General features: G+C 44.7%; 18 protein-coding genes across 24 annotated transcripts; 11 read left to right on the forward strand and 7 right to left on the reverse strand.

The window, feature by feature from the left end:
• Window positions 1-2,082: 2,082 nt before the first annotated feature.
• Window positions 2,083-52,094, forward strand: ece2a (endothelin converting enzyme 2a). The gene is made up of 4 exons (XM_076144597.1): window positions 2,083-2,318; window positions 2,841-3,003; window positions 25,075-25,358; window positions 50,932-52,094. The coding sequence occupies exons 2-4, from the start codon at window positions 2,844-2,846 to the stop codon at window positions 51,232-51,234; spliced, it is 747 nt and encodes a 248-aa protein (XP_076000712.1). The 5' UTR covers window positions 2,083-2,318; window positions 2,841-2,843; the 3' UTR covers window positions 51,235-52,094.
• Window positions 52,095-57,889: 5,795 nt separating this feature from the next.
• On the reverse strand, window positions 57,890-59,630 carry camk2n2a (calcium/calmodulin-dependent protein kinase II inhibitor 2a). The gene is made up of 2 exons (XM_076144992.1): window positions 59,060-59,630; window positions 57,890-58,468 (listed from the first exon to the last, which is right to left on the reverse strand). The coding sequence occupies exons 1-2, from the start codon at window positions 59,580-59,582 to the stop codon at window positions 58,398-58,400; spliced, it is 594 nt and encodes a 197-aa protein (XP_076001107.1). The 5' UTR covers window positions 59,583-59,630; the 3' UTR covers window positions 57,890-58,397.
• A 10,543-nt stretch (window positions 59,631-70,173) lies between these two features.
• mul2 (mitochondrial E3 ubiquitin protein ligase 2) lies at window positions 70,174-72,753 on the reverse strand. 3 transcript variants are annotated; one of them, XM_076145145.1, is made up of 6 exons: window positions 72,732-72,753; window positions 71,842-71,995; window positions 71,603-71,690; window positions 71,395-71,515; window positions 70,872-71,103; window positions 70,174-70,779 (listed from the first exon to the last, which is right to left on the reverse strand). In XM_076145145.1, the coding sequence occupies exons 2-6, from the start codon at window positions 71,956-71,958 to the stop codon at window positions 70,279-70,281; spliced, it is 1,059 nt and encodes a 352-aa protein (XP_076001260.1). In that variant the 5' UTR covers window positions 71,959-71,995; window positions 72,732-72,753; the 3' UTR covers window positions 70,174-70,278. The 3 variants fall into 3 exon arrangements, with proteins under 3 accessions (XP_076001260.1, XP_076001259.1, XP_076001258.1); XM_076145144.1 differs by having other exon boundaries at window positions 72,703-72,738; XM_076145143.1 differs by lacking the exon at window positions 72,732-72,753 and having other exon boundaries at window positions 71,842-72,652.
• Window positions 72,754-72,842: 89 nt separating this feature from the next.
• alg3 (ALG3 alpha-1,3- mannosyltransferase) lies at window positions 72,843-76,635 on the forward strand. The gene is made up of 9 exons (XM_076145128.1): window positions 72,843-73,053; window positions 73,841-73,940; window positions 74,021-74,168; window positions 74,275-74,435; window positions 74,574-74,694; window positions 74,831-75,036; window positions 75,312-75,387; window positions 75,621-75,766; window positions 75,883-76,635. Exons 1-9 carry the CDS (start codon window positions 72,870-72,872, stop codon window positions 76,058-76,060), a joined length of 1,320 nt encoding a protein of 439 aa, XP_076001243.1. The 5' UTR covers window positions 72,843-72,869; the 3' UTR covers window positions 76,061-76,635.
• A 596-nt stretch (window positions 76,636-77,231) lies between these two features.
• On the reverse strand, window positions 77,232-86,585 carry vwa5b2 (von Willebrand factor A domain containing 5B2). The gene is made up of 22 exons (XM_076144734.1): window positions 86,447-86,585; window positions 85,368-85,583; window positions 84,415-84,640; window positions 84,168-84,325; window positions 83,891-84,022; window positions 83,661-83,785; window positions 83,362-83,538; window positions 83,137-83,247; window positions 82,296-82,498; window positions 81,180-81,294; window positions 80,841-81,026; window positions 80,547-80,763; window positions 80,111-80,445; window positions 79,760-79,997; window positions 79,316-79,669; window positions 79,088-79,225; window positions 78,874-78,999; window positions 78,688-78,742; window positions 78,404-78,487; window positions 78,079-78,202; window positions 77,852-77,999; window positions 77,232-77,671 (listed from the first exon to the last, which is right to left on the reverse strand). Exons 1-22 carry the CDS (start codon window positions 86,583-86,585, stop codon window positions 77,232-77,234), a joined length of 4,047 nt encoding a protein of 1,348 aa, XP_076000849.1.
• Window positions 86,586-92,905: 6,320 nt separating this feature from the next.
• prss56 (serine protease 56) lies at window positions 92,906-98,106 on the forward strand. Its single transcript, XM_076144735.1, has 15 exons — window positions 92,906-92,978; window positions 94,060-94,218; window positions 94,354-94,521; window positions 94,802-94,991; window positions 95,101-95,209; window positions 95,319-95,475; window positions 95,632-95,774; window positions 95,903-96,062; window positions 96,168-96,356; window positions 96,475-96,666; window positions 96,784-96,968; window positions 97,180-97,214; window positions 97,611-97,654; window positions 97,739-97,845; window positions 97,933-98,106. Exons 1-15 carry the CDS (start codon window positions 92,906-92,908, stop codon window positions 98,104-98,106), a joined length of 2,085 nt encoding a protein of 694 aa, XP_076000850.1.
• A 1,894-nt stretch (window positions 98,107-100,000) lies between these two features.
• chrng (cholinergic receptor, nicotinic, gamma) lies at window positions 100,001-104,069 on the forward strand. The gene is given in 12 exon segments (XM_076144970.1): window positions 100,001-100,064; window positions 100,851-100,987; window positions 101,082-101,126; window positions 101,197-101,321; window positions 101,636-101,791; window positions 102,213-102,352; window positions 102,445-102,645; window positions 102,768-102,882; window positions 102,978-103,092; window positions 103,192-103,456; window positions 103,558-103,691; window positions 103,796-104,069. Coding segments are annotated over 12 exon segments (1,707 nt in total). The 3' UTR covers window positions 104,006-104,069.
• Window positions 104,070-105,355: 1,286 nt separating this feature from the next.
• On the forward strand, window positions 105,356-107,405 carry LOC142994065 (phospholipid scramblase 2). Its single transcript, XM_076144736.1, has 7 exons — window positions 105,356-105,668; window positions 105,764-105,841; window positions 105,947-106,139; window positions 106,718-106,829; window positions 106,933-107,032; window positions 107,138-107,196; window positions 107,272-107,405. The coding sequence occupies exons 1-7, from the start codon at window positions 105,356-105,358 to the stop codon at window positions 107,296-107,298; spliced, it is 882 nt and encodes a 293-aa protein (XP_076000851.1). The 3' UTR covers window positions 107,299-107,405.
• Window positions 107,406-107,574: 169 nt separating this feature from the next.
• On the reverse strand, window positions 107,575-111,365 carry eif4e2 (eukaryotic translation initiation factor 4E family member 2). Of its 2 annotated transcripts, none has more exons than XM_076145103.1 (8): window positions 111,243-111,365; window positions 110,546-110,654; window positions 110,236-110,370; window positions 109,662-109,766; window positions 109,406-109,558; window positions 109,178-109,314; window positions 108,824-108,895; window positions 107,575-108,664 (listed from the first exon to the last, which is right to left on the reverse strand). In XM_076145103.1, the coding sequence occupies exons 1-7, from the start codon at window positions 111,260-111,262 to the stop codon at window positions 108,847-108,849; spliced, it is 708 nt and encodes a 235-aa protein (XP_076001218.1). In that variant the 5' UTR covers window positions 111,263-111,365; the 3' UTR covers window positions 107,575-108,664; window positions 108,824-108,846. The 2 variants fall into 2 exon arrangements, with proteins under 2 accessions (XP_076001218.1, XP_076001219.1); XM_076145104.1 differs by having other exon boundaries at window positions 109,174-109,314.
• A 135-nt stretch (window positions 111,366-111,500) lies between these two features.
• On the reverse strand, window positions 111,501-118,039 carry capn10 (calpain 10). 2 transcript variants are annotated; one of them, XM_076145054.1, is made up of 13 exons: window positions 117,757-118,039; window positions 116,752-116,996; window positions 116,198-116,329; window positions 115,863-116,059; window positions 115,528-115,751; window positions 115,305-115,446; window positions 115,011-115,177; window positions 114,667-114,923; window positions 114,379-114,581; window positions 114,022-114,277; window positions 113,218-113,411; window positions 113,079-113,124; window positions 111,501-112,552 (listed from the first exon to the last, which is right to left on the reverse strand). In XM_076145054.1, exons 2-13 carry the CDS (start codon window positions 116,893-116,895, stop codon window positions 112,523-112,525), a joined length of 1,992 nt encoding a protein of 663 aa, XP_076001169.1. In that variant the 5' UTR covers window positions 116,896-116,996; window positions 117,757-118,039; the 3' UTR covers window positions 111,501-112,522. The 2 variants fall into 2 exon arrangements, with proteins under 2 accessions (XP_076001169.1, XP_076001168.1); XM_076145053.1 differs by having other exon boundaries at window positions 115,011-115,180.
• Window positions 118,040-118,158: 119 nt separating this feature from the next.
• Window positions 118,159-119,070, reverse strand: ccl20a.4 (chemokine (C-C motif) ligand 20a, duplicate 4). The gene is made up of 4 exons (XM_076144994.1): window positions 118,932-119,070; window positions 118,643-118,754; window positions 118,462-118,542; window positions 118,159-118,379 (listed from the first exon to the last, which is right to left on the reverse strand). Exons 1-4 carry the CDS (start codon window positions 119,002-119,004, stop codon window positions 118,367-118,369), a joined length of 279 nt encoding a protein of 92 aa, XP_076001109.1. The 5' UTR covers window positions 119,005-119,070; the 3' UTR covers window positions 118,159-118,366.
• Window positions 119,071-120,766: 1,696 nt separating this feature from the next.
• Window positions 120,767-121,866, forward strand: ccl20a.3 (chemokine (C-C motif) ligand 20a, duplicate 3). Its single transcript, XM_076144981.1, has 4 exons — window positions 120,767-120,919; window positions 121,094-121,202; window positions 121,432-121,506; window positions 121,612-121,866. The coding sequence occupies exons 1-4, from the start codon at window positions 120,844-120,846 to the stop codon at window positions 121,655-121,657; spliced, it is 306 nt and encodes a 101-aa protein (XP_076001096.1). The 5' UTR covers window positions 120,767-120,843; the 3' UTR covers window positions 121,658-121,866.
• Window positions 121,867-142,377: 20,511 nt separating this feature from the next.
• Window positions 142,378-145,670, forward strand: ticam1 (TIR domain containing adaptor molecule 1). Its single transcript, XM_076144593.1, has one exon. The coding sequence runs from the start codon at window positions 142,398-142,400 to the stop codon at window positions 144,210-144,212; it is 1,815 nt and encodes a 604-aa protein (XP_076000708.1). The 5' UTR covers window positions 142,378-142,397; the 3' UTR covers window positions 144,213-145,670.
• Window positions 145,671-145,766: 96 nt separating this feature from the next.
• On the forward strand, window positions 145,767-170,545 carry camsap2b (calmodulin regulated spectrin-associated protein family, member 2b). The gene is made up of 21 exons (XM_076144592.1): window positions 145,767-146,552; window positions 150,823-151,082; window positions 156,280-156,459; window positions 157,146-157,232; window positions 159,814-159,955; window positions 160,832-160,971; window positions 162,468-162,558; window positions 162,688-162,789; window positions 163,081-163,150; window positions 163,240-163,503; window positions 163,793-164,507; window positions 164,637-164,783; window positions 164,881-165,100; window positions 165,204-165,387; window positions 165,465-166,128; window positions 166,671-166,807; window positions 166,952-167,166; window positions 167,258-167,357; window positions 168,135-168,250; window positions 168,408-168,526; window positions 168,623-170,545. Exons 1-21 carry the CDS (start codon window positions 146,414-146,416, stop codon window positions 168,920-168,922), a joined length of 4,392 nt encoding a protein of 1,463 aa, XP_076000707.1. The 5' UTR covers window positions 145,767-146,413; the 3' UTR covers window positions 168,923-170,545.
• A 1,411-nt stretch (window positions 170,546-171,956) lies between these two features.
• wdr47a (WD repeat domain 47a) lies at window positions 171,957-183,896 on the forward strand. Its single transcript, XM_076144702.1, has 17 exons — window positions 171,957-172,170; window positions 173,734-173,903; window positions 174,273-174,356; window positions 174,439-174,523; window positions 175,408-175,539; window positions 176,878-177,054; window positions 177,173-177,678; window positions 177,776-177,893; window positions 179,343-179,524; window positions 180,420-180,665; window positions 180,742-180,799; window positions 180,914-181,071; window positions 181,230-181,396; window positions 181,495-181,665; window positions 181,754-181,885; window positions 182,053-182,271; window positions 182,525-183,896. Exons 2-17 carry the CDS (start codon window positions 173,746-173,748, stop codon window positions 182,665-182,667), a joined length of 2,736 nt encoding a protein of 911 aa, XP_076000817.1. The 5' UTR covers window positions 171,957-172,170; window positions 173,734-173,745; the 3' UTR covers window positions 182,668-183,896.
• Window positions 183,897-183,946: 50 nt separating this feature from the next.
• gpsm2 (G protein signaling modulator 2) lies at window positions 183,947-192,542 on the reverse strand. Of its 3 annotated transcripts, XM_076144703.1 has the most exons (16): window positions 192,344-192,542; window positions 191,638-191,673; window positions 190,097-190,393; window positions 187,921-188,142; window positions 187,696-187,831; window positions 187,449-187,588; window positions 186,874-186,997; window positions 186,628-186,743; window positions 186,363-186,518; window positions 186,041-186,149; window positions 185,752-185,881; window positions 185,592-185,668; window positions 185,284-185,472; window positions 185,042-185,201; window positions 184,757-184,944; window positions 183,947-184,662 (listed from the first exon to the last, which is right to left on the reverse strand). In XM_076144703.1, the coding sequence occupies exons 3-16, from the start codon at window positions 190,159-190,161 to the stop codon at window positions 184,492-184,494; spliced, it is 1,983 nt and encodes a 660-aa protein (XP_076000818.1). In that variant the 5' UTR covers window positions 190,162-190,393; window positions 191,638-191,673; window positions 192,344-192,542; the 3' UTR covers window positions 183,947-184,491. The 3 variants fall into 3 exon arrangements, with proteins under 3 accessions (XP_076000818.1, XP_076000819.1, XP_076000820.1); XM_076144704.1 differs by lacking the exon at window positions 190,097-190,393; XM_076144705.1 differs by lacking the exons at window positions 190,097-190,393; window positions 191,638-191,673; window positions 192,344-192,542 and adding an exon at window positions 188,246-188,413.
• Window positions 192,543-195,031: 2,489 nt separating this feature from the next.
• Window positions 195,032-202,731, forward strand: aknad1 (AKNA domain containing 1). Its single transcript, XM_076145051.1, has 21 exons — window positions 195,032-195,280; window positions 195,512-196,719; window positions 196,826-196,900; window positions 196,985-197,093; window positions 197,369-197,520; window positions 197,594-197,653; window positions 197,748-197,881; window positions 198,020-198,203; window positions 198,400-198,578; window positions 199,001-199,172; window positions 199,243-199,380; window positions 199,591-199,685; window positions 199,760-199,965; window positions 200,058-200,178; window positions 200,423-200,596; window positions 200,837-200,943; window positions 201,047-201,190; window positions 201,363-201,467; window positions 201,590-201,704; window positions 201,794-201,962; window positions 202,069-202,731. The coding sequence occupies exons 1-21, from the start codon at window positions 195,076-195,078 to the stop codon at window positions 202,237-202,239; spliced, it is 4,023 nt and encodes a 1,340-aa protein (XP_076001166.1). The 5' UTR covers window positions 195,032-195,075; the 3' UTR covers window positions 202,240-202,731.
• A 3,283-nt stretch (window positions 202,732-206,014) lies between these two features.
• On the forward strand, window positions 206,015-212,689 carry fndc7a (fibronectin type III domain containing 7a). Its single transcript, XM_076144774.1, has 12 exons — window positions 206,015-206,024; window positions 207,609-207,866; window positions 207,967-208,227; window positions 209,123-209,380; window positions 209,549-209,800; window positions 209,910-210,161; window positions 210,574-210,831; window positions 211,015-211,272; window positions 211,404-211,658; window positions 212,155-212,415; window positions 212,510-212,539; window positions 212,658-212,689. Exons 1-12 carry the CDS (start codon window positions 206,015-206,017, stop codon window positions 212,687-212,689), a joined length of 2,385 nt encoding a protein of 794 aa, XP_076000889.1.
• Window positions 212,690-235,172: the final 22,483 nt, after the last annotated feature.

Below are 235,172 nucleotides of genomic sequence, written 5' to 3' on the forward strand. Positions count from 1 at the left end.
CGGAGCTGCTGATTGTGTAAACGACAGATTAGTCTTCTCCCGTTAAATCGATTATAATATAATATATTGAAATCGTTCAGATCTTCGTCAGCAAAAGCAGCCCCTCAGTAGTATAAGTGATCAATTACATAATGTCTGTTTTTCAGCAGTTGGTAGAGATAAACTGAGAAATAAAGGGAGAGAATGTTGGATTTAATTGGAATTATCGCGTGGCCTTTAAACAACGACACATTTAATGCAAATGTTACTGTAATTTAATGACTGTTCTGTACTGTGCATAAGCAGTCATTCATTAAGGCTGTCAGTTTATTCTGTCCCCTGGTGGTCGAAATATATATATACGTTATTGCAGCTTTATTTCTCCACACTTTCCAGTCTCGGATATTTGTAAAATGTGTAGTAGTCCCGAGTAGAGTAACACACCTGATACTGTTTGGACACATTTGCAGTTGAAAATATATCAAATAACATATATTACATATTTGTCAAGTCACCAAGTCAATGATATCATTTCCATGTACAGTTTTGTGTCAATGGGAAGCTAATATTCCATCCCTTCCATTATTAGGTTGGCACAGAAACGTTATAATAAAACATAGTACAAAGGTCGAATTTACTGCATTCCAGGATGCTGTATTGTTCGCAGTACATTGGACCGTTTTAAAACATAAACTTGTGTCTATTCCCCTGACAGGATTGTAAATCAATCTACTCATCTTACTCCAGCAGCAAGTATCAGTCCATATGTTGCCCATTACACCAGATTCTGTTTTACTTTGACTGGTGATTTTACTCTTTAATATATTGTGCACCTTTATGAATAGCTTCCTCTACACATTACACTGTGTCCTCAGGATGAGACCAAACCAAAAGTTGCTACTTGAATTAGATGTCACTAATAAAGATGTTATTCTGTCTGGTGCTTATTAATGTTACCAGTAAGTCAGCATCCCAATGATGATTACAACAATTCATATTAATCCTCTCATACATCATTTAATGTACATTGACACATTTTTGAAAACGATAAGAGCAACAACAAAGGAGATCACAGAGATGCAGTGGGAGTTGAAAAGTCTGATGGACAGTGTGACTCTTCACTCATTTGTGTAGTGTCTTCAAGTGTCCTCTAGATGGCGACCTGGTTGCAGAATATGAAAAGGTGTATGAGCTCATTCAATTGCGGATTAAACTCATCCAAACATCATCACCCATAGTTTATTTTACATAAATATAACCACAACATCTTACTTTTATGCCATACATCTACATTATGTAGCTTTTTAAACAATGTTTGTCGAAGTTGCTGTAATCTTCGTCCATCCTGATAGACTGATGGGGGAAATTGTCAATCATTTGTCATATTCTCAGGTGGGAGGTGTTGTGGAGGAGAGAACAATGTGAAGCTTTCATATCTAGGTGGAAGGTTTATGACTAAAACTACGAAAATGGAATAAATAGAGACTGTAACCAGGCAGAAGGGATTTATGTTGCAGCTGTATTTTGATCATGACAGTTTATATTGTGTTTTTAAATGTTGTTTTATGTGACAGGCATAGTGGACATAATGCAAAATAATGACAATCCTTATTGTTATCGTAATAACGGTCAGTCAGTCGGTCAGCTGTTGTTGACTTTGCTGTACATGGTTCTCATCCTTATTGTTGGGAGCTTCATTTGCGAGTTGGTCATGGTGCTGCTCAGATGAGTGACACATCATTTACTGCAGCCTGCCAGACAATTGTATGGTTGCACCAGGCAGCTCTGGCTTCAAATATGAGCTGAAAACCAGGGTTGGCTGGGAAGCTTATACAGCTGGAAAGTGTGGCAAGGTACATATGTTTTCTTTTTTAAATTACTGAACTACAAAGGGTTCAAATAAGATTGGGCCCGGAAATTATTTAACTAAGTGAAATTATTTATCCGTCTGTAATATTGCAAATGTATTTTAAATCTATTTTAGTACAACAAGAAAAGCACATGACTGTATATGTACAAATGCAGCAGAGTAAATAAGGTGTAAAGTGTAAACGTATAAACTGCCGGGTGAATCTCGCGAGACATAAAAAATCATGGCGGCGCCCTGTTGTTAACGGCAGAACAGCAGTAAAATTCAATAGCCGAGGATATGTACATTTAACCCAAACGCAATAACGGGCTAACAGCGCTGTAGAAAATCAAACGGAAGCGGAAATATAACTCGGTTACAACTTCCTGTACTGAACTGCACCACGTGGATTCCGGACACGACACAAAACAAAACAGAGAAGCAGACACAGACTCGTGGACACAGAGGACAGACAGGACTAGTCGGAAAGGTTAGACCACATTTTTACAAGACCCGACATGCTCCCAAGCCAATGTGCTATAATGAATAAATGATGAAATCCTTCAAATTGCCAAATAGGCATTTAAATGGTTAAAATCCTAAAAATCCTTCTCCTCACCAAACACAACCACAGTTTGTTCATTTCTCTAACTGTCGCCATGGAAACAAGTCTTGAGAACAGGAAGTCCAACAATCCACTTTTATCACTGGACAAACTTTTTCACAGCATTTATATCCATGGAACAAAATCACAGCTACATTTAGTGCGTAATAATAAACCTTCCTTGCCTCACTTTGGGAAAAAAAAGTGTCTTTCAACTCTGAAATTCCACCTTTGCTTCTCCTGTAACCTACAAATGTGAATATTCTAACCCCCCAAACCGAGCTGTAAACATATAGTTTCCTTTGTCTACTTTACTAAATGCTGATGTGAAATAATGATGTCAAAATGTTACTATAAAAGTTGTTAACATGTTAAAACTGACTATCTTGATTTATATCCACATCTCAGAATATGGACCACCTGCCAGCTCACAACTCCATGTACAAAGCGGCCGACTACTGGGATGAAAGATACAAGAAAGAGGAGAACTACGAATGGTTGGGTGACTTCTCCAAATTCCGGCATCTTCTGGAGAAGCACATGAAGAAAGAGGACTCCATCCTTGTGCTGGGTTCGTACGCGGTTGTTATCAAACCATTATAAACATTCTTGAAAGTCCAAGATATGAGAATATATTATTTAATCATTAAACCTGCTATTGACAGATATTTCTTCATCACAGATATATTGTGGTCAGTGTATAAACATTGCAGTACATCAAACTCTGACTCTCTACTGAAGTTGTCACAGTTCACTTCAGTTCAGTGAGTGAAGGAGTTTGGCCTTTGTAGTGAAACTTTCACAAATGTCCACTAGATGTCACTGTAGTTTAAATAATCTCAACAGATCCCTCAGCTCTCCATCCTGCTGCTTGTGTCTTGTCTCGTCCCAGCTTCTCTAAAGCTACTAACGCTGTTGATGCATACATGTTTACAGAATAAATAGACTACAGCTTCATATGATATGCAGAGTAAATAATATATCATCAGTGTAATATGGAGAGTGAGTAAGGTGGGGTTTAGCTTGGTTGATTTAGTGTTTAAAGCAATCTAAACTGCACATTACGCTGGTTTGAGGTGAAGTTGTTTCCTCCGAGAAGCTGTAATATTTAGTTATTTAATGGACAGGATGAGTTATGAGGAGCGAAGTGAGCAGCCAGTCGAAGTGTTGCTGCTGTTATACCTCCACAGAAGCATAGGGGGCTGTGCCGATCTATTTATCTTATACAAACCTTGTTTCGCTGTTTGTATGTGCACCTGTGTGTGTATGTGTGTGTGCATGTCTAGGGATTTTTAAAATTTGTGTCAAGGAGTAACAGGGTCTTTCTACTGTGCGTCTCTGTGTGGTGGAGGGTTTGAACTGGAGAGGTGATTGAAGATTGGTGCTCCTTGTGTGTGTAATTGTGTGTGTGTGTGTGTGTGTGTCCATGTTTTGCAAATTATATACGTATGTTAATGTTGCCCCTTTGAGAAACAAACCATGTTTTCTGTACCGCAGCTGTTAGATTAGATTAGAACATTTTGATTACGCGGATCACAAAATGCGATGATTTCTCCCTCCGTGTTGTGTTGGAAGGGAGACAATGAACACACACACTACTTTACTGTTATGCATCACTTACGCACCTGCAGCAGAGGTGTGTGGGCTCTCCGGACTTATCTGGTCTCAGGCTGACATTACACTGCAGCAGGCTTTACCAAGGCAGAACGCCTTCGGTGCTCTGGTTTTAACCTAAAGAAGAGCCATTATGTTGCATGAGAGCACTCATCTCAGAGGGTATCTCTCCCCCCCCCCCCCCCCCCCCCTCTCTCTGCAAAAAAACCCCACAATCACATGTTTCTGTCACCAGCACGTGCTGCTGCCTTCCTCCACAACGCACCAGAGAAAGAGCTATATATAGGCAAGCGAAATGTAAAGATGTGGGAAACCTCACGTGTTTTACAGACAAAAGCACTTAAGCAACATCACGCATGGACACTGTGGCACATAATCCTCAGCCGTCGTCATCATGACAGGTCTGTATATCAGGAGCTGTTGGTTTGTATGAAATGACACAACGGATTACCGGCACGGCTGAGAGAAGGGAAGATGAAGGAAGATTGGAAGGAAAGGGTACCAGGATGAGTTGATGAAGGAAGGAGGTTTAAGCCGCCTCAACATCTCAGATGAAGGTCATTTCCATTACGCTAATTTGTACAGAGAAGGAGAGAGCCGAGGGATGGACCAATGAGGAGAACCGGATTTGATTTTTCAGGCCTTACGTGGTTAGACTTCGTCTTCTGTTTATTCATTCGTTTTTAATACCGACTTGCACCTACTTGTCCTCGTGTGTGTCCCCCTGTCCTCTGGTTCACTTAACCCACAAAGCCTGTTATCTTACCTCTTCCTCTCTCGTGGCCTTCCTCCTTTCCTTCCTACACAGCACTTCATGTCACCCATAGCCACATATGATATGCACAACCTGTTTTCATCGATCAGGTAGGTGTGTGTGAAGTGCAAGCTTGCATGATGGGACATCAGTGCCATCTCTGCAATATCTGTAGATCAATAGGAACGCACCGGGCGATCAGCTGATCCATTAATACCACGCCTGATTGATTACTCCCTGCACCTGTGAATGTCAATGAAATACCTAGGCAGAGTTTGACCAATCAGATGCCCGTAACAAGGCTGAACTGTCCTCCAAGTGCGACTCTGTCTCTCAAATATGTCATTTAACAGTTTATTGACCAGGCCGTGATCACCCCTCCCCCCACTCACAAACCAAAATTCGCCCTCATTTGGTCCCAAAGTTATTGGCAACATTTAACTGTTGATGAGATGCAGAATTTATGGATGAAAAAGCCACTCCCACTCAACTTTAGCAGCCAATTATCGCAAAACAGTGAGAAATGTAAAAACACAAAGAGAAAACTTGTGTCTGTCTTGGTCCACGCATTGCACTGGACATGTTGAAGTGTAAGACATTTGACCCCAAAGAACAATCTAAATGGTGGAAAATGTACTTGGGTGCAGATGGGCGTGGCCTATAGGGATGACTGTGGATAGAACCCAAAGGCGCAAACGTAAAAGTCATTATCACAGTGCCACCATCAGGTTGACTGTTATCCTTTCCCCTGTCCAAGTTTCAATCGTTTTCAAGTCGTTCAGAACTTTTCAGCACGAGATGAGCTTCTATACCATCACAAAAATACAAAAGAATAGACTTTAAATCCATATGTTTACATGGGGATTGATTCCGGAGACCTCAGGATCGCATTGCTTAGCGATAGGCAAGGTGCCGTGTTCCATTTGTAATAACACACAGCCTGTTCATAGGCTGCACCGCCCATGCAGACGCCCACGCAGAGACCCAGAGACATTGGGTCAGTGCTGCTTCTGCTTTGAAATTAGGCAGAAAGTTGCTGCTGCACACTCGACTCCAGTATCTCCTCTCTGGGAGAAATTGCTTGGGTAAAGAGATGAAAAACTACCATCAGTACATTAGACAGTATATCTTCTCACTCATAAACATAAAAATGAAGCTGTAATGGTTTAGGAACAGGCCTATACTGTATATTGCAAGTTATTATATATTACTCCCTCGTGTTTGACAAGGATCACAGAACAGATCAACTGTACCGCCAAGGCTGTGTAACCTACACACTCTAATAATGTGACCTAACCGTGCTCATTACTGACCGGAGCCAGTTCAGGCCTGCAGTGGCCAGTTTCTCAGCAGTGCGTCAAGCAGTCCCTGGTGTGTGTGTGTGTGTGTGTGTGTGTGTGTGTGTGTGTGTGTGTGTGTGTGTGTGTGTGTGTGTGTGTGTGTGTGTGTGTGTGTGTGTGTGTGTGTGTGTGTGTGTGTGTGTGTGTGTGTGTGTGTGTGTGTGTGTGTGTGCGTGTGTGCGTGTGTGTGTGCGCAACTTAACCAAGCATCAGTAATGATCAGAACACACACCGTCCAGTTCCTTCCCCTCATTGGTTTATGAGCTGCCCCGGGCTACTGCCGATGATGTCATCAGCCCTACATCTCCCAGTGGATGGCGTTCACGTCTTGTTCCCCACTGAGTTGGAAGGGTGATGTAATGGCTCGGCAGTGTGCAAGGTTAAGGTGTGTGTGTGTGTGTGTGTGTGTGTGTGTGTGTGTGTGTGTGTGTGTGTGTGTGTGTGTGTGTGTGTGTGTGTGTGTGTGTGTGTGTGTGTGTGTGGTGTGGTGTGGTGTGGTGTGGTGTGGTGTGTGTGTGTGTGTTGGGAGCATTTGGCAGCCTGATCCATGGTGTTCTGTAAATGTTACATGTTACTGCAGTGAGATCAAACACACCCAGAGTGAATTTTACATCCAGTTACATCTGTTGTCGTGTCAACTGCTAATTCTACAATAGAGCCAATTTTACCTCAATTTCCTTGCATAAGGTTATTCAGTGGAATAACAGAAAAGGAAATGTCCCAGAAATGTACTCTGAATATCTCTCTCTCTCTCACACACACACACACACACACACACACAGCCTAAATATGTCAGATTGTTCCACTTTAGGGGTCTTATAATCAACAAGTCGTCTTCTCTGCTAATGTTTGCTTCAGTAATGAAGTTGTTCATAGTGCAACTGTCAACTGTGTGTATTTTAATGATGAAACCAAGGAGCATCTTGATTGTTTTTTTCGTAAAGGCAATTATGCCCATTATCATTTTGACTTGGACTTTCTTACATGCACTGGGACAAAAAGGAGCACAACATGAAATGCATGAAGGGGCTCACTTGGTTTCACCATGGAAATATCAGTTTTGGCGGCACAGAAGTCAGATGCCTGTGCTGCACACGGCGGCCCATAAAGATTCGCCCAGATATCATCCAGTGTGACATGAAATGAATTTGGCATTATCAGTCAGCTCGCAGGAGAGAGCAGCTTTTATAGACGGTGTAAATTTTGTGGTTTTAGTAGACTTTGGCAGGTAGATCTGTATATTTACAGATGCCGGCAGTTGCTCCCCCGTTTAGTTGAAACGTCATCGTTATATCACTTTTAAGGCGCCCTCTGCTCACGAGGGTGATGTAAAGAGCGTTTATAGCCTGAGCGCATGGCGAAGAACCGCCCGTGTGTATGTGTGTGTTCATTCAGCTGTTGTGTCGATATGTATGGCCAAGTGTGTCACTACAGTGACATTAGACGTTTTATAAAGAGCCTCACGTCACTGTTGTCACGCTGGCTGTGCACCTGTAGTCCCCCGCTTCACCCCATCCACCCCCCACCACACCCAGCACCCGTCTCACTATACTTGCTGATTCTTCACACCCCTCCGCAACTTCCTGCCATCACCCGCTGACGCTTCCTCACTTCCTCTACTTCCCGCCGCGCCGCGCCGCGCCGCCTCACCTCCCCCTCCTCCCATGTCGATTGTTGTTTCACATGCAAACCCCATTGTCTGCCTGTTAGGAGTGTGTATCAAAGACTTCCACCTGTGTGCCCGGAGCCAATGAGTCTATATATAGCTGCATCAGAGGTGTTTACAACAGCTACAGGAGCTGCACTATTCTCTGAAGATTCCAGGCTAATATTATGTCCGCTCATACAGAAGGTGGCGTGTGTGTGTGTGTTCTGAACTCGGCTGTCTCATTGTCGGGTTGTCGTTTTTGACCACGAAATGATTGCGTACAGTAGATTTATTCAGTGTCCCCCTCGCATAACTGTATTTTTACAGAGGGTTGAGTCTGTTTGTGTGGCTTGTTGCAATGCATGCTGGGAAGTAGTAACCCATGTGAGTGTGTGTAATCCCCCTGCAAGCGTGTACAGGACTAGGAGGATTTGATGGGGGAGAACGGGGACATAGTTGAAGTCAGGATTTGGGTTGTAGCAGCTCTGAGGTCATCCAAGGTCTCCCAGCCGGAAATGTTCAATCCCAAACTACATTTTTCACATTTTCCCCCTGCTGTCTTTCCTGCCTCCTTTTCACAGTTATTCTCACTTTTCCTTGCTCAACCACTCGTTCGCCTTCCACCCACCCTCCACTTGGTTTCCTTTGCCTCTGACGCCTCACAGGCACGAACACGCACACACAGGTCTGATCAGAAAGCTCGTATCGTCTCCGTAGCTCCCCCGTCACAGCTAACCGGCTCATTCACAGCTGCTTTCATGGTATTAAACAGTGGCCTGGTTCTGCACTGATTGCTCGGTCTCAGGGGTTCTGATGGTCGCGTGTGAGTTACGTTAATCACACCGGCGCAGCCTTGTGCACCTTGCGTGGCGTATAGGCTCATCAGAGGAATGGCCGAAGCGGTTTGGCTGCAGACCGGAGTTTGCTTTACATGTGCCGATACGTCTGCAGCGGCCAGATGGGAGTATGACAGACGAGGTGTGTTGCATGAATGGATAGGTTGAATCAATGGCTGGCTGTGAGTGTGCGTGTGTGTGTGTGAGTGAATGAATGAAAAAGGTAGAGGAGAGGAAAGTTGAGGCGGATGAATGCGTCCCCTCCCCTCGCCTTGGCCTCCTGATTGGCTGTTTTCTCTTTTCAGGGAGCCCTCGCCATGCAGCAATCAGTAAGTCAGAAGGGGCAACCCTCCCTCCCCAACCCCCCCTCCCGTACGTTTTGCTGCTGTAAGGAGTGGTGCTGCTTGTGAATGAGCCTCAGAGCCGCAGAATGTGAATGAAAAATAAGAGAGGGGGGGGAGAGCAGGGGGGGGGGGGGGGGGAGGGCGGTAGGCTGAATGAAATGCAGCAAGCGGGGAAGTGAAATGGAGGAAGGATGCTGAATGAAATTCACAAAGCGGGAGAGAGGGAGGGAGTCATGGTGGTGGGGTATCGCCCCCCACCCCCTCTCCTTCTATCTCAATATGTGTGTGTGCAGGTGTTGGTGTGTGTGTTTGGTATTGTCCTCCCTCATAAGTATGCACATCATGGAGGGTGATGGGGAAGGAGAAATGCCTGGACCAGTGGCTGCTTTGCCTGTGAGCCAGTGGGGATCTCCATGCACACACACACACAGACACACACACACACCTCTCCCTCTGCAAGCCGGTGCTCCGTGCTTTGAATAGTAACCGGGTTACCTGGGCAACCAGGCTATGATGATCGATGGGCTTGGCCGTGATAAACAGAGCACAGACCAAATGTGTGTGTGTGTGTGTGTGTGTTTTTGTGTGTGTGTGTGTGTGTGTGTGTGTGTGTGTGTGTGTTGCAGTGGGAGTTTTTCAGCTCTGGTACAATTAGGCAATATCTTATTATTAAATCCTTTCCGACCTATGATTATATGTCTCTGGGCACACACACACACACACACACACACACACACACACACACACACACACACACACAGGTCCTTTGTAACACTGAATGCCCTTGGACAGAGGGCTTGTGCAGGAGGACAAAGCCACAAACTGGGGGCAGAGCCACAAACCACGTACACTACCTTGACTCATTCACTCAAGGTAATAATACTACGAGCCTCTATTACTCACGCCACACAAAGAGCAAATTACACAGCTAAGCACCTATCTGCCTGCCTGCTTGATTTGATTAAGTGTCTGCATTTACGATTCCTTTGTCTTTCCAATGCTGATGTGCTGAGGATGAGCCAGCGTTTTCTGTAAACATGATGCCGGCTTTGCTTCAGACCCTCGTCCACACGCACACAGTCACATCACGCTGCTGTCTGTGCGTAGACAATATTGTGCTTGGAGATGCGGCGGGATGAGGGTGTGAGTGAGTATAGGGCAGGAGGGGACCTATTCAAGAAAGAGGCAGTTTGTGTAGGCAGGTAGTGTGTGTGAAGTGTGTGTGAGGTAGAGGACAAAGAGGGAGAACGTGGGAGGAGGGTGCAGAGAAACAGGAGGGAGAGCTTTGAGGAACCAGTACAAAGGATTGAACAAGATGTAATAAGTCAAATCGCGGTTATGACATGCAGTGGAAGCACAATATGATTAATTCTAACTTGATTAATTCCAGTTAACTTTACAAAGCACTAAAATGTGTCTTATATGTGGCACAGACTGTGAAGCTGTTTGCACCCACACAGGTGCTTCATTCATACAGTAAACGTCCCGTCAGCGTGGCAATGACACGTTAACAAATTACATGTGGCGATGATGAGACACACACACACACACACACACACACACACACACACTGCAAGTGCTTTCAGGTGTGTGTAGTGTGCGAACCTGCACGCACACCTGGCACATCACGTAGCTCTTAGTAAGTGTGTGTGTGTGGGTGGGCGGGCGGGCGTACGGGCAGGTGCGACGGCTACGTGAAATGTCACAAAAAGCCTGCAAACGACATTGGTTTTCATGTCAAGCACACATACAAAATCGGTGTGTGACGACTTGGGAGCGATAGTGGTGATTGGCATTCACACCGCCTCCTCCGTCGCCACTGCACTTTCCTGCATCCCATTAGGCCACCCTTCCTCCCTCCTCTCCTTCCCTCCTCTCTCTCACCTCTTGTCCTCTCTTCCTCCTTGCCCCCCCCCCCCCGCCCCTCCCAGCAGTGTGCAGGAGGAGAAGCTTCACTGACTGCTGAGAATTCATCTGCAGCACCACAATCCCCTCAGGAGCTGCGGTGTCATCCTATAGACGCTCACAGGGACGATGTGTCCACCTCAGAGGTCGCCCGTCAAAGCGCGTCTGCAGAGTCCTCGTCCTTTTTTCGGTCATTAAAACCATGAGAAGGGCTTGTGTTGTTGGGACAACCGGTGTAACGGTGACGCACAAAATTGACCTTGCACACTTAAATCCGACCATCTGGAAAATCTATATTCTGTAGGCTTCTCAGCTGCTCCTCTTTGTTGGGACCCCACTGTGTTGGGACCCCTGCAGCTCTCACTGCTGACCCGGACTGTTTTCATGGCTGTTATTTAGGCTTAACAGCTAAGATAGTCAAGAATGCAGATGCTATTAAGCTCAACATTATGTATTCCCCAGGCCTCTGATGTGATGCAGCACTTTTCTGTGATAGAGTGATTGGAGCCCATACTTCTTTGTCACAAAAAAGTGTGCACCTGTAGTCCCCGGTTCAAGTATGGGCTTCAAGATTCTGTCAAGAGGGGTGGTCAAAGATTCAACCAAAGGCTTGCCAGAAGCTTGTGGATGGCTACCAAAAGCACCTATTTGAGGTGAAACTGGCCATAGGACATGTTACCTGTCACATTTTCAGTACACCCATAATAACTTCATGAAAGAACCAAACTTTATGAATGTTTTTTGTGACAAAGAAGTATGGGCTCCAATCACTGGCGAGTGAGCGTAGAAATTATTGGAGACTCAAGACTGTTACGACATACATGTTCTTTACAAGTGTATGTAAACTTTTGACCACAACTGTACATACTCTCTTTCACACTCTGTGTTGCACAGCTGATGATCCAAGATTTGCACACACTTGTGACACAGGACCCCTGAGGTGTTGGGATTGAAACCTGTGAGATAGCGAGACACCTACATCCTGCCCCTGGGACCTGGTCAAAAGAAGGGACATTTAAGGCTGATTTAAATGTGACCAAAATGACAAACATTCCTCCAGCAGCTCATGATTCAGTTCAGCTTCCTTCAGCTCAAATCAGATTCCCTTGTATATCTCTACTTTTCCGTGCCAAGTCCCAAACTTATCTCGACTCACCCTGACTGCACCAAACTCCCAGGAGCGCCTTGACAGAGCGCTGCCTCATTGTTGGAGTTTTCTGTACTCACTGCTTCTGCCTGTTGCTGGTCGTTCCATAACTGCGGTTCAAGTAAACTACACAGCAGAAAGTCGTTTGTTCTTTCCAGCCGAGCAGCCTTGGTCTCTGCTTAGCCTCCAGCAGCAGGAAGCAGTGGTCATCCGCACACGGCCATGGCCAACAGTTATAAGCATGGTTGTAAGTGTAAAGCCTATTAGTGTGTGCAGCAGCAGCGCTCAGGGGAGTTTGATATGTTCCAGGCAGTTTGCAGTGGCTTTGCTCGTCAGCGAGGAAGAGCCAGGGGATGTGTTCTGTGTCTCAATGGCGTCATTAGCCCACTATCACATAGCACCAAGCGGGGGGAAAGCCCTGTCAGCGAGGTAATGAGACTGTGCCTGCGTCAGTGATGTCCCCATGAATGTCAGAGCTCGACAGTGACGCACTGGAGCCGCACGACCACTGCGTACGGTATCAATCTCCTTCACCTGCGGATATGTGTGCGTGTGTGTGGGGGGGGCTCAGTCAACAATGAGTGGATGTGGGGCCTTGGATTAGGTAGAAACATGTTCAATATTTTGACCTTCATATCAGCGCCATAACAACGCCTTTGTTGTCCTGAGAGAGAAAGTCAGGAAGTGAAAGTCACACACTGCTTTTCCTCCTTCCCAGCGCCTCAGTAATGCATTATGTTTTCAGTCATCTTCTCCTTTATGACCGTTATCGCGGCTAAACAGATTGTCTTTTTGTTTTGCATACGTGCGAGAGACCAGTCGTGTTTTTAGGAGTGCCAGCCTCTGTAGAATTACGTAATGCTGCAGGCGCAAACTCACAGACCTGCACATCCACCTCAGCCTCATGTCAGCCTTCATGTCTCTCTCCCTCCCTCCCTCCCTCTCTCCCTCCCTCCCTCACAGCCTGGATTTGGATATTTATCCGTGCATGTCCGCAGCCACTCGTTGCCCGATGTTCTGCCTGTTCAGCGCGATGCTGCATTAGCGAGCCCTGCTTTATTCCTTGGCTGTCTCTTTGTCTTTTCTTCCCATGTCTCCATTCTGATTAAGCCTGCACAACGGTGTTAGTTTGGCCAGGTTGTGAATTTCTTATGTAACTCTCTTTACCTCGTCTCCGACACACACACACAGAGACACACACGCTATACCCCCATCTTAGTGACACAAGGAGTCAGACCGTCTATCTACAATTGCGAAAGGCTCCACTCCCCTTTCAAAAAGAAAATCACAAACAAATTGCTCTCTGAATGAGCCTTTTTGTTGTGATTATTAGTGGAATAAAGGGCTGTGTGTAAACGCTGCGCCTGACCCCCTGACACGCACGCCGCTCATTCTGCGGCCAGCAAACATGCAGTTAATGGCCTTGCTTCTTTTCTGCATTGTCTGTATACATCACTGTGTGTGTTAGTGCATGGGTAAACTGGTGGAGGACACAGTGGGAAGTGTGGAAAGACAGTGGATGGAATTGATGAATAGTGGCCAATGGTCGGTGTGGACTTGTAGGAATCCTTTCCTTTTTCTCCTCCTCCTCCATCTCCTCCTCCTCCTCTGCACTGCTTGGATTGCGGCGTAGCGTATACTTGCTGTTGAAGATATGTTACCTGAAGTGCACCTGATTACATGACGATTGAAGAGCTTGAACTCGCCCGCCGTCTAGTTTTGTCACTTTTGGACAGTAGTATTTACAACAAGAAACAATGTGAACACGGTTATCAAAGACGTTATCATAGAGTGAGGATGACCCCTGAGGTCATCTGGTCCCGTTTCCTCAGCTTCTCCTCGTATGATCCGGCACTCCCTGACTCAAAACTTGAACCGCGAAGATTAGCAAGCGGGAGAAATTGGATACAGTACATCATCGGTGCTTGACTCCAGCGACCTCCGCTGAAGATCTATTTACCGTTAAGCGATGGACTGTGGCTGAGGTTTGGATGGAGACTGATGAGAGGAGAGTATTTCCAGTCCCATGTTTGGCTGGAGAATTATCTTGCCCTTCGGTAATTGGATTAACTAACACCATTAGAGCATAAAAAGTGTGTGTGTGTGTGTGTGTGTGTGTGTGTGTGTGTGTTTTCATGGCCTACATTAGCTTGCACAGGGAATCAGAGAGCAGATGGTGTGCCATTGCTTGTAATAGCCTGTTCATGTTAACCTGATAGCCAAGGCCTTGGGTCCCCACCCCCCCACTTACACACACACACACACACACACCAAATGAAAAGACCCTCCAATAAATGTAATACCATAATTTTGTGTACCACAACCCTACAGTGTTTTGGTGAGGTCAGGGAGAGTATTGAGAGACGAATCCAAACGACCAGGGGAGAGTCGGTTTCTCTGCCTGTTGCCATGGCTACCCATCCTCCCAAGACAATATTTATTTTAAACACATTGTTATGCTTTTTTAGGTGTTCTTGTTGGCGCGAACGTGCAAAGTAACACACGAGGCGGCGATGCGCTTTGAGTGTGGAGGGGCGAGCGGTGAGGAGGAAGGAGGAAGGCAGCAGCGACCAAGTGTTGACTCTGAGATTTGCACAAATCCCACTTTTGGGAATCATCCCGGAGCTTGTGTTCCCACTCGGATTAAATCCAACACACACAGATACACAGAACACTCAAACCCATCACACACAAACCCAGATGGGCAGAGTGTGTCGTGTCGTGCCGCATCAGGCCATCAATGCACGTTCATATACGTCCAAGTCGAAGACATTTCCAACGTCTAAAAAACATGACATCGCTCTTAGTTTACACAGACCCAATTCCCACTCGGGTGCCATGCCGTGCATAATGCTGGGATGAAGAACGGCGCTCCTGTCGCTCGGCGCCTCTCACAAAGCAACATTCAGAGATGAAGAGTGCTCGTTTTATGACTATTTGATGAGCGGAGCGTCTGAGAGCTGTTTCCTTATGTCGTGCACTTTAAACTCCTCACATCCACCCCTCCATTTGATACAAGTGAGCGTTCTTTCCCTCGATCTCACGCCATTTTCTCATCTTCATCATGTAAAATTATAAATAATCGGCTGTGGTGCATCTCTCAGTCCCCTCAGTCTTTGACTTGAACAGCTTTTGGACTCTTGTGGCTGATTCTTCCTCTTTCTTTCCTACTTTTGCACATTTTCCTCTAAAAGCCTCGTAGTGACTTGTGACAACTGCTGTCTCTGTCTCACATCTTTCTCCTCCTCCTCCTCCTTTTCGTCTCTCTCATGCACGCTCTTGTGTCCTGGTCTGTTTCTGTACCCTTCTCTGCGTACAGTATGTCTCTTCCTCTTTTTACTTTTTTGGCAGCCGTTCGCAGCTCAGGTTACATAATTATTCATAGCAGAAGAGACAGAGAGAGAGAGAGAGAAAGGTGAAAAGAGACACGTAGATAATGAAGAGAGGATGAGGAGGAGATGTGTTTTCATTCGCCGCAGCAACTATTTATTTGCGAGCTGATTCACTCTTAGGTGTTGGCATGTCGTCCTTTCCTCTCATTCCATAGTCACGAGTTGACATCTGCTCTGCTCCTCCTGCCTGGCCGCCCCTCCTCCTCCTCCTCATCTTGTCTCATCCCTGTCATGATTACACTTTCCCTCGTTGACCCGCGATGATATAACCACTTTTTTTCCCCGGCAGACTTCTTTTTTTTTTTTTTTTTTTTTAAACCTTTACAAGACATTTCAATGCTCCATCTTTTGTGTCTTGGCCTCTGCCTCACACTGCTACCCATTTTCCAAAGATCTTAATCCTGTCCCTAATGTGTTTTTTTTGGAAGCAGTTCAAATGTGAAGGCATCGGGCGAACGAGATTGAGCGGGCAAACCATTTTTTGGGAGTGTTCCAGGAGAACTTGGTGCTCCAGATGTAGGACTTTAAGAGCTTTAACATGAAGGCTGGAGCTCTGTGGGTTTCTAGTCGAGGCCACTTTGAGCCAAACTCGTCAAGATTTTGCTCGTTTTTAATGAAATATTGAAGCGACCGGAGCCCACAGATTTTGATTGATGACCTTAAAGTTTCATCTTGACTTTCTCATGATTGTTATGTCATTGCAATTTTCGCTATGGCAACTGAGCGTCGTTTAAACTCACCTGTCATTTTTGAGGCATTTCACAGTTAGGATTGCAAGTTTTGCAAGGATTGCGAGTGAAAGTTTGTAAATTACATCACATTACGATCATTTGGCAGACGCTTTTATCCAAAGCGACTTACATTACATTACCACCCTTCGCAGAGGGGGGAACAATTGAGGGTTCGGTGCCTTGCTCAGGAGCACCTCGACAGGGACTCGAACCGGCGACCCTGCGGTTCCCAAGCGGAAGCTCTACCCACTGAGCCACTGCCTCCCTAAATGAGTTAAATTTGTTATTTTCTCTCTCTCTCTTCATGGTAATTGTACCCCCGTTGGTCTAACCCTGAGACTGTCTCCTGGGAGTTGTGAGCTTTGTCACAGATCAACCTCCAGGTTAGGAAATGAGGTCTGGTGTCATCAGAGCGTTTCTGTGTGTCACAGCAGCGTGACGTCGCCTCCTCCTCTCTCACACCCAGCCGGGCCGACTGTTTATCTGCGGATCCGACAACAACAGGCTGCCTAGACGAAGTCCTTGGCAGCTCTGTGCACATTGATCTCGAGAACAGTTTTGTGTCGAGGATGCTCATCTGCCAACTCTGGCTTTTGCCTTCATTCAGTGTTTGCACATTTGTTTTGTCCAATTAAGTGTACTTGTGTACTTGTATTTCCCAGTTCCTTAGCACAAGTGCGGACATCTGCCAGCACTAGTTGCATTGTTTTACTCTCTAACATATCTGTATGTGAAATAAAAACGTACTTTCCACATTGACGTCGCAATGACTTAACCTCATCATATGTAGTTAAAGATATGTAGGCTTTCCCGTTCCCTCCTTGTAACACACACGCTTGACAGTGGCCCTCCCAATCATGGCATCCTGCAGTGACATATTATGTTGTTTGTTGTAATCAGTTTGTCTCCCAGTCCTTTTGATCCGCTGCATATCAGGTCATTTTAAGTTAGTTAGAGCTTCCCAGGTTTTGTGTCTGTGTAGCACAGATTGTTGGACGCCAACGCGGTGGCTGCTGCTTTGCTCAGTAAAGCTGAAGTAAAGCCTCATTCTGCTGGTAATGTTAGAAATCCCACTGAAGCGTGTGTGGTTGCTGAGTGAGCCCAGAAGTCATGCAGCCTGATAACAATAAGACCAATAAGAGTTTATAACTGGAAACCAGACTGAATGAAATGTAATTTTTGACTAAGCCAGTCAAGTTTGTTTTGATTTCCCCTCATTTTGTGGCGTTCTGGTGACATCTGACCCCTGGCAGACACAGCTGATCAGCTCTTCTATTTATGTGTGTGTGTGTGTGTCTTTATTTTCATTACATTCAATACATCCGCACTGTTTGGATGTGTGTTTGTGCTGTACTCATGCTGCCATGAATACCTGATCTCAATCTCTGTTGCCTTTTTTTTCTGTATGCACTGTAAGCCGTCCCCCCTTCTGTCCCTGTTCTGTGTGTATATGTCCTACGTGTGTTGTGTGTGTGTGCATGTGTGAATGTTTGAAAGAGAGAGGGAAAGAGGTGGTGGTAGCAGTGGGTTCAGGATCGGTGCCAGGTTCAGCACTTAGGCTGGCAGTGTTTTAGCAAGCGTGTGTGTGTGCGTGCATGCTTGTGTGCGCGTGCTTGTGTGGGGGGGGGGCTGGGGTGTGTGTCAGACTTGGGACCTCTGCTGGCTCTCTCATCAAGTATGCAGTTAGAGTCGGTGCTGCAGTAGAGATGTCTAATGGCGAAGTGGGAGAGAAGGCAGAGCCAGACTCTGATTACGTCATGCCACCACCCACTTCCAGCTCTCTCCTCTTTATGGTTACACTTGCGAATTACAGCTTTTCACACCACTCCATCTCAGCTTGCTTTCTTTCTTTTCGCCGAACCGCACACCCTTAAATCGCTCTTATCCTCATTCAGCGTTGTAGCCAATCGCTTCCTCCCTCTCTCACTCTCTCCCACTAAATTGAAAGTCATTCACACCTCTCTCAATCCCCTGCATCTTGGTACGTGGAGCGAGCAATATGCTCAGAGTCACAACAGCGCCATACACACTGCAGGTACACTCAGAGGATCAGAGACGTCGCTGCAATAACATTTACAACTCCTCTTGCGGTTTCTATTCAGGCGACCATATAAGGAATTCCTCTGTGCTGCGTGATTGACAGTTCACAGTTGGTTTGCCCTGGAAGCATCAGTGAAAGATTATGCGTTTTTTTTCCCCCACTTTTTTTCCCAAATGTGGACATAAGCTGGCAGAGAGGGAATCCACTGGGAGATACCAAACACGATGATCTCTGTCACACACAAGTGAATGCACACACACACACACACACACACACACACACACACACACACATTACACACATTTACATCTCCTTGCTTCCTGTGTGTTAGTAATTGTATTCCAATTACAGAAACAAACTGAATTTTAAAAGTTCTGAAACAGTTTTAAAGTATCAGATAAGTAGCTGGAAGAGTGTGTGTGTGTGTGTGTCTCTCTCTCTCTCTCTCTCCCTCTCTGTCCACGAGAGATAGAGTAGTGATATAGCATGGGCATATTGTGTATAGCAGCAGGTCAGAGCAGAAGATGAAGTATCCATCTTCATCCAGCGGCCGGCCTGACTCACTTTTTCATTAGTGACCTCACTGCTGTTCAGCTGGTGGCTGTGGGCAGAATACAGCAGATCACAACTGCACAAAGACCACGTTGGATCGGGGATTCCTGTTGGAGCCGATAGTGATCAAACAGCCTAGATTACATTTCTATAGATATGCAGATGACAATGTATGGCCACAGAATCCTATTTATTTGTACATGCTTGTTTCTTAAACGCAGAGACAAAGGACATAGTGACTGACACACTAGGGTTAGCTGAAGACGTTTTTTAAACATTAAGCATCTTACCCATGCAGCTGTCACTGATCAGACAGTGACACCTTGACGTTGCAAAAGTACAGACAGGCATTCTCCTCCTCCAGGGATCAATGGGCTCGGGTCAGCTCCCCCGGTGGACCTGATCCACATTGCAACAGAGCATTAACATACAGACACGGGCACCTTAACCTCCACACTCCACCCATGCTGAAAATTAATCAGTCAGGTTTGAGGTCGTGTGTATCAGTGTGGGGTGAGGAGGGGGGAGAGGGGGTGGTGGCTCATATTTTGTGTGTGTGTGATCAAAACGTCAGAATACCTGTGCTGTCTTGGCCACTTCATTCTGTCACAGACGTGGTCCTGGTAGGTGGCTAATTGAAAACCTCCATACTGCTGCTTCTCCTAACTACACAATGATGTTGGTGTATGTGCTAATGTGTTGTCGTGCCCTCATTTAAATCCTAATCTTACATAACTTTTGAAGCAAAACATAGCCATTTTTGGGCATCACCGCACAGGCTCCAGGTTACAGCCAGAGACAAGAGTCCAATCTGTCTGCATGTTGTAGTTACACTATACTGTATATGATTTTCAGTCTCTCTCTCAATTCCCTCTAAACAAGGACGTGCAATTGATAAACATAAACCTGACAGTTCACATATAAAAACTGGTGATGATAAAATAAGAAAATCATGATAAAACAAGAGAAAAATCTAAACTGCTCAAGGGGTTCACATACTTTCAAGCAGCACTGTAAATGTGTGTGTCCTTGGGTTTGGTCACAGAACAGGTGAGGTGGAATCCTCACAGATTGACAGTGCAGAGGAGTGAAATGATGCATGTGAACTTGATTTTACACACACACCCACACACAGATCATATTTTGCTGAATCATGAGCTGATTCTGCTACACAACTGACTGACTGACACTAAAATACTGCCAGCCAACAGAGAACAAATAACCACTCACTCACTCACTCACTCACTCACTCACTCACTCAGTTCTGTAGTGATGCATCTACTAGACTAGTGGGTGTATTGTTTGTGTTTGCAAAAGTACATGGAAATGTCCCCCAACTGTGTGTTCAGTTACTAGGATAGATCAACTAACATCATCGGGCTCCCTGAGGGGCCACCACATGATTTCATCTCTCTCTCTCTCTTGCTCTACCGCGCTTTCTGTTTCTCCCCCTCCCCCTTCAAGTCTCTGTCACCCCAGATGCTCTCATCTTGCCCACTTTGTCTAACAGCTGCCCACCCTTCATGTCAGCGCCTCAGCCATCGTCCTCACTCTGAGGACAAGACAGTGAAATGCAGCCGGGCGGCCTCTACAGCTGCACGTTCTACCTTTACTGTAGCAGAGAATGGAGATAGCCGGGATCCAAATTGTTGCCCGATTTAGGTCATTGTATGATTTTGGCCGGGGATTTGACAAGGCATCAATAGTAACGTAGAGAGGGTAGCGGGTGGCTTGTAGTAACTGTTAATAGGAAAAGATGCCTCTCCTCCTGCTTTGCCACTTACTGAAACCCCAGTTGGTGTTTTGGATCGCAGAAAAGCTTCAGGCACGAGGCCAGAAGAGAGAGGCAGAATCTTATAATCAGATAATACAGTCCTTCCAAAACCTCTCTATCATTCAAACACACACGCACGCGCAGCCGCACCAGCCACGACGTCACTGGCACGCGCTTAATTATTCAACCGCTAATTAACTCGTGTACCAGATTATGTAACAGAGGTTTCTCAGTGAGTGAAGTGAAGGGGGTGAAGAAAGACTTGGAAGTTAAACTTACAGGCGGAATTGTATTCCGCTTTTAGTGCTGATGTAACTCCGCTGGAGCGTCTGAAACAGCTCGAACCCCCTCCCCTGCCACAAAAGAATCTTCTAGATGGTGTCAGGAAGATGGTGTTCGGATCTGCTGGTGCATAAAGACGAGTGTGGTACATTTTGATACCACTTGCATGTTTACTTGGTTGTTTGTGCAGAAGTACAAAATGTCAGGAGGAGACACTGATTCGAGCAGAGAGGATTCAGTGCAAGTGAAAGGATCGCAGCTCCATGGAGACGAGACCGGGTAGTTTTGCCCAATCTTTAACAACCTCGCCGTCTACATCTCTTTGCCTCGTCTCCGCCATACATTTTCTTTCATCTGCTCCTCTCCTCTCCCCTCCCTTGCTCCGCTGGCTTGTCAGCTCTCCGTTCTTTGTTCTCACTCGCTGCCCATTTATTCTTCATTTTCATTTTCTTCCATTGTCTCACTGCGCCACACCGCCTCTCTTCTCTTCATCTCCTCTTCCCCGGCTCGTTTTTCATCTCTTCTGCGTGTCCCTGCTCGATGTTGCCCTCTTATCTCCACCCATTCTCTCTGTAACCACTTACCGTCCTCCATTCCTCAGTCTTCTGCTGCTCTCTCTCATTCCTCTATCTCAATCAAGTCACATTGAGATTTGTGTCTTTTCAGGTAAACCTATGTTTGGACCAGCATGCATCTTTAATGGGAAAGTTTTCAAATGATCAAAAATGGGAGTGGAGGCGTGTAATAATGGGAGCCTTCCATGCAGAATGTCCTCCTAGAGAAGCATGACTCCTACAGGTGGCAATGGGGCATGATAGCGTCACATGTTGTGGAGGTAACATGTTGGTCTGAACCTTTGGTTGGTCTTGGTGGACAGTTGAATGGGTTCTTCCCTCGCATCTGCCCTGCCCCTCAACCTTTCAAGTTCTCCATCCAACACACTTAGGCAAAAACATGAACCTTGGCAGAGGTAACAGAACACATTCATCTACTCTCACATTTAGCATGTGTGTGCAAGATGTGTGTCCCCCGTGGCGATTTATTTGTTGACATTTAAATTGCCACTGAGTTGGGGTTTCACCGTGGCATCAGTTTACGGCGGACTAGCCCAGAGTCAGCGGGAGGTGGTGGGGCGGTCGGGGGGTGGCCATGGATGTGTCGCTAACACACACACACACGGCCCCCCGAGTCTCCATCTGTTGAAGCGTTTGAAGTGATCGGGGATGTGAACGGATGCCCTGCTTGGCTCTGACATCATGGAGTTTCCACTGCCGGGCGTGGCTCTCCCCGGAGATAACCGCTTTGATATTTCATCCCGCTGGCTCGCTCACAGGGGTTCCCCACCCTGCACCCCTCCTGACCATAGATGGACTCTAGAGAGTTGCTGTTTATGTGGATAGAGGACATCTAACAGCTCAACTGTCACATCTCCATCAGTCATGAGTAAATGTTTCAAGTCAACGAATTAAGATTAAGAAGCAGCCGAAACCTCGACTTTGGTCTGGAATTTGTGTTTTAGTCTCAGCCAGGAAAATCCTTATTTTCTTACTTTGCCTATTCGTCAGCGTTTAGTAAACTGATCATATACCAGAAAGAGAGAAAAGGTCATTTATTCCAGTCGGCTACGTCAGCGTTTTCCTTAACTGTGGTGTAATAGGGCGGGAGAAAGCTCCACAGCTTAAGGGTTTGTCCGGTCAGTTGTGCAACTCAATTTGTTGTTCAACTTGTGTTTTGCTCATGAAAGGCGCATGAATGACAGTTAGCGTTCTCGTGATGTTAATTCCGATTTTTTGTCTCTAAAATAAGAACTCGGAGAGGCAAATGTGCTCGTGTAGCGTGAAGACCAAACACATGGGTGACAGATGCTCACCACAATTTGTTTTGGACTACTTGCTATGATTGGTATGACACATTTTAAGACCGGCGCTCACATTTTCCATCTCACACACACACACAAACACAGTAGCAAGCAGAATGAGGTGACATGACACCTCTAATTTTAGGCCCCCTCTCCGATTAATGCAGTCAGGATGCACTCTGGCTGTTTGGAAGATTTGCTAGTTTCCAGCTTGAGGAAAACAAAAAACTGGCACCAGACTGGCCTGGACTGGCCTGCTATCCTGAGCGGACCCTCTCACATAAACACACACAGGGGATACCCCCCTTACACCCATGCACCTCATATATCTATTTCCATGGCAGGGTGTGTGTGTGTGTGTGTGTGTGCGTGTGTGTGTGTGTGTGTGTGTGTGTGTGTGTGTGTGTGTGTGTGTGTGTGTGTGTGTGTAAAGGTCAGGAGTTGGGGAAGGCACCAGCTGATTTGTCTCACCAACAAAATGGGAGTGGTGTCCTTGACGACAGCCTGGCAACTATAATTGTCGTGACAACCCCTAGGAATGAGTAGTCATATGATAGCCTTTCCTCAGAGCCGAGCACATGGAAAGAAGAAACAGACAGGATTGCACACACACACAAACACACACACACACACACACACACACACACACACACACTCACTCACTCACTCACTCACTCACTCACTCACTCACTCACTCACTCACTCACTCACAGAGCTGTGTCAGCGGTGAGAGCCCTGTGGAAACGATGTCTGGCTTGCATTGGGACATAATGTGTGTGTGTGTGTGTTGGGGGGGTCGCAGTGTGGTGGAGATGTCACCCACCCTGCAGAGCACCAAACCTGGGCATGGAGAGAGGCCACAGACCCTCATCATTCTGTCCATAAACTCAACACTGGAAATATTTGCTCTTTCACTTCCCTAATGAGTGATATCACTGTGTTTTACTGTGGGAAGGTGGAGTTAAATGTCACTCATTCTCTCTCTCCTCACAAAATGTTTTCCAAAGGAGTGGCTCCTTTTTGGCACGTTTGAAGAGTGAGTCGTGTTATCTGAGATGACCTGCAGCGCCCGTAATGATCGGTGCCCTCCCTCGTGTGTGGACGCATTTAAACCATTTTATATGTCACAAACAATGCTGACATACTTTTTCCTCCCATTCAAAGCCGCCGCCACTGGTAGAGCCACCAGGGGACGGATCCAGTCTCTCCCTCTGTATTTGCACGAGCGGGCATTCTTAGCTTTTCCTTTCCTCTCTATCCTGTCCTCTCTGCTTGCATCTCTGTGTCGCCTCTCCATATAACTCCTTGTGTGAAAGCGTGTGATTTCAGCATACAAATTTATGTTGTGGATAGGTTGTTACTTGAATTAAACACACACACGTTACAAACAGCATTGAGCGCGTGAGGCTGCCAACTAAATCGGTCTTGTACATGCACACGTGGGCAGAGCCACTGCAAGTTGGTAATTAGTAGCAGCAGCGAGGTGATAACAAGCGCCATACACATGTTTGCAACAGAGGTGTCAATGCTAACATGCTGCAGGAGTCATGGTGACAGCCCCACCTCTCACACTCTCTTCCTCAGCAGGCATCCAACCTTAAAATACGTGTGTGTTTGTGCATGTATGCATTTACGGCGCACACACAGAGCAAATTGAAATGACTTTTTCAGAGTAAGCTCCATTTTTACTGGAACATGATCTTCTTTATGAAGATATTGTATCTTTCTCCTCCAAATCTTCCTCCTGCTCTCTTACCGCGTGTGTGTGGGTGCATGCGTGCGTGTGTGTGTGTTTTTCATGTCAGCCTCCCTCCTCGCCTCCCACTCCGCCTCCATCTACACAATCTATGAGTCATCTGAACCACAGGGTAAGATGCTGCATTCGGTAGATCATTTTCATTTCTTCTTTCAACCCCCTCCCCACCCCCACACCCCCAAGTTGTAATATGCGAAGAATTTTCTTGTGCCGTGGTGTCACTTAAGAACACACTGAAGAACAAACCCTCTGGACTCTTTACAGAAGCCCCATGTGTTCTGCCGGGGTGAGAGGTTTCCATCTCTCTCCATCTCTCTGCTCATGTCTCAACAAAGGATCTGTAGCCAGACTGATCGAATGGAGACCCCCCCTGTGTGTCTCTGCGTGTGTGTGTATATGTGAGAGAAAGAGAGGAGGGCTTGTGTGCACTTGTCTCTGTCTCATTAATCACAAGAGGTGGTCCCATTGATTGCAGTATTTGTTTTCATGAGCCATTGGCTTTTGAATTGCATGTTGCAGCCATATTGATCACAGCGTGTTTTATACACACCAGAATGTTACCTTCAAATATATTCTCAATCTTTTCCTCTCTCTGTGGCCTTTTGTTCCTCTCCGGCAATTTTTCCAGTCGGTCCTCTGGCTCACCATTCCCTTCCTCTTCCCCCCAGGTTGTGGGAACAGCGGCATGAGCGGCGAGATGTACGCCGCCGGCTACCGCTCCATCACCAACATAGACTACTCCTCAGTGTGCATTGGCGCCATGAGTGCCAGGCACGGAGACTGCCCTGGTATGACCTGGCACCAGATGGACATGCGCCAGCTTGCTTTCCCCGACGGGTCCTTCGATGTCGTCCTGGAAAAGGCCACGCTGGACTCCATGCTGGTGGAAGAAAAATGCCCTTGGACAGTGTCCCCACAGACGGCCGGTATAATTCACAGAGCACTGAAAGAGGTAAGGTAAAGCGCCGAGCTGTCCGACTTACTGTACCAGCCTCTTTCCCAATACGTACACACCACTTTCATTGCTTCATCGGCACTCCAAGTGGGGAAATGCATACAAAGGCGCCACACTCCTCTTATGAGGCAATAGATCATTCACATTAATCGTAGATGTCAACATGTTGGGCGTGTGGTGTAAACTCGGGCTCCGTTCATCTCAGTATTACACCAGAAGCTTAGGATTTTGTTGCATAAGCGTTTATCTATTTTGTCAGGCTTTGGTGGAGGCGTTGTTTAACTCCACGGAGGCCGCCTGCCTCCACAACAAACACCGAGGGAAATCCAGCAATTAAAACGTTTGTTTCCTCTGACCGCCGCCAACGAAACAAACCCATTTTCATTTCAGCACTTGACGAGCCGCGCAAAGCCTCTTTCATGGTTAAATGGCGCTGCTGGGAGAGGAGTTCATCTGTAAATGACTCGTTTCTGAAGGTGACATCTTGTAATAGTGGCACTCTACATTTACACCCCATCTGTACAGCCCCAGCGTTTGACTTACACAGCGTCAAGTGCCCTTCAGCTGCTGACTGCAGCACCAGCCAACACTGTGTCAGTGTGACAATGACAGCATTTTGGCCATCAGCCATGCTCGACCTTGACACTCCAAGACAAGAGAGCACTGCTTTTAACTCAAGTCGGTGATTCAGGCGTTCTGAATGGAGGGAAATTACACTCCAGCAATATGAATCAGCTCAGCTTTGAAGTATGCAGTTACACACCAGATTTGAGCTTTTTTGTTTTCATAGCTGGCCATTTTGAGTGTATACACAATTGGACAACACTGAAACAACTCAGACATTCAACCAGGGACAGGCGCAACTGAAGTTAACTAAGGTGCAGAATGCGGAATGTTAGATCAGCTAAGTTTCTAGGACGGCACACACACTCATACACCAAATATAAACAAAGTATCCCGGGTGTTCTCCTCTACCAGAAGGCAGTATTAGAGGATCAGTGAGTGTATTATCTCTCTACATCTCTTGAAGGGAGGCTTAAGGCCTGTTTCAAAGCGATTACCGCTCATCACCTGCTTCCCTTCACACCACCTTGGCTTCGCACTCCTGCCTGTCACACCATTTTCCCCCCTCGTTTCCATGTTCACTTGTCTCCCAGACTCCACACTCGGAGTTGTGTTAAGTATTAACACGTGGCTGTGTTATGTTAAGCATCACTTTCTGTGCAAACACTGTGATCATCATCTCTTCTGCGCTCGTGTATTTTTTGCTTCTTCAATGTTGTTTGGATGGTTACAGCAGTCACGATTCAAATGTGTGAGTGTGTGTGTGTTTTGCAGGGATGTGGGAGGTGGGATCAGAGCCGACTTTGATTTCTTAAAAAGTCTTACAAAAGAGGGAATAGACAGAAGGACATAAAGAGGAAGACGAAGCAGCGGTAGGACCTGAGTGAGGAGAGAGCGATGAAGAGAGCAATCTCACTTTGCTTGTTAAATTCATGCGGGAACGAAGGAAAGGAGAGAGAGAGAGAGAGAGAGAGAGAGAGAGAGAGGGAGAGGGAGAGGGAGAGAGAGAGAGAGAGAGAGAGAGAGAGAGAGAGGAAATGGGGGAACATGACAGCACAAAAGCTGCCGATAGAGAGGGAGGGGAGGAAAAGGAGGAGGAGCAGGGGAAAGAGAGAATGAGTGGGAGACCGAAAATGAGACTGACAGAAAGCTAATGAGCAGTGCACCAGTGTGAGACCAAAGGTAGCAAAGGATGGCGAGGAGGAGAAAGGGAGGGGAGGGAAAGAGAGCAGCGCGCTTTAATCTGGAATCTGTGAGAATGTTTGCTAACAGAAGCAATAAGAATCCTGAGGAACAAGCGGCGCCAACGCTGTCAGAGAGGAGAGGGAACCTGCGATGAAACCTAAACATGAACATATATAAAGAGAATGTTTTACTCACGTACTGTATATGTTTGTCTGTGGGTCGAAGTTTTTCTTCTCTGGCAAATCGAGAATCGGCACCAAGCAAAACAGATCGAAAGCATCGGTAAATGCTGCAAAATCAAGCATGGCTGAGAAATAAACATTATCACACACTTGTTACCGGCTTCTGTAGAGCACACACACACACACACACACACACGTATAGAACTGTGGTGCGATATGTGTAGCAGCAACAACAACAGTTTTATTTTCGTCGCATGAAAACAGACACACACACACACACACACACACACATATTATCACACAGCAGAGGCCGTGGTGCACTGAGGTGTGAAATTTATTTCACAGCCTGACACGCTCTGTTAATCACTCACCGTTGCCATGGCGACCTTTTCAGTGGATATCGTCTCAGACTAACACTTTTAATTGCTAACCTTTAGTCTTGTTTAAATGGGTAAAGACGGTTTCTTGGAGTGGCTTTGAAGAGGTAAGGGCTAGTTTTTAGTTGACTTAAGTTAAAGCAAATCGTATTATGTCATCGGGGTTTGATGTGAGATGTTGCTGAGTCAGCAAAAGAGCAGCATTCTTGGAGGTGGCAGGGATTCAGTTTCTTTGCCCAAAGGCACTTAGGCAGTGATTCTTAGCAGTCATTTGCCATGAACATCTGAAAATAAATATGAAAGTACCATGAAGAATTAGACCCAAATATGTTCCAAAATCATTATTTTTTACATTGTAATAGTAGTTTGACTAGTGGCCTGTGAACTTTCCAGCTTAAATTGAATGTTCATTCATTAATGGACATTTACATTTATGCTCAACCCACTTGTCAAACTGTAACAGTGGTGTAAATTTGACTCATTCATCCTTTTTACATTACATTTCCTCTTTTCTGGGTTTGGGTAATGGCGACGGCATGCTAAGCAAAGTGGCCCTCAAGTCCCACGTTTACCAGCGATCCTGGATGCTCCCAAGATGCTCTGGGACTAGAGGAGATACTGTAAGGCTGAGGAGGAAACTTATTTCAGCCACTTGTATCCTCGATCCCATTCTTTTGCTACAACCCACAGCTTGATCAAGCCAACATAACTACTGTACATTGTTTGCAAAAGGCAGAGATGCAATCTGAAGGTCACATGACTCGATCAAAAATGATATTTAAAAGTGCAGCAGCAAGTCATTGAAAATCATCATTATAATATATCTGCTGAATGGTGAAAACCTCTCCCCCCCCCCCCCCTCTCTCTCTCTACTCCCCTACCTCCTTCATTACCGTCTCTGTTTTTCCACATTTTCCTAGTTCTCATTAACAGAAGGAGAGCGTGGCTGAGTGAGTGAGCGAGGGAGGGAGGAGGTTTACAGGGAAATGCGGCGATGTTTCTGCCAGGAAATGTTATGAAAAAGGCTCTCGAGTGGACGTAATGATGCATTGACGGTGAAAAGGTTAAACGAAAAGGTTACTTAATGCTGTGTTGACCAGCACAATCTGCTCCTCTCACTCCACTCTGACCACCTTCCCGTCTCCTTCTCGGTAACATTTCACAAACTGTTGGTTGGTTACCAAAATACCCAAAATAAATATGCCTGGATAAAGAATTGCCACTTTTCAGACTTGCATGATATGCTCTCCTCCTCCTCCTCCTCCTCCTCCTCCTCCTCAGCTCTTATTTTAAGTTGTACTGAGTGGACTGACCATATAAAACATAACCTGTCTTTGTTGTTGTTGAGGTATTTACACCAAGGACTGAAAAACAACTCAGGGAGACATTTGGTGATTAGTTTTGCTCCTTTATACATCAACAGTTCATTATTCTGATGTACACTCACTGATGTCACTTCAGTAGATATTACACCTATACATTCTGTCACCCTAGTGTATGTGAATAGGTTGGACCTTCCAATGCAATGTGTCCTTATATAATAGTGCTACTAACTATGGTGCACTGATCATTTCCATTTCACTTCCGTTTTGCACAAAGACTCTCTGCACTATTTACATATTTATTAATTTATAATTATAGTTAGTATATATAGTATATATAGTGTATATAGTTTATTCTGTATATTGTATTCTCTATCTATCTATCTATCTATCTATCTATCTATCTATCTATCTATCTATCTATCTATCTATCTATCTATCTATCTATCTATCTATCTATCTATCTATCTATCTATCTATCTATGAGCTCGACTGTTCCAACGACTCTGTTACCACCCAGACACCCATCATGTTTAAGTAGCTTGCGTCATGACATCGTGTTTGAGGTGAGAGAGAGAGAGAGGGAGAAAAGAAGGAAGGGAGAGGGAGAGAGAGAGATTCATTGACATTGATTGGTTGTTCCTGGCTGCTGCTGTGGAGAGTTCTCCCATGCTCCATTACTGGGAAGCTCGGACGCCTGCCAGGAAGACGGACCCAGGGGAACATTCATATTAGGACACACACACACTAACTGTTGTGCACTTGCCTTTTAATCTCCTGTACATACACAAGCATATTTGTGTATATAGCCCACTTCCAATTTCTCATTTTGTGAAACGCATTTTGTATTGCCTCTGCATCCGCAATAACAGCAAGCATCTCTGTGTGTACAGTGTGTGTGCACCTCTATCTGTCTGTCTGTATTTGTGTTTCTCTCCTGATGTGTTCATTGCTATGTAAACCTTTTGTGTCAGGATAAAGTGGATTACACTAATCCACTTCTCCCCCTTTATGTACTTGTGAAGAGTCAAGCTTACTAACAATGTGGAAATCAGCTACAATCTGTGGGGTCCCACTTAATTTGGAATTTTCTGCTATTTAATATAATTCTGATCATAGATTTGGCTCAATCTTGACTCCATTGTAAGCCAAATTGAGATGAAGTGTTAAGGCTAACGCTACATTAGCAAACTGGTTATCATTCATTTACAACAGATGCTGGTGCCTGATGCTTTCTTCCAAACTCAACATCAACCATGGACTGACTGTCAGTTTAACAGGAAGGTTGACTTCAGAGAGGGATTCACCTTTTCAACAAACCTTAAGTCCCACACATTCCATATTATCTTGCTATTTGGCTATTAAAACAAGGTACTGAACACGCTAGTAGCTACAGTAGCTAGTGTACTAGCTAGCAACTGGCCTGGGCAGTGAAGCTAATGATGCCTGAGTGTGTTGAAGCTAAGGCAAAATATGTTCAGGCAGTGGGTGTCTATGTCTGAGATTTTGTAAACACAGGTGGGCACTGTTGCATTTTGGGTTCGCTGGTTGCAAAGTTAAGGGCTCCTAGCGCCGACTTGCACTGTCCATGTAATGTGGGCGTAGTTAAAAAAATGACAAAGCGCCACAGCTTCAGTTGTAATCTCGCAGCGTAGCCATGCTGTGCGGCCATCTTATTTTTTAGAAGCGGAGGTGCAATTTAATGCCAAAGTGGAAGCCATCTGATCTGTTTAACCACATCAAACCCGTCGGTGAGCAGGCAGGTTTACTCTGTGACACCGATTTACAAAACAGCCACAGGAAGAACAAATTGCTTTTTGCTGCATGAAATTGCCAATCCACTGGCATTTCAACTTTTGGTGGCCAGACACCAGCGTGAAAACAGGGCCCTCCGTCCGTGTGTGTGTGTGTGTGTGTGTGTGTGTGTGTGTGTGTGTGTGTTTTGTTGCTCTATCAATACAAGAAGGAACTGCAGAATCTCAATCTTCACGTGAAACCCATTTTATTTGCTTGTGTGTGTGTGTTGCCTGCAAACCATGAGAGGCCTAACAGCCCATATTTGAGTATTATTTTCTCATGCATGCATATAAATGCTGGGATGTGACTGTGTGTATGAATATCTCAGTGTGTTTCCAGTTCCAGATTCATGTATGTGTGTCGACGCATGCTTGTTAATGCTGCCTGATTGTGTTTGCATGCTCGGGTGTGTGCACAACCGTAAACTCATTTGCATGTGTGCTCATGTCACTGTATTGCCACTTGTGTGCTTTCTTTTGTGTATACATGTGTGTGAATACGTCCTGTATAATTTTGTGCAGTGTGTGTGTGTGTGTGACAGAGAGAGAGAGCGAGAGGGAGGAAGGGAGGGAGAGAGAGAGAGAAAGGAAGTGAGGGCACTGCTGGCCCGATGACTCCTCTCCTTACGGGCTCCAGAAGAAGGAAAGTAGAGCAGTGGAGCACACGTGAGGGAACACGAACGTGGGTGATTGGAATTCTGGTTCTGTGTGTGTGCGCGCATGCATGTAAGTGTGTTGATTATAGTGTGGTTCCAAGGCGGGTTTATGAGCGTCTTTTTTAATTTACCTTAGCATCTGTTTACACAGTGCCTCTCTATGTGTGCGGATTTACACGCGTATGCAATTACATGCATAACCACGTGTTTATGTTTGTGTGTGTGTGTGGACATGCAGATATGTACTGTATATGTGGGTATGAACTGTATATGTGTGTGTGTGTGGAGTTTGACTGCTGAGCTGATGCTCCCCAGCTCTCTAGAGATTTTCACACAGCTCCAACATGATTCTCTGCACGTGCTCTCTCTCTCTCTCTCTCTCTCTCACTCACTCACTCACTCACTCACTCACTCACTCACTCACTCACACTCACATACGTTTGCACTCACTACCCACTTACCCTGGCAGATGGTCTGCTACACATCTCACATAATAAACCTCAAAAGCAACACAAACATTATGCAGTTATCTTTCTATAGCTGGCCTTTATCATAGATATTTTATTTTTGAAAGTTTGTGCGTGCGTGCGCGCGCGTGCGTGCGTGCGGCCGCCGCTTTTTTGTTAGCCCTGTCTAACTCTCTACCACTCTCTTTTAAATCTCAATTTCATTCCTCTGCAACCCCTGACCCCACTCACTGGATACCATTTGTAATCCAGCATTAGGGTTTGTCCCACGAATAGGGAAGCCCTGAGGACAGACACAACCCTTCTGTCCCTTTCAACACACACACGCACACACACTTCATCCCCACCGCTTGCTGTCTCACGCTGACTCTCACTGTATCACTCACTCTCACACACACACACACACACACACACACACACACACACACACACACATACACACACACACACAGACTGTTTCAAGTTAACAAGACCACTCAGATACGACATGTCCAGTGATGTACTGACATGTCTGTTATATGAGTCGGTGCTAAAATTCAGAAGTCTGACTATGAGTTAAGTGTACATTCTAATACACACTGTTACCCTCTTCAACACACACACACACACACACACACACACACACACACACACACACACACACACACACACACTTACACTCACACTCACACTCACACTCAATCCATTGAATCTCTGCTGTCATCTGTGAATTGCAGTATTACACAAATTACACACAGAGTTGTATCTCTGTATGGAGATGAGAATCTTGCCCTTTAATTTCTTTGTGTGTGTGTGTGTGTGTGTCTGTGTGTGTGTGTGTTGAAGAGGGCCTGAAAAATCTTTGTGAGGGATGAACTATTCCAGAAAATATGAAATAAGAGAAGATATTTTATTTGATCAGATCACATGCAATTCACACTGTTATCACACGTGATTAGAAAATTTTCACTGAATTTCCATGGTGATTATGCATACCACACACACACACACACACACACAGACACAGACACAGACTTAAACTTTGTTTGCCAGACAGACTAACTATCTCTTTCAAACAGAAAGTTTTCTTTGGTAAACAGTGAAAACAACCCACTGTATGTCGGTCTACTCCACTGCAAGGGTCAAGCCCAAATCCGGCAAACGTGAGATGTGCATGTGTGACCAAATGCGCGAGCACATACGCACACACATGCACAACGCGCACAGAACATCCTGGCCAGCTCACTGTTGCCTAGACGACCAAAATCGACTACAGAGCACTGTTCCTATGGAAACAACAGATGCCTAAAGGGGGATGATCATTAATTGGAATAAGAGCATAAGGGAGAGAGGGATGAGGAAGACAGGGGAGACAGGGGAGACAGGGGATAGGAAAAGAGAGGAGGGTGGGAGAGAGAGAGAGAGAGAGAGCAGGAAAATAAGGGAGAAAGGGTGTAGCTCATCAAAGGTGTGGTCAGAGGAGCTGAGAGGAAAAACATGCACTTGGAAGTGAAGACCTCATGTCATTTTGTTTGCTTTTGGACAGCGATTTCTGTTGTTTTAGCTGTGATCTTAAGTCGGACAGTTTCCATCCCCTTATTACAGATAACATTTATACAGTGCATACATACACACTGACATATACATGTATTTATCTAATCTCTTATCCACCATTATGAAATTGAATTAGGTTGTTAGATGCAGTCTGGTCGTCCGCTGTGCTTGTAGCTTTGTACGGTAGGTAGCAGATGCAGGACAGCAAGTAAACTGACGGGACTGTGTCAGGTGGTAGATTCTATAGGCTGATGGATGAAAGAACGTCTTGTCTTTGGTTTTCTTGGCCTATGTTGTAGGTATATATTTTATCAATGAAATGCCTCTTACATAGGATGTTATTTCTCTCTCTCTCTCTCTCTCTCTCTCTCTCTCTCTCTCTCTCTCCCTCTCTCTCTCTCTCGTTCACGTTCCTCTCTGTTCTTGGATCACAGTGTGTTAGAGAATCCAGGAGAATCGCTACAGATGCTGTACCCTCATTAAGAACGCCGGACTGAACCGTTTTCTCTCCATAGCTGTTTCTTCTTGGTGAAAACTCTGCTTTCAGCCTTATGGCTGAGGAGCATTCATTATGTTTCACGCCCCTTCAGAATCTGCATGTGTTTTGCCGCATGTTTGTCGTATCGGCTGTCGAGCTGTTATTCTGCCGTATACGTAGCACAATGCATAATAGAGAAAGCATTCTGATGAAGTGTGAATCAGCCAAGAGAGAAAACTCATCCAGCACGAATAAAACATTGCTGACAGACCGAGGTCAACGCCAGACGTGGAGTTTGTCCTGTGTATGACGTGTGTACACTGGAAAAGTGCAGAGCAGCGTGCGTGCTCTCCCATCATCACATGCATTTGCAGGTCAGTGTGTGGATGCATATTGTATGTGTAGGTGCACAAGCAGGACAGAAAGCAGCTGATCCGCCCACCCTACAGCAAATCAATTTAGCCTCCGGTCGGGGTCACTTTCTCTCCTCTTTTCTCTTTGTTCTCTCTCTCTCTTCCTCTAGTGGCCAAGCATTTCCCTGTCCTTTGAATGCAGCTGTGGGCCGATGGCCGCCAGCACTCCACTCACGCAGCAAACATATCAAAGACTCTTCAGGAATACAATTTGGATTAGTTTTTTTCTTACTTCGACATTATGCAGGTTGCATCCCAAGTGACTAAATTGACCTCCTCACTTTCGAGCTAATGAACATAACAAACAGCTCAGGTAACAGATTTTTGCTGCCTAAAGGAGTAAATGGGGGAGGGATGGGAGGGGAGAGGAGAGGAGAGGAGAGGAGAGGGCACCATTTGGGACTCCTGAGGATTGACCCTGTTGCCAGTAATAGACACATTTCCTGAAGCCACAAAAACATCAAGCAGCTCATCAGTTGTCGGCCAAGTGGACCCTTTGGCTCTGGTGTGTGATTATTATTATTCTCATCAGATTACTTTTATCAGCACTCACCCAAGCATTGCATATTGTTAGTGGTAGTAGTTTCCATATGCCAATCTGTCGTTCTCAGTTCTGTTACCTTTTGTGGAGGTTGAGCTAATCCTCCTCCCAGGTTCACAGATTCTGATCATTATTATTATTATTATTTCATGGAATTTCATGGACATTTAAGCTTTATTTGCAATTTAGCGGTTAACCTGCTGTAGTATAAACAAATGTCTGCTGGTGCTGGTGATGATTAATGCCATGTCCTTTTTAAAATGAATATTATGTTTTTAGATATTAGCATTGAATGTCCACTTCTGGATTTATTACATTATGTGTAAGGCGTTTGGTGAGATGATCAAAAAGGCCGACCTGTAAGGTTGATTTTACTACTCTACTTATGAGTATGCAGCTCAACAGATTGCCGCCCGAATATTGCACAACCTAAAGCCTTGCACAAGATAATCATAAATCAGTGCACGCCTCTATAGGAGCCAATAGGGGACTGCTATTCTTCCAGATGGTTCTATAAATATAGCAGTAACTCAGACAAATATCGCACACAATTTTCACCTTTGCCTGTGTGGGACAGGAAGGAATTAGTGTTGGTATATGGTGTGTTACCTAAGTGTGAATACCTGAACTCTGATCACCTTATACATTATCTGCTCTGCGATTGATGACATAACTCATTTGTCAGTCTTAAGGTTGAACTACTTCATTCATTCATTTCTCAAAGATTTTCTATTTATTTGAATGAAAGAAAAATGGAATGACCTGATATTAAAGGTGAGAATACGAGATGAGCGCAGCATCAGATACAGATATGGTTAGACGACTGATCGAGTGATTTGAATATAATTTTGACTATTTTGGTTACTGATGGAAGAATTTAAAAGTGTAAACTTGTACATATCCAGAACATTTGATTTGAACACTGCTTCTCCAATGTGAGCGTTTGCTGCATTCCCCTGTTTTATATCTTTGTAAATTGAAAACCTTTGGAAGTCTGAGGACATTTCATTGATTTATGGGAACAAGATGAAAACAATACTCTGAGTAACTGATTCATTTGAGAGAGATTTGATAATAAAAAAGGTAATTGTTGACAAGTTAAATATTACAGACGGACAAACAGCTCTTTAGACTCTCCAAGCATCATTTCCAGGCCAGTCCTGTTGCTCCGTGTGAGGTCCTTTGTGCACATTTTGAGTGCATGTGGACACTCAAGCAGTTTTTCTGCTCAGCATTCAAAGTTTATTCCCCATCACGGATCGCTCTGTGTTTCCACTCTGTTTCCCAGTGTAATCAGCCTCTCTCCGCGCTTCGCTCATCCCCAGGTGTCTCTCTGTATATCTACTCATTTTCATCTCATTTCGTCAAGATAAATCAATCGTGTCCTCCGCTCCTCTAGCCCCCCCACCCCCACCCCCACCACCACACCCACCCACCCTCCTTTGTTGCCTTTCCAGGTCAAGCATGCTGCCAGATGTGCAGTGCTGAACAGCTGGCCTCTCAACACGCTTACAAATACATGTATGTGCATGCATAAAACTATCATGCTTAAGGACACACAAGCACAGTGTGTATAGCTCAAGTGTAAAGCTATACACACTCGCAGGCATGACATTGATAGGATGTTGCCTGTGTCATAGCTCCAAATGTGTGTCCAGAGAACTTCTCTTTACAGTTTCTTTGAGTCAGGAAGCGCCGCAGCACGCTACACTGCCTCCTGACAGCCTCCAGATGATTATACATTTATTTAACTGACACGCTGTGACAGTGACTTATGCTTCTGCAACACAATGGCTGCCAGCAGCTGTCAGGAGGCTTTTGGAGTCTAAAGTACACACACACACACATAGTATTGTACTGTCGGTAAAAAATGTCATTATGGTCGCTTTACTCAAACAGAGTGACGGCATGATTAAGACGACTCAGGTCCACCAAAAATACATTTCCTCAAACTGTATTTGCCGCTAGATGTACCTGTGTATTAACAGTAACACTTTGGTTTAAATTACTGTATTTTAAAGCTTCATTGACCTCTAAAGGTTACGTTATGTTCACATCGTCTCCTCTTACAGATGGCTGGCTCTGATTTTGCACCTCATAACTGCAACTTCATGACCTTATCACAACTTTTCTTTTTCTTAAAAGCGTCTTGTCTGGGTGAATTTAAGACATCAGGGCTTAATCTATTAAGCACATACAGATCGACTGGAAGACAAAATATGTAAAATCAGCCACAGGGACATGCAGGAGATACATTTTTTTTATTCCTCTGGGCTTTATTAATAACATTTTATGAGCTTTTCTGGACCATAGTCAAAGCTGAATCAGAACTTTACGAGTAGTCCTGAGAACAAACACACAGACGTTTTGGATGAAAACAATCTTAAGGTATTCATTTCCTATCTGTCAACTTTGTTTGTTCTTCAAACTGTTTGTTGATAAGTGTATGAGACTGATTAACTGCACGTGTGTGTGCTCGTGCGGGCATCCGTCTGTCCCTGCCAGTTGCTGCTCAAGTTGTCTGCGGCCGCCTGTAGTACACAAAGCTCGTGGCGAGGCTCTCTAACTGACAGCAGCGAAGAAGAATAACTAACCCAGCAGGCTGCCGTCCAACTTCAACCAGACGAAGATTAAAAGCCCTGGATGAGGATGAAGATGAGGGGATGTGAGACTTTACAGGAAATCACACCCAGGCTGAAGGCTGGTTGATCTATCATTTCTGAGAAACACATTTTTATAAGGGGAGGTTTTGAGTTTGGTCTCAGCCTTGGGTTTACCTGGAAGCAGGCAGTGTAGCGTCATTGTTTTCTCTATCTTACTCATTTTATTTGTTATTGCGTGTGTGTCACAAGGTGATTTATACAAGTGCAGTAAACTGACACTCTATCCACTCAACCAAACACATCCAACCACACACACACACGCACGCACGCACGCACGCACGCACGCACGCACGCACGCACGCACGCACGCACGCACGCACGCACGCACGCACGCACGCACACACACTTCTGCAACCTTGACAACACACTTAACCTTTACACCAACCTGAGGCCAAAACTTTGTTTTACCTTGCTGCAGTTTCCTCCCACAGTCCAAACACACACTCACCTTAAAAACATCAGGGAGTTAAAAAATCTCCTCATTCTGTGCATCTGAATTTAAAACTGGCTCTTGTTGATGTACAAAACACACACACACACACACACACACACACACATATTGCAGCCTGCTCCTTGTTTGTTTGTCCGCGCCGGCCGTTTGCCATCTCAGAGGTTACGTAATGTTTTCTGAACACGGCCGTACAAGAGATGACATCAACTTCTATGTGCCTGCACTCACCCTAAATCCCCCCATAACTGTTGACCATGGTCTTCATCAAGCTGGTCCTGTTCAGAAGATTTGCTTTCTTATCCAGTGACTCAGATCTTGTCGTGTTAATGCTAAAATAGTAAATGAGAAGTAAGTTTGCATCAAATTTGCGTCCTTATCACCCTCTTTCTCACCCCTCTGTTACCCCTCTCTCGCCCGTCTCTTCCTCCCTCTGGCTTTCTCCTTGCGGGCCTCGATCTATTCCTCCATTTCTATCTTGTTGATTCTTTCTCCCCGTAGTTTCCCTCCTCTCCCCTCTTTCTTTCCTTGCCTCCCTCTGCCTCTCCGGCGAAAATCACCACCGACTCCCGAGTCTGTTCCAGGCCCTGTTTCCATAGCAACAAGTTACCATGGAAACTAGGTGACAGTGCAGCGCATCCCGTCTACCCATCGACGGAGAGAGGTGTTTGAAGGAGGAAAGTTTTTTTTTAGCTTCGGTTTTTTTTTTACCAAAACTAAATTGAAATGATTGTGGGAAGATTTTTAACTGGATTACAAAACAAACTTAAACCATTTCTTATGCAGATACATTGATGCATTGGACAGGCATCTTTTGTATAATCTATGCCTGTTAATCTGTGCTTTTGGTTCGTACAAAAACCTCAGTGTCTGTATTTAAAGGTTGTGGTTTAGTTTGGATCGCTTTAGGTTGTAGCTTCAAATAACCTCATAATCTCAGCATTAATAAAACTCAGCCTTTCCCCATCTGTCTGAAATACCAGCACCCCCCTGACCACCCCAATGACTCATTTGGAAGATTTGGATGTACTTTGGTAATACTGTACTCCATATATAATTTTAATTCTCTCCTCCTCTCTGTCCCAGCCAATCAAGTCTTCCATGTCAGGTCCCACAGAGCCTGTGTGTTGTATACACAGAGACATGAAACAACTGTAAATGATGCAATTATCCAGAAATGTTGAAAATGGATTTGGCTTTTATGCCACATCAAATTTAGGAATAGGCAGGAAGAAAACGAAGAAAAGGAGGGAGGGGGATATGTGTGTGTTATGTTATATCAGCTTTGCTATGCGGTGAGTGTGTATGTTCCTCCCGATGTAGTATGGTTCTGAATTGGAAACATATTTTGAGCCAGCGTAGCAGTGTGAGATCACTGTTTTGGGTTGCGTTTGAAGCCAGATTGTTGCTCCAGTCTTTAATTATGAAAAGCAACAGCCTGTGGGTGGGGTGTGAGGTGGGGGGGGGGGGGATAGTTGAATTTTCACAAAACAATCACAGCTTCTCGCATCCGAATGCTCTGTTGAGTTCTCGATCAGATGGAGAGAGGGGGTGACGGGCATAAGGAAGAAAAAAGAGTGACAGATAGGCCGAGTGCAAACAAACAGAAGGTACTGAGCAGCGGAGAGACCTCGTCACACCTGCTGGTGAGGTGACAGCGAACGCCACCGCCACCGCCAAATACTAATTTAATGCTCGCTTGTCTCGTCGTGTTATCATGCGGAATCACTCACAGCTTCTACTCCCCAACATACCTAATCTACACAATCTACAAGAGCATACAGGAGAGTAGAGTAGAGGAGAGGATGGTGCTGGGATTCAACACCACCTCCACGGCCCCGGGTTCACTGCGTCCACGGCTTGTTTTCCCGCACTCTGGTCAGGCGCACGTGAGAGATCCGCTTGCCGAGGACGCCTACAGGCCTCATATTCTGCCTGAGGGATTGACTGCTGTCACAAAAATAGCTCACAAATATGGCAGCGGCTCGGCACGAAGGACACGAGCGAGAGTCTGCGGAATTGGATGTGACATTTTAAGGTTAAAGCAGCTCGGGAGCAGGAGAGAGAGTTTTATTGTTCCCCGTGCTTCACCGAATGAGCCAGAGCCACTCGGAGAAACGAGGCAGATTCTTTATTTCGGGAGGGCGCTTTAAGTTGTTGGGCTTGTCGATGAGGTTCCTTTTTTTTTTGTTGTTGTGAGGATTCAGTCTTTGATGTGCAGCGTTTGATGCCGGTAGCGAGATGCAAAGGGATTTGTTCTCCCCTTTGGGATTAGCTCTGGGAAATGCACTCTTGATGTTGTTTGTCATTACTGCCTGGAAATACGTTTTTTTCCAGTTTTAACTGGAGTAAAGCAAGGCAGCAGCATAGCAAAATGAGCTGATTTTCAAATGAAATCCTGAAGTCACTGAGGAGAATGAGGAGTTCATTTAGCTGAGTCACTTCATTATTTTACATGAACATCCTCGTATGCGTCATTTCAGAGCATCCTTAGCACAGTGCATTAACTCACATTTAGTACCTCTCCCTCTAAGTTTTATTCTGCAAGATGACGTTCATGCTGCACTGAAACTCATCATCTTCCTCGCTTCTGGCAAAATGCAAATCAGCCTCACAACTTATGGGCGAAGATAAATAGAATCCACGCTCGTTATCTCGCTGAGGGTTCACGCATGAAACCGCTACAGGAAAAGGCTTGTGTACGTTTACCTGACACTCGCTGTAAGCTCCAACCTGATGGATGGCCAGGGTCGCAAATGGTTTTAGTGAACGTTTAGGGGTGTAGAATGCAGAATGTGAGCGTGTTAGAGGTAGAAAAGTTAAGAGAAACTAGGTTGGAGGCATAGGAGGAGAAGTTTTTGTTGCCTGGGCGTCTGTTAGCACATTTGGTAATCGTCGTTTCTTGTTCTTTGCACCGTCACTCTGTTTTTGCCGTCATACAACAGTTTTGAAAATTTCCAGGGGAATTTCTCCGACCATTAACTTTTAGATTAAAATCTTGGTGGGCGGTGACTCATGCTCGCTCCGGCTGCTGTCAGAACATTACAGCACTCCAGACACTCAAACATCACACAGTCGGATACTCCAGTCACTGTGGGAGTCCAGTCTAAAATACACTCCAAGCTACAACAACCCAGCCCAACTCCACCTACTTCCATCCAGCTGCGACTGTCTCAGTCTGGATGAAGCGACGTCATAAAAGCTGTTTAATCTGAGCGATACACCTTAATTACTTTCGGGAATTGTGGTGGATTTGAAATTTGCCCCACACGTCTTATTGTTTGTGCTGCGAGATGACACGTGTCCCTATGGTTTTAAACAGGGTTCCTTTTATGGCAAGGACACAGGAGGTGAATAGCTGTTGATTTTGTGCCTGAAGGAAAGTAAAATCATTAATAAATATTCATCTCTTTGTCTGATTTGTAACATTTGAAGTACACAAGTCATATCTGCACTGAGCCTCTCTGTGGTGTGGGCGTGTTCTGTCCCTGGGGCGTAGTTGCGTTGGAAGGTGCGTCTATGCAGATGCGGTGTCAGGCCTTGTGTCTTTTGCAGTCTGTCACCCCTCAGTAAGTGTTGTTCGCCTCAGGCCAGACTCTTGTTTACTGACTCCTAATTGGCCAGATGCCAGCTACAGTACATCCAACTCCGACCACGTTTGACACACACTGCATTTTAATTGTTTTTGTGCGTTATGTAGTTTTGCTGATGTGTGTGCTCCTTTTCCGCTAAATTGCTATGACGCATGTCTGTGTGTGTGTGTTTGTTGCTGTGGAATCAATGGTTTGAGTGCAGTGTTTACCTGATAAAAAAGTTTACTCAAATGGCAAGAATGAGTCACTTCTACCTTCAATTTCAATGAAGTTCCTATCTCTCCCCTCATTGTTACAGTCCTACATAGGGTTACTACATGCTTAATGCATTAACAGAACAACAACGCCATGCAGGAATGTAGTAAACATGAAGGTTTCGTTCACAAATAATGGATAAATATGATAAATGTATTCAGATTTATTGTGTGCGTTCCCTATACCATCAAATTAAATCTGGAGTGCGCAACAAAAGATGACTTAAAACCGAGTTGTACCTGATCCTTGGCAGCAAAAGTGCTTACAAATTCTCAATTAAGTCGATTTTCTTCTTCTCCATGTTTTAATACCCACACTGCACTGGGCCTGGGCTCATCCCTAGATCCCCCGTGTCTGGACCATTGGTAGAATAACTGAAATCTCCCAACTCCCATTGCTCCCAGAGAGCAATGAGACAGTAGCGGCAGTAGCTCTGTGATCTCGTACGTAATGAGTTCTGAGGTGTGAAGAGCTCTGTGCTGTAGAACAAGCCAACGTATACTGGATATTTATCAAATCCATTTATCAGAGGACGAGTCATAAAGCAGCTTTAAGCATTTGTGTAATAAACCACAACCACAGCTCACTTATGTTATATAACTGCAGAACCCCACTAACGTGACAGAACTCTGCCCGGGTTGTGAGAACATCGCAGAATAGTCGCATATCAATAACACAAAGAAATGAGCAGACTTGTTTTCTTGCTCCCAAACTCTGAGAATAAATTAGTTGAAGTTGTTTGGGATTTTTTCCCTTTCTTTTTTTTTTTAAATATATCTTTTTTTTTCAGGTTGTTATGGAAACTGGCCTGCCTACGACTGCAGTAGTCCTATGTTGGAGAAGTGTTGTCTACCTCTGCGTCTCTTTACAATCACTCAGGATAGACTGCAGTTAATTGGTGATACTGTTATCCAGCTCAGCCCGTGTACAGCAAACAAAGACTCTTTTCCTCTGCCTACAGTGTTTTCTCATCCCAAGGATCCTGTGTTGTTGTCCTCTGCAGGCGTCAAAAAATAAAACAACGTGCCGTCAAAACACTTCAGGGCTTGAGCCGGTGAAGGACAAAGAAAAAGCGCCTGAGTGTCCTCTAGCCAAAATAGGATAAATTAACCTTTTGGGCTCCCTGGATCATTCTCTCCTTCATCGATGTTTTAGGGGCTGGACGCTGCAGAGGCCTCTAGGTGAAAGAAAAGAGCTTCTTTGGGTGGGATTATGGGTGGAGACCTGTGGGGGAAGCAACAGGCTGACGTGATGTTCCCCTTTATCCGAATTTCCAAAATGTTTGGAAAGCACTTGGAGATCACAGTCATGGAACCAACCGTGAGGTTCTCCACCACCATCATGACATCACCTTTCCATGGTTCATAAGACCCAACCCAGAGTTTCATGTGTTTGAGATTGAAATAGGAAGATTTGTTGTTAAATTTTGTTTTAGAAACTGGAGCAGAACGTAAAGTACATTTTTATAGTACCGTTCTTGAAGTGTAGAGGAAGTGAAGGTAGTGGAGATGCCAGCCTTTTTTTCTTTGAATTCTTAATGGCTTTCCTGTGCTACTGGCCTACTAAGTGGACTGTGTTTGTGTGCTTTTGGAACCTCTACCGGGCTTCCCTGTCCCTCATCCTCGTCCCATGGGAGACCACTTGAGCATGCAGACACACTGGCCCATTTTACTCACTGCCATAGTCGGCCTCTCTTTCACACACACTGCTAGTTACCAAATTCATCTCTGGCTCGTCATTGGAAGATTTTAGAACATAAATCTCGTTCCATCTCTCGATTTTTATCATAAACAGCAGTTGTGCCTCCCAACTGTGACATGGAAAAAAGTGTTGCGAGGTGAACATGTAAAACTGATGAATGGTGTGTTTGAGTGTGGCAGGATATTCGGTGCAGAATGACAGATGTGACGCGTAGGGAACCAGCGCGCCATGAGGCCTTTGCTAATATTTGCATCACAATTGCAATATTAGTCTGAAAAGTCGTAACATTTCCCTGAATCATCGGGATATATGCAGGGACATGCAGAGAAGTTAATGAATAACAACTAATGTTCAGTAATTACATGTTAATGTACCACTGTAGCTGCTGGTAGAGTTTAAACTGCAAGTGTTGCCCTATAGGAAATGTGCGCAATAAACAAATTAACCCATTGCTGCTGATGCCAATCTACCAACAGCAACCTAATGGATAATTACATTTAAGTGCAAGTTTGGGGTTGATAAGCCTGATAAGTTTCCCTGGTGCTTTAAAAGTCATTTCAGATGTAGAGAAGAAGAAGGAGAGAAGATGAGGGGAGAAAGAGGGGAAACCCGTTCGCCTTCTTCTCTCGAGCCAAGCGTGTCAGTGAACCAGCGCTCATGTTTTGCTCTACTTTCTCCACAGCTCGTATTCCTCTGAGTTTTCTGACTTTTGGAACTGGAAAAAAAGCAAATGAGTGTATTAATTACACATTGACTGTCTGGGCCTTCTAGTCCAGAGCAAAGATTCTCTGTGTCTGCATTTTTTATTGATCAACTCTGAACCATCAGCAGCAGTGAACACCATGCAAAAATAGCAGATCAGTGGTGTTACATGTCACAAGTCACGGATATGTAACACAGTTTTCAAAAAATGTAGCACTTATTGACTGAATTGTTTGCTGAAGGATGAACACTGTGCTCTCTCTCGCTCTCTCACACACACGCGCGCACGTGGGAGTAAAGGCAAAAAAGTCAATGCGGGGATGCTGGCAGTGGGTGGATGTCGGTGTCTGAAGTGCATCTGTCTTTCTCCGTCGGTGTGAAAAATAGTTTGGTAATTAAAGCAAAACCTCTCCCAGGTCCCAACTGGAAAGGTTAAGGAAGAGGAGGGGGCGGGGAGATGAAGAAGAAACAGGGGAGATTAAAGCAAGAGACAGCTGTTTTTGATGAGAGAAGAGAGGGTGTTTTTAATTTTAGCCTGCCGCGCCGGGTCGCCATGAGGGAAAACGTGCCGGCTGAATGCGAAGCTGCATCGTGGGCAATCACAGGCAGGCACACAAACACACACACACACACACACACACACACACACACACACACACACACACACACACAAAATTGAGCCTAAAGATAGATGTTTTGTAATTTTAAGAGCAACAATCCACCCACCCACTGCAGCTTTCTGTCACGTTGACAAAGTGCGGTGTAAACCTGCCACCATCCTGACCCAGATCGTATCTATTTGTAGAGCGAATCGTCAGAAGAAATTGGAATTATTTGCTTTTATTGAGCTTTGAGTGCAGTACTTTGCTGTCTGCTTCGTGCTGGAGAAGCCTCAAAGCCCACCGAGAAGTTTGCGTTGTGCTATAATGATGACATGTGAAGGCAGGCGTTGCATATTTCTCCTGCATGGTGTTTTTGTTTCATCAGGTGCCACATTCTGACCTACTTACACTTTATTACCATGACCAGCAGTACATTTTTGTTTCCATAGCAATGTGATGAGAGTGGGCGGAGATGCAACGGTGGCCCGAGCCTTCCTTCTCTGCAAACAGCACATACACGTATTGGAATATATCCATTTTAAATTAACAATAAGGCAGTGGTGGATGGGCGGAATGATGAGGGAGGATCTCAGATGTATAATTCATCCCTGCACATGGGTTGGCAGTGAAGATGGAAGGTGAGGAGAGGAGAGGACGGTAGGGCAGTGGAGGGGAATTTGGGGAGAGTTGGGTGGGCGGAATGGAGGAGGCATCAGTGTGGGAGGGAAGGAAAGAGGAGACAGAGAGGGAATCCAGCGTTCACCCTTATTCTGTCCCTGTGCCGAGTGCTGTAAATCTTCCAGTGGGGATTTGGGTCCATATAAAGGGATCTGCGTATGTGTGTGTGTATAATAGATTTCTAATACGTTTTACTGAATTGTTTTATTCAGACTTTATTGACTGAGTAGAACCTGTTCCTGAAGGCACTTTAGTGCAGGAGCAGCCCACTGGCAGGCTCATTTAGACTCACAATTGCCTCTACCTTCTTTATCTACGTGGCAGATGGCGGCTTATAGCATTTGCACATTTGGCTCTGCGAGGCTGGTAAGAAAAACGGAGACAGCAAGAGAGGGAAGGGGATAAAACAGGAATGGAGGGATGAAGAAAAACAAAACAGGCTGTTGCACCCCTGGAGGGGGAGAGCACAAGAGCAGATCTGCTTGACGAGGAAGAGTCTGGCGTCTCTCCACGTCCTCGCCGTCCACATCTCTGTCTCCTCGTTCTTTTCAGTTTCCCAATTCAGTTTCGCGCCGCTACTGCCGATCACACGCACACACAGGACGCGGGGTCAATGGATGGTTTAAGGTGAAAAGGAGAGAGGAACAAGAGTAGATGATTCAGAACACATGTACCGTCGGGGAGGAAAGGGGGTGCGGGGGGGCTGCAGAGCTACGGGAGACCAGTAAACAACGACGGAGAGATGGGAGGGAATTTAGAGATAACAGAGGAAAATGTGACCTAAATAGAAAGTGCACGTCTCCACTGCTTCTGTTTCTGTCCTACTTAAAGTATAAGAGTGTGTTAGTGCAATTTTAAGAGCTGCGCACGCACGCACACACACACACACACACACACACACACACACACACACACACACACACACACACACACACACACACACACACACACACACACATATCAAGTCTTTTGGTGCATACAGGTTTGTCATGTGTACTTGGTTGGGTGTGTCTGTGTATAGTTGTGTGCCATACCGGTCTGCTGTCCCGAGATAGCACTCATATTGTTTTTGCTACCCACTGATCACTTCTGCCTCAACCACAGAGGGAGGAAGGTGCAAACACACACACACACGTACACACACACGCATCCACCTCCTCTTTCCTCTCACTAATCCTCTCGCATCCCACAGTCTCCATCATTAGTTTGAAACAGGCAAACATAAACTGCAGCCTTCTGGGCAGCACATAATGTTTTGTTTGTGTTTGGTCCATCAGGCCGTCATCACAAATGTTTTCCTCAGGCTGACCGTAATGGAGGACAGCAACAAGGCTCAGCGGGTGAGCAAAGCAAGAAGGTCCCGGTTTGAATCGGACCGAAGCCTCGATTATGTAAAACACACACATCCTTCACTTTCCTTCCTTAGTTTTTGCTGGTGCGCATCATACCAGCGAAGGTGTGGACAGGTATGGACTCTTCTGGAATGAATCTAGATTAAAAAAAAACGCAAACCTGAAGTCAGACGGGAAAGAATGGAGATAAAAGGAAGATGAACTAATAATGTGGCGGTGTGAGAGACGGGGAAGATAAAGCAGGATGGAAACCCAGGCAAAGAATGAAAGAAAGGCTGCAGCGGGGAGGAAATATCAGCCAATATCCTCGAATTGGACGTCTTATCTTCTCTCTGACTGATACAGAGAGGTCAGGTAGCGCCCAAAACTGACATATCCAAGTTAATATTTCAAAAGTTTACACCTGTGTATTCCAATACTGCGGCCGCTGAAGTGCCTTTGAGCAGGAATTAAAGCGAGGTTCTCCGTCTGACCCCTGTGACGAGGAGCGAGAGGAGCCCGTCAAAGCAGATCCTCTTCAATGACATGATGAATATTGTAATGCCGCTTCAAAATGGAAGCGGGCTTACCTGGGATTCCACTTGGGGACTTCAGGCTCTTGTTTCCTTTGTGTTGCGGCACAGGACACACACTTCCTCCCCTCTGTGATGAATAATTCAGAAAGAGGCCGAAATGCACGTGCGTGTGTTTGTGTCCGTGTGACTGAGCGACTGGTGCGCACACATAACTTAAAAAGCCAGAAACATGATCTGTGTGATTCTGGCTACTGGACAGTGTTTTCTGCTGGCCGCTGCTCTTGGAAAAGCCCTGTGGCCCAATTAGGATCAACTTACCGCCGTCCCACAGAGAGACAACGGATTGAAAACTGAGGCAGGGCTTTAGGGATGGTGTTTCCCTGCTCAAGGGTTTGGATGTAACAACCACTGATCTCTCATCCACCTGTTGAAGAGGCACACAGGGCGCTGCGGATGTGTGTGTGCGTCATTTTTGTGTCTTCTCTCCACTCTATTCATCCGTAGGACTGTATGTATCAAGCCATATAAAAACATTAATTACTGTAATGTGTGGGTGGATCATATACTGTATATAGTGATGGAGTTGTGTGTCTATATTCAAACAGATACTGTGCAGTGTGTGTATGTACGTATGTATGAGTCATTGCTCTCACTGCATCCTCCTCTTCCTCCTACTCCTCCTCCGTATAAAGATTTGACGCTCTGTGAGCACATGCATGCTGCGTGTGAGAATCTGGGTCAGCAAAAGCGTCTCGTAAACACACGGGGTGTGAACAAATGCGAGTTGCGAGTGTATCGTTGTGTGTGTGTGTGTGTTGTGCTCCAAAACATCACTGAATCCGCCGCTGATTGTTTACCCAAACATTCGCACTCCTCTCCCGAAGCCAGACATTTCCATCCAGTGAATGATTTCTCCCGTCTGCGGTCACATTTCCACCATGTCGCCCCTCTGCCAAAGTGTGGAGCACAATTAAAGCAGCTGCTTTGTCTGTGCTGATCTCCAGCATTCAAGCCTCACTGGGTTTCGCACAGTTCAGTGTCATCTCAGGTTGCGATGACATCAGGCCTCCTGTCACCTGTGACATAAGGATCTGGAGTTACACAGGAAGTGGGGCCCATACATGTCAGCCTCATGAATAATGTTTGAAGATGTTGAAGACGGATGATGCTCTTAGGTAACTCCCACTCAGGTTCGCTCCCTTCTTTAAATCTCTGGAGGGCTCAGCCTGGGGCTTTGAGTTCCAGAAATCTTGACAATGAAACTCTCATTAGTAGTGGATATCTTATTTTTTTTAAACAGACATTTACTCACCACTTTTCTAGCTTCCATGTTAGAGCCAAGTATTGTTAACAATAATAAAGAGAATCATGACACAGCTGCACGTTATGATACATATCACAATGTACGCTGATGATGTCATGCTTGTAAGTTTGATCAACCAATATTTGTTATGAACTTTATCATGTCGAAATTTGCTTTTTTTACACATCATATTCTTCATCACGTGTTGCTACATTGATGCAGCTGCAACAGTATCAATCAGTGTATCAGGAGTGTGTGTTGATACAGAATATGAAATCAATGGGTTTGGTCAGTGTCCAAGGTTCAGATGTCAGATGGAATGTGTTAGGCCTGGTTTGGTATAAAGACGAGAAGAATGTAGCAGATTCATCAAAAGTTGTTTTTAATATCAGTTTGGTAAAGTAATTGTTTTATAACATTTTTAGTTTTAATATTTACAGTCATCCTGTTCTCGCTGCCTTTTATGCCAACGCACGCACGCCCACACACACACCCATCCACATGCCGCTGCGCTCTGTTGTGTTATACTTGATATATACTCTATTTTGTTTAACTGTATTGCTGTGAAATACAATCATGCACTCTCTGTAATGAAACGATACGTAGAATAAACCAAAGTAAACTTACCCAAACCTTAACAACATAGAGCCTAATCAGCACATCTGAGATTCAATGTGCGTTACCAGCCGAGTATCCATAAGAGACAAACAAGCACGTTTTCCCAAAAACTCGTGCTGATGAGTTGAACCTCAGTTTTAGTGTCAAAAATTCAGGGGGGGTCATTTGTCGGGCGGCAGTAGCTCAGTCCTTAGGGAGACTCAGCTGGGAACCGCCGGTTTGAGTCCCCGTTTGGACCATGAAAGTGGACTGGTAGCTGGTGAGTTGCCAGTTTGCCTCCGTGAGCAAGGCACCGAACACCCAACTGCTCCAGGGTGTTGCCCCGCACCCCCTCTGTAATGCATGTGTTTGTGTGTGTGATATGTAAGAGGGGGTGCAAGACAAATTTCAATTGCATGTGATTTGCTGGTGTATTTCATGTAATATAGTATAAAGATAGTATCTTAATCTTAATCATGTCCTTCCTAACCTAGATCGACCTGTCCGCCTCACTTCATTTTCTGTATATTGCATCTCTCACTTCGTCCCATATCTGACGAGCCCCTCTTCCTCGCTCTCTCTCGCTTCTCCTCGCTGTCACAGTGGAGAGTGAATAATTCATGTCCGGGCTGCTCGCTGGTGGAGATGAATCTTGTGAGAAGAGCAGGAATACACGTGATGCTCACGGTCTCTGAGCTCAGGGCTCTTCTCTCCAAAGACCCCAGGACGAGCAGACCCTCAACTGCGGTCGAGAGCGCGACTCTTGCCTCCTGGATGCATGAAAACCCTCTGATAGGCACACAGGAGCCTTGTGTGGCCTTCAAAGCCCTGACATGGAGCCTTCACATAGTTACACAGTAGCATCTCATTTTACTCTATTCATAGGAATATACTGTACAGCTACAGTCTATCTATGACATTACCACCTCAAGAATTACAATTATTCTCTCATGTGAATGTTGCTTTAGGTGGTTAGTTGTTGTAATCTCGTAAACAAATTAGTTGCAGTTTATTCCCATTTGTTGTTATCACTCGAGCAGTGAACAACCTTCAGTTTCCCACAGCCTATTAATGTCATTTCACCGTGTTATTGCACCGAGTCCATTCAGAGGGCTCTGTCAACCAAAAAATGTTTGTTGTTCACTGATCATTGTGTTGCACATCCAGTGTCTTCACTCCCACACACACACTAACACACACACACACGTCTGCTTTGAAAAGCACAGCAGGGAGATTCTTCACAGACAAACTGGAGCTAAATGTGGCCGTGCTGTGTGTGTGTGTCTCAGTGTTGCTCCGTGTCAGTGGACGCGGTTGCATGCGTGTGTGCAGACGTCTCATCTGCAAAGCTTTGGCGTGGCTTGATGATGCACACGTAGGTCTCGCACGAACAACCTCTGGATACGTGACGGACACAGAGCAGCAATTGTTCACATGCTGGGGCCTTTGTAAGTGTGTGTGCTTTCAGAAGTGTCATCACTGTGGGCTAAACACTCACTGCTCAAATTCTGCTATGACTCATAGTGATGCAACACGTGTGCCAGCTGGGTCAAATGGGAGTTTGAGGACTCTTTGACTCTCTTTGTGTTATTCTCTAGTGTGTATTGCCTCCTAATAGTCCTCTTCCTCCCCTTTTATCTCCTCCAGATCAGTCGGGTCTTGAAGCATGGCGGCCGCTTCCTGTCCATTACCTTCGCCCAGCCCTTTTTCAGGAAACGTCTCTACGCTCACAGCGAGTACAACTGGTCCATCCAACACTTCACTCAGGGGGATTTCTTCCACTACTTTGTGTTCATAATGACCAAAGGGGAGGAGCTCAGCCTAGAAGACGCAGCCCTGGAGAGGAAGTTACAGGAGGAGGCCAAAGCTCCTCCCATCGAGATCATCGCCACACCACTTGAGGAGGATGAGAACTTCCTGGACAGTATTGATTTGAGAGATGAACCATGACGGGGCGGAGCTTCTTAGTTTTACCTTCACCAGGAACAGCATAAAGACAGAATGGACTTCCTGTGTTTATAAGACTGTGTTTTAATACCACTTGACCTTTTTACATTTCATTTATATTTCCGAATTAGTTTGTACCACCCCAATCGGTGCCAATTATCAAAATCTGGTGTGTAGAGTCTTTGAGTCTTTGAATTGTGTCCCCGTTTCTACACCAGGCGTTATTTATACAATTAGGAAGTCCTGTCCACGCCATGAAATGAGCCGCCTGCTGGTTCAGTAACAATAACAACCACGTCTCTGGAGATCCCTGTGGCTTTGAAGTAGAAATCTTACTCACGTTCGCCGTTCTGTGGAAGTTTTAAGAGTTCATGGTGGGTGAGTGAGTTATGAAGAACGGACGACGGTGGACAGAGCAGGAAAGAGACTTTTGTCTGAGGACAGTAAAAATGTAAACAAATAACAACAAAGGAAAGGTGCTTAACAACTGTCTCTGATTCTGTATTGCAGCACAGCCCGGTCAGTACTGCCTGCATGTAAAGTCAACATTCAAGTCTATTAATATGTCAGCCATGCGTCTCTGCTCTGCTGTTGTCTGCTTATGTGCTGTGTCTCCTTTTCCATCCCAGACAAAACTTGGCCCACTAACTGAGGCGTGTGCTGCCTTTGACACACCTGTCAAGAGCACACACGCACACAGACACGGCATGGGGCCACATGCTCTCACACATGCACCTACAGGCCATAGCTCAGCCTGCGTGTTATTTGTTGAGGAAACATGAGAGGAGCGTGGGTCCTGTGCTCTGTGCTGCTTTAAATATAGACCAGAGAGAGAGAGAGAGAGAACGGCAGGAAGGCTGGTGACTGGGGAGGGGGGAGGGGGAGGGGGAGGCGACCACATTAATAAAGTAGAAATCATTTATTTTTAATTCTCCACTGAGATCTAATTACCGCCTATTTTTAAGACCCTGGAGAAAAAAAAGGTGTATTATTTTTCATCGGGCTCCTTTTTCTTTCCACAATTCTCTACCGGTGTAACGTGGCAGTTTGTTTAACTTACATGATGCGGTTGCCACGGCGCCTTATTAGTGCAGAGGTGAGAGTGAAATTACACTAACGTTTGTCTTAGTGGGATATTAAAAGGGGATTTTTACGAAAACCTGGGAGTGGAATGGCGGCCTCACACACTCCCCCATGTATCCGCTCTCACACCCTTCCATTGTCTCCCTATTAGATAGTTTGGCTGTTATCTCGTTTCGATGGCGACGAATGACAGCAATGCTCAAGCCGAGCTGAGCTGGAAGGTAAACAGCCTGGCACCTATTGGGCCTGGCAGCATGGATGACAGGAGGGTGCTTATGTAAGTCTTAAGTGTGCAGTAGGTTTGATATTGACAATCGAGGCTTTGGCCTTTGGCTGGGACATAAAAAGCCACTGATGGATTCATCTGTCTGGGTGGATGGATGATAGTCGGCGGCTTCTGTGCCAACAAGATCTGCTTGTGAGTGTAAAAAAGCATCAGAGCAACAATCACTGCTCCATTTGGCCCCTAAGCTTTGTGTAAATGTTTCCATTTCATTTCTGCAGCACTTAAATGTCTCAACTTCCTCCAGCTAGACCGGCTTTAAGATACATAAGCAGAGAGACGGACGCAGACCATAGAGCCGGGGTGTCAAACTTGTTTTAGTTCTGGACCAGATTCAGCCCAATTTAAACTCAAGTGGGCCGGATTTAGTAAAATCATAGCATAATAACCTAAAAATGGACAACTCCAAGTTTTCCCTTTGTTTTAGTGCAAAGAGGTACAAGTTCATATTGCAAATGTTTACTTTTATTTATGTATAGTATGTGGAAAGCTGTGGAAAGCTGGGGAGAGCAAATAGAACAAGAACATCGATTTGAGATGATCGTAAGGCACAGAAAGCCTTTAACAGACGGGGATTACATGAGACAATGATTTACAAAAATATCTGAGAATCTATCCTCGGAAACTCACCTTCGTGAATCGCTGAACCGACGCTGATGTGGAAACGCTGCATTTTAATGTCGGGATGCCGTCACTTCGCGGGTCATAAAATCGACATGCGTTGTGGGAAATGTAGTTTATAGACAATGTACGCTTAAAAGCGGCAAAGAAGTTTATTTTGCATTCGCGGCCCACTCGAGTTTGACACCTTAGCCGTAGAGGTTTCCTCAAAAACATCCAAATCTCCTGATCACCTGTGTTATCCATGTGTCCGAGTCGGGCGGTGTGTTTGCAGACCGCAGTGTGTTTGTGTGTGCAGCGAGCGAGCGAGTTAGTATTCTCTCTCTCCTGCTGCTAATTGTCCTCCGTGCTCTGTTGGTCAAGGGCAGCAACAACAGCAGCATACTGCATGCTGAATGCCTCTCCATCTCTCTCGCCTCTCTGTCCATCTCACAATTGTTCCACCTCTCATCCCCGCACATTCTCCGTCTGCATCATCTAGACCTCAGAGCTGTTGTTGTTGGGGTTGCATAGTGTAGTATACGAGGGCGATGGTGAAGGCTACATAGCACTGCTGTGTGTTTATGAGCTGCAGTCTCGACACTGTGTCAACAAAAGCAGAACACTAAGAAATGATTCATCGCCGGGCTCTTGTAACAGATTGTCTTGGCGTGTACCTAATAAAGTGGCCGCTGTGTAAGTGTCCCAAATGCATAAATCCAGTGCCATTATTGTGGATTATTCTGTAACCAAAACGGAATTGACAATACTTCAATAAACCGCAGCAACAATTATAATGATTAATTGTCTACTTTGATCAGATGATGGGGAGTTTACACCAAGAATCCATTATATTCCATACAACGCTTTATGTCTTTGTGATTTTGCTGCCAATCACTGTTTGTCATGCCAGTGGGTATTGACAGCCATACACACTGTATAGAGGGGGAAGCACAGTTCTTCCTGTCAATGGATGTCAGTCTGCATTAGAGCCATGAGGAAGCACTGCCATCACTGTGCAGCATATCTGTCCCTCTCCCCTGCGGCACCATAATGGCATAATATACTGTATGGGGGGATTATGTAACTGGAGGTGGAATATTAATGAGCGTCCACTCAGGAGGAGGGAAAAGTGGAGGGACAGATCAAAGCCCTTGTCCCCCACGACACACTCGCTTAAGCTGTGTGTTTTGTGTCTGAGTGGTAACAAAGCAGGGAGAGGTCACACTTAACATTTACACCGTGTCTACTGCTGCTGCTGCTGCTGTAGCATTTGCTCGCTTTGCACACACAAATGCCTGCGTGTTTGCCTTGTTTTTTTCCCACCCAGTTTTCGTGTGTGTGTGTGTGTGTTACACAGTGAATATCCATTTGGGAGGCGTGTACTGCATGTCTGTGTTGACCCCATTGTGGCGTTCTCTAGCAGCCCATCTGCCAGGTCACAGCACAGCGGGCAAAGGCGATCCTGACTTACACCTACTGCTCCAACTAACAGTCTCATAATGACCTCTGACCTTCAAAGCTGCAATTTGTTGACCAAATTTAAGTTGCGCTGCACCAAATCCTCATTGTAGCTGAGAGCTGCATGTTTGCTGCATTCACACTGATGTTGCCAGACTATTGTCCCACAATGCAATACAAGAAGGAAATGGCCACAGTGCATTCTAAGCATATATTGCACAGATGAGTATAAACTGTATATTATAATATCTGATGTCTGTAATCTTATGTCAGATATTGTTAGATTTGTTGCCTTTCATATTCTTTGCAGGCATGTTTTATAAGCTTCTCCATGCTTAAATCAAATCAAACACTTATTAACACTGAAGTTGGACTTTGACAAATAGGCTCCAGAGACCCACGTGGCCTCTGTCGCACTCATTACAGCCAGGAGATGAGAGTGTCTGACCAAATATTTCAGTCCGGTTCCGGCCGTCCAGAGCTAACCCATTACTGTGAAACTGTAACTGTCAATGCCAACCACTCCTCCTCCTCCTCCTTTCTCTCTCTCTCACACACACACACACACACACACTGCTGCACACACTGTCAAATAGACAAGTCATCATCAACTACAAACATGATCAATAGCACTGTGTGTTCATTCAACCCGCTGGTGATGTTTTCAGGACAGTCGATAAACTCTGATGAGAATGTTGCTGGTGCTTTGTTGTTGCTCTCTTATGATGCTGAAGTGCAGCCATTGTTGTTGTTCTATTGTTGTCAGAAATATTTTTTTTTTATAAATATGATCTTATGCTGTAGATATTTTTAGAAATGTATTGCAATTTCAATGAAATTGATCATTATGCATTTGCTGTTTTTTCGCAGTTACATCAAATATACCACATAATTCCCTGCAGGTTTGATTTTGGGTGTTTTTGTACAAGAGGCTGGTTCGTCTGACTGCTTTCACATCCTGCTATGGTTCAGTTCATGTGAGAGTCATGGCACCACGGGCCAGACTGTGATAGATGACAGAGAGGCCAGGCTCCCCGGGGTCGCTGGTTCAAAGGATTCACTAGTCTAAGCTAGCACAGAGCTGTTTAACAGCTTAACAGATGGATCACTGCTCCTTCACTCTTTAATTTAGGATCAGCATTTCCACGTATCGAGGTAATATAGGTCTGAGCCAGAGTCCTTTTGCTTTCAATTGCTTCGGCTAACCTGAATGTACTGTATGTTCTCTTTGCTCAGTAGAGACTGTAACCTGTTTAGTGATGAGGGAAGGTTATGTGCTCGGTGTGTTAATGTCACCCATGGGTGTTTGTTTTGTCCCATCTTTAAGTAATTATTTCAAGGGAGAAGGTCATGAGGGAAAAGCCATAGAATCACATTTACATGTTCTTTCACCATTTATTAATTCACCAAATACAGTGAAAATGGCATCATAATATACAATGACTCATTCTTAGAATGTCATGACATTTTTGTTGCTTTTTTGCTTCATAAAACAATGTTTCATTATTGAAAATATTAAGGTTTCATGCACAACAAACCATATCCAGTTTCTTTGAAGTAATGTTACAAAATAAACTAAATTAAAAAAACAGAACTGTAATGTCCAAAATCGGTCAAATAACAACGTGTTATTCGAGGATACTTGTAAACAGTGCAATAAACTCTAAAACTGCCATTTTCTAACAAATTCATCAACGACGCTTAAGTCACAGTATACGATTTCTTAATAATAGTTTAACATTGATGTGTGCAAAAACCCCAGACACATTCAGTTAGTCTTTAAAAAACCTCCAAGCCTCGATATAGAATAAGACCAGTCAACCAAATCTCAGTCTCATCCTGTATATCCTCTCTGAAGTAGAAATATTTTTGTTGATGAATTGTAAGACGATAGACTAGCAAACAGGTGTCAAACTCATGGCCCGCGGGCCGAATCTGGGTCAGATCAGGGTCGGATCAGCGATTCACGAAGGTGAGTTTCCGAAGATAGATTCTCGGATATTTTAGTAAATCATTGTTTCATGTAATCTCTGTCTGTGAACGGCTTTCTGTGCCTTACGATCTTCTCAAATCGATGTTCTTGTTCGATTTGCTCTCCCCAGCTTTCCAAAGCAGTATCCAAATCGCTCTTTTACATTCATTTCCAGCTTGCTACTTTTCAGTAAATGCTGCGTGTGTGTTCTGGAAGCTGTTGTGGAAATGTATGTACATTTAAAATCATTTCTAGATCTTGACAAGTTGTTTTATATATACCTTATTGTTATTGTTGTTTATTGTTGTGATCGCACTTGTTTTACTTAAGATATTTCAGGTTGTTCATAATAAGTTTTGTAACAAGATAGTTAAATAAAAGTAAAGATTTGCAATTTGAACGTGTACCTCTTTGCACTAAAACAAAGGGCAAACTTGGAGGTTTCCATTTATGGGTTATAATGCTATGATTTTACTAATCCGGCCCACTTGAGTTTAAATTTGGCTGAATCTGGCCCCGAACTAAAACGAGTTTGACACCCCTGGACTAGCATATCATTTAAATAACAAATATTTAGATATAAAAATACAAATATGAATTTTGTTAAAAAGAAGCGTGCCAGGGTAAGAGAGTGGTGGCACCAGAGTGAAAGTTCATGCAAAGAGATGGAGAAAAAAGTTGAGTATTAATTTATAGAAGACATAACACGACGACTTTTAAAATGAAAAGAATCAAATCAAAGAAAACACAACTCTTTTCTTTTCCCATCAATTTCATGACTATTATGTTAAATATTTACTACAATCTCCACATCTCTGCTGGCCTCTATCCACATTAGAGAATTGAAAATGCAGAAAAAGGAAAAAGGCAGGAAAAAGAACAGTTTGAGCTACATGCAGGGGCCAACCTGCACCCTTCACCTCTGAGGGGTAAGAGGAAGAGGAGCAGGGTCCTCTTCAGTCTGCGGCCTGATACCTTTGAAGGTTTGGGGGCCAAAACAAACAGGGTTATACTAAGGAAATTATTAACATTGCACCGTCCTCGGATATATGTTTGACATACTATAGGTCTCCTCTATGTAGTAGACATAAAAGTTTGGTTGGTCTGTTTTTTAAAAAGCAACAGCAACAGGAATGCATTGGCTCAGTGCTGAAAGGAACAGCTCCCATGACCGCACCGCCGCCGACTAAATCAACAAAGCAAAGCGTGGGGGGCGGGGGAGGGGGAGGGGGGGGGGGGGGGGGGGGGGGGGGGCTGACATGACAGCTTAAGCTACCTACTGTACAACTTATTATTGAAACAGGGGTTTGGGTTCAGCCTCCGGTTTGCAGTGTTTTTGTTGCTTACAGCGCTTTTGGAAAGAAAGAGATGAAGTGATGACGAGTTCATCCATCTTTACAGTCAGCAGAGGTTGAGATACAGAGCAGGTGTCCGCCATCTCAACATCTTGCTGAGCAGCAGTAGTTTAAAATCGGGATTCGTTTGGAGAATTGCCAGCAATCCCATGATAAATCTCGCTCATTTTTCCAGAGTCTCTCCATCCTTCCTTCCTTCCTTCCTTCCTTCCTTCCTTCCTTCCTTCATCGCCCCCTCTCAACTCTTCCAAACGCCTTCTCCATTTTCCCTCCTTCCTTTGCCAGTCGATTTCTCATCTCGTCCTCGCTTCGTGCGTCTCGTCGCTTCTCCTGCAATCCTCGAACATGCACAGCCGACAAGTGCTTTAAATCGGTGATCAAAATTAAAAAGTCTGCAGGTCTTCGCTCACGTTTAAACACCGGGAGACGACTTGTCTGTCATCCCCTGCAGGACCTCGTCTATTCGGTCGTCCTCGATGACCACTGAGGGGAGAGAAAACAAGGGGAGAGGATGTTTACTGACTCTATGACAAACAATCATCACTGAGTCTTATCATGAATATATAATAAGTAATGTGGTCTTTTGTCTTCTTTGTAGGTGGTAGCGCATTGAAATGAGTGAAAATGCTGAAATCTAACTGCAGTTCAGATATAAGTAAATATATCGATACATGAACATCACAGTAAATCCCCAAACACAACGTGCGCGCATTTGAACACAACACACTCTCAGTAATGGCGACTAGTCAGGCTGATCCAGGTTTAAGCCTATTGTTTGATGGGTGCGGGAGGATGCATCTTTGCAATAAAATGTCTCTAAACAGCCAGAGCAAACCACGGAAATCTCCAATATCAACCATTATCATAGCAATATTCGGATTTGGATCAAAGTGATCAGATCAGATTAGCAATCCCAGGAGGAACGTATATCACGATTATTCATGTTTTGTTCTACGTGTGTATAGTGTCAGTGTGTGTGTGTGTGTGTGTGTGTGTGTGTGTGTGTGTGTGTGTGTGTGTGTGTCAGTTATTGTGACAAGTGCCAATCATTCATTTAAGCCATCATGTATTTACCTCGCTTGGCTCGGCCGATTTGTCCGAGCTTCGGGGGTCTTTTCGCCTGCGACGCAGAGAAAAAGGCGTTTGTGTCCTGCAGTCCGCAGCTAAAGGACATCTGACTGACCTCGCTGTCCGCCCCGTAGCCGTTCATTTTCCCCTCGTTGTATGGCAGCACCTCGGACATTGTGGTACGGCGGAGAGATGGAACAAAAGAATCGAATTGTTCCAAAGAATATTCTTGAGTAAAGTGGTGAATAAACAGCAGGATGGAGCAAGATCCCTCTTTTTTTTTAGTGGTAGTTGCGGTTGTCCTTGCCGGGAGCCTTTGGGGGGGTATAAGGTGGATGTGGATGGTCGAGTGACGGTGGGGGTCTCTCTGTGGTCTGTGGATGTGTTGCAGCTGCAGGTAGAGAGAGAGGAAGAGAGAGCGAGAGAGAGAGAGGGAGCTGTGTTCTCCTGTGTTGCTGGCTGATGTCTGGTGAGGGAAGTGGGAGATCCCGGGATCATAAAGGAAACCCAGGCAGAACGGTGAAGTCATCCATCCGGGTTTGAAACGCGCGCGTGTGTGTGTGTGCGTGTGTGTGTCTCTGTGTGTGTGTGTTTGTTCGTGTGGTTTTGGGGACTCCGAGTGCTAGAGGAGCAAGAGTGACACCAACAGGCGGAAAGTGTAATCGCAGGAGTGGAGGAAGATGCGCACTTGGCAAAGTAGATCCTTATAAGGTGGATCCTTAAGTGGACACAGTTATCTAATGCAGCTCCTTTTATTATATTACGACACATAACACTCATATTTATATAGTATCCTTCTAGTTCTGTGTTAAATGCATCACTGTATTTATATCATGAGGTTTTATATGTTACACGTTGGAGAGAAGATGTACCCCTGACATAAAAACATAGTATACATAAACATAAAGCATAATAACCTATCAATGGACAACTCCAAGTTTTCCCTTTGTTTTAGTGCAAAGAGGTACAAGTTCATATTGCAAATGTTTACTTTTATTTGACTATCTTTTTACAAAATTTGTTATGAACAACCAGAAATTTATGAAGAAAAAAAAGTGCAATTACAACAATAAACAATACTAAGAATAAGGTATATATAAAACAACTTGTCAAGATCTAGAAATGATTTTAAATGTACATACATTTCCACAACTGTAATGTGAACTGAACTGACTCACTATCCATGGATAACTCCAAAAAAGTCTTGGAGGAACAGAGAGTTTAATTCTGCCTGGACAATTACAATTTGCTTTCACTGACAACAATATAGGAGATTAGTAATAGTAATAATAAATAATAATGTGCTTGCTTTGTGGCGAGAAATTTGAATGAATAAGAGAAGTAAAAGGCAAAATGTCCAAAAACATTGCCAGAACACACACGCAGCAAGTACCAAGCTGGAAATGAACGTAAAAGAGCGAGTTGGATACTGCTGTGGAAAGCTGGGGAGAGCAAATTGATCAAGAACATCGATTTGAGAAGATCGTAAGGCACAGAAAGCAGTTCACAGACGGAGATAACATGAAACAATGATTTACTTAAATATCCGAGAATCTATCCTCGGAAGATCACCTTCGTGAATCGCTAATCCGACGCTGATCTGACGGCAATGTGGAAACGTTGCGTCTTAATGTCGGGATGCCGTCACTTCGTGGGTCACAAAATCGACATGTGTTGTGGGAAATGTAGTTAATGGACAATGTACAATGTTTGACACCTGTGTCTTAGATCAAACCTTCTTTTCACTGTAGTTGCTCTCCTTGGGTCATATTCAGTTCTACTGTTATGCAGATCAGACACAGCTGTATAATCCTTAGAAACCTAATAGAACCATTGAACAGTTTTAGTTAAAATAAAAACGAAATAACTCTATGATTGTTTCATTTGGCCCCTTAAACCCAACCAGCCCTTTCATTATGATATGGATTGACACTGTTTTCACCAAAAGATGATTTAGAAAAGGTCATCCATGCTTTTCATTCTGTTAGACTTGACAATTGCTGTTACAAATCACAGAACCCAGCACTCAAACATAAAGCCAGACCGTCCCATCTGCACATGGGAGACGGCCATGAAACTGTCAAGCTGCCAATTTGTAACACTTGTTAACACTTACGTGTTAACACTCCGTGAAAACAATAATCCATAATGTAGATTGTCTGTAAACAAACAAATTCATAAATTGAATTTTTCCTTGTCCCCAAACACAATATTGTCCTGGCTATGTGTGTCAGCAAAAATAAGTTCAGCACCATGGACAGAGTTTTTATAATGAATGTGTATTTTTAGGTGCTCAAATGTTGTATTAATTCTATTTCAGCATCCACTCCTCTCCCATAGTCTGCCATATAAGCTAATATGATTAACTAAGATCTAATGCTTATAATTGGACAAAACCCATTTTTTATATTTTGTACTAGGTCCAGCTGGTCAGCCTTTTGCCGCTATAAACATGTCGTACCCTTGTAGTTGTGTAAAATGCAACGTTCCTTTGCTTAGCTGCTCTGCTGGGCAGCCAGTCAGCATAGCTGGCGGGAGAGAGTGAACAGCTGACAGTGGTGGGATCAGCAGTGTTCTGTTTCTCCTCCAGGATGAGACAGATCAGCCGCAGACTCTCAGCAAGCTTCTGCCTGCTGGCTGCCCACAGAAATGTGGCACATGCAGCCCTCTGTAAAACATACTTACTGTGTCCTGACAGAATGCCTGTTAACGACCAGTTTATGGAGGAGGGCTGCACTAAGAATACACACTGCCAACAACTTTAGAGGTGGAAAAAACTACCTAAATGGCTATTTAGGGGCAGGCCTGGCACAAAGCCCTGGCATAAGAAGTCAAAATGTAGGCACCTTCTAAATGTAAATGTATTCAATCTGAAAACCATAATGAGCTGGGCAACACCCAACATAAATGCTAGGAATGATTAATCATACTGTATAATGAAAATGCTTGACTCCAAACATATCTGACATTGACCTTTCACACTATGTGAGGCTATAGTTTGTCAAAGATCATAAGTCTGCCGCTTCATTCCAGTATGATTCCTCAGGGATGAATCACAAACGACCTTTGAGGCCAATAAACTGCCGCCTCTAGCCGTCACCAAACAAGCCGTTGACTCATGCGGCGGGGTTCATGTGAGGGCCAGGGATTTCACATGATGTCATCAGCTGGCAACACAGTTACAGGCCATGAGGAAAAATGTGACCTGGTGCCGTCCATGTTGCCAGGTGCAGCTGCGCGCTCTAGTCGGCTATTTAACCCAAACCCTATGCATGTGTTGTATGGTCTGCTTCTGGTGTTGTATGGTCTGGTTCTGTCTTATATAACATCAATCTATCAGGATGAAGTGCAACCGCTCTTCTTTTTGTTTGTTTCTGCTTCAATTGATCCTCTCACACTCGTTTCAGTCCACATGCTGTGATCATTCCCTCTCTGTCTCCCTTTCTTCTCGCTCTACTTTTGTAGCAGGCAGCACCTCTAAAAGATCAGGGTCCCAAAATCAGTCCCGTCGTCTATGACAAGGGCACCCATTCTTAAGTGCGTGCGTGCGTGCGTGCGTGCGTGCGTGCGTGCGTGCGTGCGTGCGTGCGTGCGTGCGTGCGTGCGTGCGTGCGTGCGTGCGTGTATACACCTCTGCGTGCACACAAGTGTATGCTCTTGAAACACTGCCTCCAATTACAAATGAATCACTCAACGCTGAGTCACTCACCCCCTCCCCGTCTCTTTCCTACAGCAGACCAACCGCTGCTGAGCTTACACACACACACACACACACACACACACACACACACACACACACACACACACACACACACCTTGTACGTACATGCTGTGTTCCTCCTTCAGGAGCACTTACCCAGGAAAAACACCAATGATAAGCTAAGAGCCAAGATCCAAAATCAATTCCCTGTTTGTGTTTATTTGTGTGTGTGTGTGTGTGTGTGTGTGTGTGTGTGTGTGTGTGTGTGTGTGTGAATGTCCGTGTGCATGTGCGTGTGGAAAGCTGAACATCTAAGGGAGGGGACAAGGACACAGACATATCCAGGCACTTTGTGCATCCTTTGTGTGTAATTAGAGGATAGACAGACACCATCTGCAGTCATGGGCGTATCACTGAAAGTATACTGAGTGTGTCATCATGAAGATTAATGCTGTTTGTTATTCTGCATAAACATCCTCCAGTAGATGGTGGGGACATTGGCAGTGTCCCTGCCCTTTGGATCGGCAAGCACACAGCTGACACAGAAGCACTCACAGCTGTAGTCTGCGGCAGAATGGGTCTCTGAAGGTACAGTACGCAGCTGCACGCTCTTCCTCCCTCACCCGACTCCTCCTCTTAATTACAGGAGAGGCCAAAGCTGTAATCAGAAGTGGTCCAATGCCTGTTAACGCCACAGGGCATTTTAAAGCAAAATGTGTTTCAGTTAATTACTAATAGAGAGTGCAGATGCAGGCTAGTCCAAAAATAAAGAATGGAATTGAGTTTGAAACGCTCCCCCATTGAGAAGTATTATGTCATTCTGGGCAGATGGCGCTCTATGAATACACAGAAATCTGCACAGACTGAAGGAAAATCTTTAAATGTGACTACTGTGATTTATCCCCCACTTGCTCTCATCAGGGAGGGGCGGTTTGGTTTGATGATGAGCAGAGAAGCTCTGCAGTCACGGTGCAATTTAAGAAGTAGGTCACTTCTCACACGTTTCCCAACATGTTAAAGGCAGATGGGTGACAGCAGTAATTATCGCAGGGGGGCCAGCATGCTGTGGCCATTCTCTATCTCTCTTTCCCTCTCCTTCTCTCTCGCTCTCTCTCTCTCTAGAGATGCAGCATCTGAGAGTTTCTTCCTCCCGCTGTCTGCTGTCATCCTCTCCCCTGTCAGTGGCACCACACACAAGGTCATATCCTGTCCAGATTTAGAGAAGCTTTTGCTGCAGAATCCTACACCATTTGGCTCTGTCTGCTGTTTGTTCTGCTACTATGACAACAAACCTCCTTTTCAGTATTATTTACTGAGTCCAGTGAATGCTGACAACATGCATATTGACATTATTGTGTCATATTTTGCCTGCTTATTGATTCAAATTAGCCAATTGAGTTTGTATTTGCATAGTTAAACAGAAGTGAAATCCATACTGGCTGTGGTTGTTCTTGTTGCCCTCTAGTGTCCAGAGCCACATAGTAGCCCACAGCGCCCATGGAATCTATAAATGGAATGCGCTGTCTTATTCGTTTTAGTGAATTATGACGTACAGTTTCAATGATACTGCAAGACACCTTTATGGTGTTTAAGGTAATCTTGGACAGAGGTTTGACACTTATTGTGACTATTTCAACTTCACCTTCACTTTCGCTTCTAATAAATTTCACCCAAGTCTCGACCAGGGTTGTTCCCTATAATGTCTTCCAGATTTCTTTCTTCGAACAAATAACATGAGGTAACTCACTCACAGAAGCACAGCCGATTAAAGGATGATCACATCACACTAACTGTTATTCAGCTCTCACAATGGATTACGTGGCATCCACTCCACCATGAGTGTCAATTTAAATTTTCAGTCCAAAGTGAAGGACAATGGACAACTAGTGGCAGAAACAGTTTTGTCAAAAGTAACATACAGTGAGGACAAAACATTTTCTTCATGTTTGAGATAATTCAGCATGAATTCTGCATTTAAAAAAACAGTACACAACCCCATTACATCATCATTGTAATGTCTTATCATCCTCTTAATTATGGAATTGACCTGAAATGAGCAATTGAGTGAGCACAGTTTGGTGGTCTGAGAGGTCTGCGAGTGGTTCAGTAATGAGTTTGAGCCACAGCTGTTGCTCTGCCCAGAGAGCTCATGAAGAACTTGTCAGAGTGAGCCCTTATGACCGCTGAGGAAGATTTATGAGAGCCTCTGCCCCCCCCTTCACCTGCTCCTTTCTCAACCCCACTCAGACCTGGTGCTTCATTCCAAACTCCCCCGTGTCTCCTCCACGTCCCCAAACCAACACGTCCCTATTAGTTTTTCACCAATCTGTGTTACTGTGGAAGTCTGGAGGTGTTTTTTCATCTATCTGCCACTCTCTCTCCTCTCCGCTTGTTAAAGAGATGACAGAAATAGTAAATGCGATGATTCACTACGCTCAAGTCTTTTCAGATGGCAGGTGCTGTCAACAGATGTACCTACAGGAAAGAAGCATCATTAATTCATATCATCTCAAGAGTCCTGCGAAGAAACTCTCATATGTATTCAGACCTCAACTGCTTCCCTATTGTTTGAGAGAAGTGTCAGCCATTTGATCAAACAGCTGTCATCAGATAGGCAGAACATCTTGACTCATCCACTCACTCCCTGATCCAACTGATCTCCATCAGATGATCTAAAGAAGTTTTGCTTTATGAGTCACTTCATTTGATAACTTTCAGACATGATGACAGTTTCTGTGCTTCTGTTATTCAGACACATTGGATCAAATTAGGGGCTAGAATTTAGGCTGGAGAGCAAGACAAAGACTTAAAGGAGTGAGGATTTCATGAGATTGTATTCAATTCACCTTCTTACTTCGGCCATTTCACTACTTAAAACACACGTGCACGGTTCTCAAACGTGTGCAAGACGTCATGACAATAATGACATCTTGAATGATGCCATAGTTGTCAATTATGTCAGTAACAACAATGACATGAAGTTATTCATGATTCCATTTATTTATTCCCCCTCCCACTTCTATAATTTGGAAATTCAGATAAAAGAAAAAAAAAATGCAGATTCTGTGTAAATGAAACGAAAAGCATGCAAATACAAATGCTGGATCCCTGAACATTATTTCTGGCAAGTGTCGAGGCAACTGGTGCACCTTGTATTGACACACGCACATGCATACTTGTTTTGTATCCTGTCAAGGACATCTGTGTAAAGGTTGGACAGTTAGTTTATGAAATAACAGCATAATATCAACTATATTGGCCATAAATAACCATTGCGAATTGCGAATTGTTTAAAGACCAGAGTTAACAGTGTCCACGCCAAAAACAAAAAACAAGAGCTCAAAAAAAAATCACATTTCAGCCACACCAGCACGACACTCAGATCATCAAACATGAACACAAAACAAACATTGCAACATTGCATGTTGAATGAGGGCAAGAAATGAGGATTTTCAGGTGTAGTTCCCCGGTTCACACAAGGATATGGGTTTGTGTGAGTTGCATTTTTCAAATACATTTTACAATACAATAATATTTTTGCATGGGTAGCATTTTGTTTTAGCTTTTCTGGATTTTAATGTACTAATTGCCAATGCAACAGGTAAAATAATCTTTCGTGAGCGCTACGACGTCGTGTCACTTGTGATACATCCCAAACCTTTTTCGCGTTTTTGTCCCGTTTAAGCTACAATATCTCATCCAAACTTCTGCAGGTTTGTTACTGCAATATAGTTAGTATGTTCACCTAAACACCTTTTGCAACGTGACACAACGCACCGCGCGCTGATGCTCTAACCGCCACCGGTCCTGATTCGATGCATTTGATTGATTGATATGTACATGTAATGTGTGTGTTGAATTAAACATTTAAACATCAGATTTCTTGCACTTTTAATAAAACATTTTTGTATTTTTTCAATTGACTTGTCAATTATGATCATGAATCCTTATGTGTCCACAAGTAAGCACAATGTAGATTCAAGGTAGATTGGGAGGCTGCACCTTCATACATATGTACAGGTTAAGACTGTCGTAGGTTTCAAAAGAGTTTACAGTTGATTCTTTGTGAAAAGTTCTTTGTTAGAAGAAAAGTTCTACGACACCACTTATCGCCCACATACGATCCTGTTCCTTCATCCCTGCCCAAGACCAAACAACCATTCAGCCTCTAATGAACATTGTAACAGCAGAAAGGCGACCCCATGAGGTGAAATCCTAGGAATCCCCACTGGTCTGTCAGAACTGCAGAAACCCTTCAGATGAGAGGTGAAACGCCCTTACTGGTAAGTCCAGTAGCCTCAGATCAGAAAAAGCCTGTCCCCTAATGGATGGAGGTGGAAACAGGACCTGGCACTGCCCCCTAATGGTGTAGGTCAGGGGTCTCCAACCTTTTCCTCTGAGAGGAGATTTGACAAAATAAAAAATGTCCGAGAGCTCATGTTTTACATTATTCATTTTTTCTATTTGTTTTTATTGAAGCAAACATTTTCCATGACATTGCGCATACAATTATAGGATATTTTGGAGATAATTTTTTATACAGAAAGAGGGGGAAAAGGAGAGAGAGAGAGATAGAGAGAGAGAGAGAGAGAGAGAGAGAGAGAGAGAGAGAGAGAGAAAATAGGCAATTTGAGGTACAAGTAGATTGAAATTGAAAAAGGCGGAAGCCACAGTCGCTGGAGGTTTTGACAACATGGCACAGTAGTGTGGGCGCAGAGTCCAGGATGGCATCAGTGATGTTGATGCGATGATCTCATAGGGTAAATACAGTTTACAGGATGATGTCAAACAGCAATGTAGGCTACTACAAATCACATGATAGGCTGTGGTAAAGAGAAGGAGAGAAGAGAGAAACAAAAAAACAAAAAAAAAACAAGAGAGGACATCCCACCCAGAGACTCAACCCAACCCCGCAGTCACACAACTGCATCCCCCGTCCTGGCCCGCCTGGGATGTGACATAAAATGAAAACATAAAAAGGAAGTGTTGGGTGTTCAGGTTTTCAGTCACTGGTCTGGCATAGCCTGTAGATCTGTGAAGTAAGAGAGAAATGGTTGCTATCTCTGAAAGAACTTATCAGTGTGGCCCCTCATAGTCTACTTGATTTTCTCGAGTTTAAGAAAACACATCATATCCTTCAGCCATTGAAAAATAGAGGGAGGGGTAAGGGATTTCCAATGCAGGAGCAGGCGGCGTCTAGCAAGGAGAGTGGTGAACATGACCATTTCCTTTTGTGAGGTGTTAAATTGGCATGAGTCATATGGGGTGCCGAAGATGGCAATATGAGGGGAGGGTTGAACTTGCATTCCCCATATGGTAGACAATGTGTTGAAGTGACCGGATCAGTAGTTGTGGAGCCTGGGGCAGAGAAAAAACATGTGGCTTAGGTTACAGTGAGGCTTCAAACATCTATTACATTTGTCCTCCACGTCTGTCTACGTTTCGGCCAATCTGGATTTAGAAAAATGGACCCTGTGTACGACCTTAAACTGAATGAGAGCGAGATGAGCACAGGACGAGGCAGTATGTAGATTGCGTATGAATTCGTCCCACCAGTCTATGTCTAGATGGAGTTCAAGCTCAGTCTCCCAGGCAGCCACTGTTTTAGAATTAGATAGGTCCCTGAGGTCCAGAATGTGGCAATAGATCTCAGAGATGGTCCCTCTTAGTGGTGTCTTGAACGTTAGCAGGTCTTCCCACATGAGTTGAGGGGGAGGGGAAGGGAAGTTTTGGAAATTGCTGCAGGCAAGTGTCTGATTTGGAAGTACTTAAATAATTGGTTAGCAGGTAGTCTATATTGAATTGACCGATTGGAGAAGCTATTAAAACTGCCGACGAGTACAGGTCAAGGAAATATTGTATGCCTTTGTGGTGCCATGCTGAGAAGGAAGAGTCCAAGAATGAGGGGGGGGGGGGGGGGGGGTGGTCTAATATGGGCTCTTTCCAAGCGAAGAGCGATCGTTTTGGCTAAGATCTTAACATCGGCATTTAATAGGGATAGAGGTCTATAGGAGCCACAGGCGGTGGGATCTTCACATACAGAATGACTGTGTTGTCAAATGTATGTATTCTTTGAACCTTAAGCAAGCTACCCAGAAACGGGTGGCGAGCTACTGGTAGCTTGCGAGCGACATGTTGGAGACACCTGGTGTAGGTACAGCAAGTGTTTTTCAGCATTTAGATTTTTCGGGCAGCCAGGACAAGCCTCTCGACGGCTTAGCCTCAGGAAAAGGCCTGCTGGTTATGGTGTTCTGTTTCATAAACCCCCTGACAGAGCTCTGGAAACATGGAGAGGAAGAAGGCCCCTCCCTGGTAGCCCGGAATTGAACTGGGTTGATGGCAACACCAGAGCCCACAAGGTATAGCATTGACCGTGTGCGCCACAGATCTAATACAGACAGCGACTCTGTGGGCTTTTCACTCTTTGCTTTTGAGCTGCACTTTGAGAATCTGTATGCCCATAACATTAGGCAAGGCCAGGGATCAAAGCCACAACCTCAAGCTCTGTGTATCAGTATTGATCATGGTGAGCCACATGGCTGGTTACCATTGACGTGTAAACTGTTACTCCTGTTTTTAACTGGAGGAGGGCGGCCATCAAACATCAAGTAAAGACAAAGTCCCATTTTTCTCACACACATACTTATCACACACACAACGGGCCTTGAACTCACAACCTTGTGGTCACGAAATATCAGCTTTAGATGCTGAGCCAATGAGGGGTGAAGTTTGCCAAAACCTTCTTTGGTGCTTATGCTCTTCTGTTTTTAGGTGGCTTCTTGTAAAAAAAGAGAATAACTTTTACAGTGAGAACACACTTTAAAGTTAACTTCTCCTCCCTTTCTGTGACATAGTAGACATAGGGGAGCAAGAGAATATCAGGCCTGTTCAATGTTTCTGTCACAATGCAAGATTAGAAAAACAGTAGGCTCCTCCAATTAAAAACAGGAGGAATATTTTTACAGTGGACTGTAGGAAACAGATATTTTTTATTGAATTATTTTTTTTAAACATTTATTTATATTGCGCCTCACGATAGCATCAAAGTTTTGATTTGTTAGAATCAAACTTTAATTAGCTTGGTGGCCGGCCCACTTCTGATGTATAAATTCATCAGCGACAAGCTGGTTTCTTTGCAAACAAAATTCCATCTACATAAATGAAGCTAGCTTGTTGACACTGAAACACTGTCTGTTACAAACACTCCATATGAAATAGCAAATAAGGCACAGAACAAACATACAGGAAAACAAATCTCTATTGTACACTCCAATTTTCCTCATATGCAACTTGAGTTAAAAGAAAAGTGCCTGAAACACAACTTGTTTGCTTAATTGGTTTGAACATGTTATTAAAAGAGTTCAAAATCCTTAGAAGTTTAGTGTTTTACCTCCAAGTGGTTACCTTTTTAGTTCTAAAGTGTAAGTGCAACAGTTTAGTGGTGTACAGCTGGCACAGGAAACAGAACTTGTCTCGGATTTCAGTTTCACTGAGGTCACAGGGTCACAGGGTCACAAAGTTGCCTTCAGGCCTGGTAGATGGGCACCACTCTATCAATGGTTTGCCTACATATGGGGCAGGTGGGCTGTGGAAGGGCCTGGTAGCAGCGTAGGCAGCAGCACACGTGCCCACAGTTCAGCAGAACACACTCCCGTGGCTGACTGAGGCATATCACGCAAGAATTCTCTACAGGTCCTCCATCCTCTGAGCTCTCCGACGCGGTACGCAATCTGGGGCCGTCGCCCTGCAGTGTCTGAAACTCCCGCCTCTGACGCTCCTGCTCCCAGCGCACCTTCAGCTTGCAGTAGTAGCGTCTTCCCGCCCAGAAGAGGACCGCCGCGCCCGCCAAAGCAAAGATCGATGCAAACACCTGCCACGCCACCGCCTCCCTCACCTGCTCTGCTCGCAGGGTGTCGAAGTCTGCGGCGGTTAAGAAGTATTCCGAGCCGTCAGATGGGGGGCGAAGTGCCAGTGTGCGATCTGTGTCCAGTATCAGCTCGCCTACACCTGTGAGAGTACAACCCACCTGGGAAAAGGAGGGAGTTCTGTAACATCAGCATTTACATTAGCCCAGTGATGATACACAGAATTTCCAGTTAGTATCTCAAAAAGACTGACCTTAAGCATTTCCTCCGTCTCCAGCTGCCCCTTCGGTTTCTCACCACTTAGGTATTGTCCTAACATGTCTGTGAATCCAAAAGTGGCCTGGTGGAACTTCTCATGAGTGATCTCCATTTGTAACCCGGAGGCCTCCAGGGGACCAAGGACCCGGACTTTGGCCTCATCCAATCCCACCAACGTGAATGGCGCTGAATTCACAGTCTGATACAGGACTCGCTCGCTGTCTGTCCTGCAGCAGGTGGTGGAGGTTAATAAAGATGAAATGTCAAATGTGACACTGGTATTGTGTCATATTTTGGGACCTCAAATTTTATGCACCAAAATTTTGTTTTATCTGGACAGCCAAGAATTATGAATTCTTGGTTTAATTCACACTAATTATCCACAGCAACATTGCCTGAAATGTGGTTCTTAAGCCTCATCAAATCTACATGAAGTTACAGATTTGTATTGGCCATTGATGTGTTGTTGTGCTGTATCGTAATTTTGTCCTGTGTAATTATCCTGATGTAGTTCTTACCAAGTGCGTGCAAAGCCATTCCACACAAGTTTGTGTTCTCGCAACATGAATTTCTGAATCACTCCAACACATTCTTCTTGGAATTGGCTCCTCAGAGGTGTTCCTATAGGTTGCACTGTGCCTATAAATGCATGAAAAAACAAACAGCAGCATTAAATCTACACATTTATCAATGACGAAACTAAAGTTGCCATACAAGACTAGTTACCTTCGATGACAGCATACTGCAAACATTTTCCTGGAGTAACATCCAAAATGTCTTTGAGTTTTCCATCTAAGGTCAAGTGTGGAGCATCCTGACAACACAAGAAACAGACTTTATGAACAAAGGTTTCAGGCTCCAAGGATAGAAAACCACAGTGCAGGATGGTCATCCATTATAATTGGAACATGGAAAAAAAATACCACAACAGTAAAATAAAATACAAAGTAAACTCCCCTACTTACACTGAGTTTATCTATTGCCTTCCGCTTCTTCCAGTAGACATAGTAGAAGAGGCCTGAGATGGCAAAACTGGCCCCAACACACACTGCTTCAATACTTGTCACAGGAAATTCCTCCATTCTCTTTGGGTCTTCAATCGTTTCCTTGGGAGCTGACCTGCACATTGAGCAAAGCAATCACATTACATGGACAGGTATTCAACAAGTTACATGCAAAATAAAGATAATGCTTTACTGTGTTAAATGCAGTTACATCAGCAGCAGAGACTGTGGCTATGGTTACTACAGTTAATAAAACAGGTAAAGGTCTGAGGAGGTCACTTCACTGCTTTAGTGGTTGACCGATTTTCCAGATGAGCTTGTGACCTGCTGATTTTGGTGTTTGCTTGTAGTGACTGCAGATTGTCCCGTTTGGGTTCACAATGACACATCATCGTTTTGTCCTTTAATGTAAACTTCACATTAAATGATGATGTGTCACAATGACACAACATCGTAAACATTAAATGACAAAACGGTGATGTGTCATTGTGACTTGTTGTCGTCCCTTTATTGTAAAGGGACTGGTATGACAGTAAAACCTGAGCAAAATGAATACACTCCGGTTTTCAATGAGTGCAGTCGCTGCACCAAACCGCCGACGCATACAAACTAACCAAAACATAACGTTCCTTCATCTGTAACACTCGTATTTGCTGATCAATTTCGGTAAAATACCTGCTACCTAATATTGCTGAGCCACCAAGACGCACTGTGACCTCTACGACAATGTTGATATTTGCATTCAGACCATACATGTAAGATTTAATAAACCACAATAACTAGTTCTATTAAAACGCGATTAATAGTATATTCTTTCTTTACCTAAAGGATGATCCTTGAGGTTGGCATACCCGGAACAGTTGGCTCAGTTACGTCACGTGACCCCGGTAGTGAGGGCAAATAGTAGTTCCTGTGTCACGTGACAGGATCTACTCGCGTCTCTGACATGCGCAGTACGACCACTAGTTCATACACGTATTTACGCCGAGATGGCAGGCGGAGGTGTGCGGAAAAGGTCTGCTGGTCCTCCGTCCCCACTATGGGGAAAACTCCACGCTCTATGGCAGGACAAGCATTTAGTCCTTTTCAAAACAGAGTATACGTTACTGGTCGTTTCTGTTCTGTGGTTCTTGGAGATTGGGATCAATATTTGGGTCATACAGAAAGTAGCATGTAAGTAGCTGCACGGCTAGCTAGCATGCTGTCGCGGTTTGCCATATTTCCGAGCGTAACTAAACGCTAAGTAGCTAGCAATAGCACGCTATCCTACTTATTGCCACCTGTCACCGGGAATTACTGTCCGTGCATGACCACACACTGTGTAGCCCGGGGGGGGTTCAACGACTTCTCTAATTTTACAAGTTGCTAATATTAAAGCTTTATGTACCGCAACATGTAACGTTGTTAATGGCAGTGCCGCTTAATACAAACTATTCAGGTTAGGTGTAAGTTTAACATTATTTTCGTATCATAGTTTCGATATTTATTATGTCTGTTATTTCTCTGGTATGTACTGTATGAAATGTCCATTAAACATTGTGACAAATGCCCTGCACAAGCTTCCAGTCTCTACTCATGTCTCTAAACGTAATATTAGATTAACTTTGCTGTCAAATGAAAGAGATATTGTTTTGAGCGCAAACATTGAACTTTGTTACGTGTTCAACACCTAAATCCCTGAAATTATTGTTAAAATTTTATCTATTAATTTTCTATCACTTCACTTTTGAATAGTTGATTAACTGTTTCAGTAGTAATTATTTACTTATAAAGCAAAATATTTCAGCTTTATGGGTCGGTGCTTCAAACAATGCTAACTATTGTTTTAAGGCTCTGTTAACATGCAAGGGATGTTTGTTACCTTCAAAATGTATAGATTAAATAAAACAAAATCAGCAATGAATCATTAATCATACCTTCTTAATCACTCTCGATCGTTGGTTTTTGTCCTACATTGCAGACACAGAGATAGACTGGGAGGCCTACATGGATGAAGTAGAAGGAGTCATCAATGGGACTTATGACTACACAGAGCTCAAAGGGAACACAGGCCCCCTGGTGTGAGTTTCACAGCAGTGCTGCAGGCCTCTTCAACACACACACACAGTTTAAGTTCTCTATTTTCCTTTTCTCCTCGTAGGTATCCAGCTGGATTTGTCTACATCTTCACAGCTCTGTACTACATCACCAGCCATGGGGTGAACATCCGTCTGGCCCAGTACCTCTTTGCTGCTTTCTACCTCATCACACTGCTTCTGGTCTTCAGGATATACAATCGCACTAAAAAGGTAAGTGTGAGGTTGCGTACGTGGCAAAAGCCTCAGTTATCATGCTACATGTGTTCGTCATCTGCATACCCTTTACTCACTTGTTCACATCCATATATGTGTCCAGGTTCCTCCCTACGTCTTCTTCTTTGTGTGTTGTGCCTCTTATCGGATCCACTCCATCTTTGTGCTGCGCCTGTTTAATGATCCGGTTGCCATGATGCTCCTCTTTGGGGCTGTTAACCTCTTTATGGATGGATACTGGACACTTGGCTGTGGCCTTTACAGGCAAGTATGGACTCAGAGATATCTTGGCTTCTAATGTGAAAATGCTGTATCTTATTCATACATCTTTATGTCTTATCAGTATGCTTGACATCTGTGATATATTGAAATTACAACTCATTCTCCCCCTTTTTCTGACAGTTTAGCAGTGTCTGTGAAAATGAATGTGCTTCTCTTTGCTCCCGGGCTTCTCTTCCTCCTCCTGTCTGAGTTTGGTTTCGTCAGGACCATTCCTAAACTTTCCCTCTGTGCAGGCATACAGGTAGATTCCAAAGTGTTCCTCAATTTAATCTCCCATTCTGTTCTTCAGTATGTGGTGACACATTTTTACTGTATTGTTCAATGTTGTTCATTATTGGTGAACCTCATCTCTGAACTCATCTCTCTTACTATCACAGCTGTTGCTGGGTGTCCCGTTCCTGATGGAGAACCCAGTTGGCTATGTCAGCCAGGCCTTTGATCTGGGCCGTCAATTCATGTTCAAGTGGACAGTTAACTGGCGTTTCTTGCCAGAATGGCTCTTCTTGAATCGCAATTTCCACTTGCTCCTGCTGGCTGCCCACCTGCTCACCCTGCTGCTCTTTGCCCTCCGTCGGTGGAAGAGGTGAGACAGACACGACTGTGCCAACGTCACTGTTGGCTGGATTGATGGAGATGAGATTGTGTTCCATCACACTGCAGGCATTGGCTCAGTCAGTCTGCATAGTGCGTCATACAATCTTTGTATGATGTGAATCCTTCATAAAGTATCAGTATGGCTTACAAATGGCTTATTGTGTGCCTTTCATTGAAATTTGACCATAATCATCTGACCCTTGCAGGGTGTGTTAAGATGTCCTTACAGTCAAATAAATATAATTATTGTTTCTCTTTAAACAGACCTGGAGACGGAATTCTCGAACTCCTCCAGGAGCCAGCAAAGAGAAAAACCCCTGCTCAGAAAACCACTGTTGATCATATCCTTTTCCATACCCAACTGACTGTTTACTACTAGAATGGTGGCTTCAAACATATTATGCATAACAAAGAACCATTAGAGATAATGATGCATTAATTATACTATTGCTGTCAATTCTAAATTGCTGAAAAGTAGAACATAAATTGAGAAAAAATGTCAAAATAGTGATTAGTCAATCAATGACTAGATGTCCTCCCTGTGCTCCGTGGTCGGACCTTAACAGATGATCACAGATAGTTCTGATTCTTTTTACCTCTAACTTCATTGGCATGTGCTTCAGCCGTTCGTTGCACTACCAGTTCTATGTCTGGTACTTCCACACGCTGCCTTTCCTGCTCTGGAGTGGAGGTGTGGAGAAACTGGCTCATCTGCTCAGGTAAGAAGAAACCACACCAGTATTAGTTTTTACTCTGAGCAAAATCTACAGTATGGTAGATCAGCAAAGGCTCAGCGCTTTGTTCTGGTAACTCTCTGTGTATCATGTTCACACAGGGTCCTAATTCTGGGTCTGATCGAGCTGTCGTGGAACACCTACCCGTCTACAGACAGCAGCTCGGCCGCCCTTCACATCTGTCACGTTGTCATCCTCCTCTGTCTGTGGCTTCCTCCCCCCCTGTCGTCAGCCCCAGCCAAAACACAAGATGCATCCGTTAAGGACAAACGCCACTGACAGTCTGACCTGACGCAGCTGTGGTCTGATCAGCCTCCGTCCTCAACCCAGAAGAAGGACACAGCCTTAAAAAAACAAAAAGAGTTTAAAAAAAAAGGAGCTGTCTGATGCTCCTCATGTCAGCTCACTGCTTAATGTGAAGGAGGTTGATGTGTGGGACGCCTTCTTTGTATGTGTTCATCACATGCAGTTGTGGAGAATGAAGGAGAATATAAGCTCAGATTCTCAGGTTTCATTTCATATACATGATTGGAATTGAAGTACATTGCTAGAGTAGATTGTGAATGTTGTGCTGTGTTGAAAGATATCTTAAGAATTTGTTACAAAGGGCATAATTTTACTTAGTTTTGATAAATTATGTTCTGCACATGATTCATCTACTTTGATCATGGTTAAAACCTTTGTTTACTGTGTTAAGAGAGCAGTATAGTAAAAGATAATGTCATTAAAACATCATGGAGCTTGAACTTTACCCACCCAAAGCTTTGAATTGATTGTACATTAAAGTATTCTTTTGTACAAGGCCAAAATCATCTTGACTAGTTTTACAATTTTCCTTTGATTTGTAGAACTAAGCTGTGGACAATCATGGTTAGGTTTTAGTTCTAATTTATTGGTTTGATTATAGATATCATCTGTTGTGAGTGGCTTAATACACACTCATCAATACGTATGAAGTTGTACTGTGAACAGTGCACCAGACTGAAACAAAAGGTGACATTTTATATTAAACAGATATGACAGTGAACTTGGATGCTGTTTTGATTTTGAATTTCAGTGTTTTTATTATGGCTACAGTACATTTATTACTTGATGGAATGATTGGTGGAATTTATCAAATAATTAAAAAAGGTAAACTAAATAGACTCATGAAATGAAGAAAGGCATTCTTGTGGTTGCATTAAGTATATTGATAATAAAAGGCCACTTGGTCTTAGTCAATTCTTGACACAATATGAAATCTTACATCTTTAGAGTTTTTTATGTGCAACTTAGAAGTAGAATGAACTTGGCACTGGGATATTAGTTGGACCCTGCAGATAAAACAATAACACATACTTTTCCACATAAAGGCATGTATCTTTGGAGTTGCTATCATCAATAAGATGTCAGTAATGCTACATTTAATTAGTGATAAAAAGCTGGCTCAGGTTCCTTAGTAATGATTGTCTCACATATTATTGGGGTTATAACACAACATGTTTAGCTTGATGTTCTCATCCCAGTGGCGCAGCAGCAGGAACAGCTGTCTGGCTGCTCCCTTCAGTCCTGCCAGGTCCACTCCCTCCGGCAGCTCCTGACAGCGCAGCCAGGAGTCTGCTTTTGCTGCAACCAGCTCCCACTCCATGAAGAAACCAGCGCATCGGTGCTCGAGCCAGGCAAGAGCCACGGCTGTGGCCCAGGTGGAACCCTCCAGGTCCTCCTGAGCCAGTTGACTGAACCCATGGAGGTCAGCAGCCAGAGGATCAACCGGAGAGCCATCACACACTTCTGTCTCTGACCCACGGCCGCTGTCTGCCTGGCCGTGGCTTTGACTCTGGGTGAGGGGAACGGGCAGCTCTAATGAACCTTCCTCGGAGCTGGGAAGGTCAGGTGGGGAGGTGATGGGCCCTCGGTCAGACAGCTGCCTCCGCTGAAGCCTCGGCTCCAGTATCAGAGGTGTGTCATCTGGAGTGTGGTGGAAAGGCGGTGCAGCTGGTTTGGTCAGGGAGCAGGAGGAAGGAGAAAAGGTAACATGGTGACCGCTAGCAGCACCGGGAGGTTTGGCAGAGGTCAGTAAAGACGGAGCGCTGGGGGATGTGCAGCGGAAAGGCGGACTGAGGCTGCGGCGGTGAAGGCTGTAGGGTGAGGCTCTCTTCAGGCGGTCCAGAGGGATCTGGACACAGTCGGAGTAGATCTCTGTCAGGAGGAAAGCTCCTGATGCGAGCTGGAGACGCACCTGAAGAGACACCATAGATCAATGGGTAAGGATTAATGCATAAACTATGTTCATATGTTTGTGTATGTGCACCTCTCACCAGTGGCAGGTAGTCTAGCGTTTCAGTTTCTGGGTGTTTCTCCGTCTCTGCAGACAGACAGTGGGACTTGAGAGGAACCTGCTTTCCTGATGAAATGGAGGACCTGAGTCTGCCCAGTGGGAACCTGGAACAATTATATACATTTATATAAAATGCATATATATAAATATATATAAATGCAATATAAGCAATTGACAGTATGAAGGAGCCTGTACACAGACAGAGACCGCATATTGCGGTTGCATGGACAGTTCTAGCATTTCTTCAAAGTTCTCGTCATTTATTTGCCTGCCCACAGCGCAAAGCCACGATGTGAAAGCCTCACCTGGCGCCAAAGAAGCTCTCCATCGACTTGCTCTCCACAGAACGCTGTGAGCGGCTAGATGTGGTGGCAGATATGGCTGGTGAGCTGGCAGAGTAGGAGTTACCACCTAAATCTGAGACAACAGAGTAGAGGCAAACAGAGCATGCTATGGTTTAATCAGTGCAGTGATGAGGTAATGCTTCCATACTGGGGCTAAGCTGTCAGTCAGTGGCATGTTGATGGATATAATGACGTCCGCAGAAGGAATTGGTGAGTATTTTTACATGCAGGGGTGAGCAACTGACTTACTGGAGTCCCAGGATGTAAGGCTACATGGTGAAGCAGGAGTGTCGTCTCTGTCTGTGAAATATAAAGACTGTTGATGACCTAAAGCTAAGCATGAACATTAGTAAGGTCTGAAGGAGGTGTACGGTGAGGGTTACGATGATTGACAACGGCAAGGTGTCCTTGCACAGTCTAAACGCAACTACCTGTGGAGTTCCAAGTGTCCTCAACCTCTTCGCTGTCTCTACTGGTGCGTCGTCTTCCCAAACCTACAGAATAGGTCCTCTGCCTGCGACTTGACTGCGAACTGCGTCTGTTCCCCATATGCACACCTAAACATGTACACACACACACGGCAAAAAAAACAAAGTCTGGTCCACCCAACCCACCTGTTATCTGAATTCAAATCAAATAGCCCACCTGTGTTTTTGACATCCATGCCATCTTTTAGGCCTTTGCTGGTGTTGCTGTCCGTAGTAGCGAAGGTTGTGTACATGCAGATGATGTTACAATGCTTACTGGTCTGGATGGCCTTCATACGGAATCGCTTAGCTGAGCCTAGGAAACAATAAAACGTTAAAGCACCTGAACACTACTGCAGTACTTCAGACAGTGTAAACCAGTGAAAGAGGGACAGAGTTCACTCACCGTGTTCCATATCATTCTCCTTCTCTGCCATTTTCTCAAAGTCTCTGATAACCGAACGCGCAGTCAGTTGGTGAATGATCTCCTCCCACTGTTCTCCACTTCCCCCCTCTACTCCTCCTCCTCCCCCTCCTCCTCCAGATCCCCAATCGTCTGTTTCTTCCTGGGCCTCAGGGGTCCAAAGGTGCCCCAAGTCCACAGTGACCTCCCAGGAGACGGGCTTTCCACTCAGCAGGCCGTGAATGAGGGAGCGACACTGACCTGGTGGGGGATCATCTGGGGGAACGGCAGCGAAGAGGTACTCTGGGTCTGTGAAGCTGTCCCAGTCCAGAGGAGAACCAGGGAACAGGAGTCCATCTGAAGGTCAACGAAACAAAGAGATACGAACAGGATGGACGGACAAGAAGAAGATCTGGACAAGGACGCATTCTTAATTCTATAGCTTACTGGAGTCAGTGAGGCTTCTGTGAGACAGCGTCCCTCTTGGTGTGGGCTTTGCCTCTCCATCACTTTCATCAAGCCTCCCACCCAAGGTTTGGTCAAAGGAGACCCTCTCTAGAGCTCTCCTCAGGCGATGCATGTCCAGCTCACCCTGGGGTGATGAGAAACTCCGTGCTGCCATGGTTGAACGGACCAATGCCTTTTGTCTTCTACGGGACTCCTCACCTCCACCCAGACGCCCACTCTGGTTATACAACAGTGGGAATCAAAAAGGTTCAAGACTAAGTAACTGAATTCAATTTAATCTAACATTATCATTTATTTACTTCTTTATCTATCTATTGATTTTATTCTCACCCTTTTTAGTCCATTTTCACTGGTTTCAGCTGAGAGGTTTTGTTGCCAGTTGGGGTCTGCCCAGCGAGACAGCGCCGTCATCTGTTCTAGGGAGGGCATTTTTTCAAGGCCTTGGGGCAGTGACCCTGTATCCAGCAGGCAGCTGGGGTGAGAGTCGGGGAGGTATTGCCCACCTGCAGAGTCAGAGGTAGACGGGTTGTGTGTGTCTGAATGGGAGTGTGTTTGCAGACTCCGCTCACTACTGAGGGAGCAGCGAGTGAGGACGTACTGCTCCTGGATGTAGGAGCTCTCCTGAATCCTCCTCCTCACATCACTGGACCAGGGCATGTCCACACCTAGAGGGGAACGCAAACACAGAGCAAGTCATGTGGTAATGTTACGATTTTGTGTATCGACTCGTTATCTAACTTTCATACTCCATTGATGACCGACTTACTTAAGCTTGGTCCAGTATCTGTGTCTTTAGCACAGGAGAACTCAGAGGAGATTTCTCTGGAGATCTCCCTGAGTGCCTCCTCCAGCTCAGTCCCATCTGCACTTATCACCACAGGCATGAGCTCTGAGGCAGAGGGAGGTGAAAGTTCATCGTTGGATTGGCCAAACACTGAACCTGTGGAGCCACGATGCACACCTTTATAGCCCTGTCCCTGAGGCTGCAACATAAGAGAGTTTGATAGGAGATTAGATGAATGCAAACACATGCATTGTTCAAAGATTGAGAGCCACATACCTCTGCCTTTTTCACGTTGAAATTTGTCATATTGTACAGGGTGCAATAACCAATGAGGCGGTTTCCAGGGTAGAGAGGAGGGATGTCATTGGGTGACAGAAGAGCCTCCATGTTTTCCGGCAGGTACCAGTCGATCCGGACGTCGGTTAGCACAGGTTCAAACGCCTTTTTCAGGGACTTGATTAACTGCAGGGTTAGATTGAATACATCTACATCACATTATTTCATTGTCACAAAATCGTATTCATTTGTTTGAGCAGGTAATATCATAAAGCAATGATTTATATATTTCTTGTTATGCATTTTCTCCAGTGGGTGGCAGTGCTATACTATAGTGACCTTAGGTATGAGTCTTTCTTCTTCGTCCAAGAACTCAGTAGTCCCTCCTGTCAACTTGGCAACACCCTGCAGGAGCCTCCTGCAGGCTCGGGGACCAAGGCCCAAACCAAAGCATCTGCAAAGGTATCACTGATGTTAAACTCTAAGAGACCATGGACATGAAATAATGCCTTCTCTTTACTCAGCCTCTCTCATGCTGCTGAGTGCTCCTTGATGCTCTGTGCGGCTTGTCGTACACTTTAGTGTCTAAATCTCTTTCTTGCCGTCACCCTCTTGACATTTGAAGCACCAAAAGCATCTATTTCTGAAACCTAATGGTGTGTGCATGCCCCCTCAGGGAAGGGGAATTTAGAGCCGTCAAACAGACAGTATTGGTATTTCTGGCACCCATAGGGCTCACAAGCCATTTGGCTAATTGAAGGTTAGAAAAGAGCACAGGACAGAATAATTGAAAAGAGAGATTCTGACTGCAGGTTCTAAAAACAGCAGTCCTGTCTCTGCACTGTACGAATGCCTGAAGAGGAGGTACAGACAAATACAGACAAATACAGAAAAAGGAACTTGAAATGATACACATAGAAACGTCATACAAGCCAACCATCGTAATCCTTTGGTTATAGGGTCTAGATTGTAGTTAATGCATCAAATCTAGATGAATTATGTCAGCGAGAAAGCAACAAACCATGTGTTGTTACAGAGACACGTCAATACAGTGTTGAAGAAATGCGGTCCGACAGGAGAATACTAATGAGGGAGAAATAGAGTTAGAGAGTGTGTTGCTGGAGGCCAGAGTGAAACCAGAGGGGTGTGACTATCACTGCAGAGGAGAGCACTTTACGGAATTACTGGGTGGGGCTGAAAATACCCCGGCCCCTTCTATTCTTTATTTACCAGTGTTTCAGTCTTAATCAGTTCTTCAAGATGCCTGTTTGTTTCCCCTTCATCTCAGTCTCTCTATACTGTACATTTCCTCCATCACTTTGTGTCTGCCACATCTCTGACCTAACTGTATGCGCTGTCACATCCCAACTATAGAATGCATCATGAGTGCTTGATATCCACCTTATACTATGAATTTCGCTTGATAATGATTTAATTTTGGTTATGGACCCGTACCTGCCAGCGGATGTGTTCCTCCGGACCAGCTCCAGCACTTTGGACACGTTGCTAATGGTTCCATCTGTGACAATGAAGACCTGGCGTGGACATGAGCGTTGCATTGGCTGTTGGTACACCCACGATAGCGCCCCCAGCAGGTTGGTGCCCCGCATGTCAGCCCTCATCCTCTGGACGTAGTCAGAGGCCTGCATTAGCGTGACCTGTTGTGTGTGGGTGTATACACAGAATTACAGACGCTATCAGGTGGGAAACTCATAAATCATCAAGCATCACACAACAGCGTCTGTCCAACATGGTGTTGCCTGTGTAAATGTGTCTATGTTGTTGAGATAAATTCCCTGTTCGATATCAGGTGGCCCAATTACTGTGTAACGTGGGAAAAAGAATTGAATCCGACCCTTGTCTAATAAAGGCAGAGTAAACACACACACTCATTAGCACCTGCTGTTAAACTGCCTCAAATCACAGCGTGGACAAACACGCCTGACAGGAGGACATTTCCTGCTGGAGTTAAAATGCATGAAAGGTCACCATATGCTGTGCACGAGGTGCAAAGGCTGTTGTGTCCTTTCAAACCCCTGGTTTGGCTAAAACCTGATACTCTGCTACTAAGGCAACCCAAGGAACTGACCTATTCCCCTGATTACTAAGGAACAGAAAGAGACAAAAAGAACAGATGGTCCTGCAGGATATCAACTTTCAGGAAACACAATTCAAAATGCCCCAGTCAGCGTTCATACACGAGAAAACTAGCTATGGATTATGTTTTGTATTTTGTGAATTAAACGTGAACATAATTCAGATAATACTCTAATCTGAAATTAGGTTTAAAACCAACATCGGTGCAGAGCTTGCTGGAGGCAAACAGGGGCTTGATGGTGGTGCCGAAGCCCACAATGTTGAGCAAGGTGCCAGCAGGGAGACTCTTCAGAGCCACGACCATGCCTTCCTAAGGAAATGGAAGAGAATAGATAGGATGGAGGCCAAACAAGCATATATCACTTATTTTCCAAACATTGCAGCATTAAGTCACACATATATTGAAACACTTCTACCTTCTAACCTTAATGCGATGGATGTTGGTGCCACTCATACTGCCGCTACGGTCTACAAGGAACAGCAGCTCTCTGGTGGCTTTGTGCAACTCCAGAGGTTCACACAGCAAGTCAGGACAGAAGTTGAGCATCAGGACGGGGCAGCTAAGAATGTCTTTGTGGTGTCGCTTTCTCACAAACTCAAGCTGCAGGCAAAGAGAAACATCTGCACATCAAATTTGATCACATGCAACAACAAAATCACAAAGGGGGGTATCATTGTGGGATATAAATGTAAAATTTCCAAAATATATATGGTTTCACTAACCTTCCTGTCAGGTTCTGAGTCTTTGCGGGTACAGCGAATGAAATCACGGCGGGAACAGAGCTGCTGTTCATATTGGCTGAAGGTCAGCCGACCTCTCTCCAAGATGACCAGTGGGCTGTGAGGTTCTGTGGAGGTGTTTTTTTTTAATGGAGGTCATAGTCAGGGTGGAAATGACAGAATGAAGAATGAAGACAATTAACACATGGTGGACATTTGTTTGAGTTATTCACCACTGAGGTGCAGAATGATCTCGATGTGTCTGTCATATGGATGCTCCTGTGCCAAGGTGATGTATGTAGCAGAGGCACTTTGAGCACTGGGGTCCGCATCTGCCCTCAGGGCATGAGTGGGGCTCTCCAGTCCTACAGTGAAGGAAGCGATACAGACCGGAAATAACAAATTATCAAGAGATTTTAAATGCATATAAAAAAGTAAATTGATGATAGCTGAATGGAGACTCTATCATCTCTCTAAACCAAGACATTCTGCCTGAGCTATTGTTGGTACCTGCCAATAGGCAAGCCCCTCTGACCAGCAGCTGGAAGTTGAGCTCATATGGTGCCAGGTTGGCAGCTGGACTGGTGAAGATGGCATGAACACACTGCTGCTCAGAGCCCAGGGCCCGCTCTTGTTTGCCTGAGGTGGCACCGAAACAACTTGTTGGTCTGAAGAGGAAATGTAAAGTTACAGAAATGTTGTGCAGACATATTGTATATAATTTGTTGCTGCTTATACAGTAAATATTGTTGTGTACCCAGTTTCGTCTGCTTTTCCTCCATTTTCACTTTTGCTGGCAGTCATCTGTCCCTTAACAATTGGGGTGAGCAGTGTGGGGTAGACAATGCGGATCGCTCCATTTTCTAATGTGGGAAGTTCTAACGTGGTGCTTATGATTATAGACACTATATCCATGGGACCAATTACTCCTGTGCCCACGATGAAAGTGGTTCTTTCCAGATCTTCATCTAGTATCAGATGGCCTGAAAGGTAAAATACAACTTTACTCACATCATTGAAAGAAAACACAGACTAATAAATCAGCCTAGAAATCATCATATAAAGTCTGGAAAATGATTATTTGAATCATTGGTGGTTGCATGAGATATTCTCCAATATTCATGATAGTTGCCAATATGCTGTGATATTCATATGGACCTCAACTTGAAATATGTTTGCACTTAAAAGCCATCTCAACATTAGGCAGGCAGCCAATTCTGCTTGGCCCTGTCCTCCGTCCTTACTATCCTCAGTGAGGTTAACACAGGACAGAAATAGAAATTTGTATTCAGCTAGAGACCAAAGTATTACAAAAGATTTGTGATTCTTTTACAATGTATACAATATATACCAGTAAACGTTTAACAGGCACAATAAAGCAGATGTGAATTAATAAAGGAATCTTTCTTATTCATTAATAAGGCATGTATTGTATCAACTCTTATTCATCATCTGCTCTATGTTTTATTAATGCTAAGCTGTCTGCTGATCAGAGGAATAGTGTCCACTAGCAGTAATCATAAATGGATCAGGGTGATTACTGCTCAATAACGACAATGTTTAAAATGAAACTGTTTGCTTATTTATTAGAGGGGAAACTGCAGCATGGGCAAAGCTGAATACTCTCTGGATGTAAAGTTCATACAGTAATACCCTCATGAAATTGTATCAGAGAAATATACGAGCAGTCCTCTATCCTCCCTTGCTCACCGTTGGTGCACTGCATATCCAGGCTGGAGCTCCCGCAGCAGCCCCACTCTCGGCCATTCCCACAGTGGCCATCAAGAGCCGATCCAGGGCAGCAGTCCAAGCAGCAATCCTTCAGCTTCCCTCGGCTCTGGATCTGCACCCCCAGCAGCCTGCCTGCAATCACGGCTTCAAAGCCCACCACAACCTCCTTTTCACTGAGAGGGTACACAAACACACCTATAAAAAGGGTTAAACATACAGAACATATGTGCAAAGGGTCCTCAGCTCATACTTGACAAATTACATTACAAAAATGTACGACATATTACATGTACAATAGCTTATGCTGTATACTGTGTTTTAAAATATTGAGCTTCTTTCCTCACTGTATTACTAACTATCCGCTAAGCTTAATTTGATCATTTAGAGCCGACAAGATTTATGATTTAAGCTGATCATTCCCTATATGTCAGAATAATATGTTGTACCAGGTGAGCACCAGGTGATGAGTTCAGGACAATAAATTGATAAAACCAAATAACAACATGATGCATTTGTCCACAAAATTTCAAAGCCAAAGGGTCTTTCTTACACACACAAAAAATGAAAAGGAACACTGAAATAAGTATTATTTTATACACTGAAATTACCGCACATTTCATTTTGTTGACAAAATGCATATGAGTTTATTATTTCAATGGACTGAATGAAAATTAAAAAGTTTAAAAAGTTACTGTACACAAATGGCTCTTTGTCATTTTGTCGACATTGTGCACAAAATGAAATAAGGTGGTACTTGGTTTCATCATGAATATATGATACATATATTTGTTTGACCTGGTGTCCCATTCAAAAAAGCCCATGATTCTAGCAGCTTAGACTACGTTGATCGATCCATTTGGCAACATTCATTGATCCCTTGGGCGAGACACTGAGGGTTGTTGTTCTAGCAGAGCCTATAAAGCACTCAAGATTATGTTGAGAACAAAATCTGAGCTGATTTTATATGTTCACCTTATTGCTCATTTTTATTCTATGAATTACTAAGTATTAGTTAATACAGCTAGGAGAGATGTTAATTAACACTTTCCCACATTCACCTTCAACAGACTCTGTGTCAGTGTTGGCATATGTAAGTTGTGCGGTGATGCCCAGGGAGCAGCCATTTGCACAGGACTTGATGCAGGAGGCCTTGAGCAGGAGTGGTTCCCACGTGGAGCGGTTTCGCAGCCCCACCATGTTCTCTGGGATTCAAGCTTCCAGTCAACCTCCACTCTGCCAGCTGCTGGAGTACACAGAGGCCCAAGAAAGGTGTGAGCAGGGTCAGAGATGAATGTGAGGGTGCATTTAAATCTTCTCATTTTCCATTCAGTGTGTAATCGCAGTGATCTTAACAAACTGAGCTCTGCCCAAGAAGCAAAATGTATGAGCTCTTAGATGTGAAACCAGGCTATCTCCTCTCTTCAGATCCTTAGCAACTGGTTGTGATGGTTTATGTGTAAAAGGCTTGGTCAATTATTAACAGTGCAGGTCAGCACTTCCCACCCTATTTGCTTCACACTTTACACGTGCCATCAGTAGCCAAACTTTACACAAATCCTACAACTTACAGCTACTGTCTGGCCTCAGGGTACCAGATAGTAAGAAATGATGATTATAGACACAAGAAACAAACATTAGCTAATCCCCAATTTCCCTCCTCACAGATTCCATTTATGTAACTAAAGCTGCGGCTCATGATTCTTCATGACTGACCTCTGATTAACTTTAAGTGCAGGTGCACAGGCCAGCCTGGAGATCGCGGCTAAGTGCACAGAACTGTATGTGTGCACATGTGTCGGTGTGTTTGTGCATGTGTGTGCGCGTGTCTGCGTGTGTTTACTGTGGTCCAGGTAATGGTCTACCTTTCTAACAAGATCAACAGCCTCCATCTGGCTACCGTGCTCTCTGCTTGTACTGGCAAATAAATGCCTGGTTTGTTAAAGTAGAGTGAACAAAACCAGTCGGAACACACACACACTCACTCACACACACACACACACACACACACACACACACACACACACACACACACACACACACACACACACACAGGAAAGGAAAAGTACAACACAGCCACCGTCCACCCCCCACCACACCCCCCTCTAGGCTACTGAGGCTGTGGAACAAGCATGGTGGTCTGTGTACCTTTATCACCGAGACAGATAATGTACTGCAAAGATAATAAATTAAATGATGAGTTGTGTGTGTGTGTGTGTGCCCATACATGGTACAGAGAGGATAATGTACATGCACTCATAAACCGTAGAAAGTTCAGTGGAAAAATACAAGGCAGGCTGATTTACAAACGTTTGCAACATTCAAGCCTCATCTTGGTGAAAGGCCAAGAAAAAAGAAAAGATTAAAAGTGAAGCCAATGCAGTAGCACAGCAGTCTCAGAGTCGCCTGTGATGAGCACACACTGCAGTCCCCCCTGAAAGACAGTTACAAGCCCCACATTATGTGCAAAAACCAGACATCCACACTTACTGTTCAGTGTTGCATCCGTTCATGTGTGTCTGTGTCCAGCCTGTGCATCACTCCTCCGTCACATCTGCGCACGGGTTTCCCGATGCTACAACCGGTAGGAGTTTTCCTGATAACACATCCTGCTCTCTATCTCCACCCCCCCCTCTCCTGCTCCCTCTCTCTCTCTCCCCTCCCTCCCTGCATCCCTCCACAAACCCACCAGTTGCCCTTTTTGAAAAACAATTATTTCACAAAATGTCACTAAAACACAAAAAATGTGCAGAGCAACATTCAGCACAAATTCAATATCACTTGTGCGGTCAATTCTTTTATTCTGGCATTATTCCATTAAATAGACTCACTTCCTGTTTTGGGCAAAACAAAAATACTGCATGGTTCAATAACCAGACATGCTGTTCTGTGCTGACCTACATCTTCTGTAGAATGAGTTTACCTGCTCTGACCTAAACCACAGATCTGATCGGTCACTATGATCCCTAACATGCTGCTCAAGCACACACACTCATACAAGACGCTTAGTGAGGCAGAGCCCTGCTTTTCGTCCAGACAATTGGCGGTGATGGTAGCAGCACCATAATTCATGGCTAATGGCTCAGCCAGAGGGAGGGAGGGTGGGGTGGGGGTGGGGGTGTATACTCTGCCTCTCCCACCGGGTCATCAGTGGATATGGGGAGGTGAGACCACAAACATGATCATGACACAAACAAATCTTTGTCCAACAGATGTGTTCAGTTTTGAGATGAATGGAGTTACATATAGATGTATCATTATGAGACAAAAAATAAATAAAGACTAATCCTGAATGTTTCACAATATTCAGCCTGCGTGAATTTATAACAATGGTGATGGAGTTTAATGATGATCAATAGGCAGGGATCAACCCCTACAACCACCTAATCTACATCATGATTATATATTTGGGGTCCTCTGGTTGCATCATCCTATTTCATAATAATCCAACCATGATATTAATCACATCGTATTATTGTCATGACGCAAAAAAGGTGAGGTGACTCTTCAGTCTACTAGTGCCACATTAATAATAAGAAAAGTCACTGTTATCATGGTCACCATGGCATCATGTAGGTTACTATGACATCATCATCCCATCAATCATACCCGGGTACCAAATGTGTTGAGCTACTCCAAAGTCCAACACACTCACCTATAGCCTCACCCAGAATGTAGATTCATGTAATTACACATACAAGTGATTATATGATTGTTTTGGAAATAAATGGGCCAAAAAAATCTGTTTTTTTCTGAAAGTAAATATTACACATAAAGAGCACACATGTGAATCAAGGACAGTAGCTGTTTGTTACTGATTTTATTACTAGGGCTTTGCAGGTGCATGTGTGTATGTGTGTAATAGGTAAAAGCAGAGAGAGAGAGAGAGAGAGAGAGAGAGAGAGAGAGAGAGTACCAGAAGGGCAGAATAGTGAAAAAAACTCTTCTTTGATGTTTGATATCTGAGGCACTCTTTCAATCCATGGTTACATTACAGACTCTCCCAAGAACTCACAGCTTTAGTGCATTACCAACACACTTGTTTATGTATATTTACAGCTACAATCAATCACTTGAACTATTGTTCTACAATATTGTATTGTCATTGTTTTGTTTACTTGCTTAAGGCGCCCGAGGAGCAGCTCAGGTCCTCTTCCCGCTGTAGTGGCTGCGACTCCTTCAGGGTATTTTATTCCCTGTACTTCTGTGCATCCCATAGGTAATGTTTGCTCAGTCAAACATCACATGTTGTTTTCTATCTTATTTAAACATTGGCAACAGATGAGTCCTGATTGGAGCAGAATACAGAGCCATCTGACAAATGAAGTTTAAGAAGTGTGACACTAGATGTCAGTGTTTTTGCAGCTTAGTGGTCTGGGGATCTCAGCTGTGTCTTTTTCACACATCCCGGTGAATGAATTCAGGACAAGGCTTCAGATTTGTGTGTACTAACAACTTTCCCATACTACGCTAATGTGCTAATTAAGAATGTTTTTGAATTATACCAAATATTCCATTTCTCCGTTCGGCCTAATGAACAAATGTGGTAATTATAATTGAATCCAACAAATTCAAATCAATCATTCTCATTACTCCTCCTTCCATTGATCAAGAGTTAGTTGCCTCCCAGATCTTTGATGGGCTTTAACACAACATCTACACAGCACCTCAATTTTGTTCCTGACATTAGCTAATGTTTATTTCTTTATGATACTTGAGTATTTTTTGCCACTTGCATTTATTATTAAAAGATAATGTTTTGTGACTGTGTGTGTATTTATAAACAGTAAATGATCATCCAAACCCTCATTAATGTTGCGTTTAGGTAAATTTGATATACTGCTTTACTAAACAGTTGGAGGTTTATGTGTATCTAATGGCAGTTAATATGATTGTTGAGGTCATAATAGATCTAATTAACAACATGTATAACAATGACCCAGTACAGGCCTGAGCAGGATGGGGGGTGGGAGGTTCAAGTGTCTGTCTGTGTTGAAATGTTGGGAACTCTGTCTTCTCCCTTGTGCACCCTACTGACCTAGATTTCAATTGTCTTCTGACCGAGACAATGGGAGAATTGGTTTCATAACTGAACACAATACCTGGGTGTTATTCAACACAATTGTTGTTAATGTTCTCATTGTCGTGTGATTTAGCGTTGCGCATTGTGTGTTTTGTAATGCAACATCCTCACACAGATCTCCAGTCTGGCAACAACATAATTCACTGACTCACTACAATTTATGTCTATATATCATATTCTAGACAGTCAGAAAACTAATAACAGCCTCAAAAAACAGACAGAAGTATATATTAGATTAGAGGCTTACCGCTGCTGGTTAGGGTCCTTGGCCTTTGTAACTGTCCTTCTGCGTGTACGTACCATTAAAAAAACAAAACAGCAGCACTACAAGGGAGCATTATGTCACTGTGTTGCCTCACTTGTGTTTTCAGCCTTTTATCCATATCAGCTCCCCATGGTGTCATACTATAACAAATCAGAAATAAAGAAAGAATCAGTATCTAACAGCAAATTTATATGTTTTTGTGACTTAATATTGTTATCAACTGCTGCTGTTTTAACACGCAGTGGCCCTTCAGTCCTTTTTAGAACTGAGTTCTTCAGAATTCAACATGAGAAACTTTTTACTCATTATCCTTACCAAGTAAATATTTGGCTGCTATGATGACTGTTTGCCAATAAACCAAAGACTTCAACCCCATGATTCAATAACATCACAGTGCAACTAGATGATGATAACATGCAGGCTGAACTTCTCCACTTGTAGAAATAGACGCAGGCAGGCAGAGGGCATGAGAGACAGAGAGAGAGTGTACTGGATGGGTAGAGTGAGCGGAAAGGACATCAAAGGCAAAATGTATGGAGGGAGAAGGAATGAAAGAGTTGCCGCCTGTTTGTCCCAAGCTGTTCCTGCTCTGCTCTGCCTGATCCTGCTGCTCTCAGATCCAAGGGCCATTGTGCCGCACGGGCACATGGAGGGGCCTGGGGCACAACGCGTACAACATACAGTACATACAGTACACACCGACAAACCAGGGCTCTAAAAGAAAGACATTTAAGTATTTAAGTTATCTTGTCTATCACCCCAAACAGCAGTATTAGCTGCACAAGCCTTGACTGAGGCATAAGCACACTCACTCACACGTATGTTGTTGGGAGTGTGTAGTCTGCTGTCAGCTCTTTGAAATTGTCCCGATAGATTCTGCACATCTTTTTTTTTTCTCATTCAGCCAGTTAGTTGCCGCAGCGATACGTCCCCATCAGATCTGAAGCGAGAACGTCCTCCATCAGGTTGATAAGCAAATCTGCTGCAGACATCTCAAACATACAGCATTTGTAACTTTCCTTGGTGATGTTAAACATTCACACATGCAAAACTGAGATTTTCCTTTATTTCCCACTTTTTGCTCAATACACTGATTTTATGATTGGAAGAGTGAATTTCTTCTCCGAATCATTTCTTGACATCACAATCATCAACACTCTGTTACTGTATCTTTATGTAACTAAAAGTGAAGTTCAGCAGAGAAAGACAAAAGTGATGTGAACTGACAATATTTTAATGGGGGCGATAAAAGAGTGTAAGTGATCAAAGGAGGCGGCAGCCAAGTGATGCCCGGGGGACGTCTTTGATGCGGGCATCCTCAGAGGGACGCTGGGGACAATGCCCTCTTTGATGGGCATGGAGAATGGCAGACGCTTCCCCCTCTCTCTCCCTCCCTCTCTCTCTCTCTCTCACACACACACACACACACACACACACACACACACACACACACACACACACACACACACACACACACACACACACACACACACACACGTTGTCCCTCTCTCACTCATGCCTTCATCTGTCTCCTGCTCACTGTCTGTCTTCCTGGTCGACATCTCCGTTTCTCCACATTCCTCTCCACTCTGTCACATCAGCACATATTCTGAAACATCCTAAAGTCTCTCTCTGGTTTATTCAAACAAGACCCCCCCTCCACTCTCCTTGCCACTCAGCCAATCACTCGGCCCTTCCCCTCCCCCCTCTCCCTCCCTCTTGTCTCCCTTCATAGAACCAAAACTCTTTGTAATGTCCAGCCTTGGCAAGTTGCACCCGATTTGCTGTCACAGTCTTAATGAATTCATCTGTTTGTGTATTGGCCATGGGAGCATTTCTCCCTCCCCCTCTCTCTGTCCCTCTCTCTCTCCCTCCCTCTTACCGATGTCCCCCCTGGGGTCTCTATATATACCAGGGACCACTCCAGGCAACTATTGTTTCTCTAAGTAAACTTACAGACAGATGCTCTGCACCACAGTGTGTGAGAGAGCACAGAGAGTCTGGAGGAGGGAGACAGAACCAGACAATACGACCGGGACACAGTGAGGACGCAGACTAGCCTCCACTCCAGCACCTCTGCATCCTCTTCCTCGTCACCCTGTGTGTCTCCTGCCTGTTTGTGGATTGGACATCTGATGCCCTGACACCATGCTTCTGCTATTACTGCTACTCATGGGGTTGGACTGCTTCCTCGGAGCGCCGGCAGGTAGAGAGGTCTACAGGATGCCTCAGAGCACACTGAAAGGTGAGGATCTGCTCCTTCATTGCTATCAGATTAAGAGGTGGAGGTTAAATGCAAGATCAGTTCTTCTCTTCTCATCTCAGTGAGAAGCATGTGAACCATAACTAGGAATGATGTGATGCTTCCAATGAGATAAAGACATACGAAAAACACACACACACACATCTTGTTGCTGAGCTGGTCCACACCCATCCTCTTTGTGAGAGTGTTCTCTGTTAAGTTGGATAATTGTTTGAGCGCTGTGTGAGCTCATCTGTTGATGAAGCTGGAGGTGGCCATCCTTTCGTCATCAATGATGTAACACTGTCTTACAACAATCAATGTATTATAACAATGGACTTCATGACATGACATCTTCACACACTCACACTGTCTCCAGAACAGTAAGGATTTGGAATATTATCACGTTTCTGGTCTCCCTGACGTTTGCGCTCTTCTAAGCAGGTTTATCAGAGATTGATCCGTAAAGATCACAGTGATGAAGGACCTCTGGCTGAACAGAGCCTGTGGTGATGGCAGTGTGTTTAGATGCAACTTCCAGCAGCCCAGTCTGTGTTCCATGCCCGCTAAGCCCTGGCCTTCTAATTAAGTCTTCAATCAGCACTGTTGTTATTAGCGGCCTGTCCTGTGATGTGGTGTGGCACAGAGGGGGGTTGCAGGGTCGGCGCGCCTATTGAAGTGTGTTTGTAGGAGCCTCACCAGCACGCTGAGCGTGAGCTAGCTTCCCTAACACGCTGCCAATGAGCTCAAAGGGCAGCATGTGAAAAAGGGTCTAATCACACACATACCAGAGGGCTCCATCAGTTCATACAAATGCTCACATACACAGCGTTCCCACAGTAAACCACAGTGTTCCATGTAATGACCTACATGTGCTTCCTGTTGATTCACAATGACATTTTTTCTTTCATGAAATTGCGTGATTTGTCCAGATTTGTGTTTCTAATCTCTATATTAGTTGTGTGTCTGGTACGTTCCCTTGTTTCTGAACATCACCTTTTTATCTCTTTTTGTTTATTTCTCTCACATCTGTTTTCAACCTTTCTGTCCTTCATTTCCTCCTCCTTTCTGTCATCTCCTGCAGCTCTATCTGACCGTGGCACTGTGATTTTGGAGGCAGCCATGACCAGCGCTCTGTCTGCTCTGGACCGTGCCTCATCTGAGAGGAGCCGGGCCGAGGCCAGCTGCAGGGGCTGCGTTTCTTGTCTGTTTCAGGACTGCGGACAGCAATCTGGATCCTGTTGTGAGTACAAAATCATCCCCCATTATACACCTCTACCTGGTTCTGTTATATCAGCATCGTGAGTCACACCGGCAAGATCTTTCTTCTTTTATCTCCGGTCCCTTCACCTGTCACGTTTCTCCGTCCCCCCAACAGCGTCTCCTGCCAGTGCCTTGTCAGAGCCCAGCTGTGACGTGATCAGTAAAGCCCAGAAGCTGCAAGGTGAAGCAGAGAGGAGCTGGGCTCTGAGTCAGGCCTGTGCATACTACCAACACCGCTGCCCACCCGCTGACACAGACAAGGAGACCTGCATCAGGATCATGGGTGAGAGTTGCAGTGCCCGCGTTCTCCAGTGCAGCCTGCTTAACACTATGCAGAACCTGGAACCCGATACGCAGCCACATGCACAGGGTGAGGGCATATGTGTGGTCACAGACAAGTGCTGATGCCTTCATATACATTATCACACTTTCTCTGTCAGAGAAAATCAGCAAAGAGGCTTGAGGCATTTCCATCTGCTTCACTAATCCATGTTTGTCTAAAAGTTAAAAGAAATTGAGCCATTTGCACAAACTTGACCACCGATGTCTGTCTGTCCCAGCAGCTGTCTGTGGTCAGAGGTTGTCCACAGCCCAAAATATGACCCAGCCTCGCTCCAGGATTGTGGGTGGCTCCCCTGCTTCTCGGGGCAGCTGGCCCTGGCTGGTCAACCTGCAGCTGGAGGGTGGTCTGATGTGCGGGGGAGTCCTGGTTGACAGCTCCTGGGTGGTCACTGCTGCTCATTGTTTTGCTGGGTAAGTGAGTGTTTGTGTGTGTGTTACTGTTTTTTGCAACTGTAGCAAAACCACTTTACCTTTGGCCCTCATTCAGTTTCTTTCTTGGTCATTGTTCTGTCCTCTGCAGCAGCCGCAGTGAGAGCTACTGGACGGCTGTGGTGGGAGAGTTTGACATCACCAAGACTGACCCCGATGAGCAGATTCTCAAAGTCAACCGAATTATCCCTCATCCTAAGGTAAACACAACACGAGTACAAGTCGATGTTATCCACAATTTCCCTGCTCAACAAACAAAAGGGAGAGAAAAAATCAATCAATCAAACGTACCATCTCCTCTTTCTGCAGTTCAACCCAAAGACATTCAACAACGATATCGCCCTGGTGGAGTTGACGTCCCCCGTGATCCTCTCCAACCACATCACCCCAGTGTGTCTCCCCTCTGGCATGGAGCCCCCAACTGGCAGCCCTTGTCTTGTGGCAGGCTGGGGCTCCTTGTATGAGGGTGAGTTGTAGCTGAATGACTCATATCAGTTTCACTTTAGTCCTAATTGTGGATTAGCCATCTGCTTACACACCCGTTTCATTTACCATCTTTTTTACTTCAATCACCCGACGACCACGTGGGCATCAATAACAGTTGTGTCTGTACTCACTGTAGATGGTCCATCTGCTGATGTTGTGATGGAGGCCAAGGTGCCTCTCCTGCCACAGAGTACATGTAAGAGCGCCCTGGGCAAAGAGCTGGTCACCAACACCATGCTGTGTGCCGGCTACCTCTCTGGAGGCATCGATTCCTGTCAGGTGGGTCAGAAAAAACAAAATTTTACTGTATTTTTAAGCACAATTTAGCATTTGCAGGCATCATTATCTTGCATTCAGATATACATTATGTTCTGTAGGAGATTCTATATCCAGTGTTTGTTCTGCAGGGAGATTCTGGAGGCCCTTTGATCTACCAGGACCGTATTTCGGGTCGGTTCCAGCTCTATGGGATCACCTCTTGGGGAGACGGCTGTGGAGAGAAGGGCAAACCTGGAGTCTACACACGGGTCTCTGCTTTCTCTGACTGGATTCAGGCCGAGATACAGAGTGAGTCTGGAGTTGTGATTTATACGGATATGTTTATATGCAGGTGAAATCCTGAATTGTTTCTAAAATGGTCCTTTGTGCCGTCTGTGCTCGTCTTTGTGTCAGGGTCGTTTGGGAGTCGTGAGCCAACATGTATGGAGCTTCTTAAGACGACAGAAATGTCTGAGGAGGAGCAGAGGTCAGAGTTCAGCTCTGTTTGTCGCTTCTACTCCCTCACCTGTCCCCCCCGTCAGTCTGCCAGTGCTTGTAGCCGCATGGCAGAGGAGAAGTGCCTCACACGCTTCAAAAAATGCCGTGAGTACCAATTTGTTGGATATGGAGTCGAATCTGCATTAAATATATTGTAAAGGTGCTTTGAATGAACGCAGTGCTGCAGAGTTTCCTCACCTGTGTCTTGCTCTGTGCCGTGCAGAGTTGCGTTCATTCCTTCAAACACTATTGGACTTGCTCCAGCGGGCAGAGGACTTCATCAGGGACAAAGTGGATTTGACTTTCTTCACGCAGACTCTTCCTCAGCTGGTGGAACATATCTACAGCATGGCAGTAACTCACACCAGAGAGAGGAGGGACCTGGGTCTGACCGATAGCTTCACACAGTTTGCAGGTACACAATTGACAAAACATGGTTTTGCGCAAACACACAGAATCACTGCAAACACACTGCACCTGCTGAATGAAATTAGTCAGTCCCTGCTTGTAACATGTGTGCTATTCCTTGTAGAACAGCTAGATGGCGCTTTGTTCCCAGGAAAGCAGGGTCCTTCTCCAGATCCCCCAGCTTTATTCAGAGAGGTGGGCCCCTTGGTGGATGACTGGGAAAAATACCTGAGAGACCTGGCAGAGGATCTGGACGAGTCGGATAATTCGTCCACACCACCGAGACAGGAGGACAAACTTTTCCTACAGGTAGGGTAGTGTAGGAGAGTGTGTTTTAGGGCGGTAGTGGACAAATGAAGCTGTCACAACTGGATTTTTAAACTCTAACTTTATATACTGAGGAGTTCATCAATTCAAGTTGTGTCCTCTTTGTTGTCCATGTTTGATGCTTCTCTGAAGGAAGTCAGTTTCTCTCTATACTGATGTGGATCTAGTTGATATATTGTCTTTTTTTCTTCAGGCTGATGACTCCTCGTTTCAACAGCTGGAGGAAAAGTATCAATCAGTTATCTCAGCTCTTCGCTCCCAGCTGGACTCCAAAGCTGCTCCTCCAGTTCTGCACCTGGACTCAGATTCTCTCACAACATCACCTCCTCCTACTGCCTCTGCTGGAGCACAGGTCCAATCCCGTCCCTCCTCCATTCCGCTTCCTTCGCAATTACCGGCCCTGATGAATGACATTCAGAACTTTAGGACAAAAGATGCAAGTCTGACAGGAGACATGAAGCTGATCAGTGAAACCTCTGATAGAGAAGTTTTGCCTGAGCGAACCAAACGTGACACATCGGAAGAAGTGACAGCATTCTTGCTTCCGGTCACGCCAGTTGTTGCAGGTGACCGCCCAGCGGTGACCTCTGACCCCAGACGCTCAAGCCTTCTTCGAAAACACAGGAGCCTTCTTCGCAAGAGGCAGATCCCTGGAGTCAGTGGGAGAGGTACACGTCTGTCCCAGCTCTGTCTTTCCATGCATGTGTGTCTCTGATAGATGATATTTCTGATTGAAATGTCTTGCCTTACAGTATGTCCAGGAGTGAGAGAGTCCTCACAGCATGTCAGCCAAGTCAGAGACTCTTACCGCTGGGTTCTGGGAATCCCGAGCAAGAGCCTACGCATGAACTTCCAAGAGGTAAATAATCAAAGAGAAAAAAGATTAAAGAAACAGATGAATTGTAACTTTGTAACTTACGTCTCTCTCTTTGTCTCTCTCCTTCAGGTATTAGTTGATCTGACCTCAAAGAATGATCGAGGCCTTTATGAGGCTCGGGTGAGAGCCGCAGTGGGGGGACGACCTCTGACCTTCTACAGTCTGGTGGGCCTGGAGAATGAGTCGTTCTACCGCAGTATGCCGAGGATCCTGGCTTTGGCTCTGGAAGCGCTCAAGACTTGAAGACAAGAAGTGAGAACACACAGCTGATACGAAGGCGATGGAAGAAAGAAGAAACCAGAGTTGTCTCGGGGCTTCAGATCTTTCACACCATGGAGACGACACACACACACTCACACACACTTTGTCTTCCATCGTCTCCTTTAAAAACTATTTTTACTTTTATTATTCTTCCCATCTGAGAGCCTGACAAATGGAAACACAACCATGAATGTACTGAGCCGACTGTTGACCATCTGAGCCGCATGTGTTTAATACGTGGCTGGGAACACAAACTTGTCTAACTTATGCATTTGTATACAATTATAAATTATTCATATTTTCTTAACGTGTTTTGCAAAGGGTGAGCCTCTTGTCAAGCAGACAGACTGTATATATGACCTGTTATCTTTATTCTCATCCTATTTATTTGTATAAAGAAAAGCCTTTGTATTTTTGTAAAAAACAAAAAAGTTTATATATACAGTATGAATAAAACTGTTATTCAATCGCCTGTGATATTGATTGTTGTGGTGTAATTACATTTTCTTCAGATCTTCATGTGAGATATTTAAATGAGCTGACAGTAATGCTGCTAATCCTACTGTATTCTGTTGCTGGTTGACAGCAGAGGAGGTGGCAGCAGTCCACTTTAGATCCAGATTACCCTCTGGAGATACATCTGATGCTGATTGGTCCGTCTTGTGACCCCCGATCGACCTCGGCCCTCTGACCCATTAAGGGAAATGCTTTCCCATCAACACAGCAGCTGCTGGGTTGTCGCCCCACCTCCTCCTCAAACTCTTCTTATTCCAGGACAGCGGATTGTAATTGGACCCTGAACTAGGACGACCTTTAGAGTCTCTTGTTGTGTGTAACACCATCTGTCACAAGTCCCATCACTGGACAACTGCTACTTGAGGAAGTTTTACTTTAGCGTCACCAACATTCATCATCATCATCATCATCATCATCTTCACGTTGTGTTTTGTTCCTGCGCCTCGGCCGCACGAGCTCAAATAAACCAAAGTAAGAATTTAAGTCTGCTCGCTAATCTCTGCCGGTTCTTATCGGGCAGACCAAAGTTTAAACAAGGGATACACAGGGATATAAGTGTAACAGCTGAATAAACACACACACCCACCCACACGCACACGTATGCTGTTGCTGCAATGCATCAGCTGTATTCCCCTCTCTGATTTGTGTGCGTGTGTGTGTGTGTGTGTGTGTGTGTGTGTGTGTGTGTGTGTGTGTGTGGGTGGGTGGGTGGGTGGGTGTGGGTGTGTGTGTGTGTCTGGCGTTTGGTGGGAAGTGCTCCTCACAAAGTATTTTTTTGACACAAACACACACTCACACTTCCTCCACTTCTCTCGGTCAGTCATCAGAGTCTGTGTGCTGTAAATGACGAGTGTTAGCACCTGTTCCTTCCATTTACTGTACTGCTTTTTCGCCTCTATCTTCCAGAACATCTTTCAGATCATATGTTTGGATCCCAACAATAGCCTGCTGCCTTGAACTTGACTACAATACCCAAACTGTACATGTGGTCTTTCCCGTTTGTGTGTGTTTGAGTGTGCATGCGTGCGCACGTGCGTGCGCGCGTGCGTGCTGTTGTTTTGACAGCTGACTATGTAGCACTGAAAATACACACTTGGAACTAAACCCTAACAATCATCACCCCAATCCGCCCCCCCCTTTTACCCCACCATTTCTGTAGCACCTCATCCCCCTCCATACCTCTGCTGGGAAACACACACACACACACCCACCCACACCCACCCACACAAACACACACACACACACACACACACACACACATATATTCACGGGCCAAGTGCCAGCAACATCTTATTTGCATGCGTGTCAGATTAGTTGTCATAGCTTTGTCTCAAACAGCGAAGCGCAAACAGACACACTGATGGATTCTGGACGTTCACTCACTCTCTCACTCCTCCTGATGCTGTTTGTGATCTCTGCCACAGGTAGGAATGCTGCTCCTGTCTGGATATGTGTCTACGCTTTGGGAGGAATGCTAGGAGTGTTTGGGAATTTCAGGGCGCGATTGTAGGAGTTCACTGCAGCTCGGCAAGTCGACATACTCTAACTACTGGTGAAAAAGCAAAGATACTGTACATATTTTGTTCTAAATATATGACAGGGCAGGTGTGTATGTTGTGTCTGGGTGTTTATGATTTGATTTACAGTGCTGTACTCGCGAGAGGTGTTAAATGAGATTTAAATCCCTTGTAAATCTCAGAAATCTGTCACAGAAATTGTAGTCGACCACATGTTAATCCCAGCGTGCTCTGAACACTTGTGATAGACAGTGAAGTGACTTGTTACCAGTCAATCTCTGACAGATTATTCATGTGATTAGCAAATCTAAAAGCAACATTAAAGTGGGACTCAATAACTGGCTTTAAATTTCAATTTATGTGTCATGGCAAGATCGATTCAGCATGTAAATCTGTGAAAATTACCTCTACGGCATTAAAAGGCTTTTTCCTGTTGCTGCTTAAGACTGTAAATTTGAATATCACTTCCAAAATGCAAAGCAGTGTTGACTCCTTGTGATGTCATAGAGGTGTTTCCCTGCTTAACAGTGCTCCTCCAATAAATTGAAGTTGGTATGTAAAATTGGTATCAAGGTCAAAATTTGAAATTGTTGTATTTGTTTGACATGATATTCCAGTTTTGCCCCATTTTCTCTCTTGCCATCATTCCGTTTTATCGTTGCTATTTTCTCCCTCCTCTCCTTGCATCCACAGCATCTGCAGTCAACCTGGAGGGGGAACTTTTCAAGGATTTGATGAAGGGATACAACAAGAACGTGAAGCCAAATGAGAAAAGTGGTGACATCACTCAGATCTTCTTGAAGATGACTCTGACCAACCTCATCTCCCTGGTGAGCAAAGTTCACCATCGCCCTATTTAGTGTTTTTCAATTGTGCTTTAGTGTAAAAAAAACCAAAAAAAACATCATAAACATCTGTCCTCAGAATGAAAAGGAGGAAGCACTGACCACCAGCGTCTGGATAGAAATGGTAACTCATTTTCTCCCTTGGTCTTGCTGTTATAGTGGTGATTTGTAACTTGCCGTATTTCCGTGTACAGCAATGGTGTGACTTCAGGCTGAGATGGGACCAACCCCCGAGATCAGCTCTGTACGGTAACATCACCTCTGAGCTGCGTGTCCCCTCCAAGAGCATCTGGCTGCCTGAAGTCATACTGGAGAACAAGTGAGTGTGACTCCTCATGTATAGAATGCTGGTCAGAATAATAGAAGACTGGTCAGACAACAAGCCATGGAGGTTTGTTATTGAGCAAGGCACTCATTCCTGCTCTAAGCAACCTTGCACTTTGCATCCAACCCCAAATCTTCAAATGCAAGTATACTATACAAATTAAAAATTGAATGAACATATAACATGTGCCATTCCAGATTGATTTGCACATCTTAGAGGCCAGTTTTGTATTTTTCAGCTCCATATGTACGTATGCGGCATGGATGCTGTGTGTCTCTGTGAGTGTAATGTCAATTCACTGTGTATAGTGTGGATGGACAGTTCGAGGTGGCGATGTTCTGCAATGCTCTGGTGTCTCCTAACGGCTGTGTGTACTGGCTGCCTCCTGCCATTTACCGCAGCGCTTGCTCCATCACAGTCAACTACTTTCCCTTTGACTGGCAGAACTGCACCATGGTATTCCGGTAAGTATAGACCAGATTAACATTGAGCACTCCAAAGCTATCTGTTTGGCAGGAGGAATGTTAGAATAGAAAAGTTATTTTTGCAGTGAGGAAATACAAAAGGGGTTATTTTTTCAAAACTAACAATTTAGTTATCACTGATAAAACACATACAGTAGAAATCTAAAAACCTTAACAATGCCAGAACTGGGGCTCAAATCAGGAATCCTCCAGTCGCAAGTCTGGCACTCTATTATTCAAAATATGCAATATATATATATATGTATATATAAATATATATATATGATTTATTTCAGACAGATATCATGTCATAATTTGGGGTCACGTACTGTAAACGTCTTCCATCCCGTCTCTGCAGACGGCCAGGGTCGATGCTTCCAGCACACATGCTCCTGTTTCTCCCTGCTGTCCTGTAAAACAGAATAGATGGTTGAGTTTGTTGTTGTCCTCTCGCTATCACCAGCTCACAGACTTACAGTGCCAACGAGATTGAACTGGTGCTCAAAGAGGAAGATAACCACACATTGGAGTGGGTGGACATTGACCCAGAGGCATTTACAGGTACGGTCAAACCAATGGAGGAACTGTATGCAACATTTAAAATACGTAAAGTAATCATGCAAAGTGAACAAATTTGAATTCTGTGTTGTTAGAGAATGGAGAGTGGGCCATCAGACACAGAGCAGCTAAAAAGCTCATCAACACTCAGTACACCAAAGATGAGCTGGGCTACCAGGAGGTGGTCTTCTTCCTCATCATCGAGAGAAAGCCCCTCTTCTACATCATTAACATCATCGCTCCCTGTGTGCTCTTCTCCTCCCTTTGCCTGCTTGTCTTCTACTTACCTGCCAAAGGTGTCTTTTTTCTCTCTCGCCCTTTGAGTCAACAGTCCTCTGACTTATACCAGTTCTGGAGAAATGGAAGCACAAAACACAGAGGTCCCTGAATGAGTCGCTGTTTGTTTTTAATTTTGCAGCCGGCGGTCAGAAGTGCACCATGTCCGTCGCCACTCTTTTGGGCCAGACTGTGTTTCTCTTCCTTATCGCCAAGAAGGTTCCGGAGACATCAAAGGCAGTGCCTCTCATTGGAAAGTATGGACACATCGCTCAAGATTTCACCTCAGTCTTTATTGTCTCTGTCTCACTTTGAGTGTTATGATATTATAATTTGTGGCTTTCAACTGCAGGTATCTGATGTTTGTGATGTCAGTGACCACCATGATAGTTATGAACTGTGTGGTAGTTCTCAACGTGTCGCTAAGAACACCTAACACCCACATTATGACAGATACAGTCAGAAAGGTGAGAACTGCTTTAAATGTGTCCCTGAAGCTACTGAATTAAATTACTCTGAAGGAGTGAATATTAGAATTTGACCCTTTGACCCTGTGTCACTTTCAGATCTTTCTAAACGTCCTACCTCGCCTGCTGAGGATGCAAATGCAACCCTGGGGGCCAATAAGTGATGCCGCCTCAAAAAGTGGGAACGCTAAGTGTCAGGTCTCTGAGAAGAACGGAGTACATCTGGTGCCGTGTAGACGCCGCAGCTCCATGTCACTTATTACCAAGGCGGAAGAATACGACATGAACACGGCTCGATCAGAACTCATGTTTACCAGACTCCGAGAAAGAAATGGACTGATGAAAACAGTTTTAGACAAACTGCGTAAGTATTTGAGTCAAAATGTTTTGGGTTTTTTTGTAAGAAACTGCTAATTGTCCAAACTCAGGAGATTTCATACATGCTACTTGGTGTGTCATATGTAGACGACGGGCTTGAGGCAGGTACGACCGAACACATTGGAATCAGCCTGGCTAAGGTATCCCCAGAGCTGAAGCAGTGTGTGGCCTCCTGCAAACACATTGCCGAGGCTTCGCAACAGCAGAGAAACTTCCAGAGTGTAGGTTTATACATTGACACTCTCATCTAAACAAAATATGAGTTTAACGGGTAGTAGGCAACACTATCAGCAATATGTGATCCTTAGCGTTTTCTTCCCTGCAGGAAAATGAGGAGTGGTTCCTGGTTGCCCGGGTGATTGACAGGGTGTGCTTTATCATCATGGCATCTGTGTTTTTTGTCGGCACTATTGGGATCTTCTTGATGGGACATTTCAACCAGCCTCCGTCCACACCTTTCCTCGGTGACTCAAAGAGATACCTTCCTGCCTTGGACAATCTTACCGAACCATCAGTGGGAGACTTCCTGGTGTGAAATGTCCTGATGTGATGCCCACTAATGACTGAGACTGTGAGAATGGAGAGACCATGACTATGTGTATTTTCTGGCCTTGTTTCATTTGCTTGTGTGGGCCTCTGGACTGAAACAACGGTCACATGTGCTTGTTTAGTGTGATGAAGGATCCACTGTGCACTGGTCTCAGCTGTAACAATGTTTTATAATGTTTTATACAGCATGGTGCTGTATAACTAATTGTTCATTACAACAAACATGGTGTTGATCATACATGTCTTTATCAATAAACTTGCTGTTTTTCCACATTCGCCACTTCAGAATCAATCATCTTCGACGTCTTAACATCGTGTGTCACGTCTTTGTCGGTGCACATAGTGAATCTTATACCTCCCAGCTGCTACACCCTAAACACACACCCACCTCTGGAAAGCAGAATTTCAATTACATGGCTGACTGATGCCTTTCTACCCCCCAAACAAAAGGCAGATCCGGCTGGTTGGGATGGAAACCGAGTCAGGGGGTGAGACAGAGACCGAGCCAGGGACAGGAGTGGACAGCCACGTCTCCAAGCAAAACTTACAAAGCCAAATGTTCCTCAGTGGAAATCCCACACAAACAAGGACAGCTTGGTTCACAACAGCTGGTCTCTCACTCTGCTTTCCTCCTTTACATAATCACAGCCTATAGACGCCAACGGATTCTCCAGATGGTAAGCAAAATATGTTAAATCCAATTTTTTTTCTACAAGATGTTTGTACCATGTTAAAGATGAGGGGATGTTAGACTCTGTTGTTCTTATTTTGCACATCAGCTCTTTGTGGCCGAACTTCATTTTGGCACGACATTAATCTTTGTCGAGGAATATTATCCTTTGCAGTACTAAAGCTGCAGAATGTGGTCAAAGTGTGTAACAGGACAGTGTGTGGATGTGATGTGAATAAAATGAGGCTCGGGCTGGATGTTTACAAGGGTATGCTGGTGCCGGGGAAACGTCTGAGCGTGCTACAGTAGAAGAAAAGCTGCTCCTATTCAACTTTCCTTTATTCATTCAGATGTTAAGTTTCCATTGCAGAGGTGAAATGGCATTCTAGAAACTGCATTTCCCCAAAATTTGTAGTGTCAAACTCAGAGGAGAATATTCAACGTAGTTATAGATGTAGTATGTTTAGTACTCTTTCTGCACTGCTGGGAGTGGGATTGATTGTAACTGCATGATGACAGTACAGTACTAAGGATAAGTTGCCAGAAAGTGTGCAAAATATAACTTCAAATTTTTTTTTTAAATGCCATCTGACCCAGATCTCTATTGTACTAATCTGCATATCAGACACATTCACATACCTCCATATCTACCTCCAGTTTTATCCCATGTCAGCTGTGACCAATCAGCCTCTTCCCTTTGGTCAACTGGAGCGAGAGAAGCACATCCAGATGATCTTCAGAGCGTTCCAGAGCCGGCATGGGCCCTCCTGCGAGTCCCAGGACCTCACCGTACCCAAAGCTCCTGACCGGCAATCTGAGGAGCAGCTTCCAGGGTTGGCTGCTGAGGGGAAGATGGAAAATGGCCGAGTGCAGTCACCAGGAGAAGTGAGCAGGACAGAAGATGCGGAAGGTCTGGACTGTTTGGCTCTGCTGGATACAGTCAGTCAAATTAAAATCACTGCAAGACCAGAACTGCAAGGTCAGCAGAAATGAAGTGTTTTTGTTTGTCTAGGAACAGATTCTTGCTGTGTTTTTGTTCTTTCGTTTCAAGTCAATCAAACTTTCTGGCTGTAGGTCCACAGTGTGTTCCCAGGAGGATCTACAGCATCACCACTGGGGGCAGCAGAGCACAGCTGTTTGTGGCTGTGGAAGGTACAGGAGTCTGTTAAAATGCAGGTGTCTGAACTCAAAACTGCTACACCCTTCTAATGAATTCACTGTTATTCCTGTTGCACTTTGACCTCTCCCATCTGTCAGAGAGCTCTTGTTTGTGCCTCCAGTGTTGTGGTCCAGCTCGGGCCTGCTCCCTGCAGGGTTTCAACTCTCATGGCCACCAGGTATTTTATTTTGAAAGACCCCTTAGAGCGGATGCCTGCTGCCTGGGCTGCTGCCTCATGGAAATGAGGGCATACACACCGCAAAAGCATCTGATTGGCACCGTTTGTCAGAGGTCAGTCAGTGCGTGTGTCTGGTGTCCCTGTCGTGATACTAACAGAGATTACATGATGTTTGGGGAAAGTTTTAAACCCTTTAATCCATGTACTTTATCAGCAATATTTGGAATTTACCGTGTCAGACTGGTCAAATTATCCTGTGAGCCTATTTCCATGTTACTCCTGCACTCTTCAAAATAGACACAGGGCCTGTAAATAATAGGAGCGCCATTAGTGTTCCACAGAGACAGATTGTCGTCTAAAACAGGAAGAGTTAATGCACAAACCAGCTGTCTGCATAGAGCCAAAATGACCGAGCCGGACTGGCTTAGGAGGGAAGGGATGATGCTGTATCATTCCTAATGGGAATTATAGATAATGGGTAGAATGGCTCTGCGTCTTCAACAATTAACTCTAATTACTTCCTGCAAACGGCCTGTAACACAGTGGCAGACATCTCTGCACAGAAAATTGCGTCTTGACCAGATTCCTTCTACTATTGCAGAAAACATCCGCCGCATGAGTGTTTTGGTGCAGCAAAATCTATCTGAAAATGTGTTTGCGGTCGTTTACATTGTGTACGAACATGTTAAAGGTGGAGCATGTTCACTCCTCTCCTGGAAGTGTGCAATTCAGAGGGAGCAGCTACGCTCAGAATCCAGGGTTCCTGCTGTCCAAGTCGATGTCTCACAGACCAACAATTCCAGGTAGTAATTCCAGCGTTCTTCAACCTGTGTTAAATATGGATTTCTGCAGTCTATCTAAATTCTTCACATGGATTATTTGTGTTTATGCTGAATCATACTGCAGATCGTGTCAAATATTGGCGAGGAAATGGGAACAATTTGGAAGAAATGGCCTGGATTCAATGATGAGCAGAATATGGACCATGAATATTTTGGGTTAGAGGGTAAGTCCTACCTCTGGGAAACATTATCCCATTTTTATTTAATGCCATAATTCAATTTTTGGAATAATTAATAATTTTTCCCTTTGTAAATCTGCTAATCTTCAGTGCCGCTGACTATGGACTCCAATACCAAACTGTTGGTGCTGGCAGCCACATTCTTACTGGTAATCTACTACACTTGCCACCTAATATTTAGTATTTAAGTGTGTAAGATCCTCATCTTCTGCTCTTATCTACAGAATCACATGTTCTTTGAGATGAGTTGATGAGTAAAAGGACCTCTGCAGGGAAAATGGACATCACTGTAATTGGACTGCAGCTATGGAGGCAGGGCAGACGACTCGCTCAATGGCCCCCCGAGTGTATTTATAACACAATACAAAGGGGTTTTGTGGACTAAGATGTCCTATGGAAAGAATGAGCGAAGCAGAACCTGGCTTTCTTCAAACCACCCAGCAGCTGCCATCCGGTGACGCGTCCGTTTAGGAGAGAAAGTGACACTCGACCACTTTTAGCAGCAGATGCATATTTGACATTTATTGCTATAATCCATCAAGTTTTCATCCATCAGTTCTTCCTCTGACACACACACCTGCCACCACCACACACTCAATCCAAGGCAGCATTACTGGTTTTCTTGCAGACATTTTTTTGTTTTTTTAAAGCCACTTTCATGACACGGCTGCAAAAAACAATGACACCCAAGGTGTCGCTTTGAATCTGCGAAAAGGGAGGGAGGTTGATGGGGAGGGGGGGAGCTGCACTCCCCGACCCTGGACCCAGAGATTCTTTTTTTTCTCCCTACAAAATGGAAAAAAGGAGTGGAGGGGCCAAAGGGCGAGAAGAGACTCGCAACTTCAGACCGTCGTTACAGCACTCTGATATACACCTTTACCGAGTCCACCCCATCCAAGGTAAAGACAAAGCTGACAGAAGGGACATGTGGTTTGGGCTCGAGGCCAGGCACAGTGATATAGGCAGCTTGGCAGTCCGCTCTAAAAATACCGTCTGCCCACCACAGGATGGTCCTCATCCTTTGGGATTCAACTTCCAGGTCAGACACAGAGAATGACTTCTGACTTGATTAAGTGATCTTTGAAGTAGACCTCTGTACACAACAGTAGCAATAGTTCTAATTAAAATGAATAAATGAGCTGTAGTTAAAATACAGAAATGTAATAAAATAACTTTTACCTGCAACCCTGTTTCTTTGATTCCCATTAAAACAGATAAACATTTACTCCGTAAGAGGAAGTGGGATATTACGGTAAACAACAAAAATCTGATCTAGCAACAACAGACTGGTTCTGTTTAGCCAAGTACACTTTTGTCAACTTCAGTCACATCATCGCCCTCTGGTGGAGGGTGAGGAGATGTTACATCCTGCGTTTTTAAAAAATCCAGGAGGCTTCGCTCCTCTGTAAAATCCGCTCCTTTCTCTCGGGCGGCTTGGTTCCATTTTCTTTTGAAAGGCTTTCCTGTTCTGTTCCGTTCCGTTGTGACAAAGAGGAGAAAATGTCCTCTTGCCTCCATCCCTGACTTTTGCCCCGACTGCTTATCACACGGCGCCAATCCATGCAGAGGCATCCTTCCAAGTGGACTCTTCATCCCTAACACTTTGCGCACACACACCTACACACCCCACGGGACACAAAAAGACATCATGAGGCAAACTAAACAAATCAAGAGGACACAAATCGATTGAATCCACTTCAAGAGGGCAGCGCGTGTACATCGCAAGGCTCAGCGTCTAACTATCTAATCTAAAAAAAAGCTAGCCACAGTTCTTACCTTGGTGGAGACTGTGTCAGGGGTTAACGGCCACCGCTAGCAGTCACCAGACCATGGAAGTCTTCCCATGCTCTGCAAAGAAGGCAGAGGCAAGTCCATATCAAATTCAAAATATGGAAAATTATAACTTGATTGCTTCAAATTGAGAAAAGTTTTAAGTGAATAATGGCGTTTCATGCAGTTTTAACTACTTGTATGTTTATAACCTTTATTAACTGAGGATTTTGTAAATGTTTCATAACATGTATGTACATATATTTCACATCCATGTAAGGTTTTTGAGCATGCAACATGTACAGCATGTGTGAAAGAAAGATGGGAGAAAAAAATAATAAAACGTGGAGACATACATACTTAATGCTGTCTGTGTGTGTCTTGTACTCCATGATGGTGTTGGGCGGCAGGTTGAGGACTCGGCGCAGTGTGTCTCTGATGCGGGCAGTGGTCGCCTGGTCACTCGCCGTTTTGTTCCATATGGAGATGATGTCCTCCTGGGGTTTAAGATCACGTGAGAGCACATACAATTACATAAAGCAAATCCATGACGGACAAATACAAATAAAGCCTGTTTTGTGTCTGTACCTGAAAGCGTACGGACACCACAGCCCCACAGATCTCCTCTCCCACCATGAACTGCTCCCCCAGCATGGCCAGGATCAGGTTCTCCCAGCACCGTGACGCCAGGCCTTTCCTTAGACGGATGATCCACTTTCCTCCCATTTTATTGGCATCATCCTAAACAAACAATCACAAGGTTTCAGAGTGGGCTCTCTTTTCTAAACTCTATGGTTTCAGTGCTCCAAAATAGACACAGAATGAATCAGAACAGTGTACCCACCTCCCACATAGGTTTAATGCCTTCCTTAAAGAGATGGAAGTCACTGTGGCCAGTTAGGTCTCCTGGCCGGATCATGTGACTATAGAAACGCCAAAACTGCTCCACCTGGGGAAGAGGAAGACATTTGTTTTACATCAACAGTGGCAGTGGATAGAATCTTATGTGTTTACTTTAAACCACAGAAGACAACATGACAAAAGCACAGGCCAGTAAACACATCCATCACGAGTCACCTGTTACCATAGGTCCGGTGACAGACGTAGGTAAAAGCTGACAGTAGCTATAGGTTACATAATAATAACAAGAAGGCAAAGGAGATGAGCAGGAGATTTTTTGTATGTGATCATTTTTAGACATAGTGTATATCTAACAAACAAAACAAAAGTCGAGCGATGCCTTTTTGGTCCCAACCCAGTGACACAACAAGCCATGTGGCGATTACCGCCAGTGGGGAGGCATCAGAGGTAGAAAAGACAAAGGTTTAGCTTTGCGATAATGAGCAAACACCATATTAAGCCCTTTGCCTTTAAAGTTTAGTTTCAACACAAGGAAGCAGTATGAAGGAGTCACACACCGAAGCAAAGCTGCCAATCTGCTTGATGTTCTGCTCGTAGCTCTGGGTGCTTGCTGGTCTCCCTGGGGTACGCCGAGAGTACCAGAAGGTGTAGTTATACTGAAGAGGGTGCTCTCCTGCTGCTGGTACCACCATCTGCAGAGAGGGACACAGCAACTTTAGCTCAACCAGGAGCTGCAAACCCATGTGTCACTACTGACCTGTCTCACTGTCAGGCTCACCGCTGACCTGTCTTGACAGCTGACCTGTCTCACTGTCAGGCTCACAGCTGATCTGCCTCACAGCTGACCTGTCTCACTGTCAGACTCACCCTTTTCTTGGAGTTCTGTTCCTTCTCCTCGTCTTCTGTCTTTTCCTTCTCACCATCTTTCGGTGAGCCTTGGTCCTGGTCATGGTCTCCACTGTCGTCATCTTTTAGTCTGCAAAAAAGGGGAACACGGGCCAAAACACTTAATGTTCATGTGGCATTTTTGCAGACAAGCTTACCTTTAATTAGATGATTTAAAAACATGTACGACTGTATGATGCACATGCATTTACACGCCTGTAATAGACGTCTCCTTGTCGTTAAAGCCCTCCAATACACGTAGGTTAGCTATCGGCTCGTACTTGTGGCTATCCTTAAAGTTCCGGACATGGGAGTGTAGTTTTCGCCGAGCAAGCGTGCATTTCCCCCCGCTACCAAGGCACTCACACACCGAGGCTCCAGCAGAGGCCTGCGGGCCAGGACGTCTTCAACCAGCCAAAGCTACAGCTAACAACACAGCATATCCCCCAGCACAGAACCACTATTCTACTCCGTACTGTTTCTTTCAGTTACTTTTATACGCGGCGGTGTTTGTGGAACATGAGCGTGCATTAGTGCACGGAGCATGCCGGACCATGCAAAGCTGACACACCTCTCTTTCTACGCGCAGTTGTGTTGCGCGTACCAAGGGTGGGTTTGTGATCGCAACAGGGCGCCCATTATCTGCCACACATATCTCACAAAACTTTCGATTACTCACGCGTCAAATTTGTTGTTCATTATTTTCTTGGTTGGAGTCTTTCGGAGTCCGATCACAGCCTCCTGAATACCGCAGGAACGGCGACGCGCACACTGGATCCACGTGTACGCGCACGCGAGTGTATCGGTCAAATGAGTTCAGTGATTTTTACTTGTTCACCCAGAGGAAAAGTTATGAACCATCAAGGGAAAAAAGCAACACGCACAAAAACAAACCAGCACATCCTCACTTTATTCATCCCATATTTGAGTGGAACACAATAAATACAAAATAAATACTCAACAATGGTACCGCTGGAATCAGTTAATTATAGCTTTTGAAGTCCTGTTGATGTGGCTATAGTGAAGCAACAATGAGAAACCCTGTGATGTCTGTACATTTTCTCTGTTCGAGCACACACACACGGACATACACAAGTTACAAACAAAACAAAAAAAATCACTAGTTTCTATACTTTGATGTGCTGGCACCCAGTGTTGCCTCATCCCCGCTGTCCCCTCTTGCAGCACCTTCAAACCAAGGCACTGCTTTGGTTTGGAGTCGGTCGAGCGAGTGAAGATGGGGGAGTAAATACAGGCTACTCTGTAAGGTCCACTTTGACTTCAGGGTAAGTGGGGATGATGATATCTGCCAACAAGCTTGATCATCAAGGTCTAAAGACACGGTGTGCAGCCTACTCCACACCTAAGAACCCTGTTGTTGTGTGTACAGATATAAACAGTGAAGTGTTGGTATGGTGCTGGAGGAGAGCTGCGGCATGGCATGGCATGGCACGGTATGGTGTGGCGCGGTTGTTGGTTGGTTGGGCTGTTGGGGACAGTCCCCTCAGCTCTTGTCCCATGTGCCTCTATGAGGACCTTGATGAGAGAGCCCTTTGTTCTTAGCTGGCAGGCGCACCGGCGAATGAATGCGCGAGAGCAGCGGCGGCCCTCTTCAATGGTGGCTGTTTGTTTACACCGGCCGGCCCCGTCATTCTTCATTAGCAGCCCAACCCACCGACAGCCTCTGATGTTCTTAATCGCCGATGAGTGTGTGGCTGCCCCATCAGCCCTGAGCCTCACCGGTTCAGGATAAAGGGGGTATCTAGGAGTCCCGACACACACGTTCCCATTAAACATCTATGGCTGCCTTCTCAGTCACCGGCGGGGACACACACGCAAGCATGCACACACACAACCTCCGCAGTGAGGGTGGATGGGAGCGCTGGTTCTTTCATCGTGGGCCAAGAGGCACAGGGAGGTGAGCCGACGTCAGTGGAGCAGCAACACAGTCCCAGAGAACTAGCTCTGCATCACAGAGATGTGAGAGACCTGCCGCCCAAAGAGAGAGAGAGAGAGAGAGAGAGAGAGAGAGAGAGAGAGAGAGGACTTATTCAGTGCTGCCCTCTACTGATTGCAATAATGGATAAAAGTTTGATTTAAAGTGAGAATGTGACAAGTGATTCCATGATTTAACCTAAATTCCTCCAAATGAATAGTAGAGAGGGAGTGTTTGAGTATTTTATACTTCCATAGACGATGTCAAAGAGCAATGTGATAGAGCTCTTCCTAGATTTTAACACTAATTCTGTTGGCTTTCAATAACTGGCTTTAAATAAATGAATGCATTGTGACTAATCAGTCCAGATGTTATTTTGTCCTGAGTTGAGCCTGTCAGACAGGTCTTCTAAAACCTGCCCTGTGGCTGAGTCACTGCACCTCCGCCCTCTATGACTGAGGCCCAAACATAAACACTTCAGTTGAGCTGTGTCAGGTGTGGAGCACAGAGTAGGTGTTGCTTAAGAGGTACAAGTCATGACAAGAACTGATGTCATCTAATAAAACCTGTCTCTCTGACCTCTTGGATGGCTCTGCCTAGCCTTTCTTGACTTTTCACCACTTTTCTGAAAAGAAAGACACAGATGCGCCATTTTTCAATATGACATTCAACTATTTGTTATTACATGTGTAGTAGTATATTTAAGAGCAAAGCCAACCTGTGAACTCTGCGAGCCAAGGTGAGGGTGAAGTTTCCAGAGAGATCAGGCTGATATGTAGAGGGAACTATGGCGTAAGCTCCAGGAGGAAGACAGCAGGCCAGACTGACATCCTGGGTGTAGCAGTGTGGGACACAACTGGCCACAGGTTCCTCATCCTTGGGTAACGCCACCTCAGATCCCCCTGCTGCCACCTGGATACAGATATACGTATATATATATTTATATCTATATTAACAATCACAGCTAAACCACACTGTGTTCACAATCTACATCTTCTAACTTAGAGCATCTTTGTCGGAGTCGGAGTTGACAAAATTAAGTAGACGCACACTTTTACACACACTATTACAAAGTCATTAGAGGAATCTTATACTACCTGTGTATTACATATGATTGGAGAATGCAGATGTGTGTGTATGTGTTAATGTATGTCAATACAATGAGCACCATTTGTCCAAAGAAACATTGTTCAACGGTCCAGCATTTCATAAGGTGCTTTCTTTTTTTATTTGCATTACCAGAAGTTTAAAAGGGGGAAGAAGAGGAAGGAGTTATTTTCTGCACTTTGTACCCTTTGTACTCTTTATGTACTCTTACTTTGTTGTCCTTTGTTATGTACTTTGTTCCCCTATTGTATGTACTCTGTACCCCTTATTGTGTAGACTTTTGCTTTCTTGGATGCATTCTTGTTTTGCACTAGAGGGGATTCTTTCCTTTCATTCTCCACTCTACTGTAACTCTTGCACAGTAATGTACCTCGGGATGATAATCTTTTATCTTAGCTTCTAACATTTCACTGACCTTGTAAATGTGGAAGCCAATCGGGTAAAGATCAGTGTCATGGCTGGTCTGGTGCAGGGTAATCCTGACATTAACCTCTGACGTCGCTGCCGTGTCATCACACACTGTAAAGGGGAAGCAGGGGTTCTGCCAGTGAGAGGGGAAGTTCCTGCTTCCTCCTGCATTCGTTCCCATCACCCACGAGCCCTGGAAGCAAACAATCTCCCATTCTCCATCCGTCGTTGACGGCAGTGAAGGCGCTGGGCTTTTCAGGGCACTGAGGAGAAAACAAAACTATTTTGTTGTAAAATTATTCATTCAGACGTTTTTTTCTGGAAACCCTGTGTTGATTTATTCTTTCCTTTGATGGTTGTTTACCTGAGGGATGTGGGAGAGGAGGAGAAGACCCTGATGAGGAAGTGAGCTTCGGCTCCTGCTAGGAAAGTACTAGGGATCAGCAGGTAGTGGGCCGGCTCCAGCTGCGCGTGCAGAACCACCTCTCGCTCGTAGGCGTGGCAGTGAGTCGAAGCACATGGAGGTTTGTTCAACATCCGGCTCAGGTTGAAACGCTTCTTCTCCACCTGGCCAGAGTGGAACACAGATTAAGATGGGCAGGAGTCGACGTGCACATACCTTGCTTGATTTCCCCAAAGCTTCAGCACAAACCTTCCACATGTGTAGAGCGACAGCCTGGTAGTGCTGGTGTTTTGTGTTCTTGCTGTCCTTGCCTGGCATTTGTGTGTATTGCTCTTTCCTCCTCTGTTTCCTATGCTGCAGCAGGGACACCAGCACCTCTCCAGCCTCCGAGACTTTAAGCCAGAATTTGGGGTTGTTGCCATAGCTACTGCAGTTTCGGCAACCCCCTGCAGAGTGCCCTTTAATCCACCGGCCGGCCAGCTGATGAGTGTGTGTCAGAAGATTTCCTGGTACAGAGCAGAGGAGAGAGATTCCGAATGAATTCAAAGAGATACACCAGGTGACAGTATGAAGCTCTCGTCTGATCAATTTACCTGTATATATGCTCTTTAGGTGCATCTCATCACTGATGGGGTAGCCCACTGTGACATCATGAAAGTGGGACAGGAATTCGCTTTCATCTAACCAGAATTCGCCCTCAGCTGCCTTGCCCTGTAGGTCCGCAGCACAAGAAGGCTCAACCGAGTTCCAACCTGCACCACTGCTGAGAGAAGTGGCCAAGAAAGAGCAAAAACACAAAGAGTTGTCTCTTGGTGACTGAGGCTAAATAATAAATCTTTTGGGACATACAGACACACAGACACACGGACACACAGACGCGTGCTTACCTCCCTATCCAGGCCCCTCCCCAGCAGCATCTTCCCCAAGGGTTTCTGATCCTGAGCAGTCGTACCTGACCCCCCGACACCATCCTGACATCCAGCCACTCCATCACAGTCAAAGCATGGTACTGATCAAGCTCAGTGGCTCCTACAAAATGTACAGAGGCCATCAGGTGATATAGAACAAGATCTGTAACTATCTAAATCTGTATGAAATCACTTCACTGACCTCCAGGACTGCTGTGAGTGGAGCAGCTGAGCGCGCAGCCATCTTTCATTGGGTACAACAGGTTGAGGTCCAGCCTCCTGACCCGGTCACTGTCCTGTTCTGTTCTCGGCTCCTCCTCTGACCCGGCATCTCCCAGATTCCAGCGCTCAGACAGACCCCCGGTTAGATCCACCAGAGCCTCGGACACCTGTCCCGCCCACAGTAGCTCATATGAGCCATGGAGCCTAGAATAGAGGGAGAGAGACGCACATTGGACACGGCGGAAAAGCTGAGGAAACACCAGCGAATCTGCTTAAAATGGAGACGAGACGGAGGAAATCGCACAGCTTCCTCACTTGGCGTAGGCTTTCTCCAGCAGAGCGACCCAAAAGGCAGTGGGGGAGTGGCAGCGAGAGAAGCAGAGAGCAGAATTAACGCAGGGCAGGCGGTCATCGATGGTGACCTCCGTCCAGTGGCCCTGCTGCCAAAAGTGAAACAGGAAGGAGCCTCTGTATCTGCTGTCACCCCACTGCGGCTGGTCCGGGGGCAAAACCTTACAGAGGGTCACAGACTAAGTCAACAGTGTCAAATATGACAATTGAGACATCTGCCAAGTCTACAAAGTCAATCTGCTATCCACAATTCAGTATAAAAGCTTGCATACAGTCGATTGATGTCGATATGGCTCTACCTTGTTCAGCAGATGTTTGTTCTTGAGCAAGACAGTGCAGGCACAGAGAAACCAGCAGTCTCCTAACAGGCCCTGCTTTGCGTGACCCAGGTTGATGTTTTCTGGGAACAGAGTTGGTGACTGGCTGACCTCCTGGAGAAGTCCAGGGAATAAAGCAAAACACAAAGGAAAATAAGACTTGTACAGTAAGAACCCTGGGGTAGACATCTTTGTACTTAAAGCAGATGTAATTCCACTTACTACATTACCAAAATGGTAAAAGATCTATGAACACAAAAAAGGCTTGAAAGCTTCAAACTAAGCTTTATTGTGCCCTATAAAGTGAACATGTGTACTTAACAGATTCTAACTCCCCCCTTTTGTACATAGCAGTGACCTATTCACACCATAATAAAGCTAGATTAGCAAAATGTACTTGATGATAGACAGAATCATTAGGGGAATTATTTTAGGGAAGTTATATGGTCAAACAAATATATCAGCATCAGCATGATCGGACAAAAAAAAACAAATTGGAATCCACACAGGCATTTCCCATTGTCAGTGGCTCTAACCTGTGGACGCCTCCAGGTGACGTCTCCCCGCAGCCTGGCAACGGGTGTGGACCCGTCAGAGAGCAGAGACGAGTCATCACAGGGAAAGTCCCCGTCCTCAAACAGAACCTGATCTCCGTGCCATCCCCACGCCTCCTCTTTCATGGCTCCTCCTGCTTTCTATGAGCCCGTGCGTTACTGAGGCTGTCAGTGAAGCTCAGCCGGCTGTGAGCATCTTCAGCACGTCCTTCTTCATTTCAGCTTCTCTGGAAGTTACAAAATAAAAGCACAGTGCTGAGTTAAAAGGCTAAACAGATACCAAGACAAGTGTATGAAAGAAACATGTAAACACATACAATAAACAACAATATTTGAGTAAGGTTCATATTCCCTGCAAATGAAATGATGAAAAGACAATTATACATATAAACAGAGCAATAACAAAATACAGAGTTAAGTTTGTATCATTCTCTGTGGTGATCCTACTAAACCAAACCAAACTGAATATAACTTATAGATCAACATTTCTTGAATAATTACAGCTCCACTGAAACATTAAAACAAGCAGTAGAGCCCCTTTTAAGAGTTAAAGACTAACTTAAGCCCTCTTTCACTATTGCCAAACCTTTGTACTTCGTCTTGTGAAACAACAACAACAACCAGTCCGTGTCTAAACCACATAGCTAACAGATCTAAATGATAAACACTCCTGACCTTTGTTCAGATCTAGACCAGATAAGCGACCCAAACCACGCAGGGAGACTTCTCTGCAGGGTCGTGCATTGATGCTGCACAACTGAAGATGACCTTTATTTTGTTTGTTTGCTTGTTTGTTAAATTAACTGCAATTCAACTCCACATTTTATGAGGCAAGCCGCACTCGTCTCCGTCCTTACTGGTTCAGTTTAATCTATACTTTAGTTAAATAAACGTGATATAACACCGCATTGTTTCCACCACATGCTTCCAAAATTTTACCAAATGTTATAAATATTAAGATATAAGTGAATAGCTGCTGCATCTTACCTTTCTCCTGCTGCATCGCTCCTCATCTTTGATATTTACATGGCTAACATTAACAGCTAGCTGTTAGCTAATGCATCGATGTAGCGCCTCCTCATCGCGTAATATTATCATCGTTTTCAGCACTATAGTCAAATTCACAACGTCATAGTTTTATCCGAAGTCGTAAGACAAATTTCTGTCACTACACCCAAAGTAAATAAATCTTGATAAGTGTGAGATCATGAAATCATGCAGCTAAACTCTCTCCCCTTTGGACACATTGCTCTCTCATAGTGTGTGTGAATCCTTCCTGTAGCTTTTAGCATTGCTGCCACTTGGTGGTAGTAAGGTGAATTACACCGTTGGGCACGTGTACATGTACTGTATATGGATAAATGGTAAAGAAAGGTTAAAGCAAATAAATAACTTTTAAAGCCGTTTATTGCAGTTGTCAATGCTCTACAACATAAATTACATCAAGACAGTGGAACAAAAAAATAAAAACAAGCGCTGTATAAAACAATACAAAATAAAAACAGATTTATTTGCTTTATGATACATTTAATTCCTTAATTTCATTCATCTTCAACTCTCTTGTTGATTTCCTCGGGTTTTTTCCTTCTGGTGCCCATCATCTACGTTTACTATTTGGAGAGAAAAAATAGAGGCATTAGTATAACACAAAATTGAAGTATCGCATTTTGATTGAGTGAAAAAATATCTTACCATGGTACACGTAACATGGCTCTCTTGACCCACTCGATCTCAGGATTGGCACAGAAAGTCCTATTATCCTTGGTCAGGAAACTACAATGAGGACAAATGTTTTAAAATGGTGATATCGGCTTTTCGACGGGACAAGTTTTTTGTAATAGTGTAGTGGTTTCTGTGGAGAAAGTTTTCTTACACTGCTGCCTTAAGGTTGCAGCCATGTCTGGAGTCCTGGATTATGCAGCGTTTCAAAAACCTTATCGCAATAGGGGTCACTTGGAAATCCCCACAGCAACCTGGCTGAATCCCTTTAAAAGAGAACATCAAATGTCATGTCAAAGAACAAATCTTTAGAGACAGTCTGGCTTTTGAACATCTCAGGGAGCCACTGCAAATAGGAATCATAATGCAGCTATTCAGTTATAACAATTCAAGGCCATTGTCTCGGTGTGCATCGTGTAAAACTCAGCGCACAGCCTACTCACTGCTTTCACCCAGGGCCACCAGCATCACCAGCAGGACCAGAAGGGTTGAAAAACACACAGCAAGCTTTGCCATCTTGCCTCTTCCAGTAAATTGAGCGTCTAATCTGGATTCTCAGATAGAACTGACCTGATGAGGGTGGCAGGGGCGGTTTAAATACTGAGCGGAATGAAATGGAATTTCCCGTCACATATTGTAGAACGAGGCTGACCTTGAAGTGGTTTGGGGTCAGGAAGTCTTATACGGGTTACATACAATAATGCACAAAGAGACTTGTGAAACATGAAATAAAAGGTGCTTTGTGAAGATTCACTTTATGTTGTCATTGTGTTTGTTGCCCTTGAATCCAATCAGATCAATCATTGTGCACTAATGTGTAGTAATGCTGATCATTACACTTATAGCCTTTACTTTGCATGCAGATATTAGCAAAACGTTTTATTGAATTCTATCATTGCATTTTAGATACTATTATTACAAAGGCTTATAAAAGCTTATACAATTATTTTTCATTTGGAAAATTATATATTTACACATATTATATACAAAGCACACATATTAATCCTTTCTTCAGTGAAACTTTATTTGATATCTTCCTCCCACATAAACCTTCATGATTATAGATAGGATAACACAACAGTAATAAGTATAGATGAAGGCAAAACTAAAGACAACATTGTGAAGTTATAAGTTCAGATATTTTATGATCAGCTTGACTGAACCCAGAAGACCATGTCTCATTCTTATCTCAGTAACGATCAGTTAGCCAGATGTGACGTTACTTTCTATAAGATAAGATAAGATAAGATAAGATAAGATAAGATAAGAAAAGATAAGATAAGATAAGATAAGATAAGATAAGATAAGATAAGATAAGATAAGATAAGATACATTTATTGGCATATTACTTGCAACTCACGATCAAATCACACGCAATTGAAATTTGTCTTGCACCCCCTCTTACATATATCACACATAGTTGTATTAAATAAGGACGTGTATATAGCCGGATATGTGGGGTGTAATGTTCCGTCTCAAACAAGGTCATGGTCTGGTGGAAAGTAGATGTGATCATTTTGAAAGGAATTAAGAGCATCGTGACCTATTTTGGTTGCATGCATGTTCCTCCGACACAGGGTCTTCAAGTTGTTCTTAGTTTTCCTCTGACCTAGAAAAGGATGTCTAGAACATCAAACCAACCCACTGGTAACAGACCACATTCGTGCAGTCAGTGCAACTCAATTGTTTAAAGCACAAACTGTCTCTGAGCATCCTGACGTCTAAATGCTGGGTCTCATAAACTCATAAAAGTCTGCCATATCACTGGAGGGAGAGTCACACCTTGGACTTCATAATCCTGTTGTGCTGCACTTCATAATTTGTTTTGTCAAGATGTGGCGACCTGAAATACATGTGTGACCAACATCTTAACACTTCATTTCTGTATATCAGTTGGCTTCTAATTATGTTTTTTTGGTATATTATTCTATTCAATTCTGTTTCCTCAAATCTGCATGATGGTAGCATTCATTCCCACGGACTGACATTTGATGGATTGGTTAGAGAGTTTTCATACTTCCTTTTGGCAGGATCTCAATCAAAGCATGTTGGAATTTTTAACATGATAGTGTTGCTACAAACAACACGTGAGTCATTTTCTGTCTGCCTAAGTAATTGAAGTTTGACCAGGTGCCCAAATGGTATGATTTAATCAAAACTCTACTTCAGCTGTCACTCACGGATGGGAATTTTTGGTGGAACAATAGATGTGTTCTCAGTTTACCGCTGTGTCTTCTCTGAGTGGAAATAACCTGTTTCTCTGAGGGATATAAAGAGGGCGGAGAGCAGCTTCTCAGCACAGCCTTTCAGACAGCAGCCCAGCTCAGAATCCCTCATACCAACACAGAAGAAGACATGGTTCTCATCAAAGCTCCAGTGATGGTGCTTGTACTTCTAGCCATTGTTCTGCTGGCCACAAAGTCATCCGCAGGTATGAATTTAGTTTGCTCTTAGTCTCTGAGTGTGGGTCAACGTCCATCTCACATTAAGTTAGTTTTTTTCATTTGCATAGACAAAGCTTCTCTTTCTCTCTTTTATTTACTGTTACTGTTTCTTTCCTTCTGTTCAGGAATCTAATCAGATTGTCTTTTCTTTTGATTCACAGCACGTCACGGATGCTGCCACCGTTACTCAATGGGTAGAATACCTTTTACTATCATTAAAGGTTATTCAGTGCAGACGATTACAGAGAATTGCGGCATGGATGCCATCATGTGAGTAACATTTTATCAACAATTTATCACATTACGTTATGTTCAGCCCCTGAATGATGCGCAACACAATGTTGCACGTACACACATATATTTGTATATATAAATAAATACATATCCTCTTAAAAGCACGCTGAATTGGTTCATATTATACGTTTGCGGAATTGTATGTGTGATTAAACCTCTAAATACAGAGCAGTAAATTCATCTCTTATTGATTTTTTTGTTATAGTTTCCACACAACAAAGGGCAAAGCCTGCACCAATCCCACTTTGGACTGGGTGATGTTCTACGTGAATCGCTTAAGGTAAGAATCTCAAACAAGAAAAGGAGCAAATCAAAGTAGGAAAACAATGATAAATCTATATCATCAAATGATAAAAGCTGAACGAACTTCTCTTCATTATTGCAGAAACAAAGCACAGAACATTCACCTGAGGACCTCCAAAACCAACTGAGGGGAGGACGTTCACCTGTGTTTGAGATCCAGGAGCCAGCAACAATCCATGATTTTTTATAATTCTGTGACTTTAAAATATTTTGCCATGCAAGAAGGGTATAAGCTCAGTTATGGGAGCACTGTACAGACCACTGTAGTTATATTCATGTTGTTTATATATTTGATTATTTTTCTACCAGGTGTGAGATAAATAAAGATTTTTTTAAACAAGGAAAAGAATTTGTCTAATCAATTCATGTAAATTGTAATCTAATAGTTTTTTAAAAAACGTTTCCTTGCATCTCAATTACAACCTTTCAAACAATAGAACACACAGCAGTGAAAATCCAATGACGTCAGCAGGAGGAAGTTATAGGCGTGCGTTTGACAGAACAAGTATTTCCTCATACACACAGGCTGCTATAATGCTGTGACATGATCTACTTACCCTCTTGAACCTGGATTTTCCTCCAAATCTCCCTGTCAATATATCTTTCACACACATTTCAACTAAGTTCAGCATATTCAATATTTTTAGTTTGGATCAAATATTTGCACAATCCTTGCCTTCCTTCTACTCCTCTTCCATGGATCTATGCCCATCATCCATCAATAAGCAGACTAATGTCCCTTACTTTTTGTCCTTATAGAGAACAAGACCCTTAAGTGTATTGCATGGGGTAAATATAATAGATTTGGTGATGCAACTGAGGAGATGATCCCTGTAATCAACATTTCACTATTAAGTTGTGGAGTATTGCGTTACATTTAGGGATTGCCGAAAGTGCTGTTCTCCACCTTTTCTCATTGATCAAAATATGAAAAATTAAAGGTTTAGATCAATATGTATAATTTAGAGTTTCTAGATATCTTGAATAATGTGTATAATGTAATAATAATGTGCTCTCGGCTTTCCATCAATCCTGTAAAAATACTGGAAGAGATGATTTAAAGTGTAAATCATCTCTTCCAGTATTTTGCTCCTCAATCATAACGTGATCCCTAAATATAAATGATCCTCTTTACAAGTCATGAAAGAAACTCTTTGAACGCTAGGTGGCGGTATAATCACTTCTTAGAGGAGTGTGAACACTTCTTGACGTTTACTTCTGACAGTACTGCTGCTTTAACGTGATTTGTAAGTGAAAGGTAACTATCACAGCATGAAGGTGTTAAGAAAAAGAGAACATGCATAGTGGACCTCAGCTGCATCTCTACTGTTTCTTGTTTCCTTCATCTGAACCTTCTGTCGGTGCTCAGTAGGGTGCATCATAATTTCAGGCCCTGTTCAGGACGTGGTCATGAGTTTTTGTCCATCCTCCAAAATCTGCCCATCAAGCATTGCTTTTGGTGACAACACCAAATCGTGACAAACAGCATTTTCTCTTGACACATGAATCCATCCCAACTGACAGACTGAGGCGACGCTCCAAGCCACTATTACATCACCATCACTGTTCTGCACCAGTGCACAGAGTGCTTTTCTATGAATAATACAGAGACTGAGGAGAGAGGGACAGGGCACGGGGCTCGCTCGCTCGCTAAATGACAGATAGAAATGAATCGATATGGAATATAGAAAGTTGAAGATGAGGAAGAGTGGAACTAGAAGGGGATTAGGGAGCGAAGAAGTGCTGGAACAGAAAGTCTCTGCTGAAAATCAGCGGGAGCATCTGTTATATGTGCTCTGAAAATCACAAACCAAACTAGAAGCGTGCTCATTGGAGCGCATACCTCTGGCGGAGGACTTGAAATGATAATAAACATAATATTTTCCTGGATCTAACGCCAAACATTAAAGATATGAATCAGCATCATCTCAGTGGCTTTGGAATGTTTCTTGTTATTTATTTGTGACTGTATATTAATTCCATTAACATGCACCTCTCCAAGTATGAATTTGATCTGCAAATTGCATCCATTGATAGTTTATCATGGGGTCAGCAGGGCTGATGTATTGATATATTTTGTATTACTTTGATACCATTTACTTCGATAACATGATTTTACAAAAAAGGACATTTCCATCCGGATGAAGTCACATTATCATCATCATTTATTTGGGTTATCATTTTGTGATATTCAAAATATATATTTTAACTTTCTTGGTCCATAAGTCTTTGAATGAACCACTATGGACCCGTGCTGCCATTTCTACAGGCGTAAGAATGCACCCGGAGGTCACCCTATAGAACAGTGACGTATGAAAAGGCTAAAATGTCACAGCACAACACATTCTGAGGCAATGATGAACATGTTGGTATCAAGTCGCATTACGAGGCTTTACAAACCCTTCCATCTATCCTGTTGTGTGGATCCACATGCGCCCATTCAAAGGCCTACAGCTCTGTAGATGTCCACAGTATGTGAATTTTCAATACAAAGTTCAACATAACTATAAGGAAATTATGAAATATTGTAAAATGACCATAGTAGCCCTAAAATAATCCTAAATGTGATGTGTTCTTCCCTCGTCCATGCTCGCCTCCTCCAAGTTCCATTAAAATGTGTTCAAGCAAACCAACCAAACAAAATCATATCTTCCTCAGTGGATGTAATCATCACAGCAGACAACAGTGCTTTGATTCTGTCATTTTATTGAGTTAATAAATCAACCACTTCATCAAATGTAATCTGACATTTGCCTATTACAGATGCAGGGACTCGCTGCATTAATAAGTGATAAGAGGACGCGGTGTTAAGAGTTCATTTTGAAAGCAAGGGTAAGAAAGATGGCGTCCTGAGGGACGACGAGTGACGACTGTGCACCTAAGAGAACATGTTGGGCCTCGATCCCAGCGTGGCGGTAATGACGAGACCCGGTTCAGTGAGGTGAATGATCTGAATGACGGAGTTTCACTGAATGAAAACGGGCGCCGGCACATTTGCAGCAGTACCTGGAAACTGGTTTATACAAATTGTTTGCTGCCGCAGTTAATCTCTCTCGCTTTTGTCGCCTCTTTGTTTTTCATTCCTCGCAGAGTTAACGCCGAGTTAACCGAGCGCGCTGTATAATTAGACAAACAAAAAAGGGAGGGGTGAAACATCTAAAGGAGAAGAGACTCCAAATGATTACACATTCACTCTGCTTCCTTCCCCCCTCGTTGCACACACAACCGCCAATTAGAGGAGAGGATGAGGACAAGCCAGCAGCCAGTAGTCTATTTGTGTCTCCGTCTTTCTCTCTCTCTTCCTCCTTCCCCCCGAAGACTCCCAAGCGCTGGGGAGGGAGCAAGCGCAGAGAGAAAATAGAAGTGAAAAACAAGAACTATATAAATAAAGAAATCAGAGAGTTTTGCATCCGGTTAGTGTTTTTCTGGCTGAGACGCGAGTCAGGCAGATCTGGGCCACAGTTGCACTCATTGTTCAGTGAGCTTTTCCACACAGTCCAACCCAGCGACAGCAATGAATGTTGATTGTGACCTTTGCTCCTCGGGTATGATGGAACAGAGCGGCGGTTTTGTGTGCTCGAGTGTGTGCGCGCTGGCACATTTGGCTCTGACGCGCGCCCACAGCCATGCATTCTTGTTCCGCTTCTGACGTAGTCTGAGCGAGCCGCGGGGCACAGTCAACGGTCGATGGTTTTAAGTCATCCATACCAAACTCACCGACAGCGTTGAATGTTGGCCGAGGCAGGCAGAAAGGACGGACGGTGGGCGAGCAAGTGTGAGCTAAACAGACAAGACAGGGAGAAAGGAGGGGGGAAGGTGTGTGTGCGCGTGTGTGTGTGGCAGACACAGATACAGAACCCGTGATGTCACTCAAACCACAGAGGTCAGGTGGCGTTGCAGAGGGACACGATGACACAAGACAGTGACAGAATGAAGCCACTGTCCGGAGGACACTGGGAGGAAGCTGAGGCTGACATGAACCCCGGTGATGTGCTGACAATGCCGGCAGCGCCCGGCGACCCGGAGGAAGAGGGACGTTTCTCGTCTTCCTCATACCAACGGCGGCATCTGAAAACACAGACGAGGAGGGAAGCCGTTAGTGTAGGGTCACTGTTATAGCACAGGCACACACAGACAGTATTTGCGGCATTTACATGGCTTAGGGACGATATCACAGGACCCTGCTTTGAGCCCATCACGGTTCTTGCTGCGATCTAAGCCCAAGAACAATGCGGCGCTATCCCACTGTGCGGCCGAGCTTTGACAGGCGGCCTGCGCCCCGGACGCTGGCTGAGAGCTCCTATTGTCAGACGCGGGCCGCTGCCGGGGAACAACCGGCTACAGTGTCACCACACCGCCGCACAGACTTAAGGGGCTGACGTCAAGAGGGTAAACGCCGATTGGTGGTCATTGACCCCCGCCTCCCCAGCCCAGACTTTAAGGTGCTGATGTCATCGAGCGGGCTGGCACACATCCATTTCTCCGCCACGGGGGGGTGGGGGGTGGCAGACATCAAAGCCAGCGTGATAACGCGACAGCAACAATGGCTGACTAATGCTAGCTGTTACTGCAGCTATAATTCAGAATCTCATAAAATGGATACTTTCACATTGTGGTGCACGTGGAGCCTCTGCGTCCCTCTGATCAGACACAAAAAGGCACCAATCGACTTGTACCATCGCAGAGAAATCGTTTTACGGACGCCGGGTTGCGCAATAATGTCGTTTAGTAGCATACACACACGCACAAATTGACATCAAAGTCCAACGCAGCTTTTTCAGTTTACCAGTCTCTTTTCTCTCAGCAGCTCAGATAACAGATTAAATTCATTAGTCATATCACAGCTTCTACACTCAGTCCCCCACACACACACTCACTCACTAAGACACATACACACACAGACACACACACACACACTTCACCTCACCCAACAATGAGGCATAAGATGAAAAATAGGTGGAGGGTCGAGGGAGAGGAGAAAAGGCGGCTTTGCCATGGCAACCCCAGTGTCAGCCAGCCATTTCTTCTTAATCCCCCCCCACTTCAATGTCGCGCCCTCTGAGAGACCCCCCCCTCCTCAGCTGAATATTTCTTTTGTGTCGAGGGACTCCGTGTGTTTGTGTGTGCATATGTGTGTGTGTGGGAGGGATCACGAAGGGGTGGGGTAGCAGGGTGGATTGGGGTTAGGCGGGCAGGAGAGGGGGAGATCATAACTAACCCAGTTTGAATGGGGGGCCAAGCTGGAGGCCACAGAGTCTCAACATTACACAGGGGGTTACAAACCAGAACACACACACACACACACACACACACACACACACACACACACACACACACACACACACACACACACACACACACACACACACACACACACACACACACACACACACACACACACACACACACACACACACACACACACACACACACACACACACACACACACACACGATGGAGGGCGGTAATCTTTTGAAATGGCAGATAATTACACCATATGGCAAACAGCCGGGAGAGCCTATCGGACGCCAAAGCCCCACACTTGATTCTCCACCATGAAGCTCTGTGGCTCTACCCGTGCAGGCCACTCCACATTACTGACAAAAGCGGTTTTGGAGGAGTGGGTGGGGAGAGGCGTCAGCTGCTAGACAACATAAAAAGGCTCTATTTGTTCCTGACAATAAACGTTCCCCCATCCCGGAGCTCCTCCACAGCTGCAGCCAGATAGGCTTTCATTCCTTACTGCACACTAATAGACGGCCGCTCGCTCCCTCCTCTACTGTAAGTCCATTCATTCCGAGGGACAAAGTTCATGAAAGGCTCCGAGTCCCTGATACAGAAGGCAGAATGGAAAAGTGACAAATGGCGGATCTGTGCAAGTGGAGGAATTTGTTATGAGTGACAATTTCATGTCAGACACACAGTTTGAACATGGATACCTGATGATCTTCGCGGAGGCGGCGGTGTCTGCTTTGACAGGAACAGTGTGAGCGTCTACAGGGAGAAGAACAGGGACACATGAGCGGCAGAACAGTACAGACAGACGACAGACAGACAGCGTACAGACTGTATACATTTACAATCCCACCCTGCACTCCAAACTTTCCAGCTCTGGAAAAAAAAAAAAAAAAAACTGTGCGGTGCATCCTCCGGAAATCCCGAAACACGCCCCCGCCACTCCTCCCCCCCTGAGGCCGTGGGGGTTGGGGCGGCGGAGGTGCCAGCGGTGCGTCTCTGGGGTGGTCTGATGTGGCCATGGGCGAGGCTTTAATGTAGCTGTGCGTCCACTCCAGTGTGTGTACTGTACGCTCGCCTGTAATGACTAACAGACCCCGCAGTCTGTCTGCAGGGGCCTCTCAAAACACGCCATGCCTGCACACACACACTCCAATTTAGTGGCAACTTCCAGACTTTATTGGAAGTCTTGTTTCCCAAAATATATAGGAAAGGTAGTTTTTTCATAGTGGAAAGTGAAAAATGGGGCTTTTGGGCCTCCATGGTTGTAAGTTGACCCCTGTCTGTTTGATTGATTATGTAAAGTAGCTTTTTAAAAGGCAAATCTCAATATACAGCAAGCTCAGGGGGGTTGCCAAATATTACAAAGTTATCCAGCTACTGATTGCAATCTGTATAGTATTGCGATTTTGTTAACATATTTTGCTTGATCTTGCTTAGAAATAAAAAAAAGGTCTTGTCCACAAACTTTTGACCTTTTTTTAGTTTGCAGTATCAACATCTAAATGTATTATGCATCAATTTTATCAGTGTGACAGTTCCGAAAATCGTTACAAATTAAAAGAATGTAGTTCCAAATTCCAACCCTGACATGGTTCATTCAGTAGAATATGTTCATCATTTCCTTTCCTAAGCTATATCACACTGCAGCCCATTATGGCTTAATGCTTCAAGAGGCTTCCTACTGACTTCAGCATTTTAACAACTCCAGCATATTCAGTCAGTAGGTAAACACACACACACGTTTTAGAGGACAGTGCTCACGCATCATATTTCATATTCCACAACCTTCGAATATAACTTTTTCAAAATTTGCCATCCTGCCCCGTCCTCATTACCGCTACTGAAGCCTTCAGTGCCACAACTAAACTATTTGTGATTTGATTTTGCAGCTCCCAGCTAAAGTAATTTCTGTTTTCTCTCCTCCGTCTTCACGCTCTCAGCTGTGTGGCAGATCTTTCTCACCTCTCTTTGGAACAAAATGTTAGAAAGATGAAGAAAAAAAATCTCATCTCCTTCGCAACCCTGTGCATCTATTTTCAACTCCGTGTACCAACTGCAAGCTGAGGGACGCTGTGAAAAGCTGCTGGGATCACGTGCCGAGGTGAGGAAGTCGACAGGTGAACATGTAAATACCCAAGACAAAAGTGGTGATACGAGAGGGAAAAAGGGTAAAGGGACGCTAAAGTGATGGGTTCTAGTCCAGTCTATTAGAGAGCAAAGGGCACAATGTAACAGAAGGCGCAGGGTCCGTTCAACAAGTGCAAAGACATGAGCCAAAAACAAAAGGGCGCAGAGCATAGTGCCTTGGGTCCGATTGGCAGGGTGGGGTCAAAGGGTGACCCCTGACCTTTTTAACCCGGAGGAATGTTGTCGTGCTGGTGCGTGTATTGTTCCAGCCTCCCTGAGGAGCCCCGGCCATGGCTCAGATGAATGTGAACACTGAACGTTCCCAAGGGCTTCTACTTCTATCCCCCAAACCTTCTCTTTCTTCCTCTAATCCTTTCTTTTCTCCTCCTCCTCGGACTTCGGCAAACAAAAGGTATCAACAGGTCCGCGCCTCATCAGTCTGAAGTGCGTGCACACACACCCACACACTAGGAGGGACACTAACGCGGGTGCAGGGCCGGCTCGCTCGGCCGACCTAAATGACCGACAATGACCCGGTAAAAAGCTTCCAGGGGAAAACAGCGCAGAGGAAACAAGTCTTTGCTCCGTCGCCACATCAAATGAAACTGCGGCGTTTATTGGTCTGCCTTCCACATCTAAGAGAGCTCAGTATCTTAGGGCAGTCTGGCTCTGGAGGAAGTCACCAGCAGTGGAAGGAGACTGTCAGATGAGAGGGTTCCAGACAGACAATTACTGCCCAGGTATGTCCTTTATACCCACCTAGGGCCGGTCAGAGGAAATGGAGGAATTTATGATGTCATAAAAAAGCGCCAGAGGAGAAGTGCCTGAGAGCAGGTTGTCTCTGGAGCTCGAGCCGTAGAAGTCTCCTGTGCTTTCCCCTCCCTGCTCCTGTGCCACCCGACGCCATCAGCGAGTGTGTGGCATAGCGCAGAGATAGTGAGTATAATGAGTGTGTGCGTGATATACACTTCTAACATACAGCAGGAGGTATATCATATGTGTTCATAGTGGCCACGCCCATTCGAACCAAAGAAGCTTTCCCACCACTTTCATTTGTTGTAGCTCTTCCCCTTACAATTATAGGTCCCTTGGCACAATTGGACCAAGCCGGACATCTTTTTGTATTTGGCTATGATTGGCTGGCAAATCCTTCAAAAAGTGCTGCAAGTCGGGCGTGAGTTCGACCATTCGACCTGATGGTGGCGCTGTAACAATAGGCGGACAGAGTGGAATCAAAAGTTTGCTGGGTGTCCTATTTTGAGGACTGCAAGGCCTTGGCGGAGGTATGAGCGCTAATGGGTGCCACTGTAGTTGCAGAGTGAAGAGAGACTTTGCAGGTACGTGAATACCACCGACATCAAAAACATCAACTTCAAAGCAACACTGGTCTGCGAGACTAAGAAAAGTTTAAATGGTGGATTTGAATACAACAATGTGAAATTGCGACATAATTACATCATTCAACTCAAACCGACAGTGATAATACCTTGGGAATAATGTTAGAGATCATTTTTGGCCAGACTGAGACCCAACAGAAAAAAAACACAACTTTTACAAGGGAAACGCCATCTGTCAGTGTAAGCGGGTGTAACGCAGACAAAGCCGTGTTTACTGTAAACACGACTTGCCGCTATAAGCAGCTCCCTTTCATCTTCATGTACGTCTATGCGCACAAATAAGACGGAAAGACACACACACACTTTGCGGGACTTGTTAAAGGAGGAAGAGAGAGAAGGTGGTTATTTGCTCTACAGCCTGGCTAAGGAGGTGTCCCATTGTAAAGAGGAGTGGCTGCACGGCCCCGTTTCCTTTCATCCCTCTCCTAGAGGCACGCTGCCTTTGTCTCGCCGAGGACACAACAAACCCGGGCCTTCGCTCCCTCCCAGGCCACGCTACGCCACTCAAATACCTGGGAACCAAACGCCGGGATGGTGGGAAAAAAAACAAGAGGAGTGGAGGCGGAGGACGAGTGAAAGAGGAGGAAGAGGACGAGGGGGGTGAGGTGTGAGCCAGACTGACCAGCTGAGAGAAAGGAGCCTGTTAAATAAAACCTGTTATTAAAGAAAAAAAAGGAGGGGGACGCTGCACAAAGGCGTGAACACCTGGTACCAGAATAGACTTGAAGTAAAAGATGTTAAACTTCACAAAGAAACAATTTATTATATATGATTTTACAAACTTCAAACTGAAGCTGATTTGTAATGTTCAGTCACTCTTTCCTGTGCCGCTTAGGTGCACTGAAGCCGCTGTGAGTTTAAGGGCCCCGTCCAATGTTGTTTTTTTTCCTCCTCCCTCTATTTCTGCACTTTCACGCCAGCTCAGCAGAATGAAGGCAGTTCCTGTATACGAGGCACTGTATAGGGGTGAAGCGGGTTTAAGTCCTCCCTAAACCCACCACAGCTGGCTGAATGTAAAGTTTTTTTTTCTCCTTTCTGCACGTACCAGTCCACGCAGTCGGACCTCGCTGTCACACCTCATAAATCTGAGCTTGCGCCACTATTTCACGTCTGGGGGGAAAAGATAAGGCAAAACGAGGACAAATCGGGGGAGAGAAAATAAGATCGTAACCATTCACATGTTGGAGAGGGGGGGGGGAGTGAAAATCCTACAACAAAAGCACTCCGCCTGGCTGAAAGACTTAATGGCGCGCCTCCAGTTAACTGAAAAGGAATGCGACTGTAAGAAAATAAATGGTACTTTAAGGACAAATTGCTCCAGGAAACATAATAAAGTGAAAATGCCATTGATGGATTGTTAAAACCATAATCCTCTCTCCATTTCTAACATTTGTAAGCTGCATGAGAGGGAAGCAAGGACCCGCAAGTTTATTTTCAAGTAGTCCACAAAGAATGCCTGCCATTTCCTGGCGTTCCCCACTTCCATATGAAAGCCCCCCCCCCCCCCCCCCCCTTTCCTTTAGGAACAATGGGAAAGATTCCAAAATTTCCATGGGGAATTTCGCGTATGGCGATACAATAAGCGACGTGTTGCGACAGAATTGAGACGAGGTCGCTTCTCTCAGCAACAACATCAACTCGAGGCTAAGTGTGAAGTTTGGTCTCAAAGGTAATATGATGAAGATTAAAGGGACCCTGGAGCTGGAACATCTCACCACTGGTCTCACCTAAAGATGCTATTTGTGCATCTAGTAGTACAATTATGAATATTTTGTGCTACTTTTTACTACAATTCCACAAGGAAATACTCAACTTTTTGCTTGGGTAACTCACAAACTCCAACCAAATCCTTTTTGATCCTAAATCCTCAAAATTGAGGGGAAACGCATAACTCACAATCATTGTTTTACTCATAATAAATGTCAGTGTGCAGAGATTTGAGGTTTTAATGGATTTCCCCCAATGTGGCAGAAACAAACGCCTGACTTCATTAAGCGTTGCATGTTAGCCGAGCGCGCAGCATGGAGGATTGGAGAGCAGATGTTGGGAGGTTAAGGTTTGATCCGCCCAGGTGACAGTGAGTGATTTCAGGGCTGGGTAATGACTCAGAAGCCATAATCCTTTAAACACTGTTCACTAATCCATAACTTCACCTCAAATTTAAGATAACACAAAGAAATAATTTTGGAGCCGGGCAGACACAAACACCCACACACACACAGATTGCATGCATAGTCACATGCGGGGGTGACAGTTTGTTAATTAACCGAAAGCTTTTGAATCTGGAGTGAAACGAGTTCAAATGTCATGTGCTACTGAACAGGTCAACCGGCTCCTGAAAGCCACCTGGCTTGACCTGAGGAGACCTGAGCCTGTGGCTAGACAGGAGGTCAGAGGTCATCTACTCATGGAGATAGGCAGTATGCCGCGAAGCCTCAGGCAAAGTGCAAGGGTCCTCATTACCTAACCTTTCCATTTACCCAACACACGCATGAAGGTAGGAACATACATAAACACACACTCACACACATATGGACAAGGGTTCTTACTGCTGTGAACTCTTGATGATGTCATTCACCCCCAAATATCATTTACCTTTGATGCACGAATGCAATTCGAGTGTATCTGCTTAACAGCTGTTTGGGCCGGTTCTCCCATCACCCTCTGCTGTGTTATAGCCTGAGACAGAGAGAAGAAAAGAGCAGGCGTGATCGTTAGCTCTTACTCATCATGCAGTTGGGACCTATGCTTTTTATGCTTTCCAGATGAGTCAGACGGGATGAAAAAAAAGAAAGGACTCACATTGTTTTTGAATGATCGAGAAGGATATTGTGGGTGTTAGGGAGTCATGTGACGGCGGAAGAAGGGATCCCTGATGCAAGCCAAATCTGATTTTCGCGAACAATATGAACGTGTTGGGAAAGCACTTGTCATAAAAATGTTCTAGAAATCCTGTTGAGAATGTTAAGGAGGTAACGTGCAACTGTGATCCACGGCCCCTGCTGTGATGGCAGGTTGGGCCTTCGGCATAATTGTAGGGTGCACTGATGAAACTCATCCAATGCGATAAGGAGCTGTGCAGGAATGACGATCATAGTCCCAACAGCTCCGTTTCCACACACTCCAGCAAGAATGGCAGAATTCACCCGCTCCACTGTAACAGTCCACTGAGGGCCATTTCACCGTGAAGACTAAATTTAAGCCCGACAACAAACAAGACGCTGTTTCTTTCTGGTTGAGCAGGGAAGGATGCTGCTGATTCCCTCCACGAGGGAGGAGGCTAAAGTGAATTATGTGTAAATCAGCCATGAGAGGGGCGGAAGTAAAGAGGTCAGAGCTGATCACATCAGCACCATCAGTACATTCACTCGACCTCATTCTCTCTCTAAAGACGACCTGGACCAGACACAGACGGACCACTGTTTTATGGGAATTAAATCTGGTTACCTCACCAAATATATCAGCATTAGGTTAGAAAAAAACCCATTTTCATTTATGCATTTTTTCCATTACATTTAGCAGAGCCTACACTCCACAGCCAGTAAAGTGTAATGCTGCACTAAGCGTCTAGACCCACTATATCCAGATGGGAAAAGAATTTATGGAGACTGCCTCATTAACCTTAAGGCATATTAGTGCTTGGCACTGCACGCTAAGAGACTATGCAAAGCATTTTCTAAAGTCTAAAAAAACTGTTTCAGCTGTATTAAAAACCAGCTGGAGGGTCAACACTGTGTGGCACATTAGGCCTGTGCGCCCCAAACTGAGTGTGCGTGTCTGCTTTTGATGAAGAGCGTTAATTTGGTATGTGTGCATCGTGTCAGAAAATGGCAGTCTGGTTGTTTTTGCCATGTGCCGGAGGCCCAAATTCCGGGAGGAAGTCAGACGCGCAGAGCCTATTTCCGAGAATGCAGGATGCGCAGAGCCATGCGTGCAGTCTGCTCGCTTTAAGTCAAGTTTTAATTACGTTTCCAAACCATAATAATCGCGGTTCGTGCTGCATTGAGACATTAACCCTCTCAGACATTTTGGAAGTGTACACTTTGTGCTGGTGTCTGGTCGCAGGATGTGGCCGCGTTACGCACCCGTCCGCCCAGACGGAGCACCATGAGTCATGACGGGTGGAGGCTCGGTTTGTGTGCCGCTCTTCAGGTGTCTCAGTCGGACTCTTTGGGCCAGGGGGCCGCTGTAATACCGATACAGTGACAGATGGTGCACACAAAGCCAGTGCGCATTGTTCAGCTGGAAAATAATAGCCACCATTTATCAGTGAGCAGGAGGCTGTCTACGGTGTGAAATGAATTAAAGTTATATTGTTTGGGGAGCGATCGAATTAGATTCCTACAGATCCCGCTGAATGTGTTGTTGTGTAGTGAAAACTTTCCTGAGAACGTCGTCACCTTCGATCCGTACGTGATACCGTTCATATGTCCGGTAAAGCATAATAAAAGTTAAAAGGTTGTATAAATGGAGGTTTGGTGCGGGACGGAACGCCTTTAGAGTCACAAGGATGCTCTTACGAAACGCAAACCTTCCCTTTTCCCCACGGACACGCTGCAAAAACCCACATGCGCTGATTTGGAGACGCGAAACCGCCTGATTACAAGTCCAGACTTCCAACATGCTGTCACCGAGTTTAACATGGACACATTTTCATCCAACCGTGTCCGTATAAAACAGAAAATTCACATTTTTTTTCCACAATGACTAAACCAGCTAGTAAAAAAGGGACAAGAAAACGCCAATTTCATACAATTACGCACAGCGGTAAATGGCAATTCCCCGCGACATATTGCGTCAGCTTGCACGAATTCTATTGAGGGAGGATTAGACAAAACGCCGAGTCCAACACTCACGATTTCAGGCTAAAAATGTGTGCACTTTACACGGTGGCATACTTACAAAGAAGCCGTGGCCTGTGCGCGGAACAGCGGGGTTGTCGCTCCAGCAGAGGCGGACTGGATGGTGCGTTAGCGGCTCGTCTCAGTCTGCCACTGTGGCATTTTCACTCTCATCACTTCCATCCAAAATCAACTCCAACACCAAGTGGAGTGCCTATACCGGTGTCTGATCCACAGCTCACGTCCGTTTGAGAGGCAGGGAGGGAGGGCATCCGGTTTAGCTGGATCACCGGGAGGACCGGGATTGGTTCAGAGGAGATAGTTTGATAAAATACGAGCCTGCCATTGGACGATCTGGCTGCGGGGAGGGGGCTTATGTGCCGTGTATTATTCAGGAGAAACCGGGTGGGGAGTGGAGGAGGAGGAGGAGGGAGGAGGAAGAGGAGGAGGAGGAGGAGGAGGATACTTGGGGCAAATGCAGACAATGCCCTGTGTCTGTCTCTCAGAAATTCAGTTTTCATGGGTGAATTTCATTAACTCATCCAATATGATTCCAAAGAATCTGTCCATCTTGGGAGTCTGACAGTCACATTTCTGGACACTTGCATGTGTCTGGGCCGGCCAATACTGCTGAAAACCCCCCTATAGTACTAAGTATCTGTATGACATCATTGTACTAATCTAATAATAGTCTTTTCTTGCTGGTGTGGTGTAACAACAAAAGCTGCAACAACTTTAAGTTTTCATTATTTTTCCATCATTTGAATTCATTTTAAAGTGAAATATGTAGAACAAACGAGTTTAAAGGGAACAACTATGAATAATTAAAACAAGCTTTATTATTCTAGATCAAACCTGTCTGGGGTGTATGTGTGTGTCTGTTTGAGTGTGTGTATGAATGAGGGGGGGTTGTGTGTGTGCGTACATGTGTGTCTCCTCCCTTCTGTATGTAGGCTACCAGAGAGCTAGAACTGCAGAATTTTCCACACAGGAGTAGGGAGGAAATGGTGCATGGATAATTCTCTCCTCCGATCCTCTGGTACTCGCTCGGAGAGTACTCAGCTGAATCAATACTGCTCAAAGCTTTCTCATGTTCCCCCTCTCACATCAGTGCTACTGTGGGTAGGAGCTGTACTACCACAGGAGTGCAGGCCGGTTCACGTTAGGAGGGATTTTGTAGGGAGATGTTGCTTTGAATGCAACGCTCCCACAGTCCCCTATAGAGGCGTAATTACAACACTACATCACCCCTGACCCAACGGGCCCCAGGAACACACACACACACACACACACACACACACACACACACACACACACACACACACACACACACACACACACACACACACACACACACACACACACACACACACACACACACACAGATTCACATTCGTAATGCTGAATGTGAGAAGTTAACCTGCATACTGAGTCGGTGTGTGAGCAGACAGAGAAATCCTCATAACCACAGCGGGGGCTCTTCTCTGACCGGTAGCCATGGTGATTGAACACATTTCTCCACACAGCAAAAAGGCAGTCTGTCTGCGCTGCACCACACAGGGCTTTATTAGGGCCAGACCCTTGGACTGGAAAAAAGGAAGCATCAAGTGGGAGATCACACCCATTTCATTGTGACTCTACAATTTTACGACTGCAAAGAAGCTGTCGACCACAAATAAGCTGTTGTCAGGAGGAGCTCGACTTGTTGTCTGCGTTGAACTGACTGACTGGAATACTCTGCAACCCTCGGAGGTGCATATTTCGACAAAGTGGCACATCTGATTATTGCATGAATTGGAGGGCTAATTTGCATAACCGGTGGAGAAGACTCGTCTCAGATGTAAACACCTAGATTTATCCTATCTAATTTCAAACATCTAAATGAGAATAACGGCCTTGGCTTGATTTTCCATAAGCTTCTAATCTCTCTTTATTTAGCTGCAGCCTCGATCGCAGCTCTTTGTCCAAACTAACCATGTGGGTGTTTTATGTATGTCAGGGTGATTGTTGTCATGTACAAATCCTTCAACTCTAAATTCAGTGTGGTTCATGTTCTCAGTTTCATTGAAGGATCTTCAGCAGGTTTAGAGAATCTCACAAAGGCTTTGGGCTCATGAACTGAAAATGACTCTGGTTTTCATGGAATAACCATGAAAGAGAGTAGATAGTCACCATACCTCGATGATGACTGCATAAGTCACATCTGATCATTTGGACCTCATTCTTAATGGAACGCGTCCAAACAAACATGAAGCCACACAGTATAAATGAAACAGATTTCCTAATTTGAAACATCTCCAAGTGAGTCTTAATGTTCAACAAAACACCACAATCCTTTTCTACTTTGCACTGCGGCAGCCCATCTGTGCACACTGAGAGTAAACCGGTCATTTCAGGCCCTATAAAAAAGACTCAGGTCCAAATTGGGAACACTGGCAGATTGCAAGACACACATTCTGGCCTCATATAGATTCACTCGCCTTATACATGTGCACGCAAGTACAGTAAATTCAAATGCGTTACATGTTGGACCAGACCAATATGCAGAAACATCTTTTATATACTGCAGCATAAAAATGATGGGAAATGAGAAAAATCCGAACATGCCCCCTTCAAACCATGCCTGTGCAGTATTGCGCCTAATAAGAGTGACATCTCCTACTGCTTCAGTAATGATCTGTCTAACATGCTGTCATCCTGCACAGATGGAGTACACTCGCCACTCAACATGAATTATGAACATGAATTATCTAGTCAGAAGGTTTTAGCAGTGACTGACTGTTGAGATAGTTTAAGTTTCTGTGCAAACTCTTGAATATGTTGTAGCAAATCTATCTATCGGCATACTGGGTTATTCTGCTTTGGGTAATTTAGGGACTAAGACCTCCAGGAATTCTGAGGAGGAACAGGAATTATTAAATGCTAAGATCCTGGCATGATAATCATCACCAAGCGTCTTGACATGGCAAGCAGCTATAAAATCCGGATTGTCATTAGACACACACAGGTTTTGTTTACTTGATGGGTCAGAAAAATTTCATATAGCTGTTTCTGGTGAACGTTCTCACACAGCTAATTGCAAACCGCAGCGTGAACGCCTAAACTCACTTTAGGAACAGTATGGCAGAGTCCCCATCAAGTCCAGACCACCTCCAACCAAGTCTGTGCACCACTCTACCATCATGGATGCCTCCTGTCGGGTTTGCATTCTTTCTCAATGCCAGAAGCAAATTCTCCATCTCAATTAATCACTGAGTTTCTAATGGAATGCTTCCCTTCAGGATGAGGCCCATCACAGAGGGGGCTGTAGTCAGTGCTGTCGGTGAAGCTGCTCTGATTGCTTGAATACACTCCCAGCTTTGGAGTCACTGCAGATGTCTGCTAATTGTGGTGATTATGGCAAACGGAGGGGGGTAGGAATATGTAATGAATTTCCCATTGCTTTCATGCCTCACATCCTTTGGTTATGTGCATCTGCTGTACAAGCGGAGCATCCGCAAGGGTTTTTTGGAGACCAACAAAAGTGTCATGGGTATTGGGCAAAGGCTTTTGGATGGGCAGCTATTATAGAGCCAAGTGCAGCTAAACTGGGTCCATTTATTCTTTTAGTTCTGTTCATTTCGGATACAATGTAGGATTAATTTAGAACCTCCCTCTCCTCTCCTCTCCTCTCCTCTCCTCTCCTCTCCTCTCCTCTCTTTCAAAATTGGACATATCTGTGCTTCAAAAAAAAAGAAAGAAGAGCTGTAGCGTCAGACTCAGAATTTGCTGTGAAATCCTCCACATGCCAAGAACACACTTTCATTTTGATGCCGGAAAAATTAATATGGGGGTTGTGGCAATTATGTAAATTACTTATGCAGATTAAGAACCTATTAAAATAAGAGGATTATACATGCAACCTAAATTTTTCCACATTTCACCCATAATGGTTATCATGCTACTCTCGACATGCTACTCTGGACATTGAACTGGAACAAATCATATTCATACATCCAGCATATTAATGAAGTTAAAATCAGACATTTTCTCTCCTCAGCTGGAAATCCAAACATGCCTGATTTATTGTGGTTGTGCCGTTGCAAAGGGAGAGTTGGCTAATTCCTTTGGGGCGAGTGCCCTTCCTGTCACACTGATCAGAGACTCTCAGTTGATGTGAGCATGAACTGCTACATGCCCCATCACCGTCAATGTTTGTGCAAGCGTGTAGGTTTGTGTGTGTGACTTCGCCACTATATGTCTATGAGTGTGTGTATATGAACGGTTGCGGTGTGTATCCATCCCCCATCACCAGAGGCTGTATTATGCATTGTTGTTGGCATGGCCTACATGCTCATCCAAGCATGGGCCAGTGTGGTACAGTACACACATCTTCCCATCCCCACTCCTCTCCCCTGTCGTGTCCGCAGGCCCGCCTCATTTACCTTTGCTCCTGAATTAATGCTAGTTAACTGTCACATTAACTCAGATCTGTTGGTAATTTTTGTAAACAACAAGAACTAGCCTCCATATGTGATCGCCAGCATTATTTTTGCTTTGGTGCACAGCACACGCATGGATTGAGTTGGACTGAATATAGACTATGTAGGTTACCTAAAGCAGCGCCCGCCTGTAACCTTTATCTTATCTCCTCAGTAATTGGACGCAGTGCACTGTTGCATGCGTTTTTAATGCTGTGACCCAGCCGTGAGTTCTTTCAGCTAAACTAGAGACAAACACCGGCCTTGACTGGAGTTTCTGCAGCGTGCAGTGGCGCAGGTGTTTCATTCAATGTTTCAATAGAGGCCAAACTGTGGGTGCGGACGGTCAATTCAATGAGTGCGTGGCCTTGTATGTGTGCATGGCTTCACATGTACATGTGTGTGTGAGGCATATATTTGCCTGCCAAAAGTGAGTGTGTTAAATTCTCTTAGCATGTGTGACGAATCAAGAGGCTGGGAAACGAGCAGTGCATTGCCGGGCCTCTCTCAGTCTCTCACAATCTGAATTCTAAAGACGCTATCGATCTGCCAAGGTCTCAATCCGTCTTCTGCTCCTTCCCTATCTCCCTATCTTATCGCTCTGCTTCTGCGCTCCTCTCTGTCTTCCTCTGTGTCTGTCTTTGTATCGTTCCCTTTATTTCTTGCCGGTTTTGAATAGGCATGTTGCAGAATATAAGGGAGAGATGGAGCAAATGGGTGAGAGAGATAAAAAAGAAGAGAGCATCCCCCACTCATATGTCTTTCATCCTAATCCGTGGTCTCTGTCCAAGAAAGGGCCTCCTTTTCACTTGTCTGCCCTAAAGCCTCTTATATGTGACCCCTCTGTGTCTCCCTCAGGGCTCTCTCCCACGGCCAAGAACCGCACACTGACGCACACACACACACACACACACACACACACACACACACACACACACACACACACACACACACACACACACACACACACACACACACACACACACACACACACACACACACACACACACACACACACACCACACCACACCAAACAGTGTTTTCCTAATCCACAAAGCAGGGGGGGTAGTTGCATGTTACATGTTGAAACTATTTTATAATTCATGCCCCTGCAAATAAGCAATGGTCAGAATGCATTTGTTCAAATACCGTTAGTGAAACCGTACATGCCGTGCTGTGCAGAACTGTCAGAGCCTCTTTACTATATGTGTTCTGCCTGAAGGTGATGGCAAATTCACCACAAGACTGACTGACACAGCTGCTAGGGGAGGATGTCTCTTGTTATAAGAACTGACCCCAATAAAGATGGACATTTGGCAGGCAGTTATGTAACTGACTGAGGATGATCCTGAGGGCTGTGCAATGTGTGTGGTTGTGTGTGTGTGTGTGTGTGTGTGTGTGTGTGTGTGTGTGTGTGTGTGTGTGTGTGTGTGTGTGCTTACTTTCAAAATTGGGGAATATGCGTGCATCTGTTTTAATGCGCCTGATTGTTTGTGTGTGTGTGTGTGTGTGTGGACTGAGATAATACACAAGGGCAGGAGGGCATATGGGAGTGTAAATTGTGTGAGAGTCTGTTCTAGAAAAAATCCTATATATGCATACATCCTACCTCGGCTGGTATAATGTGCAGATGGCATTAAGCTTAAACAACAGAGCTGCGGTTCACTTGGCATGTGTTGAATAGCTCGATAATAACGGTGTAATACCCTTTTAAGTCGCATACAGCGCATACCAACGTTACAATAGTCATATTTATGGAAGGCATAGAAACCACACTTCCTATAGAGTTACTGTAATGCCTCAGAAGTGGTCGTATAGTAAACATATCGCTGCTCTCGGCAGTGAGAACACAGAGACTCTCTGTCTGCGCCGTATTGAAGGATTTGATGTTGGCTTGCACTCTGCCTGGTGTGACCCCACCCCTGGTAAATACAGGGTTGGAGGTTTCCTTCGTGGATAAAAATACACACTTGCCTCTCAGCAGAGTGGGAAAAATGCCAGAGCTCGTCTCTCCTCTGCGCCTATTGTGCTGCAGGCAGAGATTTAGATACAAGAAGTTTGTCATACATAACACATATTTTTACACTTATTTCAATTATTTGTGGTTGATTTGCCATATTTGCAATAATGTGAGAAAGTACAACCAATCGTGATTCAGTAGCAAAAGTACAATTCATTATATTGTAATACTCTGTGAAGGTATGAGTGCTTTTTCCCCCATCTGTTTTTTGTCCCTCATGGGTTTCCGTGCCTCTCCTAGTCTTACATCATCACTCTTTCAAGCCGACGCAGGCCCACATGTGCTGAACCTGTTACTGCTGAAGGCCTCAATTCCAAAGGTATGACAAGTTGTACAGCACCCAAAGTTGCTAAGACAGCTCGGCTCCAACCGTGCACCAGGAAATGATTTTCTGCCGGCAGTCTTTGACCTGGAAGAGGAAAGTTACTTCCTGATTTGAACACAACACAAAGTTTCACAGAACTCCATGCCGGTGAGTGTGACTCATTCAGGTTTTCATAGTTTTAGTATTGACTACCCCTTCTTTAACATTCATCCATTTGTCTGAATCTTGGCTGGTTTTCTGCTAACAAACTTTGTTAAAATGACATTTGAGCTCTTTATGCCAACAACTTCGCATTGCAACTTACATCCCGGTGTGTGTTGTTTGTGTCTCTTTTGTCTCCTTGGTGAAGAAACAAGGTCCAGCTCACCTTCTTTGAGAAATGAGAACATGTGGGAACATTGGATGTAATCATATTAGTTTCTTTAAATGACTGGAGGTGGATAACAGCACTGAGTGAAAGATGGCGGATGAGGGACATGAAGAACAGGGCACAGGGCTGAGAGACGTGTTCAACATGTTGGCAAAGCTGCCGCAGGAGCGACTGCGGAGCCTGACATTCCAGCCGGGCGTGACGCCTCAAGATAAAATCATACACGCATTTTGCCTGATCATCTTGCATAAGGGGGAGGAAGCCATGAACAGTCTCCAGATGCTGAAGGACAGCCACCTCGCTACACATCTGGTTGAAAACTGGCAAATCAGTGGCGGCAAGGTTGAAGAATTTGGACTGAAGTGTGGTTATTTTCACGAGTTTGCAGGAGAATCTCTGGCAGAATTGGCCCGACTTTTCAGAGTTTTGTTTGAGAAGAGAATGTGCGATGCCATTCTTAGAAATTTGGCATATAAGAGAGCCCTGTCCAGTGATAAACAAAAAATAAGCAATTGCAACAATATGGAATATGATCAACTCAGACAGGAAGCTGAGCTCATCTGTGGGCCTGAGTTTGCAGAGTGGAGTCAATCAGGATCTGACAGTGATCCTGAAAGTGGCCTGGACAATGGGAGTTCAATGAATCTGTCTCCGACTGAATCAGAGGACACTCACAATGTGCCCAGCTCATTGCAGGTTAACTCCTCTGTACCCTCATATCCTACCCATCTAGAGATAAGCCTTCCCCCAACAGTCCCATTTCAAGATGACAAAGTCCCTCCAGAACCATCAGATAAGCCCTGTTCAATTGCTGGGCTTTGCTTTGTTAGTAAAGATGAAGCAGTAAATGAATCCAGACCATATGGTTCATCTAAAGAACCACAGCCAGAATCCAGCCAATGTCCTACTAAAGCAGAGAAAGACTCCAAAGTGGACACTCGGGCCGGTCAGAACGAGACCCCCAGACAAACCATCACCGAAGCAACTACTGACGCAAAACTGACAGGAAATGCTGCAGCAAACATGTTTACACCCAGGATGGCCATTCAAAAAGTGGTGCAGGGCTTCGAAAATGAGGAAGAGGATGAAGAGGATGAAGAGGATGAAGAGGATGAAGAGGCGATTTTTTACTCATTTGTTATTCTGCATGCACCTCAGGATGAGGATATGGCTGATAACATGAGGGAGAGACTGGAGTCTATTGTTGGCAGCAAAGGTGCAATTTTCTCTGAGGACTTTGCCATCGCTGGAAGGAGCACCCTGAGGTGTGTGGAAGACGCAATCAACAACTCTGCCTTTACCATCCTGCTGCTCACCTGCAACTTCAACACACGCATGCTTGAGATGAAGACAGACTCTGCCCTCATCAGCTCCATAAATAAAACACATAAGCACAACACTGTTATCCCACTGCTTCCACTGGACAACTGCATGCCCAGAGACAGAATGCCTGTAGTCCTGCAGACCATAAATCCAATCAGAGAGAGAAGGTCCTTTGAAGTGGGAATTAGAAAGGCGCTAACACCACGAATAATCAAAAACCAGAAAAAGATTTGGGAAGATGAGCAGAAAATAAAAGCTCAGAAAAAGAAACAGGAAAGACTGATGAACGAAAACAAGCGCCAACGGCAGCTGATGGATGAGACTAAACGTTCACAAAACCTTGAGCTGGAAAGGATCAGACTCAGAGTGCAGCAAAGTCTTCATCTTCCACAGAGGATTCCAGGACAGGATGGGGGTGATGGGAACGCTCAGTTGCCATCACAACAACCAACAAAGCAACCAACTAACATCAGTATAGCACATGCTCAGTACGTAATGATTGGCGATAACTCGAAAATGAATGTTGAACTTGGTGGCAATGTGGGAAAAGATCATTTGAATGACAAGGACGAGAAGAAATAAATAACTCTCTGAACAGTAAGGTCGCTGTGAAGTTGCAATGTAACATGTTCACAGTGGGTTGATTCAAACTTGATACAAACTTCAAGTGTACAGAAGCAACTTTTGTAGCGATGGAGCAGAGCAGGGAATGTGCAGCTCAACACTGCCATCTTCTGGCCACTATGTGACATGACATGCACTTATTGACCTGCTAAACTGTATGAACCCACTATATCCACTAAACGGCACTGTTGTTACACACATTGATCTCCACAGGCGGTACTGACCTTTAATTGCACTACTGGTGAAAAAGTGTGTGTGTGTGTGTGTGTGTGTGTGTGTGTGTGTGTGTGTGTGTGTGTGTGTGTGTGTGTGTGTGTGTGTGTGTGTGTGTGTGCGCGCACGCGCGGGCGTGCGTGCTTGCATGTGTGTGTGTGTTTTAAAGTTCTCGTAAGTGTGTACCATTTCTGTGGTCAATGGGGTCAAATAGTAGTTACATGCATTGAATGGCTTGTGTTTTAAAAGTTGTACATGTCTGTTACTAACACTTTGACAACCCCTCTTCAGTATGACACACATTCACAAGCCAGTTATGTTTTCCAATAAATTGTTTCATGAAATGTTCTGATCAGTCAAAGCTCGTTCTCAGCAAACATTACATTGTTGTATTGATTATCAGTAAATGTTGTTACAATAGGTTTGGTTCTTGTTCTCCTGGTTTGGTGTTTCTGTCATTTCATTCTAATCTTATTATGAGAAGTATTTTAATAAATTCTTATGATAATGATAGAGAATGTGTGCTTATATGGATGTGATCCCTGATAAACTTGACTTCAACTAGTGGTGGAGGAGACTTCGATATGACCTATTAAAGTTACAATAGCAATATCAGTATGGAGAGACTTGCAGGCTGCAGTTGTTAGATAGATATAGTGGAGTATTGCGAAAAGTGAATAGACTGTACTATCAAGAATGGACTACAATGCATTCATTTAATATAAACTGGATTAAAGGCCTTCGGTAATAGAGGACATAAGTACATAAAGTATAAAAAATAAATGAATAAAAAGAAAGCATTTTTGCAGGGAAGGGTGAAGTCAAGTAATACATGTGTGTATTCATTTTATTTTATTTATGTTTTTATTTATTGTGTAACTGTATTGTCAACTACCTGCATTTCCAAATCCATTACTTTTATGTGTTTTGCCCTGCATGCCCTCTGTACCTCTGTAATCCCACTGGAAGTTCCTATTGCACATCCAGCCATTTGTGGAGAGGGAATCTCTCATGGAATTGCCTCTCCCGAGGTTTCTTCCTTTTTCCCTAATCCTTTTAGGTTTTCCCTGAAGTTTTTCCTCGTCTTCCTTGAGAGCTTTGGGCTGGGTCGGGAATTTTCCTGATGTTGTGGGTCTGTAAAGCCCTTTGAGCCATTTTGTGTGATATTGGGCTATATAAATAAACTTGACTTGAATTACCAAATTGTATCTTGCTTGAAGTTTGGCAATTCAGATTGAAAGCTGCATATGCCAAATCTAAATTCATGTCGCCAGGGAAACCGCTTTGTCAAAATTGGTCAGTGAATCCATATTGTGGTGGTGACTCCTGTCCATCTATCTATCCATCATAAAAGCATATGGCTTCTGAAAAGACTGGGTGGGTGGATCGCGCATGCGCACTGGCCTCTATCTCAGCTCAGTGCGGCAGGAAAAGCGCAGAGGAGCCGCGGCGGAGAAAGAAGGAGAGGAAAACTGTTATAAAAGAAAAAGAAGAGCATTATGGACCATACGGTCGGCTCGGTTTAACCGCCAAACTCTCCTCCTCTATTGGATTTTAACGTTCCTGCTCTACACACACACGGCGGCTCATCCTGTTCCGTTATCCTGGACAACCTGAGGATACTGTCAGGGAATGGGGGAAATCTTCAGAATTCCTGCTCCAAAACGCCAAACTGCGCCCCGCCGCCAGGCTGTGAGGATTCTACCGACACCAAACTAGGGATGGTGCCCGTGTAACGGAGCTGCGTCCTTGGGTGTCCGCTCGCCTGTCGTCGCTCCCCAAAATCAGGCCACATCCAAAGTTTTTTTTTTTCCTGGAGAAGGGAAATTTGCTGCACTGAATTCCTCTGGACAGGATGTCATCCGCAGTCAGGAGGAATTCCTCTGGTTGAGTGAGGATCCGGTTCCAGCGTAGCGGGATCTGAGAGTTCCCGAGCCTAGGTGAAGATGGGAGATGCGGCAGATGACAGAGGGATGAGACGGACCTTCATAGTCCCCGCGATCAAAGGCTTCGACCACTATGATTTCACCAGGGCCAAGATATCATGTAGCCTGACGTGGCTGGTGGCCAAAGCTTTCGGCTCTGGTAGGTGGCGCCTCCTAAACCTCTTCACTATTTCCACCCCTAGGTTAGATGAGCGGGTAAATGTGTATAATACTCACCTAACATCAGGCCAGATGTTCGGCTGGGTTGGAGGCCTACATATGGAATCTCTTGTACACAACAAAACAGCCCAGCTGTGACACACTTAATACCATCTCTATAAGCTCACACTCATAAACTATGTGATGATAATATGTTTAAAGCTACACATACATTACAAAAAGCATTTTTGTTAGAGGTTTGTGTCATGTGACAGTCCCGACCAGGGGTCACAGGTCAAAGCGTCTACATCACTACTCTTGTTACAGTTCATTGGTTTAACTTGCTGCCTGCTTACAGCTAATTGGTTTATTATGTATCTCAGTAGAAGCAAGTATAACATGTGACTGATGTTTAGCCTACAGATCTTTAACTTTACTAAGCTTGTTTGGTGGCTACATGATCTACAGACACTATCATGTTACTTCTTATTGCCTGTCAGTGTTATATTTAGTTTTTCTTATTCATGATCATAGCAGTCATAATAATGGTGGCAATATAGGCCCTGAAATCAGAGGCCTGAACTTTTTCTTCTACAATATTTCATTACATATGTCCCAGTTCTGGCCTGTCTCCTTGTCCTCTGTGTGGTCTGGAGGCCGATCTGCTAGTCTGGTCTCATAAAGACCCAGTAATTCCAGCCTGCTCTGAGCCAGGTTTTACTCAGGGCTCCCTAATGAATGCTTTTAACGTCTGTTCCTCCATATACAGTCACGGCCGCACAGAGGCAGAGAAGATGAGAAAGGGAGATCAGAAGAGAGACAGACCTCTGAATCATACCATCCATCACCAGTGTGCACCAAATAGAGTTGCACAACACTCCTTCCTCGTATGTTTTCCTTCAGATGGTGTATAGGGGCACACAGGGTGCAGTACAGCAACATGTGAATGAATCAACCATAGTTCTAACAGACCTGGGGCTATGATCGCACCACCAGCGCCTTGTGTTTTTTTTTCTGCGGTCCTTCCAGTGACACTGATTCGGCTCCCAGCACCAGGAGAACTGTGGCCCAGTTCATAGCTGATCCTCAGAGCCCTGTTTGGCCTACTTTAGGTGGAGAAGTTTTGGTTTGGTATCTGATGATGCTCATATGTAACTTGTGCTCTCTCACACATACACACACACACACACACACACACACACACACACACACACACACACACACAGTACTAAATATAGTGGGTGTGTTACACATGTCAGACCACTTACATTATAACTGTAAGCTCCCCACTCACATTGGGAGCAAATGACCACAAACTGTCACCTCTCATAGTTAACAACCTGTGTGTGTGTGTGTGTGTGTGTGTGTGTGTAATATATTGTTATGAATGGAGTGGCTGATTGATTTTTCTGTCACGGCTAAATGTTCCCTGGGAGCTAATATACTGTACTGTAACTGTTGGTCACTAGTCTCACATTATCTCTGGTGCAGTGATTCAGTTTCACTGCTCTCTAAACAGCAACGTATGGCCACAGAGGATTAATATTTAAAAGAACTTCACAAACTGCACCCAGGTCTGGTTTCATTTAAAGAGGCAAGCAACATTTGAAAACTTTGAAAGGAGGTAATCCGAGTTGCCGACTTGTGTTGATATTCGTACAGGGACATTGGGTCTCGGAAAATACAGGTAGTTGGTGGCTTACCAGACAGCAATTAGATGATGTGACAAAAAGTCCAAATTGGGTTTACACCAAAGGGTTATATCATATTAGCAGTCACATTTGAGTGGGTGTATCATCCATTTCGCACAGTGAGCTAACTAGTGTCGCCATATGTGGCAAACATTCTGTTCAGCACCAAAGCCTAATTCATTTGGCCTTACTGGGGCTGTACCAATATCAATATTTGAGAAGAGGAAAATCTGCAATATGTAAAGTTTTTACCAATTACAAATAGAATCTGTTCACTGAATGATAACTCAAAATTTATAGTCAAAGATGCCGTTAAAAAGACAATAGATAATAACTATAAAAGGTAAATATCCATGAGGAATCTAGCCTGTTAAACATTCACACAGTCCAATTATTTTTATCTGCCAATTGCATATTGTGGCCAATTAAAGAAACACTAAACAGCCAAATACTACACAAGACACCAGCTGATTTCAGTGATCATGAAAAAATACTCACTTCACGCAAAAAATATGGTTTGAACAAAGAGGGAGAGTAGCAGTAATGGGCTCTACTGACACACAAAGGATACATATGGCACAGAATAAGATAAAGCAAATTAATTCATGATCTACTCACCTGAAAGTGAAGCAGGCACTCTGGGTCGTCTGGTTCGACTCTCTAATTTGAAGTTATGGATCCTCCTCTGTCCAGACCTGCAAAGGGATCGATAATAAGGCTCATGTATATCAATATTCATGTCTCACTTGTAACTATTTTAAGCAATGATCCAACGTGAAAACTATGGCTATACAATTATACAAGTGTATTTCAATTGTACAGTTCACTGATTTCATGTGCTCATCGCATCTATTTTCTTTTATTTGTCTGTTTTACCAGTTCATAAGCTTAAATTTAGCTGCTAGTTCAATGCAATCTTTCGAAAAAGCATTGGTTGACCTAACATAGTGAAGTATTAAGTCACAGCACACACAGCCAGAAATCATTAACTTTACAAACTTACTACAAATAAATAATTTTTCTAGCAAAGAGCAACAAACACTTAGATAGGAATCTTGCTGACTATTAGGTTGTGTGTACTGCTGAGTGGTGATCTCGGGGGGTTTCAGGGGGTGGGGGGGGGGGGGTGTGTCTGTGTGTGTGTGTGCGGGGTGGGGTGGCTGTCTTCTCCGTGCCTGAACTTCCTGTGGCAGCTCCTTCCTGTCTGTTTCCTCTTTGATGGCCAACACAAAGGAGAGTGTTTTTCCTTGACCAGGCAGCTTTTTCATGAACTCTATAAAAACATGGCCCCTGTGCAAACACTGTGCGTGTAGCCTCTTGCTCTCTTGTGCTCTTTACCACTCTTGTTTGGCCCAAAGGGTAAACAACAACTCTCACACGGCTAACAACTAATCACATTTGACTTTTAAAGGGGGGCTAAATCTTCTTATCAATCTGCTTTGAAGACAATTAGTTGAATTGAATAGTTGTGACTGGATGCAGGAGGGCTGTTTTGCAGAAGTTGTTGAAGTGGTTTAACATCTGTCTGTTGCTTTAAATATCTCTCTCCAGCGCAGCGGTAGGGGAGCTGCATTAACCACATGATGGAAAACTGCTATTTGGTTCAGTGTTGTATTTTGTGGCCTTAGCTTTACTTTTTAATTTAAGCGTTGAAAGAACACAAACTGTACCTTTAAGATTCCTTTGTTTCCCTTAGTGTGATTCAGAGGCAGGCAGAGAGGAAATGACCCCACCACTAGGAATACACTCTCATGCTGGACCACACTATTGTATGAGCATGTGTGTGTCTGTGTGTCACCGTACACTTATATGCTTGTACATACACACTCATAACTACACAGGGTCATCTCAAGCATCTGACTCACACTTGTGGAATAGTGCACACAGATGATGTATGCCATTAAAATGACACATTTATGAGTAATATACTATAGTTAGGAGTGAGTAAAAACACAGTTAAAATAAAAAAAAGTTTGTTTAGTGTGTATGTGTGCGAGTGGCATGGAGTCACTTTGAATCTTGTTACCTCATTTAGTGAATCTGAATTGTAGAAAATAGCTGGACAGACAAACGCACGCACGCACGCACGCACGCACGCACGCATGCCTTCTTTGACATAGAGTAGATATGCTCCAGTTCATGCGTGAATTAAAAGCGTAATTGCTTTGGTATTCTTATTATCTTAATAGCAAAGCCTCAGAGTGAAATGACACTAATGCTTCAGTTTATATTCCACCCATGCTGATCACGCTCATAAAGCTCAGTTCACTGTGCTTTATTGGATGCTGTGCCACTTAAAGAAGCCTTTTTGCTTCCTTTTATGCTGCAAAGTATTGACTGTGTCTGTGTTGTGGTCATGGAGATGAAGGCGAGTCTGTCATCTATTGTCCGGGGAGGTCAGAGCAACAACAACAATGGCTGAAAGAGTGGATATAGCTTCATTACTTTTTATTACCAGCGACACCATTTGCTCCTCTGATGTTAGTGAAATGCAGATGCCGTTGTGTTGTGAAGTGTTGTCTGTTTTGTGTTGCTTCCCTCTAAACACTTCACCTCACTGCTGTCTTCCTCTCCCTACAGATGCGGTACCGGAGGAGCTGGTTGAGCCGTTCTACAGGGACCAGTACAACCAGGAGCACCTGAAGCCTCCAGTGGCCTGCCTGCTGCAGTCTGCCGAGCTCTACTGCCGCGCAGGAAGCCTGATCCTACGTAGCGATGCTGTCAAACCCTTGCTGGGTCACAATGCTGTCATCCAGGCACTGGCCCAGAAAGGCCTGTACGTCACCGACCAGGACCGCCTCGTCACCGAGCGAGACCTGACCAGCACACCTATACACATGGTGAGCAGCGACACCCCAGAGGTGTTCAAGCATCACAAACACATCGATCCACCTCGACTCTCTCCCTTGCTGCACACTGAGTGAAAACAAGCAGTTTTAGGTGCTGCCCTTTTTAAAGTCCTCTCCTGATAAGCAAAACATGGATGCTGGCTAAACACTCTCACTGGCCTCATACAACTTTGGTGTATATAACCATAGTGCCTTGTGGGTAAATTCATGTTACACGTTGATGTAAACATGTTATAGAAGTAAAGGTGCAATCAGAAATGTAAATCTCTGCTTTCGCAAATCTGACAATGTTCAAGACAAACAAAAAGCCTTATATGTCCCCTTTAAATATTTAAGCTAACTCTATGTCCATGGCTTTGAAGGCGTCTGCTATATTTAGTTTTTGCATGCTATTGTGGTATTGTGGCTCACTGGAAGGCCGTATTCTCTTTCCTATTGCCGATACTTTATTCCTACCAACCCATGTCAATGCTCCAACGTACAGCAATTACTTATGGATTATCTGTTTTTACTTGAGAGATGTTTGATTCGATCTGTCTATGTGTACATGCATGTTGGCACACACAGCTCTTTCAAAGCATCTGTACCGTCGAGAGAAAAACAACCTCTAATGACAGGTTTCCTATAGCAACCCATTACTCACTGTTGGGTCAGTGTGTCATTAGCCAGCACAGGGCAAACACGTCTTAGCTCACACCCGCCTGATGTAACAGAGCCTCCAGATCACCAACAAGAGCATCACAGTGTCACATTTCAGAGGCTTTTCTTTGGGTAGAATAGATTCTTATTTTGATGAATGCATGATGTGTTCAGCTGTGAGAGCGTTGCAAGTCTGTGGCTGGAAATGCAGACACACTACTACCACATGCATGGATGGAGACTGGGCACTTCTGCTGATGCCTAAAGGTGTCTGCATTGCGGTGCACCCTCTCTCTCTCTCTCTCTCTCTCTCTCTCTCTCTCTCTCTCTCTCTCTCTCTCTCTCTCTCTCTCTCTCTCTCTCTCTCTCTCTCTCTCTCTCTCTCTCTCTCTCTCTCTCTCTCTCTCTCTCTCTCTCTCTCTCTCTCTCTCTCTCTCTCTCTCTCTCTCTCTCTCTCTCTCCTGCTCTAAGTCTGTTTCTGTCTATCTCACCATGTCTTTCCCCCCAGTCCCTCTGCATCCCTCTTTGTCTCCCTCTCCTTCTCTCTCTCTCTCTCTCTCTCCTTGTAGGCAGCGCTGTATGTTCCCTCCCTTTGTGTTCTCGTTTTGTGCAGGTCTAGTGGATAATTCAAAGTCAAGGAGATTTTCTGGTGTGTGGGTCTTTTACTCCTCTGAAGGTGTCTCTCTCTGTGTGTGTGTGTGTGTGTGTGTGTGTGTGTGTGTGTGTGTGTGTGTGTGTGTGTGTGTGTGTGTGTGCCAAGTAATTTAGTTTAGTGGTTAGTTAGTTTAAGTAAATAAAGCACACTGAGCGTTATATTCACCTTCACCTTCATCTGTGCTTCACACATCTGGGCTATCTGTCAATCTGTCCGCTTTCCTTCCCTGTGTGTGTTTCAGATCGGTGTGTGTGTGTGTGTGTGTGTGTGTGTGTGTGTGGACTCAGCAGTATTCTTTTTTTTGGTAGCCTATATCGGAGAAGAAAATGATGACCTCACGGTTTTCCAAATACAGTGCAGCAGAGGAATAACTAATGTGAGGGAGGAGGAGGGAGGAGGAGGCAGATCGTGGCAGCCTGTCAGAGGGTGGTGATGGAGTTTAGGGGCGGCTATGTGGCGAAGCTCCAGCAGGAAGCATGAGATGAGAGGAAAGGGTGAATGTAAGAGTCTGCAAGAGGAGGGCTGTGGTGGAGTGGAAAGGGAGGAGAGAGGGAGAGCAGGAGGGGAGAGGAATGAAAGAAAGGGAGGCGTGTGTGTGTGTGTGTGTGTGTGTGTGTGTGTGTGTGTGTGTGTGTGTGTGTGTGTGTGTGTGTGTGTGTGTGTGTGTGTGGAGAGGACGGGTAAGGTTTAGAATTTTTTGGCGGGTGAGAGGACATGTGTGCGCCAGAGAAAGAGTGGAAAGGGCCCGCCGTTAATGTAGCCATCTGGAAAGAGGGAAGGGAGAGAGGAGGGAAAAAGAGGAGGGGAGTGACGAGGAGGAGAGGAGACGAGAGGAGAAGAGGAGGGAGCGAGGAGGACAACGTGATGTGCTCGACTGCAGCACTATGGAGGGTGGGGTCTCACAGTGACTCAAAGCACGTCTGGTGTACAAATGAGAGACCCGCCCCCCCACACACACACATTTACGTACACCTCACACTTCTTGGCGTACAGACAATAGTTACAGCTCTGCATGTAACTCTTTTCCTCCATATCACTTTGCCTCTCCTCACTTTGCTGTCTTGCACATTCACACTGCTGTCAAGTGCGAAAATGCAAGGACGTGAAAGTGACAGGAAAGGTGATGGGAGACAAGCCAGAGCGCTAATTGGGTTTCTCTCTCCCTATCAACAAGAAGATTTTACCCAACAGAGCAGGAAAGGCCTTTGCAAATGCACCATGATTGACATCACACACACACAGACAGACAGACAACAGACAGACAGACAGACAGACAGACAGACAGACAGACAGACAGACAGAGCAGACAGACAGACAGACAGACAGACAGACACACACACACACACACACACACAGATGTGAGTGTGACGTGACAAAGCAGACACTTGTCCTGTTTGTGAAGAAGAAGCTACTTTCATTATCTGTTTGTGCAGCTGTATTGTGGCTTTGATCAAGGGCTCGTGGTACCCCCTCACACACACACACACACACACACACACACACACACACACACACACACACACACACACACACACACACACACACACACATCCAACGGTTAAATGAATTTGGATGCCCTTGTGAGATACTGTGCACCAGTGAGGGTTTGACCACTGTCTGGGATTTCCACCACCTTATACGGTGCGTCTGTGGCCGTGAGGGGTTCAGATATACACACACTCACATTCACACACACACTCACACACTCACACACTCACACACACTCCAAAGGTCTTCTGCAGGGATAATGGAGAGCACATGGCTTTAAATCCATAGTGTAGTGTCAAGAGTCGTGTTTTAGATTCCTGTGAGCCGCCTGTAGATACATAAGCATCATTTTTCGGTTATATGTTGGACTTCCCTGCTTTACATGTATATTGTGGCTCTAATGTTTTGCCCCTTTTAAATTTATAGACAGCCGTGTGGCAGGAAATGAGACAGATCTCAGCGTAATGGAATAATCACATTCACCATAGAGCTCCATCTCTGACAATAATCACTGCAGGCTCAACAAAGGACGGATTTATTACTAAGTTGTCATATCGAATTCCCATTTTGACTGTGCAGTTGTACCACAAAACACAAATATATAAGTATAAATGTTATTATTACTACCTTGGAACTCAAACTTGCCCTGACCGAGGAGCGTTTCATAACAAGAATCCTTGTGCAAAGTGAGCCTGAGGCATTCATAGCAAGTCTATTGGACAAAATATTTCACACGCCACATTTACTGTTTATAATTGGTTGCAAGATGGTCAAACATATGGTATGCCACTACACAACAATGTATATGAATAAAAGTATGTATCCAAAATGTGCTCAGAAGCAGATGTTGAGTATAAGAAATGAACAAAGATGATGTCACTCATGTCTACTTGCTCTATCACATAATTACACACACACACACACACACACACACACACACACACACACACCCTCAGGAATAAAGTTCAGTCATTGTAAGCACTGTTTCTAAACAGTGGTTCAGAAAGCTTCAATCTCTGCACAAGCTCCATATTCATGATATCTAGATCTTTATCTCCAATTTAGCTGCTTTGCCTGCCTGCCTGCCTGTCTCTCTGTCAGTCGGTCGGTCGGTCGGAGCAACTGCAGTCCCTCAGGATGACAATTCATGCGATTGCAAGTATTTAGTCATATCCTGAACATGAAGCAGTTCTGACTTCAGGCTGTTTTAGTCTCAGACTCCTGTGATGTTTCTGTCTGGACGCACCACTTCTGTTGATTTGTAGTATCGGTTGTAATTTTGGGATAGTGATGTTTTGTTATGATATAGTTCAGTAGTTCACAGGTGTTTCTCCTAACATAACTGTTTTATATGTCTACATAATAAAATGGATGTTAGATCACAGAGATGAGAATGTGGTACAAAGTAGCAATAGGCACCACCATGGTTCATTGCAATCAAACTAGTTTTCAGGTGTTTTCAATGTTTTTTTTGCCATTTAATTGCTGTTTCTGCAGTTAATGATCAGTTCATACTTGATCCCAGTTTATTTCATCTGCTCTTCATGTTTCCATGTGAAGTTGTGTTTTTGTAAGAGCTAACTTGAATTCCTTGTGTACACGCTGTGTGTTTAGACTGGCAGCAGGGCGCGTAGCACCTAGGTCGAGCACCGAGTCATCCTGCTGGATCAGGCGTTGGTTTCTGAGGGAAACACACGGTCATACTGCCAGTTACTCCAGGCCCTGTGGTTATGAATAGAGAGGCCTGTGCTGGGACCTGAGCTTCCCTGCCTGTTTTCGTCCGTTGGCTTGAGTCACCTGGCCTGGGGTTCATAGAGCACTTGACTCAGATGTTTGTTCAGGTAGCTCAGACATGCAGATAGATGCTTAAACAAGCAACATGCACACGTCAGTACCACACACACACACACTTATAAACGGTGTAAATGTTTTGATGTGGATCTGTGGCGTGACAGGAAAGGGAAGGGGAGGACCGTCACACTGACCGGCCTGGAATGGAATTAAAAAGGCCAGGAGAATGTCAGGCTTTGTGTAGGTGTTGAGGGCTGGTAAACACACCCACGTGAAGTAAATCTGTCAGAATTGTAATGTGGGTACTATGAGAGCAGACGCAAAGAGACGTTAGACGAAGATAACCAGTTTCAAAGTCATAAGCACTTAGTGGGAGTGTGTGTCTGAGCTAGAAACAAACTCTCTGCTTGCACAGCAAACACATTCACATCATATTCCATGGACCAAGATTGGAGTAACACAATCTACACTGGAAATGAAAATGCCAGTGTGGCACAATATTCGCGTTCAGTCATCAACCATTGCTGGAGAGAAGAGTGTGGCAGTGAAAAGAAACCAAACCTGAGCCGCAGAGTTCTTTCTTACCTGCCTGTCTCTACTTTGTTGTCTCTGCAGAGCTCCCATCTGGCGCTCATAGACACTCTGATGATGGCGTACACGGTGGAGATGGTGAGTGTGGAGAGAGTGATGGCCTGCATCAACAGACACTCCTCAGCTGAGCCCTCACACAGCGACAGACACATGCAGGAGCTCCCCTATGACACCGAGGACGCAATCACAACCTGGATCAACAAGGTACACAAAATCACAAAATTGATTCTGCTACTTGGAATGAAATGGTGGTTCACGTGTTTTTATGGCTGTGTGTCACCGTCAGAAGTGTCCCCCACCAACAAAACATGCTTCACTGTTGGTTCCAGCTGAGTTTGTTGACATTCCTCAAAGCAGAATCCCATGTGCTTCCTGCTCACTGCTGCAGGCTGAGGACAGGCGGATACACATGGAGGATTCAGTTACTTACACACACACACACACACACACATACATGAAACACACACGGGTGTCTGTGTCTCTGTGCGGCTCTCAGGCGTTGCACGCCATTGCTGGAAAGGACCAAGGGGATCATGTGTTACATCACTGTTTGTATAACCCCTTTGAAAACAGATTAACTGTAACGACAATAAAAAGAGAGTGATTTTGTAAGAAGTGTGACGCTTTGAAGATGTTTCTACATTCTACATTTCCAGATGTGAGCTTCATATTTAGTCACAGCGTCAGTTTGCATCAGTTAAGTAATAAGTAAAAGGTGCTGAAACCTCTCTCTCTCTCTCTCTCTCTCTCTCTCTCTCTCTCTCTCTCTCTCTCTCTCTCTCTCTCTCTCTCTCTCTCTCTCTCTCTCTCTCTCTCTCTCTCTCTCTCTCTCTCTCTCTCTCTCTCTCTCTCTCTCTCTCTTCTCTCTCTCTCTCTCTCTCTCCTTCCAGGTGAATGAACACCTGAGGGACATCCTTGTAGAGGAGCAGAAGCTGAGGGAGGGATCCTTCCAGGAGTCAAACTCTGCAGCTCTGAAAGTAAGAACACACACACACACACAAACAGACTGTGACTCATCATCCATAGATTTATTATAGACATTTTGATGTATGTATTTCTTTCCCTGTTTTTTCCAAATATCTCATGCACATAAAACAGAGGAAAACACACACAATATGTCCCCTCAGACACTTTGTATACGTATATACAAGCAGCACAGCACACAGGGGAACAGATGAGCTCAGCCTCATACCAGCTGCAGAGAAATGTTGGCTGGAGTCTCAGCATAGAGAAATGTGTGGGGCGGAGGGAAAAAAAGAGAGAGGGTGACAAACAGAGAGGGGAAAGACGGAGTAAGAAAGTGAAAAGCCACTGAGTGTGAGAGAGACAGACATGGAGAGGGACACACAAGAATGCTGTCCGCCACAACAAACCAGTTGATAGAGAAATGGGGGGGGGAAGGAGCGAGAGAGAGAGAGAGAGAGAGAGAGAGAGAGAGAGTGCTGTCATCCTGCAGGCCTTGTGGTTACATAAGGGTCACGTGACAGCGTCAGCACAAACACACAACTGTCTTCTTATCAGGTCACAACCCTTGCCTGGGTTGTAACGCTGGGATGGGAAAGTAAAGGTTAAAAACACGGAAACCAAAATATCTCATATCGAATTGAAAGATCACAATGTGGAATGGTTAAGTAAATTTCCTGCAATTCAGCAACTGATTCACGAGTGTAAACCTCTCATCACCCTGAGAGTAAAACACACACTGTCATACAGTTATTCTGTGTGTGACAGGCTGTGGAAAAAAAATGCTTTTACAGGGTCACATGGTAAGTGTGTGTGAGGCAGAATTACTGTAGCTCTTCAGTTTCAAGACATCATAGATGAATGGAGAAGGGCGCTTTTATCTTCTGTGGGAGTTTCCCACTCATTGTCTCAGTAAATTCTGTGTACAGTGAGATGATAACACACACAGGGGTATGTGACCTATACCGCACAAACACAACATATACGCTACGCTTAAAGGCAAACAAGGAGTCTCCATTTCCACATTGTCAGTCAGCTGCTTTATGTTTTACTTGTCACACTGCTCGTTCTCTACATTATGAGGTCCAACAGAGGTCCATTCACTGAGTGGAACTTACTCAGAGCGCTCAATTTCACACATATGCCTGCACACACAGAGATACACACCAGTGGAAGAGCACAAGAAACAATCTGCATCTCAGTAAAGCTTGTCTATTCTGGGAATGTGTGGAAAAAGTGGTTAGCTGTGGTCTTATGACAGAGTGTGTGTTTTTTGTATGGAAGCTGTGTGAATGTGTGTGCTTGCCATTTGGTGCGCACACAAATGATTTCAATCAGTTTCACGTAGTTGTCGTCTGCTGGCCTAACATCTGTCCTACTCTCTCTTGTTGTGGTCCGATCATCCTCCACCAACAAGTCTCCTAGCAAATGGTATTGGAGACTGGTACCTGTAAGTCCATTTGTGATGAAGAGCATCCCTTCACTGACCCCTACTACCTCCTACGGGATCTTACCCCCAAACCTGACATACACCATTTGTCTTGTTTGTCAGTGCATGCGGCCCAAAAAGCCCCGCCCCCTCTCCCTCATTCCTCAGAGTCTGATTCACCGACATATTAGTCATGTTGAGGCTTTGTCACACTGCGAGTATGAACTTCAGCCTGAAAGAGCAAGCAGAGTCTTCTTCTATTTCAATAGCAGGTTGCATACCTCCATCAAGGCCAAACCGTCCTTTTATTTGCCTGTTTTGTGCAGAGCTTTGGAAGTGGGCTGACACAGATTGGACCTTTTAGACCAAACTAGTCCAGCCTAACCTCCATTTAGTTTTCTTCATTCTGTCTGTCTTCTAAAACAGTGTCTTCTTCTGTGGGGTTTTTTTCCTCAAATTGGCTGCAGTGGTAGAAAGGCCAATAAAAAGCAGCCGGCCTGTAGTCTTTTCATGCAAACTAAATGAAATGAACAGCCTGGAGTGTTGAGAGAACAGGTGTGATTTTATCTCGCACTCTGAAAATCCAGACATGACACCATCCCCCTTATTTATGGCCAAACTGCCCTGGAGACATGTGCAGCAGTGCCGTCTCTCTGTCTTTTACAGGCCCAGAGAGACATAACCCTGCAGACAGAATGGATGTCCCAACAAGGCTTATTATTAAACTCTAAATCATAATAATTGCCTTTCAGCACCTCAGTGGGGTTGTAGTTTGTCTGGAAATGTACTGCGTGTACATCATTTATTCACTAATATGCATTTTGTTCCCTTCCTCCAGACAACTAACAACTCCTCACAACAAGCAATGCAAGGATGTGTTTCTATAGATCATAATGATAACGACGTGTTAAGATTGCCTTTGTAAAATGCTAATTCAGTGCAATATGTGATTATTTGCACGTGGAATTTAATCTACATCATTCTGAAGCCCACCATGTGCTTGAAAACTCCTCAAATTAACCCTTAAATGTGTGTTAATGTGTGAATGAAAATAGACATGGATGCATGTAATTATAAGTATGTGTGCGTAACTGAGAAGCCAGTGGTACATCACCACTAGCACGACACATATAGGTGATGTCTTTGTGCCGTCGCCATGGTTTCAGGCTCGCTACAGGAGGGAGTGTGCCCAGCAGAGGAACGCACCATCGCTCCCTCTAGTGGATAACCTGCTGAAGGACAACACGGACGGATGTGCTCTGACCGCCCTCCTTCACTTCTACTGCCCCCAAGCTGTCCGAGTGGAAGGTGGGGCCTCGTGGGGCCAGGCCCCCAATCTGTAACCACACGCGCTTGTCTCCTAAAGACACGCCCTCTTTTTCTAACTGTTTCGAAGACTTAACATACTGGCAAACTCAATTAAGTTTATGCTTTTACAAGTGAACCACAGTAGCTTGTACCTCCATCAACCACTTTGAGGATTCAGCTTATTTCCATATGTGCTTAATAAAATTCGGTTCACTGACATGTGATAAGTACAGACAGATATAAGCATGATATTTGTCTTTGTCAGTGTTATGTTTAGTGATAAATAGAGGAGAACACTGAGGATGATGAGTCAAGAGAGCAACAGAAAGGGGGGAGGGCAGACATGGAGAAAGGAGAGGGAGAGAAAAAAGAAACAGACTTGTTTCCTCTCCGCCTGCCTTCGCCCTCATTTCTAAAAATGCCCTGGGTTGGGCTGTGATTGGTCACGAGGGGAACCGTTAAAGGAGTAAGCTGCTATTTCAAAGATAAACAACACTCGAATTCAGTGCTCAGAGGCTCTTGGGACTGATTGTAGTCCAGGAGTCTATACACATGTGAAGCAGCTGTTGAAGAGAAACTTCAGTCCGTTTTCTAGCAGCTTGATTTCCATTAAAAACACTGAAGATGCTCTATAAGTGCAGTACGAAAACATTGTTTGGTTTGGTTGGAATAAAAAGCATTCTTTGGAAAGAGGAAGCGGAGGTTTTGAAGACGTCGGTCATTAAATGCCAAAAGAGCTTTTTGTGATTGAAATCAGCCAGTTTGGGGCGATTTGTTCTCATGTTATTCTGCCTTGTCTTATCTTCCTCATGGCTTCCTGTCACCACCCTCCCTTGTGCGTTCTCCGTGTGTTTGACCCCTCCCCTGACCGAGCAGATATCTGCCTCAAGGAGACCATGTCCCTGGCTGACAGTCTGTACAACCTCCAGCTGGTGCAGGAGTTCTGCAGGAACAACCTCAACCACTGCTGCCACTTCAGCCTGGAGGACATGGTGTACGCACACGCATCCATAAAGGTAAGGAATGAGTAGAATAAGCAGGTATAATGGAGGTGGAGGCCGTTGGGAGTGCTGTTTGTTGTTTAAGTAGGTTTGGTTGAGGGAAGAAGGAAAAAGGGATTTTGGGAAAATAGAGCGATAGGGCGGGAAATGCAAGACTGGCAAAAATGAGTCATACAAGGAGAGTTTAAGAGTGAATGTGCATGGAGTAGGCTTCCCTCTGAGTGTGTGTGTGAAGTATTTGGCTGTATAAGCAGGGACAAAAAACAAAGCAATAAGTTCATTGTTTCTGCAGGGAGTAATGCTTTGCTGCCACATTCAATGAAAATTAGACTGTGTGTGTGTGTGTGTGTGTGTGTGTGTGTGTGTGTGTGTGTGTGTGTGTGTGTGTGTGTGTGTGTGTGTGTGTGTGTGTGTGTGTGTGTGTGTGTGTGTGTGTGTGCGCGCGCGCCCTAGAGCCTAAACCCCTCCTGTCAAACAGAGGACAGTGACTGCTCAGAGCAGATTCACAGCCCTCATCCGTCTCTCTCCGTCTCCTTTGTTCTCTTCTTTTCACTTCAGTGCCATCTTATCACACATTTTATTATTTCAGTCCAGATGGTGAGATCTTCCTATTTCACACATTTGTCTCTGAATAAGATAAATTGCTGTACGATGTGAAGCACCTAATTTGAGAGCATCTCTGTGACATGCAGTCATTAAAAACACACACACACACTGGACTCCTCCTGCGGCCAGTGTGGGTAAATCGTATGCAGAACGCGTGGGTACAAACATTCTGATTCTAGTCACGGTCCGCTCCAACAGGGACTTTCCATTCTTCCCAGCAAACAGAAGACAACTTTCACACTTGTGCTGGTTCTTTGTCTCCTTCTCTCCATCTCTTGCTCTTGCCTTTCTCACTCACTATGTTGTGTGAATTGTGTGTATATGTACTGGATATGGCAACAAAGAAGGCAAAGGAAGGGAGGGGAATGAGGAAGATGGCAGTGATGAGCGGCCATAGCCTCTGGCCCACTGCCCATTCACCATAGATGTACTTCTTCCCACTGATGCTGAGTCTGTCTATATGCAGTGAAAGCACTATTGAATAACTTAGCAGTTAATTAAAAACTTTTCCTGCAGATGAAACTGTATAAAATCAGTTAAATTAAAATATGGATCATGGATTGAGGTCATGCTCTCCTTCATGCATGTGTGCATATGTGACTCTGTACACCAGATGGCATTTTGATAGATTTCAAACACACAGGCAGACGCCGCTTATAAATGCTCATACACACACGTGCGTGGATACACGTGAGCCAGTTTCCTAGCAACAGTTGCCGGGCCATGACTTCATTGATCCGTCAAAGCGTGGAATAAAACAAATTGTAGCTGATATAACATCCTTATAGACACACCTGCGAGGAAGGAGCTTTACGCTGAAACTGCAAAAAATTATTACAACTTTAATCACATATTGTACTGTGACATTGACTACAAAGTTGTGTGTTTGTGTATCATCCCTGCAGAGTAATTACCTGGTGTTAATGGCCGAGCTCTTCTGGTGGTTTGAAGTGGTAAAACCCTCCTTTGTGCAGCCCAGAGTCTTCGACCCACAAGGTACAGCTCAGACCCTGTTATGACAAAAGTATCAGATATTTCACTCTCACAAAAAACAAAGTGAATAAAAAAGTGGTTCTTCTGGATATAGAATGTGTCATATATTTATTTTTGCGTTTCCCCTCTCAGTTTGTGAGCCTGCATCCTGTGGAAAAATGGCTCCAGTGTCCAGCCCAGTCAAGCAGACCTATGCAGACAGACCTGACAGCCCAGAGGGAATCCCTGCTGAAGGTAAATGGATAAATATCTGTCATCCCCTGAGCATAAATCCACATTGTAATTTGTGGTCCACATGAAAATCGGAAATCACTTGCAGCTACTTGAATGTGTAACTGAGCTGCAGATTAAAGAGGGTTTTAAATGACACTAGAAGCCCCCTTGTGGCTGATCTGCAGCAGTACAGTAACCCTCACATTGTTATTTTTACATAATGGATTAATTTGGAAATCTTTGTAATGAAGTTGAAGTGATAGATGAGTGTAAATTATTCTAGTCCAGTAAACTCGAGTGTCTTTGTCTCAGGTCTGATGAAGCGATCTACCTCCATGTCTATGGTGGAACCCTGTGTTGGGACGTGGCCCAAAGAAAAGCGGTTAGTACCTGAAATCTGCTCCTTGGCTTCTGCATGTGACTGATTCTGAAAGCACCAAATTTAGAAAGTCTTCCCTCCTTCACCCTCAGCTCTGCCCCTCGTGGAATCTCCTTTGAGATTCCCCTGGATGGAGACCCGGTGGCCCCCCCCGGCATGACTCGCTCTGCCAGCACCGATGGACTAGGGTTCAAAGTGCACTATGCATCCAGAGGGGGCATGAAGCGCCACGTGTCTCTCATGCCCAGTGTCAATGGCCAGAGCGGGAGCAGACACATACCAGAGGAGGATCTGGATTTCAGCTCCAACAAACCTCTGGGGCGGAACAACACTTTCTCCATCAAGAACCAAAGCAGGTAAAGTAGAGAAGAGTGGGATTATCAGCACAGCACATATTTGATTTTTCTCTAAATCACCATGTTTTCAACTTTTTGCAACTTTATAAATATCAATCATACTTGATATTTAATTGCATGCATCTTTGGAGATATGATCGCAACCAGAGACATGCAGCTCTGTACAGATAGGAAGGGCGTCCACCAGTTTGACTCTATGTAATTCTGTATGTAATCACGGTAAAATTCCCACAAGCCAAACTAAGCCTTTAATCAAGCCTTCACTTCATTAATGCACATGTCTCTCTAGGTATTCCAATGGAGTCCTCCCAGAGAGCAACCACAGTTTCCATGGTAACCAGAGTGGCCACATCAGTCCGTCAACTCCTCCAAGCATCGAGGAGGCACTGAAGATTATCCACGACACAGAAAGGCCCCATGCCAGCCTGGGTGTGGGAGACGGAGACAGTGGGTTTTATCTTCATGGTGCGGAGCCTCCAGGTCCTCCTGGAGCACAGGGTCAGGATGACCTGGATTCAGCTAAAGCCCGGTTGAACGACCACGACCCCAATTCTGTCTCCACTGATGAAGTCGATACGGGCATCCATGTGAGGACGGAGGACATCCAAAGCTTGGATGAGGACTCCTCCCTCAGAGACTCTTCAGACATAGACCCAGACTGTGAGGCCATGACCAGGTCGTGCCCTCTGCCTGATAGGGCGGAAAGGGAGAGGATTGGCAGGGAAGGGGGGAGGAGAGGGGTCGGCGACACTAATCCAGAGGATGAGAGGGGAGAGGGAGATGATCGGAGCAGCCCTGGTCTCAGTTCAGTGCCCACCCTCCCCAGGTCCCACACGGTTAGCCCTGTGTCATCCTCCGGCTGTTCTGGAGGTGCCATGGTCCGCATGACGAGCTTTGCAGAGCAGAAGTTCAGGAAGCTGGAAGGACGGAGCAGTGGAGGGACCACGCCAGAGAGTTTAGATCTCAATGTACCATGTACACACCCTGCAAAATCCATTTCTGAGGTTTGTACATTATTGTTTTTGGCTTTTACCCTCACAACTTTTGCTGTTGGGAGGAATTTAGATGGAGGTAAAAGTAAGTAATAATGAGTAAAAGGAATATATCTCATTCACCTTTCCACCACTTTCTAGATCTCTGGCCCTCCTCTGCCAATCATATCCCCCTCTCCAGTGACACCCTCCCCCAGAGACCCCTCCCACCTGATAGCCTCTGAGATGATACACCTCAAGATGAAGTTGGAAGAGAAACGCAGAGCCATCGAAGCCCAAAAGAAGAAGGTAGGAAGGTGTAGAGAGAGAGAGTGGGAAAGAAAGAGAGAGGGGTGCTGCTTCAGATGTAATGCCCACATCACCTTTCTTTCTGTATGTTCCCCAGGTGGAAGCAGCTTTCACACGTCACCGCCAGAAGATGGGCAGAACAGCTTTTCTGAATGTGGTGAGAAGAAAAGGAGTCACTGCTCCGCTCAGCCCTGGTCCAGGGGGAGCAGAGACGCCGCTCGCATCCTCCAAGGAATCCAACCAGGGCATCATGGAGCGAGCAGAGAGGTGCAAGCCAGATGGAGCAGCTCCCAAGTCCCCCTGCGAAGACGGTGGAGGTGGGTTACACACAGAAAAGACTGCAGTAGAATAGAGAGATCTATCAAAGAATCATTTTGAGCGACTAACCGATCCATTTAATGTGGTGGAAAAAAAAAATAGGTCTCGCTGCAGGAGAAGTCGACCTTGCAGAATACACACGTTCCATTGAAAGGCTGAACACGTCGCTGGGCTTCCTGCAGACAGAGATGCATCGTTTGTCCCAGCAGCAGGAGACGATCATGGCCATGAGAGAGCAACAGCAGCAAGCCTGGGTCATACCGCCTCCTGCTCCATCCCCACACAGGTATCACCAAACCTCTTATGACTCTGAACAGGTGATATTGGCATCCCCTTCTGAGCTTTTACGTGTTTTCTCCACAGGCAGCTCAGGGAGTTGCGGAGCAGCAGCGTAACAGGTCGTGGGTCAGGCCGAGGCTCTGTGGGGTCGTTGTCTCCCATCCTGTCTTCCTCTGGTTCTCCCCACGCGACTCAGCATTCCCCCGTTGGTATCAAGCGGCGGCCTGCTTCTTTCCATGCCAGAACACCCCGGACCCAGCGGCCAAACGACCTGAAGGTCACCCCCATCAGCCGCATGCTCAACACCCCCACCTCAGTGGACAGCTTACCTAGACTGAGGCGTTTCACTCCCAGCCAGACCCAGATTAGCCCTTTTGCTTATCTGGGTCACGATGAAGGGCCGAGGAAGACCCAGGAGGAGGCGAAGGACAACAAAAAAGACAAAGAACAGGCAATAGAAGATAAAACTAAAGAGAAGGAAGATAATAAACGGGAGGAGAGGAGCAACGCAGTTGAGGCTAAGTTGAAGGGGGAGGTTAGACAGACGAGGTCATCAGAGGTTCTGCGTCAGCCTGTGTCGGACAGCCAGGCGCCCGGTGGCAGCCAGGTTAAGGGAGACACACACGACAGGAGAGACCTGGTGGAAGTGCCCCTGTCTCGGCAGAAGCGTCCAGATGAGCGAGGTCAGGAGGCAGCAGGAGAGGAGGGAGGAGACGAAGAAAAGATGTGCTGTGGATTCTTTTTCAAGGTGAGAAGAAATGGAGAATTGAAGAAATTGCTGTCAGATGTATAGTGTTTAAAAAATAAAAAAAAGAAGGTAAATCAGAGCAATACTTTCCCTACAAACTGAGTCCTTGAGTGAAGATGGAAAGACTTGACACTTTTATTTAAACAGAAATAAGACAGGAATAAACAGGAATTTAAGAACCGCTTCATGGGAATGGAGTTTAACTAGACTCAGATTGTTTGTTGATGTAAGTACAAATACAGCAGATTACACACACACACGCATGCAAGAAAAGTGAATCTGGGCCATTAATCTAACAACTACTATGTTCTGTTTCAATTATCATGCTGTATCAGGGCTTTGTTGACAGTTGGAGATTACATTTACTTCACAGTGCCACAGTAAATACTGTTAATCACCATACTGGAGATAAGGTTTTACAGTTTATACACCTTATATATATATATTATTAAATATTTGACATGTTTTTTTCTTGTTGGTAATGCTACTTGTAATATCTGACACAAGAGTTTGTGTTTCCCTGCCTATTTTACCAACATCAGGATGATGGAAAAGGGGACGAGGACATGGCAGCAAAGAAAGCAGCTCTGCTTGACAAGAGGATGAGGAGGGAGAAGGAGGCTCAGGAGAAAAAGCAACAGCAAGAGGTGGACCAGGAGCAGAAGAGGGAAGCTGCACGGTCAGTCTATCATCTCCTGCCTTTTAGCGTTATCATCCCTATATGTGTCTGTCCTGTTTAGAGTGAACTGATAGTATAGAACAGGTTTTGGCGGGAGCAGTAAAATAATGTCCTTATCTCCTGTATCATCATATCTTCCCCCAGGTTGAAAGCAGGGGAGGAGCAGCAGAAGAGGGATGACGAGAAGGCGAGGAGGGATTACATCAAGCACGAGTATTTGAGGAGGAAGCAGCTCAAGCTGATGGAGGATATGGATGACGTCATCAAGCCCCGATCTGGAAGTCTCAAGAAGAAGCCCCGGCCCAAATCCATCCATAGAGACGTCATGGAGTCTCCAAATCCCCCCGTGAGAGCAACAGGTAAGTGACACACACAACACATGGCCGTACGCACACCACACACTTATCCAATGTGCGTCACCCTTGCTCATCCTGTATTGCTGTCATGCAGGAGTGCGTCCTCGGGGGTTCTCAGTGTCTAGTGTCTCCTTGGCATCGCTCAACCTGGCTGACAATCACAGCAACCAGGCAGACAACAAGAAGAACACCAGGTAAGCTCATCCCTCTGCCTGAACAGAAAACAACCATATTGAATGTATGTGTTTATGGCCTTATTCATCGTCTTGGGACAATGACGTTACTGCTACTTACTGTTAACACCTTTGACTGCCTCTTGACCCTCTTTTATCCTCTACTTTTTCCTCTCTGCCTCTCTCTGTTGCATGCACCAATCAGAGGCAATAAATTAGCTTCTGGCCATATCCCGTTCTTTCTAAGCTCTCCCAAAGAAAGACAGGGAAGGTTAGTAATGCCTCGAAAAACTTGCTTCAACTGTGCTATACCTTGGCTTCATGGTTAGTAATCCTTCTAACCTTAACCCATATTACAGGAACTGAACAAGCGCCACAAGTGTAGTTCCTGCTTCCGCATTAGAGCCCATAAGACTTGCATGGCTGAGCCATCAACCCTCTGCTGCTCTTTACCCTCTCTCTCTCCCTCTGCAGTAGCTGTGCTCCCGGGCTGCTCTGTGCTCACCTCTCTGTGCTGCTGCTCTTTGCTTCACCACTGTGTTGGCCATTTGCTCCCTTGCAGTAGCCATAACGACAGCTCCCGGACTTCCTTGCTTGGCTGAACACGCCTTTCAATCTCTCCCTGCCCAGCGTATATAATGCAACGTGATGCCAACAGGCAGCCTTTGGCAGAATTGTGTCACTGCATCTGACCTTCTTTTGCATCATCTTTCCCTGTGGTTGAAATATCTGTGTTTGTTTGTTTGCCTTTTTACCCGTTTGTGTGTCATCTGTTGGTTTGTGTGGGGTCATCTCCAGGCCAGACTCTGCGGAAGAATTTTCCTCTTGTCCTTCGGCTGGTAGTCGAAATGGAGAGAAGGACTGGGAGAATGATTCTACCACCTCTTCCACCCCCTCTAACACTGAGTATACAGGTACTGGACATGTTTTTCACTTAGTCGATGGACATTCAAATACGTAAACACTCTACATACCTGCATACTAGGTTGATTGCTGTAAATGGGAGTAGTACTAACTTATGCAGATGTGTTATATTGCAATCTCATCACATGCATGTGTTTTCTTTTGAAGGACCCAAACTGTACAAGGAGCCCAGTGCCAAATCTAACAAGCACATCATCCAGAATGCCCTGGCCCACTGCTGCCTGGCTGGCAGGGTCAACGAAGGGCAGAAGAACAAGATACTTGATGTATGTTTTAAATTTCTGTGTCTGTATATGTCTATGTGAGCTTCCTAACCCAACACTGTGCTTTGAACCACAATGTCGTTCTTTGATCCTTTGTAGGAAATGGAGAAATCTGAAGTCAATAACTTCCTGGTGTTGTTCCGCGACGCGGGATGCCAGTTCAGGTCCGTGTACACTTACTGCCCCGAGACGGAGGAGATCGCCAAACTAGCAGGCATTGGACCAAAGAGCATCACGACCAAGATGATCGAAGGCCTGTACAAGTACAACTCGGACAGGAAACAGTTCAGCAAGATTCCAGCCAAGACCATGTCTGCTAGTGTGGACGCCATAACCATTGCCAGCCATCTGTGGCAGACCAAGAAGCAGGGGACACCCAAAAGACTGCATCCTAAGTAGTGCCATGAGGCTGGGATAGATTTGGACATTGTCTCTGCTTTGCCTTGAGGGGATACAGAAGAATTTGTGGATATTGTTTTTTTCATTAAAAGGGACACTTGGCCCTTCTGGTATGAATTAACCTAGAATGTAGAACACAAGTGGGTCTCACCGACGTTGTGGTGATACAGAGCTGACTGACACTTTGGACTACTTAAATGTGTGTACTTGTCAGCATGTGTATCAATGTTTATGTGTGCCAAAAAAAAAAGAAAAGAGGCGGAGCCTTACCTAGTTGAACCACTGAAGCACTGAATGTCACGTCTCTGAAAGAGACAGTCGGGTTTCCCTAAGTTGATCATGTGTGGCCTTATGCTTCTTGTGTGTCATTTGGAAGCGTTGTGAGTGTTAGTGTCAATTTGTCAGCGCCTGTTGAGGCAGCCTGTTGTCATACAGGAGAGGTTGTGTGTAACCACAGATCTGAGATCACTTTACCCTCAATCGCTCCCCATTCATTTGAAGGACAGCCTGTCTGATCTGGGATCAGGCAGAAGCAGCATTTTGGATGAGCATTTTTACATGCAATTGAGAACTTAAAGAGTTCAAATTTGTGTTTTGTGTGTGTATAGTGAAGTGCTAAGAAGAGTGAGGAAAATACCTAATTTTATGATTGCCATAATTGTGAAATGATGAGATTATCGAGCATATTGAATATCATCAAGCCAACTCTGGAAAGCGCTCTTAATTTATTTTACTTTGATAATGGATGGAAGTTATTTTAAAAAGGCATCTTAAGTTGTATTCAGAGAAACATAAAACATAACTTAAATAAGTTTGTAAATAATTGCAGATCCATCCGCATTTAGTAGCTTTTGAGTACATTTTATAATTTATCATGTACAGTACGTGCATCAGTATGTTGTTGTATGGGGCCTTTTATTGTACTATAAATGCAATGAGTGTGATCACTTCACATTGTCACTGGTAAGACTATCAGTAGAAAACTAGACGAAAAATCACACTGTCTCATCAGTCTGTGCAATCTAAGTGTAATTTCAAGAATTGCCATCAACACATTGCAGTCGGTTATAACGAATTCTTAAAATGTCACTTTATTGTGGTTATGTCTTAACTTTCAGACCTTGATTGCCCTCAAAGCAGTCCACGATTGTAAATAAATGAATTCACTTAATAGCACTTCAAGACCCTGTCCGCTGTTGTTGAGTCTAAAACACAAAGATGTTTCCACATCAGGAGTGTCATGCTTGTTTCTTTACTTTTACATTACTGTTACATTTTTAATCATCATATTTTCCTTTTTGTGTTTACACTGTACAGATATATTTTGGCATATAGAGGTATTTTTTGTATCAACATTTAATTGTCAGCAGCTGTACAAGGATGTATGTTGAATGCAAAGTGTAGCTGAGGTAATGAGCAGAGGATGTGAGGGCTTGATATTGTCTAGTACACTACGAATTTATGAACTCCAATATGTATACTTAGAAATTCATTGGATTTTTTTCAACTCTGAATCCATTTCTCTTAAATTTACTAAATATGCCCAAGTGTTCATGAACTTCTCTTGTTTTTTGTTTTTTTTAATTCCTTTCAGCTTTATTAAAATGCCAGCTATCAACAGTATTCACGTGTCTCATTTAAAGTATTTGTTTTAATTGATCTAAATTATTTAACAACTATACTGTTTGACTTCACCCTGTATTGATCACTGTGTTGGAGATTCAACCTCGGCATTTGACTCTACAAGACAGGTAAACCCGACATCTACAGCCTAGGGCCTTGGCATTCACTTTTTGCTGGTACCCTGATCAAACCCATGCAAATACAGGGAGAACATGAAAAGTGCACAAGTGAGGACCAGCAGGGCCGGCACAGGATTTGATCCAAGGGCTGTGCTGTGAGGCCAACATCCTGAAGCCATAAACTACAGCATTACTATCAGAAATACCAGGGTTTGCATGTTTGCATGCACAGTATGGATGGATTGATGTTCAGTATGCATTTATATATGTATGGATTATTATATGTTGGATGCAATGTATCTATGTGTAGATGGGCAATTACACAATATACAAATCAAACATAAATCTGCACAGGAGGTTAAAAGATACAAATGACCGTCACCACTACCTCAGGGCGGTAGAATGGTAGGCCCGGACACCACCTCACATTCATGTGAAACAACATACACGTTCACAGCAAACAAAAGAAAAACAAAACTAACCTGTGCATTCAGATTCACCACCAGGTGCAACGAAAAGGAAAGCCGCAACCATTCAGGCCGTCTGGGTTCCACTGGCGACGCCCAAATGCTTCAAAATGAACAAATAAAGGATTCAAATGTGATCAAATCATATAGTGATTTGCCCATCTGAAGTAATAATAAAAACACTTTAAAGAGACACTTTATATCATTCACCTCTTTCCAGTCCATCGAAAAATTGAAAAAGTCGAGCTTGCTCAACGAGCCTCCGCCCTCTGTACACACAGAGGGACAAACAAAAAAAACAAGCCAACTAACAACAATCCTAAAACAGAAAAACAAAATACCTTCTTTAGTCCGTGTCCAGTGCTGGACTAAAAACCCTCTGCCACCTGCAACAAAAGATCACAATATTTAAAAGCATCGCCCATCCACATGCTCCAGGTTATATCCAGCCTAACCTGACCTCTAACCTCTGTGACACCTGCCTGCCTACTTCTCACTGAAAGACTGATCGTACTCGGCTTTATATGCTGAAGTGATTTCAGGTGTGGCACTGGCACATAGAACACAGAGAATGAGGGGCCTAATTGTCCAACCTACCTCATGTATGTATGTATGTATGTATGTATGTATGTATGTATGTATGTATGTATGTATGTATGTATGTATGTATGTATGTATGTATGTATGATGGATTAATGCGTGTATGGTTTGATGTTCAGTATATAGGGTGTATGTATGTATGTATGAATGGGTGGGTCGGTGGGTGGGTGGAGGCGGTGCTCCTGCAGGCAGGCTAGGCAGGCAGGCAGGCAGGCAGGGAGGCAGGCGGACAGACGGGCAGGGCTGGGCAGTTACAGACCGCAGCGGCACAGAAACATCTAGTGAGGAGGGGACACACACACGGCTGGAACGGGAGGAGAAACCGGCGAGACGAGCAGTGCTGCTGACTAAACCGAGGAGCACCGCGGTGACAGCGTCTGCCTGCAGCACACAAATACCGGCCAAACTGCGTTTTCATCCCATGTATTTATAGAAACAGGTGAGCGAACAGACGTATTTGTGTTTCTGGGTGAAGCCGCCGCCGCCGCTGCTGCTGTCACTGCGTCCGCCCGCCTTGCTAACTAGCGGATGATGCCCCTCTCCCCACGGCCTATGAAATCAGTCAGCTTTCTGTCTATTTGCTGGTTTTGTATTAATCCGTTCGCTTAATTCAACAGCTACACTATGAAATACTAGCACGTAGCCTAAGCTCCTTACAGTGTTTGACTTGTGGCTTAGTGTTATATTAGCTAACCGTCACCCCCTGTTAGCTTAGCCAGGCTGCACCAGCTTGTTTTTGCTTACTAGTAAATACTGTTTACCTGCTAGTTTGCTAGGTGTTCGCTTTAAACACTGATGCTCCTCAGCCCAGATAGCTTAATTTGTAATCTATGGAGGCTGTTAATGCCATAACCCAATATAGAGGAGTGTCTCCTCTGTAAACAAACTATGCGTCCCTCCAAGCTACATATATCTGTGATTTATTGTGTTTGGCCACAGGCAAGATGTTGTTGTGATTTACATCTTTACACATACAAGTGCCAACAAGAGAGACAAAAATGTGGATGTGATCAGTGGCTCCAACCTGAATGGAAGTATCTGTTTTTGTGATGGATGTTGCCAAACTACATTCACAAGCACCTCCAATGATAAAACATGCAAGCTGTGTGGTTCAGTCTATCTGGATGAAGATACTTATGTAAAACCTAAAGATAAGCGGAGTGAGCAAGTAGGAGTGTGTTACAAATCACAACAAAACAGACTGCACCTGTTGTCAGGTTTTAACCTTTGATCTCCACAAAATCTTCGAAGTGTGGTTGCACATGTCTTGTTTCCTCTTCACTGTCAATGTACCACTTCTTGGGGTAGACAGTTACGCACACAACGAGACAAATTAACTGTAATGTTTAATTTTAAAAACAAAATCAAAAGTATGTTGCTTCCCACAGTGTCAGTGTGCCTCTTAAGCTTATGGTGATGTCATCAAAACAACAAAGCTACAACAGCAATGTCATCAAAACAACAAAGCTACAACAGCAATGTCATCGAAACAACAAAGCTATAACAGCAATGTCATCAAAACTAACAAAGTAGATTATCGATTCTAGACCAACATGAAGCCCATGAACTTCAATAAAATCATAAACAACAGCCTTCAACTAAAGTATTACTAGAATCTAGTTCATCCTGAGCTCCTACACAAAGTATCAAGTGTTTTACTTTAGTGTGGAGCATTGAATCTTGTCCCGCCTACAAAGGGATGATGATAATGAGTTGTTTAGTCATTGAAAGTAAAGTTCCAGTAGTGTCTCATTTTGCGTTTCTTCAGTTCCATAAATGCATATTCAAGAGATGCCGAGTCCAATCACTCTGTTCTTGTGACTGCAAGGGATTCAAACTGGCAGCCTTTTAGTCACACTTGGCATCATCATATTCCATGGCTCTCTAGGCCAACAGCCTCCGAGTCTGTACAACTCTAATGAGGCAAGGCAACATACCTTATTGAATGATAACTTCTGATGGATATTTTTGTGTTTTGCTTGATTGTCCTCCTCATTCACAGCCCGTCGTCACCATGACTGCGGAAGAAACTATAAATGTGAAAGAGGTGGAGATCATCAAGGCGGTCCTGGACTTTCTCAACTCCAGGAAGTTGCACATCAGCATGCTGGCTCTGGAGAAGGAAAGCGGAGTCATCAACGGCCTCTACTCTGATGACATGCTGTTTCTTAGGTAGATCAAATCAACGCGCTATTAGGTTGATCAATCAATCAATCAATCACAGAATACGGCCTGGAATATAAAGCTTGCAGTCTTGTCTACAATGTTATTTACTATGAAACTTCTAGTCTTACCTTAACGTCTCTAAAAGTGTTGTACACACTGCTGATAATGTAATGTTGCACTGCTGTTTGAAAGTCAGCCAGCAGTGTGTCATCTCCACTTACACACACCCTGAGGGAACACGTCTTCTGTCCTGTGCGTACACAACACACAGTACCACAGCAATTATGAAGACACAGAAGAAAATTTGGAGTCGCACATTGCGGGTACATTTTGAAATGTGGATTATATTTAAGACTGAACTGTGCTCTGTTTCAGGCAACTGGTTCTTGATGGTCAGTGGGATGAGGTCCTACAGTTTATTCAGCCTTTGGAGTGCATGGATAAGTTTGACAGAAAAAGGTTTGTTCATAGTCCAAATTACATACATGACATATGGTGTGATTCCAATCTGATGGTGATTTCTAATGTAACTTGTCTTCAGGTTCCGTTACATCGTCTTAAAGCAGAAGTTTCTGGAGGCTCTGTGTGTGAACAACGCCATGTCTGCAGAAGATGAGCCGCAGCATGTGAGCCAGAATCTAATACGTTTCATTGTGTTTCTGTGTGTGTGGAGGAGAGTAGTTTGTGTGTGCTGAACAGTGGCTGCAACATTTACATAGTACCAGTGATTTGGATATTAGTTACATTGCAGTGCAGTTGAGGCCTTAAACCATTTACTTTCCCTTTTAAAACCTTATGAGAGTATCCGTATATGCATGGGTAATTCTTACCACTAAACATCTGCATGAAAAGATTCTGCAGCAAAACTCGAAAAAAGGAAATTGATTGCCTCCATGTTTATCGGTAACATTAAAAAAACAGCCACAACCCTATGCACATCTGTATGCACAGGAAAGCAGACAGTATCTTATCCACATGTTTATAGCCGAGTGTTGGGCGTCAACTCCAAACCTGTATGCTCGAGTAAGCCGTTGAAGAAGCCCTCATGCCTGCATGCAAATAATAGGCGAGGGTGTGGTGCCACAGGGCTCAAGAACAGAGGGTGGAGAATGTGTGTTACCTGAAGGCAGAAATAAGATTTCAGAATGATATATATGATGATTGAATAGTTTTAAGTGGTATTGGTACCATTAAAGAATCATTGGATGGGCAAAAAAAAGTACAAATATTGAGTTTGTTAATATATATAATTTAAAACTGAAATGGCACTGAATAATCTGAGAGACTATCTGCCACGTGTGTTTGGCTGGTGTGTGTGTTGACAGATGCTGAGTCACGTGAGTCCGATTGTGTCTGGGAATGTTTGGCATCTGAAGAAAGGAGTGTTCAACGTCATCTCCCGTATACATCTGGAGATAAAGTTCTCTCAAAATGATTTCCCCAACTTGCTTGTCAAAGAGAAATGTCTGTAACATTTATGATCTAACAGTCAAATATCTGTGTGTTTCAGCTGGAGTTCACCATGCAGGAGGCAGTCAAGTGTCTCCATGCCCTGGAGGAGTTCTGTCCTTCTAAAGAGGACTACAGCAAACTGTGTCTGCTCCTCACCCTGCCTCGTCTCACCCAGCATGCTGAATTTAAGGCAAGTGTTGCTATATTAGAAAAAGGCAAAGTTGAAATGCTGCAGTAATGATAATGTGTTTCCTTGAAATGCTTGAGAGAGAGAGTTTGCCTCCACTTGTTCCACATAGCTGTCGCTATCAGTGAAGCAAGCCATCATTCAGATGAAAAATCAAAACAAACCCATCAGAGAGATAGCTGAAACATTAGTGTGGCAAAATCAACTGTTAGCTACATTCTTAAAAAAGAAAGAACGCACTGGTGAGCTCAGCAACACCAAACAACCCAGAATACCTCAGAAAACAACTGTGGTGTATGACAGAAGAATCATTTCCCTGGTGAAGAAAAACCTCTTCACAACAGTTGGACAGATCAAAAACACTCTCCATGGGGTAGGCGTATCTGTGTCAAAGTCAACAATCAAGAGAAGACTTCACCAGAGTGAACACAGAGGGTTCACCACAAGATGGAAACCATTGGTGAGCCTCAAAAACAGGAAGACCAGACTAGAGGTAGCTAAAAAAAAACATCTATAAAAGCCTGTAGAGTTTTGGAACAACATCCTATGGACAGATGAGACAGAGATCAACTTCTCCCAGAATGATGGGAAGAGAAGAGTATAGAGAAGGACAGGAAGTGCTCATGATCCAAAGCATACCACCTCATCAGTTAAACATGGTGGTGGAAGTGTCATGGCTGCCAATGGAACTGGTTCCCTTGTATTTATTGATGATGTGACTGCTGACAAAAGCATCAGGATGTGTTTCGGGCAATATTATTTGCTCATATTCAGCCAAATGTTTCAGAACTCATCGGACGGCGCTTCTCAGTGCAGATGGACAATGACCTGAAGCACACTGTGAAAGCAACCAAAGCGTTTTTTAAGGCAAAGAAGTGTAATGTTATGCAATGGCCAAGTCAAACCCCTGACCTGAATCCAATTGAGCATTAATTTCACTTGGTGAAGACAAAACTGAAGGGAAAATGCCCCAAGAACAAGCAGAAACTGAAGACAGTCGCAGTAGAGGCCCAACAGAGCATCACCAGGGACCAAACACAACGTCTGGGGATGTCTATGCGTTCCAGACTGTCCAGGCTGTCATTCTCTGAAAGGATTTGCAACCAATTATTAAAAGTGACAATTTGATCTATGATTGTTAGTTTGTCCAATTACTTTTGGTCCCTTGGAGATAGGGAGGCACATATAGAATCGGTTGTAAATACCCCCACATTAAAGCTGAAAGTCTGTACTTAAAGCACATCTTGATTGTTTCATTTCAAGTCCATTGTGTTGGTCTACAGAGCCAAAATTGTGTCAATGTCCAAATACTTCCTGACCTAACTGTATGTTGTCCTCCAGGACTGGAACCCCAGCACGGCTAGGGTGCAGTGTTTCGAGGAGGCCTGCACCATGGTGGCAGAGTTCATCCCCGCAGACAGGAAGTTGAGTGAGGCCGGCTTCAAGGCCAGCAGAGATCGACTGTTCCAGCTGCTTCTCAAAGGAGTTCTGTACGAGTGCTGCGTGGAGTTCTGCCAGGTTTGAGCTTCTAGATGCAAACAAACATCCTTTTACAGTCTTGAATTATTTAGCAGCGAGTCGGGAGAATAAATTTGCATTGAAAGACATTTAAAATGGCCGTTGCTTTGTTTGTCAGAGCAAGGCGACCGGTGAGGAGATCACGGAGAGCGAGGTCCTGCTGGGTGTGGACATGCTGTGCGGTAACGGCTGTGACGACCTGGACCTGTCTCTGCTCTCCTGGATGCAGAACCTCTCCCACACCGTTTTCTCCTGCGCCTTCGAACAGAAGCAACTCAACATCCACGTAGACCGGCTGGTCAAACCCGCCAAGACCGGCTACTCTGACCTCCTCACCCCGCTCATCAGCAAACTGTCGCCCTACCCCTCCTCCCCCTTGCGCCGCCCCCAGTCCGCAGATACCTACATGACACGTTCTCTGAACCCAGCGTTGGACGGCTTGTCCTACGGGCTGTCGGGTCAAGATAAGAGAGCGCCAGGTGGGGAGGTGGCGGCGGGTAAAGGGGTTTCTCCCATGTCCCACTCTTTTGCCAACTTTCACTACCCTGGAGCTGGTGGCCAGAGCAGGAGCCTAATGATGGAGAGCGCCGACTGCCACAGTATCTTTGAGGAATCACCAGAAACGTAAGCGGGAGTGGACAACACCTCTGTCTGGACTTTAGATGATGAGAGGTTCATTGCTCTTGACTTTTTGTTTCTGTTTGTGTTTTTTCTGTGCTAGGTCAAGAACAGACACACCTGTTGACACGATGTTGAGTTCAGATGGAGCTCAGAGCCTGCGTCCGGCCTCAGCTCCTGGGGAGGAAGCACCAACAGCTGCCTCTGCTGAACGGAATGAGGTGATGATCCAAGCGATACTACACACACATACATGTCTATACATGCAATCAATCAATCAACATAGAGAAATAATCCATAAATGATGTACAAACAGGGGGAACAATGAAGAGCAACATGGATAAAATGCATGCATATAAAATAGAATGCGTTCAAAAACAAATGTTACATTCGCACAATAATTCAAATTCATGGTTGATCACAGTGAGGTCAATCTAATCCTACTGTATTGACCTGTTGAATGTCGCACACCATAACTGTATCAGCACTCTTATCCCTTCGTGCCCCATTATTGTCTCCTCTCCTCGTCATCGGCCTCCAGGATGGGTGGGCCTGCTGCAAAAGTCTAAATATAGTCCAGCTCCAAGAGATTAATATTTGTCGTCATGGTGTGTCTCGGTCATTCTCCTCCTCTGTGTGAATTACAGCCTGATTCCTCTGTTGCAGGTTTGTGGTCGCTTGGTTTACTGAGTGGTTGGTTATGTTTGTCTGTTTGCAGGATATCTGAAAAAGGTATTGACTGTTTTCAATGAAACCTGGTAGGCAGGTTAGACGTGATCCAGAGAAGAGCCTGTTTCATTTCGGTACCAATCATCCTGATGGTGACACTGTAACAACCACTTTCACATTGTGGCCTTTAATTTTTGCACCTGTTTTCTTTGGGTCTATTGGCATCGATCTTGCACCTAAATTACATTAAAAAGTCTGTAAAATTTAAAAGACTATATAAAGTCATAATTGTAGGAGTATTCAGTCTTGGCAGACATGCATTCTCTAAGTATCTTCTCGTTTGTTTACCTAAATGAACTTGGACTGTCGTTGTTATTGTAGAGACTGGGAGGAGCTGAAAGAGGAAGAAGGTTAGCTGCGATTGGATCCTAAGTCTGTCGGGACGCCTGTGGCGAGGGAATCATTAAAAAGTGTTTGTGGTTGTGATGTTAGCAGAGTGTCTTTCTGTCTGACGCCTTCTACCCACGGCCTCTTGTGCAACACCGTGAAGTTAGTGCTTCGCTGTTTCTCACCCGTCACCCAGGAGACACAGAGAGGCAGGAAGCAGACTCGGCCTCTGCGATTTCACCATGACACCCCTCCTTCCCTTTTTAGTTTTCCTCTCTATCCTCTCTGCCAAAGCTGGCACAGTGGAACAGTGTGCCTCCCCCTCCACAAACACAGGGCCGTTCCCATCAGATTGTCAGGAAAGGGAGCAGAGAACACAGAGGGGAAATGACCTGTCAGCCCCCAGTCTCCCCCTTTTTCCGCCTCTAATACCTGAACTGGCAGAAGAACAGGGTGGGGCTGGAGCTCAGCCTTTCACAATGCCCTTGTTGACATTACCTTAAATGTTCATCAACATGTCAGTGCTTTGGATGTCATGTGACAGCTTTGAATGAGTCGAGTAGACTCCACATTCCAAGTTCAAAAGCATCCTTTGCCTTTTTTGTGTCTCTCAGCTTCGGGACTCGACAGAGAAATATGAGGAGTTCTACCGGCAGCGTCTGCGCGTGCAGCAGCACCTGGAGCAGAAGCAGCAGCAGAGGCAGCTGTACCAGCAGATGCTGCTGGAGGGAGGCGTCCAGCAGGAGCCTCCGCCCAGCGACATGCAGCACAGCCTCACAGAGAAGTTCCTCAACAGGTACGAACACAGCCAGGGAGGTGTGCAACGTGTCTCTCTGTCTTACAACATACTGTGTGTAACCATCCACCCCATATAGACGCCTATCCACTCGTACACACTGGTACACTGGGGCAGCTTGCTGGAGTCAAGCATGCTAATTACTGTTTGGCTCTTAATATCTTCAAACAATAGAGTAGCAGCTGTCAGAACTAGGAGATGTGGGCTCAGTAAGGCCTTGATATTAATGGGTCCCATGAGGCCACACACTCCTCCCCCAACACACCCCAACACACGTTGCACCATCTGTGGTGATCAGCCTCCTCACATTGGACTGTCACCTATTGTGTGTAGACCTTAACTCGTTTTTCTACTTTAGCCATTTCCGTCCTTAATCTGTCACCAGCAGCATAATCTGAACTGTCCTTGAGATTTTTAATTCAATGTGAACTCGAATGAAATGTGCAGTAAACAACTTTTGCACGCATGGGGAAAATCTGTGTTTGCTGGTCTAAACCCAATGATTCCTTCTACACAGACTCGGTACCTGCTAGGGACATCTCCCCTTGTCAGCGTGTGCTTGCATCAATGGAAATGGTACACTGGGTTTCAGTGGGACAAAGGCCCTTTGATTCCCTCCCCCAAATTCCTCCCAGTCATCCAGCTCCCCCTGCATCTCTATCCCTTGCATTATTCAAAGGTCCAACAGTGCACAATGACATCAGTTCAGTTTTCCTTTGTGCTCTGCAGTTTTAACTACACTGGGATAATGCATTCATTCATTATTATTAACTAATAGTTTTGAGGAAACTGTCTTTCCTTCCCTCTGCCAAAAATGTGAAAATAGCGGACGGAATAGTTTTTAATGCTGAGATAGAGAAAAGACAAAGCAGCTCAATGTGCCAATGATCCTCAGGTCCATTCAGAAGCTGGAGGAGCTCAATGTGGGGATGGAGAATTTAGAAGAAGAGGTGAAGTCTCTGGCCCAGCAGTGTAATGGCAACGGGAACACGCCTCCTCCAGAGGACAATAACAACCCTCCAGCTGAGACCCTGGAGCAGAGCCAGACCGGGGGGGAAGGGGTGCTCAGCAGCACCCCGCAGCGCACCGGGGGAGGCCGCCCGGTCCCGCCTCCAGAGGAGTCCCCTGTCGTCTCGCAGAGGTAACTGCGCTGCCTTTTGCGTTTGTAATAATATTTGAGTAGCACTGGTGCTGATCTGTTTTGTGTTTGCCCGCAGTGGGCAGAAACCGAAAGGAGGTCAAGACTCCCCGAGCTCCTTAACCCGGAGTAAAGAGGTACACACAGATTGATGTTGTCGCATTGTGACAGTATGGTTGTCACAGGGTGCAGAACAATAATGCTAATGCACTCCAATGTGTGTCTTCATGTGTTTGTGGGCACGTTTGCAGGAAGAAAAGCCTAAAGACCTGTTTGTTCCGGTGAATACACTGGAAGACACTCAGGCTATTCGTGCTGTAGCCTTCCACCCGTCTGGCTCGCTGTACGCTGTGGGGTCAAACTCCAAAACTCTGCGTGTCTGTGCCTATCCTGAAACACTGGACACGAGGTAATGCACAGAGGATCGTCCAGATGAAGTTTGTTTTAAGTCAAGAGCCGCAATAGTTTTTAATGCAGGCCCTTTGAATCCCTGGTTCACTATTTAGTTTACAGTAATTTTATAAGGTGATAAAGCTGTGTTTGTCTCCCGGCTCCTCCTGTCCTCAGTGAGTCCGGTGCAAAGCAACCGGTCATCCGCTTTAAGAGGAACAAACACCACAAAGGTTCCATTTACTGTGTGGCCTGGAGCCACTGTGGACAGCTGCTGGCTACAGGGTCCAACGACAAATGTGTCAAAGTCCTGCCGTTTAGTGCCGAGACCTGCAACGCCACAGGTGAGCGCACTCAAAGATGCACTATGGAGGTCTATGACGGCCTTATGTGTGACACATAACTCTTACTTATTCTTCTTCCCTCGTCATCTTGGTCCCAGGCCCAGACCTGGAGTTCAGCATGCACGACGGTACCATCAGAGACCTGGCTTTCATGGAGGGTCCGGAAAGTGGAGGAGCCATCTTGATCAGTGCTGGAGCAGGAGACTGTAACATCTACACCACCGACTGCCAGAGAGGTCAGGGCCTGCACGCCCTCAATGGACACACAGGTACGCAGTCGCAACTTACCTCTGCTTTGACCTTAAAACAGATTCAGATTGCAGAAGTTGATCTGTGTTGTTGGTTGTTGTTGCCCAGGCCACATTCTGTCTCTGTATTCGTGGGGCGGCTGGATGATCGCCTCTGGCTCTCAGGACAAGACGGTGCGTTTCTGGGACATCAGGGTGCCCACCTGTGTCAGAGTAGTGGGAACGGCTTTCCACGGCTCAGGTATGTCTGCATCTCGGGTAACTCACCTGGAGTATCAGTTAACCATACAGGTTGTGTCACTGCATTACATCTCTAGGCGTCTTTAAATATTCATAGTTTCTACCTCCCGTCTTTGTGCTTCAAACACGCATCATGTAAAGCTGTAATATCTCTCACTCGCCCATCAGGCAGTCCTGTTGCCTCGGTAGCAGTGGATCCTAGCGGCCGTCTCCTAGCAACAGGACAGGAGGACAGCGCGTGCATGCTGTACGATATCAGAGGAGGACGCATCGTGCAGGTGTACCGACCGCACAGCAGCGACGTGCGGTCTGTCAGGTTCTCCCCCGGCGCACACTACCTCCTCACAGGCTCCTACGACACAAAGGTCATGGTCACCAACCTGCAAGGTACAGAGATCACACAGTCTGACTCAAATCAAACTTGATATCACATTACAACTAAAATCCCTAACCTGTGTGTGTGTGTGTGTGTGTGTGTGTGTGTGTGTGTGTGTGTGTGTGTGTGTGTGTGTGTGTGTGTGTGTGTGTGTGTGTGTGTGTGTGTGTGTGTGTGTGTGTGTGTGTGTGTGTGTGTGTGTGTGTGTGTGTGTGTGTGTGTGTGTGTGTGTGTGTGTGTGTGTGTGTGTGTGTGTCTCTCTAGGTGACCTGACCAAACAGTTGCCTCAGACTGTAGTGGGCGAACACGGCGACAAGGTGATCCAGTGTCGATGGCACACACAGGACCTGTCCTTCCTCTCCTCCTCTGCTGACCGCACCGTCACACTCTGGACTCACAAACCATAACCTAAACAGCTGCACATGCTATGATCTTTAAAATATCCAACACACACACACACACACACACTCCCCTGAAACACACTGATCCTCCTGCACATCAACACTGTCACACACACACATATAGGTAAGAGCGTTCCCACCTCACAGCGGGAAACCAAAGGGAATACAAGCCGAACACGTCAAAAGCACATAAGTTGCATGTTTTTTTTTCCTCTACTACACTTCTTCCTCTGCATTCCTCTTTCACTCACCTTTATCCTGCATGGTGACGTCCTTCAATTTCATTTCCGGCACACGCCCACCAGGTCACTGCATGTTGGCGTGCTGAGAAGTCGGCATTAGGTTAGAGCTTTGGTCAGGATGGTGCCTTCCTCGAACTCTCGGTTTCAACTTCAAAAATATAAAGGAATTAAACTCGATATTGTTATTATACAAAGTCACATTTTGTTACGTTATTAATTCTACATTCCGTATATATAGTTTGTGCATATATTTTTTGTTACAGCTGCTATCAATTGGAAAGCATAGGTTGAATTTTTTTCGTGTATAAATGATGTAAATGTCAACAGGAGGCAGCGTCTATGGAAGTGATCATGTGAGCTTCAGCTGTCATTACTGCTTCCCTGTGGGATGTACCGATATCTAATGTTACTGTGCCCATCGCATTGCTAAAAACAGTGTGTAAATCTGCTTGTGCATTTGTTTTTCAATCTAAAAATCAGTGTTTTGTCGTCTTGCCTGCGTCAAAGGGAAATGCAGATGTACGTGAGTGGTTAAGCAGCCCGGCATTTTCAGTGTTCAAAAGCTTTGGTTTGTCAGCTGCTGTGTTGATATAAGAACAGTAGGTGGCAGTCTCGGCCCGTGATGAGGGTTTAAGCATTATGCACAATGGAATTTAAAAGGAAGCGCGGGTGTTTTGATATTTATTTGGGAAAAGTATTTAGGACATATGCATTGTATTCTTTGTATTTTATGTTCGCACTTACTGATTTACTGACTGAGATGCATATTTAAGTTTTTTATGTTGATGCATAGTATATTATTTTAACAACTAAGGCCAAACTAATACCTTCATAGATGTATTTATTTTAATCGTGCTCATGAATGTAGTATGTTTTGACATGCGTGTGGCTCTTGTATTACGCCTTTCTAACTCTTGTTTTTAAAAGTGACCTAAGTTAATTCAAGCTAGTTGAAGTCCACTGGTACGATGAATAAAGTGTCTTTTTACACAAGCAGGTGTGTGTTTTTGTGAAATAAGGGACAAAAAAGCCAATATTGCTACACTAAATAAACAAGGTTTTATTCCTCTGACGTTAATCAAATCAAACATTGTACAAAATAGCTTCTAAGGGTCTGTACAGTGGTTAATTTCAATTTATAAAGTAGTTTGTCTTTTTATCTGACCAGGTAAACCAAAACTTCACAAACAAACAATACATGGAAGAGCCAGACTGAGTCATTATTAAACAGATTAGTGGGACGGCAGATTAGAAAATCATAATCAAATGTACAATATATACAAATATAAGTAGTTGTGTATCTAAAGATACACTGAAAATCATGGACAGACAAAAGGATTAAAAAAAACTCATACTCATGTCCCTGATATCACTGAGTTTGTTGTGTAGATGCAGTCCATCTCCACCCACAACGTGTCTGCTGCTACTACATATAATGCTGGCAGTGCTTTGAATCGTCCATAACAACTTATGTGCAAGGACAGACTTTCCTCCCAGCTCATGGTGCGACCGTCCACTGGTCACTCCCATTGTCCACACATTCACCGCTGTAATAAGAGAGAAACCTGTGCATCCCGTCCTGCTGAGTTCAGTTGTGTTCACAGCTGTGCCTTGAGGTAGCAGGCAGGGTGACGCGCTGCTCGTCCATCCGCTTGGCCTGTGAGCGCATGATGAGGCTGAAGAAGTCTTCATCTGGTACCGTGGGACCACGGGGTGGAGGAGGAGGAGGGGCGCAGCGCTGGTCATCCAAACGGGACCCCTGATAGAGGAAGAGGAGGGCAGATAGGAGATGTCAGCGCAGCAGGTTACAGGAAATTATGTGAATTTCTCATTTACGGTTCAAGGCAGCCTACCTGACACTTGACGAGCATATCGAAAAAGTTGTCGTCGGGCTCGGCGTTATCGGCGTTCGCCATGAGGTGGCTGAGCACCGCCTGGTTGCTGTGCTGATTGAGTCTCAGTCCTGGGAGACTCCCCCCTGCTGCTGGTTCATCTAATCGCCGGCCTTGTGCCCCGGAGACGTCTGCAGATTCTGACACGGCTACAGGTGAAGATCAGAAAAAAAAAAAGTAAATGTTAGAAGGAGAGTGAAGATTCATACTGGGAGCACTGGGAGCACTGGGAGCAGAAACACTCACATTTCCTAATGGCTACTGGAGGCGATTCCGGGCCACTGTTTAATGACAGCCTGCTGCCCTTATCCTGTATTGAACAGCGCTGGTCATCCATGCGGTTGCTCTGGAAACGGCTGAGTAGATCAAAGAAGCCCTCGTCTCCGAGCATGTCGGGACTGACTCGCTAATGACAAACAAATAGGCCCACATGAAAAATACAACACAATACAGCGCCAACACAATAGAATGATGTGGTAGCGGTGTACCTTCTGTGGGCCCTGTGCAGCAGTCTGGCTGGTGTCCAGGGTGTTACTGGTGTCCTGGAGGACTTTACTCGAGCTACCCGTCTTGTACTTCTTCCCACGCAGGCGGCTAACAAAGAAGAGCTTGGAAGAGACCTTGGCCAAGGACGGCTTGGACTGTTTGGTCAGGATGTCGCTGTTCCACTTTTGACCCTTCAGCAAAAAGGAAGAGTCCATATTACCACAACGCAGCAACAGAACAAGGCGGAATGGAATAGCAATGAGACGGTTAAAGGTTCAGGACTGGAGTGTGGCGTAAGCAACGTTCTTACATTCATCTTGTCTGGCGTGAGTTTCACCAGCTCCAAGTTCTCCATGCTGTGTCTCCTGCTCATCCTGGGCCGGGCTCCTGAAGCACACAAACCATGTCACCAAACACCACGAGTACCCGGGACCTTTCAGGATGAGTGATTTTTTTTACAGTGTCTGTACCGTGCAGGTTGTAGTCCACCTCCTTGTTCTCCGATAGCGTGGAGCCGTTTGTGCTATAGCTTAGGCCCAAAACCATCTGGAGGTCAGACACGTTCATACGGGCCGTGAGCTCCCCGCTCCTGTCTCCAGTCTGGATAAAACACAACACACAGAGCATTACAACTCCATAAGCAAAGAGGAATCTGACACTGTAGACGATTTAAAAATAAAACATAATGTAGTAAAATATAGTTACTACAGTATCAGATGTGGATATCTATGTTTTTCCCCCCACCCCTCGTTTCTGTACCTCTTTGCAGATCTCCAGATGTTTCTCAGCAAAGTGCATGGCCTGGTCATGGTTCCCCAGCGCAGTGTGGGCATTACCCAGACTCCAGCATGCACGGCCTTCACCAATCCTACAGCAGAAAAGCCCATTCACATCCACGAATAGAATATGAGCAAAATACAAGCTCATGGCCTCCAGAGAGAGTGTGTGTGTGTGTGTGTGTGTGTGTGTGTGTGTGTGTGTGTGTGTGTGTGTGTGTGTGTGTGTGTGTGTGTGTGTGTGTGTGTGTGTGTGTGTGTGTGTGTGTGTGTGTGTGTGTGTGTGTGTGTGTGTGTGTGTGTACCTGTCATTGAGGTCCTGGGCTATGATGAGGTGTTTGAGGTGGTAGTCTATGGCTCTCTCATAGTCCTGGAGGAGAGTGTAGGTGTTACCCAGACTGTAGCAGGCCTGAGCCTCCACAGCTCGATCCTTCAACTGCCTGGCCAGCTGCAGAGTCCTCCTGACCAACCACACACACAAACACACTGGTTTCAAATTCTGCACTCACACGTCAACCTTTGCTTTGCTTAGTATAATACTGTAAAGCTGTGCTGTAGCTGGGGGCTTACTTGTAATGTTCAGCTGCGACTTCAAATTCCCCCAGAAAGATGTAAGCATTTCCCAGGTTGCAGTACGCTCGCCTCTCTGCCGCGCGGTCGCCAAACTCCTTGGCTATGAGTAATCGCTGTGTGAAGAAACGGAAACGAAGGCGGTCCGTTTCATTATTTCTCGCATTAAAAGTGATTATTGGATTTAGAAGCTTGCTCCAAAAGCAGAAATTGCGTGTATGTGCCAGTTGCCCGGATGCGCCACACCTGTTGGTGAGAAGCCACGGCTTTGCGAAAGTTTCCCAGTAAATAGTGTGTGTTCCCAAGGTTGCCATAGGTGCGGCCCTGAGCGGCCCGATCGCCGAGCTCTTTCACTATCGCCAAGTTTGCCCTGAAAAGCCACATGAGAACAAACGGTTAGCCGGCAATAACATTATAATAGAAGAGCAGAAAGGGATAATTAGTGTTTATACCGTGAGTACAGTAAATACTCATTTCACACTGGCTGACAGACGTCCAACCTCATATAGAAAATAACAGACCTGGATAGTAAATAATGCATTAAAACACACACACACACACACACACTTTGCCTGATACCTTTCATTGCCATTGTTCTTGCTGTATGAGGCAATAATTGATTTAGAACATTTTTCTCTTCATCTCATTACGGGTTATGTATACTTCCTGATTACATTAAATTTATTTCCAAATGTACAATGTTACATGTTCATACCAGCCATATAGGTCCAGACTATCGAAAAGGTTTGGTCAAGAATACATGTCTAAATAGGAGAGTAACACAGCAGCAACAGCAGGATCATGACTACATGGTGTCTTACTCATAGTACTCGGCCGCCTTCCTCAGCGCCACCATCACCTCCTCTGGGAAGTCTCCAGGCTCCGCTCCGCTCCAGCAGATACTTTTGCCTTTGGCGTGGTAAACGTTCCCAAAGTTATACAGAGCTCTGGCCTGGCCCACCTAACACGCATTCAGGAGGATAAAGAAAAAAAAAGAACGCATGTCAAGATGAAGATCTGACACACTGTACTGGATTTGTGTCCGTCAATGTCCCTGATCACGCTCACCTTATCATTGATGTCCCCCGCAAGATCCAAGTGCCTCTGGCAGCAAACCACAGCCTCTTCAAACCGCCCCAGAACCTTCAACGTGTTGCCAAGGTTACCGCTCGCTTTGGCTTCCCCAACCAAGTCGCCAATTGTCCTGTTTCATACATATTAAAATAGCATGAATAAACAGTGAAACACAAATGAGGAGGGCTGCGTTATAAGTGTCTCCTACGTAGCTCCTACCTGGTCAAAGTGAGATCATGCCGGTGGAACTCCAGGGCCTTGGCGTAGTCGTGCAGGTGGAAGTAAGCATTACCCAGCTGGCTGTAAATGGCACTGAGGACTTGTAGGTCCTCTGTGCCCACTTGGATGGCAGCTTCAAAGAAGGAGACCCCGGCTCTGTAGTCACCGACCTTACAGAGCCGCTCGCCCTCCAACGCCAGCTCCAGGCAGGACACCTCCATCCTGTAAGACACGAGATCAAATCCTCAAGGGTCAATGCCACAAACAAGAGTCTGTGCCAGGGCCTCAAGAAAATATTAGGTTTGTATCTGGAATCCAAACACACCGATTCAGATCCAAAGCTGGAGAGATGTTCAAGCACAATAGAAAGTCTTTGGTTATGACCAGAAACTCTCCTTCCAAGAAAAGCTTTCAGCAGGGAGTGTTGTTTTGCTATTTCCTTCCACCTCTGGAGAACAATAGCTCAAGCTAAAAGGGGTTTGTTTGTTATTGAAAGTCTCACATCCTTTGGCTTTGCCACAGAATCAGGATGAAATGAAGCTAAGAGTGGACAGAAATGTCCACACACATTTCTATCAACTTATTTAATGTTATAATTTTTTAAGCCACAATAAATGTATTAAACTATTACTTTCAGATGTTCAAATGTCCTGGGATGCATCACTATTCACACAATCAAAATGTAACTTGGACAAATAAAAAAGTGTCTTAATGTCAACACAAGATTTCCTTTTGATTTTATCAGTTGAAAGATGAAATTTGAAAATAAAAAAGGACAAATGATTCATCTTCATCACATTTGAAGTCTCTAATTATGGAATAAGGGTGAATTTGTTTGGCTGATTACTCAAGTGCCCATGGTTTAATTGCATTCGTTTAATTTTGTGTTACAATTTCATCAACTTTCTGGGTTCACCACATTACGTGGAAAGAAACAAGCTTTCCTGTGTTCACCCTGGTTACTCAAAAACAGACACCAATAAAAACACAACATAGTCTGTACTACTCCACATGTATTGATGGACTAAATACTTAATGTTGTGTGTCACCCGCATTCTGCAAACCTTTAATTTTGTGAACAAAATGTGACACCTTGTCCTAAATACTTGAGAAAAGTAACATGATCCGAGTCTACGGCTAAGTGTGGCTTATCAGAGTGCCCGACATTTTGTTTACCACTAAATTAAAGAACACCGCAGCCTTGGTAAATACTAGCCTACCTGCCGGCCTTTTGTGTCTTACAACACCAACAGCAGCAGCAGGAGGAGCTCATGGAACATCTGAGAGGCTTCTACTAAGGTTTCCACTGGGAAATGGTCCAGGCTGCAACTTCTTAAGCATTGAGTGCTTAATAGACACTATGTAACAACCTGAACCAACCTCAACCAACCTGAACCAACCTATACTGACATACAGCCATAAAGATCTCATTGGTTTGCTCACATAAATGTTACTATACGTCTTCATTGCATTCTCGTCTGACGTCAAAGATACTTCATACGTAAGCAAACTTTCAGGGGGATGTTGTCACAGCATTAACACAAAAAGTCTGAATCAGCATCTTCTCGGCTTATCTTCTTGGCTTCTAAGACCTCACGACCCGATCACCTGAGATTACAGCTAGTGGGTGTTAAGGAGCTTTAGGAGACGTGCCGGACCGCTGCAAACGCTGTTTATATCAAATACAATCAACGCAGTCAGGATAACCTTTCTGCCAGTCGTGACCACAGAATCCCAGACAAAGAGACATCATCTTATCATCTCACCAAACAGACGTGAGCTGTACTCTAAGAAATTGTATAAACTTGTGTTGCACGAAAAGAAAGGAAGCCGTGATGAATTTTTCAGGCCTATTTAAATATTGAAGCGTTCTCTCTGTGTTTTGGCAGGTCACACCTGCTGCCAGAGCAGACAGCTGCCTGGGACCTTTTGAGCAAACCCACCTGCGCTTTCAGTCAACAAACTCAAAGGAAACACAATGAAATGGGTTTGCCGGCTATAGCCTGCAATAAGACATTATGTCTCTTCCTCTACAAGGCCACACAGGATAAATAAAGACGCAATTACTTCATTCACGGCTCATTCTGCAAATAATAACGAAAAGCAAAGAGGGAAAAACAGATACAGGCCATCTACTCCACAACCCGGCCATAGTAGAGGTATGAGAGATGCCTACCTGTAGCGGACATGAAAGGACTGTTCTTCAGCCGACGTGCTAATCACTGAGCCACTGGTATCCATCGACGTGCATAATATGAGGAGAAACCCAGGCGTGTAACAGCAAACAGTAAAAGGAAAGAAGTTTGTTTGAAGGAAGTCAACCGATACGGTCAAGTCTGCGCCTGTAGTGCTGGATGTAGACGGGGGGAGGTAAACCCATGAGTGCGAGCCAGAGCTGCACAGTCTTGGGTGTCAGTCCTTAGAGCCGCTCTCATTTACTGTCACTGCCCCTCGATGTCCCGTCAGCTGCCCACTGTGAAGAGAACACAAGATGCTGCATGTGAAGCCTCATTCTGGCCGCACGGTGCCATGGCAACACCAAGCAAACAGCACAGCACAGCGCACGAGCGGGGTGGGCATGAAGCGATCGAGGAGGGCGGGGTGCTGATGAATGGACGGGGTCAGCTCGAGGTAAGCTGTCAATCTAAGGCGGTGCCTCAATTAATCCCAGGCGCACAGGTGAGAGTTCCTGCGGCGAGGTGAGAAAGCAGGACAGGAGTGAGTCAGGATGGAGCTTGCGCAAGTTGACGAGGCAGAGGAAACATCACCTCTTGCTCAAATGCAAACTACGTGTTGTAGCAGACAACCTGACGCACCGTTGAGACAGTGAAACTGTCCAGATGGATGTGAGAATCAACCGGGGGAGTGTGAGAAGCGATAAGAAAGCTACACAGATAAGACTGACCGCCCGAGTGAAACCCAGAGCCATTACCTCATTCCTCCATGAGGTCATTCTAGCCACATCCACTTGTACATACAAAACAGCCACAATCTTAAACCAATTTGACTTCACATTTACAAAATAAATTACTATAACCGACAAGTATTTGAGAGGCTAAAAATACAAACAAGAATCTGATCTTCATTCATTTTATTATAAGTTCCCTTTATGTGTGAACAGGCCCACGTCTGCCAGCATAACAACAAAAACGGCACATAATCTCTGCAGTGTTCACAAACAAACCACTCGGAATTAATAGGTGTTTGTGTTTTAATGGGCTTATCTGACAATGAGAACTGTAATTCTTGGTGCTCCATGAATAACTACGATACAACAGTGGAAGGCTTTGGGAGTCTATGGAGTACATGTTTCTGCATATGTTAATAATCAGCGATTGACGTCTGCCAGATTTTCTAGCAGCTTTTTCCAGCATTGTGGGCCAAATGGGTGTGTTGCTGAGAGACCTGCCATGCACACAAAGCGACAGTGTGCATGAGAGGAACAAGGAAACTTCTGCACATCAAAGTGAACAAGTGGTTGCCTTTTAACAACTACCTTGATGTATGTTGAATCCCAAACAGGACATGACTTCATCTTCAAAAAATAGCACGTGAGATGTTTTCTTTGTGCTTACAGTCCATTGATGCATCAAAATGACCACAACTTCTGACGGCAAAAACTAAATATGGAAGCAACACTCAGCATTGCAGCAGTGACCCAGCAAAAGCACACAGCAAAACAAAACAATGACAAATAATATATAGGTAAATACTAACCGGTAAGTCTTCACAGGAGCGGGAAATCTGGGAAGCCTGCAAGGAGAAGTGAATATTGTAATATAAAAGTACATTTAGACGTTAAGGGTTTTAATTAACAATTACACCCCTTGGATAACAATTTTTATTTTACAAAAATGCTGTAAAATGGTTTGTGTATGCAGAACACTAGATTGGCTCTACACTTTGCCATACGTGACTATGAACAGATCTATAGCTTACTATATGCGTTGGGGTTTAATACCTCACACATGTCATGCATTTTATAAATTATAGGTATGGGAGGTGTGTTGATTAGTGTGTGAATGTTGTGTACAGGTGAACATATGTTTACTAAAGTTGCATATACAGTACAAAGCACCATTACTTATATCAAACACATGATATTGTAGTTTAGATTCATATCCAGAGAAATAAATGGAATATATATGTCGTCGAAACAATGAATGACACCATTAATTATCAGAGATCCGTGTGACTGATCGAAATGTCACTGTCATCTCCAATCATACACAGCTTTCTCTTTAGTTTGACCGATGAGCAGATAGCAAAGGTGAGATTATAACGATGAACTAACAACAAACTAACGTAAAGTAACCCGTCAACGTCACACACACGTTGACCCTGAATTGCTTTTGTCACTGGTTACAGTAACCTCACGTCTGAAGGTAGGAATTAGCTATTTAGCATGTTAGCTGCTACTTACGTTAGACGATCCAGTTCGAACAAAGGTGGATTGTTCTTTTCTTTTCTTTACTTTACGACCCGGATCTTAACCTTACGACTATAACCTAGAGAATGCGCTCTAATATCCAGTCTAGCGCTACATTATCCCTTCATTTCGATCAAAGTTCCAGTTCAACTTCGATAAGAAAGAAGAAAACTCAACTTGCGACAGTACTCGGCGTTTGTTAACAACTAGCAAATCAGAGGATGGCATTCAAATATAGCCACGCCCCGAAAAACAGTGATTGGACCATTTGGATTTGAATGGCTGGAGGAGTGACGTGTGTCAATAATTTGACAGTCAGTGCCGTAGAGAATGTTTTGAATATTTTGTTCACGAAATGATATCGCTACCCTGATCATCCTCTCCATCACCTACTGGACAGACAGCGGAGCTCCTTCTCTAAAAGGCTGATCCAGCTTCGCAGTCACAAGGACCGATACAGGAGATCCTTCCTGCCCGCTGCTATGTCCCTTTACAACTCCTCACCACTGTCTGTTAGAGAACACTGATAGAGAACACTTTGCCCCTAAGTCATGGTCATAGTCTTTGTTGGGGTCACACCCACTCTTTCTGCCCTTTATTCAATATTTTGCATTTTTACTATTTTATTTGATTTATTATGACTGTGTTTATTGTAGCGTGTTTTACTGTTTACTGCTATGACGGAAGAATTTTCCCAGTTTCTTTCTATCTATCTATCTATCTATCTATCTATCTATCTATCTATCTATCTATCTATCTATCAGAGAGCAGGAAACCGTACACAGGAACATAATGCCCGGGAGATCACAACATAAACATAAATCACATAGAATATATGAATGAATTAACTGTAAATAATACAACACCTACTTTTATCTTAATAGAAATCAGATATTTTAATCATAAACTCCAAATCTTCTAGTTGAGATTTGATGTGAATGTGAACATGAAGAGGCAACGGCGGCGTATTGCTGCCCTCTTCAGGCTGACAGCAGTATTGCTAAAATTGTTGATTTAATTGCCGGTTTCGTTCCACCAAGGAGCTATTTGCTTCTCTGTAGGAGACTCTTTATTGAAATAAATTCAGATAGCGCTTTAATATGGATAGTAAGCTGTTTTCTAACCTAATACTATTTCTCTGTCTTCCTTCCTTTGAATGCAGAACATACTTGAAGCGTTTTCCTTTATAGTGTTTTCTAATTTTACATAAGTGAGTGTGCCCTATGTGGACCTATGTGGACTGCTTAATTACTCAACAACGGACTCCGGACACGCATTTTGAGAAATATTGCACCGAAGTACAATTATATGGTAATCTAATTGTATTATTTGCAGTACTGATGGCTGGTGTACCGTTGTGATTATTTCATAAATACATTGCAAAATGCAAATTGTGGTAAATTCTATTCACACGGTTGACATGAACTTTTGCGTTTTGGAAAGAGAAAGGGGTTGTAGAATTGACTTGACTTGACTTGACTTGACTTGACTTGACTTATTTAATTGAATATCAATACTTTGACACGAGGGGAGGCGGGGCCGTTGCGTAGTTTACGGGGTCCTAAGCAGCTCGCGTAATGAGCGTCCAAGGCCGCCCGGCTCTGCTCTGAAGTCTCCATGGAAGGAGGTTCCATTGCCGTTACCCAGCAACTCGACTCAACCTGCACCCTGCACGCGTCCCGCTGCAGACGTTCAGCGTTGCCCCGGCTGTTGGATTATTGATGAAGCCACAGAAACTAAAGCTGTCCGTGGAAGCGTCATTTAGAGAAATAACACAGCGCGAAACTGATGTCAAGAAGCAAGTGTGAGACTGTCGAGCGGAACAAAGCCAAACTGCTGTGGGACTGTTGAGGGACTCGTTCATCTGACCGGCGTAAGTTCGCAGCACATCACGGCAAGAGTCATTCAATTGTTTCGTAGTAGTGTCAGAAATCGTAACGTATTGGCCGCGTGAGTCTATGGATTCTGTATTTGTAAGTTATATATATATATTTGAGAGAAACAAAAATATGTTAATGGTACTATGACAGATATATGTCTTAGGTAAACACGTTACATCAGTCAGTCATGTTTTCCAAAGAGGCTCAGATTTGCTTACTGCAGCAGCACTGAAGAGGCTTGTTACAGTTCAACAATAAAGTTATTGTCAAAGATGTAATACAAAAAATGAAGCATCTAAAATATTACTCAAATGTTTTTACTATAATGTTACTGATATATCCGTGTTAAAACTGAACTATAACCAAATTAAATAAGAACAAATAAGGATTAATTATACATAAAATGAAGCCTGTAAACTGTATTCCAAATGTTAATACTGACATATCTCTGATAGATATTGAATAATAATATTACCTTGCCAGTGGATCATTTAGTCTTTAGACTGTACAGTACAGGAATGAGCTACATCAATACATAAACTGTTGTATTGTGTATGTCACTTTTTAGTGATGCCACAGAACTTCCACAATAGACACACACGTACTCACACACTGCCAAATGCACACAACCTGTCATGTGCAATTTTTTACACTAAAATGCTGCCGTTTGCTACCACAATGTACGTACTGCTTAACACATTTGGATTCCCTGTTGTCAGAATGCATGTCTGTGTTGCTAAGTGATGAACAGGTGCTCCATCTTCAGTCCTCAACCTGTTGTCTTACCACAGGGCGAGAGAGGGTGGATAGAGCTTAGACCTCTATCATACATGACAAAACTTGTCCATGGAGGGAGACCCAGAGGAATCAGATGAAGATGTGGAGGAACAGGACGGGCCCGCTGTGCTGTGGGAGAAGTGCTTCCAGCAGAGCATCTTCATCGACTTAAGTGAAGATGAGAGTTTGCATTTGAGTGATCTGGAAAGTTCTTTTGCTGTGCATTTGTCCCAGGCAGAGTCTGCTCCCTCTGAGGCCAGTATTCATTTCACTGGTAAGTCTAACACAATTCTTATTAGTCTAGTTGGTATTTTGTTTTATATGAGGAACAAAAGCTCACGAGGTATTGGGATGATTGTTTACCGACTGGGCTGCAAAGAGTTTGTGGAACTGTCATCCTCAAAAAAAGCCAAGATAGCTCAGTAAAGCAAAGACTGATAAATAAAGGGATCTGTGTGACTAAGGAGTTAGACATTCTTGTAAGTCTATTGTTGTGTATTTGCAGGTGCAGAGCTGTCAGACGTGGATGAGAACTCCTCAGAGTGCAGCAGTGAGAGGGAGGTGGACAGCAAGACCAAGAGCAGTGCGTTACGTTTAAATGGACAAAGGCCTGACACTTTGCAGAATGAGGCATCCTTGCCCCAGGGGAATGAGGATCCAGGGCAGAACACCAGTGATGAAGATCAGGATGACCTGCCGTATGATAGTGACCTAGGCAGCCCCTACTTCAACCACACAGCTCGTTCTGACAGCGACATGAACTCTGATGGAATAGAAACTAAACATGCAAATCCGGAAGGTCCTGTGCTGCTTGAATTTATACAAAGAGAGACTAATATCAGTGAACATGCTGTTTCTGTTGAGAGCAATGCTAGGGAACCTGTAGCTAGGTTGCAAGAGGAGCAAAACACTAAACAAGAGAGCTTTTTAAATGTCTCAAATCCATGTGAGGCAGCCCGACTGTTCACAGGTCCTGCTGATGACAATCACAGACCAGACCTGAACCACTTATTGCTGCGACACTTTTCCCAGGATGAGCTACTCTGCTCTGGTAGGCTGATCGAGGCTGAGACGTTGCCAGAGGTCTCCCTGCTGGAGAGCGTGGACGAAACTGTCCGTAGCTGGGCTCCAACTCACAACAGTGTAGAAATTGCTACAAATGACAGAAGCCGCACAAGGAGCTCCAGTTGTTACAATGAGATTAATCAGAGTTTTTGCCAAGAATATGACGAAAGAACACGTGAAAACAGTCAAATTGCTCCCAAAGCTTCAGAGGTGGAAGTTGGTGTTGTTAATTCTACCGATCCTGACAGTCTGACGTCCAACTCTAGAAGCTTGGACTCAAAACAGGGCAGCAGGGAAGACAACAAAGCAGATGTGGAGGAACAGTCTGGACAGGATGATCAGGTCCAGAGGATCCCACTTGTGCGCACCAGGTCCTTCAGCGAGATGAAGTACGGCCAAGGCCGAGTCCACTACCCTCAGCCTGACTTCTCCAAGGTTGCTTCTAAAGTAAAAATCCCCAAAACTCCACCCGGTCCAGCCAGGCCAGTGGCTCAGTGTGCGAGCACCATGCACAGAGTCCAGTCTTCACCAGGGATTTTAGGCGTGATCAGCCGAGTGTTAGAAGATTCAGTCCAACCGGCGGAGACACCTTATGTCTTCAAAGACCAGGACAAACCCGACGCTCCAGCACTTGTAGATCACCTGCAGGTAGGAAACATTAGATTTACTCTTCACAGCGTACCGGTGCTGTAACAATACCAATGACTTTAGTTTAGATTATCCTGACATAACTAACATTTGTCTCACTTCTTAGGCTGAATATGATAAATTGCTAACCAGATATGCTGAGGCAGAGAATCTTATTGATCAAATGAGACTTGGAACCAAGGTAAGTATCATTTTTCTTAGTCTGACCAAGTCGAAAACCACATTTTATATAATTAGATTACGAATTTGGAATCTCTTCTCTCAGCCCCAGGAGCCCTCAGAAGTGATGTTTTATTTAGAAAGTGGAGATCATCAGGTTATCTTGGGGGAGGGAAGCCATCTTGGCTCGCTGGCTCCTCATCTTCCTCTATCAGGTACTGTGTCTGACATCTGATATTATGACAGGTCAATTTCACTAACAACAAATTGCTCGGTGAAGTGCAACTGGTTTCCATAGAGACAAATGGGATCAGATTACACAATTCTAGTAAACCACCATACACACCTTTGCTAGTGGAGCAATTTAATAAAGTGGCTCCAGAAAGTTTTACATTGCATTGTTCAGTGTGCCACTCACACTGAACCATCCAAGCCACCACTCATTGTTCTTCTTGTAGGCCTACATCACATTGGTTTGTATCATTATTAGATACATTGGGGGAAAAGACAGAAACAACTCCCCGGAGCAACAATGAAGAGCTGGATGTGGCCTCCTCTAATCAGCCTGACCAAGAGAGACCCAGTGATGGTGAAATGATGACTACTGACTTGAGGGAGATCGTCAGCCAGTTCATGCAGAAGGTAAAGTTTGAAAATGAGACAATGAAAGTGATAAGATACAGTGCATCTGAAACCATGTATTTCTTCTATTCAGGTGGCAGAATTCAAACTCAGCGCAAGCAACAAGTCAGTTAGCACAGCCGAGCAGCAAATGGTGAGCAGCGTTTGCGTCATATAAGATTCATTAGTTATTGCACAACATCTTGATCCAGTGTGCATGTGTGTCTGTAAAATGTGTCCTGGATCAGATGTTGAGAAGTATGATGGAGGCGCAGGACCAGCTGGAGAGGAAATACATCAGTAAGAAAGAAGAGCACAGAGTGCTGGAGATGCAGAACTACATGGGTCTGTCCAGGAACACAGGCACCTTCGACCCAAACAGGTCAAAGTGCATGTTAACCTGCCACTGCACCTGTTTGTTTCCACTGCACAAGCATGTACCATACCTTAGTGTGTTTGTGTGTGTGTGTGTGTGTGTGTGTGTGTGCGTGTGTGTGTGTGTGTTTGTGGACACGTGTAGGCTGGTGGAGGGAGACATATTCAGGATAGGGATGCACCTGGAGGATGTGAAAGAGATCGTAGACAGGAACGTGTGTGAGCAGATGTCCCCGCCTCACCCGTCCTCTACTCCAGCAGAGGTGCCATCTGTGAAGGTCAGCCCGCACTGCCTGTTCACCGCCTCACCTCCACAATGCCTGCATGAGGTGCCCCACTCCCCCCCGCCTCACCCCTTATCCTAAACCATTCCATCATGATCACTCACTTTATCCTGTTGTATATCCTGAATCTTATTTATGCTGTATCACTGTACATATTCACAACAGAGAGGAAGATGCTACTCGGTGTTAAATGTGTCATTATGACCGCCTGACACTGATCTGAATGGGTCTCATGTTTCAGGGGCAAAGTGCCGTCTTTTCCACGGCGGGTTATGAGATGGAGAGACAGAAAGAGAAAGAAAAGCAGGAGGAAGAAGAGGTCAGCGAGGTCCGCGCTGAAGGCGGATTGAGACAAAGCAGCGAGCTCACAACCACTGAGTCTCAAAGGAGCAATGCGGGACAGAGCGACGGGCATTCACAGTATGTTTGCCACAAACGTCTTTTTATCTTACAGCGATTACCTATTAGGCTCTGGAAATGGAAACTAATTCCTTCGTCAATAACTTGTAAATAATGTACGGTTATCAGACTTTGAAGATTCAAAGTAGTTTACCAGGGTTTAATCTAAACAGACTAAAGATCTGGGCTGATGATTCTGTATAAATAATATAAAATGACAAAAATATTCTTCCATTCTGCATGTGTTCCTGTCACTGTTGCTCTAGTGATTGATGCTTTTGAGCGGTGCTTTAGTATGTGTTTGTGCTCAAATAATAGCCACGCTCTCCGCCTTCCTCAGGGGAGATAATGTTTCAGGTATAGTTGGTGTTGGTGTTAGTTTCCACCGCGCAGTGAGGTTGGGGTGTGACGGACTGTTTGTGTGTGTGTCTGACCTGTTGCAGGAGCTCACAAGGGTCTCTGGATGGACTTAACCTGACAGCTGAAGATGGGGATTACAATGAAGAGGAGAAGAGCTCTGCATTGTCAGAGGGGTTAGATCCCAGTAAGGATTTAGCCTTCCCAGGTAGAACCAGCTCACCCTCAAGACAGAGGCCGTGGACAGCCGAAAGGTCAGTGCTGTGATCTTTGCGGGCAACGCTGCTGCAACTCTTTTCATCACCTACACTGACACTAATGCCTGAAGAAATGTGTATTCAATAGCTGCGATCTGGCTGATTGCGTGAGTCTGGCTGTGGAGGTCTCCTGTTCCGCTGATGCACCCAAAGATCCAGACACCCAGGGCCTCTCTGAGCCTCCTCTGAACACATTGTCTTTATCACAGGTAAGACACAACTAGAATTTGTGGTGGTATCAAAACGGAGGTCTCCAAAATTCAGGTGGAATACTTATTGGACCCCCTGCAATTGTCTGTAATTTGAGCTTAGTTATGCAACAGGTTATCCAATATGCTGTTGAAGTTACAGTCGTGTGCAGTTGTGCGATGGAAACATTGGTACATTGTTACTGACCTTTGTTTTTTCCCGGGGAGCAGAGGATTGTGAGCCCAGAAACAGACAGTGGATTTGGGAGTTCTTACTTAAATCAACTGGTTGGCGGACCATTTCAGGCAAATCTGCACACAGACAGGTACAATGCTGCGTAACAAACACCTACAACCGATGTTGGAGCGCATTGATGACGTTTGATTCTCTCATCTTCAGCCTGCAGTCCCGCACTGATGGTCTGAGCAGCTCAGACAGTGAGGGCTCCTGCTCTAACCAGCAGACAACCATCCATTCAGCCGCCCTGACCGTCCAGTGGAGGGCCAGCACCCACCCATCTGAACAAACGCAGGCCTGTGGAGCAGCTAGTGCAGTGGAGCTGTGGGTGGAGAGCATCACCAAAGAGCCTTCAGTCATGCTTTCGGGTGAGAGAGCTCTTGATTTCCTTCCTCGGCGTCCTCAGCTATTTAAGATGAACGCAGATTAAAATCATGCTTGGCTGTCGCTCAATCAGCAGGATCGGACCCCAGCCTGCACACCCATCTCCAGCACCACCACCACCTGTCTGAACACCTCCTCAGCAACAGCATGGACATAGAGCAAAGGGAGCGCCACCTGTCCTCCTGCTCTTGTAATAGGTCAGTGTTCTATGTATGTCCACTCTATCTATCTATGTCTGTAGGTTGTAGGTTGTCTAAATGTACACATGCCACTCTTCCTCTGTTCCTACAGATATATTTAATTATATAAATCTCTTTCCTACTTACACAGTTTATGTAATACATTCATCTGCATGTGGTTTAAGGTCATTGTACTTCCAATTCTTTATGTTTTCGTTGTTTGTGTGTGGGTGTGTGTGTGTGTGTGTGTGTGTGTGTTCAGTGAGGCCCTATTGGCCTTACAGTCAGAAGTTTCCAGGCTGAAGAAGGACCTGGAGGAAGGCTTAGTCCAGCTGCCTCACTTAGAACAGAAGATGGACTACCTTACCTCCAAGTACAGACAGGAGCGCAGGCCGAAAACTAGATCCAGGACCCACCACAGATCAGCCTCAAACAGGTAGAGACTTGATCCTGGCCACCTGCATCAGAGGGTAGACAGATGAAACATTAGCCTTGTTGGGGTTTAATGGTGTGTCTTATTTTCATTTAGCACTGGACAGCAGCAGGTCTGTTGTGTTGATGATCTTTAACCATCTCTTTAAAAAATTCAGTGGCCAAGATTGGAGAGTGGAAAGTTTTAAATTTAAATTTCATAGTTTCATTTCATTTCAAGTGCTCAAACCCTTATTGTTGTCAGTTTATTGAAGCAGTCGAGCAGCAGACAGAATGGGAGCAATCCCAGCGCCAGTTTGGGAAAGATAGAGGACTGGATTTCCTCAGATCTGGACCCCAGCAAGAGCAAAGGTACACCAATATCACAATACACTCCCCGTCTCTGCATGGTACGTCTCTCTGTGAGTACAGATGCTTCAGCCATCTGTTATGACTTTGTTTATTTGGTCTCCAGGTCTAGACAGCGATGACACAGCCTGCTCTGAGATCATGCTACAGTTCTCCCATTCCCCTGTAGGGAGCAGGCGAGGCTGTGGCAGTGGGTGCACAGGACCTGAGGTGCAACACAACCTCAAACGGGCACTGAATTCCAACAGAGGTTAGACCTTAAGGGACTCTCAACATGTCTCCTCCTCCAACATCTCTCTTTTCTTCTTCTACCTCAACTTTCCTGGTAGGAGAGGGAGGAGAAATCTTTGGGATGTACCCAACGTATAGCCAGTTACATGGGTCCAACTAGACAGAATGTGTCTAATATTTCAACCTTTTAGGGTCTGAAAAAAACTGCTCAGTTAAAACTTCTGTGCTAAGGACCTCCAGTCTAAAGGAGGGTAAAGACGGCCTTCCTTACAGCAATGCCAAGCAGAGGCTACAGAGTAAGCGTCCTCAACAATTTGCTTTGGTTGTGAGTGAAGAAATTACTGCCACTACAAAATATATATGTGCCACATTATGTATCTGTGTTCAAACTGCACTGCTGTTTCTGTTTCCATGGCAGCAGCGGCCAGAGAGACTTTTTACTCCAAGGAGAGGTGGTCTCTCCTCTCCTCTCCACCCCCCCAGAAGCCGCTCCTTCAGGTCAACTATGGATCCTCCAGCAGCCTACCGGCAAGGTAACCAGACTTCGGTCAGATTTATCAACAGATGGATTTCTAGTGTAGTGGAATCATTCTTTCTCACCATTGACTCTTTGCTAAACCAGCTATAAATTAAGGGAGTTGACACTGGACACCTTGTCACATCAGTGGAAACGTTCCAGCCAGTCAGACTCTGCACTCCTGCCCAGCAACGTGTACTTCCAGAGGACTCCGTCTCCCTTCTCATTGCCCTCCAAGACTGGCAGCAGGACCAGCAGATGCAGAGGAAGCAAGGTACCCACATGCAACTGTCAGGTCAAAAGATGATTGATTTAGTTTATTGTAGTATCAGGTATCGCTTGATTCTTTGTCGAATGGAGCGTCTGTCTCTGTTCCCCAGGAGGAAGAAATGAGCAGAACTCTGGACCAAGCTATCGAGATGGCTCGCAGCATGAAGAGGACCACCGACCACATGGCCAAGCGTCTGTCTGCTGACCTCGCTAAGGCCCAACTCCACAGGAAGCCACACAATTTACAGCCACTAGGGGGCAGGAAGCACCATGATTTATGACCCCCAGAGTACAGCTCAGCCCATCCTGTGAGCGGCAGCCATCAAGTCCCTGTGAAACCTGACACCTTTGTATGTATGATAAAAGAATACATTCTGTCACATTGGATTATTTAAATTAATAATCTGAGGTGTGTTGTTGTTTTGTACTCTGCTGTATATTTATAATAGTAAGAATAGCCTGGAATCACACTATAAACACTTTGAGAACTTTGATGCCAATTCTACCTGAATATTCCAAGATTTTAGATAAAAAACTTCTGTAATTTTTTAAAGCACAATAGTTTAAAATAAGCCAGCTTCTCCTAAATAACACAGGGTATATGTGATGACAATTGTACTACTATTGCATGCAAATGGGACGATTTGGGCTATTTTCAACAATCAGAATCTCATTCTCAATTAAGAGAATAATTATAAAACCATTTTGCAAGTACAATCTGGACACACACAAACATACTTACACACACTAAATGCATCTTATCTGTCTTACAAAGAGTGGGAAGAATGACTGAGATGTAATTAAATATATCAAAATCATTGATTGTTCCATAGATTCTTCATTATTCTTATTAATATGTTTACCAACAGGTGGCACCATTGGGATGAACCACGACATTTAGTTGCACTGCTGCTGATGAGGTCATTCATGCTCATGGCAGTGAATTGCTTTTTATTTTTGGTGTACTTGAGCCTTCTGCCACGCAACCGCTGGAGACTCAACACTGCTCAAGCAACCACAGGGCAAAGGGGATAAAGTTCAATCAAATTAAATAAGGTCAGATTGTCACTCCTACATTTCAGGAAATTCCCTGTTTGTGTTTGGTTGTAATACATATCAGCTTTTGCCCCTATAGCTGTTTGCTCATTTGATGCTTCTGATGCTCGTCCCTGCTGCCTTGTGGATACTAACACCACATTCTCTTCTTACTCAGTTTCTGTTGGGTGGCTTTGTATCTGTGCTTCTCTCCTCGCAGCCTAATGGTGTTCCCCTGTGTTCGCTTGTTGTCGTTGGCTATCGAGTTTCCCTGTTGTTCTGCGGTGGTACCAGGAGTGGAGATGTGTCCCAACAACATTCCTGAACTCCCTTCTGTTCCTTATTGTTTAAGGAACAGATGAGATTCTCTGTGTTCATTCTCCTTGAGGCATCAACAGACTTTTGCACTGAATATGCACGATTTCATTTCTCTCCCACATCCATTCAAACACACATACACAGAATCCAGCACACCTGTGACCAACCACAAAGCTGCTGCTCAATATGGAATGTAAGCACTGATGGGCTTAATGTCGAGTGTCCATTGTCATTTAAAAGCTGTCCTAGTTCAAAAGATGTTGACGTAAGATTGTAGAAAAAGCTTATTACTGGCAATAATCAGAATCACAATGTTAAATTCTCAATATAAACATTGATTATCATCAGTCAACTGTTCTGTGCACCTAGGAAGCTTTTGGTAGTGTCCAAGGTAGTTATAATCCCTTTGACACTGCACAGGTATAAAGCAGAGGCCTCAATCTTCCCTCAGGGATGAAATTATAATCATTAGGTCATCTTCCTGACTCGTGCGGTTGAATTTGTAAACAACACATCTTATTCCAATCTATTGCTTTCTATCCTCAGAAAAAAAGACAACAGCGGATTACAAAGGTTTGTCACTCCTCCCTCCTGGTCATGTGCCATTTCCTGTTCTCTCTTGGTTCTTGTTCGTTTAGGTTTGCGTTGTTGTTTCTTTCACTTTAGGGTGAACCCTAACCCACATTTAACAACCTAATTAACCTAAAGACTCTCTGTTATCTCTCTCTAACCCGCCTGCTCCATTTTAGCTGCTCTGTTGCCAGCAGAATACTGATGCTCCTCAAACTGACCATGAATAAATAGGATGATTTTATGAGATGATTTGATTCCCTTACTGGGATACAAGTCGCTCGCGGGCTACTGGTCGCTCGCCAGCGACCTGTTTGCCCGGTTCTGAGTGGCTAGTGAAAGGTTCAAGGGATACATACATTGACAACACAACATCACTTGGTAAAGCTGTTTAAGCGTCATGTGTCGTTTGCGAACAGGCCGGCTCAAAAGCCGGCTCTTTTAGGTGAACGATGGGAGCTGGCTCCGGTCCGAGAGACGTGATAGGATGGTCTTCTCCGTGCCATGAACACAGGAAAGACTGAATGTTTGAACTGCCGTTCCACCAATTCACGTGAAGACAGACAATGATCATAACATCAAGCAGGGAGGGGCGGGGCATTCTGACGGTCTACTACAGGTACAGAGAGAAGCAGAGATGAGTGACAGCTGGAAAAAAGCAGCATTTGGATGCATTTTAACAAATGTGACATCATAAAGGCAGAATTCAGAATCAAGTCGAGCACAAAAAAAAACCTTCAGATACATGAGAACTGTGCATCCAACAGTTCAGTTGGAAGAAAATAGAAGCTCCACCCAGGCTCTCAATCCAGTGTATGTTCTTCCAAACAGAAAACATTCCAAAACTGTACGACAGAAAACATTCTTCACTGCAAGAACTTTCCAGAACTATTTTAATTCCTCATGAAAATAGTACCACACTCACTGTCATCTCACTAACATCAGAACAGACTGTGTACAGATGATATGGGAACTACAGGGAATTCCCTGAATTGCAGGGAATGTGAAGAGAAATTGTGACAGTGATGTGTGGACAGACATAAAATGTGAAATATGAAAGGTTTAGTATTGGTAAAATAGTAAAGTAAGTAACTAATAATATAAAGAAAATAATAACATTGTTTTGTTTTCTATGAGAAGAATATGATGGGAATTTATTAGTGTGAGCTTGACACACTGAAAATGTATTCAGAAAAAAAACAAGCTTATGTTGCTGAATTTAAGTGTTGTAAAGGTTGGAGACCACTGCTCTATTTGAAGTTAAATGTTGGATAGAGAAATGGGCCCTGCTGCAGGATCTCAATATTTCACTGCAACTGGAAGAAAATTTAACCCACAAACCAGACCCACTAGTTCTGAAAACAATACATGACATTGAAAAAAAATCAATTAGCAAAATCCAACAGTAGAATGTTCTGTACTTCAGCCCAGGATGAAACTAGGCTGATCCACTCTGTCTGAGACAAACAACCAAACCTGTAAGGTATTATTGCTAAAAAAAAACCAAGAAAAACAAACATACAACAGCTGATCTTCATTAATATGTATTTTCACACTAATTAAAAAACTTGCACAAGAAATATAGAACCATATTAATGTTTAGAAATATGCAATTCCATTTAGAAGAAATTTGCATTTTTGAAGGTGTAAATATTAAAGATAAATCTTTATGTTTCAGGGTCTTGAAATGCCACCAATGGACCATTGGCAATGTTTTTCTGTAGACAAAAGAATTTGAGTTGAGATTTGAGAAACTTGACTCTTGTATCGTGTAAATATTTGTGCTTTGAACGGTTTTGTTTTGAAAGACAAGGAACATCTGAAGTTTGTTGTTAAATATGATCCTTCTCCTTCTTTTGTGCTTCATTCACATGAAGACCCAAAACAAAGAGATACGTTTAGTTAGAGTTTCATTGTGCTAAGTGACACTCCCTGCTCATCTTTATAAAATGTATCTGATACTCGGACACCAGGGAATAGGAAGCTGTTTGTCCAACCCTCCATTGATGCACACACATGAGTCAGTGCCTTTAACTTAACTTAATTAGTGCCGATGAATGAGCAATGCACATAAAAGGGACAGCTCCCTATAGTATATAAGGTATCACAGCTTCAAAACATATTCATCTCTATATGTGGTTACGTAAGAACTCTTGTCATCTATACTAAGTCATTGTTACTGATGCTACTGTGTTATTTTAAGGAAAGTGAAGATTGACTGAGAACCTTCACAGACATCAAAAGATTAATGAAGATTAGTCGTTTTAGCATTTGCAAAATAACTGTGCTGTAAATATATATGTATAACATCTGGTAAATATATATATATATATATATACCAGATGTTAGATGTTGCATTTAATATTTTTCGTCTCCACCTGTTTTCCAATCATTGTCAATCTTCAATCCTTCTCTGTAATGTAAAAATATTTACATAATCACAACAATTTTCAACATTTAATGTAAGACTTAGCTTTTGCGTGATATATCACACTCCACATATGCCACATAGACTATTGATTTGCATGTGCTATATCTCTTTATTCACTACCAACCAACAAGTTCTGTTTTCGTGAGAAATGAGGACAGAATTGAAAGAAAAAAGAAAAGCTTTTGTGTATCATACAAAGGGTATCATTGATGTTTTAACCTGGATAAATCAAATATCATTTGGGCAAAACGACAGATAAAACCTTTCTATCACAAAGCAGCAGAGAAGTGGGTCGACACTTGTATCAAATAATCTTTTCATGGAATGGGTGTGTCGGTTTAAGTTTTAAACAAAGATGTGATCATACTGTCTTTTGTGAAAAACTAAATTCAAGACTAAAGGACATAAATCCGTGATTTGTACAGTTTGATTGCAAATATAAAATGTTTATCATTCATAATGCAACTTTCTCCTATATTACATCCTAATCCTCATGTAACACAGGTGAGCTCCCTCCTCCAAACACCCCAAAGGGAGGAGCCTCTGGGCTCTTTGGTATTCACTGAAACAATAGGGGACCTGTCGGTTCGTCTGAGGAAAAAAACAAAAAAGTCCAATTTAAGCTGGAGCTGCTTCCCCGAAGTCATTTTTGGGAAAAGCATCACACATCTCGCCTCCAGGCAGCAGCTCAGAGCAGGAAAACACTGACGGGACGGGAGCAACACATATCAAGATGCTCAAAGTTTTGCTTTTATTGATTTTAACAGAGGTAAGCAATCATTTTCTATCTATATGCTGAATCATTACAAAAGTGTACAGACTTTTATATAATATGAACACGGGCTCTTTTGAGTGTTGCTGCTTTCAACAAGTGTGTGTGGCATGCCCAACCTAACTCAATAGACAAATTCATTCAGACCTGAAAGAAATACCTGCACCGAGCAGCTCTGAAATCTGTGTTGAGTGAAGGTAATGTGCAGCCTGCTGCCCCTCGTGCTCCCAGAATATGATACAGGGGATAATTTGCCTCAGGATATATTATGAAATGCCCATAGCTTTTACCCTTGGAATGATGTCCTTGTCATGAATACACAGTTTTTCCTGTGATTTTTCATTACCTAATTTTCTCTTTTCAGCTATGTGCTGCTTCACAGGGTAAATATGCTTCCTTATGATCAGAAGATTAGAGTAAATAGGAACAAATATACATATTTCATCAGTTTTCTGCCTTTTGTACAAACAAAGCTAAAACTATTTAGACTTTATGATTTTGGCTTTCCCTTCTGCCTCCTTCAGACAGCCCTCTGTCAGTGTTCACGGTGACGTCTAAGAGTATGACAGTGCAGTGGGGCAGACACGCCGGTGCCAGCTCCTACAAGATCACCGCAACCCCTAAGAACTCTCCAGAACCGTCTGTCTTTGCCCAATTCAGCGGCAGCACAGTGATGGCCTCAGTCAACTCCCTCTCACCAAACACTGTGTACACCATGCAATTAGAGGCCATGGATAATGCTCTCCATGTCATCAGCAATGAGGCGACTGAAGGGAAGACAGGTCAGGATGAAGCAGGATGAAACTTTACATTAAACAAGGTAAATCATTTTTCATTTTGGTTTCTATCCCACTGAGGTCTCTTTTGTCTCCTGCCCTTCAGCTCCTGATGTGCCCAGCATCGAGAAGGCCTATTCCAAGCAGAGCCACAGCATCACCGTGGAGTTCACTGAGGTTTCTGGGGCAACAGGTTACATCCTCAGGGCAGAGACGCTGAACAATGATTTCTTCTTGGAGATGCCGGTGAGCGGCTCCCCCGGCACCATCCAGGAGCTCCATTCCTACACAGACTTCAGCCTGAGCGTCATGTCCGTTAACTCAGGGGGGCGGAGCCAACCCTCATACCCCATTCAGGCCAAAACAGGTATGGGGGATCACATGTCATTACCCAGCTGTGGGCACAGGCCTAAAGACTGTCAGAAATCTCCAAATCTCCAAATCTTATTGATCACAGTTTATATAAATGCAACACTACGGATCAGCACACTTCATGATGACACTCCATTTTCACTTGTCCAGGCAGATTCTAAGCACTTTCTGTAAACCCCACACAGCTGAAAAAAGCTTGCCTGTGTTTTTGTTATTTATGCTTATAACTCTCTCTCTCTCTCTCTCTCTCTCTCTCTCTCTCTCTCTCTCTCTCTCTCTCTCTCTCTCTCTCTCTCTCTCTGTCTCTCTCTCTCTCTCTATATATATATATATATATATATATATTTATAAACACATAACAGAAACACAGCAAAGCTCACAATTGTTCGAGACTTATAAGTATAAAAAACGGGGCAAAAATACAGGTGAACTTTAATATTACTGTAGTATTCCTATCAGTGTATGGACAGTGAAATGCAGCCTTTCTTAGTGTTCCTCAGGCACAGTAGCTTGTTATCTCACTCCACCGGTCATAGCAGCATGTCATTTCACCGCCCATTGTCACAGCGTCTCCACTCCATGCAGCAACTGCGGGAGGGTGGAAACTGTATCCACCCTTTCATACTTTACAGCTCTAAGAATATGAAAGGGAAACCATGAGAACTAGGTTGTCTCCCTTCCCAAAGGAAAAGTTAAGTGTAACATAATCACAGCGTAATTGATTCCATTTCACACCTCTGAAAAAAGTTTTGGCAGAGGGGAATTAAAATAATGCATCAGTCTCTCTTTATTTTATTATGCAAACTCTTTAAATCATCCACTTAACCCACCATACCGCCCCTTACCTCTAACTGACCAGCTGATTACTCTCTATGTCTCCCTGTGTGCAGTGGTGGTGGCCGCCAATATGACCACATCCTCTCCCACCAATTCAACTATCAATGCAACTTGGACCCCGGTGGAGAACGCTGTCCTCTACACCCTGGACATCATCAAGCACGGTTCCAGTTTACGTCAAAAATTAAACACCAGCGCAACCACAATAACCATTGAATCCCTTGAAGCAGGGACGACTTACAGCATCAAGATCACACCCTGGGATGCTGAGGGTCGCCCCGGAGACGACTACACTGGGTTACAGATAACACGTAAGCATGGAAATGGCAGGAATTAAAAAGATCCATCGGAAATTCCCCCCCCCAGAGAGAAAAAAGTATGAATCTAATCAGTATAGAAGAAAGACAACAAGGAATATAATAATGACCATGTCCCATCCTCCATCATCTAACTCTTTCTGTTTGTTGTCCAATCTGCAGGTCCACCAAGGCCTGACGTGCTCACGGTCCAGATAGCTCCAGGTCGCTCTCTTGGGATTATTGTGTACTGGATTTTCTCATACGGAGCAGAAGGTTACGTAGCCTGGACAACTAATAATCTAAATTGTACATCACATACTACTTATTGCTTCATCACCCCTGTGGAATGTGGCCAGAACCAAACAGTGTCTGTTCGAGCTTTTAATAGTGCTGGACCAAGTGATACCTCTGAACCAGCACAATACATTACATGTGAGTATATCGAACCTTCTCAAAAGCATGCATGCATGCGCTTCATCATGAATCCTTCATTGTATAAACATTGTTTCAATCTTAACCTCTGTCTCTCTGGCTCTGTTAGACCCATGTCCCCGAGAAAATTGGGTGGTGGAGCCCACGCCAGGCAACTGCACGCTAAAATGGGAGGAAGTGGAAATGGTGGAATACTATGTGGCTTTTATTAAGAGGGATGAAGGGACTGAGGAGTGGTGTAACACCACTGAGACCAGCTGTCAGTTCCAGTGCTTGTGCGGCAACACCTACCTCACCACAGTCTTCCCCTATAACCAGGCCGGTGCCAGCTCCCAGGCCCCCATCCGCAACTACACCACCAGTATGTCCATCACACAGATACACCAACATAGCAACAGTGATATACAACTAAAATATTCAGCACCCTATATAGTAGATTACAATACAGCCAACCATTATGCAAAGAAGACAACTTTTTTGTTGTGACGTTGCATGCAGCTATTGCTTTCCATACAATTAAGTTTGATTAGAGATGTAAATCTTGCCAAACAATAATAATTTTATATATATATAATGTTAATGTAAGATAATGTTAAACAAAAAACTGAACAAACTAAGGCCACATTTACATTTTGCATTAACATGAGCATCTAGATATGTTACCTGGATGATCAAAAATGCATATTAAAGCAAGGTGTAAAAGTGGAAAAGCTGTTATACTGATTTGGAATGAAATTATTATTATTCTCATCCATATTTGCATCTCTTCCCAGTTCCGTGTTGTCCAGAGAAGGTTTCCATAGACCTGGTTTCTACAGAGACATTGCACATCTCATGGCCGGCAGTCAGAGGGGTGGACGTGTATGAGACAACTGCGGCAGAAAATGCCGATATCATCCACTGTAACGACACAGCATCTGAGTGTGCCCTGTCAGATTTGAAGTGTAACACAGTTTATTCAGTGGTGGTCACACCTTGCAGCGACTTACGAGGGTGCAACCGCTCCTGCGCCGCACACACATCTGAAACAGGTATTTGAAGATGGATGAGAGTAGCATCTGTCATCACAAATACACACCCATATCCACACACACACAGGCAAATCGGTTAAATATGAAGGTAGACAGGTAAGACAAGACATCGCACTGCATTGATATTTCTCATTCTTCATCTGCATCTGTCTCTGGCGTGCTGTCTCCATTTCTTGTCCACAGCTCCATGCACACCAAAGATCCTGATGCTAAATCAGATCAACAACTCCACAGTCACAGTCGTCTTCACTAACCCCAACACTCCAGTCACAAATTACACCGCCAAGGCTGTTGGACGCAATGATGTACACAATTGTGAAACCCAACTCACCTCCTGTGACTTCACACAGCTGCCCTGTGGTTCAACCTATGAGGTCACAGTAGTCGCCAACAATGTTGTAAAGGAAAGTTTACCCAGCTTCAGTATGCCGCTCGAAACAGGTATCATATTGTAGTAGTGGTGATCATTGTGTTAATGCACACATTAACTCTGTTTATGATTCAATATCAAATCTAATCCAAGAATAAAAGCTCTAATGTTGACTCCTATGCTTTGTGTTTTCCTCCCTGAGCTCCCTGCTGTCCCACGTCAGTGAAGGTGTTGCAGGTCAACGAGGCTATGAGCTTAGTGTCTTGGTCGCCTGCCCACGGCGCTCGCTCCTTCATCGCCAACCTGACGTCCCCACGAGGACAAGCCAAGTGTCACACTATGGACGACAACTGCATCATGGGATGCATCACCTGTGGCACCAACTACAGTGTCAGCTTGGAAGCCATCAGCAGCACGGGACACTTGTCAACGTGCAATTATGATGGATACTCAACCAGTGAGGACAAATATATACATATATACATTTAATACACATACATATGGAGGGTGGATATTTCCCCGTGTGAGGTAGCGCAGTGACTATCAATTATTTTCGTTATTGATATAAATCATTAGTTTAATCAATGCCAATTTACAGTTTACAGAGTATAAAGAGACATCCACACATTTTCAAACAGTTTCAAACATGGAAACCCTGCAAATCCTCACATCATAAAAGCTGTTACCTATAATTTATTTTTTTACTCAATCGATTTATTATTAAAATAAATTAATTGAGTGTGTGGTCAATTGGTGGATTTAATTGTTTAAAGTGTAGTGCCTCTTACATATATCTCTAAGCCAACTTAATTCATGTCAACCATTGTCCAAACATTCAGATATCAGTCTGCACTAATGTTTGTGCTGTATATGCGACTGTATATTCACTGTATACTTATTGGAGCATCATATGAACACCTGCACCCACTCAATACCCAATCACCCTCTCACAGGTCCCTGCTGTCCAACCGGCATCAAGCTCTCTGAGATAGGGAACAGCACCGTGCGGGTGTCCTGGCACCACTTGGGTGCCTTTGACCAAATCTACAAGGTAGACATGTACTCGTCGTCAGGCAATTACACTTGTACTGCAACTGGCAAAAACTACTGCGACATGACAAGCATCGTCTGTGGGAGAAGCTACAAGTTGGTGGTGTCACCTATGCCGCCAAATAAGGTCACAGTGGAGTTCTGTCCACATAGGTTATATTCTGGTAAGTGCCGTTTAAAACTGAAAACACATTTGGAGAAGTTTGTCTATACACTACAGACACTCTGTAACATGATAATTTTTTGTCAAATCCACAGTGAAATGCACGGGGAATATTGGTGGAATGTGTAAGTGATGTCTTGTGGTTTTTAATGTATCTTTTTAATTTCTCACATCACATTCTGTACTTGTAGATAGATTCAAATGAAATGGTTGACCTCTCTCTCTCTCTCTCTCATTCTAAAGTGATTATTCGGGGAAAACGAAGCGTGGCTTAAATGCAAGTAAGTTGTTTATGATGTTCTGTCCTATGCATTGTGGTGTAAGTGTTACCAGTGTACATTAGTACAGTGGTAACAATAGGCCTGTAGTAATGTACACAGCAGAGTATTTGGGCGAGTACAGGCGAGGCGGATTTTCATCTCTTTTACCTTTGGGACTTGTGGGATAGGTATCAGTCTTGTGCAAGAAAGAATGACTGGAAACGTGACTCAGGTAAATGAAGATGTCGAGGTGCTACGTGAACGTGACACAGACACATGGCACCCTATTGTGTCTGAGAAGCTGTAAACGTGAAAGGTGATAGATGATCAACACCCTGTGACTCAGTGTGACGAAGCGATATTTAGATTTGCAGATACATATCGGCTTTCATAAAGAATGTGACACATATCCCACCGATATGAGGAACCCAAAGATTTGATGACATATCAGTAATCGGTGAGTCTACATTGTGAATCAGATCCCTCTCTCTCCCTCTCCTCTAACAGGCGAGACCCCCCACACACCACCACCCCCTCCACCCCCAACATGGACAGAGGACTGTGTCAACACCACCGGCACCAAATACGAAGATACCATATATCCAGATGAAATATCACTCTTGTTTAGGATACCTATGTTTTGTTTTGTCACTGCTGTTTGCGACAGAAACCATATATACACAGTAAGATATGACAAATATGACTGCTAAAAAAATACATATGAAAAAGTAAAACACTAAATAATAATGACTCTGTATCTGATATATCCTGAGTAGTTACATTGTATATTGCGTCTTCTGTGTAGAAGTTACTGTGCAGTTATTTGTATTTAATCAATACAGTAACGTTTATGGAATGAGATTGGATTTAAAATAACCTCGCCATGTAAAGATATCCAGTGAAAGAAAACCAATATCCTACTCAAAAGCATTCTGGCAAAAATCAATCAAAGACAGGGGAATTTTAGTAACTCCAAGTAGAAAACCTCCGTAGGGCTCCAGCAGGAAACGTCTGGAGGAGATGGGTGAACAACAAGAGGGTCACGGTGAAAGTGGGGCAACAGGTATCCATGGTGATAGCCTGGGGTCACTCACAGCGAGTCCTATACGGATGATACATCTGATCAGATTGCTGGGGATAGATTCAGTGTTACCTCCGCAGTGATCGGAGTCACTGGATTTGCTTCTCCTAGCTGACAGATGACAACAATAAACCCTTTTCTGCATTACATTGTGTGTGCTGTCAGTCATGTTAAGCATGTGTGTGTGTGTGTGTGTGTGTGTGTCTTTGTTGTGCCGATATGCAAGATACATTTAATCCTCCAAAATAGCTCAAACGCAGGACAAAAAAGGTCTCACTCATACAGTTGACCTATTATGGAATAAATGCTAGTGTGACTGACTTTCACTGACGTTAAATGTGATATGACTGAACCCATTTAAAGAGCCAGGATCACAAACCATGTCTTAATGTGGCTTTACAGGCCTTTAACAGCAGGTTTGTTCTGACAAGCCCAGAAAAAACCTGAGGGAGCAAGAAGGAAGAAGTTCCATGATGCAATAAGACGAGTGCCTGATAGCTGAAGTTTAGAATGAAAAGAACAGAAAGTAGAACCTGGACTTTATATTTAACTTTGAAAGATCAAACTGACTGTTGTTCAAAATCTTACTCTTGAACTTGTTTACACACCATAATAGACCTTAATAAATACAAAGTGGGGAATTGTGACCTCTGACCTTTCCTCGACTTTAACAGATTTATTTATTCACTCATTTGGAGGCCAGATGAGTCCTTGGTATATATCGTGTTTGTATTCTTCATTTTCAGAGGGGAAAAATAAGATAGTGCAAAAAAAACATTTGTATTCTATTTGTCGTTTTCACCTTTCACAAGAGTCTACAAGAGGATGTTCCACCATTAAACAAGCATGGGGGTCCTTCTCAATCATGAACCCGCATGAGTACGCTAAACATGTGTCTCACATGTGTGTACACTAGTCCAGAGTGATTTGCACACTGTGGCTCTGTGAGACGTTAAAGAAAAACTCCAGCAGCCAGTAAGGAGTCAGATAGGAGGCTGAGGTGTGGATCTATTGTCCCTCGCTGTCTTTGTCTCTGCATTTCAACAACATTGACTTATGCAACTACCTAAACACATACTAGGCATGTATTCATATGCCTTACACATTATGAACAGGAAAAGCCTGTAGCCATTCATTTTTTGTAAGGAATGAAATGAAGAGTCTATTGTGGCATTGCTTCAGAATGTTCTGGGTCATGGAACGTGTCTGATTTCCTCCTTTTAGCGTTCAACAACTATATACAGTGTGATGTGTTTCAAGTTCATTATACTACATATAAGTATGCATTATTATGATTGCAGTGATTTTTGTATGTATGATTACACAATCTGCTTAATCCAGGTAAGAGGTCTGCCAGAAAGTTTTATGTTGCAGCTTCTTAATTGAAGCGTCATATTTGCTTTTACACACACACTGCACCTCCAGCTCTGAGACAGACGACAATAAGAGCTTAATCTGACATCAACGTCTGACATAAAAGGATTACAGACAAATATCTAATAACTAAAGAGATATCCAAAGGGTTACGTCATATAGAATCTCAATTAACCATTTCTATGTCTGAATATGCAAATCAAAAAGCCAAGAGCTTGATTGGTTTTCTTCAATAGAAAAAAAAAATGCCTTAACTGTTTGACTTACTTATTTCAGATTTGTTACCACACAATAATTTTGTTATATTACTTAAACGTGATAATGGATAACACGTTTTAATCCACACAAGCAAAAACAAGAGCACATGAGCCAAACAGCAAGTTGCATAGAAACACTTAATGGATGTGGTAAGGGGACTTTGGAGAAGTGATTTAGTCCCTATGGAGAAACAATAGATCTCATATTGCCTTACAGCTGCCACATCCAGTTTCTTTACAAGGAAGTCCGAATGATTGAAGAATCAATTACACTTACAAGAAATATTGTGTGTTATAACCTTTATTAGAGCAAAATCTACAAGAAAACTGTTCCAGATTCCATTGTTATGAATTATATTACTGACAAATTCTGGAAATATACACTGAGGGCAGCTTGAGGGTGAGGGTGAGGTCCCCCCCCCTACACCTGCTCATTCTTTGCGTACTTCTCATGATGACAGTGAGCCCACAGGCGTCGAGAGTCCACCTGTCCTCATTTAGGATGTCCTGATTGGTTCCCATGGCGTTGATCTACAGTGCTCAGCCTGTAACGTCTCCAGATGAGCCGCTGTGTCCAGAGCCCACTTATGGATATAACTTACTGAAGCACTTAACATGGATACGTCGTGGACATTTTGTTTGTCTGTAATCCTACTGTCTGTCACACAGGTGATCAAATCTCATTGGATTATGTGAACAATTCTTTGCAACTTACTGAGTTTTACATTTCATCTTCCTAATTTATGGATTTTTCATCCATGCATTTTGTGTTCATTTCTTTATAGATACAGCACGTTTTGACCACAGGTGAGTAACGGCACTCTGATTTCAAAGTGCTCTCATTTATAAGTGTGAGGATTGAGATTGCCTAATTTTAACACACACTTTATAGAATTTGGATAGATTCATTGATAGATGATTTTACCACTGATATACCACTGATTTTATAGCTGATACTGTATATACACCAACTGTTGTTAATATGCAGAACTGAACTTTCAAATTATAATGCACCAATGATGTATTAGAAAGCTGCAGATACAATTTACAGGGCATACCACAGCAAATAAAACACATTATATGTATACTGTGTAAATCAAACGTAAAAAGCATCTTGTAGTAACAGCCTTAAAAAAAAGCAATACTAATTAGGAGTAACTCATCCAAAATGAGCAGCTACCTGTGAGGAACCAGCATGTGAGGTGAGAGATTCACCTGCACACACTTAAGGGGACAAGTTTAAGAAGCTGTTGGGGAGTTTCTCCACCACCAGATGACAGTATTCTTGAGGAGAAGAGAAGTTTCAGATGTTGTTTGGTTTTGGTGCTTTAACATAAGGGATGAAAAAAACAAAGTGTGCATGCAGACCAACGTACTTCATATACTTATTGCTTATTACTGCATAGAAATACTGTATAGTAAATTTCCTCCTATATGTTTCTTAGGCTGCACTATTACTTCAGTGACATCGCCATCAGCATCAACGCTGAACGTGCAATGGGAATCCTTCACTGGTGCAACAGCTTATCATCTGGTCCTCAGAGCACTGAACTCTACCACCACCATCGCTCCAGTTGTGGTGCAACAGGCTGCACCCAACACACAGAGACTAGTCCAGGGATTAAGACCTGGACACCTCTATCAAATCACGCTAAAGGTCTTCCAGTTTTTGTCTGTAGTGTGCACTGATGTGAAATTCACCATGACAGGTGAGGATATTATATAAAAGCAAAGAAACCAGAGAATGTTTCAATACTCTTGTTCAATAATCTTGAATATCTTCTTATCTTTCATTCCCACAGTGCCTGCCACATCTCAGATCACGCTTTCAGAGGCCATTTCAAGTACAGCTATAAAGTTTAAGTGGTCCAATGTGGAAGGAGCGGACAGCTACATGTTATTTGTGGAGTTGCTTAACTCTGGTACACAAATATTCAACCAGACCTTCACAGGCAGGGAAACACAAGTGGATGGCCTCACTCCCTCCACAACTTACAACTGTTACGTGGTCTCCACCAACAGCGCTGGCATGGGAGCCAAGAGTGTAACCAGGGCAATCAAGACACGTACGTCCACATGAGATGCAGCTTTTGATCATTTCTTTTCACAAGGCTTCATTTATGTACTATAGATCTGGATGCTGGTGGCTACTGAGGTGCAAAACATACTGCAGAAGAAATTAGCAAAAGAAAATGCAGTATTTCAGACTTCGCAACATTTTAGAAAGACAATATATAGAAACCTTACTTAGTTTATTGTAGTGGGTCTGGAATTTATTGACAATTTCACTGCTGTTGTAGCGCCACCATCAGGTCAGAAGATGTTTCTCTTGCATATCTGACAGTAGATGTAGCCCTACATTTGTAACTGTACCAAACTAACACCCGTATTCTCTCATTGAAGTGGTGCAGCCGCCAACTGGTGTCACACTTGTCGCAATGGGAGAGAGCGGCGCCCGAGTCTCCTGGAACACAGTAAGTGGGGTGCTGCTCTATCAGGTGAAGGTGATTGACAGCGACCCCAGCAAGTCCCCAGTCGCCCTTACAACTATAAACACACAAATAGACATCAATAATCTGGAGCCCTGCTCTGATTACACAATGGCAGTGTCATCAGTCAACTTCTTCTTAGTGCCTGGGGAACCTCAAAATGTGACACACTCTACCTCCAGTAAGTATTTGAGGGAAAAACATTGATTTGTCATAGTAAACAGTGAACAGTGTCCGATTACCCCGAACAAATACTGTTAACATCTCCGTCGTCTTCCCTCTTCAGCCATAAACCCGGTGACAACAGTCACTGCGGAGTACACCTGCTCCACCGGCTTGGTGACAGTGAGGTGGGATCTGGTATCCGGGGCCACTTCATACAGGGCCACAGCTGTGGACGGCACCGGCGCATCCGGGAACTGCACATCCAGCACCTCCAGCTGCCAGATCACCATGCTCAACTGTGGCGAGAATTACCACGTCACAGTCACGACCCTGTCTGACGACTGTGAAAACACCGCCAACGTCTCAGCCACGTTTCAAACAGGTGAGCTGCCACATGCTCATATGGAGACAACAAACACACATTATTGGCCAATCATTCTCCCTTTTCTCCATGTTTATTCTTTCCCTTTGTTACATCCCCTTATTGTATCCATTTCCCACATACACACCCTCTCATCTTACCTCATGTGTCTCTCGTGTCTCACACACACACTCACATGCTTCTGGACATACTGTGAGTCCTTGTCAAAGACATTCTATGAGTCGGTCCTGTGGGATCCTGTTTAGCAGTATCTCATTGTGTCCTGTGATGTTTTCTCATGCCGAGCTATGAAACACACCCTCTCATTAGCCATCCTGAGCTGCCACCCAACACCAGCTGATCTAAAGCGCTTTACATTTCCATTGAAATGAGAGGGTTGTCTCAAAGGTTAGATATAGTATCAGTCTGGGAAGTGAGAAGGGCCAGGAAGACACACACACAGTCCACCCAGGGAAAGGAGCCAGTGTTTTCCTCCTCATCCGTGCACGTATGCTAAACACAAACAAAGGGGCGGATTACAAAAGGGGGTCAATGCACAGATGCAATAGATCAACCTGTTTCTTACTGTAAGAGAATATGCTGAAATGCAGTGTACACTTCTCACTGTACTGTATGTATGTACATTACGTGTTACAATATCAATTTTTTTCCCTTACTCAGCAAGATTTTGTAGATTTGTTTTATTTTGTGTCCATCTATTGTTCTGTACGGCCTCATGTTCTGTCTCCTCTCTGCCGGCTCTAGTGCCCTGTGCTCCCACTCAGCTTCAGACCAGACACGTGTGCTCCAGCAACGTGATCGTCTTCAGCTGGCAGCACACCAACAACACCTTCTACTATGTGGCCAAGGGGAAGGACAATAATAATGTTGAGACTGAGTGCAGGACTAGAGACAACAGTTGTCAGTTCACTAATGTAGGCTGCGGTCAGCTCTACAGTTATAAAGTGTACTCAGTCAGCACGTGCAATAGCATGGTCAGCGCATCTGTAATCACCCAAACCGGTGAGTTGCTTTGCTTGTTCCAAATCTCTCGTTGGCTAGGACAAATTTTTACCACATTGATGAAACAGAAGGACAACATGTGTAATCACCATCTTCTTTCCCAGCTCCTTGTCTTCCCACAAACGTGAGGACATCAGCTGAATGCTCATCTGACGAGCTGATCACATCCTGGGACGGTGCTGCCGGCGCCCTCTCCTACTTTGCTGAAGCGAAAGGGAACACCGGACATACCTACAACTGCAGCACCGGCACCACCAGCTGCGTATTTAGGGGAATTCCCTGTGGCCAACACCTCTCCGTGTGGCTCACTGCCTCCAACGACAACTGCACAACGGGAAGGGTGCTGGGAGAGGTGGCCGAGACCGGTGAGAGCTGGAAGATGTGAGGTTGCACGGGAATGGCAGGAATTCCCCCCCCCAAAAAAAGACTACCAAAGAGGATGTTTTGCTTCAACAGGCACTCAACAGGAACCCAAAAATCAACTTCAGACGGCCCAAAAGAAACACACATACACTAGACATCTTTTAGGAATTTTGTAAAAATGGATGTCGGTAAATTACAAGGCAAATTGCAACACTTATAATTAATGTGACCCAGGGGGGAAAACTGAAACTTCCTTGAAAAAAAAGCACCATTTTCTCGGTGTTGTTGTTTATAAGAACCATTTTAAGATAGTCATTTAGATTCAAGCACGTATATATTGGATTTCCAAGATTCCATTATTTTAAACTTCAAAGAATTTACAAATAGTACTTCAGAACATTTATGAGTCTCAATAGAGGCTCAATCTATGTGAAAATCCAAGTAGAGCACAAACTCAAGCATGTCCCCTCATCTGCTTGTCTCTCTCCAGTTCCCTGTAGCCCCACCGGCGTGGCAGCGCTGGCGGGCTGCAGCCAGGATTCTGCCAGAGTCAACTGGACGATGAGCCACGGTGCTGTGTATTACATGGCTGTGGCCGAGCATGAAGACGGAACGGTGCTCAGCTGCAGTTCAATGGGCACAAACTGCTTGATTGACGGCCTGAGGTGTGGACAGAACTACAATGCCTCCGTGATTGCAACTAACCTCAAGTGTAACAGCACAAATGATGAGCAAGCCCCCATTAAGACAGGTGAGAGAAGGATAAACTATGTAAAAATAGTTTGTAATACAGATTTATTATGATTAGCATCCCTTTACTTTTTAACTCCTCAGTAACACACACACATTATCTGATTAATAATCTAGTCAAACAATCGTTCAGGCCTTAGTCAGATGTGCTGTACAAAAACTAATCCTACGCTCCTTTCCCACCCTCTTTTCCAGCCCCCTGCTCCCCAACCAACATTCAGGCGATAAGGGACTGTCCAGCCAACCACGTTGTCATCATCTGGGACAACCATCAGCCCACAGGCACCTACACAGCCGTCATTGAGGATCAGAGGGGAGGTCGGCTGAACTGCACCAGCACCAGCGATAAATACTGTACCATCCCCAACCTGCCCTGTGGGCGGAGTTACAACGTCACCGTCAACTATGATGATGGAAACTGTCATTCCACCTCCTCGCAGATCAGCATGGAATCAGGTAGTGCAGCTGCGGTTCCCACATGTATAAATGGTCGAAATTGGATTCTGTGAAGTAAAAATCAGACCTGGAGCTCATGTTGTCATCTTTTCAGTCCCGTGCGGCCCTGTGGATGTGCAGGCGAGTCTGGCCTGCCACACGGGGGAGCTGACGGTGGCCTGGAACATATCCGTCCCTGCAGAGAACTACACCACCATCATCTCTAGGGGCATAAATGACATCGTCAAGTGTTACTCCAAACAATCCCCGTGCACCATCGGGGGGTTGGCTTGCGGGAGCTCCTATGTCGTGACCGTATTCGGCGTCAGCGGGGCCTGTTTGAGTCGGCCGAGTACAGACATCACCATACAAACACGTGAGAGAGACTTGATAACTATGTATACGTGTAGATACAGCAGTATGCAATTGATGAATCCTCCATCTTTAATACCTCTTCTATATTCTCCCTCAGTGCCATGTCCTCCTACTAACGTGTCAGTCATGTACATGTGTGAGCTGACTTCTGTCCCGATGACATGGGTAGCCAGCAGCAGCGCCAAATCCTACACCGCTGTGGCTTTGAGTGCTGGAGGTCACAGGTCGGAGTGCTCCACCAATGAAACATCCTGCAGCATCCCTATGCTTCAGTGTGGGGAGGTTTACACAATGGGTGTCGCATCAGTAGACAACAACTGCACCGGTCAGCTGAGTCAGAATGTCTCTCTACACACAGGTAAGCAGCGTGATGATGGAGATGATGGAGTGTTGGTTTAGGCGCTGGCGGGAAGCTAATGTTAAACCCTTGTTTGCTTGTCTAGCTCCTTGCGCGCCCTCCGACCTGTCCAGCCTGGTGAACTGCACAGCCGCCATCGCTCTGCTGTCCTGGTCCCCCAGTCCAAACGCAGGGAATTACTCTGTGAAAGCGATGAAGGCTGGCGGAGACACCGTCCACTGCAACAGCTCTGGTCTCAGCTGCACCCTGACCGACCTGGTCTGCGGCCATGAGTACAACTTGTCTGTGACCGCTTCTGACGGTACCTGCGTCAGCCCTTTGAGCGCCCCCTTCAGGCAAAGCCCAGGTATTGAAAGATGTCAAAATAGGAGTTTAATCTTCACAATAAAAGCTGGATTTAACTTGTCTGCCAGTGTTTAACTTAGTGTTGTCATTCCCCGTCTGTCAGCACCTTGTGCTCCAGTTAATGTGACCACCGACCTGCATTGTGACACCAACACTGTAATGGTCAACTGGAGCCCTGCTGCACTATCGCTCAACTACAGTGTCAAAGCCACGCCACTGGCTGGGGGTGTTCAAGTCACCTGCCACAGTAACAATGTCAGCTGCAGTCTGAGTGGACTACAGTGTGGACACAGTTATGAGGTTTTGGTCAGAGCCTCCCATGGTGGCTGCAGTGGACCATACAGTGCCCCACAAACAGTTCGGACAGGTTGGTACCGATACCAAATAATACCCAAACTGATACCTATGTAGTGCTGATGAACTGATAAACCTTTGCTCCATACATCCACTTCCAGCTCCCTGCTCCCCTCAGAACTTGGTGGCGCAGATCGAATGTGGCACAAATTCTCTTCTGGCCTCCTGGAGCTCCTTGCATGGCGCCACATCCTACACAGCGACAGTGATGTGTCCTCACGGCGTCTCCGACGCCCACACCTCATCAAACCTCTCCTGTTCTTTTACTGGGTTGGCGTGTGGCAGTCAATGCAACATCACCGTCACATCACAGACCGGCCAGTGCACCACTGCACCAACTCAGATATCTGCACTGACAGGTACCATTAGGGTGGCTAGATTGTTATTGAAGAGCTAAAAAGTTTGTTTTACACATGAATCCTCTCTTCCTTTTTCTCCAGCACCCTGCGACCCCGTCAATGTGACAAGCGTCCTCCTGTGTGGGACCGACAGGGCCAACGTGTCCTGGGCAGCTGCTGCAGGAACGTCAGCGTACACGGTTGTCGCTCGAGAGGACGGCTCGCAGTACTCGGCTTCCTGCAGGAGTAGCACGACATCCTGCCAAATGAGGCAGCTGCATTGTGGGAAAGCGTACAACCTGACAGTGCTGGCCGAGCACGCCAGCTGCAACAGCTCGGGAGGCGTGGACGCAGTGCTGGTGACAGGTATGCAGAGAGGGTGACACAGGGTGGGATACAAGGAAGCAGGAGGGAGCCAGAGAAGAAGATTGGAGACATTTCCATACATCCCTCTCATCATCCTTCTTTCTTCACTTCTCATTCTCAGCCCCTTGCCCTCCCACCATCCAGAGCAACATCCTGATCTGTGGCACCAATTCCTCCTCTCTTTCCTGGACGCAAGTGGCCGGCGCCACACGTTACAAGGCAAATGCCACGGCTGCGAGCGGCCACAGCGTTATATGCAGCTCAGCCTCTGCTACGTGTACGCTCCAAGATCTAATGTGCAGCGAGAATTACACAGTCACCGTCAGTGCTCAGGGAAGCCATTGTGACAGTGCACCTAGTCCCAGCATTAACTTTGCAACAGGTGAGTGTGTGCATGGAGTATGGTTTGTGTGTGAGTAGGAAATAGAAAGAAAATCACAGCAGTATAAAATGCTCCACATGAATGGACCATGATGAAGCTCTTGCTCTTGATGTTTTTCAGCCCCCTGTCCTCCAACCATCATCTCAAAGAGGTATAACTGTAACGACAACGCCAGATACTTTAATTGGACTGATCCCAAGGGCAGCAACCTCTTCCTGGCTCAGCTGGCAGGAGGAGCGTATCTGCAAAACTGCCTGACAGCAAACACCAGCTGTGCGTTCGACAATTTTCCCTGTGGCTTGAATGTCTCCTTGACCGTCCAGGCTCTGGGGTTGCCGTGCAACAGCACCCCGAGTGCGAGTGAAGCCATTGAAACAGGTATCAATTCCTCCCGTGTAACAATACTTAAACACAAGGCAAAATGAATAAAGGGATAGAGAGAGCTGATGAGCGTGGATGACCTTTGCACCTGAGGATGAACCACAGGGAAACATCTCTAATAAAACCTGACTACATCCTCACCTCCCTTTCTTTTCCCAGTCCCGTGTACCCCAGAGAACGTCAGTGCCAGCCTGTTGTGCTTCAACCACTCAGTCCTCGTAACATGGGCGGGAAGCTCCAGCGCTGTGAGCTACACTGTGATAGCCACGGGCCAGGATGGACACACACACCCCTGCAACACCAACACCACCAGCTGTCTGCTACCCAACATGCACTGCGGTGAAACCTATAACATCACAGTCACTCCATACTCCAAGTCGTGTCCTGGACATCCAAGCGAAGTTTACATTTTCAAAGCAGGTGCAGAAACGCAAAGATGTGTGTGGAAATATCCATATTCTAAAGTAGACAAGTTTCAATAGGCTAACAACAAGATGAATTCTCTCGCTCTCTCTCCAGGTCTTTGCGCTCCCGCTAATGTTACTGTGTCCCCAGCATGTGAGGGAAGCACTGTGTCTTGGCTTCCTGTCGCAGGGGCAGAAATGAACATCGCCACAGCAACCGCAAATGATGGACACATACACAACTGCAGCTCCAGCAGCACCAACTCGTGCAATATCACTGATCTCCACTGTGGGGAAACCTACACTATTACCGTTGTTACAGTGGACAGGGGCTGCCCGAGCGCGCCAAGCTCAGGCGTTGTGCCGAGGACAGGTATTTATAATTTGTATCAATGATTATCATAAACTTGTATTCATTGGAAATGTTTTCAATCTTCATTTTCAATCCTCCTAGTTCTTTGTCCGCCCACCAACCTGACGGGCCAGGTCAACTGTTCTGCCAGTGTGCTGACCCTCACGTGGGACCCTGTGGCCGGGTCCAGCTACATCCTATCCACTCAGGTGATAGGCAGCAACCTCCCTCCTGTTACACACATTTCCTCTAGTACGTCACACGCCATCACCGCCCTGCCCTGCGGACAGAGATACACTGTCGCCGTCGCAGCAAGTGATGGAACCTGCCAGAGCGACTTCAGCCCGACCATTGAGACAGAAACAGGTAGGTCAGGTCTCTATGGCAACTGCTGCATTCCTGAATGTATATTATATGTATAAATCCACAGTTGCTCTTCTGCATACAATAATATCATCCTGGTTAATTATATGGTTTTTTCCTGCTTCAGTTCCTTGTCAGCCCACCAACTTCACTGCCCGTGTGGACTGTGGGACAAACATGGCAAGGTTCTCCTGGGCAGTGGATGCTAGAGCAGAATTCTACGTTGTTGAGGTAACAGGAACCCATGGCCATATCGCTTCCTGTTCCTCCAACGACACCTTGTGTGCAGTAAAACTTCACTGCGGCCGCTCCTACTCTGCAACACTAGTGGCCTCCACAGCGAACTGCAACAGCAGTGACCACGCCAACATCAATTTTGACTCTGGTAAGGAATGAGACACTTTGTCACCATATTGTTAATGCACATTACGTCAGCTGCACTGTATACATGTGGAGTGAGTGCTTATCTGGATGTAATTATCTCCCCCAGCACCATGTCTACCAGAAAATGTTGTGGCAGAGCTGCAGTGTAACAGCAGTGTGTTGGCTGTGAGCTGGCAGCAGACGCCGGGCTCAGACACCTACACAGCCTGGGCCATCAGGACTGATAACAGCAGCAGATTCTGTTGTAACTCCACGGCCAACTCCTGTGAAATCCACAATCTGCCGTGCGGCCAGACTTACGAAGTGGTCGTCACCTCCTCGTCTGTTCACTGCGAAGTTGTTGCTGGCTCAGACTATTGGGTCCAGTCAGGTAGGAGCAGCTCTGTCATCCTCGTTTCAGAAATAAAATATATTGATCAGAGCCACACAGTTATTCAGGATGTGTGTGTTTAATTACTGTTGTTATATGGACAACAATGAAAGCTATTTGAAGTATCAGTCTAATGAGAATCTCCTTTTGTTTCAACCAACTTCAGCTCCTTGTAAACCCAAGAACACCACAGTGGACCTGAACTGCAGTACCAATGCAGTTACAGTAGACTGGGATCACACCAGCACAGCTCAGAACTACTCTGTTACAGCCACATCTGCTGTAGGTGTGAACTCCACATGTTACTCCAATGACACCAGCTGCTCCTTCCTGGACCTGAGCTGTGGACAGCACTACACTTTCACTGTGACTGGACACACTAACGTATGCATGAGTGAGATGAGCGACCCTGTTGACAAGCACACAGGTAGATCAAATAAATAAAGGCTGACTAGCACTTTGTTTGGTGTTGCGTATATTATTGTGTATTTATGCTTCTGTCCCATCCTTTGGTTTATTGTTTTCTTTTTCTTAATGATACTTCTGTCACTTCCCAGCCCCCTGCCCTCCACGCAGTGTGTCAGCTACACTTAACTGCAGTACAGGTGACGCTCTGGTCAGATGGAGCAGTGCCGCTGCAGCCATGGCCTACAGTGTTCATGCAAACAGCAACCAAGGGCACAACGCCTCCTGCAGTGACATGGGCACATCCTGCATCCTAAATAATCTGCTCTGTGGACTGGATTACGATATTGTTGCGATGGCGATGCACACTGGGTGTCCTGGCCCGACTGGCCCCCCTGTCAGGCTCACAACAGGTGAGTAAGAGCTTCCACCTTGCATTCTTTAACATCACCTCAAATCAATTCAGTCACATAGTAAGGGCCAAACTAAACATTTGTCATTGTAATCATTCACTCTCCACAGCGCCTTGTGTTCCCATGAATCTGTCTGTCCACTACAATATGAGCACTGGTCATGTGATGTGGGACGCAGCCAGAGGTGCAAGCTTCTACTCTGTTCAGGCTGTGACGGACCAGGGTCTGACTGTCACCTGTAACAGCTCCAGCACCAGCTGTTACCTCAGGGGCCTGCAGTGTAGTCGGCTTTACAACATCACTGTGACGATACACAACCTGGCCTGCAACAACACTGTGACCTCTGAACCCTCTCGCCTCATTTCAGGTCAGACAGGTGATCAGGCAGCTATGTACATGGAATTGAATGGAGATTAGAGTGATAACACAATGATACAATAACCTGAAAGGGATCAACATGTTTTTCTTTGTACACCTATATGGCTTCTGTTTATTTCATACTAATCTGTATGTTTTCCCCTCATTCAGAGCCCTGCCCACCTGCCAACATTCACGCCAGCATGATGTGTGATCAATCTAGCGCAACCGTTTCCTGGCAGCTGAGCAAGTATGCTGTGGGATATGTTGCATATGCAGCCAACCAAAATGGCCACTACGCTTCATGTGAAGGCACAGATACCTCCTGTGCCGTCTCCGCACTGATGTGTGGCACCGTGTACAGTGTCCGGGTGAAGGCCCTGGGTCAGCAGTACAACAGCTCTGACAGCACAGTGTTTTCTCTTGTATCAGGTGAGATGGAACGTCGATATATACACTTGATAGAGATCACTGGTGTTAATCTTGCCACTGTGGACTCACTACACTGCGTATTTCCAACTCTCGCTGTTGTACCAATAGCTAAGTAGCTCGATCAGCTGTGTTTGTTACGTCCTCAGGAGTGGGATAGAGAAAAATCCTGGTGCAATATAAGAACGTGAAGTAGATCAATTCCTTTCAAATCCATTTTCCTGAAATGTCTCATCATCAGACCGCCGTTTCTTCAAAAGACACTCTTGCTATTGTAGATCATTAAATCATATTCATTCTTATCCCACAGCACCTTGCCCATCCAGCGGCATTGAAGCCATTACAGACTGTCAGGCCCGTTCTGCAGTCATATCCTGGTTACCTGCCACTGGAGCTACATGTTATGTTACAGAGCTTACAGCTTCATCAGGTCACACATCCAGCTGCACCACCAACCACACCAACTGTGAGCTCACCTCTCTGCAGTGTGGACAGAAATACAATGTGACCGTAATGGCAAAGGGAGAGACCTGCAATACCACTGCCCAGATGGACGGATACCTTACCACAGGTTGGTTTTTGTGACACATGATGACCAAGTTTTAACAACATTATGTATTATTATCTTTTATCTATTTTTTTCATATTAATAATTTTCAGTAGTTATCATTGCTCCATTTGTCATTTTTAGCACATTAAAAGTCATTAACCCTATGGCACCTCTCTCTCCACAGCGCCTTGTGCACCCATAAATCTGTCTGTCCACTACAATATGAGCACTGGTCATGTGATGTGGGACGCAGCCATGGGTGCAAGCTCCTACTCTGTTCAGGCTGTGACAGACCAGGGCCTGACTGTCACCTGTAACAGCTCCAGCACCAGCTGTTACCTCAGGGGCCTGCAGTGTAGTCAGATCTACAACATCACTGTGACGGCACACAACCTGGCCTGCAACAACACAGTGACCTCTGAACTCTCTTGCCTCATGACAGGTCAGACACATGATCAAACACTGAGACTGGATGGGTATGGCAGTGCATCTCCTCCATTTTAATGTGTATGTTTTCCCCGGATTCAGAGCCCTGCCCACCCAACAACGTCCAGGTCAATGTGGCATGTGGACAGCCAGCTGCCACAGCTACCTGGGAGCTTAGCAACAATGCTGTGGGTTATGTGGCCTACTTTGTTGGTACAAATGACCAGCTCACTTCCTGCGCTGGCAATGAGACAGATACCCATTGTGTCGTCTCAGGAATGGAGTGTGGCTCAGTGTACAAAGTGTGGATGAAGGCCCTGGGACAGCAGTACAACAGCTCTAACACTGAAGAGATCTCCATTCTAACATGTAAGGAAATGCATAATCTATATATTATTAACTAATATTACACACACACACACAAGCCTATACACCTGTAGAATATTTGTTTAATTTATACACAGTGACATATTTGCAGGTTAACTCCATTTTGCTTTCCCCCCCCAGCTCCATGTGCACCTAGCGCTATCCAGGTAACGCCTGATTGTAGCTCTGATGGTGCAGCTGTTGTGTCCTGGACTAATGGGAATGGGACTGCAGTCTTTTACCTGAAGGCCATGGTGGGAGGAAATCTTCAAACCCTGTGCACAACGCAGCAGAAAAGCTGTAACGTAACAGGGTTAAGTTGTGGGGAAACGTACAGCCTCAGCCTCTCCAGCGGCAACTCGCAGTGCAATGGCACAGCATCAGCACACGCTAACCTCACCACACGTGAGTGGAGCAATTGCAATTGATCCTTATAAGTGACAACTGCTGGTTTGGGGTTTATTGCTATAGGATTTGACCCTTATCCATCATAACCTCTCCCCAGGTCCTTGTGCACCTCAGCGTGTGGCTGTAGAACTGCAGTGTGGCTCGAGTACTGCAGCCCTGTCTTGGGAAAACACGACTGAAGTTGAACGCTACATTGCAAATGCCATCACAGAGTCAGGAGGGGACATGCAGCACTGTAACTCTACAGAATCTACCTGTCAGTTCCCTGGTCTGACCTGTGGAGAGACATACAACTTCACTGTCACAGCATATAGCCGCAGCTGCCTTAGCCAGGCCAGTCGCACTGTGTCCATCACAACAGGTACAGCCGATAATAAAACATTTTTTACAGGTCTTTCAGTACAACAATACGCCTCCTTGGATTTTAACTTCCTCACTTACTCCTACAGAGCCTTGCCAGCCAGCCCACATTCATACCCAGGTGCAGTGTCAGAGTGACATGGTCCAGATCTCCTGGAATGAAACAGGTGGTGTAATGAATTACACAGTTACAGTCACAGGAAACCTTGGATCTGTAGATATCCAGAGAACAACTGGAAACGCCCTGTCACTCCCTCTACCGTGTGGACAGAACTACAACGTCACTGTACAGGGAAAAGGCAACCGGTGTGACAGCATACCCAGCAGCCCTGCCTTCTTCAAAACCAGTAAAAGTCTTTTATTATAGACTGAATGCATGTGTGTGTTTCCTGTCCATCATATGTTCTAGTATTGGAAAGAAAATTAACATTATTCCTCTACTCATCAGCCCCATGTGTCCCTCGGGATGTGAGGACCTACATACAGTGTGAATCTACCATGGGCTCTGTCAGCTGGGCACCAAGCGACGGTGCTCAATCATACTCTGCTGTAGCCACCGGACATGATGGCCACACCCACAAGTGTGTTACCAACACCACCGCCTGCACTTGGCACGACCTGCACTGTGGTGAGGAGTACAGTGTTGTAGTGAGTGCAAAGTGTCACAACTGCACCAGCCTACCGAGTAACAGCTCCATCATCATCATGGGTATGTGATGTGCAAAGACCTATTTCGCATTAATTGGCATCACTCGTTGAATTAGAATGTGTATGTTTGAAGACGAGTGTGCTCATGTATCTACCATGTTTGTGTCTGACAGATCCCTGCATGCCACAGAATGTCACTGGCTCTGTGGATTGTGATATGAAAGTGGTCTCACTGACCTGGAATGGCAATAACGGGACAACACTGTATGAAATAAAAGCTCAGGCAGGGAGCGACACAATTGGACAGACCACTAATCACACCACAGCCTACTTCTCTGAGTTAAACTGTGGACAGCTCTACAGCCTGACGGTCACGCCTCACCACCAGTCTTGCCGGGGAAACTCCAGTGCGCCTGTTTCCGTAAACACATGTAGGTTACACACCTCTGATCTCTGAAAATGGTAGATGAATGATGCCAAAAAATACCATACATAAGATTAAACAAAGTAGTATAAAATGTGTTGTTTATTAACGCAAATATATCCACATTTTATTTCTTGTGTTTTCTTGCAGGGCCCTGCATGCCTACAGGCGTTTCTACCATGCAGGACTGTCTCTCTGATAATGTCATGGTAACCTGGCAGGCCAGTAATGGAACGGACAATTACATGGCAACCATGCAGACTGACAGCGGCTTAACAATTACATGCATGTCTTCCACCAACCAATGCAGCGTGCCCAACCTGGCCTGTGGGTACAACTTCTCTGTGTCAGTCACAGCTTCCAACGAACAGTGTAACACCACCAGCAACGTAACAACCAGTCTGCAGTCAGGTAAAGCTTTAAACATGGAGAAACATATCGACATAAAAGAGTTTCAATGCGTTCTTTCTATGTTATGATCAACCATTTATGTGTTCTTCCCTTATTTGCAGCGCCATGTGTTCCCACTAATGTTTCGGTGGGGATGGACTGTGCCAACAACACTGCTGTTGTCTCTTGGTCGGCCAGTCGAGGGGCTGTGCAGTACTTTGTCTCTGCTTACAGTAGTCAGGGTAACGTCACCTGTCAGACCTCTGACCTCAGCTGTGACCTTACCAGCCTCTCATGTGGCAGCCACTACACTGCTCACGTGTTGGCTATGGATGACAACTGCTCTAGCATCCACAGTCAGGCTGTGACATTTAGCTCAGGTAAGAGAAGCAACACACACAAACAAAAATGCATAAAGGTGTGAAGTGTGGCATGGACTGGCCTGCTGATAGTGGCATCTCAAAGTCGTCATCTAAAGTTAGAAAATGAGAATTTATTAAAACTCGACAGTATGGTATGCTTTTTATACTTTGTTCAAATTTACCATAATTGCTGGAAAAGTTAATTGTTCACCGAGTGGAACTGTTCATTTTCATCAAATACAGATTTTTCAAGAAAATATTAATTTATTTTGAATTAATTGTCCCTCCTATAAATTAAAATGCACCAAGCTTGCACTGCACTAAAATGGTGCTGGTTGAATGATGCAGAAAATTAGAAACAGTTAACTTATGGTGATAATATTACCCATATGGAAATCAAATATGTCTTAATTCAATAATTTGAAGTTGCTTAATCAAATGTTACTCCTTTTTCACAGCCCCCTGTACACCCCAGAATGTGAGCACACAAGTCAACTGTTCATCAAATGTCTTGATGGTTTCCTGGGATTCCCTCAGACATGCGGAGTACTTTTTGGTTTCAGTAGTTGCGGCGAACGGAGGAGGCGAGGATTCATGTAACACCACAAACACAGAGTGTTCCTTAAGAAATCTGACTTGTGGAGAGACATTCAGTGTTGAAGTCACTGCTGTCAGGGCCTCCTGCTACAGCCAGCACAGTCAGACTATTACCGTCTTAACAGGTATGAAATCTACTGCCTATATGACTGATCTCCATAATAACATATATTTAATTTCTGAAAAAACAGAGATAGTGTTGTATTTTTGTGTCTGAAGATGTTTCATTATTTCCAACATTGGATTTCTCCAGACCCTCCACTTCATACATTTATCTGTGTATACTTTGCAGCTCCATGTCAACCCCAGGGAATCAGAGGAAATCTTGATTGTGTGACTAATTCTGCTTGGATATCATGGGACGCCGCTGGAGGGGCAGAAAGTTACACTGTGACGGCTTCAGGTGGAGATGGCCACACAGCCAACTGTACCACTTCCACCAACACTACTTGTGAGGTGCAGGATCTGGCCTGTGGTGTGCTTTATAACTTCAGCGTTGTTGCTACCAACTCCAAGTGTCAGAGTCGGCCCAGTGCCTCCATGGAATTGCAGACAGGTAACAGCAAAGACCAATTCTAGATGCATACGTAGATCAATATGCTGACGACACTTTGTTACTCGAAATGCAGATTTCACTCTCGAAAATGAAATGCATGCATGTTTGTCGTTTTTAATTTGACGTTTCTTTTCCCCAGCCCCCTGTTCCCTCTCTAGCATCACAGCAGTCCCTATGTGCCATAACTCATCTATTAATGTCACCTGGAATCTCATGGGGGATGACAAAGGCAACACTTTGTATACCGCCAGAGCTGAAGCCAGCGACCGCACAATGCTGTCCTGTAACGGCACTGGAACCAGCTGCTGCCTCTATGGAGCGCAATGTGGGCTCCACTACACTGTTATGGTATCTGTATCGACAGAGCAGTGCAGCGGTCTCAGAAGTCCACCATACAAGATTAGCATGGGTATATTCAAAGTTTTGGTTTTTGTAAAGCTAAACGAGACATAAAGGTAAAATATTTCACTCCAAGATAACTTATCCAGACTTCATGACTCCCCTCAGAGCCCTGCCCACCCACGAATGTGATGGTTAATAACTCCTGTGGGGACCGTGCACTGGTGTCCTGGAGACCATCTCCAGTTGCTGAAACATACCATGTTGTCTCTACGGGTGCAGATGGACACGTGCATACTTGCAACACAAGCTACAATAACTGCAGCTTATCAGGCCTCCACTGTGGCCAGCAGTATGCTGTAGCTGTGACTGCTAGCCATGAGAACTGCTCCAGCAAGGCCAGCGACAATGTTACACTCCAAACAGGTTTGTCGTACAAAAAAGAAAACAATACACTTGGAGAAACAGGCTTTTACGTGCATTCAAGAGATCCAATATGGCTTTACACAGCAAAAAACAAAGCACTTACCTCTTTTCCTTCTGCTCAGATCCATGCCAACCTGAGGGACTCTCGGTTAAGTTTCACTGTCAAAATGAGTCTGCAGTGCTGACATGGACGCCCACAGCTAATGCAGTAGATTACATTGGCTGTGCCCAGACTGGGAATGGGAGAATGCTGTACTGCAACAGCAATGAGCCAATCTGTGCTATTGAGGGTCTTAAATGCGGAGCAACCTACAACATCTCGGTCCAGGCCTCAGATGGGACCTGCAACAGCTCCTTCAGTGACCCAGTGCCCATCACAGCAGGTGCAGGAAAAATCTTGTTGTTTTGCAGCTCAATGAATTTGTAAAAATTAAAAATAATCATTGTGCTGAAATGTTATGGTGGCGTAAATCACCTTTAAAGCAGAGTAATCCATGAACTCTTCATCTGTCTCCTTTAGTTCCATGTCCTCCAGACTCTTTGCAGGCACAGCTGTTTCCAATGGAAAATCAGATCCAGGTGATGCACTTCAGCTGGACTCAGATAAACTGCACAGATGCTGAGTATCTGCTGAGAGTGACTGGAAGTCTCCTTGGAGACAGCCAAGCTCTCTTTGATATCTCTTCCTATTGGACAACGAGGGCCTACTTTGAGATACCCGTTCCTTGTAGTTCATCCTATAATGCCACAATTACAAGTAGGAGTCCTGCTGGCATCAGTGAGGCATCTGCAGTTCTCAGCGGAACAACAGGTAGGCTGTACTTATGACATATGACGAACACAATTCTGACAACTTGGAAATATGCCGATTTGTTTCACTATTATGAAACGATAAATGAAAGCACAAACACCACAATCGGGAAAACAACCGAAGTACTGCATTAACATTCCTAAAGTAAATCAGTGTTGTGTAGTCAAATGTACTCGAATATCCATAGAAACATTTGGTATGAAATAGAAAAAAGAAAGTTAATACGAGAGTACAAATCACTATTTTGTACTATTCAGGCAGAAAATGTTTCCATCCATAAGTGCAGCTAACCACATCACCTTTATCTCCATTCACGCAGCTCCTTGTCCACCATCTTCATTGACATACAGTGGTAATAGAACTTCAGCCACTGTTTCATGGGCCGCATCTGTGTTTGCCATCACATACACGGTGTACGACATCACTGCGTCACCCAGAGCTCAAATATGCAACACGTCACTTCTGTCCTGCTCTCTGTCCAACATCGCCTCGACCAAGCTGGTGATCACAGCCAGCAACGAGGCTGGAGAGAGTGAAGCTGTGAATATCACCGGCGGTAAGACCTAGTGTGTGTGTGTGTGTTTGTGTGTGAATGGGAACAATTCAGGGAAGAAACAATTCAACACTTGAAACTTAACAAAAGGGTGTTCATATTGCAATATGTTGGGAGAATTCAACACCTTTAAGTAGTACAGATGCATCAAATCAGAACAAGCTGGGTTTAACTTAGATGATAATTATATATTTGTTATCATTATATTGTCATGCAAACAAATCAATCTGAAAATATTTTCTTCAGTACCATCATCACGTAGGAGGAGAGATGTCAGTGAAGAAATACCACAGAATGGTGAGTTAATATAACACTTTATAATGTTCATTTATTGATATTTTGCCTATGTTTTGGTTATGTCTTGTCAGGCATTATTTATTCGTCATATAAATCAACCAGGTCCTATTTCACAGCTATTGTGTTTGCTTTTCCAGTTGTAGTTCTCCCAGCACCCAACATCACCACATCACCAGCCTCGCCAAACGTCATAGTCCAGTGGTCCAAGGTAGAAGGTGCTGCCCGTTACAGCTTGGTTGCCACGGTGCAGGGCGACTCAAGCGACAGCCAGGAATACGACGTGTATGGAGAGGGAACCTTCCTCACTGACC

The sequence above is a fragment of the Genypterus blacodes genome, unplaced genomic scaffold (assembly GCF_046128005.1).
Source record: "Genypterus blacodes isolate CSIRO-AG114 ecotype Tasmania unplaced genomic scaffold, CSIRO-AGI_Gbla_v1 ptg000029l_1, whole genome shotgun sequence".
Classification (NCBI taxonomy): domain Eukaryota; kingdom Metazoa; phylum Chordata; class Actinopteri; order Ophidiiformes; family Ophidiidae; genus Genypterus; species Genypterus blacodes.

Excerpts from the sequence above, each read along its gene's own strand:
- gpsm2 (XM_076144703.1), bottom strand. The coding sequence starts at position 190,161 with ATGGATACCAGTGGCTCAGTGATTAGCACGTCGGCTGAAGAACAGTCC. Across the intron at positions 187,589-187,695 it reads CGGGGGACATCAATGATAAG|GTGGGCCAGGCCAGAGCTCT; the intron begins GTGAGCGTGATC and ends AATGCGTGTTAG. Across the intron at positions 184,663-184,756 it reads ATATGCTCGTCAAGTGTCAG|GGGTCCCGTTTGGATGACCA; the intron begins GTAGGCTGCCTT and ends TTCCTCTATCAG.
- capn10 (XM_076145053.1), bottom strand. The coding sequence starts at position 116,895 with ATGAAAGAGGAGGCGTGGGGATGGCACGGAGATCAGGTTCTGTTTGAG. Across the intron at positions 115,752-115,862 it reads CTGGAGAAAGCCTACGCCAA|GCTCCATGGCTCATATGAGC; the intron begins GTGAGGAAGCTG and ends CCTCTATTCTAG. Across the intron at positions 113,125-113,217 it reads TTGGCTCGCAGAGTTCACAG|AAAAGTGGTGAAAAGTCAAG; the intron begins GTTGGCTTTGCT and ends CTTTCTTTTCAG.
- vwa5b2 (XM_076144734.1), bottom strand. The coding sequence starts at position 86,585 with ATGGTGGGGCTGCGAAACCGCTCCACGTGGGAACCACTCCTGCTCAAG. Across the intron at positions 85,584-86,446 it reads TGACACAGAGTCTGTTGAAG|GTGTGTTTGTGTACCCTCTC; the intron begins GTGAATGTGGGA and ends CCCTTTTTATAG. Across the intron at positions 83,539-83,660 it reads ACTCAGAACCTGACAGGAAG|CTTGAGTTTGTGAGAAAGCG; the intron begins GTTAGTGAAACC and ends CTTTGCCTGCAG.
- ccl20a.4 (XM_076144994.1), bottom strand. The coding sequence starts at position 119,004 with ATGGCAAAGCTTGCTGTGTGTTTTTCAACCCTTCTGGTCCTGCTGGTG. Across the intron at positions 118,755-118,931 it reads GGTGGCCCTGGGTGAAAGCA|GGATTCAGCCAGGTTGCTGT; the intron begins GTGAGTAGGCTG and ends TCTCTTTTAAAG. Across the intron at positions 118,543-118,642 it reads TGCAACCTTAAGGCAGCAGT|TTTCCTGACCAAGGATAATA; the intron begins GTAAGAAAACTT and ends TCCTCATTGTAG.
- ticam1 (XM_076144593.1), top strand. The coding sequence starts at position 142,398 with ATGGCGGATGAGGGACATGAAGAACAGGGCACAGGGCTGAGAGACGTG.
- LOC142994065 (XM_076144736.1), top strand. The coding sequence starts at position 105,356 with ATGTCAGCTGTGACCAATCAGCCTCTTCCCTTTGGTCAACTGGAGCGA. Across the intron at positions 105,842-105,946 it reads GCTGTTTGTGGCTGTGGAAG|AGAGCTCTTGTTTGTGCCTC; the intron begins GTACAGGAGTCT and ends CCCATCTGTCAG. Across the intron at positions 107,033-107,137 it reads TGAATATTTTGGGTTAGAGG|TGCCGCTGACTATGGACTCC; the intron begins GTAAGTCCTACC and ends GCTAATCTTCAG.
- alg3 (XM_076145128.1), top strand. The coding sequence starts at position 72,870 with ATGGCAGGCGGAGGTGTGCGGAAAAGGTCTGCTGGTCCTCCGTCCCCA. Across the intron at positions 73,941-74,020 it reads GGGAACACAGGCCCCCTGGT|GTATCCAGCTGGATTTGTCT; the intron begins GTGAGTTTCACA and ends TTCTCCTCGTAG. Across the intron at positions 74,695-74,830 it reads CCCTCTGTGCAGGCATACAG|CTGTTGCTGGGTGTCCCGTT; the intron begins GTAGATTCCAAA and ends TTACTATCACAG.
- wdr47a (XM_076144702.1), top strand. The coding sequence starts at position 173,746 with ATGACTGCGGAAGAAACTATAAATGTGAAAGAGGTGGAGATCATCAAG. Across the intron at positions 175,540-176,877 it reads CCCAGCATGCTGAATTTAAG|GACTGGAACCCCAGCACGGC; the intron begins GCAAGTGTTGCT and ends GTTGTCCTCCAG. Across the intron at positions 177,679-177,775 it reads TTTGAGGAATCACCAGAAAC|GTCAAGAACAGACACACCTG; the intron begins GTAAGCGGGAGT and ends TTTCTGTGCTAG.
- aknad1 (XM_076145051.1), top strand. The coding sequence starts at position 195,076 with ATGGAGGGAGACCCAGAGGAATCAGATGAAGATGTGGAGGAACAGGAC. Across the intron at positions 197,521-197,593 it reads TCAGCCAGTTCATGCAGAAG|GTGGCAGAATTCAAACTCAG; the intron begins GTAAAGTTTGAA and ends TCTTCTATTCAG. Across the intron at positions 201,468-201,589 it reads TGCCAAGCAGAGGCTACAGA|CAGCGGCCAGAGAGACTTTT; the intron begins GTAAGCGTCCTC and ends TTTCCATGGCAG.
- eif4e2 (XM_076145103.1), bottom strand. The coding sequence starts at position 111,262 with ATGAACAACAAATTTGACGC. Across the intron at positions 109,315-109,405 it reads TGGTGTCCGTACGCTTTCAG|GAGGACATCATCTCCATATG; the intron begins GTACAGACACAA and ends CTTAAACCCCAG. Across the intron at positions 108,896-109,177 it reads ACACACACAGACAGCATTAA|AGCATGGGAAGACTTCCATG; the intron begins GTATGTATGTCT and ends CCTTCTTTGCAG.
- ece2a (XM_076144597.1), top strand. The coding sequence starts at position 2,844 with ATGGACCACCTGCCAGCTCACAACTCCATGTACAAAGCGGCCGACTAC. Across the intron at positions 3,004-25,074 it reads GGACTCCATCCTTGTGCTGG|GTTGTGGGAACAGCGGCATG; the intron begins GTTCGTACGCGG and ends TCTTCCCCCCAG. Across the intron at positions 25,359-50,931 it reads TTCACAGAGCACTGAAAGAG|ATCAGTCGGGTCTTGAAGCA; the intron begins GTAAGGTAAAGC and ends TATCTCCTCCAG.
- mul2 (XM_076145143.1), bottom strand. The coding sequence starts at position 72,003 with ATGTGCAGGTCAGCTCCCAAGGAAACGATTGAAGACCCAAAGAGAATG. Across the intron at positions 71,516-71,602 it reads GCAGTATGCTGTCATCGAAG|GCACAGTGCAACCTATAGGA; the intron begins GTAACTAGTCTT and ends ATGCATTTATAG. Across the intron at positions 71,104-71,394 it reads AATGGCTTTGCACGCACTTG|GACAGACAGCGAGCGAGTCC; the intron begins GTAAGAACTACA and ends CACCTGCTGCAG.
- camsap2b (XM_076144592.1), top strand. The coding sequence starts at position 146,414 with ATGGGAGATGCGGCAGATGACAGAGGGATGAGACGGACCTTCATAGTC. Across the intron at positions 164,508-164,636 it reads CTGCAAAATCCATTTCTGAG|ATCTCTGGCCCTCCTCTGCC; the intron begins GTTTGTACATTA and ends ACCACTTTCTAG. Across the intron at positions 165,101-165,203 it reads CCCCTGCGAAGACGGTGGAG|GTCTCGCTGCAGGAGAAGTC; the intron begins GTGGGTTACACA and ends AAAAAAAAATAG.
- prss56 (XM_076144735.1), top strand. The coding sequence starts at position 92,906 with ATGGGGTTGGACTGCTTCCTCGGAGCGCCGGCAGGTAGAGAGGTCTAC. Across the intron at positions 94,522-94,801 it reads GACCTGCATCAGGATCATGG|CTGTCTGTGGTCAGAGGTTG; the intron begins GTGAGAGTTGCA and ends CTGTCCCAGCAG. Across the intron at positions 95,210-95,318 it reads GAATTATCCCTCATCCTAAG|TTCAACCCAAAGACATTCAA; the intron begins GTAAACACAACA and ends CTCTTTCTGCAG.
- camk2n2a (XM_076144992.1), bottom strand. The coding sequence starts at position 59,582 with ATGACTTCACCGTTCTGCCTGGGTTTCCTTTATGATCCCGGGATCTCC. Across the intron at positions 58,469-59,059 it reads AATCGGCCGAGCCAAGCGAG|TGGTCATCGAGGACGACCGA; the intron begins GTAAATACATGA and ends CTCTCCCCTCAG.
- fndc7a (XM_076144774.1), top strand. Across the intron at positions 207,867-207,966 it reads GGCGACTGAAGGGAAGACAG|CTCCTGATGTGCCCAGCATC; the intron begins GTCAGGATGAAG and ends CCTGCCCTTCAG. Across the intron at positions 212,416-212,509 it reads TCCACATAGGTTATATTCTG|TGAAATGCACGGGGAATATT; the intron begins GTAAGTGCCGTT and ends TCAAATCCACAG.
- ccl20a.3 (XM_076144981.1), top strand. The coding sequence starts at position 120,844 with ATGGTTCTCATCAAAGCTCCAGTGATGGTGCTTGTACTTCTAGCCATT. Across the intron at positions 120,920-121,093 it reads GGCCACAAAGTCATCCGCAG|CACGTCACGGATGCTGCCAC; the intron begins GTATGAATTTAG and ends TTTGATTCACAG. Across the intron at positions 121,203-121,431 it reads TGCGGCATGGATGCCATCAT|TTTCCACACAACAAAGGGCA; the intron begins GTGAGTAACATT and ends TTTTTGTTATAG.